The sequence below is a fragment of the Pelodiscus sinensis genome, chromosome 25, assembly GCF_052426305.1.
Source record: "Pelodiscus sinensis isolate ZL-2025 chromosome 25, ASM5242630v1, whole genome shotgun sequence".
Taxonomy (NCBI): domain Eukaryota; kingdom Metazoa; phylum Chordata; order Testudines; family Trionychidae; genus Pelodiscus; species Pelodiscus sinensis.
Genome location: NC_143076.1, coordinates 3,022,485 through 3,310,842, shown reverse-complemented (window position 1 = coordinate 3,310,842; position 288,358 = coordinate 3,022,485). Strand labels below are relative to the sequence as shown.

Sequence of the window (288,358 nt, the reverse complement as noted above, 5' to 3'; positions counted from 1 at the left end):
CTCCTCAGCCTGCCCCCTCCTCAGTCCCAGCCTCAGCCCCAGCCCCACCTCCTGCTCAGCCCCCTTCTGTGGCATCCCGCACGCGCAGCCGGGCGCGACAAGGCCGCCAGAGCCAAAACAGGAGGAGCTCGGCCTCCAGGCAGCCCCCTCAGCCCTGAGCCTCTCTCCCCCCTTCCACGTTCACATTCCCCCTTCCCACCAGTGACACAAACTGAGGGAAGCATTTTTTTAAGCACTTTATTTTCTAAAGCAAACATTTTTGTTTTGTCTCTGAATCGAAGAGTTATTTATTTTCAATTGTTACAAAAAAACAGTTACATAAAGTGTACTCTATTTGTCACCATCACCTGTCTCCATTCTCAGTGAGTGGGGACTGAGTAGAATGGGTGAATGTGGGGCAGGGAGGGGTCGCAGGGAGGAAGGCACCAGGGGTATGGGGCAATCCCACATGTGGAAGTCCCTGGGGACAATCAGGGGCCTCCCTGTGAGAATTGCTCCCTCAGGGCTTCCCGAATGCGCAGGCCCAGCTGGTGGGCTTGCCGGGTGGCAGCTGTCCGGGGCTGCCCAAACTGCCTCCCCTCCATCTCCATCTGTGTCCTCCACGCAGGGAGGAAGGCCTCCCCTTTCCTCTCTACGAGGTTGTGCAGCACACAGCACGCTGCAGCCACATCAGGGATGTTGTGTTCTCCCATGTCCAGCCGCGTCAGCAGGCACCTAAACCTGCCCTTCAGACGGCCGAAGGCGCACTCCACCTGGACGCGAGCCCTATTCAGGCGGGAGTTGAACAGTTCCCTGCTCGCGTCCAGGTGGCCGGTGTAGGGCTTCATGAGCCAGGGCATAAGGGGATAGGCCGCATTGGCCACAATGCATGTAGGCATCTGCACATCCCCGACAGCCAGGTTCCTCTCTGGGAAGAATGCCCCAGTCTGAAGCCTGCGGTACAGGTAGGAGTTCCTGAACACACGGGCATCGTGTGCACGGCCTGACCACCCGACACAAACATCCGTGAACTGTCCTCTGTGGTCGACCAGAGCCTGCAGCACCATAGAGAAGTAGCCCTTCCTATTGATGTACTGTGCCGCTCGATGGGGCGGGGCACGGATAGGGATGTGGGTCCCGTCCAGTGCTCCACCGCAGTTTGGGAACCCCAGCACCGCAAATCCAGCCAGGATGGTCTGCAGGTCTCCGAGGCGAACGGTCCTGTGGAGCAGCTCCGCATTGATGGCCGTCACCACCTGCAGAACGGGAGAAATAGAAACACTCAGCACAGGACTTTAGAGGGATTGGCTCACCTGATGAGAAGTGCTCCCCCCTTTGTCCCCCAGACAATCCCTTCCCTGGCCCTGCACCATGGCAGGGTGAGGCTGAGAGGGCTTCTGCCTGTGCTACCCTATCCCCAATTCCCTGTGCCTGGTCCTGACTGCCCCCTGGACTGTCCCCTGAGAGTGACTTACCTCCATCAAGACGGCCCCAACGGTAGACTTCCCCACACCAAACTGATGCCCCACAGAGTGGTAGCTGTCGGGGGGGGCCAGCTTCCAGAGCGCAATGGCAACGTGCTTCTCCAGCGGGGTGGTGGGCCGCAAGTGGGTGTCCTGGTGTTGCAGGGCAGGGGCGAGCCAGGTACAGAGCTCCCGGAAGGTGGCCTTCTGCATCCGGAACTTTCTGAGCCACTGATCGTCGTCCCACTGCTGCAGCACTAGCCAGTCCCACCAGTCCCAACTGGTGTCCAGCCTCCAAACCCGCCTCTCCAGGAAAAAGTTGGGGGGCGAGGGCAGCAGGGCTGCAGCTGGATCCTGAGCGAGGGGCTCAAAGCTGGCCTCAGGATCCAGCTCTTCTGCAAAGGTCAGCATGCTCTCCTGAGCATGAAGCAGAGCTTCCAGCAGCATGGTGTGGGGCCATCGCCTGCCCAGGGGCAGCTCAGGCTCCATGCCCAAAGAAGCCAAAATAACACACAAACAAAAGACCAAAACAAACAAACAAACAAACACAAGAACAAAAATACAAACAAACAAAAAAACCCCAAAAGTCTAAACCCAAGCAAGCAAACACACACAGAAGCAAACAAACACACAAACAGACAGACAGACAAACCAGATAATACACAGCTGTGGTGTCCGACAAAGCAAGGCAACCAGAGCCAGGAAAACTGCAGCAGCTTTGCTTTCCCTGTAAAGGTGGGCAAGCTAGAAGCAGGAGCAGAGCAACGGCTATCCAGGAGTATCCCTTTAAGCACGCGTCTCTGCAGAGAGCTTGCAGCAGTGCCAGGGCTTTATGGCTGCCCTTGTGACCTTTCAGAAGCACTTCCGGGTGCCTCCTTCTGTCGACAGAGTGTCCTGCAGTCTGGACGCTCTTATGTCGACAAAGCTAATTGCTTTGTCGACAAAGCGATGTAGTCTGGACGCTCTATGTCAACAGAAGTTTTGTTGACAGTATATGGGGGGAGGGGGGCTAGGTGGCAGGCAAAATAAGCATTTTAGCTTCAGCATGGAGCCTGTTGGACATCACAAAATGACCTTTGCAACATCCATTGGCAATGAGTTCCACACAGTGACTGTGTGTTGTGTGAAGAAATACTTCTCTTGATTTAAACCTATTGCCTACTAATTTCATAGTTCTTGTGGTAGGCAAAAGAGTAATTCACATTTCTTTATTCCCTTCTCCATTCCAGTGGAGATGTTACAGGCCTCTATCATATTTCCATAGTTGTCTGTTTTCCAAACTTAACAGTTCCAATCTCTTTGATCTCTCGACGTACGGAAGCTGTCCCAGACCCCTAATAATTGTTGTTTCCCTTCTCTTTTCCCTTTTCCAACTCTACTATATTTTTTCAGATGAGGCAACTAGATCTACTGGCAGTGTTTGAGATGTGGGTGTACCATGGCTTTATATCAGCATGATATTTTCCATTTTATATGCCTTTGCTAATGTCTCTTTTAATTCTGTTAACTTTTTTATTGTATGTGCGTTACAACATGTATAACCTGCACACCTACTGGGTGTGGTTCGCTGTCCCATGTGGTGGCATTTAGACCACTTGCAGAGAGAAAGAATGAGTTTCCTCTACAGGCTTAGCTGAGAGCCAGCTGGCTCAGCCTATTTCTAGACTACACCGATCTATCAATTTGCGTACCTTTTTCCAAAATTTGACCTATCTACACTGGGCCAATTTTTGGAAAAGCCTCCTCTTTCGGAAGAGGGAGAGCTGGATTCTGTTCTCACCTCTGCCACTGATGTGCTGTGGGTTGTTGATCAAGTTGTCTCCTCTCTCTCCAGGATTCCCGTTTGACATCTTGTCCATTTAAGCAACAAGCTCTGTGGGGAAGAAGCCATCTTTCACTGCACGTACAGTGCCTAGCACAAAGAGCCTGGAGGTCAACTGAGGCCGCTAGCCACTGCTGTAATATACACATTTGTCATAATAAATCAGCATAGTTCTATTGATAAGAATGAAGCAACAACATCTTACACCAGCAGAGGATCTGGTCCCCAACGTACCTTACAAGCAGACACTTTTCAAGTCAAACTAGGACACGCTGTTCTTGGACCAGCAGAGGAGCATTTCAGAGAGATAACAAATTCCAGGTCTTTCTCATTACAATTCTTCTCATGTGGGATTATCTTTGATTTTTCCATAGCTCCTCCACACAGGCAGCCAGAGGCTTTGTTTAAAACATATCCGTCATTATCACTGTAATTTATTATTATTGTAACTTATTCATTCATACGGTGTTCCTGTTCCCTCCCCCACCAAACACACACACCAGAATCAAAGTGTTTTACATGAAGCAGTATGGAAAAAGAGAGAGTGGTTACAAAAAACAGAAATGAACCAGCAACATTGATTTAAGGCTTGCAATGAAAACTATCTAGCACCATAGAGACCCACAGAGACATCAATCAATGTGTGTAGGGGGAAACCTATATGGTCAGTTCTGTCATAAGCAGCTTTTGGATAAAGGAGAATTAGAACAAAAGTTGATTTGGACCTGAGCTTTGGTAAAAAAAGCAACTCAGAGAAAATCATATATGGGGGTAGATTATGATGCCTTTACTCATGCTATATTCCTCCCATAGGCCTACTGACTTGAAGTCGGGGCTAGCATAGTATTCAAGCTGGATAAGGATATGACCCTTTGGCCCACAGTAAGTAGAGTACTAAATACTTTGGGCAGTAATGGATATGCTTTTGATATATTTTCCTGATGAGTACTCACTGATTTTGCTTTCATTTACACCTGCTTAAATTGGGAGTAACTCCAGTGGGGTCAGTGGAATTAGTACAGAGTATTACAGGTGTACCTGAATGCAGAAACAGGCTTGATGAATCAGATTTTACCCCATGTACCAAGACAGCAACAGAAGAGTGGCAATTCACCAATTCACTTTTCATGGGCTGCAGGGGCTTGCTGTGGCCACCTCCCTAGGCCAGGGCAGCTTGCAACTTTGCTTCAATACCCCTATCCAGCAATGCGGAGGCATGGAATCATTGGGCTCTAATGCTCTGACAATCAACCTTCCCTCAAGACTCTGGCGCATAATTCTAGATACGCCCTACCCCTGGAGCTGCTGCAGACGGGGTGGGAAGCTGGTGCAGTCACTTGAGTGACTAGCATAGTGACCCATTCAGCTACCAATATAGAATCATAGGTCAGGTTAACACGATGGGGGAAGGCATGCAATTTCAGCTATGTAAAAAAGTACCATAAGTACCATAAGGTGAGTTTCAGTACTGTCCACAAAGTGGGAGGCCAATGTGAGCAATGCCTTCCGTCAACTTCCTTTACTCCTCAATAGTAGGAATAGTGGCATTAACAGGATGCCCTCAGAATTTGATTTAGGAGGTCTTTACTAGACCCGCTAAATCAAATGCCAGAAGATTGACCGCCTTAGTGTCAATCTTCCCACAAGTGGAGACGTGACGATAGAATCATACAGCTGAAAGGGTAAGCAAAGAAAGAGAAGAGATTTGTTGCAATGTAAAATGAATACAAACAGCTGCTAACATGAAGGGAAAAGTGGAACCTCGTGGAAATAATAATTTTGCTTGTGTCCCTCTTCAATGGAATATACCCCTTACCCACATATCCCGCACCCTTCCAATCAAAGGAAGCAAGAGCCCCTAAAAGAGATTATACTGTGATTGATTTTTGGATCTATCCAGCCATAGTCTATAGAACCTTGACGCCTTCAATAATTCATTGTTTCTTGTCTTAATTTCCTTCCTTGATATGAACATGCAGAGTTCCGTTTACTTTATGCTCAAGGTTTCACGGAAGGTGATTCTGTTTATGCAGTTGTAAAACACGGCCTCTTCCTTTTTAATTTTAATGCCATGTTTTAAGAGTTCAGGCTGAAAAAGCTTGATATCTCTTTTGTGAAGCATAAGTAAAGCATGAAAAGCAATGACTAAGGAAAATTGAGATATTCTGGTTAAGCGTGAGTGCATTTTATAAAATGCTTTGGCTTCCTACAAACAGGAAATGATAAGACAATCATCTGTGGCAATTTTATGAAACACATCTTTTCTGAATTGCATTAGATATTTTTTCCTTTTTATCTAGGGATCAGTCGGAACCAGAATTATTTATCTAAATATTCTTGTTCACCCTTCCCCCCCCCCCCCCCAAAAAAAAAATCTGGGCTTGGATAATTTAGATCCTGGATCTAAATTATCCCTGGCTTTACAAAACCCCCAAAAATCCCTTTCCAAAGTTCCGACCAGCTCAGTAATTTTCCTGTAGTACCTACAGTATTCATGGATAGGTACTCTGTATTGTAGTTTTTTGGGAGTTCATCTTCAATCTGATGCACCTGTTGGATTGTTTAAGCAGGCTCTTACCATCTGTTTGTCAGACTGTCACCTTGACATTCTTCAGAAGCTTGTCTAGACATTTTATGAGAGGAATCACCTAGACCAGAGGTGAGCAATAGTTGTTTTTTTTGGTGGGGGGGGGGGGGCACTCCAAGATTTTGGAAAGTGATCAAGGGCTGCACGTTTCTGTGGAGGAGGTGCAGGGTCTAGGATGGAGGTTGGGTGCAGAAGGGCCACAGGGTAAGGGTCAGAGGTCCACAAGACTGTATGAGCTCTGAGAGGGAGTTTGGGTTAAGGAAGGATTGTGGCCTGGGTCAGAGGATTGGGATGTAGGTTCATGAAGTGGGAATGGGTGCAGGAGAGGATTCAGGCCTGGGCAGAGAGACTCTCAGAGGGGGTGCAATGTCTGGGAAGGAATTGTGACCTGGGAGAAGGGGAAAAGGAGGTGCAGACTGAAAAGGGTTTGGGTGGTGACCTGGGACAGGGGATTGGAGTGTAGTGTCGGGTGTATGGGTGCAGGAGAGGATTCTGGCCTGGGAGACAGGTGTAGGAGGGGGTACAAGATGTGGGAGGGAGTTGTGACCTGAGGCAGGGGGGTGCAGAGGGTTTGGATGGTGACCTGAGGGAGGGAGTTAGGGTGCGGGAGGGGCAGGGGTGCCAGAGGCAGGCTTTGGCTGGGAGGTGCTTACCTAAGAGTGTCCCAGCCAGCAGCCCTGCAATACCCCCAAGGAAGGCTGGGTTCCCTCCTGATGCAGCCCCAGACCACTTGAAAATGCAGGCTGCTTCCTCCTTGTGGCTCTCAGCTCCGGGAAGGGGGAAAGGCTTGTGCTGCTCCCATCTCCCAGGCCAATCTCTCAGTTCCTATTGGCTGGTTGTTTCTGGCCAATAGGAGCTGAGGATTGGGGAAATCACCCAAAGCCTCTCCCTCCCTCCAGAACAGAGAGTCACACAAAGCAGCTCTGCACTTAAAACAGTGGCTGCTGCATGCCTGAGGGTCCCAGCATTGACCCTCATGAGCCGGCTTGAGAGAGGTGACTTGCCCACCCTTGACCTAGATGGTAGGAAATAGAATGCTTCTCATGCCCACCATATACACCACTGTCTTTATTAGTAATGAACAGGTCCCTTAACACCACAAGTTGCTATCTCTCAGTGGCAACCCTGTCTCTGGGAGAGACCACCTCAACAAGCATCCTCTGCCTCTGTTGGATGTTCGGTTTCAGTGTAAGGGAGGGTTTTTCCCCCATGTTCCATCTCTGTCGCCATCATGAAACCAGCTCGTTCCTTTGAAGGACTGGGACAGTCATTTCCTGTGTGTGCTTGACCTACAATGTCCCTACCCTGTGTGTCCACCAGCTCAGCAACTGCAGACGAACAATGTTATATGTATGTTCTGAAGGCCACAAACTGCTTCCACAAGGGGCACAAACATGCCTCACATGGCTAGTTACAATACCAGGGAAATATGCAGGCTGTGTGAATACTCAAGTGCAAAAATATTCCATTCATTTAATACTCCTGCTGAATAGGTAAATTGCTCTAATCACATTAGTTATTCTATTCATTTATTAGGTGAGAGTGATTAGAAGTGAATAGCTGTAAGAGGATCCTCCAGGTGTGAAAATTAGACGTCTATGGTTTTATGATGTTTATTTTCTGCTGAAGATAATTGTCTCTTTAGCTTCACCAGACACACATACACACTCTCCCTCGCTCTCTTTTACCCAGGCCTAAAGATAAAAATAAAACAGGGCTCACATGCATATGCTGGGAGATCAGGACATTTTTAGCAAGGCATCTACAGAATTTAATAGATTTTTTTTAAAATGTAGTGTGATTTCAAAATGAGTCTAACAAAGGCTAAGATCAAGTGTAGTGTCTGTTCTTATCGGTTTAACTGCTGGTACGTTCTCCATGTGAGCACTGTGTTTTAATGTTAGGCATTTTACTGGCTTTTGAAAATCCCACTTGTAAGCAGTTTGCTCTTGTAAATTTATACTAGGTTTGATAGCATGAGAAAGTGGAATCTTCAGTTTATCTGCAGTGTAAATGTAATACAGGTCCTCTGTGCTGGGGTAGAATTTTTCCCTCTCTGGAGCTCTGGTGCTTACTGATTGGGTGACTGGGGTTGTTTTTGTTCTCTGATTGGATTAGTGACCATGTTCTCCCTGCGAACATTTTAAATGTGACTTTACAACACTGAAATTCCCATTGCATGGGCATTCTTATCAGTGAAACATGATTTCTCCAAGACCTCATGAGAGAGATGCAAAATATAACATAACATAACATAATATATATGGAGATATACCATCTCATAGAATGGGAAGGGACCTTGAGAGGTCATCGAGTCCAGTCCTCTGCCCTCACAGCAGGACCAAGTACCATCCCAAAAGAATGGCTAAAGGTGAATGTGTTATGAACCACTGCAAATATTCATAGGGGGATGGAAATGGGAAGTTTTTATACAGAACTTTCCGATGCACAGTTGAGCACTTCCAAATCTATCCAATGGGAGGCAGGGTACATGTGTAGGCCAATACAATGGAGAGGGATAGGGATACACTGGAGAGCAATATTAGCCGTGGAAAGAACAAGTGACTGGGAACAAGGAACTGCATTCTAAACTTTGGCTCTGATACTGAATTACCACCTTGGGCTTCATCTTACATGATAGCGCATGGGTGGACTGACTTCAGTGGGGCTCTTTATCATTTTGCTTCCATGCATGGAATTGCAGGATCGGAGCTGGTCCGTAATATTTGGATAATAAATGCATATGAAAATTTGCTTCACTAATTTAACACTTCTTAAGCATTGTCAAGATGGCAAATGTTAAGGCTAGATTATCATCATATGTTTATGAAATCAATAGTTATTTAAACATAAATATTTTTCTTCTACATAATTGACCAAATAGCTCTCATTTTTCCTAGGAAGAAACTGACCCTTTCGTTTTGACTGAATTGTCAGCATTCATTGATACGATCTGATTGACGGTGGTTGCCACATTAAGAAACGCTGGAAACTTAATCTGTTTTAATCCCATTCTCTGTTTTTAATATAATACTCTTGAAGAGAGATGGAGGCGGTCGCTTATTTTAAACAGCTTAAATATTTGTGTCAAAACATTGTCCGTGAAGATTCAAATCCAGCCCTTGCCATCAGCAGGAAAAAAACCACCCCAACAAGCCAAAGATGTGACCATTTGAAATGATCTAATCCGTGCTTCAAAACCCTTTGTCCTCCTGTTGGCTTGCAGTGCTGCAGAGGGAGAGTTGAACACTATGCATTAGTCTGCCTGAGCGTGTGCTGGGTATTAAGTCTTGTTTCAAAGATTTTCTTCTAAAGGCTGACTTGAGAGATTGTGAATCTGAAAAAATGCAATTTGCTCCGAGTCTGGGAGTGTGCACCATACCATGAGTAATCTCCTATGGAGGGGGCTAAGAATCTATCACCACACTGCAGGAAGAGACCCACTCTATTAAGTTTGTGTCTTTCATTTTGGGGGAGAGAGACTCAGTCTTTCTAGGATTTGCAATCCTGCATGGGGGGGGGGGGTTGAAAAAGCCCTTGAGTAATGAGAGTTGTACATTTATCTGGGAAGAATCATTTATCTCTGTGCCAGTTGTTTAGCCTGGTTTCCCAAGCCTGAAAATTTAGATTTATTGGGTGTCAGACGTAGGCATGGACACCATTTAATAGGCTTGTGTTCCATGAAGGAGCCAATGCTGATAAGAAGGGAATGTTGGGAGGCCAGCAGATGGAATCATGGTGGGATGGGGTTGATAATAAAAAGTGTGATATTCGATGGCAGTGATAAGATACAGATTTTAGGTGTGTATGAGACCCAGAATCCTGGAGAAACAGGTGGGTACTGCTGATCAGAATTCCAATACTCTGTCACAGGATAGATGGTATTAATTAAGCAGTCAACTAAGTTTTGAACTTGAAAATGACACCTTCCTCAATACAGCCTAGCTAAATTCACTATACACAATTAAAGGTAGGACTAAGACAAGATTCTATTCAGACACTGCCTATCCATACATCATGGCTTTGGCACAGCTCAGATGAGCCAGGAAGAAATCCTTCCTGCACTTTTATTGCAATGGACTCACTGGATAACCAATGTTGTTACATGGACTGCTGGAGGGCTCGCTATATGTGTGTGCATTCATGCCCAGAGACTGTGGGAATCTGCTATGCCCCATGTGGATTACACTGGAGGCTGGATTGGAGGTGGTTCCATAGCCAAGAGCAAAGAGACTTCTCCCATCCCCCACTTCCTTTGCTTGTACCTAGCCATCTTACTTAAGCCAGTTGCTAGGCTCAGGATTAGGACCTGTACCATATACACACTTGTTTGTGCGTGTGTTTCACTAGTGATCCTGTTGTTTACGCTGTATGCTAAAACAGGGTTTTCACGTAGCAGATGTGAAGCATTAATCTTGGACATTTTCCCAGTTCGCTCTTAGAGAATCTAAGTGTTCAGTATTTCCTGCACGAAGCAGGAGTCTTCAGTCTGACACAATGCCAGCTGCGCTAAATGTGCTTTGAGCAAATGCTCTGTGTCTGTAGCTCTTATACAAAACCAGCATTTTTAGTCTGATCCATTCCTGGCTTGCTTGCTTTAGACACAACAGCAGAAGAATCTTAAGAGTCCTCATATTATAATCCTTCTTTGGGGCAAATATCAGCAAAGCTCTCCTTTACAGTTCCCTATGTACTGACCAGCAATGCACCATGACCAGAAAATACACTTCCCTTGTCTTGTCATTCTTCTTTGCGCACCTGCTGCTTCATTTGTGTTGCTGCAGCTGCCATTGTCACTGGATCCTTAATGATCCAGATGACCTGTAAGGCTACATGCGACTATTCTGAAATCTACTGTCCTATGGGAGCAGGAGAGAAGCAGTCAAAGAGGGAGCCAGCTACAAGCTGAAGACTAGAGGCTCAGTTTACTCCCGAAACATCTGTAGCCCAGGGAAGCACCCTGCTTTATGATTTTGATCCTGGCTTCAAATTGTGGCAATTTTGGGGGAGGGAGGGAGAGCTTTTAAAATGTCAATTAAGTGAACTAGTAAACATTTTATTCTTTCCTGCCAAGTTTTTCACTCACTAGAGTGAAAGCTTAAGGGATACAATATGGTCCTTTCTTATGCTTTCATATATTGTTCCCACTTGTTCATCTGAGATGCTTGAGTAAGTGGCAGCATCTGTCTTATGTTTGTATTTTCAACACAGAATTTCCAAATGGTCATTTCAAATGCTCCGCTCTGGCCTGAAAACCAGACATCCGCAGGCTAAGTTTGTAGTGTTAGACGCTAAGGTCAATCTTGATGTGCAGTTGAATTGGCAACCGCCAAGGTGGTACTGGAGCATCCATGAGTAGCATTATTCCCTGAGTACTTTCTAGTTCTTTACTCCATCTCCTAAAAACTGGTGTGTAGCCTTGTGTAATGAAGCAGAGTGGCTCCCCTGCTCCATTTTATGCCAGCTGAGTGACCTCTGTGAATACAGGGAAAAACTGTAGTGGGACCCAGAGTGGGCAAAAACTGTAGTGGGACCCAGAGCAAGGGAGGGAAAGCCCATGGATTGTTTCCTGTCTTCTACCTCATCAAGCGCAGGGTCCAGCCAAATGCGCTCAGCTGAGTTTTACAACTAATCTTGGCAAGAGCCAATCTTAAACAGATAGCAAGCTGGTAAAGCCATGATCCCTCATTGCCTTGGCTTCCCCCTATTACAGGGTAGCAGGCATGATCCCCCATGCACCAAGGCCTCTGGAAGGGAGATTGTCCCTGGAGCTTCCACTGAGTGAGTCCCATTCCTTACTGCCCCCAGAGCAGTGGTACTGTGGCCCATTGCAACAACAGGGAACCTGCAGCCCGAGAGTCGTTATCTACATAGGGATTATTAACTGAAAGAAGCATAACCACACCACCAGCACCCTCCTGCCTGTAGTAAAGTGGCAGCATGAGCACATCCATTTCTGCAATCTCTCAAGTGTGCCATAAGGAGCATTTAATGCACTTGACCCTTTGTGTTTGAGACAATCTTTTCATGGTTGTGTTCCTGCGATAGCTGTGTCAGGTTAGGCGGGTTTGACAGCATCCCAGAAGTTTCCCATAGCTTTTACATGTCACGTCCAACATGATGACGATGTTGTCTTTCTAGTACCGTAACTTCAAACTCCTGTTGAAGTCTGGTTGGCCTAACCTATGGTGAGGTCATGACATAATGTAATAAACATGCAGGACTCAGATATTCTGGCTAAACTACATTCCTTACCAAATTGTTTCTACTACTATTGTGTTTTCATTCCTAGGATGTCAGTCCACAGTTCCTCTTATTTCTAGGGCCTCCTTTATCAATCTGTTTGCAAATAAATATGCCACCTTCCACTCTGTTTTCCTTAGTCAGTAAATATTCTGATGTAACTCATAGTTTGGATACCCCTCACCCCTCTCCCTATTTCATGTTTTTCAGTTCTCCTCTGACGGTTTTATCTACTTTTCCTTTTACACATAGGGGGGAATAAAATACAGATAATTGCCAATCCCATACATCACAAACTATGATCTCTTCTAGACTTAAACTGTATGAATCACCAATATCCATCAAGTATCAGAGGGATAGCTGTGTTAGTCTGGATCTGCCAAAGCGACAAGGAGTCCTGTGGCACCTGATAGACTAACAGATGTATTGGAGCACAAGCTTTCATGGGCAAAGACCCACTTCGTCAGATGCAACCAATATCCAACAGTTAGGGTACATCTAGACTACACGCTTCCTTTGAAAGAATCTTTTGAAAAAGATTCTTTCAAAAGAGATCTAGTCAGCCATAACTTTTTTCAAAAAAGCAGTCTGCTTTTTCAAAAGAGAGCACCCTGGCAATCTGGATGCTCTCTTTCGAAAAAGCCCTGTCTGCGGTCAAGAATGCCTTTTTTTGAAACAGCTCTTTCAAAAAAAGGTGTTCTTCCTCGTAAAATGAGGTTTACTGCTGTCAAAAAAACCATCACTTTTTTCGATTTAATTTTGAAAGAACACAGTGGCAGTCTAGACGCAGGTGAAGTTTTTTTTGAAAAAAGTCCACTTTTTTCGAAAAAATCCCGTAGTCTAGACATAGCCATAGAGTAAAGGGACATTTTTCAGCTCAGTAGAGCAGAGGACTGTGAGTTAAGACTTGTGGGTTTTGTGCTTGGTCCTGCTGCATTTTTGTTGTGATCTTGAGCAAGTCACTTAATGTCTTCCCTCAGTTTCTCCATCTGCAACATGGGTAGAATGAGATTTATCCACCTTTCAGATGGACTGTGAAAACAATGTAATGTTTCTGATACAGGGCTGTTGATTTTATGTTTGAGTTGGAATGGTTTCAAAGAAGAGTAGCACTCCAACAGCCTTTTCCAACTGCCCTTTTAAAATCAATTCCACAAAAACTAAGAATTTCATTTGCTCATCGTAAAATGTACATAGGCCTAGATATTAGACATGCAATTGATCTAATGTGAATTTTAACATATAGCTTCTAAAATATATTAGCAGTTCCTGTGGTGTAGGGATCCAGTTTTCAATGGGACACACCACAGTAAGCATATCACACTATTCTGAGCTCATCCCTCTGTTCATAAAAAATCCCACTAGTGCAAGCTTACATGCTGTGTTCACAAATGCCTGCTACTGGAATGATGTCCCAGCATGCATTGGTAGTAGGATTTGAACATAGGACCTTCAGCATTTAGGATGTACCAAAGAAAGAAATAAGATCAAACGACTTATTTGTCCAATGAAAGCTAAGCAATGCAGCCTGATTTAATATGCTTTGTCAAATATTGTTTGCAATCCATCACCATCAAAAAGAAAAAATGAAAAGAAACAATGTAATAAATTCAAATTATGAATAAATCTTTGGAAAACCAGGATCTGCTGGATGAAATGATTTGCTGTCAATTTACTCATCCCACTCTTGTAAATGCTAACAAGGGAGACTGCTCACTATGCTGTACTAGAAAACCTTGCACAAAGGGAAACCATATCCTCACCTGTTGTGAATCACTGTTGCTCCATTGTCTTCAGAGGCTGGCCCACCATCTGTGAAATGCCTACAATGCTGCCCAGGCAAATCACACATAAAATGAGTAGTACCTGGCAAGGAGATAGACTATGAGCTGTCTAGTATCTCTTCTGCTTGCCATTACCTGTTGGCAGTAATTGCCTCTTAAAACTTCAGCTCATTGTCAGTGTCTCAGATGCTTATGCATATGAAGTCTCTTTTCCCATGAAGCTAGAGGTCTTGTGACAATCTGTTAGCTGACTTATTTTCACCTCCTACTACACTGTGTTATCACTTTGAGCCAGATATAAACTCTATACAGCCAATTTCCACTTAAGATTTCAATGCCCCATTTTGAGATTGCTGCACCATGTCTATGTTAGGTGCGTACATGTTTCTTTTCCATCTCAGAGATCAGGTTCCCTGCTTTTCTGACAAGTACACGGCTCCTTCCTGGAGACTGGCCAGCTTGGAATATTGCATTCACCTCTGGGCACCTAAGAACCAGAAATATATGAATTTTTACTCTGTGCTTTTCATCCATAAATCTCAAAGACAGGGAGACTTGCCCAAGTTCACTGGGAAAGTCAGTGGCTGAGTCAGGAGTATAACTGATATAGTCTGAAAGTCCTCACTAGAGGGAAAGAAAGTAGAGAGAATTTACAGATGAATAAGGAGCTACATGGATTGATTAATGGGGAATATCTTAAAGGATTAAATATGTATAATTCTTCACTCACCTGTTTTACAAGAGTGTAACTACACAGTAGTGAAATGTAGTTCACTTGTGTAAAATTATTGTAAGAGGCTGAAGATTCAGATCTAGCTATCTCTATATCTATCTATCTAAAATCTCTATTTATATAATGGGCATGGGGAAGTCAGTGGATGTGATATACCTTGACTTTAGCAAAGCTTTTGATATGGTCTCCCACAATATTCTTGCCAGCAAGTTAAGGAAGTATGGAATGGATAAATGGACTGTAAGCTGGACAGAAAACTGGCTAGATTATCAGGCCCAATGGGTAGTGATCAACGGCTCGATGTCTGGTTAGCGGTCGGTCTCAAGTGGAGTGCCCCAAGGATCAGTTCTAAGGCCAGTTTTGTTCAACATCTTTATTAATGACCTGGATGAGGGGATGGCTGACACACTCAGCATGTTTGCAGATGACACTAAGATAGGGGGAGAGGGTAAGGACAGAGTCCAGAGAGACCTAGACAAATTAGAGGATTGGTCTAAAAGAAATCTGATGAGGTTCAACAAGGACAAGAGCAGAGTCCTGCACTTGGCATGGAAGAATCCCAAGTATTGTTACAGGCTAGGGACTGAATGGCTAAGTAGCAGTTCAGCAGAAAAGGACCTGGGGATTTCAGTTGATGAGAAGCTGGATATGAGTTAACAGTGTGCCCTTGTAGCCAAGAAGGCTAATGGCATATTAGGGTGCATTGGGAGGAGCATTACCAGCTGCTCTAGAGAAGTGATTGTTCCCCTTTATTCAGCACTAGTGAAGCCATATCTGGAGTATTGCATCCAGTTCTGGGCCTCTCACTACAAAAAGGATGTGGACGCATTGGAGAGGGTCCAGCAGAGGGCAACAAAAATGATTAGGGGGCTGGAGCATATGGCTTATGAGGAGAGGCTGAGGGATTTGGGTTTATTTAGTCTGCAGAAGAGAAGAGTGAGGGGGGATTTGAGAGCAGCCTTCAACTTCCTCAAAGGGGGTTCCAAAGAGGAAGGAGAGAGGCTGTTCTCAGTGGTGGCAGATGGCAGAACAAGGAGCAATGGTCTCAAGTTACAGTGGGTCAAGTCTAGGTTGGATATTAGGAAAAACTATTTCCCTCATAGGGTGGTGGAGCACTGGGATGGGTTACCTAGGGAGGTGGTGGAATCTCCATCCCTAGAAGTTTTTATGTCCTGTCTTGACAGAACCCTGGCTGGGATGCTTTAGTTGGGATTGGTCCTGCTTTGGGCAGGGGACTGGACTCAATGACGTCCTGAAGTCTTTTCCAGCGCTATGATTCTATGATTCTATCTAATCTCATTTGCTAAGGGTGGGGAAATGAGGGCATTTGAGGTGAATCTGCTCCCTCCGTGAATTTCAATTTTAGGGCAAGCTGAGGTAAATGTTTGCTGTATATCAGGTATCATGCTTTGACAGTGGGATAGTAACGCTTTGCCCTTCTAAAGCATGTAACATCCAAAGACTTCAAAGCATTTGATTTGGCAATTGTTAATTAAGCTTCACAAACTTCTCCACAAGACAGGGAAATATTTGTGTGTCACACCTCACACATTCCGGCTCTGATAGCTGACTGAGGCCTCTGGCTGCTTCCACAATACAACTAACACATAGATGGCACATCTACACTACAGCAGTATTTTGAAATAACAAGGGGAGTGTCCACACAGAAAGCCCATTATTTCAAAATTATTTCGAAATAACAGGCTTCTTACTCTGGAAAAATAAACCCTCATTTCACAAGGAATAACACCTATTTCAAAATTGCTTTTTCTAGCAATAGTGTGGATGATCCACTGCAACTATTTCAAAATAGCTTTTCCCTAGAGCCATTCAAAGTAATTACTCCCCAATGCTTCCTGGGGCTCTAAATCAAGGTAGCGTGTCCACATTAGGGGAGCCTGCCTCGGACTAATTTTGAGGCTTCCCTGTAGTGTGGACATGCTATTTCAAAATAGTTGTTTCAGGAATTATTATTCCAGAATAACTTATTTTGATATGCCCTTGTAGTATAGACATACCCCGAGATTCTGAATATCCTGTATTCCTTCTGTCAGTGGGATTGAGCTGTGGAGTGAGTTCCCAGAGGAGGCCAGTTAAATCACAATGCAATCTCCTTCTGAGCACACTCGTCCTGAGCAAAGAGAAAATCTGAGAACTCCTTAAATTCTAAGGATCCAGGGGGAGGGACTTTTCAGAAGCAGAACTCAATGATGATTCCTGTAGGAGCAGAGCGAGGCCAACACTGAGCACTTCAGAAAAGCCCAGTTGTCGTCAACATGGGGAAGACTCGGCTATTGTGCTGATGGAGGCAACAGAAAACCTGAAAGAAAGAAAGAAAGAAAGAAAGAAAGAAAGAAAGAAAGAAAGAAAGAAAGAAAGAAAGAAAGAAAGAAAGAAAGAAAGAAAGAAAGAAAGAAAGAAAGAAAGAAAGAAAGAAAGAAAGAAAGAAAGAAAGAAAGAGAAAGGAATGGGAGGTACAGAGGGGTGAGGTGTCCTGGTCATAGTTACACAAGCAGATCCCCAAAACAGCTTCCAAATCTTCTCAACCTCTACCTTTGCCACAAGGCCGTTCTTTCACTCCACCCAGACTGGGGAGGAAATCACTGGGGACTGGCAACAATTTACAGGCAAAGCTTCACATCCTGCACAAGCCAGCATTTTAAAACTAGAGGGCTACGTCTAGATTGCAACCCTTTTACGAAAAAGAGATGCAACCTAGACGTAGCCGAGGTGAAAAATAAAATGCTATTACTACAGCAGCATAGAATCATAGAGCTGGAAGAGACCTCAGGAGGTCATCAAGTCCAGCCTCCTGCCCAAGCAAACCTCTTTCCTCTTCTGCCAGGCCTTTGACTGCAAGATGCCCAGTAAAAATTGTGCCAAGGTGCTTTTCCCTGACCATCTGCCTGATGAGCCCACATGCTAGGAGTGTTATGATCCAGGACCTCATCACACCCAAGCCTGCTGGTTTATAGGAATCCATTGTGCAGTTAGAACCAAGAATATTTAGGGCTTCTGCCTTCTTCTAAACACACCAGCTAAGTCCTAAGGAGAAAAGTTAGTATGCTAAGGTTTCCCTTTATCTTCTTACAGTTGTAAATGTAATAACAAGAGTAGAGTCTGTATGGGAATGAGAGGGTTATGTACTGTACTTCCCAAAAATTCAAACGGGCTGAAAAATGTATCATGGAATCCCCTGAAAGCCAGGGAGGTAAAGAAAAAGTATTTGCTTTGGTCTTTCAGGAGCAAGTCATGTCTCCCATCCCCATAGTGGCAAGCAAAGTATAAAAACCTAGCTGGCAATGAGACAGTCTGGTGCCCCAAAGTTACTATTTAGGCTTGAGATATCCAACACCGGGGCCACTGGATGTACTGCTGGAGCTCAGCTGGTGGAAATAGAATTTCCAGAATCAGAGCTTTTGAGGGAGGGTTAAGTAATGTTTTAGATTTGATCTTGGCAAAATGAGTATAACCAATAAAGATGTTTTCCTGAGTCTGCCGAGAGCCTGCCACAATGGCTGTGAGGGTTGTGAATGTCCCTGCCCCCTATTCAGCTCAGTGCAGTGTTAGTTCTGTGGGCTATGTTATCATTCACTATTCTTTGCTCATCATTTCATCAGATGGGAGGGATATGAGCAAAGCCAGCATGCTGGGGGAGGGGAGAAATGGAAGTTGCTGCAGGGAAGAGAAACACAGAGGAAAGCAAGGGGAGAGCCCATGGTAGGGGAGAGGAACAGAGGAGAGGACAGGGAAGAGAGAAAAACAGCAGTCCTGGAGGTCAGCAGGTTTCTGTACTGAGTGATGCTGGAGGCAGCATCGCTATCACTGATGGTTAATGAAGCTGGGATTTTCAAACTAGCCAATGGGAGTTGGACACCTTATGCCTCTTTGGAAACCCTAGTCTACAAGGTTTAATTAGACCATATGCTGCTAACCAAGGATCTTAGTGCAAACCCTTCTGCGTTGGACTGAAGGGAGTATGTCCTAGATGTCGATCCCAGCCCACAGACCATGGTTAAAATACAGTTTGACCCTCACCATTATCCAGTTTTAGGCTACGTGACAGCTCTTACCTGGGAAATGGCTAATTTCAGAACCAGAACTCCAGAGAGGACAGGGCAATAGCTGGTTGGGTACAGCCAGCTCTGATGCATTGTATACACGCTCAGCTCTAGGGCTGTGGATAGCTTCAGCAACCAAAGCCATCTCCACTGGGACATAATGCAGGCACTAGAGCTGAGACTTTCAAACCTGGCTAGGGCAGGCAACCCATTTATACAGCTCAGAGCAGTAGCCCTTCCTGCCCATTCTTTAACATCTGCCAGGACTTTGGCTTTACTTCTCCTCTGAAATAAAGCCCTGTCTGCAGTACAGTACCCTGTATGGATGTGCTGCTGGGTATTAGCTCAGCTCTGACAGATGGACAGAGCGACATCTCTTGAATCACCAAGATGTAAGCTCCTTCCAGCAAGGATCATCTTTTAATGTGTTTGTACAGCACCTAGTATGCCCTAAACCTCACTGTGCCACTAGAATCATAGTAATGAATTCCTGAAGCCCACTAGTTTCATCATGAAAATCTCCCATCCAGTATCCCCAGGTTTTTGGGATCCCTGGCTTCTATCTTTTCACAAGGCCACACTGCCTCTTAATGTAGTTCAGGGGCGAAATGCCTTGGAGGATAAAAGCTGGTTAAGCTATACACACCTTCACCTGCCTCATTCTTCTTTAATGAACAGAGAGCACTGCAATAACTAATCCTGATGCAATTACTGCACTGCCGTATATTACAGTGATCATCCTTCAGCTCTCCCAAAGATGCATCTCAGGGGTTTAGGGCTTTCCCAGATGTGCACTCACTCTTCGATGTCCTATCGGAAACATGTCAGCCGCTGGAGACAATAGCTACTCCCCCTTCACACTGTTCTGTGAGGGAATTGTCTTTAAACAGCATATTCTCATGCTGTCTGAAAACCACGCCAGTCTTCATGAGACTGTTTCTTCTGTGTTCAGTCTGGCGTTTCAGGCTACATACCGGAAACACACACACAGTCCTACCTCCCAAGAGTACAGCTTACTCTGTTTAAACTGAGTAATGAAAAAAAGATTGTGTGGGACTGCCTCGTTTTATTCTAGCAGGGATCTGTCCATCACTTCTATGCGGATAATTTCTACACACACATTCCTTTGTTTCGGAGGACCCCATATTCTGTTGACACAGCAGCATGTGGCACTAGAAAAGGAAATCGAAAAGGCTCTTGAACGCAAACTACTCACTTCAGAAAAACACAGGGGTTTGCTGATAGCTCTGCTGTGTGCCACAAAGAGAAGGCTGATTAAAATATTAGACAGCAGCCACAGTTGCAAACTTCACCTCTTTGTCTGGAGCCCTCCAAATATTGTTTCAGCCCAAGGCAGAGAACAGTTGTGAGATCTGGCTCCCAGATGATTATTTCAGTTCCTTCAGTTAAATCTGGATGCATGTCTGGGTGAATAAGCAATGCACAGGGAACAGTGCGATACATTGTATTGGCTGGGTTCTATTTCCTGCTTTGGTACTATCAGGTCAAGTGATTTCCCCGCTCTGTGCCTTGATTTCTCAAACTGTAAAATGGGAATAATAGTGTAGGGTACTGCAATGATTGGTCCACAAGCTAATCTAATGAAGGAGCAAAATGTTGTTTCCTAGTTAATCAGTTCCAAAACTTAAGGGATCACATCCTCAGCAGATGTAAATCTATATAGGTCTACTGAAGTCCATAGTTACATTAGTTTGCAGCAGCTACAGATCTGCTGCTAGCCCTTTAGCTGCAGCTTATTCAAAACTCCTGATTCTACCAAATTTGGACTGAAATCTTTTTGTTTCCCTACATTTGCAGGATAACACTTGAAGAGTGAAATAAGCCTGTCTAACAGTCTTTCCACTTAGGGACTCAGTAAATGTGGAACTTATTCTGTGCTCTGCCACTTAGTCCCGACCTGGCCTTGTGCAAGCCATTTATATATCACTAGAAGTCTTACCCAGCACTGCCCAGGTCTGGGACTGGCCCAGGAGCAGGAGTCATGCAGCCCACCTGCTGGCTGCTCCCTGGGGCTGGCCTGGGGTAGGGAGCATGCAGCACATGTGCCGGCTGCTCCCTGGGGCCTGTCTGGAGTAGTGGGGAAGTGTGCAGGTTGGCCAGCAGATACTCCCCAGGACTGGGGCACTTGCTGCACTCTGTGGTCATTCATTAGTGTAACTGTCCCCTGAGTTTGCTACCGCCTGGGATCATTTTACAGTATAAGTGTCCCTGTTCTCACATCCCTCCCTTTCCGGTTTGATGTGAAACAATCTCATTTCAGGGACATCCCATTATCCTGGCACAACCAAACCCTGGCCTTGCCTTTAGTTATGATAAGAGGAAGCTGCCTACCAAATTTGGTGGTTCTAGCTCTTACTGATCAGGAGTTCTTGAACAAATGGACTCATAGATGGATGGACACACAAACACCCTAAAACACAGAGTAGATATACCCTACAGACTCTTTACACAGCCGGAAAAGTGTAAAGGGGCCCTAGAGCAAGTGAAAGCAGGATTTTAGCCTCTGTGCCCCACTGTATGTGCCTCCCCGGGAGGCTTCATTGCGGACTCTGTAGTATAAAGTTTATACTGCAGAGCCCACATCATGTGTAACCACTATGATTTTTAGTGGTTAAACGGTTACATTTTTAACCAGGTTTTAAATCCCCAGTTCCTTTAGTAAGCTCTAAAGCCCAGTTTTTTCTCACCATATTTTGTGCAGTGCCTAGCACAACGAGGCCCTGGTTTCACCTGGCATTTCTAAGTTCTACTGGAACACAAAATATGAATTCCAGAATGCTGCAAGATTGTATTCACAGCCTCCCGCTTCCCCTGTGCCTCCCTTTCACCTCCCAGCTTTGATTTGTTTATCTCCTGGGGGGCCCTTCAGTTTCCAATTCCATTGTTTCTCACCTGGGAATTTCAGGCTATTCTTTCATTTCCTTCCAGATTTCATCCCCCCACTGCTGCCCCTTGTTCCCTCCAAGAAGGCGTCTTACTTTTCTGTCCCTCTGTGCAAGTCAGTTTTCGTTGGCTCTTGCCAAGTCTCCTCTTGTCAAGGCATTATCCAGTGGGGAGTCTGATTATTTAGATTCCTTGGTTTTCCTCCTTTTAATATATCTCGTCTGTGTCCTATAGTCTGACCCCTGCCAAAGGACCTGCCAGGACGGCTGTTTCTTCCTGCCAGAAGCCCTCCTCCGGCTTCCCTTTCATCTGCATTTTCTAAGAGATCTGTGCTTAAGGCAGAGAGTTAGTGAAGGGTTTAGGGCCTCAGGGTCCATTGGCAGATTCTTCCTATCACCTGAGAAAAACGAATGGCAGGGGACAATGGTGGGGGAAGGGGAGCAGAGCCTGACTATGGAATGGAAACAGTGTAATCCCCCAAGCAATCCTTTGCCTTTATTTGACATGTCAGTCCTGAGCTTTAGTTTTAGTTTAATTTTTTTTTAAAGGCACATAGCTACAGAGGGCCAGATTCGACCTTTTGATCCTCCTCTACAACTCCCATTGAAGGGTACAGGAGCTGTCCTTAAATAAGAGAAGGTCAGCTTCTACCCCATGGGTGGGCAATAATTTTTGATAGGGGTCCATTCCAAGAAATGGAAAGTGGTCCATTATATTAATGGAGGAGGTACAGGGTCTGGGATGGAGGTTAGGTACAGAAGGGAGCTTGGAGTAAGGGAGGGAATTTGGGTGAAGGAGGCAGTTGTGACCTGGGGCACTGGACTAGGGTGTAGAAGGCTGGATTGTGACCTAAGGCAGGGAATTGGGGTACAAGAGGGGGTGCGGGTTGTGAGTTAGGGCAGGAGGAAACTGTGATCTCGGGCAGGGTTCCCGGGTTCCAGATCTGGGAGGGAATATGGGTACAGGAGTACAGGAGGGGACAGAGGATTTGGGTATGTGGAGTAGGGGGCAGGAGTGGGGGGCTGAGTGTTGGGGAAGGGAGGGACTGGGGCACCAGAGGCAGGCTCTGGTCAGGAGACTTACCAGCCAGCAGAGGTTCCTGAATCAGCCTCCCTGCCTGCCAGGGTTCCCTCTAAGCTGTGCAGCAACACAGCTTCACAGGTGATTAATCAGTCAGCTCCTTGCAGGGAGCCCTGAGCCTCTGACTGGGCGGAGCTGATTAATCACCTGTGAAGCTGGGCTGCCTCACAGTTTAGAGGCAAGAACATGGCTGCCTGCTCCACCCCCGCACAGGCTGCAGCCATGTGCTCTGGAGCTCCTTGTGCTTTGTGGCTGCTTGTTATTGAAACAGGCAGCTCCCATTGGCCAATGTTTGGCAGAAACTGGCCAATGGGATTGTGCTTGGAGAGGAAGCAACTCCTAAAGCTTTCCTCCCTCCCCTCTGGACTCACAATTTTAAAAGAAAAATTGCCTCACAGCCACAATTCTGAGCGGTGTGCGGGTGTGGTGAGGCAAGCAGGGAGCCTGCCTGGGGCTCCCCACAGCATCTGTGGGCTGGATCCGGTGGCTTGGCAGGCCAGATCCAGCCTATGGGCCATACTTTGCCCAAGCCTGTTCTACCCTGGTTTTTTTAATCATCTTACACAACCAGAAAGCAGAAGTATAAAGGCAGTGCCAGCTAGACATGGCCACTAGCTGCACATTTTGGAATTGAGTTAGTGGGAGGGGTCAGTTCCCTGGAACAGAGTCTGGATCTAGGTCAAAGCCCAAAGTTTGAGAATGTTTGGATCTGGGATTTTGGTGGTTCTATCGTTATTGATTCATTCTATTGTGGTAGCACCTCAGAGGCCCAGTCATGGGTCAGGACCCCACTGTACTAGGCATTGTACAAACACAGAATGAAAAGCCTGTCCCTGCCCCAAGACCTTACAGCACCATCCTTAAGGGACTGCGGGGCCTAGGACTCCATCCCAGGCACTCACTGCTCCCACCCTGCCTCTTCCTGCCCCTTCCCCCAAAGCCTTCCCCTCACCCTGCCCCGTCCCCAAACCACACCTCTGCCCCCATTGCTCTCCTTCCCCCAAACCATCTGTCTCTCACTGACATGACCCCGGGGATTATTGGAGGTCTGGTGCAGGGTGGCAATAGCGGCTGGGCCCCACCTCCACACTCACCACAGTGACAGAAAGTGAAGCGACCCGGCCCACTGTGCTCACTCAAACCCAGCTCTCAGCCACGTTGCTAAGGAGAGCGGAGTGGGCTAGGGCTGGGGTGCTCTGCTTCCCTTCGCTTCTGCTGCTCTTGGCGAATGTGGGATGGGCCCAGGTCCCTCCTGCTGGTGCTAGGCCCACTGCCAGCGCCAGGCCTCCTCAGTAATGCCCCAGGCCACCCTGGTTCCCACTGGACCTCATATAGGCTCTGCTCATTAAAACCGTGAGTTATTGCCTCCCCAGCCTAACGTCCAACAGCTCAGGGATTTGTGTAGTTGAACACTGCAAGAAATGAATGTTGAGCATTGCAGTTGAATTCACTGTTGTGGAAGCCCAAATGCAGCAACCCCAGAAGGAAGACGTTAACACCCAGCTCTGACACAGTGCTTTTCATCCACAGAGCTCAAAGTGTGTGGCAAAGGAGGTCGTTTTTAATAGCTCTGTCTCAGAGATGGGGAAACTGAGGTACAGAGAGACAGCATGACTCACCTGGGGTCACCCAGAAGGCCGGGCAGAGGTGAGAATAGCACCCAGGCCTGTTAAGTCCCCATCTGATGAACTACTCATTAGGTCACACAGCCTTTGATTGAAGGCTAGGCAGCAAATCACAAATTCTGAGTGACTGTTTAATTGCCATTTGTTCACCCTAATGTGCAAACCAAGTCACAACTATAACCTCAAAGTGACCAGACTGATGCATACAGCTTTTTGTATTGTGGAGAGTTTCAGCATTCAAGGGAAGTGGGTGATCTAGAACTTCAAACCTTTTATATCTGAGTTGGTGTGATTTTCCTGAAATTCATCAAGATTTGCTGCACTTTCAAAAAGAACACCTAAGACCCCGACATGGACAAGTGACACAAGCCAAATACTGGAGACATGACAATGGAAACTCACATGTGCAGCCTGGGTTCTGTAGGCAAGCACCTATCATAAGAAGAACAGAATCATATTTTTCCTAGCTCTTTGCCAGGGAGTTGTTTGTTAAATTCCTAGAAAAGGAGGAGCCCCACTGAAGTCTCAAAGCTCTGAACCCAAAATAAATAACATGCTGCAGTAATACATTTAGCGAACGATAATGGGGATCATAGAAAAACAAAGGGTGGGGGGAGAATATATCTCCTGGGTGGGACGTTATTGAAAGTTTATAGCCAGAGAATTGACCGTAGCAATTTGTACAGTATAAATACTTAGACACACTGGTTGGGGGAATGGCTTTAACCCTGATGATGACCCTGCCATTGGCAATGTCTACACTACAAAGGAAAGTCAAAAAAAGATACACAAATTGTGAACCACAGTATGCGTATCTTTTTCTGCTTTTCTTCCAAAAGAGGCTTTTCCGATATTTGGCCCATCTACACAGGGCCAAATGTTAGGAAAAAACCCTCTTTCGGAACATCCCTTCTTCCTTGTAAAACGAGGTTTACAGGGATGCTGACAAAATGCATCTGCTTTTCCAAAAAATGTTTTGGAAGAGCAGATGTATTCCTTGGACTTGGCAGAGCTTGGAAAAGCTCTGTAGTCTAGACATACCCAGTGTATCAGAGTAAGGGCCAGATCTTCCGCTGATGTAAATTGTCACTTCATGGAAACTATCAGTGGGAGATTCAGCTCTTTAAATCCCTTGTGAAGGCATGCAAAACCCTATGCAACTCCACCCCATCCAAGCTGCTGCTTGGTCATGTTAGTGTTAACCCCTCTGGCTGAGATTCTGCGCTGTATGTTCCTGTAGGTGTAGCACCAAACGGATGCAGCACAGGAGGAGGAGAGAAAGGGTGCTTTTACATATCTTTGTGCCCACTTTCCTGGGTTGCTATAGATGCCTGTGCAACCTCTGATATAAAATAGAGGCGCCAGGAACTGCTGTATTTCATGGGAGGCCTCCTTACGGGTAGCCCATGTGTTGCTCAGTAGTCCACAGCAGCAGAGGACCCCAATAGCAGCTTATGTCATAGGAGACTTTCCACTCACACTCAGCATGCACCTTTTCCAGGATACATGCAGGGGTAAGCCCAGAACTTCTGGAGGAATTCTCCCCTGGCTAGCTATGCTGAAGATGCTATAGCAGGAGAGAGAATGTCTACATTATGTCTGTATCCCCATCTGTAAAATGGGCTCAGTAGTCCTGGCCTCAAGGAAGCGTTGCATGGATGAATCTGCAGGGCATGATGGTGGTGATAAGACTTAGTAGTAAAACCTGTCAATTGTCAGAGGATTGGTTTGTGATTGTTGTTGTTGTTTAAACCACACACTGCAAACAGCTACTTCCTTCTGAATCAGTCACAACTGACCTAATAATTGCCACAACTTGTCAGATCCTGTCCTATCCATCACACAGCACAATGTGACACATCAGCTGGGGAAATTCAAAAGAAGCAGTTTTCTGTCTGCTTCAATTTACCAATAAGAAGAAGGGAAGGCATTGAAAACATGGCTTTAAATAATTGGCTTTCTCTATGAAAATCTCTGAAAACATAAAAGAACAATTTATCAGTGAAGAACATTGGGCCAACAGTGTGACTAAAACAATTTTGTTCCCTCACAAATGCCATTTTTGATTATTTTTTTTCTTAAATTTTCAGGTGAATTTAGGCCCCAATTCAGCAAAACACTTGTCATTTAGCCCCTGTTAAATTTGAAGCATTTGCATAGTCCCATTGACTGCAGTAATGCTAATTGTGAAGACCGGAGGTAAAGAGCTGCCAGCGGAAGCCTTTTGAAGTGCCCAACAAATTGCATTGGTCCAACAAAACTTGGGAACTGTGATAAATAATCTTGAGAGCCTTCTACTGGCCCTTTATCTATTAAGTAACTATTTGACTGTAGCACACTCCTGTAATGCTAATTACATGCTTATATATGTGGAACTTTACTGGATCAGGACCTGAGTGAAGATGAAAGGTATCGACCAGGGTATCAGTATCGTCTCATCACCCAGTGGAGAGGAACAGCAATGTCTCTGTGCGAGCTTTCCTGAGTGTGTGCTGCCACTGTTTCAACCATTCAGGGTATCTGGACCAACCCCATCCTTAATCTGTATTCTGAGACTGTAAAGAATGTTAGGACATAAGTAAAAATGGGTTTAATGGGTTTGTCTTAATTTTTTTTTTTTTTTTTTTTTTGGTAAATGTTGGCCCAGAACATCAAAATAGTAATTGATTGCCCATTATACCCCACATTTTTCAGGTTTTGAAGATGCAAAGAACCTATATGCCACTGACACATTTATAATAATGACTCTCTTTTTCTGTCCCAACAGTGCTTAGCACATGAAAACTCCATTCTCAATTAACCCCAGGCACTGCCATAATAAACAGAATCAATATTAAATAATGCACTGGGATTAAAACCTTGACAGGCGTATCCAAAAATACAAATCCCTACTATGTTAACTAAACAAGATTCCCCTGAGTAGAAGTAATCGTAGGTTTGTGAACTTCCAAGAGAGCAAGCCATTAATGGTCAGAAACTTCACATGTAAAGCCAGTCAATAAAAGGTGTGGCAGAGCTGTTATGTGGAGACCTGCCACGGGGTAGTAAATGCTGTAACCATCTCTCACTTCGATCACCATTTCTCTCCCCACCCCTTATTTGTGTATTGATATTTCTTAGGTATGCCGTTATGTATAGTTAGAGAAGATTAAACATAGCATAGGGTATATGTTATAGCTAAAATCTCATAAATAATTTCCTCCCTTAGGGTATTCCTACACTGCATTCCTCTTTCGAGAGAGAAATGCAAATGCAACATAGCAAAATTGCAAATGAAGCACGGATTTGAATTTCCTACACTTCAGTTGCATAATCGCGTCCGGGTGCTTTTTCGAAATACTCTATTTTGAAAGAAAAAATGCAGTGTAGACGAGGTTATTTCGAAAAAAAACCCTTCTTTTGAAATAACCCTTACTTCTTAAAAAATGAGGTTTAAGGGTTATTTCGAAAGAAGGGTTTTTTCTCAAAATAACCGCGTCTAAACAGCATTTTTAATCTCAAAATAGGGTATTTCGAAAAAGCGGCCGGCCATGATTATGCAAACGAAGTGCGGGAAATTCAAATACACGCTTCATTTGCAATTTTGCTTGCCTGCATTTGCATTCCTCTCTTGAAAGAGGAATGCAGTGAGGCCCATGTTATTTTAAACTGCTGAAGGTAACACAAAGGAGTAGCTAATTCAGTTTCAGTGAACATTTGGATAATAAATACATTGCAACAATAAAATTCCAGTCACCGGTTAATGCAGCTCTATTACGTTATGTTACATTTTTAAACATTTGGTTCTAAACTAGTTCTATCATATGGTTTTAAGTAAAGCTTCCCAAACCCAAATATTGGCGCTAACCAATAGCTCAGGAAATAAAGATATGACATGGTGATCGGAAGTGCAGTACAATTTAATTACCTCCTGGTTTAAAGAACCTCTTAACGTTAACGCCGGCTTTGACAAATGCCACCCCATCCCACTTATATCCATTAAAACACTGAGGCAAATGTCATTTTCCAGGCTCTCCACTTCAGTCATGTCATGGCCATGTTCACATCCCTCTATTGACACCCCTTCTCTACTGCATGAAAGACAAACGCGGTGTCTTCCCTCCTGGGGCCTAGCCTCACCTGATGCATTTCTCTCAGGCTCCTGAGACATCAGCTCCTTCCTCTGCACTTCCAACAATGCCAATCTTGTTTGCTCGTGTGTCATATTTTCCAGTTTCCTTCAAGTCCCTCACTTGACAGTGAGTGTCAGTTGGTGTCCTGTGACCGCTGCTTATTACCCTGATCATCTCATTGCTACTTTGTGCTTTCGTGTGGGTTATTTCACCGCCTGTTGTCTTTCATCGTATAGTCAGGTTGTAAACTCATCAGGGCTGGAAGAATCTTGTTGTTATATGTTTGTACAAGGTACCTACTAACATGGGGCTGGAGCAGCAGTACAAATACAAATAATCACAGAAATGAAGAGCTGGAAGAGATCCTAAGAGGTCTCCTAGCACAGCCTTCTGTGATGAGCTGGGGGGGGCTAGTGTGCTTAAATCATCCTTGACAGATTTTTGTCCAACCTGTTCTTAAAAACTTCCAATGAAGGGGATTTCCAACCTTTCTAGGAAGCCTTTTTCAGAGTGTAACTATCCTTACAATTGGAATCTGTTCTAAAATCTAACCCAGGGGTCTCAGATCCCCAGTCCTCGGGCCAGTTCCAGTCAGAGCTACTGTGAAATCCAGCTTGGGACTCCTGTTGGGTCAGAGGGGCCAAACTCTGCCCCTTCCTGCTATTGCCCCACACTTTTCCCTCCCCGTACCCTGTCCCCTAAGCATGCAGCTTTTGGGATCACTGGGGGTCATATGGTGTGGTGGCAGTGGTTGCCCCCCCCCACACACACACATACACACACACACTCCCCGTGGCGGCAGGAGTCACAGGGACACGGAGCGCTCTGATCTAACCTAAATCTTCCTTGATGCAGATTAAGCTCCTTTTTCCTTGCCCAGCCGTCTATGGACACGGAGAACAACTGATCACCACCCTCTTTCTAATAGTCCTTAAGGTATTTGAAGACTGTTGTCAGCTCCCCCCTCAGACTTTTATTGTCCAGATTTGTAACCCTTCCTCATCTGTGAGGTTTTCTAAAACTTTTATATAATTTCTTTGCTCTCCTCTGGACTTCAAATTGTCCACCTCTTTCTTAAAATAATAATGCTGGGAGAGAGGCTGTAATGGATGAGAATATGGGCACAGATCTTCAGCTGGCATAAAGTGAGGGGACTCCACTGAGAGTGATGGAGCTATGTAGATTTACTCCACCTGAGCATTTGGCCCATATTAGTTAGAAGTTGTGTTAATTATTTTCTAATATATACAGGATATTTTTTCACATTCAGAATATTTCTTTTGAAACAGTAAGCAGTAAAACACAATACAGCAATTATACATAATGCATGAGACAAAAACAAAAAGATACAACAAAACAAAAGTAAGATCAAATATATATAATGCTCAGAAGTTCAGATTAACACGCCTGTATACTGCTGCTAATGGTAACAATAGCTTGGATTTGCGCCACACCTTTCAATCAACGAGCTCAAAAAGTTTTACCTGCAAAAATCAAATCAATTAGCCTGAAAACTCCATTTGACATAAGGAGGGGACAATATGATCACTCACCTCACCACAGAGACGCAGCTACATCTGGGGTGAAACCCTGCAGTTCTTTAAAGGTGCATAGCAATGTTGTAAGAACATAAGAATGGCCACGATGGGTCAGTATCCTGTCTGCCCACAGTGGCCAACACCAGATGCCCCAGAGGGAGAGAACACAACACGTAATCCTTACATGGCCCCTCCCCTGTCACACATTTCCAGACAAACAGAGGCTAGGGACCCATCCTGACTAATAACCATTGATGGACCTAGTCTCCATGAATCTATTATGTTTTGGACAATAGCTTTGAAGAAGTATACTGTGGCCAATTATAGGCAGAATCTAAAAGACTGAAACTGGAATTTGCTCAGGATGCAGAGATTAATATCCTACCTCTAAGAAGAAGTGACGTGATATTTTAAATGATCACAAGTGATAGCATCCAAACCACAATAATCATCTAGGTGGATTGGCTTGGATGATATAGGTTGGAAAGTAAGACTGTTTAATCCACAAGAGTTTAATAATAGATGCTAGGTAGCAATCTACAACTTTCCCGCATTTTCAGGGTTCCTTGGAATTCTATGTCCCAATTCTATATGTTTCAGTGTGGTCTAGTTGGTGGGGCACAAATTGGGGCTCAAGAGAAATGGGTTTTCTTCCTCACTCTGCCATTGACTGGCTGTGTTCATTTTGGGTCTTTCTATGCGTCAATTTGCCCAAATATGGTCAGTGATCATGAGGGAGTAGAGCTCCAGGTAATCATCAGCTTAAGAGCTATGAACATCAGCAAGACAAATCCTTGGACAGCTTTCAATTACATGAATTTTCCGACACAGTCTTGAAAAAAAGAATAGGCCTGATTTCAACTGGTGCAAACTGACCTCGTGCTGTTGACTCTAGCCTTTACCATACATTTTGGTTTAACTGCATACTGTTTGTTTGACTATACTGTATGTAACTTACATTGTAAAATTTATGTTGAAGATTAATTTGCAGAAAACCACAATCTGTAAGCAGCAAAATAATGGTGCTATCCACCATACTCATCTCAGTGTTCCAATCTTTGCATTTCCTTCTTTGTTTCTCAGCTATGTGATATTCCCCTCCACATACACATTCACTCCACATACCTGGCCAAGAGCTATGAATTTTATTGGAAAGGGGCTTGGCAATGGGATGCTTAGCTTTCTTCCAAGATCTCCTGCAAGAAACAGGAAGGGTAAACATGAAAGATCTGTTTCCTTTAAATTGTGATAGGGGTGGGAACTTGTTACAGTGAAAGGTCCATTTTGAGAAGCCCCACATACTTTTGAATGGAATACACTGAAGTATGAGACACAAGGTTTTAATTTACAGTTCTGGGTCTCCCTACCCACCCCCTCCCGCATATGAATCCTATAAGTGAGACGTGTTGCTACAATGATTCCCACCGGGAGAGTCTGGACCTAGAGTAAGAACAGCTGTAGAGCTACAATCCACCAAAGTCGGCTTCTGAAACAGATATGAATTATTGGTTCAGTCAGATAAATATGGCTTTGCCTTTCCCCCACAGGCAACCACATATGGCAGTTGGAAAGAATTAAAACCTTTACCTCTGACCAGGTCTGGTTAAATAATGGCTCTTTTTTATATATACTTCCCCCCTCCCTCCATTTCCTCCCATTCATTCTTTCAATTTTCCTTTTGTGATTTATTTTTGGCACCAGTATCCAAAATGCCACCTACTCCAGGTGACCTTGTCATTTGACAATGTCATCTATTGACTCAAGGGCACAGGGTCACTCAGTGACAGGCAGAGCAATTTCTTTATTTCTCTCTCCTCCTCGTTGCTACTCTGTGATAATTGGGAGCTCCCACAGAGTCCAGAAGAACACTGTATATTTTGACCATCCATCTGGCTCCATTTCAGTCGATTTGTTCTCCCTAAGAGGGAGAGGTGGTTGGTGCTGGGGTGAAGGCTGTGGATTGAGACAAGCAAAGGGAGTTTGGCTGCTGGCTTTGCCACTTATACTTTGTGTAACTTTGTGTGAGATACTCAGCACCCAGCTACTCCCTTTAGTCTCAATAGAAGCTGCTTGGTACCTCTCTGTCTGGCAAATCTGACCCCAGGTCATGTCACTGAGCAGTTTTGAAAATCTCACCTTTTAAGCTCCTTGTGCTTCGTTTTCCTTCTCTCTCTCTCTCTCTCTCTCTCTCTCTCTCTCTCTCTCTCTCTCTCTCTCTCTCTCTCTCTCTCTCTCTCTTTCTCAAAAAGGAACAATTCAACCGGGTCAGATGAGATTGTAAACCACTTGAGGTAGGGACCATTTTTTGTTGGTCCATTGCCCAGCACGGTGGGATCCTGGTGTGTATCTGTCACTGTGGCATGGACACAATATAAAGAATAACAAAGACGCAGGCAGTCTAGGCCTCTGCCTAGAGCCCCCTCTCCTGGAGCTAAGCGATTGTATCTGAATCTCAGTTCTGACCTAAAAGCCTTGGAGACAGGTGGGATTCATAGATTCCAAGGCTGGAAGGCACCAGGTCAACTAGTCTGACTTCCAGCATAATGTGGGACAGAAGACTTTTAGGGTTGCCAGATGGTTTCAGAAAAAATACAGAAAAAAAATAAAAGCACCCCGAGAGTTGTTAAGCAAAAAACAAAACAAAACAAAACATTGTGGCCCCTTTAAAAACTGTGTGGTGAGGCTTTTTGGCCCTAACAGGTTGCCGGTGGCCGCCCGTCATTTTGCCTCCCTGTGCCGGGCCAGACAGCTCCCCAGTAAGCACTAGGGTTACCAGACTGCCTCCATACTGACCCAGACAGCCTGGGATTTTCACTTCCTGGCTGGGAAAAAATCAGAAAGTACTGGACATTTTTTTTACTGGACAGGAGGAGAAAATAATGGACTGTCCAATTCAATACTGGACACATGGCAACCCTAGACTTCCCTGAATCACTTCCTGTTTGAACTAGAGCAGATCTTCATCTAGAAAGTCATCCAATCTTTACTTTAAAATTGCCAGTGATGGAAAAGCCTCTATAACTGTTGGCAAATTGTCCTATTCGCTTAGCCTCGCTGTTTAAATTTGCATCTTATTTTCAGATGTGCATCATGATCTGACCAGTTCTGACACTCACTTGCACTGCCTCTTATGCCAGCAGATCCCAACCGCCGGTCCGCACACTGGTGCCGGTCCACGAAATGCTGGCTGCTGGGCCGCGGTGACTGCTGGAGCTCAAGAGAGCTGTTCATAGCAGCTCAGCTCTGGCAGCAGCAGGAAGAGGCGGGGCAGGAGGCGAGAGGGTGGGGCACGAAGAAGGTGGGAGCATGCACGCCACCAATGGCCACGCTCCATGCCGGCGGCACTGGAGCTGAGACGGCGGCAGGAAGAGGCGGTAATGGCAGCCGACTGGGGCTCCGCTCTCTCCCCCTTTTACTCATGTGGGTGCAAGACACACTTGGGGAGGGAGGGGACACAAAGAAGAAGGAAACGTGTGCATGCCAGCCACAACCACTCCACCTGCCCATGCAGCAGTTACAACCACGCTCCTGGGGCAGGGGGGCAGCATCCTTCTGGGTAGCGTGGGGATGGGGGCACAAGGGTTTTGGGTGAGAGCATGGCGGGATCACGGGGCAAGAGAGTGTTGGCATAGGCTGTAGGGGTCAGAGGTTAAAGGGTCAAAAGGCATGGGAAATAAGGGTGGGGTCAAAGGGTGTTAGGCACTGGGGAGCAAGGGACTGGGTTGGGGCTAGGCAGACAGGTAAAATGTATTTGCATATTTGCATATTCCTTATTTAAATATGCAAATAAAATGTTACTGGTCCACCAAAAGTTTGTGAATGGGTTAAGCAGTCCGCATCATACATAAAGTTAGGAACCACTGTCTCGTGCTATGGGATTTGAGGGGAAGATTCCATGTCTTCCCTGAGCCCTGAGATGTGCAACACCATGACAAAGATGGCTTTTTGCTACCTTAGTAGGTCACTGTCTGAATTCTGGGCTGCTGCAGAGTCCAAGGGGTCCTGAGCACACATTAGAATAATCTAAGAGGCTGCTCTCATTTTCAGAAGCCTATGGAGCTGAGTGCTATGGGCATATTCTCTCCCACCTGTCCCCAATGCAAGGACCCACTTATGTGAGCCCTACGCTGCTCCTGAATCTGGGAAATTCTTTCCTGCCCCTTTGCCCCCCTTTATGTTCTCTACACACTGTTGGAGCATCGTGGGGCATCAAAACCAGACCTTTGGAATCCAGGGCTGCAGATTTAGAGCAGCATCTCTTAGGGAGACCCTCTGCATCATAGGAAATATGTTGCTTTGGTTTTTCTGGGATCATTGGTGTTTTCCCCTTATTCGAACCCTGGTTCAATCCCTGAGGCTTGGAAACTGGGCAAAGTTGCCCAGCAGCCAAATCCTGTGCTAGGATTTAACCCAGTTCTCTTTCTAAAACGACTTTGTAGCTTTTAAAAATCTGGAATTAAGAAACCTGTAACTTGCTGCTTTATCTCATTATCTCCTGTTTTGCATTTTAATGTGCCTGCTCTAAAAAAGACCTCATTGATATTCTGGTTCGGCATGTGTTTGTTTGTGTCTCCTGGGAAAATTTGCTACAGATATTACCCAGTCAGAAACACACACAGCAGAGCTCCCTGCATATTTTCCTCCTTTTTTCTTCTTCTTTTGAAGATGATGCTATTTTATTCACTCTCTTAAGGATAAGTAACAGATACTGCAAACTTTTGAGACAGTCCAGATCACACTAGGTACCTTATTACCCCCTCCCCCCCATATGTTTGTCCCTGGATCTGTCATGGTATCAAACTCCCATTCCCTCCTGTTCGATATCCCAAGGTGGAGTATCCACCAAGAATGTCAGACGGTGGCTAGCACTGGCCAGAGAGCATGGGCAGAATCAGCAGAGTCCCCTCAACTACCTTCCGTGGGGGAACCCCTATGGAGAAGATTTAAAGCTGTTGGAAATCCAAGGGCAGATTATATTGTCACCTACTCCTACCCTGTAAATCAGACACTTATTTCCTAAGATCTGCCACGTGATATGAAAATAGCAGCCCCTTATGTTCTACACTCACTAACTCGGATTTTAAACCTCTGACATTGAAACTGCAGTCTATGTATAACATCAGAGAAGCCTGAAATTTAACTACCCTCTATGTGGTCTGGTCTGCCCCTCGGGCACAGTTTTCAGTACCAGTGGGGAGTTAATTGTAAGAATGGAGGAGAAAATAAGATGACAGTATCCTAGGCATCCAATCAGCAGAATGCTATGGTATTAAGGGAAATGGGTCTGAACCCAAGTCTCAGGTCTGAACACACTTGAGATACGGGGAAGTTCAGATCTTGCACAAGCTGGTGTCTAATAATTAAGTAGGTCCTAGGGATTGTTATCTTCTTATGTATGCTGCACCTCTGGTGCTCTGTCCTGTGATTCTCTGAGCTCTCACAGTCTGTTCAAGGACAATGCATGGACAGGAGACATCTCAGCAGCTAGCAATGCTACTGGTGACTTAGTACTGCAGATTCAATTCTTCTCATGCAATTTGTCTAGCACGTGCTAGGGGCTGCTTGTCCTGCTAAAGAGCTTTCTCTTCCAGTTAAGGAGTCAAATCAATTTCCTGTCCAAATACAATCCAGGGCACTTTTCTTAATGTTGTTAAACCTTATGGCCCTGTTATGTTTCCACTATGTGGCTGTGTCTAGACTGGCCAGTTTTTCTGGAAAATCAGCTGCTTTTCCAGAAAAACTTGCCAGCTGTCTACACTGGCTGCTTGAATTTCCGCAAAAGTACTGACTTCCTACTGTAAGAAATCAGTGCTTTTTGCGGAAATACTATGCTGCTCCCGTTTGGGCAAAAGTCCCTTTTGCGCAAAACTTTTGCGCAAAAGGGCCAGTGTAGACAGCTGAGATTTGTTTTGCGCAAAAAAAGCCCCAATCGCGAAATTGGCGATCGGGGCTTTTTTGCAGAAAAGCGCGTCTAGATTGGCCACAGACGCTTTTCCGCAAAAAGCGCTTTTGCAGAAAAGCATCCTGCCAATCTAGACACTCTTTTCCGAAAATACTTTTAACGGAAAACCTTTTCCGTTAAAAGCATTTCCGGAAAATCATGCCAGTCTAGACGTAGCCTGTAAGTATAGTCTGCAACTTAAAATTGCTCTGCAATGAACAATGTGACCAGCTAGTTTGGATTTTAAACCCAATTATTTTTGTCTACACTCACTGCCTAGTCATGTTTATCATCAAGTTAGCTGAAATGTGTTATAACATGATGCAGTTTCCCAGAGTTGACAAGTTCTAAGGGCTGATCCAAAGCCCTTTGGAATAAAATAAATGAAATGTCTCTCGTATTTTGTTTGTGCCTTACAAACAAAAGTTAAATTTTTTCCATATCACACAATGATTGGCTGTGCATTTTGGGCATGACATCCCTGGCTGTGAAGTCATAGTCTTGTACACATTAACCCTTTCATAGATTAATAAAGATGCAATTAAAAAAAAGTATTTTCAGTAGTCATATGTCTTAAAATATCCTTCACTCCTCATTTCCCTCAAAAGCAAGGAGTTCATGGAGTCCTTAATTATCGCTTCCTACTTTTTGACATTGTTTTGTATGTTATAGACATGACTAGATAACCAGGTTATATATAAATTCTCTTTGGGCATTCAATCTTGGCAGCGTGGTTACTTGTGTTTGACAGGAGATAAGTTGATGAAGGGATCTGGTGGACTAGATCGGAGGTTCCCAACGTTTTTGATACTGGGGACCAGCAAACCCATTCACCAACTTTTGCATAGTCACATATTCATTATGCAAATTATAAATATGCAAATGTGAAAAATAAACGTTACCGGTCTACCAAAATACCAGCCCCAAATGCCAGCCCTAACTCCTAGAGCCCCCCCCCACCCTTTTATTACCCCACGGACAACGGAGTCCCTTGCACCCAACCCCCCCGTGCCAGCCTCCCACCCTCAAAGCCCAAATGTCTCAGTGCCAGCTCCCCCGCCTCTTAGAGGCCCCCCCCCCCCACACACACACTAGGGATGTTAAATTTAGATTCATTAATTAATCAAATAGTCAATGGGAATTCCGTGGCTGGGCGCTGGTTGGCTGAGAGGAGGTGCAGAACACGCCTCTCCCGACAGTCGCAGCCCAGGCTCCCAGAGCTGCAGCGGCCCAGCAGCCAGAGGTCCCGGCCTGGCAGCAGGCCATGTCCCGGCGGTTGGGAACCACTGGACTAGTTCTCCCACTAGACTTCCCAATCCAAAGGACTCGATTTTACATATTGTGTGGCTAAATTGCAAACTAGCTCTGGCCTCATCCAAACTCCATTGAAGTCAGTATTTTAAAAACACCAACACTGACTTTAGATCGGCCCCGAAATGTGCTTCACAAATGCCATTGAATAGTGTATTCCTCATCACTTCCTGTCCTAAATTAGGTTGGAATGGTAGTCTGAGCCATTAGACAGCTATTGCCTTTCACCCAAGAGGTTCCTGCATTTCAGCTGTGGATGAAGTGAAAGTTGTCTGAGTTGGGAAAGTGTCTTGGGCACAACAGAACAGGGAGGGATTAGATCTATTATTATTTATGGCAAACCTGCAAGGAAGCATTTTTTAATTTCTCCCCATTTCATGAGCATAATTCAGCTGATGTAGGAGAGTCACCTTGGACTTGTCATGTAGATGTTGAGCTCTCAGAGCCAGGTACACATCCACACAGCACCTGGCACAACAGGGTTCTGATCCTCAATTAGAGTGCCTAGGCACTAAATAATAATGACTTGATCCAGCACTATGAAAGTCACTGGGGCTGTGTCTAGACTGGCCAGTTTTTCCGGAAAATCAGCCACTTGTCCGGAAAAACTTGCCAACTGTTTACACTGGCTACTTGAATTTCCACAAAAGCACTGACTTCCTACTGTAAGAAATCAGTGCTTTTTGCGGAAATACGATGCTGCTCCCGTTCGGACAAAAGTCTTTTTCCGAAAGACTTTTGCGCAAAAGGGCCAGTGTAGACAGCAGAGATTTCTTTTCCGCAAAAAAGCCCCGATTACGAAAATGGCAATCGGGGCTTTTTTGCAGAAAAGCGCATCTATATTGGCCACGGACGCTTTTCCGCAAAAAGTGCTTTTCCGGAAAAGCGTCCTGACAATCTAGACGCTCTTTTCCAAAAATGCTTTTAATGGAAAACTTTTCTGTTAAAAGCATTTCCGGAAATTCATGCCAGTGTAGACATAGCCTGGAAGTTTTGCCATGTACTTCAATGGGAGCAGGATTAGAACCAGAGGGATCTAGCCTTCTAGGGCGGGGTGGGCAAATTTCTATCCATAGTGTTAATCCCTGGCAGGATATTAACCTGCGCCTCTGCAAGTATTGGATGATTGCAGCTCTCACTGGCTGCAGATCGCCATTCGTGGCCAACGTAAGCGACAGGAAGTGGTGTCCTGGTCCAGGCCACTTCCCGACGCTCCCATTGGCTGTGTGGCCAACAAGAGATGTGGCCATTTAATACCTGCAAAGGGGCAGGTAAACGTAACAGTGGCAGCCGGCCCACCCCTTTGCGAGTCTCTGAACAGCTTTTTCAAGTTGAGGGCACTTAGCAGACAGGAAGGAAGGAGGGTCCAGTAGTTGAGCAGTGGGACACTAGAGACCTGGATTCCATCCCTGCTCCTCCACCAGGGGAGCTGACAGCCCATTGCTGGGCCCTGAGCAATGTAGGCATGGGCCTGGCTCCCTGCTCCTGAAGGGGAGCTACCTAGAGCACACTGTGCAGCACTCCAGGGGCGATTTAAAGAGTTCAGGGCTTCAGGTGTCGCTACTGCAGTTAAATCACTAGGCCCCAGGGCAGCTACACTTTTGCACACATACATCCCATTCACCACAGACATCCTGTGAGACCTTGGGCAAGTCACTTAGCCTCTTTGTGACATAAGTCCCTATCTGTCAAATGGGGATAATAGCACTCTCCTACCTTACAGAGGTGTGGTGAGGATTAAAGCTTGTGTGGTCCTTGGCTACTGTGGTCATAGGAGCCTGATAAGCACTTCAAATAGACTTAGCACCTATCCAGCCCCAGCCCCAAACCTGTAGGTGAGTTTTAAGGTGACTTCAACAATAGGTGACACTTCAGTCAGACAGTTAAACACTTCACCTTGAGTCCTACATGCCAGGAGCCATTTTAATGCTGGGTTTTACTGCTGGCATTTTCACCACTTATTCATTAATATAGTACAAGTGCTTATGTTTATTAAAGGTAAAACAGATGCACCTTAAAATACTTCCCAGTATGCTAATCTTTTTTTATGTCATTGTTCTTATTACCTTTGCTTTTCCAGATGATTGATAGGCTGATTTTCCCAAGCAGCACTCTTTTGCCCCGATGTTGCTGAACATCAAAGCATAGCGTAGCCTGTCTGACTTACAGCAGCTTGCAGGCTAGGAGCCTGCTATGGCAGTAGTTGCACTGTAGCCAGATGCTCCTGTGAGCAACCATTTCTTTGGATCCCTGGCAATTTACCTTGCTATAGTACTTGTGGCTGCCACTGACTGTCCAAAGGGTTCCCAAGAGTACCACAGCCATGCACTTAGTCCTGACTTTAAAAAGGAGTGGGGTGAAGTAACCCTTCTATATTTTTTTTCTAATACCCTGTGGTGCTGAACTGAAACTGCAGCCAGCTTCTATTTTCAGAGGCCTTGGTAAGAGAATGTTTTTATCTGGGGATACAATGACTGTCGCCCTGTAGCCTGCAGTTCCCATGCTGGTGCTGCCAGGACCCATGAATGCTTGCTTTATGAATTGCTCTCGCAGGTGTTCAGGGGGCATGTAATCGCTAATGAAACTCTAGGCAGGCTCTGGCACAGTGAGGTAGGCCAGGCTTTTATAATTCTGTGAGAAAAAATTACAGCGCTTTCCCTCTGCTCCTTCGCATATTTTACTCCCGAGAGCTCTGCCTGGGCTGATTAACTACTGGTTTTCTTTATATGGGTTCTGATGGAAATGCTGCCAGGGAATAACTGTCCTGCAAAATCCTGCAGTCCTTGCTCAAGCAAAATGCCTATTAAAATCAGTAGACTTGCATGAGGCAGATCTGCAGGATTTGGCTCATAATTGGGTCATATTTTATCCATTTCATTCTGCTTGCACCAGGCTTATGTATCAAACAGGTCAATAGTGGTGCATTTAGAACAAATAAACTAATCCATATGTGTGAGTGTGTGGATATTACAGCAAGACTGGTGGCACCCTCTGGTATTAAGGATGCCAGGTAAAGAATAAAGACTGCAAATGAACCATAAAATCTTTAGCACAATACATATGTGCAAGGGAGCCAAATTAAGGTTGAATAGGCAGTCTCAATTCTGGCATTTCCTAACTTTGGACCACTTGATTTTGTAACCTTAATAATGATTTTTGAAGTGGGAGGTGGGGTTGTATGTGTAATACATTTATAACTGAAAGCAAAGGAAGCACAGTCCTGTTTTTACAAGCCTGTGTGTTTAAATGTTCCAATATTGAGGTTCAGCATGACAGAAACAACAGTAAATCTAGTTTCTAAACACTAGAGCTGAAGTCTTTTGGCTTCTGTAGCATCAAGTGATCCTAGCCCTGGCCAAAGTCTTTTGCACATGGGATGTATTAAAGGTGACTGGGCTGATTACCCACAATTCCTGTTGGACTCCATGAGAGCTGCAGATCCTTAGCATCCCTGAAAACTGGTCTCAAAACATCAAAGGCTTGATCCAGCTATCTTGCAAGATATTGGTTGGCTTAGCACTTGGAAAGGTTCTTTTGCAATTCATTTTTACGCTCACACACAGAGGAAAAAATTATATGATATTAAAATTAAGGTGATTTACACTCAAATGGCAACCTATCACACAGAGATTCAAAACAACATATCACTGAACATAAATGAAAAGTTATATGTGATAAAATTAAGGAATGCACCAGCATTCAGTATTTTTTTGGGCAGTTCCATTTTTCATTGGCTTTTTTAACACATCAGGGAGTCATGTCTTGAGAAAAACCAGATCTCATATTTTGGCCTCCAGAGCCTTAAAAATATTTGTAGACAATGGAAAGTACTCTTCTCAAATATTTGACGGTGAATATCAGAGAGCCACCATTTTGGACATTATATCTACAGTACCCAAGTACACAGCTCTAATATGGAGGCAGAACATTTTTTCTCTTAGAAACAATCTTGGAGCCAAACATTGCGTGTCCATCTGACAGCAGTAGCAATGCAAGATTGTATACAGACTAAATCAGTCAAGGGCTAATATCTGAAAATACCAGGAGAACAAAATCAAGGCATTACACAATGTGAGAAAAATGTTTTACTTAAAAAAGATTATTTCGCAGAAAATGAGGATAATGATGGATTAACAATTATAACACCCGACACTTACAGAGTATCTTTCATACAAGAATCTCAAAGTGAGGGACCAGTATTATTGTTATTGTATCTATTTTTACAAGATGGGGAAACTGAGGCAGGGACTATTACAAAATTTGTCCCCAAGATCACATCATGAATTATTGTCATAGTGGAGAAGAAAACTAAGGTCCTCTATCTCCTGAACCTTACCTTAACCAATGGGCAATTCTACATCTATCCATCTGTTTATCAGAGATACTCTTTTTGTCTGAAATACTATATTATCCAAGCACCTCACAAGCTTTAGCATATTTATGCTCAATGAGACAATTGTTATCCCCATCTGACAGAGGTGGGGCTGAGGCACAAAGAGAGAACAATGTGAGAGTAGAGACAGGTCCACAGAGCTCCCAAGTTAACACCCTAACAACTGGACTGCTCTTTACATGGACTGCTATAGGCAACATTTTCCCTACATTTCCTGTCTCAATCTCAGCTTTTTGGTATCGCAGGTCTGTAAAACAAAGGAGAACATCCCTTTATTTAATGAAGAATTTTATCTAGCCCAGATGGCAGCACAGAGTCTCATTACGTGCTAGATAAACCTCCTCAGAATTAGCCTGCATGACACTAACTTTCTAGCCTTTTGATACAAAGATCTAATGTTATCTCAACTTCCACTTCACTTGTCTCTGTGGTATTCCTTATTTCTAAAATTAACCCTTTGTACCACTCCCCTCACCTCTTGTGCCAAGTTTAACAGCTAGAGGTAAGAGTTAAAATCATAAACTCAATATGTCAGATATGTTTAATTTCTATCAGAGCATAAAAATGATCCTAATCTTGGGCAAGGTTTTCAATGTACCTAAGTGATTTAGGAGTACAAGAGCAAATGCATGTCAAGGATACTCAGGCTCTTCGGAAGAGCAGCACCCTGTTAAGGGATCTGATTTTCAAATAGATCTAAGGGGTTTATCTAACCTGAATTTCTTTTAATTTTCCTTTATTTTACTGCTGATCTTGTAATTGCATTATGAGTCATTTAAATAGCAGAAATGTAAGCATCTGTTGAAATTAAGGTATCGTCTTTTGCTGATCATTTCTGGTAATACCTCTGGTATAGAATGTAGCTAGAATTAGGTATATGTAATTTATACTGGAAAATCTCTAGCCATAAATGATTGCTAAACTCATGGGTGGAGTGCTTCAGATTACCCCGAATAAGGCCAATTCAGCTTTATTGTCAGTACTTCAGTTTACCCCGAATAAGGCCAATTCCAGAAAGTATTGTCTTATTTGTAACATATTTAAATAGTACCATTTCATTTTACACATTGTAGGGTCATGAATTCCTTGCAAACCTCCAGTGCCCCGTTGAGCTTAAGAGGAATAACACATCCATAAAAAAAAATTAGGGTTCACTAATATATGTCCATTTCTAGGATGGAATATACAGCTATTTTCCAACACCGTTTAAATTCACTCAAGAGCTCATGATTCATCTAACAGTTGTGCATTTGTAATGTCGGCTTATGAATTCTTATTTGTAATCAGATGCTTCCTAACTCGAAGTCATCTCAAATGATAAATTGCTTCCCTAACCAATGCAAAATAAGGCTTCACAATGGCATGATTTGGGCTATAGAGAAATCTTTGGTGCGGTTTGCATGCTCTAAGAAGTAATAAATGCAGGTGGATGTCTGAAGCATGGAGTAAATGCAGTTGATTAGGTATTTTGTCTAATTCAAGATCCTCTTCTGTTAGCACTAGACCACTTGATGAAAGTTTAGTAGAGCACAAATGCAGATTGCATCAAGCTGACAGAAGTCAATTAAAAGACACTATTACTTTCAGTGTCCTTTGGGTCGGGACAAAAATGCTTAGTCACATACACATGACAATATGCCCTATATTGGTATTACCAGAGACTGTTATTTCTAACTATAACAATAGGTGTTTATGCAATAGTGCACAGAAATATTGTTAGATTTGTATTTTTCACTTATGGATCACATGGTGCTTTGCAAATATTACGTAAGTCCCAAAAGAGTTCAGTGAGGGTATGTCTACACTTGCAGCCTAATTCGAACTAGGGCTGCAAATATAGGCATTCAGAATTGCAAATCAAGCCTGGGATTTAAATATCCCGTGCTTGATTTGCGTCTTCCCAGCCGGGCGCCATTTTTTGAAATTTACAAGCCCGAAGTAACGGCCTGCGTTTACACACGGCAGTGAAATGGGCGTTCGAAATAAAGCCCTAGTTCGAATTACCTATTAAACCTCATTGCAGCAGGGCAGTTACTTCGGGCTTGTAAATTTCAAAAGTGACACCTGGCCGGGAAGATGCAAATCAAGCACGGGATATTTAAATCCTGGGTTTGATTTGCAATTCTGAATGCCTACATTTGAAGCCCTAGTTCGAATTAGGCTGCAAGTGTAGACATACCCTGAGATAAAATCATCCCTAATTTGACCTAAAAGAAACCAAGGCACTGTGAAATCAAGTGACATGACATGAACAGCGTGTCAAAGGGCAACCCACATGTCCTGATGTCCAGTCTCTTGCTCTAACAGTCTCCCAGTGTTGGGGGGGGAGGGATCCTACACAGTGTTGAGAACACTTCTCTTAGGGAAATGTCAATAGGTTTCGATATATTACCATCCCACACAGGCTGTCCTGTTGCAGAAAAGAAAGATCTATTCTTTTTATAGCCACTCTGAAGCCCCTTGTGGAAAATGTAAATCCCCTTGTTCCACAACAAATCAGCTTTCTACTTAAACTAGGAGTTCAGAAGCAGGCTGGATGCAATTCACCAGGGTTAGCCCCTGGCAGGCCTCCAAACATTTTATTTACTTGAACGTCTGCAAGTATGGCCGTTTGCGGCTTCTGTTGGCCATGGTTTGCCATTCCCAGCCAACGGGCACTGCAGGAAGCAGGGGGCACCGGAGTTCTAGGGCTGATCTTGAGTAGTGGAGGCCTTTTGGGGATTAGATCTTGCGGATGGTCTGTGAGGTGAGGGTTCTGTTTATATGGGCTAAAATATGTTGCCTTAGCAACATTCCCAACCCACAGGTGGGACTATCAGCCATGGACCAGTTGTGAGACTCTCCAACTCATTCTGCATGTGGCAGCAGCTCTACAAATCTGCTGGTCTCTGACCACAATCAAGAAGTATCAGCTAGAGACCTGAGAATGGGAACTGGGGCTGAAAAATTCTTGCTAGAGCGAATGAGCAAATGTACTGCGGGGAGGGGAGATGAAATGTTCAGCTTGCTTTTCATTGAAATTTGACAACTTGCTGAGAATCCTGCTGTGACCTAGGGTGAGTCACTTTGATTTACCCTCTCTATATAATTGTTTATTTTATAGTAGTTCTGAGATGAGGGCCCCATTGTGATAGGCGCTGGACATTCCCAGAGTGAGAGCAAGTTTCTGCCCCAAGCAGCTTACAATCTGAACAGGCAAGATAGACAAAGGGAGTGGGGAGAAAGGAAGGTTTATTATCCGCATTCAACGGACGGGGAACCAAAGCCCAGCAATTAAGTGGCTTGCCCAAATTCACACACAGAGCAACACTCCATGGGAATGAGAATGGGGAGAATAAGAGAGGGAGTGAGGAGAGATGCTGAGATTCAGTATGGGGGGGGGCAGCAGCTGGCGCTCAGCTGAAGAAGGCGGTCCAGGGGTACCTTCCTGACCCCGGGCCTGTTCCAGCCCTCACCCAGGATTCCGCTTTTGTCTCTTCACCCTTCCTCCACCCCCAGGCGTGAGCAAGTTCATGGAGATGATGGAACTCCCACAGTATTTCCATTGCCCTGTTACAGAACCAGGAACTGGATCTCCCGAATCCTTTAAAAAGTAAGCCATCTTTCCTATTTGCCTCAGTTTCCCCAGCTCTAAAGCATAGGGTCATAATTCTTACAGTAGGAGAGATGATGGATTCAGGGAGTTAATTCATCTGTAACGTGCTCTGAAGTTAAGTGCAAAGTTCTGTTGCTATTCAAGTAGTCCCTGTAATTCAGTTGCAACAGGATAGGAAGCCAATTCTATAACCTGAGGCCTTGATTCAAAGTGAAAGTGACAAAAAGATTTAGATTAGTTTCTCTCTTTGCTCCGTTTTCATATTTCTACTCCTAATATTTCTCCTCTTTCTTTGCTCTCCTTCTTCTTCCTCCTCTGGCCTTATATAGTCATGCGGTTATTCAAGTAGCGAGGCAGCACGCCAGAGTCTCCAGCCTCACCCTGCTGCCAGCACTGATTGCTCTCAAGAGCTGAGAATTTAGTCAGAACTCAGACACTAATGTAACTATTTGCTGCATCATGAGATACTGTTTATGCGAACGCCCGCATAAATAAATAAATAAAGTGGTGGACACCCAGAGCATAATATGAATTTGTGGTTCGAGACACAACCCACCCCATTTCAGCCTTCACCCGAGAGCAATAAATAAAACTTTGTTGCTCAAATGCATATAGGTTTTTTTCCCAGTCACGAGGCAGAGTGGTGTTAGAGACCTCCAAGTGGTCTGTGAGGGTATTGCGAGCACTTCCAAGTACAGCTACAGTTCTTTGTGCAAGTATTATACTAGCTGTAGATTTTTTTTTCTTCTTTTTCTTCTCTCCCTCCATAAAATGACAAATTCTTCTCAGTGAATGAGTTTTGGTGCAGTGCTAATAAAAAGGTTTTTCTCTGACTTGCTGAAGGACTGTCTGACTACTGGAATGAACAATTAACATTTAAATTGAATGAATTCAGTCCCCTTCTCTCATTGTCTTTGTCCCTGTTGAATCATCTGCAATTGTATGTTCTGTGCTGTATTTTTTTCTGGCATGCTAAAAAATCTAATTTGTTTGTTGTTAATCATATAAATCTATAGTATCATTAAAATCTTTTCTACCAATTTTCTTTTAAGAACACACAGCACAAAGGAGGGAGGGGGTTTTCTGTTGTACCATATCTGCAGGTATTTCTGCCTTCATGAATTAAAAATGATAGCAAGGAAAGCAAGCACAAGGTTTTGATCTTTTGTATAGAAAAAACGATGTGCAGCCTATGTTAAACCTTTAAGTAGTAAATTTAAGTATTTCATGCATATAGTACAGCCTTTATGGAATGCTTGTGTCTGAAAATACATGCCATGCTCTAGACAAAAATTTGCATGAACTGTAAGCAAAGGAAATGTCACAGAAAATGTTTTTCTTCTTATCACCTACAGTTATTGATATCTGTGCTTCTCTATTTTATTTATTAAAATGCAAGATGTATTTATTTTGTATAGCATTCTATTAGCTTTTCTTTCAATCTTCTTTAATTAATAAGCCCATCAGTAAAGATGATCATTGGGCTTCTGACCATAGACATTTTTTGGATGGGGAGAATTTAAATGCATTTTCTGTAAACCATTAGCCAACACATTTGACTAAGAAAAAAAGAAAAGGAATGCAAAAAGTGCAGCAGAAATTTAGAACGGTGTAGCTTTAAGAATCTAGACTGAAACACCTTAAATGAACTCTGCAGCAGACAGATGAAAAAAAATTTCTTGGCCCTTGTTGCTTCGCTATTATTCATGATGTAATTTTTCAGGTGTCAGTTTGCTAGAGAAAGATTGGAACAGAGCTTGTTGCTAGGACATGAATGGAAAAGCCGCTTGTGATTGGTTCTCTGCAATTTCTTTGCAAGCCAATCAAAGGGGAGAAATAGGAATAGAAATGAGAAGCAGAAGGGCTTCTGGCTGGGACAATTAATGTGTTTGCAGTGTCAAAGCAAATTGTAGAGCAAAGTACTGTACATTTAAAATAATAAAAAATTTTAACCAATGTAGATTGGTGAGTCTGCCCTAATGGACTAAAGCAATTAAAAGATATACTGTGATCTGTTTGAGCTTACAGATGAGAGTAGATGACAATGAAGAAAGGAGACATTTTTTCCTTGTAGAGCACAGCAGATTATATAACATTTTTATTCTCTTTTTGCATGCAGAAGTAGATTAGGTAGATTCTGATTCCTATATTTATTATTATTTATTATCCAATATCATCACTGAAAAATAATTAAAAACTGTAATGGGCTCCTGTGATTGAAAATGATTGATTGCACCGGTTATTTGAAACAGAGAAAGCAGTTAGTTGGCACAGTTTGCTTTGCAGCAATTCGTGATTCCAGGATGAAAAACAACAATAACAAAAAGTCAAATGGATTCTTCTTCTTGCAGAGATCTTTGTGTAGAAAGTATCAATTTATAAAGTGTAATTGAGCGTGTTTGTTATTTCAGACCCTAGCTATAAAAAGCATTCCCATTTAAGTTGTTATAAAAGTGCTTGCTTGACAGAGGAATAGCCAAGTAGGCAGTTTTGCCTGTCTGTCATCCTTAACTGTTTGATATCAAGACTCTTCTGCAATACACCAGGAAGGGATGTGTTTCTTTACATAGCTATGGAGCCTTTCTCTGTAAGGTGTTTTTCACAACCAGGGTCCAATTCAGTCATTGGATCTACACTAGCATAGAGATCAAACTTGACAATGAAGGCAGTGGGCTGTAAGGTACTAGGGCAGTGAATGGTGAAACAGGAGATTTGGGTTCAAATGTGAACTGTGCTACGGCCTAGATGTGTGACCTTGGGCGAGTTACTTCATCTTCCCATGTCCATATTTCTTTCGACTTGCCTATTTAAATGTTAAGGTCTTCAGAGCATGCACTAACTACCTCTAGTGCCTGTCACCATGGAATCCAGTCTTGGTTGAAGCTTCTAGGTGCTACCAAAATAGAAAGCATGCATTTCTCTACACTGGGCTACAGGCACCTTCCTGTAACACACTGGAATCAATTTAGTTCTGTAATGAAGAAAAAAAATCAGTACAGTTACATCAGTTATAAAACCAGCTGTTTTATTTGCACTAGATTCTAACTTTTACAGATCCCAGTTTTAAAGCATTTTTGGCCCATGCCCAAAAAGTAAAAGAACTTCTCCCTTTACCCGAAGCAGGCAGGATAGCCATTTGAGATGTTTCGTTCCAACCAAAGAAATATTACATCTTTGGTGAGTTTATAGAAGGTTTCCTATAGGACTAAAACCCTGGGAACCCGCGATTTGTGATTGCTTTTCCATATGTCATGGAGCAGTGTTCTTCATTTCCAACAGGGATTTCAGAGCTGCTAAAGTTCTGAATACCTTGTTTTGCAAGTTACCCTTTCCAAATAAAAGCACATCCTTTGGGGGGGGGGGGGATTTCTGGTAAAGAACTTAACCTGGAGTCTTTACTCCAAGTCAGGGCCACATTCTGGATTCATTTACACTGGTGTAAATACATGGAACTTGGATGCTCTTTTCCACACTGCTGCATCACCAATGGTATATCATTGTCATTACTTACATATATATTCTAGCCGTGTGAACTGAGATCATGGCACTATTATGGCAGGCAGTGGATATATATTAAATGGCCCTTGCCCCGAACTGCCTGTGATCTAGACCCTTATTATCACCCTTATTTTACAGAGGGGTGTTGAGGTACAGAGATATGAAATCATGGAATCATAGAATACCAGAACTGGAAGGGACCTTGAAAGGTCATCACGTCTAGTCCCCTGCCCTCACACCCAAGCGTCATATAGATCAGTGGTTCTCAAACTTTTTGGCCCATGGACCACCTGGCTCAATGCAAACCTTTGCAGGACCACCAGTTGCTAATGGAAGCTCAGTGTTAATTACATAATTACACCTCAGCCATTTTGCTAGTGCTGCAGCTAAGGAGAACAGTTTAACTTAAATTATGAAACAGATTAAGTGTTTTAACTTTCTCATGTTAGTTTATCAAACTTCATTTTAAATAAAGTAAAATATTAATGTATGTCCAACACAAAAGGTTCTCATGTTTTCTTTATTTATGGTAGGGGTGGAGAACCTTTTCTGAGTCAGGGCTCACCAACCCACAGTTGGGGATCACACAAGTGAGAAGCAAAAAACCCCTTCCAAAAAACCTCAACCCTCACTGATGTGGCCCCCAACTGAGACACCTCACTCTCCGGCGTTCCAGCCCCATGGGGCGAGGGTAAGGGACAGGGAGGACTGAGGTTCAGGACTTCTGTGATGGGGCGTATCCACCCTGCACTGTTCAGGACAGGGTTAACCCAGCCCAAAGGGCAGGGGAGGCCGCTCCCCTTTTAATTTACAGGCCATGCATAAGAGGATATGTCTACACTAGCCCCCAGTTCGAACTAGGGTGGCTAATGTAGGCATTCGAACTTGCGAATGAAGCCCGGGATTTAAATATCCCCAGCTTCATTTGCTTGTTCCCGGGCGGGCGCCATTTTTAAATCCCCTTAGTTTGAACTGACTGCCCGCGGCTACACGCGGCAGTCAGAAATTAATCTGAACTAAGTCCTTAGTTGCAGGACCTCATTGCAGGAGGAGTAACAGTTAATCCAAACTAAGAATTTAGTTCGGATTAACTTCTGACTGCTGCGTGTAGCCGCGGGCAGTTAGTTCGAACTAAGGAGATTTAAAAATGGCGCCCACCTGGGAATAAGCAAATGAAGCCGGGAATATTTAAATCCCGGGCTTCATTTGCAAGTTCGAATGCCTACATTAGCCACCCTAGTTCGAACTGGGGGCTAGTGTAGACACACCCAGAAAGAGCTGCTTAACTCACTTGAGGCTAGTGGCTGGAGGGGAAGGAGCTCAGGATGGAGCTTTTGAATGGTTGCAGCAGCAGCAGCAGCAGCAACCCCGGCAGCAGCAGCCACAGCGACAACCCTGGTCAGTGAGGCCGTCCAGGAGGACCCACTCGCCAAACAACACCCCGAGGATCGCACTGCACACCCAGAACGGTAGGAAGTGGCCCAGGGCGGAGGATTGTCCTCCAGGAGCTCGGCGCGTTTCAGACGGAATTCCTGCTGAGTAGGGAGTGGCATCCACCACTGCCAACATGGCCCTTGGCTGGGGCCTAGTGGAGTGGGAGGGCCCGAGCCCCCTACTTTCCACACCCCATGGTAACTCCGCTCTCAGGTTCTTTGAGAGGCTTACCTGTGCACTAGGCCTACAGGGCTGTCCATACTCTGAGGAAGGGAAGTGTTTTTGGGGACTAGGCCAGTGAGGCCGTATTTACCCTAGTAAAGGGAACTGTACTTTGGGGCTGCTGGCAGGGAGTGCTCTAGGGGACAAGGTCACCCCTTGACAGCTTCCCATAGGCCAGATTTACTTTTCTGGAGTTGGTAGATTTTGTGGACCCCTTAGGCTCTGGGGGTGGGAACAAAAATGAGGGGTTCAGTGTGCGGGACAGGGCTGCCAGGGAGAGGGATAGGGAGGATGTGCGAGATCTGTGCAGAAGGTGGGTGCAGTAGGGAATGAGGGGTAGGGTGCAGGGGCAGGCTGGGAGTAGGGTATCTGGCCAGGAGGGAGGGTGTAGGAGTAAGCTGGGGGTGCAGGGTCTCAGACAGGGGGCTGAGTGAGGGGGATTTGGATGCAGGGGTTTGGGCATGAGGGGAGTGCTTACCTAGCTCAGCCCCTCCTACTACCCCACACTGTGGGGAGCCTGTGCAGCTAGTCTCATGGACACAGAGCCATAGAAGAGGAGGGTTGGAAGAGACCCCAGGATGCCTTCTGGTCCCATCCCCTGCTCGAAGTAAATCAGGCATCTTGCTGCCTCCCCTCTCCTCCCTCCTTTGGGCATTTCAGCCTCAGAGTGACTAGAGGGGACTCTTTCCTAAGGGTCAGGCCCAGCCCTGGTATTACACTGAACTCACCTGGCTGACAGGCACTGCTGTCCTCAGAGTAACCGGGCTGGGTAAAGCCCAGGGCCCTGCAGAACCAATCCACAGTTCCTTTCCACCTGTCCCATCGCCAAGCCTTGCTCCCTAGCATTGCTATAAACTCCCCGGCCCCGACTAGCCTGCTCCATGGGGACCCGCTCCTCAAGAGTTTGCAAATAACCAACTACACCCCCAACCACCATCACTCTCTGCCTTTTTGCAAGAAGGAGCTCCCTCCGAAGTTTAGACCCACCAGCCAGAACAGGCAAAGGAATCCAAATTACAAAGCAAAGGGAGTGGAAACTTTCCCCTGCTAGTCACTGTTTGCAAGACCTGACTGCAGCCCACTTTAAAAAAGGGAAGAAGGGCAACCGAGGAAACTACAGTCCGGTCAGCCTTTCCTTAATCCTCGGAAAAATCACGGAGGGGATCCTCAAGGAATCCATTTTGAAGCTCTTGGAAGACGGGAAAGTGAACAGGAAAAGTGAAGATGGATTCACCATGGGCTAGTTGTGCCTGACCAACCTGATTGCCTTCTGTGATGAGGTAACTGGCTCTGTGGACATGGGGAAGTCAGTGGATTGATATTCCTTGATTTTAGCAAAGCTTTTGATACTGTCTCCCACATTATTCTTTCCAGGAAGTTAAGGAAGAATGGATTGGATAAATGGACAGAAAGGTGGATAGAAAACTGGCTACATTATCGGGTAGTGATCAACGGGAAGTGATCAACGGCTCGATGTCAGGTTGGTGGTCAGTTTCAAGCAGAGTGCCCCAAGGATGAGTTCTAGGGCTGGTTTTGTTCAACAACTTTATTAATGACCTGGCTGAGGGGATGGATTGCACCCTCAGCAAATTTGCAGATGACACTAAGCTAGGGGGAGAGATAGATATGTTGGAGGGTCATGATAGAGTCCAGAGTGACCTAGACAAATTAGAGGATTGGGCCACAAGAAATCTGATGAGGTTCAACAAGGACAAGTGTAGAGTCCTGCACTTGGGACGGAAGAATCCCAAGCATAGTTACAGGCTGGGGATTGACTGGCTCAGCAACAATGCAGCAGAAAAGGACCTGGGATTACAGTGGATGAGAAGCTGGATAGGAGTCAGCAGTGTGCCCTTGTAGCCAAGAAGGTTAATGGCATATTAGGGTGCATTTAGGAAGAGCATTGCCAGCAGATCTAGAGAAATGATTATTCCCCTTTATTTGGCTCTGGTGAGGCCACATCTAGAGCACTGTGTCTAGTTCCAGGCCCCCCAACTATAGAAAGGATGTGGACGCATTGGAGAGGGTCCAGTGGAGGGCAACCAAAATGATGAGGGGGCTGGAGCACATGACTTACGAGGAGAGGCTGAGGGAGTTGGGTCTGTTTAGTCTGCAGAAGCGAAGAGCGAGGGGAGATTTGATACCAGCCTTCAACTTCCTGAAGGGAGGTTCCAAAGAGGACGGAGAGAGGCTGGTCTCAGTGGTGATGGATGGCAGAACAAGGAGCAATGGTCTCAAGTTGCGGTGGGGGAGGTCTAGGTTGGATATTAGGAAAAGCAATTTCCCTAGGAGAGTGGGGAAGCAGTGGGATGGGCTGCACTCGATGACCTCCTGAGGTCTCTTCCAGCCCTAGGATTCTGTGCGTCTACTCACTGTGCTTGCCAGAGAAAGGTGAAAGGGCATTGAGAGCCCAGCTGAGCACACACAGCTCACCTGCTCTCAGCTTTTGCTTCCTGCATGGCCCGGACAAGGGTAGAGCCCCTTTGCATTTCCCCCTCCCTCACAGTGGCAGGTCCCTTAAGAGGTGATGGGAAGGATCTGAGCTGAGCCCTGCACCACCAACGTGAAACCCACTGAGCAGTTCAGGGAAATCCTTTTTGCCCCCAACCCGCAGCCTCCCGTTGCCCGTGTGTCTGGAAACACTCCATACTTGGTTCCACTTGCAGCCTCTCCCTGTTTGAGCCTCTTCCTCCCCCACTCCCTTTAGGAAAGAGGAAATTCCCCCCCCCCTCCTGCCTTTGCACCAGGGTTCCTTCTCAGCTGCATGGCAGCACAGCTTCACAGGTGCTTAATCGGCCCTGCCCAGTCAATCAGCTCAACTTTTTTTTTTTTTTTTGCTCAACCAATTTCCAATTTTTTTCCTGCCACGTTTGGTGTTTTTTGTGAAAGTATCTGGCAACCCCAGCTCCAGGCACTGAGTGGGGGGGCTGACGAATCACCTGTGAAACTGTGCTACTGCCCAGCTTAGAGGGTGCGCTGCTTTGCACCTCCTCCCCTATGCTCGTGAAGCAGGAGCAGCTCCCTGATGCACGGGGGAGGAGGGAGGCTGGGCTCACACCAAAGGAGCACACTTTGAGAACCGCTGATCTAGCTCATCCCTGACAGATTATCTAACCTGTTCTTAAATATCTCCAGTGATGGAGTTTCCACAACCCCCTTAGGTAACTTATTCCAGCGTTTAACCACCCTGCCAGGTAGGACGTTTTTCCTAATGTCCAACCTAAACCTCCCTTGATGCAGTTTAAACCAATGCTTATTGTCCTATCATCAGAGGTGAAGAATAATGTTTCTCCCTCCTCCTTTTAACACCTTTTAAGGTACTTGAAAACTGCTATCATGTCCCCTCTCAGTCTTCTCAAACCCAGTTTTCAGTTTTCCCTCATAGGGCGTGTTTTCTTTACTCATTTTTGTTCCTCTTCTCTGGATCCTCTCCAATTTCTCCACGACTTTCTTGAAATGTGGTGCTCAGAACTGGGCATAATACTGCAACTGAGGCCTAATCAGTGCAGAGTAGAGCAGAAAAACTACTTGTGTCTTGCTCACAACACTCCTGTTAATGCATCCCAGAATGATGTTTGCTTTTTTTGCAACAGTGTCACACTGCTGATTCATATTTAGCGTGCGGTCCATTCTGACCCCTAGATCCCTTTCTGCAGTACTCCTTCCTAGACAGTCACTTCCCATTCTGTGAGTGAAACTGAATGCCATACTCATGTCACATGGGAAGTGTGTGTCCAGGTTGATGATTGAAATGGTTCTCTTGAGTCCCCATCTAGTTCACTAAGCACAAAACCATCTTGACTCTAGAGTTTCCCTGTGGTATACCTGACAGAAAAAATACCATGTTGGGTCTTGTTTCACACTCCTAGCAACTCAAAGTTGTCTAAACTGCACTCGTTACTGAATTAGTCCCTTGAGAAACTTGAGGGACTAATATTTTTATATGTGAACCATGGAAAGTGGCTCTCAATTGGTGTCAGGGCCTGAAAGAAATTATGCCCTGGAGAACTCTGGCTCCTGAAAGTAAGAACCATGGACATAAAGGAGGTGCTGCTTCTATGATACTTCAAAGCTATAAAACAGCTATAATTCTATAGGGATTTTTGGCATTTTTCCTACAAAACTTTGAACGTGGGTCCTACTCCTTGAAGGGCAAAGAGAAAAGAGACTTGTGGCCAAGAGATAAAACTTGTTTTGTCCAGTAGTAAAGCTTCAGAAAACAAATCATTTTCATCTTTGCATGTTAGCGATGGTCAGCTTCCATTAGCCTTATTCATGCTGACTAGCATCTTACTCCATGAATGGTCCTGTCAGCTTGGATGAGGCTGCTCTCAGGCTATGTCTACACTATAAGGTGTTTGCGGCAGAGAGTATGCTAATGACCAGGGCTCAACAAACCGCTGTTTCTACTCGCCCATCGCAAGTAGATTTCAGCCGGTCGCTCCGTGAGCCCCATTCACCAGTGCTGCGCGCATGCACAGTGCCGGTCTGGCGCATGGGCGGTGCGGGGCTGGCGAGTAGCTCTCGCCGCAGTTTGTTGAGCCCTGCTAATGACGGACTCATTAGCATATTTTCTGCTGATGTTTTTTGCACAAGGGGGTTTTGCGCAAAAAGAAGCAGTGTAGCCACTTCCGTTTAGCACCAAAAAAAACTTTTGCGCAAGATCCTTATGCCTTTCCGGGAGTGACCAGGAGGAGGTGAGTGGAGCACCCCACAACACAGACTATATGAATATCCAAATCTGACTCTCATGCATTTCACCAGAGATGTTTAAAGGACCCTAAAGTGACAAGCTGCTCTGAATCCCTCCTGGCACTGTCCCTCTCTCCTATTCCTGCCCTTGACCGGCATACCCTATAATTTGTGGTGGAAAAATAAACCGTCTGTTCACAGTATATACCGGACAATTCTATTTGGTTTTATGATAGGGTAAAAAATCTTTTAATTCATTAATTTTGAATTCAACAAAATAATACTAAACTGAAATGGCTCAATCCTGCAAAATTGTAAGCACTGTACTTAACAGTGCAGTTGAAGGACCAGGCTAGACTAGAGCTTTAACTGGAATTGAGCGGTACCCTCTATACAGGGATGTATTTCACCCCTGCAATTAGTTCTACATTGTGGCAAAATCCTTTAGAATATAATGTAAAGTTCCATATAAATTGAATATGCTTCTTCTCAAATTACACTAAATTAAATAAACACCTCGGCTACATCTAGACTGACATGATTTTCTGGAAATGCTTTTAACGGAAAAGTTTTCCATTAAAAGCATTTTCGGAACAGAGCATCTAGATTGGAACGGACGCTTTTCCGCAAAAGCACTTTTTGTGGAAAAGCATCGTGCCAATCTAGACGCGCTTTTCCGCAAAAAAGCCCCAATTGCCATTTTCGCGATTGGGGCTTTTTTGCGGAAAACAAATCTGGGCTGTCTACACTGGCCCTTTTGCGCAAAAGGACTATTGCCCGAACGGGAGCAGCATAGTATTTCCGCAAGATCACTGACAATCTTACATGAGATCGTCATGTGCTTTTACGGAAATTCAAGAGGCCAGTGTAGACAGCTGGCAAATTTTTCCGGAAAAGTGGCTGATTTTCCGGAAAAACTGGCCAGTCTAGACACAGCCCTCTAGTGTTTAATACAGAATAGAGTTTTTTAAAACATCCTGTAGAATTCTGTAGTGGGGGTGGGACTGTCTATGCGATCATACAGGATGGTTCAGAAAACCCTTAGCTATGGGATCATTTGTAATTCAACTCTGTAGAGTTCTTTTTATTGACTTCAGACCTTATTGCTACCTCGCCTTTGCTCACGTGGGATGATTCCTTACTTACATGAGTCACCCTGCTAATTTCAGCAGGACAATTTTCAGAGTAAGGGATCACTTAGCATAACTGAGAGTGGCAGAACTGAGCTCTCTGACTGACTGGGCGCTGCTCACAAGAAGATTTTATTCTCTAACAAATTCTCCATTCTGTACGATCAAATTGTCTCTCATCCTAATCCGCAGGTTAAGATTGACAGCTGTGTAACAGCAGAATTTCCCCCCTTCACCTCTGTCCCTCGGTTGCACCTGCTGATGGGCAACCATGTAACTGCTTTGCATTTCTCTGTCGCTGTTTCACACTTGGGCCCTGGATGCAGACAGGAAGCGGGCGGGGTGTGAAGGAACTGGTGTGTAAAACACTATGGATTCAGCATTTGATCCATCTGGCTAGAGATGAATTGGAGGATTTCACTCCCAGGCATTCAGATGAAAGGAACAAATAACGCCGATGACTTTCTGAATGGTTCAGTACTTCTGAGATACATTGAGACTGCCCTGAGGACATCCATGTCAAGTCAGAGTGGGGATTCCCCCTCCCCCTTCTTGTTTTAGGTTAGAGTAGCAAGAGGGCAAGATGGTTTTCAGCCATGAGTCTAAAAAGGACCATCAGGAATATTTCTCTGTCTAAAGGTTCTGTGATGCCTATTAACTTGGTATCTCAGTTTCAAGGGAAGGTAGAACAATTATTATTTATTTGTGTTAGGATAGCCCCTAGGTGCCACGCTCATGATGCCACAAACACAGAAGGGAGGAAAATGGTCCCATCAGCCTCCCATAGTGTGGACACCACCAAGGCTCAGCTTAAGGTAAGCATTTTGCTAGCTGGAGTTATGTATCTAAGCTGTCCTACCAGGTCTATTGGAGACTTGGCCTAAGCTCCTGTCTGTGGAAGAACCTCAGGGGCTGTCATCTGGGGTGAAATGCACTCCTGTGCAAAGGCCAAGCACTAGGCCTTCGCTCTCAGCAAAGCGGTCAGACCTCACATGAGCTCCTTCCATAGAGATGAATTTCATCTGTAGAGGACAGCAGCCGTTTCCAATATTCTCCTGGCCAAGGTTGTCACTAATTATGGCAAACTAAAACAGAGGTTGTGTCTTCACTCCAGAGACTACTCAGGCATAGCTATGTTGGGGTTAGCCATGTCCATGTAACACCATAGTGTAGGTGCAGCCAACACCAGAAGGATTTGTTCTGTTGGGACAGGCACACCAGCTCCCTATCTGTCAGGGCTTTAGTTTTCCATCTCAACTGATGGATGGTATCTCCAACAGCACAGCGCTGAGGTAATGGCTCTGTAGCGACTCACCAGGAAAAGTAACACTTGTGCATCAGTTCTAAATGGCACTCTTTAATTCGGTTCTTAATTACTCCCCTCCAATGCAACAATCTAGGCAGAAAAGATGAGTTTTGCGTGATTCTGCAATGCCTGGGCTAAATTATTTAATGCCTACTTTTTTGTTGCATACAGTGACTGCACAAGAATTAAGGAAACTAAGCTGGAGTCTCTCAAAGCAATTAATTAGACTATTAAAATATGCAGCCATATATATAGTAGACTACAACATACATACTACCAAAATTAAAGCCATTTTCTGGTTCATTAAATATGAGTAGAATTCACATGTTTTAGCTGATTATCCACAGATGATACAGATGAATATTTCACACCTTTTATGGTTATTGTAAAAAATAAGTAAATCTACAGATTTCATTCATTTTCAGATATATAGTCTGCAGTGGATCGGATGCAGGAGAACTGAGGTTAAGTGAAGTGTAGAGGAAGGATGATTTTGTGATTAGACTTTACCCTGGGAAGCAGGGACTCTGAAAAGTTCTGGTAGAGGTTCAGCTGAAAGTGAGCTCCCAATGTGATTCTGTGGCCAAGTAAGTTAATGCAATCCTGGGGTGCATAAATGGGGGAATCTTGAGTGGGCGTAGAAAGGTTATTTTACCTCTAAATTTAGCATTGGTGCAACCACGGCTGGAGCACTGTGGCTAGTTCTGGTGCCCACAATTCAGAAAGGATGTTGAGAGTTCAGAGAAGAGCCATGAGAATGATTAAAGGCATGGAAAACTGCCTTATGGGGGCAGACTCAAGGAGCTCTAACTACTTAGCTTAAATGTAAGGGTAAGGAATGAACTGATCACAGTGAGTAAGTACCTACTTATGGGGAACCAATATTTAGTGCTCTTTAATCTAGCAGAGAAAGGTAAAACACGATCCAATGGCTAGAATTTTAAACTAGACAAATTCAGACAGGACTAAGATGTAAATTTTAAAAGTGAGACTAATTAACCATTGGAACAACTTACCAAGGGTCTTGGTGGGCTCTCCCCACTGACTATGGGAGGCTTTTCTAAAAGAGCTGCCCAAGGAATTTTTTAGGGAAGATTTCTGGCCTGTTATATAGGAAATTAGACAAAACAATCACAATGATGCTTTCAATTAGAATTTATAAAAAGTGCAGCTGGAAGGGGTTCGCAATGCTGGCTCTTTCCCCACCTCTGTCATGTGAGATCTGGGGTCTGGTCTGTCAAAACTTTCTCTTTCCATTTCACCTCCGTCTAAAATGGGGCTCGGTAGCTTTACCAGGAAGAGGCCTGGGCAACTAACTCACTTAAGTAAACTAAGTCAAGTGAACTAAGGTGCGTGAACAGAAGAGCAGAAATGCCCAGAGCCTGCTGTGATGGGGACGGTTAATACTGTGAGGGGGACTGTTAATAATGTCCACCCCCTCCTGAAACATTTTTCAGCTCTTTTACTGTAAAAATTATTTCTGCTATTTGTTGACCTTCTGCAATGGGTAGATAGCTTATCCTGCCATTCTTGCTCACTGTATCCCCTTTGTGCGTGAGTAGCCTCATAATCAGCCAGACGGTTGCCCAAAAGAGTAAGAATTGCTTTGTGAGGGTGAGAAACTCAAACCCTAAGAAATCCAAATGGGCTTGATGGGCTTTTTTGAGCTAAAGCTTTTTCTGTCAATTTTTAAGCGAATGATCAGAGTATGCACATTGCGCTATGTTACTTATCATGCCCTAATCGTAACTTAGAAAGGAAAATCCCTCAGGTCTTCAGGTGACATATAGTAACACCAGAGACAACTTGTGTCTGCTCATGAGGGGGGCCATAGAGGGGGCTGCTCCAGCCCAGTCAGGCCTCTGGTTCACCAGTGATGCTTACCAGTTAACCAGTTGACCCGTGACATCCCTAGATTCCATTTTACCCAGTGATTGAAGGCAGCCATTTAGCTACCTGAAGGGCTAAGAATAACTTCCCTCTAATAGGAACAGATAACGTTTACATTCCTTTAGGGGGACAGGGAGGAGGTTGTATCAATGTGTAACAGGAAATTTTCTGGGCTTTCATAGAATTATAGAACCATAGAGCTGGAAGAGACCTCAGAAGGTCATCAAGTCCAGCCCCCTGCTCTAGGCAGGACCAATCCCAACTAAATCAACCCGGCCAGGGCTTTGTCAAGCCAAGACTTAAACACCTTTAGGGATGGAGACTCCACTACTTCCCTAGGGAACCCATTCCAGTGCTTCACTACCTTCCTATGGAAATAGTTTTTCCTAAGATCCAACCTGGATCTCTCCCTCAGCAACTTGAGACCATTGCTCCTTGTTCTGCCATCTGTAACTACTGTGAACAGCCTTTCTCCAGCCTCTTTGGAACCTCCCTTCAGGAAGTTGAAGGCTGCTATCAAATCTCCCCTCACTCTTCACTTCTGCAGACTAAACAGACCCAAGTCCCTCAGCCTCTTCTCATAAATCATATGCTCCAGCCTCCTAATCATCTTGGTTGCCCTCCGCTGGACCCTCTCCAAGTATGAAATATGGCTTTCATATTTTTTTTCCTAACTAGCTGAATTTGGAGTGAGACCCAAGAACATAAGAGTGCCAGGCTAAGAGTCAGGTCTTCCGGGTTCTGTTCCCAGCACTTCCTATGTGACCTCGGGCAAGTCACTTAACCTCTCTGCCTGAGTTTCTCTCTAAAAAAGAGAGAATGCTAACCTCACAGGAGGGTTTGTAGCATGCTAGTTTGTAAGGGCCTTTGAGATCGTCACCCAAAGGATGCCATTAGGTTTTGGCAATGGAGGGTTGCAGTGGAAATCAGTGCTCAGCTGCCAGGCTAAATTCTGGGGTGCCAGAAAGTGGGCTGATGCTGCCAGGGAAAAATCCCATGTGCCAGCACAATCTGGGAGAGTTCCACAGGGGCAGGGGAGGGGGGCGCAAAATGAGGGAATCCCTTGTCCACAGCACCTGGGGACATATCTGCAGCCGCTGGAACCCTGCTGTCTCTTCGGATTCATGAACCCCATTTCCAGCTTCCCCCATGCCTACACAGAGACAATAACATGCAGATGCTGGCGTGGGGGTCCCACGCTGATAGCCCCTGGAAGGGAGGCAGGATTTACCCTCATATGCTTGTGCAGTGGAGAGAGGGGAACCGCATCAACACCTGAAGCAGTTTAACGTGACACATTTCATCAAGCCGGTATATAAATGCCAGCGGGGCAGGTTCCAGTTGGCTGCACTCCTACTGTATATACAGAACCTTCAAGGCCAAGTTGCTTTCTGACAACAAATCGATGCTACTGTAAACACTAGAACAAAGGAGCTTACAAAGAAGAGGGGGAAGGAACAAGGAAAGGGGAGCGATGGAAATACGATAAGCAATGAAGGCTAAAACAATGTTGGGAAAAATCTGTATTAACACCTATTCAGATCTCTGCCAAAGCTAGCTACTTGCATATTCCCAAGGCCATTAAGGAAGCCATGTGGTCTAGTGGATTAGGCGTAAGAGCAGGCACTGGAAATCCTCTGTTCCTAATACCAGCTTTGCTTCTGATGTGTTCTGTAGTCTCAGGCTACCCTCAGTTAAACTCAGTCCTGTGCAAAAGGTCTGCACCCTTTTAATCTCTCCACAGGGGGTTATATAAATCACCAGATACTGAATAATTTGGGTGTTTTCAATGTAATAATGGCCAGACCCCAAAGTGCCATTGTGGATGCATTGGAGAGGGTCCAGCAGAGGGTGAACAAAATGATTAGGGGGCTGGAGCACTTGACCTACGAGGAGAGGCTGAGGGATTTGGGTTTGTTTAGTCTGCAGAAGAGAAGAGTGAGGGGGGATTTGAGATCAGCCTTCAACTTCCTGAAGGGAGGTTCCAAAGGGGATGAAGAAAGGCTGTTCTCAGTAGTGACGGATGGCAGAACAAGGAGCAATGGTCTCAAGTTACAGTGGGAGAGGTTTAGGTTGGAAATTATGAAAAACTATTTCACTAGGAGGGTGGCGAAGCACTCGGATGGGTTCCCTAGGGAGGGGGTGGAATCTCCATCCCCAGAGGTTTTTAAGTCTCGGCTTGACAAAGCCCTGGCTGGGTTGATTTAGTTGGAATTGGTCCTGCTTTGTCCAGGGGGCTGGACTTGATGACCTCCTGAAGTCTCTTCCAGCCCTAGGACTCTATGCTCTGTTAGAAGTTGAACGTTGGGTGGTATGCAGCTGGAAAGCCACAGACTGGCAGTCTGAGTTCTGATTTTGACCAATGGTTGGGCCATGTAAGTGGTTTCCATACAACTTATGCGAGTGTGAACCTTTGCTAGTGGTTGGGAGTTGGGGATTGAGGAGTGCAGATTCTGGTCTTAGTCCCAGCTCTACTACTGACTTGAGTTTGGTCTTGGGCCAGTCACTTAAACTGCTGCCAAAGCTATATCCAGGTTTAGCTCCAAAGCATGGGGCCATATTGATCCATGTATATAGTGTTAGAGGCCAGTTGTGTGGGAATTTCTACACAAGAGAAGGCCTATTCGGGCAAAGTCCATCTCTGCCTCTCAGGCCATGCCTACACTGAGAGATAAGTTCCAATTTATTAAAGTGAACTTTTTAGCATTCAGTTTTTCATAGTCTAATGTGCATGTCCCACTGTGTGCAAGAATTTGACATAGTTCAAAATAGCAAGCCCCCAGTAAGGTGGCTACTATCAAGTTTAAGAGCATGATGCATGTATTATTAGGAACTCCTGCCTCTTTGGCAAGCTGCAAGCTGGAATTTTTTTCCCAGACCAGAAAATCATAATAGGAGAGGTGGAAATGCCAATAGTGATCCTTGGCAACCCAGCCTACCCCTTGTTCCCCAACTCATAACACCGTTTATGGGCAGCCTGGACTGCAATAAGGCGCACTTCAGCTACAGGCTGAGCAAGTGCAGAATGGTGGCAGAATGTGCTTTTGAGCATTTAACGGGAAGGGTCCGCAGTCTTACTAGGTTAGACCTCAGCAAATGCAACATTCCCTTTGTGATGGCAGCCCACTGGGTGCTCCATAATATTTGTGAGAGTAAGGGGGAGAATTAGCTGGCAGGGTGGGGGCTGAGGCACAGCGCCTAGCTAGGTATTTTGAGCAGCCAGATACCAGGACAATAAAGAGAGGCAATGCGAATTAGAGAGGCTTTGAGAGGCAGTTTTATGAATGGCCAGTTTTAAGAGTCATGCATGTTGCTGTCAAAGAAGTGCCCCTGCATTCGGTGTGCTTGTCTGTAACTCTCTTCAATACAAGTAATAAAGAGATTGTTGTTCAGAAATTGTGCAATTTTATTTAGGGAATGCAGCAGGGACAGCAAAGGCATCCAGAGAGGGAGATTGTGGGGGTCGGGGTCAGTGTGTCAGTAATCACAATTGAGAGAAATGTAGCCGTGTTAGTCTGGGGTAGCTGAAGCAAAATGCAGGACTATGTAGCACTTTAAAGACTAACAAGATGGTTTATTAGATGATGAGCTTTCGTGGGCCAGACCCACTTCCTTTGATCTGAGGAAGTGGGTCTGGCCCACGAAAGCTCATCATCTAATAAACCATCTTGTTAGTCTTTAAAGTGCTACATTGTCCTGCATTTTGCTTCACAATTGAGAGGACAGCCTTTTGCTTCACAGTGCATCTCTGGGAGTTGAGCGTGAAGCTGGCCAGACTTGCCCCCTTGGGAGTGGGGAGGGATGTTGGTCCACAAGGGCTGGAGGGGACGTCTGTGCATGTAGACATCTGGGACACCTCCATGAGGTCCATTGCATCCGTCATGGGCAACAAGACTGTCTCCTGGATCTTCACTTCCAGTTCCCTGCACACTTTCCTGTCCTCACGCTCCATGCACGTCTCCTCCACTAGCATATTCCACTCGCTTAAGCACTCCCTGTCCAAGCGGACGGATTTCATTTGCTCCTCGAATATATCATCCTTAGTCCATTTTTACCTGTGGATTTCTGCCAGACAGACAGCTAGCAGCACCAGGGGAGTGTGCAGCAGGCCCATGGCTATTCCTGCTGTAATGAAAAATGAAGGGCAGAATTTACAGGCGATACACCGTAGAGTGTAAAACCTAATCTGTTAGAATAAAAGGAAGGTCTGTCTAGAGACAATAGGGATGTGTAATGTGCAAGGCCACAGTTATGCTTTTAAGCAGCCACTAAGCAGCTGGTACACCTCAGAGTTGTTAGGGGAGCAGCTGGGTTCAGTTTAGCGAGACAGACCAGGGCATGAGCCAGCTGGAGGGAGGAGTCCGGGCATTGTGGCAGAGGAGGGGTTCATGTGATGCCTGTGTGTTCAGCACCCCAGGAGTGGGCAGAAGGAGTAGAGGGTCTGGGCGTGGCAGCAGGTCAGGACAGAGGCTCATGTGACATCTGTGTTCAGCTTCATCCAGGTTGCCATGTGAGATCTGGCCTGACTGAATGTGGCCAGAAAACAACGAGGCCAGAATTCTTCCTGCTGGCTTGACATGGAAAGGGGTTCTACCACAGAGGACAGAATAAGGCAGGCCTCCCCAGAAACCTTGTGGAAAGGCTTAACGAGTACATCTATGAGAGCTGGATAGCGATGGAATCCTCCTTGCATGTCTTCAGACACGTTAACAAGCTTTTCCGGGGCACTCTGCTGTGTAGGCACACTGGCCTCCACCGAGCACACCTAATTACCTTAACCCACTTTTAGCAAGATAAATAAAAACGTAATGTCACCCAAAATGCCTTCCCCAGGGTCAATGCCAGACTGAGTCATCCTGGCAGGCGGGGACTGTCTCCAAGGTTATAAAAAGTTACTGACTCTTGGTGACATTGGTGGCCCCGCTCACGTGCTAACCATTTTCCTCCTTTTCCTCATCCATGTTACCCTCCACACTGCTGCCCTAGACTGCCTGAGGAGTGTGTCAGTAGCAATCCATGGACTGGCTAGGGAAGCTCGTCCGGTTCCCCACCCCAAAGATCGCATGCAGCTGCTCATAGAAGCAGCATGTTTGCACTGATGCCTCAGACTGTCTCTTTGTATTTTGGTACGACTGCCTTCGCTCCTTTATTTTCACTCGGCACTGCTGGACATCCCTGGCATCTCCTCCATGCCCTTTGTGATCTTGGCATAGATATCAGTGTTTCTTTTGCTGGTTCATAATCCTGCGAGAACAGATTCCTCTCCTCACACAGCAGTAAGGACCAGGATCTCCTGCAGGCTCCATGCTGGTGATCATCTGTGACCCTGGGAACTTGTGGAACTCAGTCAGGTGTGCTGCCTGCTCTGAGGTCTGCTCGCCACACTGGTCACATGGAATTAAATTCCGATTTTCCCAGGGCTTTTTCTGTTCACCTAGAGAGCAGGAGAGTTGAAAGTCGTGGCCAGAGTGGTTACTGAGGGCACTGCAGGACACGACGGCTGTGTCTACACTGGCACCCTTTTCCGTAAAAGGGATGCTAATGAGACACTTCGGAATTGCAAATTCCGCGGGGGATTTAAATATCCCCCGCGGAATTTGCAATTCCGAAGTGTCTCATTAGCATCCCTTTTACAGAAAAGGGTGCCAGTGTAGACACAGCCCTCCTGGAGGCCAAGAACGTCAACTTTCGCAGTGCAGCATCTGTACTACTGTAAAGTCAACCATGCAAGGTCAAATTTAGCATTACTCCTTGTGAATGGCCCTAAAAGTCAATGAAATGGGCTTGGTGGAGTGGCCTAATGCAGCAAAGTTTGACCTAAACTACCAGTGTAGACCTGGCCTTAGTATCATTGATTGAGAGCCAACTGTAAGCTCTTCATAGTCCAAATATAGAGGAAGCCCCAAGGAATTAAATCAGACTCATGCAAAAGAGTTCATCTGAAGGACAAAATGTAGGCTTGGACAAGGTTTTTTAATTATTATTATTCTTTATAGCTTTAGTTATTGAAGAGGCCGTGAGGAAGAACATTAAGGAATGACTTGAAACATGCAAGTTGTTTGGTGCATAAAACGTTGAGTTTACCCATCTGCAAAGAATCAATAAAATACTCAGTCCACTCATCTGAAATGGCAGTTGTGAGGCTTATTTAAAATCTTCACGTGCCTTGATATCCTTAGATTATAGGCTCAGTGTAATGAGTCATACAGGCAAACAAATGTACAATTTTTAGTATATTTCGCTAGGGCTTTCCTTATTTGCAAAGCTTGGGTCAATGAATACAGGTTGGACCTCCCTGGTCCGGTGCCCTGGGGACCTGACAGATCTCAGATGAGAGATTTTGCTGGACACGGGGAGGTCATTTCTGGGCCCCTTGCTGCTGGCCACCCCACCCGGCCCACTGGCCTCTTGACCGGCTTCTCACCTCCTCTTGGCCCTGCTGTCCTCCCTGGGCAGCCATCACTGCCCTGGCTCCAGGTCCCACTGTGCAGCCGCACGTACCGTGCTGGGGCTCTGGATCCTGCCGGGCAGCCAAGCACACCGTGCTGGGGATTCTGGTCCCACAGGCAGCTGTGTGCCACAGACTCCTCCCACCAAGCTGCAACCCCACTTGGTAGCCATGTGCGTGTCGCCCAATCCTGCTGGGCAGACCTCCTGCCACACACTGATGGCGGACTCACTGCGGGCAGCCCACTGCCTTGCCGGCCCCACAGGGATCCCTGCCACTGGCGCTCCACTGGGACTCTCTGGCCCTGCAACAGCCATGCTGGACCATGGATGTTGTCAGAGGAGAGAATCCCGGTTAAGAGCATCTCAACCTGTCCAGCCCTAAAACATAACAGATTCTGCTGTCCGAGAGCATCCACTAGCGTTAATGGTGATTTTGAGAGCTCTTATCTGCATAAGGCATACTCATCTCAGTTGTGCCAATATTGTAGCACAGTGATATCCTATAAACCTACATCGCGAACAGGTGATTGCTAACAGGGAGTTTTGAGAGGGAGTTCTCCAGGTGAAGGAGAAGCAGATACAGGACTCTTGAGGGAAGTGTGTTTTGTTATTGGGGCTTTCTCAGTGTGTGCAGAGCTTGTGTTTGTTTGGTGTGTGGTGGTTTTTTTTTTTTTTTTTTTTCCCCTTTCCCTCCTCCCCCCCTGTTTGAGTGAGGCTTTAGAGGGGGAGTTCTCCAGGTAGAGGACAAGTAGATACAGGAGTTTGGGAGAAGTGGGTGTTGTGCTTGGGGCTTCTTGCTGTATGCTGAGCTTGTGTTGTGAGTGAGGGTTGTGTGTGTTCTTGTTTGTTTATTTATTTATTTATTTATTTATTTATTTATTTTCCCCTGTGTTTGAGAGTGAGGTTTTTTTTTTTTTCCCTTCCCCCTCCCCTTGATAGAGTTTGTGCTGTGATTGGTAGGGGCTGTGATTGGCAGGTGGAAACTGTTGGCTTCTAATTAAAGTTTGAATTGTAGAAGCCTCTGCTGATTGGCTGAGCCTTGGTAGGGGGAGGGGCTTTATAAGGCAGTGGGCAAGCGACCAAGGAGCTTGCTAACAGGGAGTTTTGAGAGGGAGTTCTGAAGGGGAGAGGGAAGGGCGGGAGGTTCTCTTGTCTTTCTTTTTAAATCCATTCTCCAGGACAGCAGCGATGGTTGATGATGCGTCTGCTGCTGTTGTTACCTGCACGGTGTGTGCCATGTTTGTCTTCCTCCCGGAAGAAAGAACGGATTTCATCTGCACCAAGTGCAAGCTGGTCGAGATTTTGGAAGAAAAAATTAGAGGACTGGAGGCCCAAGTGTCGACCTTACGCTTGATCAGAGAGGATGAAGACTTCCTCGATAGAAGGCAGCAATTGATCCTTCAAGCACAGCAGGCAGAGGAGCCAGTGAGGGCAGTACGCGACCAAGAGGAGAACTGGCAGCATGTAACTTCTAGAAGGGGAAAAAGGCCAGCACGGGATTCCCCCGATGCTATAGAGGTAAGCAATCGCTTTCAAGCTCTCTCCACAGGCTCTGCAGTGCTGAATGCTCTGGAAGGGACCTCACAAGGTAGAAACCAGAAGGGAGCACCATCTACTGAAAGGCATGGGATGCGTAGTCCTAGGGATGGGGGTTCCACGGCCACCACCCCCAAAAGGAAACGACGGGTGGTGGTGGTCGGGGACTCCCTCCTAAGAGGGACTGAGCCATCCCTTTGCCGTCCGGACCTGGAATCTCGAGAGGTGTGCTGCTTACCGGGAGCTCGCATTCGGGATGTCACTGAGAGGCTTAGCAAGCTGATCAAACCTTCAGATCGCTACCCCTTCCTGCTTCTCCATGTAGGAACGAATGATACGGCCAAGAATGACCTTGAGCGGGTTGCTGCGGATTATGTAGCACTGGGAAGAAGGATCCAAGACTTTGGAGCGCAAGTGGTGTTCTCGTCCATCCTCCCTGTTGAAGGGAAAGGACTGGGCAGGGATCGTCGAATTGAGGACGTAAATGCGTGGTTGCGCAGGTGGTGTCGCAGAGAGGGCTTTGGTTTCTTCGACCATGGGACTCTGTTCCGGGCGGAAGGATTGTTAGGAAGAGATGGGATCCACCTAACGAAGAGAGGAAGGAGCATCTTCGCGGGCAGGCTTGCGAACCTAGTGAGGAGGGCTTTAAACTAGGTTCGTCGGGGGACGGTGACCAAAACCCTGAGGGGAGTGGGAAAGTCAGATACCGGGAAGAAATGCATAGAGCAAGGAGCGAGAAAGGAGGACCCCAGTTTCGAATGGAGAAGATAATGCAATCAACTGGTTACCTGAAGTGTTTGTACACTAATGCGAGAAGCCTGGGCAACAAGCAGGAAGAACTGGAGGCCCTGGCCCAGGCCAAGAAATATGATTTAATTGGGATAACAGAGACTTGGTGGGATGACTCGCATGACTGGAGCGCTGTCATGGAAGGGTATAGATTGTTCAGGAAGAATAGGCAGGGGAGAAAAGGAGGAGGAGTTGCACTATATGTAAGAGAGCACTATGATTGCTCTGAACTCCAGTATAAAGAGGGAGAAAAACTTGTTGAAAGTCTATGGGTCAGGTTTAAAGGAGCAAACAGCAGTGATGTTGTGGTTGGTGTCTGCTACAGGCCACCGAACCAGGTGGATGAGGTAGATGAGGCTTTCTTCGAACAACTGAGCGAAGCTTCCAGATCGCAGGCCCTGGTTCTCATGGGGGACTTTAATCACCCTGACATCTGCTGGGAAACCAATACGGCAGTACACAGGCAATCCAGGAAGTTTTTGGAGAATGTTGGGGATAACTTCTTGGTACAAGTGCTGAAGGATCCGACCAGGGGCCGTGCACAGCTTGACCTTCTCCTCACAAACAGGGAGGAACTAATAGGGGACGTAGAGGTGGGTGACAACCTGGGAAGCAGTGATCATGAGATGGTAGATTTCAGGATCCTGACCAAAGGAAGGAAAGAGAGTAGTAAAATACACACCTTGGACTTCAAAAAAGCAGATTTTGACTCCCTCAGAGATCTGATGGAAAGAATCCCCTGGGATGTTAACATGAAGGGGAAAGGAGTCCAGGACAGCTGGCAGTATTTTAAAGAAGCCTTATTGAAGGCACAAAAAGAAACCATCCCGACACGTAGCAAGAGAGGCAAACCTGGTAGGAGACCAGATTGGCTTACAGGGGAAATCCTTGGTGTACTTAAGCACAAAAAGGAAGCTTACAGAAAGTGGAAACTTGGACAAATGACTAGGGAGGAGCTTAAATGTATAGTTCGAGAATGCCGGGGGGTTATCAGGAAGGCGAAAGCGCAAATGGAGTTGCGACTGGCTAAGGATGTGAAGGATAACAAGAAAGGTTTCTACAGGCATGTCAACAAGAAGAAGGTGATCAGAGAGGGTGTGCAGTCCCTAATGGATGAAGGAGGTAACCTAGTGACAGAGGATGTGGGGAAAGCTGAAGTACTCAATGCTTTCTTTGCCTCTGTATTCACGGACAAGGTCGGCTCCTGGACTTCTGTGCTAAGCGACGCAAGATGGGAAGAAGATGGACAGCCCTTGGTGGGTAAAGAACAGGTTAGGAACTATTTAGAAAAACTAAACGTACACAAATCCATGGGTCCAGACTTAATGCACCCAAGGGTACTGAAGGAGTTGGCAAATGTCATTGAGGAGCCTTTGGCCATTATCTTTGAAAAGTCGTGGAGATCGGGCGAAATCCCGGATGATTGGAAAAAGGCAAATGTAGTGCCCATCTTCAAAAAAGGGAAGAAGGACGATCCAGGGAACTATAGGCCGGTCAGTCTTACCTCGGTTCCTGGAAAAATCATGGAAGGGATCATAAAGGAGTCCATTTTGAGACACTTGAATGAGAGGAAAGTGATCAGGAATAGTCAGCATGGATTCACAAAGGGCAAGTCGTGCTTGACCAATCTGATTAGCTTCTATGATGAGGTAACTGGCTCAGTGGACATGGGAAAGTCAGTGGATGTTATATACCTTGACTTTAGCAAGGCTTTTGATACGGTCTCCCACAATATTCTTGCCAGCAAGTTAAGGGAATGCGGATTGGATAAATGGACGGTAAGATGGATACAAAGATGGCTAGAAGGCCGGGCCCAGCGGGTAGTGATCAACGGTTCGATGTCAGGATGGAGGTCGGTTTCTAGTGGAGTGCCCCAAGGTTCGGTTCTAGGACCGGTTTTGTTCAATATCTTTATTAATGACCTGGATGAGTGGATGGATTGCACCCTCAGCAAGTTTGCAGATGACACTAAGCTAGGGGGAGAGGTAGATACGCTTAAGGGCAGAGATAGGGTCCAGAGTGACTTGGACAAATTGGAGGATTGGGCCACTAGAAATCTCATGAGATTCAACAAAGACAAGTGTAGAGTCCTGCACTTGGGACGGAAGAATCCCAAGCATAGTTACAGGCTGGGGACCCACCGGTTAAGTAGTAGTTCTGCAGAAAAGGACCTGGGGGTTACAGTGGATGAGAAGCTGGATATGAGTCAACAGTGTGCCCTTGTAGCCAGGAAAGCTAATGGCATATTAGGATGCATTAAGAGGAGCATTGCCAGCAGATCCAGAGATGTCATTATTCCCCTTTATTCGGCTTTGGTGAGGCCACATCTGGAGTACTGTGTCCAGTTCTGGGCCCCCCACTACAAAAAGGATGCGGACGCATTGGAGAGGGTCCAGCGGAGGGCAACCAAAATGATTAGGGGTCTGGAGCATATGACCTACGAGGAGAGGCTGAGGGACTTGGGTCTGTTTAGTCTGCAGAAGCGAAGAGTGAGGGGGGACTTGATAGCAGCCTTCAACTTCCTGAAGGGAGGTTCCAAAGAGGATGGAGAGAGGCTGTTCTCAGTAGTGACAGATGGCAGAACAAGGAGCAATGGTCTCAAGTTGTGGTGGGAGAGGTCCAGATTGGATATTAGGAAAAACTATTTTACTAGGAGGGTAGTGAAGCATTGGAATGGGTTACCTAGGGAAGTAGTGGAGTCTCCATCCCTAGAGGTGTTTAAGTCTCGGCTTGACAGAGCCCTGGCCGGGTTGATTTAGATGGGATTGGTCCTGCCTGGGGCGGAGGGCTGGACTTGACGGCCTTCTGAGGTCTCTTCCAGTTCTGATTCTATGATAAGGGGATGGTTGGATGAAATAACATGATCTTGGTAACTAATTGACCATTCATTTCCAGTTGGAAATAGGTCAATGGAGGGATGATAGGAGTTGCTATAGGGAACTTTCTGGGTGTCTGGCTGGTGAGTCTCGCCCACATGCTCAGGGTTTAGCTGATCGCCATATTTGGGGTCAGGAAGGAATTTTCCTCCAGGGTAGATTGGCAGAGGCCCTGGAGGTTTTTCGCCTTCCTCTGTAGCATTGGGCACAGATCACAGCTGAAGGACTCTCTGCATGTTGGGGCCTTCAAAGTATTGGAAGGCTTCAATATCTGAGACATAGGTGAGAGGATTATTCTAAGAGGGGTGGGCGAGATTCTGTGGCCTGCACGGTGCAGGGGGTCAGACTAGATGATCATAATGGTCCCTTCTGACCTTAAAGTCTATGAGAATCGTCTGTGTAACTTTTTCAAGCCTCCTTTTTCCCTGATCCCCAGGAAATGATTCTAATGGAATGGAACCCAGGGGAGGTGAATTTAAAATGGTGTACAAATAAAGGTAAGATCTGAAAAAGGCAAGCGTGTATCAGTAGAGTCGCTACAAGCAGACAGTGCATGTGTTGTGTCCAACAATAGCAGCATGTGTGACTTGAAAGGCTCTTTCCTTATAAACCAAAAGGCTCATGGGGATGGTTTATTCACACTAATCTTCAAAGCAACACCCAGTCCAGAGGTTCCTGCTCCAATACATAAATTCAGTTCCACTCTAGCAAGAATCATTTGTACAAAGTGCCATTGTTATTGATGACCATGGGTTGACGCCGTGTGTGTGTATTATATTTCTTCTTCCACTTGCACAAGGGGCATCTAAAACCCCTCAGCAACACGCCTCTGATGTATAGTTACATGTGACAATTCTACATTCAAACTTGCACTGAGTCAGCTCAGAGTGGAGTGGGTTAAATGGAGTATTACAATGCCAAGAGCTCATCTGGAACTAATAATTTTTGAGGCCACCAAAAGTGAAGAGAGAAGGGAAAAGGAGGTGGAGCATACCGAGTTTCAGTTTGGTTAGCGGTAAAATAAGGCTTATGCTGCCATCTACTGGTCTTATGCATTGCTGTTCAGAGCACTAATTCTTTGAATATTTCCACACACAGAATTGAATATTCATTCTTTAGCCCATTTGTTTTGGAAGTAGCCCACTCAGAACTCTATATGGTCTACTCAGTCACCAACTCAGCATAACCAGAATTGAAGTCAGGCCTGCTCTTTTCTAACTCCACTGTTGAGCATCCAGTGGGCCTGCTGTAAAGGAAATAGACCTGGGAGACTGCCTTGTTCCATATTTCCATCTTAGCTCACTTTGTTATTGCTGCCCCTTGCATAGGGTTCACCGCCATGGAAGGAGCTTTGCCTTTAATTTGGGAATTGTTAACAAAGCACTAAGATATTGGCTGCAGCACAAGTCACAGGACACAACTAGAGTTGAAGACCCCACATCTGTTTCATCTCAGAATGAGGAACTGGTCCAACGCTTTAGCCCCACCTGCTGGAGTTGGCTCTCACATTCCAGAGCTCAATGAATGTGACCTGGTTGTTTACGGTGACTGGAACCTAACAAGTCATTGGCGTATTCTCCAAGGTTAAGGCATTTGAGTCTCTTTTCCATTTTTTTTTTCACTTTCATCACCCTAAATTGTCTTATATTCTTCAAGCATGTTCTCCCAGAAGACATGTGCTTGTAACAGCGAGCTCACAGCTATTGCTATGCTCAGGGCAAGATTACCTAAGTGTATGGTAATCTAACAGCAATGCTGTAGATACAGCTAGATGAGTCAAACTCTCCTGTCAGCGTGTCAGCTCAGACCCGAGGTTGAAGAGGCTCCATTGTCTCTGAGTATCTCGACAGATTAGCCATGAGCTGTGTACAGGGTTGGCTCGAGCCATTATGGCGCCCTGGGCAGCGGGCGCGCAATACATGTGCGGCTCTGAACTCGGGCGCACGGGTGTGCGCAGCCCCACCCCCCCGGCACGCAGTGCACCTTACAGCTGCAATCGGGCGCCACGCAGCCCCCGGCCCTGGGCACGTGGCGCCCCTTACAGCTGCCATCAGGAGCCCTCCATACGTTGGTGCCCCGGGCAGCTGCCCAGCTAGCCTCCCCCCTTAATCCGGCCCTGGCTGTGTAAAACACATGGGTTATGTCTACACTGCTCCTTCCTGTGCAAAAGAAATGCAAATGGGGTGGTGTCGCCTCGCACCTCATTTGCATAATTAATTAGGCTCCGTTTTTGCGCAAGAAGCTTTTGCGCAAAAAGGAGCCCTCTACACGGCTCCTTTTTGCCCAAAACCCCTCTCTTGCACAAGAACCATTCTTCCTGAAAAAAAAGAGGAAGAACGACTCAGGCGCAAGAGGGGGGTTTTGTGCAAAAAGGAGCTATGTAGACAGCTCTTTTTTGCACAAAAGGCTCTTGCACAAAAACTGAGCCTAATTATGTAAATTAGGTGCAGCAATATTGCACACTTCTCCTTGTTTGCATATTTTTTTTAGCAAGATGGGGCAGTGTAGACATAGCCTTGGTGAGCTGTGAATTACTCATTTAAACAGGCCTCCAAGGCTGTCTTTGAGACTAAGGAACAAGAGTGGGACTTTGGCCTCCTGGCTTTTTTTCCTAGTTCTGCCGATGGCTTCCTGTGTGACCTTGAGAACGCCATTTTGCCTTTCGCTGTCTCAGCTTCCCCTCTCTGAAATACACTATCTGCCCCTGAGTGCCATGAGGCTCATCTCAACATGAGTGTCAAGCACTTTGAGACTGTGATGGGGTGTCTGGCCTGCTCTGGCCCTTTAAGTGTAAAACCCAGCCCTGGGAGAGGCCTGAGGGCAAAGCCTGCAGCTGAGGCAGATACAGCCACTTAGGGTCCAGTTAGGGGTTGTATAAATAAGGGCTCCCAAGGAAGCAGAAGAGACACTCTTGCTCTAGCTGGGGAGGGAGAGGGACCTGACTGCTGGGGGATCTTGGGGCTTCCCAAGACAGCGCAGGGCTGGCCTGTTCTCACTCCCAGGCTACGTCTACATTGCAAGATTTTGCGCAAATACTCTTTAACGCAAGAGTTTTTGCATTAGAGTATTTGCACAAGAGAGCGTCTACACTGGCATGTGCTTTTGCGCAAGAGCATCCGTGCCAATGTAGACGCTCTCCTGGCCAAGAAAGCTCTGATGGCCATTTTAACCATCGGGCTTTCTTGCACACGAAATTCATGTTACCTGTCTACACTGGCCTCTTGCGCAAGAACACTTGCACAAGAGAGTTTATTGCTGAGCGGGAGCATCGTAGTTCTTGCGCAAGAAGCACTGATTTCACACATTAGAATGCCAGTGTTCTTGTGCAAGAACTTGCGGCCAGTGCTTTTGTGCAAAATCTTGCCAATGTAGATACAGCCCCAGTGTGCAGGGCCTGAGACAAAGCCTGAGGTACTAGGGCTGCAGGGGGGCAGCCAGGATAGGACGAGGCAGCAGGTTCACACTCCCTTGCCAATGATGAGTGGCCATTTCAGGTGGCAGTTTGCCACTGTGGCAGGGGCGAGATGAAGACTGGCAGTTGGTCACTGAGGCAAGGTTGGTCTAGGCGGATTGGGGAGGGCAGGACCCCTGAGTGCAGAGACCGATAAACACCCTCCCAGAAGAGGATTGAGAGGGAACAATTGTGGGCACTACAGGAGGGTAATGTCCTGCAGACACTGTGGTCTGCGGGCAACGCGAACCAGAACTGACATGGGGAGACATCAGCCGGAGGGAGGTGTCCGGCAGGCAGATGCGAGCTAATTCCCAAAGCTACCAGCAGGAGGTGCCATGGGGCTGAGTCTGCCCTGTGACAGAGACCTTTGGCGGGAAGATGCTGTATTGATAAGTGTTATGAAGAATAGAACTGCCTCTGAAGTTAGCTCAGGGACATTTTATAACAATAACCAGCAGCCCTGCCCAGACATGCTTCCTGCAGTGTGAGCAACCAGCCTTCTTTTCTTGCTTTGCTCTGGCTCTGTGCTCCAGCTCCTTTCCTTGTGTCTCATGTGACATTTCTTCCTTCAACCAATTCCCCACTGGCCTCTATTCCACCTGACTTGGGTCCAGTATCTCCCACTGCACTTGCAAGCAATACAATCCTGTCTTTTTAGCACCATGGTTAGTGCCAGGCACCTTGGCCAGCTGAGTGTACACCAATGGAATATCAGCTAGACTTGACATTGGAGACTTTGGGGATGTGGGCTTGAGTTTATGGGAAAGAAAGAAACCCCATGTCCTAGAAGAGCCCTGTGTTGTTTTCTACTGACTGTGTCTGCCAGGATGCAAGATGTACACCCTTGTGACTTTTGGATCTTCAGAAAAAAAGTTACCTTCTCATAACTGTTCTTTGAGATGTGGTGTTCACACTCCTTCCTATCAGGTGTGCATGCTGCATGCATAGTTGTCACAAACATTTTCCCTTAGCAGTTCCTGTTGGATCATGCTGCCCAATATATGATCCTGCCAACCTGCCCCCCCTTCAATCCGTAGAATCGTAGGACTGGAAGAGACCTCAGGAGTCATTGAGTCCAACCCCCTGCCAAAGCAGGACCAATCCCAACTCAATCATCCCAGCCAGGGTTTTGTCAAGCCGGGACTTAAAAACCTCTAGGGATGGAGATTCCACCACCTCCCTAGGTAACCCATCCCAGTGCTTCACCACCCTCTTAGGCTGTGTCTAGACTACACTTCTCTGTCGATAGAGAAATGTAGATTAGGCACGTCAAAATTGCTAATGAAGCAGGGATTTAAATAGCCCTGCTTCATTAGCATAAACATGGCCGCCGCTTTTTTTCGAAATGGAGCTTTTTTGGAAAAAACAGCAGTCTAGATACGGATCTGTTGAAAATAAATCCTTTTTCGACAGATCCCATAAACCTCATTTTTTGAGGAATATAGGATCTGTCGAAAAAGGGTTTATTTTCAACAGATCTGCATCTAGACTGCCGGGTTTTTTTTAAAAGCTCAGTTTTGAAAAAAAGTGGCAGCCATGTTTATGCTAATGAAGCATGGGATATTTAAATCCCTGCTTCATTAGCCATTTCAACATGCCTAATATACATCTCTCTGTTGACAGAGAGGTGTAGTCTAGACGTAGCCTTAGTGAAATAGTTTTTACTTAATAGCCAACCTAAACCTTCCCCATTGCAAGTTGAAACCATTGCTCCTTGTTCTGCCATCCGTCACTACTGTGAACAGCCTTTCTCCAGCCTCTTTGGAACCCCTCCTAACAGTAGTTGCAGGCTGCTATCAAATCCCCCTCCCTCATCTTTTCTGTAGATTAAAGAAGCCCAAATCCCTCAGCCTGGCCTCATAAGTCATGTGCTCCAGCCCCCTCATCATTTGTGTTGCCCTCTGCTGCACTTCTCCAGTGTCCTTTCTGTAATGGGGCGTGAGGACAGAACTGGATGCCGTACTTTAGATGTGGCCTCACCAGTGCCAAATAATTGGGAATAATCATTTTCCCCTGATCTGCTGGCAATGCTCCTACTAATGGACCCTAATATGTCGTTAGCCTTCGTGGCTACAAAGGCCCACTGTTGACTCAGTTCCTTCTTGCCAGCTACCCCCACAGAAGGGAAGGAGGATGAGCATTGGAATGACCACGAGCTGGTTCCAGCCCCACTTCTGTAGTCTGAGGGGGAGATCTGGAGAGCTCAGTTTCAGCTCCCCAAGGGGCTGATCTATCTCTAGATGACTGGGAAAGGCAAGGTCCTGAGGCCATAGACCTAGAGTCTCTGGAAGGGGTACCCTGGGCCTGACGGTAAGCCCAGGGTGCCCAAAAGGGCCGTTGCCTCCGTGGCTGCCTGGCCACATGCACATCCCTTTGGCACCTGCCTGACCTGGGCTGACTGCCTCAGACTCTGAAGAGTCCAGGGCAATGACCGTGGTGGTTCCAAAGCCCCCTGCGCCAGTCACTGGTGCCATGTGGAAGAGAAATGGGACCAGTACCACAATGGTTTCCCCAAGATTGGTGCTGAGTGTCTGGTGCTGGCAATCGGCAGCTGGGCTCTGGTGCAGCTTGTCAGTGCCAGTCCTGCGAGGGTGTTGTGGACGAGTGCTGATCCATCCTGGGTGCCAGGGGGCATAGATCATCATGTCCCAGTACCAAGTGTGTTCTCTCTGGGCTCGGTGCTGGTGATAGGGATTCAGACTGATGCCTGTGGATGGCATTGGTCTCATCAATACTGGAGGTTTGTCCCTAATAACCATGGACTGAGCTGCAGTCAGCTCTATGCAATTTCTTGTGGCTTCAAAAGTGTCTGGGGTGGAAGGTGGCTTTAACAGCACCACCTGGCGCGGCGCGGCCGGACAGTTGCCATGTGCTGGACATGACGGTGCTGTCTGAGGTGCTGGAGCTGACAGCACCAACTCTTGCTGTCTGGAAGTCAGGCCCTTCCTTGGCTGCAGCAAGGCATTCCCTGTCAGTGCTGCAGCTCTCTGAGGCGAGCGCCCTGCCCTCTATGTCTGTGCATGCCACCTGTGTGGCACTGGGGAAGTAGAGGGATCGCAGGTGCCGAGGGTCACTCACACTAGAGTCCTAGAGTCCTTCCTTGGCACCAACTAGCAAACCGATGCCGGAGTGTTCAGGCCCAAGTCCTGGTGGTCTGAAGACACTGGATGAAGTGCAGATTCCGTGAGCAGCTTCTTCAAACAGAAATCCTGCTCCTTTTTCATCCCTGCAGAATTTGCAGCGCTTGGTCTGGTGTGCCGCCCCAGACACTGTGGGCAAGAGTTGTGGGGGTTACTATTTGGCTTGTGCTTGTGCTTCCAGGCTTGAAGCCCTGAGCTTGTGCCATAGCCTGGAGGACAAGAGGTGAGGGGATTAGGAATGTGAATGGTTAACCAGTAACCCCCTCACCCTTATTGGGTGAGGCGTATCAGTGACGGGTAACTGGAGGGAGGGCTGGGGCAGCCCCACCTGCCTCACAGCCCCCAAGCGGTGATGGGCCCAGCCAAGCCAGAGCAGCAAGCCGCAGGCAGGGGCTGCCTAGCCCCCCACCTTCTTTTAAGTGGCTAACACGTTGAACACAGTTGATTAAATTGGATCAATTAACTGATTAAATGGGGTTTTACATCCGTGGGTGGATGGGAAAGATCCTGCTCAGTCACCTACACTAACAGTATTAACAACTATAAAACAAATACTAGAGGCATTTGCAAAGCAAGAGAGTCCCAGTTCCAAAGGCCACCATGGATGATGGTAGGAAGGATTTGACAGTGAGGGTCAGTTCGGTAGGGTCATATATTGAGCACCATGAAGGCGTTGCTCCAGGGGGCTCCCGAGCTGACCCCATGTGAGCTGCTAAGGGAAAAAGTTTGTGACGACTGTGCATGCAGCACGCAAACTGGAATCGTCAGGTACTCAAAGAACCCAATCTTTCTTTTTGCTGACCCTTTTCTTCTCATGGACAGTTGGGAGCTACATTCTTACAACCAGGCTCTAGTCCTGCTTTGGAGAGTTATTTTTTCTTTGCATTTATCTTGCCCAGAGGGGTTAATACAAATACTGGTGCCCGGGACAGAACAAGCTTGGGTCACAGAGGGAAAGAACACAGGAACCAAGTCTTCAGCTGTTGTTTTGAGGGCTGAGTTCGTTTGTTTCTTGAAATGCCTAATGCTTTTCAAGAAATATCTTGGCAATTCTAGCTTTGCTGTGCTGACCGGGGATGTGAACAAGTCATTTCCATCCCACCCCCCGGCCTGGCTGCCTCTATCAGAAAGAGGCAGCAAGGGGGGGGGGGGAAGAGATGCTTCAAAGCAGCAGCGCCATGTGGAGCCGGGGGTCAGCTGGGGTCTCTCCTGCTGACTCTGGGTTCCATGTGGCACTACCTCTTTGCAATGCTGTAGGAAGCACGGGGCCAGTGGGGGACTGCTTGAGTCCTCTGCTTGCCCCGTGCTCCCTGAAGTGTTTCACTTTTGAAGTGTAGCAACAGCCATGGAGGTGCCCTTCTCGACTAATCGAATAGTCAATGCAAATTGCATCAACTGTTGGATTAGCCAATTAATCTAAATGTAACATCCCTAGTGCTGACAGCCACTGGTTCTATAGTCATCGGCTGCGTCTAGACTGGCAAGTTTTTCTGCAAAAGCAGGTGCTTTTGCAGAAAAACTTGCCAGCTGTCTACACTGGCCGCTTTGAATTTGCGCAAGAACACTGACGATCTAATGTAAGATTGTCAGTGTTCTTCCACAAATACAATGACTCTCCCGTTCAGGAAAAAGCCCTCTTGTGCAAATGCTTTTGCGCAAGAGGGCCAGTGTAGCCAGCTGAGAACCGTTTTGCGCAAAAAAGCCCTAATGGTGAAAATGGCGATCGGGGCTTTCTTGCGCAAAACCGCATCTAGATTGGCATGGATGCTATTCCGCAATAAGTGCTTTTGCGCAAAAGCGTCCGTGCCAATCTAGACGCTCTTTTCCACAAATGCTTTTAACGGAAAAACTTTTCAGTTAAAAGAATTTGTGGAAAATCATGCCAGTCTAGACGTAGCCATCATGTTTAGTTTGCAGTGTTTGATTCTGGATGGACATAATGGGAATATTATTTATTTGTATTGTAGTAGGAGGCCCAGCTGTGAGCCAAGACCCTATTGTGCTGACTGCAATATAAATCTAACACAAAAGGCAGTCTCCTGCTTCAAGGAACTTACAATGCAACTATAAGATAAGCATGATAGGAGTGTTCAGGAAAAAATAAGACTGTGCCTTAGTGTCCTCATCTGTGAAATGGGAGTAATGAGACAGATTTGTAGATCTTCTGATGAAAAGAGCTGGGCAATACAAGTATTATCATGGTAAAAATACAGTGTGAAAAATCTGGAAGTTAGACATCTTATACTTTCACCTTGTGTTGCCCCCCCGCTATAGATGCTCACCTTCTCTATAGGATGCAGTGGTAGCTAAGATGGTTTCCTTGTGGGAGAGGAGGGGAAAAGATCAAGCCAGTGTGTTAAGCTGCTTGAGACAGGAATATATCTCTGTTTGTACTGTGCTTGGCAGGAGGAAGTATTGCCTGATTGTGCCCTCTAGAGCCATCTTAACATAAATGCCAAAGAGCAAGGATAAGATAATGTGTGATGGGGATTCTGCAGTGCTCAGTTGTCAAGCTAAATGTGAAAATATTTACCATGAAAATGATCACTATCCACAGAACTTTTTTATCCTGAAAACATAATAAAAGTTAAACAAGATTCATCATACAAACATGCACATACTTCTGTATCAAAGCTCATTACGGGAGACATTCAGGCATGTGGACTATATTTTAAGCCCCAATGCAGTCTTGTCAATCCCAATGTTCAAAAGCCGTAAGTCAGGTTCTCACAAAATCTTGAGACTGCCTAGAAAACCATGCTGTTCTTGAGAAATTCATGAATGCTGGGTTCTTTAGAGGTCACATTTACAAATTTATCTCTCTGACCACAAGGGCTAGAAACTTATTTTTTAGAGGAAAGCTGAGAGTCTTATAGAATCATGTGACTCCGGGAGTTGAGGCTTTAAGGAAAACATTAAGTATCATGAGGCTTGTGATTAAAACCATGAGAGCTGGCATCAGTGAAATGGGATTTGTTGGCACAACACAGCAGGTCAATTTCAGACTCTGTCATTGATAAATCTATTTACAAAATACATCCTTTAAATAATAAAAAAACAACCCAGTGCTTAGAAATAGCATCAAACATTTTTATTGTACTCCAAAAAAACAAACAAAAAAACAAATCACCATCTCAGGATACACGTAAAGTGGATTTTTTTAAAACATCTGTTTTCTTGACTCATTTAATTGTTTTTTATTCAGTGAAAAAAGTTTGACATTGAAAAATAAAAAAATCCTTCAAAATTGTGCAATAAGACACTTAAAATCAGCAGAAATCAGTAACTGAAAAAAAACATAAAAAAGCAATCAAAATGATAAATATCTAAGCATCACGCTAAAGAGCTTACAGAGGAGAAGCTAATGCTGATGAGATCGGTTGTTTATATTATGTGCTGCCAGTTTAGAATGATCACTGTTTGTTTGTAAACCCCTTGAAGTTGATACTATAGTGAGGAAGCTTCCTGGTTCCAAGGTTACTAACTCAATTAGGCCAGTCAAATTCTGAAGTCCATTTGAAAAAGATGTGGAATTTATTTAGGAAAATATTACTCTCATCTTTCTTGAAATACAGTGTCTAAAGTTGGACTGACAAATCAGCGACATTTGTCATTAAATCATTTGAGGTCCCGGTAAACCAGAGAAAACATGCTGATTCTCTGTACATGTATTTGTGGCACAAGGGCATCCTGGTTTGCTAGGGGAATGTTTAGCATCCTAGAGACTGAAGCTCCTCTGTCCACTGAGCATGGTCAGTGGTAAAGCAAGCTCTACCAGCTTTACCAATATTACTTCACACCAGCCCGGGAGCAACCGTCTCTAGGCCAGGCTCCTGGCCATATGCTTTTGGATTCAGAGTCTGGAAACAGCTTTATTAATTAGTGCTGTGTTGTGGTTAGGCTTTAATGTAATGACCACCTGTCTATTGAGAAATGGGCAGAGATCTTTCAACTCATTTACCAAACACTGAGTTGTGCTGGACTCCGTCTGGTGACCTAAAAGTGAAAATTCCATTAATTGAGAGTACGGGTTGAACTTCTCTAAACTGGACCTCTCTGGTCTGACAACATTTGTGGTCCAGAAGGACCATGGACGTTCCAGACCAGAGAGTCCCAGTGGAGGGCTGGCAGCTGGGAGCCCTGCAGACCAACATGGCTGCCCAGCGAGGCTAGGGAGCCTGACACATGGTGGTGGGGCTGGCAGGGCAGAAGGGCCCGTGGCAGGGAGGAGGTGGCTGGCAGGCCAACGGCCGAGCTAGGACTGGGGGGGTAACGGGGGCTGCGGGGGCCAGAAATGACCTCTTCTGGACTGTCAAAATCCCTCATCTGGAACAAGTCAGGTCCCACGGGTGCCAGACCAGGGAGGTCCAAACTGTACCATTCCACTAGAAAGCCACGAAGAGTAAATGTGGGGTTTGTTAGTCAGGATTTTCATGATCCTAACTATTTTTGATCTGTGACTGAGATCAAAACTACTTTCCTGGTAATCATGTACAAGTACTACATGCAGAATGTATGCTGCAGTTAGTGGCAGTGCTACGTATAAAATCACTGTAGCGCTTTCAATAGACAGCTGAATATAGACTATCATTCTATGGACAAGGCTGTTGCTATACAGAGAACTGAAGTAATTTGTTCACAGTGCAGAGAAAAACTGGGCCTGGTTTCATTTTCCTGAAGGGGTCCTCAGATTTCAAGTTTAGGAAATGGAAACTTCATGTATATTTCACTATATAAGATAAAAAACCAATGACCCAATATAATTAAAACGTTCATCTGTTGTCTTTAGTTCAAATGGACTTAAGAGTGCTGGCTTACTTCTAATGTGTGCCATGAACAATAAAACAGACTCAAAAGTTCACTCAGGGTTACATAACTAGAAGAGTCATTTAAAAAAATAACCAATAGTCAAAAACAAAATCTACTTCTTCAGATGACCGGAGTCTGGACATCCAACACTCCGGTCATCTGAAGAAGTGGGCTGTGCCCACGAAAGCTCATTATACCATCTACATGTTTTGTTAGTCTTTAAGATGCTACTAGACTATTGGTTGTTTTTTAAGTTTTTCCTGTTACAGGCTAACTTGGCTACCCCTCTCAAGCTAGAAGAGTCAGGTACAATGGATACCCTTTTGGTGGACATATTAGCTACGTCTACACTGGCATGAATTTCCAAAAATGCTTTTAACGGAAAAGTTTTCCGTTAAAAGCATTTTCGAAAAAGCGCGTCTAGATTGGCAGGACGCTTTTCCACAAAAGCACTTTTTGCGGAAAAGCGTCCTTGGCCAATCTAGACGCGCTTTTCCACAAAAAAGCCCCGATCGCCATTTTCGCGATTGGGGCTTTGTTGCAGAAAACAGTACTATGCTGTCTACACTGGCCCTTTTGCGCAAAAGTCTTTCGGAAAAAGACTTTTGCCCGAACGGGAGCAGCATAGTATTTCCGGAAAAGCGCTGATGATTTTACATGAGATCGTCAGTGCTTTTCCGGAAATTCAAGCGGCCAGTGTAGACAGCTGGCAAGTTTTTCCGGAAAAGCTGCTGATTTTCCGGAAAAACTTGCCAGTCTAGACACAGCCATTCCGGCGTCCTTGTTCACGAGGGTTAAGGGATTTGTTGGAATAGTGCCTTCTTTTGAAATCTGATGCTGTGTAGTGTGATAGGGCAGGTTAAAGGACTTGATGGATGGGGAGAGAGGCAGCTCAAAAAAAAAACCCCAAAGAACAAAAAAACCCAGCAACAGTCTTGGCTAATCAGGGGAAGCTGAGACAGGGCTGCTATAAATCAATTAAGGGCCAGGTGAGCTGATTCAGCCTTGCCACTGACACAGGACCTCTTTAAAAACCTTGCCTGTGAGGGAGGGCAGGGGAGAGTGGAAGACGAGTCTGGAGGAGGTGAAGGGAAGTGAGAGCTGATAAGGAAAAGGATAGAGAAGCTGAAAAACAGAACATCCGCACTGCCAGAATAGAGGAGGAAGGTAAGGGGCCTGACAAGGAGCGTTTGGGCTTCCTTCCCCAAGTGGGCTGAGAGCCCAGCCAGTGATGGAGGGGGACTGGTTACTCAGCCCAGGCTGACCAGGGTGTCTGTCCCAGTGCCTGTACAGCCAAGAGGCAGAAGCCCAAACACTGGGAAGGGCTAGTGAGACTGTGGGATCGTGGACAGAGCAGGGATCTAGGACCCAAGAATGGGTCTGACACTGCCATAGTAGACAGAGCCAAATTTCAAACTAAGCTCTTTCAATTTAGACTCAGAATAAAGCTATGCAAATTGTGTAGCACAAATTGTGTAGCTTATTCTGACAGAAGGGTGCTGTCTAGATGCACCCTTAGGGTGACAATTTGCTTCACATTTCATAACACTACTGCACCAAAACAAGAACAAAATCTGGATCTATATTGTGTGCACCGTATTTACAACGACCCCTTGCCCATATCTGGGAACAAGATTCTGTGCTTCAAAAGTTCATAAAATATACAATTTATCCATCACTGCATTGATCTTGCTCATATTCCCTGGAACATACAGTTTTCCATTTATATAAAATGCACTAGCCCTGTAAGACTGGTTTGACAAGAGCACAGTGGTTATTTCTGCAGCAGGGGGAAAGTTTTGAGAGTTGAGGCTCTCATTCAATGACAGTACTAGTCACACAAAGTAAAATTCACACACACACTCCTCTGCATGGAGGAGAGCTTGCCTGAGGCCTATAACCTGCTTCATGACACTTCAACCCTTAAGTGAGCTAAAGCAATACCCAGGCACTGAGCTTTATTCCACCCACATTGCATCAACCGAGGCACTGTTAACCAGGAGTATTTTTCATTTGTAACTAAGTGGCTCACACTGGAAAGAGTCAGTATTTTGTACAGCTGAGAAGTGAACTCAGTCTAAGTGACCAGCAATGATCAGTCACCCAGGGGAAGTAGGTTGCCAGGTTCAAAAGTTTGAAAACATCCTACTGGAGAATCGCTACAGTTTATTTAAAGTGGCCATGAGTTATTAATAGTTGGAATTGGTCTTAGTGTGTGTGTCCCTACACAGGAACAAAAGGCATGGGTTAAATTCTGCTTTGCCTCAGGTGAGTCTTTCCACTGAAGTCAACATGACTGTTTAGGTAAGTAAAGCATACAGGATTTGACCAGTATCAGTGTCTAGAGACACACACATACCCCTTTTGAGATACTATTACACTATTTCTTTTTAGAGATTGTGCAGTAATATCTATTTAACAAAACAAAACAAAAAATCCACCACATCCCTGGATTCGTTCTTTTTTTTTACTTCCCCCCAGCTTCCCAGAAATGTATTCAGTAAATCTAGGGATTTGTCACCCTGGGTCAAATTTTTGATCTTGGATATACTGGTGTAAATCGGAGGTGATTTAATTTCCAACAAACTTTATTGGAGTTCCTCCAAATGTATATCTCACAATCAGAGCTGGCCCGAGGTATGGGCTAGTCAGGATACTGTCCAGGGCGCCCCAATGTAGGGGGCACCGCGCAGGGCCAGGCAGGGGAGCCACCGTGCATGCTCCGCGCGTCCATGGTGATGCCACGCATGCGCCGGGCACCCAGGGGCGGGGCCGCGTATGTGCCGGGCACCCGGGAGTGGCGCGTGCCCAGGGGCGGGGCCGTGCATGAGTTGCACTCCCGGGGGCGGTGCTGCGCTCCTGGGGCCCGGGGTGCGCAAATGGCTCGGACTGGCCCTGCTCACAATAGCATCTGGCCCTCACACAAAGTAAAAACAAGCAAGTCATAACTCTAAATAAAGGAGTAGTGTCCTTAAAATCCAATTCCATTTTGGTTCCCCCCCATTTAAAAAAAAAGAAAAAGAGCTCATTTGTCACTGGGGAATGACACACTGCCAGCAGCTGATTTAGTATTTCTGTAGTGTATTGAACCATATAGAACTTCTACTATTTGTACATTTTCTTGCTTGAAATTAATCACTTGTTTATCTAAACATAATTGACCTTGCTGGCCTCACCCTATCCATAGGAAGACTGCAATTATATTTTCAAGTTACACAACAAAGATACTTTTGGTTAAAATATTTATATAATGACAGGACAACACATTGTATTTTACTGGTATAGAGCCAATATGTGTTGCAAATATAAAATATGTATAGATGTGATCCGTGAACACTCACTTACAGTATTTGCTCTTGGGCTGGCAAGTAGTTTTGACTCTATGGGTTGAATTCAAACTCTACTGTCACAAAAAGCTAGACAATGGTACCAGATGTTTTTAACTGCTAACGTTTAGCTTTGTAGCTGATGGTGTGTTTGCAGTAAGTGCAGAACAGATAATGATCGGAATAGATATATATATTACTTCTGAAGCTGAAGTTGAAACCACAACTATTTTGAGGAAATAGTAATGAAGGAATATAATATGCTTTTGTAACCCCAAATAAATTCAGATTTTCAGATAAGTAGAGCTTCATAAGACTGTGAAAAACCTGCATTCAAAGCACTTTCTCTAGTTTAAGACAGCATGTCTCCACCCCACCCTCCGCCTGCCCATCAATATAACAGCATCCTAAAGAAGTTCAATAGAGGAAACACGTTGGTCAAACTGCATTTGACAGCATGTACTGAAATGTGTTTTTAAAGACAGTGACCTCTTTTTCCTCTTAGTTTCCAATTTTTATCAATAATGTATTTAACTAAAGGATCAGACTAACGTAAATACACGTTAGGTAACCCTACAGCATGTAGGGCAATGCTGGTGATGCACAGGACTCCATGGTCTGGAGTTCTGTCAGGCAGAAAAGGTCAGAACTGAAAATTGTGGAGTTTAGGATTAATTATCTAAATCCATATTAAGGGCTAGACCTCTAAACAGTTCCATACAAGTAACTTGCTAGTACCATGGAAGTCAGTGGTACTAACATGTCTAAAGTTACTAATATGTATTAAATATTTGCACAATCTGGACCTTAATCACCTAAATTAGACCTTGACTCAGCAATATACTTAAGCATGTAAATAAATCTTATGTACATGAGTGGTGACTTGAATGGGAATATTTACGTGAATATAAGCAGGCTCATACTTAAGTACCTTGACTGAATCAGGATCAAAAAGTGGTCTGATTGGCTTCAGGGACAGAATCAATGGGAGCTGTGGGTCCCCTTTTTGAAAATGAGGCCACCAACATATTTAGATCTTTATGAATGTAAGTGTTGCACATTTGGCCCTGAGGTCTGGTTCAGAAAAGTCAAAGAACTGAAGCACATGTGTAAATCCCATTGATTTCATTGGGACTTAAGACATGCTTCAAGATAAGAAAGTGCTGAAGTGCTTTGCTGAATTTGGCCCCAGAGTTTTAAAATTTTGACTCCATTTTTTAACAATGGGAGGGGGGGTTAAAATTAACTATTTTTATTATTATGGCAGTAACAATGATTGTGATAGCAAAAATCTATTGCCGTGCAAGATAAAATGGTGCACATTCTCCACAATGTGTACAAAGTTTGACAGTTCTGGAAATCTGATCTAAAGCATGTTTCCCAATAAATTAACACAACAAAAACACTTTCATATAAAACAAAGTCCAAAGGTTGATTTTTTTTAAGTAAATGTAAAACCATCAGGGACTATATTACTTGTCTCCCTCACTATATATAATCTCCTGAATTTTTAAAATAAATTTCTTATTGTCTTAGAAAAATAAAAAAGAGTAGCCAATTTAGTGAAGAGAAAACATCTCACAGACTTAAAAGCATGCCCAGCAAGCACAGCCTTGTAAGACTAAATTAATGTTAAAACAAAGCAATTTGTTTCTAAATCAACCTGGTCTGCAGTTCACAATTGATTACTACAAAGTGTACTTTTTTATTATTTTGGCCCATATAAAAATAATGTATTGCAACTCAAAGTGCATTTTTTAAAATAAACAATCAACTATTTTTATCAAATGAAATATTTACACCATTTGGTTTACAGTCAGAAATGTGCTTCATGCAATGACCATCGGAACATCATCTGAGAATCCAGTTATCATAGGGGCTTCGTCATCCTCATCGCCTGGAAAGTAAACACAATGTTCTGTCATGTTGCTACAGCAGTTTGATGCATTCTAAGGCCAGAAGGGACCATTACATCATCTAGTCTGACCTCCTGCATAATCTAGGAATAATGTAGTGGAGCAGGCTAAGACCATTTGAGCCAATTTCCTCTCCCTAACTGAAGGTGCAGAGAACAATTTGCTTCATGTGTAGATTTTGGTACAGACATGGCAGTTTGGCATTAAAGCGAGACCTTGGAGTTAACAATAGTAAAAAGCATCTTATTTATGCAGGACCTGATCGACCACATGGGATATAATCCTACCAACAGACTTCAACAGGAACAAGAACAAACCCAGAGACTCATTCCAAAGTGTCCCCAAAACAGAAGTTAGGTGCCTGTTCTGCTCCCACATAAGTCAATGGAACTTGTACAAGAGTTGAATACAGCCCAACACACACGCACAAGAACTTATTTGCCATTGAAAATACAGCAGTCTCTGGGGTGGAGCTGAAACTGGGACAATTTTGGCTGAGGACACTAGAATAAATTTGGATGCTGACAGTGAGTGTAGTATTCTGTAGTATTCTCTCAACACAGACATGGAACTAGATTCTCTTCTGGTTTCAACGGAATTCAGTGGATTTATTCTAGCAGAGAGTTTTGCTCAGACATCCTAACCCTTTGAAGTGCATGGGACTCTTGTTTCCAATGGGCATAGGACAGAAACTCCAACAGGGAGAAGGTGGCTGAGTTGGCCCAAGTAGGAGCTGAATCTGTGTTTCCATGTATTGAAAATGCCAAGGGATGGTAGATAAAAAGGAAGAAAGAGGATGTATCTGTCCATTCATGCAGCCCACTCACTAGACTAGTTGCCCATCACTGCCATACATCCTTATTGGCCAGTGCTGTGTATGTGTCAGGCCATGGTTTGAGAAGGTACGGTCAGCGACGTGTAGACTACACTCTTATAGATGTTGCCTGTGAGGTAGGCTGGGACTAGAGTCAAGGGCAGATGGCACAAGAGCTGCAAATAATGTGCTTCAGAAACATAAAATTGTGCGTCGCTTTGAGGAAGTTTGGGACCTGCTCTCTGCTACTGAAACGTGACCAAGAACTACAAACATTTCAACAGCTTACCAGCTACTCAGATCAGTGCATCAAGAGAGCTTCAGTGGATAGATACACAAACCTCTCATAAAATTGCAGGACATGGAATAGTGCTACTTACCTAAATCATCACCAGAAGAGAATATGGCTGAGCCAAGGCGGGAGCTGTAGTGGCTATTTGCAAAGGCAGTAAAGCTATTCTGCAGTCTTCTGTGTCTCATGTACAATACAACAAACCCTATCCCCATGGTCACGAGCAATAGGAATAATACTGGGACCACGATGGTCGCTACATCTGTGGATTTACCAGTTTTCGATGCAGAGGCATCTTCACCTATGAATGGGAAAAAAAATGCCATTTGCAATTGCTGCTTTACAGTGTTCGGGTAACTGCTGTCGGTTTAGTTTCCTAAAGATCTTCCAGTGGAATAATGACTCTGCATGGTATAAAATCACAATGGCATTTAAATCCTGCTAACAGTGGTGATCCCCTCTAGATGCCCTCTAGCAAAACACGTAACTGGAATTTATAATATTCGAAGTCCTTGGCCTGAAGAGCACACAGTAAAAAAACCCAACAAAACAGCTTTTGTTTTTGTATTTAAAAGACAGGCTTTGATCATGTCTAGTTTAAGGCAGAAACACAATGAATGAAAACATACCAGCTCCTAGTTCATCATACAGAAGAGTAGCAGGCTCCCCACACATCTGTCCACTATAAAGGCATCTGGCCTGAACTGTGAATGTATAGTTGTGGCCTATCTTCAGGTTGGAAATTTTGAAGAAGTTCTCTGTGGTGTTCCCAAGATAAGCTGTGATATTCATTGTGCTATCAAACATATGTATCTCATAACCCTGAAATGCAAGGAAAAAATCCAGAGAATAAAACCCAGATCACTTGGTTCTTCAGGGTTTGTTATTTCAGACACACACACACCCCTTTTTTTTTTTGCTAATGTATTTAGCCCTGTTGACAGCAATTATACACATTTTCTTCAGGAATATAAACATTCACCCTAACCTCAAGGGCCTAGTCTAGTGCTGAGAGATTTCAGCCTCCATTGGTAGAGCCCTGCAAATCCACAGATACCCACAGGTATTCATATCTGCCACTCATGTCTGCAGATACGGAGGCAGATGCAGCTACAAATTCTGTGTGTAGAACCCTGCAAATTTGTGGATATCTGTTTTATATCTGTGGGTATTTGCTCTATGGATGTGGATATCCGCACATCACTTTTGCAGATGCGAATACCAATTTTGTATCTGCACAGGGCTCTATCCATGGGCTATTCAGTGCTTAGCATTTCTCTCACACTGCCAAAGACAGAATGATACTTTTGTGGCATGGATCCTCTTGGATTAGGATTGAGCACCACCAATTCCACTTCCTGTAGATCTTCTTTCAGTCTTTAGGTATTTCAAGCACTACTGCTGTGACGACCTCCATACGAAAGGTTTGGTGTCTCCTTGAACTGTTTGATTGTCCTACTCCGTGGAGATTTTCAGAAAGGGCGATCGATGTTCTTAAAAGCTACTGAAATGGGTCTCATCTCATTGATGAATAAACAAAGCTATCTGCATGCAAGAGGAATATCAGGAAAACTTTGTGGAACAGGGAGGTGTACTGTCTTTTTAATGAGTTCATGAAGTTACTCCTCCTAGGCCAGTTTGCGACTCCACTGCAGGTTAGAATGGGCATCTGGGTCAGTGAAGGGGAAGAACTGAGCTCAGAGAAGCAATCTGGAATGCCTTAAAAACACCAAAATGCTGACCCTAGCCCTGAGTCCTGAAGGTGAAGTTTTATAAGCAGGCAGGGTTGGCTGGAACTTGCCTCTCCCTTCAGTCTACCCTGGTTCCTTGTGGTTCTTCCACACCAGTGTCTCTCACCTTCAACAACAGAAGAGTAAGACAGGTTGGGTAATGGAGTCCACTGGAACAGCTGTATTGCAGAGATAGTGTAGGGCAAGGCATGCTGGGAAAGAAGGGAGATTCCTATCTATCTAGCCACAGGCAGACACACAGGAATGTGCACACACTGACATGCACGTCAGTGCATTGTGTTCTCAAGCTGGTCTGTAAAACGGCACTTAATTCACCTTGAACCATACCAGCTTCTTAATTAACAAACAAACAAAAACCCCAAAACCAAAGCAAATGTTGTGACTTACCCGGTTTTCATTAAAATTGCTTTCTTTCAAGGCTAAACTCTTCCAAAAAAGCAGAATATGATCATTTTCTGTTAGAATTTTTAAGGCATCTGGTGCAGATAGTGAGACTGCAAATGGGGAAAATAGGCAAACGTGTTACTTAATAGTATTGTCTCTATTTTTAGAAACTGCAATAAACAAGATCACTGAGAGTTCATCTATCTATCTATCTATCTATCTATCTATCTATCTATCCCCACCCACCCCATCTATCTATCTATCTATCTATCTATCTATCTATCTATCTATCTATCTATCTATCTATCTATCTATCTATCTCCGCACACCCCCATCTATCTATCTATCTATCTATCTATCTATCTATCTATCTATCTATCTATCTATCTATCTATCTATCTATCTCCGCACACCCCCATCTATCTATCTATCTATCTATCTATCTATCCTCACCCACCCCCTCTATCTATCTATCTATCTATCTATCTATCTATCTATCTATCTATCTATCTATCTATCTATCTAACATTCGGCAGTGTTCTATATACACTGAAACGATATGAAGGACCCTCGCCACTGAAATCAATGAGAGTTTTGCAACTGGAATCAATGGGAGGAGCAAATGACTGGTAGGCATGCTGCTTGCTGACTACAACAAAGACATGTTTAATGCCTACACTTAAGAAGGTGACAAATTCCCTGCCTGACACTGTTAGTGGCTGCCCTCTTTTAAGAGTTTTTTTAAGTGCTTTTCCTGGGAGTTACAGATGCTCATTATCTCTCAGGATCAGTCCTCAAGTATGGAAAATAGATTGGATGACATAAGAACACCGGTGTCTCATACTAGATCAAATCAATGGTCCATCTAGCCCAGGGGTCTCAATCTCATGGCCTAGGGGCCATCTTCAGACTTGAGCATATTTGCAATCCAGCCCATGACATCCTGTCTGAAACATCCACTCCATGTGCAGTGGCAGTCAAAAAAGTGAACAGAATGTTTGGGAATCATTATGAAATGGCTAGATAAGAAGACAGAAAATACCATATTGCCTCTATATAAATCCATGATACGCTCACATCTTGAATACTGCAAGCAAGTGTGGTTGCCCCATCTCAAAAGAGGTATCTTGGAATTGAAAAAGGATCAGAAAAAAGTAACAAAAATAATTATTGGTATGGAGCAGCTTCCGTATGAGGAGAGATTAATAAAACTGGGACTTTTCAGCTTGGAAAAGAGATGACTAAGAGGAGATGTGATAGCAGTCTATAAAGTCATTACTGGTATGGAGAATGCAAATAAGTAAGTGCTATTACTCCTCATAACACAAGAACTAAGGATCATCAAATCAAATTAATAAGCAGCAAGTTGTTAAAACAAACAAAAGGAAATATTTCTTCACACAACATGAAGTCAACCTGTGTGGAACTCTTTGTGAAGGCCATGCTTCTAAAAAGAACTACAGGTTGAACCTCTCTAGTCTGGTGCCCTTGAGGCCTGACCAGTGCTGAACCAAAGAATTTCCCTAGGCAATATATTCCATTGTTTAATCACCCTGAGTTCAGAACTTTTTCCTAATGTCCAACCTAAACTTCTGTTGCTGCAGTTTAAGCCCATTCTTTCGTGTCCTATCGTCAGAGGCCAAGGAGAAATTTTTTTCCCTCCTCCTTGTGACACCCTTTTAGATACCGAACCCCCCCCCCTCCCCTTTTTTTGAAAGAACCCTATAAACCTCATTTTTGAAGGAATAAGGGTTCTTCCAAAAAAAGGGGGGAGGTTGCACAAAACCCCCCATCTAGACTGCTTTTTTTTTTAAACCCTCTTCCAAAAAAGAGATCGGAAGAAGATATGCAAATTTGTGTCGAATTTGCATATGTTCTTTCAGAAGCCGAGGGTAGTCTAGATGTGCCCTCAGTCTTCTCTTTTCCAAACTAAAGAAGTCCAATTCCTTCAGCCTTGCCTTATAGCTCACGTTTTCTAGACCTTAAGTAATTTTTGTTGCTCTTCTCTGGATCTTCTCCAATTTCTCTACATCTTTCTTGAAATGTGGTGCCCAGAACTGGACACAATACTCCAACTGAGGCCTAATCATTGCAGAGTAGAGCTGAATAATGACTTCTCGAATCTTGCTTACAACACTTTTGTTAAGTGTTTGCTCACAACACTTCCCAGAATCATGTTTGCTTTTTTTTGCAACAGAGTCACACTGTTGACTCATATTTAGCTTGAGGTCCACTATGACCCCTAGATCCATTCCTACAGTACTCCTTCCTAGACAGTCACCTCCCATTCTGTATGTGTGAAACTGATTGTTCCTTCCTAAGTGGATATGTAGATTGTACTGTGTTTTTTGCCCTTAGGTATGATGTCCATCTGTTTGCACTTGGAAAGGAAGATGATGTCAGTTTGGATCTGTGCGAGTTTCTTTGTGAAGTTGATGGATTTCCACTCCATACAGCTGAACGCAGTGCCTTGCCTGTCCAGAAGCTTCAGAGGGTAGCCGAGTTAGTCTGTACAGGATAAACTTAAAAAACAACAAATGGTCTGGTAGCACTTGTATACAAAACATGTAGTTGGTATCATGAGCACAGCTCACTTCTTCAGATGACCGGAGTTTTGAGTTTAGGATGTGAAGACCCAAAATAAATAGGGGAGAAGGAAGAGGGAGGAGGGAAAAAAGGAGGGGGCGGGAAACAAGGAGCAGAGGGTATGAAAATATCAAAGAGAAAAACAAGTAGGCAGAACTGGTAACCTATAAGCACCTAAAGATTGGATAGTTAAAAGAAGCAGATAAAGATCATCCGATAGCAATTAGATAGGAAGAGTCCTAATGCAAGAATCTACACAGACAAAGGGCTGTTGGCATATTCATTGAATGTTAGGTTAATAATGTCCCAGCCATCCGTTATAACATAGATCAAATTACTGGATGTGCAGTTGAATGATCCGCTGATTTGGTAGCTTATGTTGTTGGCTCTAATAATGAATTTGCTTTTATAGATGTGTGGGCAGAGTTGGCACTGCAGCTGCTGCAGGGCTGGGTTCCTGGATGCTTATGATGTGGTTGTGAAGCATGGCTACCGGAAAGAATTTCTTTCAGGTTGGGGGGTTGTCTGTAAGTGAGAATAGGCTTTTCCCACAAGGCCTCTGAGAGTGAGGGATCATTTTCCAAGATGGGTTGCACGTTGTATATAATGTGTTGGAGGGGTTTGGGTTGTGGAATGTAGGTAATAACAAGTGGAATTCTGTTATTTTCTCTTTTGGGTCTGTCTTGAAGTAGTTCATGTCTGGGTACTTTTTTGGCTCTGTCGATCTGTTTTTTCACTTCTCCAAGTGGGTATTTCAGTTTTAGGGATGCGCTATAAAGATCCTGTAGGTGTTTGTCTCTGTCTGAGAACAGTTATCGAGCCAGTTATGCACCCACCTTATAGCAGCCCCATCTAAGTTGTATTTATCTCATTTATTGATAAGGAGGTCATGCGAGACCATATCAAATGCCTTACTAAAGTCAAGGTATACCATGTCCACTGCTTCTCCCTTATCCACAAGACTTGTTATCCTATCAAAGAAAGCTATCAGATTGGTTTAACATAATTTGTTCTTTACAAATCCATGCTGGCTGTTCCCTATCACCTTATTTTCTTCTAGATGTTTGCAGATGAATTCCTTAATTACCTGCTCCATTATCTTTCCTGGCACAGAAGTTAAACTGACTGATCTGTAGTTTCCTGGGTTCCTTTTTATAGATGGACACTAGATTTGCCTTTTTCCAGTCTTCTGGAATCTCTCCCGATTTCCATAACTTTTCAAAGATGATAGCTAAAGGCTCAGATATCATCTCGATCGGCTTCTTGAGTGTTCTAGGATGCATTTCATCAGGCCTTGGTGACTTGCAGACATCTAACTTTTCTAAGTAATTTTTAACTTGTTCCTTTTTTATGTTACCTTCTAAATCTATCCCATTTCCACTAGCATTCACTATATTAGGCATCTCTTCACCATCAAACTTCTTGTTGAAGACTGAAACAAAGAAGTCATTAAGCACCTCTGCCATTTCCAAACTTCCTGTTATTGTTTCTTCCTCCTCACTGAGCAGAGGGCCTACCCTGTCCTTGGTGTTCCTGTCCACGGATGCTGCCAGACCAGAGCATGCTGGACTAGAGAGGTTCAACCTGCGGGTAAGTTCACGGAGGACAAGTCTATCAATGGCTATTAGCAAGGCTGAGCACAGATGGCGTCCCTAACTTCTGCCAGATGCTGGGAATGGGCAACAGGGGATAGGTCACATGATTCTCTCTGGGGCACTTGGCATTCACCAATATCAGAAGACAAGATGCTGGGCTAGATGGACCTTTGGTCTGACCCAGTGTGGCTGTTCGTATGTTTTAGTGAAAAGTGTTAAATTCTCCTACTGGACAACTATGCACTAACCTCCCACAACATCCAAAGGTAATCTTCTTTCCTTACCTGTGGTAATTTTCATACTGGATTCTTTGCTCATATTTCCCAGTTGAACAAGTATATGGTATTTTCCTCCTGGCTCCAGCTTTTTAATGGTGTATTCCACTGTGCTGTTCCGAGTTTTCACCTTGTAGATTTTATCTGTTTTTTTAATTAAATCTTTCACTGCGACAACGTATAGCTGCAGGGAAGAAAAGGACACAGAGTGAACAACAGACGCTCCTACTTCCCATTCAGTGGCTGGTGATACAAAATGCTAGTTAGCACACAAGACCACATTTGAACCACATTTAACAACATTTTCTATATGCTGGAAATCTGTGAAGCCAAGTGGGCTTTCCAACTTCTTACAGCACATTATCAGCAGATGGCCCAACAGCCGAACGCTATTTACTGACAAACTAAATCTAGCAGCTGGGAATAAGATGGGAAAGAAAAGTTTGCACTGTGTTGTATTTCAATGTAAAATACAATCTTTTGCTATTTTTACATTCAAATTGACATTCCAGTTTTACAGGGAGGATTCATAGCTCCTGTATTATTATAGCTACAATAGTATTATCTGATTTTTATCACACTTTTCATGAGCAGATCAGTATCATCTCAAAGAACTTTATAAAGGAGGTTGGCATCATTATTCTCATTTTACAGTTGGGTGAAGTCACCCAAAATCACTGAGGCCAGGTCAACACTAAAGGGGAAGGTTGAATAAAGATACACAACTCCAGCTATGTTCACTATGCAGTGGGAGTTGACTTACCATGATTCAAGTTTCCCCACCATCCCCAAAGCGAGAGGCCAACAGGAGCAAACACTCCTATTGGCTCCCTATGGGTATGTCTACACTACAAAGTTAGTTCGAACTAACGGACGTTAGTTCGAACTAACTTTAATAGGTGCTACACTAGCGCTCCGCTAGTTCGAATTTGAATCGAACTAGTGGAGCGCTTAGTTCGAACTAGGTAAACCTCATTTTACGAGGACTAACGCCTAGTTCGAACTAGCTAGTTCGAACTAAGGGCTGTGTAGCCCTTTAGTTCGAACTAGTGGGAGGCTAGCCCTCCCCAGGTTTCCCTGGTGGCCACTCTGGCCAACACCAGGGAAACTCTATGCCCCCCTCCCGGCCCCGGACCCCTTAAAGGGGCACGGGCTGGCTACGGTGCCCGTGCCAGGTGCAAGCCTGCCAGCACCCAGCTAGCAGACCCTGCACCTGGCACGGCACAGAGCCACCCACCCGATGCCCCCCAGCCCACCCCCTCTTGCCGGGACCAGGCTGGCGGCTCCCGGGAGCTTGCCCTGGACCGCAAGAGGCGGGCACCTTCCTGGGCTAGTGCGGACATCGTGGACCTCGTCCATGATCTCCGCACTAGGCACAGGAAAGTGGCTGTCTAGGGCAGGAGAGCTGCCAGCCTGGCCACCCAGGACCAGGTGTGCATGAAAATCAAGGGGGTCCACTGAGACCCCCGACACTGAGCCCTGAGCTTACAATGGCCGTACTGGGTCAGACCAAAGGTCCATCTAGCCCAGTAGCCTGTCTGCCAACAGCGGCCAACCCTAGGGACCCTGGAGGGGATGGACCGAAGACAATGACCAAGCCATTTGTCTCGTGCCATCCCTCTCCAGCCTTCCACAAACTTTGGGCAGGGACACCACTCCTACCCTCTGGCTAATAGGACTCCATGGACCCAACCTCCATCACTTGATCTCACTTCCCTTTAAACTCTGTTCTAGTTGTAGCCTTCACAGCCTCCTGCAGCAAGGAGTTCCACAGGTTAACTATTTGCTTTGTCAAGAACAACAACTTTCTCTTACTAGTTTCAAGCCTGCTACCCATTCCTTTCCTTTGGTGTCCTCTAGTCCTTCTTTATGGGAACTCAGGAAGAACTTTTCTGAATGCACCCTCTCCACCCAACCCCTGCTTTTAGAGACCTCTATCCTGTCCCCCCTCCGTCTCCTCTTTTCTAAGCTGAACAGTCCCAGTCTCTGTAGCCTCTCTTCATCTGGGACCTGTTCCCAACCCCTGATCATGTTAGTTGCCCTCCCCTCTCCCAGCCTTTCTCTTCCCCTCTCCCACCTCCTTTTCCCAGTGTCCCCCAGTTTTTTTCAATAAAGACAGAGTCAATGTTGGAAGAAACGTTATCTTTATTTTGTACATCAATAAGAAGAGGGGCTAGGGAAGGGTAAGTGGAAGGAGGTGAGGGAGGAATGGGGTACGAGCCCCCGATGGGGAGGACTGGGCTGGCTCTGCGGGCTTCTGGGGGTGGAAGCTCTCCTGCAGCCCCCCAATTACTCCCTCTCCCCAGATGGCAGCCTGCGGCAAGTGCAGCCGGGCTGATGGCCGAGTGGTGTGATGTGCCCAGTGTGGGCACTCAGGGCACTCCAAGCCAGAACTTCTTTGGAAGCGGGGCACCCCTTAGAACTGTGTGTCCGGGGTGGGGGTCGGGACCCTTTAAGCGCAGCCCTCGGCTAGCCTGAGACAGCATCTCCATGCTCTAAGTCCTCCTTTTATGCCCTGCCGGCACTGCTTCCGGCCATCCTTAAGCCCTGTTCAGAGTCCACTCAATGTGGACTTACTAGTTCGAACTAGCAAAACGCTAGTTCGAACTAGTTTTTAGTTCTAGACGCGTTAGTTCGAACTAGCTTAGTTCGAATTAACTAATTCGAACTAAGTTAGTTCGAACTAGCGCTGTAGTGTAGACGTACCCTTCCTCCTCACAGGAACAGGAGTACTGGCTGCCCACTGGGGGTGCCCTCTGAGTTCAATTTAGCGGGTCTTTACTAGACTTGAAAGTTGAATTCTACATTGACTTCAGTGGTGTTAGGTCTGAGTTATCCCAAAGCAAATAAGAATAGAATCAGAACCACTAAAATGCGGACTGCTCTCCATTCATAGAGCACTTGATCTTATCATTAGAGCGGATCTCTCCCAAATGGATCTGTTACTGAGTTGAGTAACATTTTCCACTGGCATGTCACGTGCGCAAAAATATTACCATATCCTGGTCAGGCGAATCATAGGGCGACTCCCACTTGATGACAGCAAATGTCTTTCTGGTGAGCACTGAATGCAGGTGCCGAGGAGGAAGCCTGTTGTCTGGTATCATCTTCACCACAATGTAGTCGGAAGGTGGTCCTTGGTACGGAGACATTACTCGGACCTTGAAGTGACAACATGCTGGTTAATAGCAAGTCTTAAGGCATCAGTACCACATATTAGCCCAAGCTGTAGGTGTGCAAAGAATAAATAGAAAACCATCCTACCAGAAACAAGTATTGCTCGTCCTTGTTCACGATCACAGTGATGTTGTGTAAAGTCGTACTGGTGTTCTGAGGGCTTCTATATAGTTCTAGGAACGAAGTAGCATAGAAAACACCATAGACCTGCAAAGTAGAACAAAAAAGAAGCTATTCCGCTGCTCTGTGGCTGTACGGGATATAAGCTACCAAATGACCCAAACTATCTGTTTAAATCTAGGGTCATGCATTACTGCCTAGGACAAAAGAGGTTCTGGAAATGCAGCAGGAGGTCCAACCTCCCTCCCTTTGAATAAGAACATAAGAACGGCCAACGGTCCATCAGCCCAGGGTCCTGTTTGCCAACAGCAGACCAATGCCAGATGCCCCAGAGAGTGAACACAACAGGGAATCCTCATGTGATCCCTTTCTTGTCACCCATTTCCAGAAAAACAGAGGCTAGGGACACCACTCCTACCCATCTTGGCTAATAACCATTGATGGACCATGAATCTATCTAGCTCTTTTTTGAACCCTGTTAAAGTCCTAGTCTTCATCATCTATAACCACCTGAGGTCACAGCATTATGTTGTAGTTTGAGGTGGACGGGATCCTGTCCTTTGGAGGAGACTTAAAACTTTGGTCCAGACCAACTGGTGTCATGAAAGATCATATGGAACCTTTCATACATCAGAGGAGTCAAATGTATATTACAGGTGTCCAAATTACCATGGGCATCCACAGTCTGCCTCAATTCCCTAGCTGCAAGCTGCCTTCTTCACTCCCTGTCTTTAACTGCTTTGATCTGTTTTGCTTCAGGTATCTACCAAAGATGGCCATATGCCTTCGCAAAGGTCTCATCCACTTTCACTAATCCTACTCAAGACCAGAAAACCTACTCAAAGCCAGGACTTCTCTCATTCAGGGGGCCTGAGCTACAGTAAATGGCACTGGATTATCACAGTTTATTTTTTATTTTGCTTGTATCAAGATAATATCAAGGCCTGGCTCCTATTGTGTTGGGTACAAATATATGAACCAACGAGAGTGGATACATGATGTGATGTGCATGAATTTTCAGATGTGTTTTGCAGAGTCTGTGGTGCGAATCACTATAAAGGTGCAAAGTTCACCATGTTTTTCGTAGGGGGCAGGACTGGATGTCCCCACAAACCCATCAAATATTCTGTCTGAATGGCTTATGGCCTGAGATTCTAAGGCTAAAATGAGGACAAGTTGTGACTGGTAAGAAAGGAAGGAAGCCTTACAACATTCCTTGGTCCAGTCCAGGTACACTCCACAGCAGTCTGATTGATGGCTTTGGCTTTGAGGCTTGGCGACGGGGGTCTTGTACCGCTGGTCACAACATGTGCAAAAGACAAAGGGCTGTCACCCAGTGCAGTCTTGGCCCAAGCAGAAATTTCGTATGGCGTGTGTGCCGTCAGATTACCCACTAAACAAGAAGAGAGAGTTGAGCCACTGGACTAAGCAAATTATTTGTAATCACTCCGACAGTAGATAAATATTTAATAAACATTAAGCACTAATACACAGTCATTAGGCTAGTTGGGTTTTTTTACTTGCATTCACTAGGAGTAATTTTTAATACAGTCACACCTGGGAATGTCACTTAATTGAAACAGTGGATCCTGACAGTAAATGGCAAAGATTTCACCTTAACCGATTATCAGGGCCACGTCTGATTAGCCTCAGTGGTGCTATGACCCGAATCTGAGAAGGTATCAATTTCTAAGCTGCAGTCTTAATACCAGAGTGAAGTGGTCAACCTGATCTAGCCAATCTGGTCTTGAAGACATCTAAATTGGATAAAATAAATCTGCACGTACTCATGAGATGCAAAATTGCACCTGCTTTGCTCCCTATGTCTAGCCACAAAAGGAGCCAGGGTCTGAAAATCTGGATCTTTCTTTGGCATTTTCAGTAGATTTTTCTTCTTGTCTTTCCACTTCATATATAAGCCTTCCTCCTTCCCAAAGTGATTCAGGTGCATATTGTGGGGGAGAACAGGGAGCAGCAGAGGCAGAACTCTGCACATCCATGGGTGCAGGTTCCTGTTCTGGCAGTGCATGGAGGAAGAATGAGGATGCAGGGTCACGACAAACCCTCCTCCACCCCCCAGAATCCTGTGAAAGGAAAGGGGCAGGGATTACATGTGCCACTGTCACCCAGAGTCTGGGGACTTCATGATCACGAGAATCCCAAGTTACTGGGGGTTTTCACAAGTGTCAAGGATTTGTAGCTCAGCCCTGAAATCATTTGCTCACCAGAATAATTCATACTCACATGAGTAATCTTCCTAAACTACGGACTATTCAGTTGAGCAATAGTTGCAGAAAAAGCCTGAACTACCAGTACCGGCTTATCGGGATGTCCCAGACAAGTGGGCTCCAGCTACAAGTTTTACCTCTTTGTGCTGACTTTTCTCCATCTAGGAACAAAGTCCTTTTTTCCTGCCTATGGGTATCAAACGTCCAGAAGATGTTCACAATATAACCAGTCACCTGTCAAGGACAAACACCGCACAGAATGGATGAGCCGTTTGCTATGCTGTTTTAAGCCTTTGGGTGGTATTTCCTGTAACAACTGAGGGAATTGGTACAGTCAAAGAAGGAGCTTATTTACCCTCCCCAAGGCACTATCTCTAGGGCTATTTGAAATAGCTATTCTGCATCTTCAGAGCAAGCCCGTTATATTGAAATATAATGGGCTCGCTAATCTGACGTCCCTGTAAACCTCATTGCACGATGGATAAGGGACATTTCAGAATAGCACCTTATTTCAAAATTTGGCACTGTGTAGACAGCACCAGATTTTGAAATAAGCCATTTTGAAATAACATTGAAATAAGCTACACAATCTGTGTAGCACAAATTGCATAGCTTATTTCGAGGTAAGGGTGCTGTGTAGATGCACCCTGGGTGTCTCAATCCATTCCCCATCTCTCCTCCCTAAGGGACAGAGGCACTGTAATGGGATGGGGACATGAGAGAAGCCAGGTTGAAGAAAAAAGTCTGGGTATTTTTAATAGAGCTGGTCAGGAGTTTTAGTCAGAAAATGTTGATTTGTTGAAATTGAAACTGTTTGCAAGAAGGCGTCTGTGTCATCGAATCTCCCAAATTAAAAAGCAACAAAACTTTCTGAAATGAAATTTTTCACCTTTTTATTCCAAACAGTTTTTGTTTAAAAAATTTTAGTTTAGTTCTAAGAAGCTAAAATAAAAACTTAATACTGAAATAAAAACCATGAGGAATTCTGCAGATATAGACTCACCTGGTTACCCCCTCTGAGAATTGAAATAAAACTTTTTTAAATCCAGCGTATGAAATATTTTGATTGTCTCCATCTGAAATGTGTTTTTCATATTATCAGTTCCTACTTTTTTTGAGATTTTTACTTTTTTCCCCCATTTCGAAATGGGACAATTCTCCCTTCCCCGCAAAAAATCTCTCTAGTAGGATAGGAAATCTGTTTCCCTCAGATTTTTAATGGCAAAGGCATGGGGAAGCTATTCTTTGTTATTGCTTTACTGGCTAGTTCTTACATAGAATTGCAACACAGACAAATATCTATCAAACAATTTATAGTACATACAGTAAGTACAGGTAACTTTGTTGTAATCTGAGTGAAAACTGACTATTCGGGACAAAAAAAGGCCCACTTCTCAGTCTTCCTTTTGAAACTCTCTAGGGTATGTCTACACTACCAACCTAGTTCGAACTAGGGTGGTAATGTAGGCAACCGGAGTTGCAAAAGAAGCCCGGGATTTGAATTTCCCGGGCTTCATTTGCATAAAGCCGGGCGCCGCCATTTTTAAATGTCCGCTAGTGCGGACTCCGTGCCGCGCGGCTACATGCGGCACGGACTAGGTAGTTCGGACTAGGCTTCCTAGTCCAAACTACCGTTACTCCTCGTTACTCCTCGAGTAACGGTAGTTTGGACTAGGAAGCCTAGTCCGAACTACCTAGTCCGTGCCGCGTGTAGCCGCGCGGCACGGAGTCCGCACTAGCGGACATTTAAAAATGTTGGCGCCTGGTAATATGCAAATGAAGCCCAGGGAAATTCAAATCCCGGGCTTCATTTGCAACTCCGGTTGCCTACATTACCACCCTAGTTCGAACTAGGGTGGTAGTGTAGACATACCCTAGGAAACATCCATCTCACGTAGACTTACCTTTCCACATGAGATGGAATGATGTTAGCCCACAGCATAAGGAAGTGTCATTAATTTTCTAAATTACAAGGCAGATATAGTCCTGCCAGCATCCTCTGCCTTTTATATTGGATCTGGAACCCTCTCATTACATAGTAAATACCAGACTGAGGCAAAGTACTTACAAATTAACAATTAAATAATTCTTTCAACAAAATCCCAAATCTTTGGGGTTGGCCATATATTTGCTTTCAGGCCACATGATTTGCTTATCTTGCGGACAAGTAATTTGTCTGAACAAGATTAAGATTGTTGTTCTCTTTTATGTTCACAGTGTTGTTGTAGCCATGTTATATAACAAATGTTTATCCTGTCAAATATTTATAACTTTCATCTAGCTCTGTTCTGGTTCTAGCCAGGAAGTTCTGACATTACCTTAATATCAGTGTCAACTTTTAGGGTGAAACTTATGGAGTTTTCGTTGCAACTTTCAATATGTATGGTTGGCGGCGGAATGACTAAAGGGAAAGGAAGAAATAGACATGAATTCTACATTGAAAACTTAAAACACAATCCTATTTTTATGCAGCTGGATAAATGCAGCTTTTGATTACTACCCTGAAGGTTTTTCCAACTGTTTCCCCATCTATAAAAGTTGCTAGAATCTTTCCCATCCCTGCTCCTACAGAAACCTGATGGAGTAGTGTGTTGAAGCTTGTAAGGTATACCTTGAAAAAAAGTTACTGTTTTAACCCGGGTTGCATAAATGCATGGGATCCTACACACTCGCCATTCTAAAGTGCAGGCCTATGCTTTCCTGTCTTTCTAGCCACAGGGTGAAGGACAGAATGGATCACATGCAGGTTTTGTGTTGCTTCTCAGTTCAAACAAGCAATTATTTGCTCTTGCAACTCCTGAAGTTTGCACTGACTTCAATGAAGCAGAATCAGAGCTGTATTGAGAAAGATACAAGTACAGGTTGGACCTCCCTGGTCTGACACCCTCAGGACCTGAGCTGTCCTGGACCAGTGAGTTTCCAGACCAGGGGAGGTCAGTGCTCCCCTGCTGGCTGCACTGCTCCTGGGCTTCGGCCTGTGCTCCCCACCCTGCTGCCCCAGCATCTCCTGGGGTTCCCAGCAGGACCCTTGGCTGCTGCTGGCCCTGCTGCCCCAGAGTGTTTGCCGGGGTTAATGGCCGGGGCCACCCCAAGCTGCTGCTGGCCCTGCTGCACCGGGGGTCCCCCAGCCTCGTCAGTCACCAGGCCCCACTACTGGGTCAATCCCACCACTGCTGGGAATTCCAGCTGCCCGCCTTCGCCAGCCCCGCTTCAGCTGGGGGTTCCCTTCACAGGGTCAAGCTGTTGCTGGGGGTTCCCCAGCCAGGAGGCCCCACTAATGCCAGGGGTTCTCTGTCCAGAGCAGGGAGGGCTCCCCAGATGCCACCTGGCCAGCCAGGGCTCCCCAACCCCCGTGTTGCTCCCACCTCTGGGACTCTTTGGTCCAGCAACATCCGTGGCCTTGCTGGACCATGGATGTTGTCAGACCAAGTTCTGGATTTGGGAGGTTCAGCCTGTTCCAATAACACATTGCTTCCAAGAGGCCCAACTGACTTGGTACTTTCCTTGAAGGAAAATGTAATAAATAGCAGGATGCCTGGAAAACACCTCGTTGCAGTCTTGTCTTACTTCCCTTCTGCCCCTATCTTTTCTGTTTAGATTGCTATCGTGTCTGCTTGGTGTCGTAAAATAAGCCTTCCCTCCCAGCAGCAGTGGCGGGGCAAACTGTCCTCTGCTACAAAAAGGCTCAGTTGTGGAAGGAAAGATACACATCTGCCTCCGAATGCATTAAGATAAGACCTGTACTTTAGAATAATGGGTAAGCACAGGAGAATGAGGTTATAGACAACAGAGCTGGTTGACAAATTCAGATGAAAATAAAACAGATGAAAACTGTTGTAATTAATTCCTCCTCCATTTTCCCAACTAGTTCTACTGATTAGTTTACTGGTTGCAGTTCGTGTTACCAAGGATACTGCATTTTCAGTGGCACAGACTCCTCTTCCCTGTCTTTGTTACAGTGGGGAGAGAGCACTTAGATCTAACAATTTAATTCTGAACTTTAAAAAAGGACACTGTCAGCAATTTAGGAGTGAAAATATAGGTTTGTTTTAAAATAGTTATTTAAAATCTAATATGTTAAATGATTGCATGATTTTTAAAAATGCAACAGAAACAAGGTTTTGTTATTGTAATTAAACATGACCCTGCAAGGTCTGCATTGAAACATTGTTCTAGTGCATCGGTTCCCAAACTGGGAGGCATGCCGAAATTCCAGGGGGGGCTCGAGGCAACCCAGCCCCCTCCTGCCATCAATTCCTTTTTTTTTTTTGCTCAATAAGTTTTGCTGCTATGGGGTGGGGGAGGGGCGGGCATGAGGGTTTCTCAAAAATCAAAAAGGGGGTGTGATGCCGAAAAGTTTGGGAACCACTCTTCTAGAGCACGAAAATGTGAATGAAACTGACTAGTCTACGTTTACAATCCAAGCTACTTGAAACACAGAATATAAAATCAACAGAACTTAATCTCAACAAACTAGATTTTAAAGTCTTTCAGTATGAATAACCAAAGGTTTTATTAAAAGGAAAAACTATGTAGCACTTTAAAGACTAACAAGATGGTTTAATAGGTGATGAGCTTTCGTGGGCCTCGAGCTTCCATCCAGGATACACCATACACAATCGTCTATAGTCAAGTCCTTAGGTACAACCGCATCTGCTCTAATCCCACTGACAGAGACCAGAAACTTCAAGATCTCTACCAAGCATTTGTAAATCTCAATTGCCCACCAAGGGAAATAAAAAAACAAATTGAAAGAGCCAGACGAATACCCAGAAACCATCTACTTCAAGATAGGCCCAAGAAAACCAACAGTAGAACACCTCCTGTCATCACCTATAGCCCCCAACTTAAACCCTCCAATGCATTATCAATAACCTACAACCTATACTGGAACAGGATGCTACACTCTGAGGGTATGTCTACACTACAGAGTTAGTTCGAACTAATTTAGTTCGAATTATTTAATTCGAACTAAGCTAATTCGAACTAACGCGTCTAGAACTAAAAACTAGTTCGAATTAGCGTTTTGCTAATTCGAACTAGCATGTCCACATTAAGTGGACCCTGAACCGGGGTTAAAGATGGCCGGAAGCAGTGCCGGCAGGGCATCAGATTAGGACTTAGAGCGTGGAGCTGCTGCCTCAGGCTAGCCGAGGGCTGTGCTTAAAGGGACCCGACCCCCACCCCGGACAGACAGTTCTCAGGGGTGCCCCGCTTGAAAACCAGTCCTGGCTTGGAGTGCCCGGAGTGCCCACACTGGGCACATCACACCACTCGGCCATCAGCCCGGCTGCACTTGCCACAGGCTGCCATCTGGGGAGAGAGGGCAATTGGGGGGCTGCAGGAGAGCTTCCACCCCCAGAAGCCCACAGAGCCAGCCCAGTCCTCCCCATCGGGGGCGCGTACCCCATTCCTCCCTCACCTCCTTCCACTTACCCTTCCCTAGCCCCTTTTCTTGATGTACAAAATAAAGGACACGTGTGGTCAAAAATGGAATCTGTCTTTATTGAACAAAACTGGGGGAGACTGGGAAAAGGAGGTGGGAGAGGGGAAGAGAGAGGCTGGGAGAGGGGAGGGCAACTACAATGATCAGGGGTTGGCAACAGGTCCCATATGAAGAGAGGCTAAAGAGACTGGGACTTTTCAGCTTAGAAAAGAGGAGACGGAGGGGGGACAGGATAGAGGTCTCTAAAAGCAGGAGTTGGGTGGAGAGGGTGCATACAGAAAAGTTCTTCATTAGTTCCCATAAAGAAGGACTAGAGGACACCAAAGGAAAGGAATGGGTAGCAGGCTTCAAACTAGTAACAGAAAGTTGTTCTTCACAAAGCAAAGAGTCAACCTGTGGAACTCCTTGCTGCAGGAGGCTGTGAAGGCTACAACTAGAACAGAGTTTAAAGGGAAGTGAGATCAAGTCATGGAGGTTGGGTCCATGGAGTGCTATTAGCCAGGGGGTAGGAGTGGTGTCCCTGCCCAAGGTTTGTGGAAGGCTGGAGAGGGATGGCACGAGACAAATGGCTTGGTCACTGTCTTCGGTCCATCCCCTCCAGGGTCCCTAGGGTTGGCCGCTGTCGGCAGACAGGCTACTGGGCTAAATGGACCTTTGGTCGGACCCAGTACGGCCATTGTAAGCTCAGGGCTCAGGGTCGGGGGTCTCAGTGGACCCCCTTGATTTTCATGCATGCCTGCTCCTGGGTGGCCAGGCTGGCAGCTCTCCTGCCCAAGCTGGCCACTTTCCTGTGCCTAGTGCGGAGATCGTGGACAAGGTCCACGATGTCAGCACTAGCCCAGGCGGGTACCCGCCTCTTGCGGTCCCGGGCAAGCTCCCGGGAGCCGCCAGCCTGGTCCCGGGAAGAGGGGGAGAGCTGGGGGGCATCGGGTGGCTGGCTCGATCCGTGCCAGGTGCAGGGTCTGCTGGCTGGGTGCTGGCAGGCTTGCACCTGGCACGGGCACCGTAGCCAGCCTGTGCCCCTTTAAGCGGTCCGGGGCCGGGAGGGGGGCATAGAGTTTCCCTTGTGTTGGCCAGAGTGGCCACCAGGGAAACCTGGGGAGGGCTAGCCTCCCACTAGTTCGAATTAAGGGTCTACACAGCCCTTAATTCGAACTAGCTAGTTCGAATTAGGCTTAATCCTCGTAAAATGAGGTTTACCTAGTTCGAACTAAGTGCTCCGCTAGTTCGAATTAAATTCGAACTAGCGGAGCGCTAGTGTAGCGCCTATTAAAGTTAGTTCGAACTAACGTCCGTTAGTTCAAACTAACTTTGTAGTGTAGACATACCCTGGGAAACTCTGGGGACAGACATGGGTCTGTCTCCTATAGACAACCACCTAACCTCAGGAAGATTCTTACCAACAACCACACACCACGTTAATACCAACCCTGGAACTTTCCCTTGCAACAAACCCCATTGCCAACTTTGTCCACATATTTACTCTGGTGACACCAACACTGGACCTAACCATGTCAGTTATATGATCAAGAACACATATTCCTGTTCATCCAGAAATATAATTTATGCCATCATGTGCCAACAGTGTCCTTCTGCTATGTATATTGGACAGACTTCTTAGACACTTCGCCAAAGAATTAAAGCCCACAAATCAGACATCTTCACAAGGAAAAACCAGTTGCTTTTCATTTCAATCTACCTAGACATAGTCTTAACGACCTTACTACATGCATCTTACTTCAAAGAGACTTTAACACCAGATTACAGAGGGAAACTTCAGAACTTTCATTCATGCTTACATTTGACACTTTACGAATGGGCCTTAACAAAGATGATAATTACCTTAACCATTACAAAGATAGCTTCCCTACTTATCACCCCTGATTAGCCTTCATTGACTCATAAATAGCTATTCTCTCCCTCCTTCTCCTTCTCCCTCAGCTCACCTTCTGTACTAAATCTGATTTGTCAGTTTAATAATGTGTTCAATAATGTTTAATAATGTTTAATAATGTTTTTTCATTGTATTCCTTTGGTATATATGGTCATGCCAATTCTCTTCCAGAATATGATCTGAGGAAGTGGGTCTGGCCCATGAAAGCTCATCACCTATTAAACCATCTTGTTAGTCTTTAAAGTGCGACACGGTTTTTCCTTTTGTTTTAGCAAGATCAGACTAACAGAGCTACCTCTCTATCACTATTCAAATATTTTATTAGTAACAGGAGTATGGAATTTTGTTGTCTATAGCTATGATTTTTAATTTGAAATACTGTTTTTAAGGTATAAATGCTATAGATCTTGCTTTGTCTTGGTTTTTATACACAGTACAGTAAATTCAGTACAAATATTAAATCACCAGGGAAAAGACAGAAAACTACTATTCATCTTAATGCTTATGTTCTAGGGTTTTTTTCTGTCTTGTCTAAGTTTCTTTTAAATTGAAATGTATAAAAATGTTTACCTTTGCCTTTCATGGTGGTTATGGATTTGGAATCACTCCAGTTTCCTACACCCCGACTAGTTACCGCAGCCACCTTTTTCAAATGAGAAGGTTAGTTACAATTTTATAATGAGAACAAAGAATGAGCTTAAAAAGAGTTACTAGTAGAATGGAGCTGATGAGAAATGGACTTTGAAACAAAACAAATTACTTGGTAATATAAACAGAGATAAAGCAGACCTGCTTAGAGTTAATTAAAGTAATCTATTGAGATACATCACAGATAATAGTATATGGCGAGATCTTTACAAAAAGCATGTAAAATAAGGATGGCTGGAAAAATTCTGCTCAGTATAACCTAACACAACTCCTATGAAACCCATGCCTGCAGAGAATTTGGCCCCAATGATTTATTTAGAAAATGTCCTATAGACAGAAGGTATAGAACATATCTGAAAAAGCATCTGCTTCTTGCACACACGGGATTCCACAAGCAACAGTAAGAATAACGTTGATTCATGACGATTGAATCCTGCTATCTGAATGGCCATTGCTATCAATGAGAGTTTAGTTACGTGGAAAATTGGCAGATTAAGCTGTACTCATTGCAGTGTTTGTGTTACAGGTTTGCCTCTCAAACTCAATTTCGATCTGATTTTAATTTAGCTTTAAGCCTTCCCTAGCATCTCTGCTGACCCATCCTCAAGAAATAAAGGGCTAAAAGGGATCTTGCAATGTCATCTAAGTGCAGCTGCCTGCATGAAGGCAGGACCAATTAAACCTAGATCATCCCTGTAAAATGCATGTCCAACCTGTTCTTAAAAATCTCCAGCTGATGGCGATTCCACAACCTCCCTTAGAATCTTGTTCCAGGGTTTAACTATTTCTAGTTCAAAATGTTTTCTGTTATCTAACCTAAATCTCCCTTGCTGCAGATTAATCCCATTATTTCTTGTCCTGCTTTCAGTGGACAGAGACAATTGATCACAGTCCACTTTACAACAGCCCTTAACATGTCTGAAGACTGATATCAGGCCCTCTCCCTTTCTTCTTTCTTTCTATAGCCAAAGTTGTCTCTGTTCTATATCACACGCAACTGGAGTGACGTCAGAACTGTGATATCTGTGGATGAATTTTAAAACTGACACCTGGGCTTCTTGGATGTGGTGGAAATCCCAGGACAGAATGTAAGCCTTTAGTTTTGCCTTTTCTTGTCAGCACACAATGAAGGAGTCAGCAAACATGCGGGCCTCCTATGTGCTTTAGCTATCTCAACTTGTTCCTGGGGCACTAGCCTGTCATTTAGCTGTGCAGTGCTCAGGCCTCCCAGTAAAAGAAAAGAACCTGAGAATGCACCTAGACTCACTGGCTTTTCACATACTCACTCTTAGCGTGTATAATTTGTTGATCTGCAAGTTCTCAATTTCGGTATAGTTCTTGCTGGCTCTAAGTGAGGACCATTCCTTGGAGCCATTTCTACTGTATTCCACCTAACAGAATGAAAACAAAAGGGTCACAATCAACAATACCATAGCATAGGATGCTGGATGGATGGTTAGCTTTACAGTACCATGGCATGGACCATTAAAACCCAACAGGTGCCAGAAATCCAATCCCCAATCTGAATGCTCAGATGAGGGAGGAGACAGGGGACACAGTCCACATCTAATCAAAACCAAACAATTCTACCCCCTCCCCATCTAATCTCAATCCAGAGATGGAGAGAGAACCCTTTCTATGAGGAACCCTTTACTATGTGGAACCCTTTCTACTGAGAGATAAAGCCCATAGCTGCATTTTTCCCAAATGAGAGCCTGGGACACACAAGAACGTATGCCAAATATCAGAGGGGTAGCTGTGTTAGTCTGAATCGGCAAAAGTGATGACCTTATAGACCTTATAGACTAACAGATTTATTGGAGCATTAGCTTTCGTGGGCAAAGACCCATTTTTAAAGAAATGTATGGAAGATTCCCCTCTGTTCTCCTATATCGTGTGCACCTTGGTCTTTATCAATGGTCAGCAAGACTATTAGCTACATTCATCAAATAAAAACTTAATTTTTATTAAAGAACGAATACAAGCTCCATCTTACCAACACTGACAAGTATAAAAGTTGGATTTATTATGGGTAGAGGGGGAGAGAGCTACATGTTAAAGTTACCAAGTTTTTTTAACTTTTTAATTCTTTTTAACGCAAAGAGGAATCCATCCCCACAGAATTAGGGGCAATCTCTCTCTTTTCATATGTCTCTTCTTACTCCAACTCCTATAACCCTCAGTGCCAAAAGCCTAATTACACTATTTCGACTTCAGCTATGCAATTGACCTAGCTGAAGTTGCGTAGTGGAAGTTGCGTAGCTTAATTTGACTTTTTCCCTGCTGTGTAGACGTGCCCTGAGCCTTTAAGGTGTCACACTGTTTTTGCAGACAGACTAACATGTCTCCCCCTCTCAAATTAGTATGTGTAGAGGCACTTATTCATCTTCCTCATTACTTTTATGGACCTGGAAAAATATTTACATGATTTTTGCAATAACTGACTGTGTCTTCTGCTCTTGTTTGGGCTCAATCTCTCCTCACTGAGAAAATAGCTAATTTTGTCAAAGGACATGCTCAGACTCTGAATTATCTGAGCTGAAATTCACTCTCATTTCCAGTTCATTAAATTGTAAGCTCTGTGGGCAGGGACTATCCTTCTGTTCTGTGTTAGTACAGCGCCTACCACAAGAGGAGCTTCGTCCCTGACTATGGCTCTCAGGGGCTACAGCAGTGGTCTCCAACCTTTTTACACCCAAGATCACTTTTTAAATCTCCAAACAGGCGAAGATCTACCGCCCCGCCCCTTCCTTGAAGCCCCGCCCTCTCTATTCTCCTCCTGTCCATCACTTGCTATCCCCAGCCCTTACTTCACACTCTGATAAACAGTTTATTTTTAAATTATGTGATGTATACAATTAAAATCACATGTTTATAGTTATGAAATAAATGATCTGGTTTTTATTCATGCTATTTAAATCTAAAATGAAGCATTTAGAATTATACATTTTGTGGGGACAGAGTTCTGCGGCGGGGGGCAGGGAAGAGGGTGCTGGGAGGGCACAGAACAGGGTTCTGCAGCTGGGGACAGGATGCCAGAGGGGACAGGAATAGGGACAGAGTTCTGTAGCTAGGAACAGGAGAGTGTGGACAGAGTTCGGGGAGTGGGGACAGAGTTCGGGGAGTGGGGAGGGAAGTGGGGACAGAGTTAGGAGAGTGGGGACAGAGTTCTATGGCTGGGAAGTGGGGGCTAGGGAGTGGGGTGCCAGTGGAGGCAGAGTCCCCTTTATCTGCTTCCTCCCAGGATTCCCCTGCCCCCAAAGGGAAACCAGTGCGTGCCTGCCCCGGGGCTGACCCCACACAGGGAAGCTCCCCGCGCGCGCTTGCCCGGGGGCCGACCCTCCGGCGCAAGAAAACCCCGTGCGTGCGCCTCCCCTGGGGCTGACTCACCCTCCCGTGCGGTGCAGGGAGCCGATGCTGCCTCCCGCAGTACACCCAGCAGAGAAGCTAGCGCTACTTCCGGAATCGCCGGAAGTGGCGCTAAGCTGCAGGACTTCTGTCCATCCCCAGGAAGCCTACACTACCTCCATTTTCACTGGAGGTAGGTAGTGGGGCTTCTCGGGGGTGGGAGGGAAATGGGTGCAGGGCAGACAGGATGCCTCGCGATCGACTGGTCGAGGCCTCGCGATCGACCTGTCGATCAGGATCGACCTGTTGGTGACCACAGGGCTACATTAATACAGATAATAACTAACAGTAATAATTTAGGAAAACATTGTAGCACGTTTAAATCTCATTGATTTCCATGAGATTCAAGCATAGGTTTATAAGTGAACATGTGAGGAAGTGCTTTGCTGAATCAGGTCCTCTGTGCAAAGGGGCTCATGAGCTATGTTAAGGGCTTGAATAGAGCTGAAACTTCCAGCAGATGGGATGCATGCACTGGAGGCGACTCATACCTCTGGCCACTTCAGTCTCATGTGCACAAAACAGGTTTCTGTGCAACATAAAGTGGTGCACAGGCCTGGCAAGCAGGTGGCTTTCACCATGAGCAAACAGCTGCAGGTAGTTTCATTCAGAAGAATCGAATTCTCAAAGCCCTAAGCTTTAGGTCCTTTGCAGTGAGGAAGGAATCGTAGCCTCATGCCCGGCTCCCATTCAGCTTTGACTGAGGAGCACACTGCAGAATAATACGTACGATGTACTCTCGGATCAGGCCATGGGCAGACACGGGTGGAGCCCAGCGGCCGATCACCACGCCTTCCACCTCTTCCTTTAGAGACAGCTGAAGATGGAGAGGGGGATCTGGTACTACAAAAGAAACAAGCGTGTCAGTAACAGACTGGACAGAGAGGTCTGTTCATCAGAATCACAAAGGGAAAAAGTCAAGAGCACAGGCCCAGACATTAGGGTTCATCTACACTACAGAGAAGATCAAAGCTGCTGCTGTTGATCTTCCAGGGTTCAAATTAGCGAGTCAAGTGAAGACACGCTAATTCAAACTGAGATGGGCACTCTGGTTGATGCCGGTAGTCCTGCTTCCACGAGGAGTAAGGGAAGTCAAAAGAAGAGTCTTCTCCCTTTGACTTCCTGCAGTGTGGACAGCACAAAAAGTTCATAGACTCATATACTTTAAGGTCAGAAGGGACCATTATGATCATCTAGTCTGACCCCCTGCACAGTGCAGGCCACAGAATCTCGCCCACCCACTCCTAGAATAATCCTCTCACCTATATCTCAGATATTGAAGCCTTCAAATACTTTGAAGACCCCAAGATGCAGAGAATCCTCCAGCTGTGATCTGTACCCCATGCTACAGAGGAAGGTGAAAAACCTCCAGGGCCTCTGCCAATCTACCCTGGAGGAAAATTCCTTCCCGACCCCAAATATGGCGATCAGCTAAACCCTGAGCATGTGGGCAAGACTCACCAGCCAGACACCCAGAAAGTTCTCTATAGTAACTCCTATCATCCCTCCATTGACCTATTTCCCACTGATAATGAATGGTCAATTAGCTACCAAGATCATGTTATCTCATCTCCTTCATAAACCATCTCCTTCATAAACCCATCTAGTTTAATCTTGAAGCCAGATAGATCTTTTGCCCCCACTACTTCCCTTGGAAGGCCATTCCAGAACCTCACTCCTCTAATGGTTAGAAACCTTCGTCTAATCTCAAGTCTAAACTTCCTACTAGCCAGCTTATATCCATTTGTTCTTGTGTCCACATTGGTATTAAGCTTAAATAATTCCTCTCCCTCCCTGGTATTTATCCCTCTAATATATTTAAAGAGAGCAATCATGTCCCCCCTCAGCCTTCTTTTGGTTAAAGTAAACAAGCCAAGCTTCTTGAGTCTCCTTTCATAAGACAGGTTTTCCATTCCTCGGATCATCCTAGTGGCCCTTCTTTGTACCTGTTCCGGTTTGAATTCATCCTTCTTAAACATGGGAGACCAGAACTGCACACAGTATTCCAAATGGGGTCTCACCAATGCCTTGTATAATGGCACTAACACCTCCTTATCCCTACTGGAAATACCTCGCCTAATACATCCCAAGATCGTATTAGCCTTTTTCACGGCCATGTCACAATGGCGGCTCATAGTCATCCTATAATCAACCAGGACTCCGAGGTCCTTCTCCTCCTCCATTACTTCCAACTGATGTGCCCCCAGCTTATAACTAAAATTCTTGTTATTAATCCCTAAATGCATAACCTTACACTTCTCACTATTAAATTTCATCCTGTTGCTATCACTCCAATTTACAAGGTCATCCAAATCTTCCTGTATGATATCCCGATCCTTTTCTGAATTGGCAATACCTCCCAACTTTGTGTCATCCGCAAATTTTATCAGGACACTTCCACTTTTGGTGCCAAGATCAGCAATAAAAAGATTAAATAAAATTGGCCCCAAAACAGATCCCTGAGGAACTCCGCTAGTAACCTTCCTCCAACCTGACAGATCACCTTTCAATATGACCCACTGTAGTCTCCTCTTTAACCAGCTGCTTATCCACCACTCAACTTTCATATTAATCCCTATCTTTTCCAATTTAACCAATAATTCCCCATGTGGTACTGTATCAAATGCCTTACTAAAGTTGAGGTAGATCAGATCCACTGCATTTCCTTTATCTAAAAATCTGTTACTTTCTCAAAAAAGGAGATCAGGTTGGTTTGGCACAATCTACCTTTTGTAAAACCATGTTGTAATTTGTCCCAATTGCCATTAACCTCAATATCCCTAACTACTTTCCCCTCCTTCAAAATTTTTTCCAAGATCTTGCATACTAAAGATGTCAAATTAACAGGCCTATAGTTACCCGGGTCGCTTTTTTTCCCTTTCTTAAAAATAGGAACTATATTAGCAATTCTCCAGTCAAATGGTACAACCCCGGAGTTTAGAGATTTATTAAAAAAATTTGCTAATGGACTTACAATTTCATGTGCCAGTTCCTTTAATATTCTTGGATGAAGATTATGTGGGCCGCCCGATTTACTCCCATTAAGCTGTTCAAGTTTGGCTTTTACCTCGGATATGGTAATATCTACCTCCATATCCTTAGTCCCATTTGTTATGTTACCATTATCCCTAAGCTCTTAATTAGCCTCATTAAAGACTGAAGCAAAGTATTTGTTTAGATATTGGGCCATTCCTAGATTAGCCTTAACCTCCACTCCAACCTTAGTAATTAGCGGTCCTACTTCTTCTTTTTTTGTTTTTTTCCTATTTATATGGCTATAAAACCTTTTACTATTGGTTTTAATTCCCTTTGCAAGGTCCAACTCTACCTGACTTTTAGCCTTTCTCACTTTGTCCCTACAAGTTAAGTTAATGTACTTTGACTTCAGCTACGCCGTTAACATAGATGAAGTTGTGTATCTTATTCAACCTTTTCCCGTAGTGTAGACATACCCTTAGGCCGTGTCCAGACTCAGGGGCTTTTTTGGGAAAAGTAGCCTTTTCCCGAAAAAACTTCCCCTGCGTCCAGACTCAAGCCGCGTTCTTTCGAAATTATTTTGAAAGAACGCGGCTTTTCTTTCGATGGCGGTAAACCTCGTTTCACGAGGAAGAACGCCTTCCTTCGAAAGTTCCTCTTTCGAAGGAAGGCGTTCTTCAATGTAAAGAGGCCGTCTTCGAAAGAGAGCATCCAGACTCGCTGGGTGCTCTCTTTCGAAAAAGCGGATTTCTCTTTCGAAAGATCCGCCTGCAGTCTAGACGCGATCTTTCGAAAGAAGCCTGCAGTCTAGACATAGCCTTAGTGAGCAGTGGATGCCCTACTGGAGTTTGGTTATTTTTATATCTAACTACCATGGAGCCAGTGGGCACAGGGGAATCAGTGTAAGAGTGCAACCCTCCTGTGGATCCTCAGCCAGCAGACTGCTCTTGGCAACATCAAGAGGAAGGGGCAACTCCCTCTTGCTCATGGGAAATCAGAGATCCACATGTGGGAGGCTGCCTTGTATGTGCAAGTCAGGGGAAGAAGAGAGGTTGGAAGAATGATCCAGGCACTGAATGTGTACTATGCATTCCTTGGAGATGCTGTAACTAGAGACGTCAGGGGGCTCTCCTTGCACCCTAAAATCTAGTTCGAATTAGCGTTTTGCTAATTCAAACTAGCATGTCCACATTAAGTGGACCCTGAACCAGGGTTAAGGATGGCTGGAAGCAGTGCCGGCAGGGCATCAGATTAGGACTTAGAGCGTGGAGCTGCTGCCTCAGGCTAGCCGAGGGCTGTGCTTAAAGGGACCCGACCCCCACCCCGGACAGACAGTTCTCAGGGGTGTCCCACTTGCAAAGCAGTCCTGGCTTGGAGTGCCCGGAGTGCCCACACTGGGCACATCACACCATTCGGCCATCAGACCAGCTGCACTTGCCGCAGGCTGCCATCTGGCGAGAGAGGGCAATTGGGGGGCTGCAGGAGAGCTTCCACCCCCAGAAGCCCGCAGAGCCAGCCCAGTCCTCCCCATCGGGGGCTCGTACCCCATTCCTCCCTCACCTCCTTCCACTTACCCTTCCCTAGCCCCCCTTCCTGATGTACAAAATAAAGAAAACGTGTGGTCAAAAATAGAATCTCTCTTTATTGAACAAAACTGGGGGAGACTGGGAAAAGGAGGTGGGAGAGGGGAAGAGAGAGGGTGGGAGAGGGGAGGGCAACTAAAATGATCAGAGGTTTGGAACAGGTCCCATATGAAGAGAGGCTAAAGAGACTGGGACTTTTCAGTTTAGAAAAGAGGAGACTGAGCGGGGATATGATAGAGGTCTATAAAAGCATGAGTGGGGTGGAGAGGGTGCATAAAGAAAAGTTCTTCATTAGTTCCCATAATAGAAGGACTAGAGGACACCAAAGGAAAGGAATGGGTAGCAGGCTTCAAACTAGTAACAGAAAGTTGTTCTTCACAAAGCAAAGAGTCAACCTGTGGAACTCCTTGCTGCAGGAGGCTGTGAAGGCTACAACTAGAACAGAGTTTAAAGGGAAGTGAAATAAAGTCATGGAGGTTGGGTCCATGGAGTGCTATTAGCCAGGGGGTAGGAGTGGTGTCCCTGCCCAAAGTTTGTGGAAGGCTGGAGAGGGATGGCACGAGACAAATGGCTTGGTCACTGTCTTCGGTCCATCCCCTCCAGGATCCCTAGGGCTGGCTGCTGTCGGCAGACAGGCTACTGGGCTAGATGGATCTTTGGTCTGACCCAGTACGGCCATTGTAAGCTCAGGGCTCAGGGTCGGGAGTCTCAGTGGACCACCTTGATTCTCTTGCACACCTGCTCCTGGGTGGCCAGGCTGGCAGCTCTCCTGCCCTAGACGGCCACTTTCCTGTGCCTAGTGCAGAGGTCGTGGACGAGGTCCAAGATGTCCGCACTAGCCCAGGCGGGTGCCCGCCTCTTGCGGTCCCGGGCAAGCTCCCGGGAGCCGCCAGCCTGGTCCCGGGAAGAGGGGGAGGGCTGGAGGGCATCGGGTGGCTGGCTCGAGCCGTGCCAAGTGCAGGGTCTGCTAGCTGGGTGCTGGCAGGCTTGCACCTGGCACGGGCACCGTAGCCAGCCTGTGCCCCTTTAAGGGGTCCGGGGCCGGGAGGGGGGCAATAGAGTTTCCCTGGTGTTGGCCAGAGTGGCCACCAGGGCAAGCTGGGGAGGGCTAGCCTCCCACTAGTTCGAATTAAGGGGCTACACACCCCTTAATTCGAACTAGTAAGTTCGAACTAAGCTTAGTCCTCGTAGAATGAGGTTTACCTAGTTCGAACTAAGCGCTCCGCTAGTTCGAATTAAGTTCGAACTAGCGGAGCGCTAGTGTAGCACCTATCAAAGTTAATTCGAACTAACATCCATTAGTTTGAATTAACTTTGTAGTGTAGACATACCCTCATACTAATAAACAGGCTTATATGCTACCAAGAGGGTACAATCTGACCCCCTTGAGTCAACAAGAATTGCTTGATTCAAGGATTTTGCCCAATATAGTCAGAATCAAAATTTAATTTTGTACCTTTTACCACCACCCACCCCAAAAAAAATCACAGACGAAATGGAGCGACTTCACTATTCCTTCCACAGACCCTTTCACGGTACTGTAGAGGAGATGAATTTCCCAAGGAGAGGCTTGTGATGGTTAGATACACAAAATTATCCAGAGGAAGAGCCTCAAATCAGTGGAGTTATGGGAATTTACCCCAGCTGAGAATCTGTTCCCCGGCAGTGCTACCTGACAGTTCCAAGAATTAAAAACAGAAGAAGCAAAGGCCACTTACATCCCTCCGGTGTACGAAGAGTGATGAAGTCATTTGTGTTGTACACTTTGCTCAGACACTGGACCTGAACTTTGACCTGATAGGTGCAATCCGGCTTCAGGACTTTTAAGACACTGTTTGTTTTGTTGCTGTGAGTTTCTAAAGTTTTCCAAATGCTTTCACCAACCATCCTGTGAGAGAATATAGCCACTTAATTCAGGAATTATTGTTGAAGCCAGCGGCGTTAGCTTAGCCAAAGAACACCCATCTTCTCTTTACACTTTAAAGGCCTGCTTTTTTTGTTAAAAGGGACACTGTAAACTTAAAGTTAGACAGCTTCAATATAGGAATTAAAGACCACTTTCTGATTTTTTTTTAATAACACTGTCTTAGCTTGTTGACACTCTTTCTCTCACTGAAGCTCTGTGCCACGCAAAAGGGGAAACTGACTATACACAAATGGCAAGAAGTTGAAGCTAGTCAAATTCAAGGGTAATGGTGGATTCTATATTACCAGCAGTTTTTAATTCACAACTGGCTTTTTAAAAAACAGGTATGATCTAGTTTACACATTAATTATTTTGGAGAAGATCTATGGGCATGTGTTATACAGAAGATCTGACTAAGCCAGGGGTCTTAAACTCCTGGCTGGCAGGCCATCGTGGGCCAGAGCAGTTGTGCAATCCAGCCTGCGAATCCCAGTGGACTGAGTGGTAGGGGTAGGGGGGAAACAGGAGTATTTATGGGAGTGCCTACCTTTAAACTGATTTCACTCCACCCTGGTTTAAAGGGAGGTGTTCCCTTAAGCACCTTGTAAAGTCAACTTAAAAGTCTCTTTTCTGCTTGAAAAAATGTGTCCCCATTATTGTTACTAGGACTTGAAATGGCTTTACCCAAAAGAGATTAGAGACAAATTATTTGTCTCTATGCTTTCCAGACTCTTCACTTTATGCATTTTGCCATAGTAAATCAGTTATTTAAATCACCAAGTGGAAAACGCAGTTTAAATCTATTTTAATCAACTTTTCCATTTGTACAGGAGTTATTTACTAAAGTGCGGTGCACCCTCATTAGTTGATATAACTATTAAAGCATGCTGATTTACAACTAAATAGAGCATTTAACGAGGTTTGGTACATTTTTATCTTGAAGGGTTCTCTAGAACTATATACATTTGTTTAAGGAATTGTGTAGCTTCGCATTTTCATATCCTTATTAATTGTACATATTAGTATTTTAGAAAATTGTAAATGATAAAACTTTTAGTTTATTAGTCACATGGTAACTGGAATTAAACTAAACACAAAACAGCATCTACAATTTTTTTATTAGACAAAGCAATCTTATATAATTTGAATGCATACATTTATTGTATCAAAAAGTGTTTCACATTTACCAGTACATCATTTATAAAACTGAGGGGTTAACAGTTGATTAAACATTATTTCAGGTTAGCCTGGGAAATGTTTCAAATATGTGTAAGTGAAAGTGGTGTTTAAGTGCTTACTCTCAACATCGTCTCTTGAAAATGAGACAGTCTCTTATGCTACTTAGACTGACTTTAATGCATTATAAATATTAAGCATGACCTCGAAAATTAGGAGTATCTCCCTGATTCTTCTTTACACATAAAAGTAGCCTTTAACTCAATATTTTTGATAGAGCTCATGGACTGAGCATATTTAAAATTGTATTTAAATTTTATTTGAATATTTTAAGAGATTATAACATACTAATACTTAACAGATATCATTTTAAGCAATTTTTTAAACTTATATTTTAAATAACAAAATAAAAAAACTGCTTTAAATTTAAAAAATCATAGAATTGTATCTACCTCACTTTAAAGAAGAGGAGTCACTATGGAGCTAGTGCTACTCTCGCACTTCATCCAATTTAAAAAATAATAACGATTTGTGCAATTTACCTGTAATATATGTTATACACACAGGATGCTGAGGACATTTTTTTAGGTCGGGCCCACGTTACAGTGACATCACCAGAAAAATCAGCCATCCACTGAAGATTCTGGACTTTGTACACAATTGTGTCATCTAAGCAAGCAAGAGAAAACATTATTTTATGGAGGAAAATAAAAGCAGTGCTTTACAGAGTGAGGGGTAAAGGGTTACATCGCAGAATCAATACATATAGATGTGGACTAAAGCATACACTTAACCAGCCAATGTTCCTGCACAAAGCACCGTCTGAAATTTTTGAGAAGTGTATTGATGATGGTTCTGGAGTGGCCCTTTTCACTCATTTCACCTTAGAAGTCACTATACTATTTGTGGGATGCCTCAAGGTCATGGATCTCCATGGTCACCAACTGTCCAGGGCATGGACCTTTTCTGCACAACACAAAAGGAGGCTAGGGAAGAAGGCTGGTCTTGGGGGAGCATCGCCATGGGACTTGGGTGATCTGGGTTTCATAGTTGACTTTGCCACAGTCTCCCTTTGTGATCTTGGGCCAGTCTTTTACTTTCTCTGTGCCTCAGTTTCCCCATTTGCAAATGGAGGAAAATTGCACTTTGCTACCACCCAGGCATGTTGGGAGGATTCATTCACTGATGCTTGTGAGAGGCTTGGATAATACAGAGCACCTACACAGAGAGCTGGTGCTAACCAGCCGTGTACAGAATTGGTCATTATTCTTTCAGGTCATCTGCATCTTCCTTCCTTGGGAGGATGTGTGGGAGGCTCAGGATCACAGGGTAAGTCTGCTGCCTATCAGCTCTGGGGAGGGCAGCATTCACTAGGGGACCTGCAATCAGGACACATAGTTTCTAATTTCTTGCTAGTGCCCAGCCTTTCTCTGTGCTTCTTTTTCTCCATCTGTATGATGCTTAACTGCCTGCAGTTCATGAAGCACTCTGAGATCTTCAGCTGGAAAGGCCTAGGGGTATTATCATTACTACCCACACTCTCTGGTAGTTCTATGCTCTCCACTCCCTGCTCCTGCATATGACCCCGCTGCTCTACCGGCTGCCCCCTTACTCCTCTTTACTGTGTCGCATTTCCCCCTCTGTTACACTGCTCTGATGCCAGGCCTCTGAGCGGTGGACTCCAGCTCTGCTCCCAAGACCCTTCTGAGCTCACTGGTTTTATTTCTAGTTTATTAAGGAAACTAAATGGAAAGCTCTGAGCTGTTCCTGCTGAAGTTTCCTAATCAGCTAAAAATTAAACCAATGAGCCTGCCAGTCCCCCAGGGAAGAAAGGAAATCTCCCTACAGCTGTAGCAGCAAGTTTAGCAGGAAAAAACAATGGTTTTTTGCCTCTCTTCAGCAATCTAGCCCAGCTGTGGGGCTCAGGGGCTCCTTAGCCCCCGGCCTGGCGAATCAATATTTAATTAAAGAACTGCCAACCGAATGATGTTCAGTACCCCGAGCTGTTCACTGGGAAAATGGCTGAATCCCACATCTGGGAAAAGACAGGGATCAATATTGTTATTATCTACCTAGAATGGACTGGGGCGCAATTTTTTTCCCAAGCCAAGTGTAACGCATCTGGCTCCAGAGGTAAGGAAAGAGGGCATGTGAGGCGCTGTAGGTGCGGGAGCTTAGCTCTGCGCCTGTGGTCCCAGCGATACATTTTCAGAGCAAGACACAGCAGGCGGATATTGCAAAAAAGCACCCACTTGTTGACTGTGCTAATCAGGGAACCTCCCGTATTCGTGTGACACGTGTTATTTGCCTGTATCTACAATTGCTGTAGCTCCACTGAAGGAAATTATGTGTGTGGAAGCAGGAGGTGTCTGATTGTGATCAGGAAGGAAGATGGACCATATGACTGCGAGCAGAGGAGGGTCAATCAAGGCAGGACAGGCACCAGTGACACAATCTCTGTATTATAATGTGTTCCATGCTATGGAAAGTGTAGGAACCTCTGTGAAGAGTGTATTTACTTACCAGTGCAGTTTCTCTCATCGCTACTATCTGAACAGTCCAGAAATCCATCACACCGTTCTGTCGTCTTGATACAGGCCTCCCCATCTTCACATTTATAACCATTAGGGCAAGACAATGTGCTGTGAGTAGCTGGGAGATGGAAAAGCATTGCATGATTCAAAGCAGGAGTGCTCATACACAAGTTTCCTGTCCTGAACATGTTCCATAGCGTTGTCAAGCACTGCCAAGCCACCGCCATATTGAAACGCAGAGGTGACTGCATCTTGTTCCTGGGCAAAGTGACCCCAGTATAGAATATGTAATTGCTGTTCCTTCCATATTAGAACACCCTGCTGAGATCTTTTGGGATGAATGCATGACAGCATATCACCCACTAACAATGCCGGTAACCAGGGTGCGCTAAGGTTTCATTTTGCACTCTGAAGATCTTCACGAGGAGTAACGGTAGTTCGAACTAGGAAGCCTAGTTCGAACTACCTAGTTCGTGCCCCGTGTAGCCACGCTGCACGGGGTTCGAACCAGCGGGGTTTTAAAAATGGCGGCTCCCCGCTTATGCAAATGAAGCCCGGGAAATTCAAATCCCGGGCTTCATTTGCAAGTGCGGTATGCCTACATTACCCTCCTAGTTCGAACTAGGAGGGTAGTGTAGACATACCCTATGTGATATAACTTGGCTTTAGCAAAGCTTTTGGTATGGTCTTCCACAAAATTCCTGCCAGGAAGTTAAGGAAGTATGGATTGGTTAAATGGACTGTAAGGTGGCTAGATTGCTGGGCTCAATGGGTAGTGATCAACAGCTCGATGTCTGGTTGGAGGTCAGTTTCAAGCAGAGTGCCCCAATGATCAGTTCTAGGGCTGGTTCTGTTCAACATCTTTATTAATGGCCTGGGTGAGGGGATGGATTGCACCCTCAGCAAGTTTGTGGATAACACTGAGCTAGGGGGAGAGGTAGATATGTTAGAGGGCTGGGATAGGGTCCAGAGTGACCTAGACAAATTGGAAGATTGGGTCAACAGAAATCTGATGAGGTTCAACAAGGACAGGTGCAGAATCCTGCACTTGGGATGGAAGAATCCCAAGCATTGTTACAGGCTGGGGACTGACTGGCTAAGCAGCAGTTCTGCAGAAAAGGACCTGGGGGTTACAGTGGATGAGAACTGACATATGAGTCAACAGTGTGCCCTTGCAGCCAAGAAAGCTAATGGCATATTGGGCTGCATTAGGAGGAGCATTGCCAGCAGATCTAGAGAAGTGATTATTCCTCTTTCTTCAGCACTGATGATGCCACATCTGGAGCATTGTGTCCAATTCTGAGCCCCTGTTGTTGAAAGGATGTGGATGCATTGGAGAGAGTCCAGTGGAAGGCAACAAAAATGATTAGGGGTCTGGAGCACGTGACTTATTTTATTTTATTCATTTATTTATTGTTATTTAAAATATTTTACCCCACCTCTCTATTTAAACTATTCGAGGCAGCTTATGAGGAAAGGCTGGGGGATTTGGGCTTATTTGGACTATAGAAGAGATGAGTGAGGGCAGATTTGATTGCAGCCTTCTTCCAAAGAGGATGGAGAGAGGCTGTTCTCAGTGGTGACAGATGGCAGAACGAGGTGCAATGGTCTCAAGTTGCAGTGGAGGAGGTCTAGGTTGGATATTAGGAAAAAACAGAAGCCCTGGGATGGGTTCCCTAGGGAGATGGTAGAATCTCAGTCCCTAGAGGTTTTTAAGTCACACTTGACAAAGCCCTGGCCGGGATGATTTAGTTGAGATTGATCCTGTTTTTAGGAGGGGGTTGGACTCGATGACAACCTGAGGTCTCCTACAACTCTAACTCCATATAGAATTTTATATTAGAGAATCAGAGAATTGGAAGGGACCTCGAGAGACCATCAAGTCTAGTCCCCTGCCCTCAAGGCAGGACCAAAACCATCCAGCTCATCTCTGACAAGTGTTTGCCTGACATGCTCTTATATATCTCCAATGATGGAGATTCCACAACCTCCCTAGGCAATTTATTCCAGTTCTTAATCATCTCTCACTTAGTCTATACAGCATCTAGTACCATGAAGCCCTAACCTAGACACTACCATAATACTGCTAATAAATATACTTCTGTTTTAACATTGCTACTGCACCAATTGCTCGACAGTGTCTCATTTCCTAGCACTAGCATGGCTTCCACTAGCACTGTGTCCTTAAAGAGAGCTATGCTCAGAGAGAGCCAAAGCACCACTCAGCTTGTGGGAAACAAGCACTTACGACAGTTTATTTCATCCGTGCCATCCTGGCAATCTCTCACGCCGTCACATCGCTTCCAGTTCGGGACGCACTTCTTCAGCTGCTGACATTCAAACTCAAACCTGCTGCACCGGCCCAGGGAGGTGGTGGATGTCGCAGTTACATTGACTACTGGAATCAAGAGGATGAAGAAGAAAATAATCAGCAAACTACACAAGCAATAGAAGAATGACAACCTGTCCCACCCAACTCCTCCCTCCCCCCGGCCCCGCAGCAATCATAGTGGTTGATATACTGAGTTCTTTACTGCTTCAGCTAGTTCAGAATAGGTTTACATCTCCCCACTCCGCTAGATGGCAGCCTCTTCCTGTACAAAGGCATTAAATACACTGTAGCCTCCTTTATCTAAACCCCTGGGGACTCACTGCTTCAGGGGCTGCCCTGCAAAAACACCGCCCCTGCTACTGTAAAGGCAACCTACAAATAGGGATGCTGGCATATGCTCAGGTGTACAGACTTTGAAGTCTGCAAAGCAACCTCCTGCTGCATGCTCCGCCCTGACTACTCAAAAGTCTCAGAGAGGAATATGAAAAGTTAACCAGTTAACCAGTAAAAGCATCACCCATAACGGATGAAGCTTACTGGTTCCAGTTAACCATTAACTTGTGGGGGCTAGAGCAGCTCCCTGCCTGCCAAGGGCAGGGGCCTGCTCCAGCCCCATGGTGGGGCCACCCCATAGGCCGGGGCTGCTCTGGATGCCCTGCAGGCAGGGGCCACTCCAGCGGAGCAGCCTCTGTCCGTGGGGTGCCTGTGGCAGGGAAGCGTCTCCAGCCTGGCCTCCGCAGGCTGGACGGGAGCGGCTCCTCACCTGCGCTCCCTTTGATCAGCTAATTGGTTCAACATAATATTGAAACAGCCAATTGAACAGGATTTTCCATCCCTAGTCTCAGGTGTCTCTTCCTGTGTACAATCAGAGGGTGTTATGGTTGGAAGCATGTACCAAGCTAGTTTGAGCTGGGACAGAGATGTATTTTCTAAACAGCCACTGCTGCCTGGCAAATCCTCCCACTAATTCTCAGAACTCAGGGTGCGTGGGCCAAATTCTCCCCTGGTACAAGTGGATGCAACTTCACGTGAGGGAATGGCATGATGTCTTTTAACCCAGTTTGGCCCAATACTTGGAAGTCTTCTAACATTTACATTTGAGGCTTATTTCTCAGGAACACGCGTGCAGGAAGTACCCAGGGACAGGGGAAGAGACACTCTTACATAAAGTAGGACAGGCGTCCTCGTCTGAACCATCTGTGCAGTCTTGGTATCCATCGCAAACCCAGCTGTTCATAATGCAGGTGCCGCTGTTACACCGGAAATAGTTAGGCAGACATGTTGCTGGGGCTGATGTAGTAAAGGGGAGGATCGGTGACCCTAAAAATAAACCCGTAAGAGAGGATCTGACTGGACATGTTCCAATGTCTGATTATGTGCTAAAAGCTTTTTCTGTTCCCAGGAGACTGAAAGACAAAATCCCAGGGTGTCAGCTGGAAAATGGGGGAGGGTGGGGAATGCATTATTTTTATTCTAGCAGCACAAAGCTGGCTCCCAGAGCCAAACCGAAAGATAAAACGAAGCTGAAGTGAAAGAATAGGAACCCAACTCTGTCCAAACAGAGCTGATGGCAGCCTTGGGACCTTAATCTGGAAAGCCCAGATGCCCTGTGTGACCAGATAAATCTTTCAGGAAAGGGTGACGGGCTCACCTATCTGTCACATGACCGATATGAGATTTAAGGGACGGGTGTCATCCTTCGACCTGGAGAACTAGGAAAAGGGAAAGGCTCTAGGGATTGCAGCCCACATAGAGAAGGAGAATTGAATTGATGTTACCTGAGTTTTCTTTTTAACCAATCTTGTACCCGAGGGAAGAGGCAGTAATAGACACAGAGAGCACCAGCTTAGGGTATGTCTGCTCACAGGGCTAAAGCTGAAATAAGCTATGCAATTGGAGCTATGTCAATTGCGTAATTGAAGTCGAAATAGCTTATTTTGCCTTTTGGCACTGTCTACACAGCAGGAAGTCCAAGAGAGATCACTCTTCCTCCGACTACCCTTACCCCTCGTAAAATGAAGCTTACTGGAGTTGGAGTAAGAAGTTTTCCAGCTCGACATTATTTTGACATTATGTCGAAATAACTGCTTGCTGTGTAGATGCGGTCTATGTTATTTCGGAATAACGTTAGTTATTCCAAATAACCATGCTGCGCAGACATAGCCTTACAGTGTAGTACGCAATCCAAACAACTTGGTCTACATGTGCATGCCCTTTTTCATTTAATCTGTTAAGAAACCAATTCCATTAACTTTTGCAGCATCCTAATGTGAACACACTTAAATTGGTGTCAGTACATCCACACTGGGGGACTGCATCAGTTGAATTAGACCTGGTTTCTAAGCAGATCATATGACATAGGTGTATGCAGATCAAGTATACATACTGTGCCAAAATTATTTAGGGTGCTTTTGTTTTGAGCTATGATCAATGTAAAAATTGAACTTACTGCTTCTGAATTAACGAAACTATACCAAAGACTCAGCAGAGAGCAAAGATACTGTGATACAGATTCAGGGAGTGGTAAGGAAGGAAGATGATGAGTCACTATTTCAAAGCAATCTAGACTGCTTGGTAAGATGAACACAAGCAAACAGTGTATGTCTCAATACAACTAAATGTACAATCATACACCGAGGAGTAAAGACCGTAGGCCATACTTACAAACTGGAGCGGGGTGGGGAGCTCTATTCTGATAAGCAGTGACTGAAAAAGGCTTGGGGTCATGGTGAATTATCAGATGAACATGAACTCTGGTTATGAATCTGTGGCCATGAAGGCTAAGGTGATCCTTGGATGTATAAACAAGGGAATCTCAAGTAGGAGTAGAGGCTGTTTTACATCAGCATTTGTCCCTGCTGCAACCACTGCTAGAATACTGTGTCCAGTTCTGGTGCCCACAATTGAAGAAGAAGGTTGATAAATTGGAGAAGGTTCAGAGAAGAGCCATGAGAATGATTAAAGGATTGGAAAACATGCCCTCTATGGAGGCAGATTCAAGGAGCTCAATCTATTTAGTTTAACGAAGCGCGAGTAAAAGAGTGACTTGATCGCAGTCTGTAAGAACCTACACGAGGAACAAAAATTTGATAGTGGACTCTTCAGTCTAACAGATCAAGGTATGACAAGCTCCAATGTCTGGAAGGTGAAACTAGACACATTCACACCAGAAATATGGTGTAAGTATTTCACAGGGAGTGTTGTTAGCCTTTGGAACCATTTATCTGTAACTGATGGATTATCCATCCCCGGCTATTTTTAATCAAGAGGGGAAGCTTTTTGAAAAGTTGTTCTCTAGTTCATAGATCACACTAGATGATCACACAAAAGTCCTTTCTGGCTTGAGAAGCTAAGCAACAGATAACGGAGGCAGCAGCTACACTTGCTCTTACCTTCACAGTCCTTCTCATCAGACCAATCACCGCAATCGTTTTCCTCATCACATTTCCACCGCTTAGGGATGCAGTGGCCATTCTGACACTGGAACTGGTAGTAGCGAGAGCAGTTCGGGGCTTCCGTTGGGTTTTCTAACAACGATAGGATATTCCCATGACTCCTCCAGGAAACAGGCTCGGTCCTGGCTACAGCTGAACCCTGACTAATGATGCCCGATAGCTCATCTAAGTCGTGCAGTCAGGCTGTTTTCCTAAGGAGCAAGCACCATTCCACTATGGTTTTGTCATTGGTATTTACACTGCACCCAAAGCGCACTAGGTGCTTTAAGGACAGAGAATAGAAGCAGCCTCTGCTCCCCAGAGTTCACCAGTGAAAATCAGACATTGCATGATAAGGCAAATGAGGAAGCAGAGGGTAATGGAGTAGAGCAGTGGTTTGCAAACTACGGGCCATGACTCAGTACTGGGCCATGGAATGTCAGGCATGGATCTCATTGCTGCAGGGTGACCAGTGGGGGTGCTAAATCAGGCTGCCTGCTTGTTCTGGCACTTCAGATGGTGCTGTGCCCCAAAAGTGGCTGGCAACAGGCCTGGCTCCTAGGTAGAGTGTGGAGAGTGTACAAGGTTCCATCCTCTGCCCCGGCCCTGAGCACTAGCTCCGCGCTCCCATGTCTGGGAACCTGTTGCTGGCTGCTTCTGGGGTGCAGCATGGTCTGTAGGGCCAGGAGAGGCAGGAAGCTGCCTTAGCACCACCTCTGACTGGGAGCTGCTTGATGTAAGTCCCTTCTGCCCCAGCCTGACCTCCCCCAAAGCCAGCACTCCCTCCTTCACTCCAAAGCTCACCCTCAGCCCCACCTCAGAGCCCACACTCTAGTCAAATTACGTTGGGTCATGGGCATCAACAATTGTCTTCAACTGGGTCATGAGAAAAAAAGTTTGAAAACCGCTGGAGCAGAGAACATGACTAACACAGTCCGAACGAACATGAGGTTGTATTGCTTAGCTGGACATGTTTTCCTATGAGTTCCAGGTAATAATTACTAACCCTGCTCTCCAATATAAGACCTGTGTCTACATTGGACTGGGAATCTGTGCAGCAAACACACTCACATATGGCTTCAAGTCAACCAAAGACTAGAGAAGGACCTACACGATCACACTGTCAAGAACTCAGTGTGGTCATAGGAGGCAGCATGGTCTCTAGTGGACAGACACAGGACTGGCATTCACAAGATCTGAATTCTGTTTGCAGTTCTGCCACTGGCCTGTGAGCAAGCTACATTACTGTTTTGTGACTCAGTTTCCCTAATGGCAAAATAATAATAACGATACTGCTCTCCTTTGTTAAAACACTCTGAAATCTACAAACAGGAAATGCTAGCAACCCCTCTTACTATCACGTGATGGCAGCCCTCCCCGTAGGAACCACTCAGCACCCTAGGGCAAGGCAATGCTGTGAAACTCAAAACCTCAACAGACGTGGGATTGGAAGGGTAAATGAACTTCTCTACTCACCACAGTTTGCTTCATCCGAGTAATCCCCACAGTCATCCATCCCATCACATTTCCACACCAAACTGATGCATACGCCATTCTGGCACTGGAAGTTGAACTGGTCACAGGTCCGGTGAAATTCTAGGTCTTGGGCTAAGAGGGACAAAGCGCAGTTTCTAAAAATAAAAAGCTGAGTCCAGTTGTTCTTTCTGAGAACTTTAGTACAAAGACTCAGAGTATAGCTAAACTGCAGGGACAGGTGGGCAGGGCACCACCACATTGCAGCATGCACAGATGCAGCCAATTTCCTGGCTCCTTCTGCATCTGGCCTGCAAGGACTGGCACTACTTCACACAGACAATGCTGCTAGCAATCTGGAGGAGATGGATCAGCTTTCTGGCCAGGCTGGTGGCATGGAGCTGGTGCACGGGAAGCACTCACCACACTCTTCCAAAAAGCTGAAGCACATTCCTTATATAGTAGCAAGACAGAGAACAAATTCTGAGTGCTAGAGTTTGGAGGAAACATCCTCTGCAGGCAGAAAAGCCCATAACCAACAGCCCTTGCACCTTCCTCTGAAACCTCTGGCACAGGACACTGGAAGAGAAAGGATACAGTACAAGATGATGCACTGATCCAGTCTGGAGCCATGTCTATACTTATATGCCAGAGATCGATCTCCTGGCGTTTGATTTAGTAGGTCTAGTTAAGACCTACTAAATCAAATGCTGAGGGTGCCTCTGTTCAGCACCAGTACTCCTTTGCTCCTGTCGACCTTCCACTGTGAAGATGGCAAAAACCTCAGTTTAAGGTACGTCAACTCCATCTACCTTATTTATATAGCTGACGTAGCGTACCTTAAGTTGACCTTCCGGATCTGGAGGAGTGTACATCTCAGATCACACACAGATGTACACTCCTCCAGCTGCCTTGGGTGGCATTTCACTGAATCAGCTGGAATGGGCTGCGGAAGGGGATGTATGTGCCTACTGGCCCCAAAGCAGCCACTCGCCATAAAAGCCAGTGGAGAGTCCTATGGGCCAAAAGCCCTGCTTTGTCAAACATGCAGGTCCTGTTAAATTTGGTCTATAAGTCTCCCAGGGATAAAATGCAATGGCTTGTGCTTTGGCGACAACCTTCCTGAAACATCAACCAACAGAACCCTGGTTTTTTAATGTCAACAAAGTAGGACTTAGCTCACCAATATCCAAAATGAGGTTTGATTTAAAGAAACATACATGTGGCTTGGCTTGTCACGGACACTGTCCAGAAATGAGACTCTAAACCAGGGCTACTCAACATGCGGCCCATGGCCCACATGTGGCCCGCAGCCCATTTGTTTGCAGCCCACGGTGCAATTTGAGTTTACGTGGAGCTCAACATTCGGCCCAGAGATGGGATCCTTTGAACATGGCCTCCATGGGGAACATGCTCCACAACACAAGTCAATATAATGGTCTTCTGTTGATATGCATTTTAGCAGTTAAATTCCTGGACTGACATTGCTCATTAAAAGTGCTGACATATGGGTGGAAATAGGGTAACTGTTGCATTTTATTCATATCAGCAGATCTGACTTAAATGGGGCCTGTGTGTTGTGTAGTCTTGCCTTAATCTTTGTATTCATGCCCATCAGTGTGAAAGAAGCTATTTGCATATATTTGCATGTATATGCAACCACACTTAAGTTGCAGCCCTCGACATGTGCTGTGAGTATCACTGTGGCCCTTGAGGCTTCCAAAGCTAAGTAGCCCAGATCTAAACCCAGCTGTGCTTTCCCTAAAACTTTTGATTTATTCCCTTCTGGCATCTTTTCAGAGCAGTGCTGCTTAGTGGATGGCGCACTGGACTGGGGCTATGCGGATCAGGGGTCTAGTCCCAGCTCTGCTGCTGGGTGAGGGGAAGCAAGTTATTTCACTGCCCAATGCTGCTGTTCCCACCATGCAGACAGTGGTACTGAACTCCTTTGGAAAGTGTTTTGCCATCTCCTGATGAAAAGTGCCTGGTTTTAGGCAGCTGCTAGGTGCTTTGTATTTCTGTCACACTTACAGCATCCAGCATAGTTAGCATCTTCATCTGAGCCATCCCGACACTGGACAATGCCGTCACACACCATGGAGTGGAACAAACACTGCTGGCGGTTCTTACATACAAAGTCCATGTAACGTGTGCACAGGGGTTCTGTAGGAATCAAAAGGAAATGACCAGAATTTCAGCACACAGCGATAAGAAACATTTCTACAGTGCCCAGTGCAATGCGATCCTGCTCCATGACTAAGCTCCTATGTTCTAGGGAAATACAAATAATAACAAGACTGCTATGTGTGCTTAACCACCCTCTCTGACTCACAGAGAGTCATGTATAGTGGCTAGATCTTACCAAGGACTAGATCATTTTGATGAGCAATAATAAAGCTACGTAGATATCCAGGCTCGTGCCCTGTGTAAGGGAGAAAGTTGTTTGCAGTAGGTATCAAGAAGGAATTGCCCGCCACCCTGCCAATAGAGCAACATATGTACATTGTGCAAGGAGCCTCTGCTTTCTTTTGAAGCATGAGGAGTTCATTTCCGCTCCAGACAAGGTCTTCTATTTAACTGGTCCCTCTGGGGCTGCAAATCCCAAGACCTGGTTCATACTCACCGCAGTGCTGTTCATCAGAGCCATCGGAGCAGTCGTGCAATCCGTCACAGTGCTTGCTATTCGGGATGCAGGTTCCATTTGGACACTGGAACCCATTGCACTTTTTTTCTAAAATGTGTTTTAAAAAGCAGTCTTAAGTACGGAACGCAAGGAGGGTTTTGTCCTGCTTGTTAGTGCAGAATGGCACAATCCCAAAGGATTCGACAACCTCAGAGAACCCCCAGGATCAGCTGCACCCTTTGACCCTATTGTCTGGTTAGCAAGGAGGTTCTTTGGGGCAGGGACTACACACGCCAAGGGGCCCTGGCCTGGAACAGGTGCCACAACATACTAAATAATAATGATGGCCAGAAGGGTATGTGTTTAGGGCTCCGCAAATTTGCTGCTGTTCCGTTGCATCTGTTTAAGAGGGACAGAGTTGGTTTCCATTCCGCAAAACAATGGATCTTAGTTTGGAATCACTGGCCCATTTCCCTCCCACTCACCTCTCAGACACGGCAAGGGCTCTTACCACACTTGACAGGATCCTCATCAGAGCCATCTTGGCAGTCAGCATCGCCATCACATGCCCACCTCTGGGGAATGCAATGCCCATTGTGGCACTGGAAACTGGAGGCTTCACACGTATGGTAAACTGCTGAAAACAAATAGAAAAAGGAAAGCACTGGCAGATTCAGAGAGCTTTCAAGAGGCAATGAACTGATAAATAAACCACCCTTCTTTTCTTTTGTTGTTTTTGTGTGACACATTTAAATATATGTTCACATACATACTACTACTACTACTACTTCTAATATAATAAATAATGTTTTGTGGTAGCACCTACGAGCTAGAATCATGGGCCAGGAACTCCATTGTACTCGGCACGCTCCGTGTTGATTTAGTGTCCTGTAATGGACGTCAGACTCTATTTGGCTGGGCTACTGACTGAGCCAGTCAACTTGTGCCTCAGTTTCTCTTCTGTAGAATGGGGCAGTACTTACCAACCTATTGTAACACCTAAGATTGACTGTGGAGGTTAACGACTGTTTCCAAAGCTCTCTGAAACCTCTGGAGTCAGCCCTTTCTTATCTTGTCAGGCCTTTGGGTCAGCTGACAAACGAAATGACATCTGACTCTTGCTGGGACAGCAATGGACAAAACTTGGTGAGCTGGCAACCCCCCATCTACATAGGGGATGGTACCATCCAAAGGGTTTTGAGCACTGTTACCATCTGCTGGCATGGAGGATCTGCACACAAGTGTCAGACCTGGCACTGTGTGTCAAAAAGGGAACATGCTTGTATTTTAGGTTCTCAGAGATATTCTTAACTACAGGTTGGACCTCTCTGGTCCTGCGCCCTTGGGACCTGACCAGTGCCAGACAAGGGAATTTGCCAGACCAGGGGAGGTCTGGGATGAGGGGCACCAGCCTCCCAGCTGGGCTCCTCTTCTCAGCCACTTGGCCTCTTCTCTGAAGCCTCCTGGAACTGTGAGCTGCAGCAGCCCTGCTGGAACTTCAAAGACCACCGGCTGTGGGCTCTGCTGCCCTGCGAGCTCTGGCAGCGCTGCTGGCTCCAAACAACCCACCGGCTTCCCTGCCCTACCAGCTGCAGGTTCTGGTGCCCCATGGGCTCTGCTGTCCCCACTGGCCAGCTCTGCTCCGAGCCGCCGACAACCTCTGCCACTGGGGCTTTCCAGTCCAGCAACATCGGTGGTCCAAACGTTGCCAGATAAGAGAGTCCTGGCCCACAAAGGTGGGACTTAGGTGGGATTTTCAAAGCTTCCGAAGAGACTTAGACACCCAATTCCCAGTGGATTTCAATGGAATTTGGGCCCCCACTTCTCTTAAGAGTCCACTCTGAAAATCTCAGCCTCAAATTTTACAAAAAAAAATTAAGTAGTTTTGGAGCCTAATTTATGTGCTGTATCACTTCAAATAAAAAACTAGGTTAACATGAGAGAATACTCTTCATTATCTGGAACAGCAACATATGACTTAATTAAATTCCATGCTACTACATTTTAGCCTGGCTAGTGACATGCCCTTCCAGGTATATTAAAATACAACGTCATCTGGCACTAATATTCTATCAGCAAAATACAGGACTATGTAGCACTTTAAAGACTAACAAGATGGTTTATTAGATGATGAGCTTTCGTGGGCCAGACCCACTTCCTCAGATCAAAAAGTGGGTCTGGCCCACGAAAGCTCATCATCTAATAAACCATCTTGTTAGTCTTTAAAGTGCTACATAGTCCTGTATTTTGCTTCAGCTACACCAGACTAACACGGCTACATTTCTATTAATATTCTATTAGGTATTGTGAAATGGATTATTTTAGATAAGAGCAATAAATGCTGCCAGCAGAGTCAGACCACATGTTTCTCAAATAATAGTGGTTATTATAGATAATTTCTATTGTAAGATAAAAAAAATTCTTTGTGAAATAGGTTCACTTCTTCCTCTAATAATTCTTGCTCAGAAAGTCATGAGAGATCAGCAATAGCAATATATCTCCCTTCACACCCACCCAGTTGGAATACCAACTACTGGATTTCCCATGCTGAACAGTTTGAACCATACAGACCTGAAGCAAATGGAATTTTGTATGGATTTAATAATTGCATACATCCCTATTCTGTGTTTATGGCTAATGCATAACTCCCATTGATATAAAAGGGAGTTTGCTGAAATAAATTCTCCAGAACATGGTCCAGAATCAGGATATTTATGGTTTAAAATATATATGTTTGGAAAACCATATTTAAACATTGAGGAATTTACACTGCATAACTTTAAGGCAAGAAGAGACAATTCTGATTATTTAAGATGACCTCCTGCATAACCAGGCTGAGACCACCCAACCAGCCATCCAGGAGAGATTAAAATGCTGCCCAGATGATTAGCAGAGTGCCCAGAGCCAGCATCATGTGTTTATATTAGTGGTGCACATTGCACATGCCTTGGTGCACATAACAACATTTATTCTGCACATGGGTGGAAAGCATTTGAGGGACCACTGCTAGAGGCTCTCATCCAGTAAGTTCTGCATCTAACCCACAGCTTCTATTTGGGTTAGGGTGTATCTATTAGAAAGATAGCAAGTCCTGATTTAAATATTTCAAATGATGGAGAATCCACCACATCTCCAGAGAAGTTACTTAGGGCTCATCTAGACTATGCTGAAGTTTCGAAAGAGGATATGCAAATTCTGTGGGATGCGGGGTTTTTGGCAACTCCTCCCTTTTTGGAAAAGCCGCTCTTCCTCAAAAATGAGGTTTACATGGCTTTACGAAAAAGGGAGGGGTTGCCAGAAAAACTGCATCCCGACAACTTTCACTTTCGAAAGGTCTGCCACATAAACCTCATTTTTTGCATATCCTCTTTTGAAACTTCAGAGTCGTCTAGACATAGCCTTAGCCTCCCTACAAAATTTCACTTTGTTTCTAGTCTGAATTGGTCTTGCTTCAACTTCCGACCTCCAAATGTGGGTTATGCTTTTTCTACTAAATTAAATAACCTTCTACAATCAGAAGTTTCTTCACCGTGTAGATACTGAAGACTGTTTAACTGAAAATATCAGAGCAGATATAATGTAGGGAAAGCGAGGACTGAATTTTAGAATGTCCTTAGGACTCTTCTCACTTATATCTGTTTTCCATTAATGTAAACTCTGCTGCCATCACTGAAGAAACGGGTCCAGTAACTCAAGGCCTGATGACTGACACTGTGTACAATGTCAGTCCAGAGTGACTCCATTTTCTCCAGCTGAGTTTCACTGGTGTAAATCAGTTGTCAGTGAAAGGGGAATCAGGCTCTTTGTTCATGACTTTGGATAAATTGAATCCAGTTTATAGCTCACCAAGCCACACTGGAAGGGTAGGTAAAGAGGCAAAGCCACGCTGAAGACAGGAACTATTGGAGCAGAGTGCCCCTTCTCTTAGATAAATAGTTCAGAAATTGCAAAAAACAAACAAAAAAACCCACCTTCTTTTCTGCAGTGTGTTTTATTGTGACACAATGAGCAAAGTCCAAGCTGTAAAATTCGGTCAGTGCACACTCAGACTATTTTCGGTCTATTCTGTTGTAACCACTGAGCACCTTTGGTTACAATGGTTACAAATATGCCTCCTAACTTTACAGCTCCTCAAGGGCAGGGCAAGCCTGTTTTTATAGCAGACCAGGTGGTAATAAATTTTTAAAGCAGGTTTTGAAGCACTGTCAGATGTAAACAGCACTACAGATGAATGAGCTCAATGGTGATTTGATGCCATCGGTGCAAAGTTACAAATAAAACCAAAAATGAATCACTGCGCACATCAAAAACCAGTCAGCACTTTCAGAAATGCAGCAATTAAGCTGCTAAATCAAGACTGTAAATTAGCTTATTCGCTCAGGAATATGATCTTACTATTTTTCTGGCCTGATTTGTACATGCTGGGTCACCCACAGCTGACAGGCTTGTTCAGCACCTGTGAATAACAGGACATCTAGCAACATGTTTGTGGGGCATTTGCTGGTGAGAGGTTTTTAGTTTTAATCATTTCAAAGATCATGTGACCCCCTCACTATTTATAAACCCACAGAAAGTTAAACCAAAAATTTGTTCCCCTGAAATTGTTTTTATTACTGTAGGGTCACTCATAAGCATTGGGCTGCTATCCCAATTTGAATTTTAGACAGTGTTTCATTTACATACAATAAAACATAATTTGCCAATAAATATGAAGGAGATGAAAAAGGGAGACTGATCAACGTTTTCTGTCTGCCAAATAACCTGGGGAATGTTTTAAATACAGGAGAATATTGTAAGGGTAGAGTAGATACTTAAGCTAAGAAGAAAGATGATTCAGAGCAAAGGTTCTCTCTGCATTCTTCATTCATGCTAGAATAAATACGTAAATGCAGCTTATTTTGAAGTCAAATTAACTTACTCATCTTTAGAAACCCTTTCAAGGCGGGTGACTATTATCCCATTTTTACAGATGTGGAAAATGAAGTATAGAAGTTAAACCACTCAGCCCACGTCTCGTGGCAAGTTACTGTCAGCACTGGGATTAGAAATTGGTTCTGGCTCTATGCTCAATCCACTAGCTCATGTTGTTGCTACATTAGGATCTAGTCTAGTTGTTTTCAAACTGTGGGTCATGGCCCCAAAATAGGTCGCGAGTTCGTTTGAATGGGGTCACCAGGCCTGGCCTTAGACTTCCCGGGCTGAGTCAAAGCTGAAGCACCTTAACTTTGTAGGGTCCCCTGTGGCCTCAGGTCCTGGGCAACTGCCCTGCTCATTCCCCCTAGCACTGGCCCTAATTCTAGACTCTAGAATCTAGAGGGCACTGGGGTCCAGTGTTCTCTGTAAGCTGTGAGCTTGTGCAGCTGCTCAGGAGCAAATCCAATGCCATCCAGCTGATGAGCAGAGCACCCACAGCTAGGTTTGTGTTTCTACTGGTGGTGCACATGCACACGCCTCAGTGCACAGAAAAACATTTATTTTGTACACAGATGGAAAAAAATCTGTTCAAGGATGGAAAAGATTAGAGAGAATACTGCTGGGGTTGGGTAATCATTTTGTCAGAAGTGGGTCGCAGTGCAATGAAGTCTGAGAAGCTCTGGTCTAGTCCAAAGCCCACAGGTTTCTTTCCCTTGACATCAGTCAGCACTGGCTCAGTCCTTTAGACACGGCAGTGTTTCCATCTTAACTTCTACACCTCTGCCAAACAGGACTACCCAGCACTAGCCACTCGCACAAAATACAGTAACAAAAGGGCATTGGAAGAGTCAGTCTCATGACACAGAAAAGTTAAACGACACCGTCCTGGCAGCATATGCTCTTCCACATAGAGCTACCCTAATGCAACCCCTTTAAAAACACAGCAGCTGATAAGCTAGCAAGGAGCAAGTCCGGCAGAAGATTCTCAATTACATTCCAGTACTTACCAGTGCAGTTCGCTTCATCTGACCAGTCCCTGCAGTCGTTATCACCATCACACATCCAAGAAAGACGAATGCACATCCCCGACCTGCAGCTGAATTCATCACTTCTACATTGGTGAGCTTCTACAAACAAGGCACCGAAAGTTCAGGTGGAGCAACTGAACACAAGCTGCTGTCTTAGATGGAAGAGCTGACATTTCAGAACTGGCAACCTACGCAGCTCAGAACACGTTTTCTAGTCTTGAAAGCAATTTTAGTGCATTATCTCTAGCCCTGAAAGATCAAGAGCTACCACATCGCCTCTTCCATTCTTCCCATGGATTTAACAGTCTGATGCTTAGAAACTATCAGCCTTAGAGGCTGACAGCCTCACATTCAACAGTGCAGAGCACTTGCACCCTCCATTCAACACGCTGGGAGCTGCAGCTGCTCAGCTGCCTTTCAAAATCAAGCCAGAATAGCACTGAAAGAAGGGATTAGGGAAATTAGGAAACTGCCCTGAACTTGCTAGTGTGTACCTATCCTACTACCCTCTACTGGATAGAGGTGGAACTGCTCAACACTGTGCCATCCTGCACTCTAAACTGCACACAATGAATGGAAACTCTCCTTTTGGTTAGATTGTTAATGCAGGAGACTGAGTCCTAACCCTGCTATTACTGAGCTTGAGACGTGCAGCAGAAGGCCAAGGATTTCTTACAAGTATGAAGCCACTGGATGGAAGGGGATGATGGGGAACCTAATGCCACAGCAATTGCATTTGTAACCCCAATGGCTTTACGAGGTACTAGCTCCTAGAGCTGTCTACCCTGTCTCCGTGTCTCAGGGCACCTATGTTTTCACCCTGGAGACCAAACACACCAAATCCTGGGAAGCTGCGGAAGTATAATTTGTAATCCCTGCCCCGTTATTTTGTTTTATGGCAGATGAGCTTGGCAGGGGAAGGGAACTGGGAACATCTGATACCAGAGCTTCCCTGCCCGCTCAAGGTACGGTGCCCGGTGTGTAGGGGACATGGGCTGTCTTTGCACTTAAGTGCTCCCGTGTCCTGTGCATCTCATTCCCCCCTTGCTCCACGACAGTACTAGCTGCCTAATGGCTGCCCTGGACAGTGCAGAGGACGGGTCCTTGTCAGTGCTCTGCAGAAACACTGTGTTGCCCTGCCTCCATCTAGGCAGGCTCACCTCCTGCCTGGTGGAGACAACACAGTGCTATTCTTCCTAGGAGGGGGAAAGGAAAGGACACTCAACGGAGCCAAATAGCTCGCTCTTGATCACACTCACCGCAGTGGCTTTCGTCACTGTTATCCCCACAGTCATCCTCGAGGTCACATTTATAGGACAGCGGGATGCAGGTTCCTGAGCCCTGGCAGCGGAACTGAGTCTCGCTATCACAGACTGTTGTGGCTAAAACAAGGCAGGGGAGAGAGAAAAGAGGTTTCAAGGCCACCAGTTAAATCACTCCTCCCACACCCAAACTCACATGCTAAAACAAAAGTAAGCGGAATTCAAGGACAGGAAAGAGCCACCTCAGAGCGGTTCCTGCCAGAGTCTGTGAAGAGAAGGTCACGGCTACGTGCTAGGTGAATTCCTCCTGGTTCAGGGTAGTAAGGGCTTAATGGTCTGATGGGATTAAACTCAGTTCCATGCTGCAAAACCAGGTCTGGAGACAGCGCCCTCCCGCATCAGAGAAGAAAAGATGCAGAATCTGGCTTTGCAACTCCCTTGGCCTAACAGGGGACCTTGAGTCTACACAGCCATCAGTTAAGAACCTAAGGAGCTGCATTGCCGGGGAGACAGTTTGGCCTGGACTTTACCCTCTTATTGTTCAGTTGCTTGACATTGGGGCTGTAACTTTGAATGTGGCCTGTTTCGGTAATGGGCTGAATCATACAGCTACAACTTGGTGACGGCTTCACCGGGTGGCTGTTTCTGCCCTTCATAAACTCATTGGGTTCTTTGTTTTCATTCTGAAGGTGGCGTTCTCCTTGGATGTACCTGAACTAGCTTTATGAGGATATCCCACACCACAAAGGCTTGTAGGAAGGGTGGAAAGACCATAGTCGTCATTACTGATCCCTTCACTTGTTGAAGCATTTTACCCCCAGCCAGGCTCAATAAACAATCACTGACCAGGACACATATACCCAGCGACCACAGAAGGACACTTACGGCAGTTTTTCTCATCACTCATGTCTCCACAATCATTATCGTTATCACACTGCCAGATGCTGTTGATGCAGTTCCCGTTGAAGCATCTATACTGGTTAGGCAGACAGGTGTTATCTAGTGCCCAGTGTGTGTTAGAAAACAAACAAACAAACAACAATTAGGCACAGCACCATGGTCTTTGCCAAGTGATTGTAGCTCTTTCCAATCTTTATAAGGTAGGTAAAAAGTAAAGTCATGCTCATCTAGCTCCAAACTAAGGAACTGATTGTTTTTCAGGGTTAAATTGCAGCAGGAGTTAAACAGAATTTTACCTTCTTTGATGCAGGTGGTGTTCTTCATCACGTATCCGTGTGGACAATCACACTTCACTTCCCCTGACGGGAGCACACTGCTGGAGACTCCCTCGGGACACTTGCAGCTTCTGCTGTTGTTTGATTTGGGCAAACACAGCAAACTGCACGGCCTGGTGATGCAGGCATTCCGCCCTGGGGGGAGGGAACAAAGTAACGACTGGGCGCTGCGTACACAGCAGGGAACCGGACACTACATCTCGGGTTAGCCTCTCAATTCAGGCTGCTATGCAGTCTCTCTGGGCATTTGTGTGTCAGCTGCACTTGGTTACGTTTCAAGTCTGGGCTGTGGAGATGCCAAGAGTCTTCCACTCCCATTTGTCATCTGTGGGGCTTGAATGCACACTCAGTGCCTCACAGGATCAGGCCCTTGGATCTTAACGAGAGGTGTTTTAGAGATTAATATGTAACCAGGATACACTGTGCAGATCCCCCACTTCCTTATAATTCAGTTGAGATGGGGAAATCAAACCATGCTCTTTGGGAGAAGAAATGTATTTTTATTCTGTGTATATACTGTGCTCAGCACAACAGGGTCTTGGTCTAAAACTGAGGCTTCTAGCCACTCCTACAGTACAAATAAATAATAATGAATAATAAGCCAAAACTGAGAATGCAATGTGCTCTCTCTCTACATCAAGCTTGGAAGTTCCAACTAACACTCGGGACCACTCTCCTTTCTGAAGAGCTAGGTAGGAAGAGTCCTAGAGCCCAAGGTCAGAAGGAACCATCAAATCATGAAGTCCGACCTGCCGCATATCACCGGCCACTAGAACTGCATGCTGCAAACACACTAAACTCCGCAAACAAAATGAGAGCGAAGGATTACAATCCACAGGCGCCTAGACAGAGAAAAGGAAGGACCGAGACGCACCAATGGCCAAGATCTAGCATGGCAGGAAATAAATCCAGATGATTCCAGCAAGTGACCCATGCTCCTTTCTAACCCTGTGATTCTATGACTCGTGCTGGAGAGGGAAGACAAAACACCCTAAAGAGTTCCCAACGTTTTTGTGTAGCAACTTGGAAAGTGTTGAGAAGCACTATCCTGGACACTGGTCTGAAGGTAACCCCACAAAGTACTACCTTCCAAAGAGTCACTAATAAATCACACTAATTAATCAGGGAGGAAGGAGGGGCTTCCCATTAGCAGCTTCCATGCTAACGAGCCCCTGAAATCATAACGACCTCAGAGCTAGTTAATTGGCACTTACCAGCCTCCTTCAGATCAGGCTGAGGCTTAAATACATGTTTCAGAGGGATCAGATGGAGCCCACAGCACCTCCTGGAAACTAGAGTCAATGACTTTCTGCTCAGGTGGGCTCATTTTAAGATGCTACTTTAAATTCATTCTAAGCCATTTGGAGGCATCTAAGTCACAGTTTTATTAACTCTATGCTCTGAATTCTAAATATTCATGCTACTGTTTAATTTCAAGACATTTTGCATCTGACAAAGATTTTTACCCATGAAAGCTTACGCCCAAATAAATCTGTTAGGGTCTGTCTACACAGCAAAGTTATTTTGAAATAACTTTCCTAGCGTCTACACAGCCAAACCGCTATTTTGAAATAAATTCGAACTAGCGGAGCGCTTATTTCAAATTTGGTAAACCTCATTCTGCAAGGACTAACACCAAATTCAAAATAGCTATTTCGAAATAAGTGCTGTGTAGACACTTATTTCAAAATAGGGAACCTCCAGCCTTCCCAGGGTGCCCTGGTGGCCACTCCAGCCTCAACCAAGAACACTCCACTACCTCCCCACCACCCACTGCATTGGGCATAAATTAATATTTTACTTTATTTATAATGATGTTTGATAAACTAACATGAGAAAGTTAAAATGCTTAATCTGTTTAATAATTTAAATTAATATTTCTTTTCTTACTGATTAAATTAAACCGTTCTACCTACCTGCAGCACTAGCAAAATGTAATTATGTAATTAACAGCGAGTTTCCATTAACAATTGGTGGTCCATGGAAAGATCTGCATAGAGCCATGTGGACCGTAGGCCAAAACATTTGAGAACCACTTTCCTAAGGAATTTGGAAGTATTTGGACACAACAATAAAAAATTGAGGAAGGACCACCTAATGACTAAGGCATTAGCATAGGCTTTGTAAACCTGGGTGCAGTTCCCTGCACTGCCAACCCCCCAGGTCTGTGCCCTACTTCTTCATTTGTAAAATGGGTGAATAGCACTTCCCAGGGATCTCAGAGTGTTCTCGGGATAAAAGACATTACAGACGGTGAGGCACTCAGATACTCATATGGGGCCAAATAAGCAGTTAAGAGAGACAGACTCCCAAATCCCACTCAAGGGGAATTAAGCAGCCAAACATCCTCCTTAGCTTTTGAAAGTCTCAGCCCATACCTCTATAGCCGCGGTGTCCAACATGCTAGCCACTAGCCACGTGAGGCTATTTGGCTGGTTGAGTGTGGCTAGTTCTCAAGAACTGCTTGAACGCCATGGTTCTATAGCAGGGGTAGGCAATAATTTTTGACTGGGGACCACTTCAGAAATTTTGAAGTGACTCCGGTCTGCCCTGGAATGGGCGGGGCCTCTGGCAGAAGGGGCAGGCCAGGACACTTCTATGCTACCCCACCCACAGACCTTGGGGTAAGGGAGTGGGCAGTCTTTGTCCCCCCCAGAGAGAACCACCAGCTGTTCCCTCTAGATCCCAGTATCCCTGGCAGTGGGAGGAGACTTCGCGTGCTCCCTCCTGCTGCCCCCAGATCAATCATGCAAAGTCTCCTCCCACCCTGTCCCCACCTTGCAAGGGAGCGCCACGCTTAGAATCAACCTCCAACTGAGCAGCAGCTGGCAGCTGACTTTAAGCGCTGAGCCCTTGCAGAGCGAGAGGAGACTTCCCACACTCCCTCCGCCCCCAGGCCCAGATTGGCCTGGGGGTGGGGAGAGCGCACAAAGTCTCCTCCCACCCTGGCCCATCCTGAAAGCAGTGTGCGGCGCTTAGAAGCACTCTGCACTCCTTGCAGGATGGGAGGATTGGCCTACGGGCAGGGAGAGTGGCAGGGCCTCCACAGGCCAGATCAATTCGCTTGGCGGGCTGGATCTGGCCCACGGAAGCCCCTTTGCTCTCTCCTGCTCTATAGTCTTCTTAGGAAAGGTCTTTTCAAACGCTCCACATTACCTGTTGTCTTTCCTCGGTAGAAGATTTTCATATCCATGATCCCATTTAATCGACCAACTAAAATCTCCATCCTTGACCCACTGTATTTAGATGCTCTAAAAATACTCAGCTGCGACCAGTCATTCCAATAGATTTCATTCTGAAACAGAAACTCAGTTCCTTAGTCCAAGCTTTGGTGGAGACAGGTAAATATAATGAACTCTGAACATTTTTTTCCCCAATTCAGGATTTGAAGGAGGATTTACAGATCAGGGACTCACAGTTAATCCTGATTCTTCATCAAACTAGCCAATGCAGAAGACCAATTTCATAAAGTCAGTTTCAACTTAAAATTGAGGGTAATTTTTTGCATCGATTCTGCCTGTGCCAGCAAGGTTTCATAAACCTCTAATACTACTTTGTACAAGCAGACTGTGAGGGACTCCAAGAAGATCTCACCACACAGAGTGATTGGGCAACAAAATGGCAGACAGGCTACTGGGCTAGATGGACCTTTGGTCTGACCCAGTACGGCCGTTCTTATGTTCTTATATATTTCTCTGGGTTGGCATCATTACCCCCATTTCATAGATGGGGAAAGTAGAATGTATTCAGTGGTTTTTCACAGTAGAAACACAAAGTGAGTCAACAGCAGGATTTGGAAAAGAACCCATGTCTTCTAATTTCCAGCCCCTAAATGCTCATGTCTGCTTATATGGACACAGCAGTACAAATGTTATCAAGAATTAGTAAAGCACAAATATGGAGCTAGGTTCAGATAAGCGGACAGACATTTGAGAGATGTTAATCAAGGACTATCCAGATTACTGCAGCTCTCAACCCTATAAATCTCAGGAGAACTGGTTTTTCAGAATATTTCCTAAGCCCAAGGGAAAGAAGTTAACAATTAGACCTGTGCACAATTAAATTTAGACCTTAAAATTAAAATTTGACCTGTGCACAACCTGAGACAAAAGTCACATGTGTGTTAAGACTGCAAATCTTTGGGTCAACTGGGTCAAAGTTCATGGTGAGCTTGGGGCCACTCAACACTAGGGATGTAATAAGATAACCATTTGCACAGTTAATTGATAAGCCCGGGCATATCTGTTACCGTGAATGGTTACACACAGGCTCCCGCCCTCTGTAGCAGAGGCAGCAGCGCGGGGCGGCAACTGGTTCCCCAGGAGCGGGATGGCAGGTGGGAGCCAATACATGCTGGAATCTGGCTTAAAAGCCTAACAATGCGCACCAGCTTCCAGGGAGCTGGCTGCTGCCTCATGCTACAGGTGACCAATTTTCGGTGGTGACACGATTACCCATTTATCCACTTTTTAACATCCCTGTTCAACACAGCTCAGCATTTATCACAGTTCCAGCCAAAACTGGCATTTTGGGCCGAGCCCCGATATCTACTATACTTATCTACACACACTATAGAAATACCTTAAATACAGCAATAGCGTAGGGATGAGGAAGACTATCCAGTATCACAGATCTCTGCATCCCATTGAAATCAATTCTCTCAATTCTATCCATGTAGGCTTCCGTCCAATAGATCCAATGATCATCCACAGAAATGCCATTTGGCCATCTCACTCCCTCAGAGACAATGCAACTGGCTGATGAACCATCCATATCACTTCTGTAAATGCCAGGTCTAGAGTCTCCCCAGTCTGTCCAGAACATCAACCTAATAATGTCCATAGGCAGAGTTAATTTAAAATAGTAATGAAATGCCTCATCTAAACAGAGGTCCACACAAAACAGAAGATAAACACAAGTTCTGAACCCCCTCTTTAAATCCCATCCATTTCACAGAAAGAGTATATGTTTTTAACAGGAGCTCAACTGAATTCAAGGGAATGCACCCAGCAGAGGAAATATCAAGGCTCCTGAACCACATGAACCACCAGGAAAGTACCTGTTCAGCAGGCCCACAGTTTCAAAGAGGTCAACTTCTCACACACTGGCACAATTACATCCACTGAGGAGACTGGAGTTGTGCCTCCAGTGAGCTATGCAGGATATTATCAAGGGAAAATTATTTGTGAGGGAAATGGAAAATTGCTCTCAGTCAAACTAACGCCCAGCTAACTGGCCTTCAGGTGAGAGAAAGCAACAGAGGAAAACAGCTTCCACAGGAGCACATGGAGGAATTCACTACTTTTATCTTATATAAATTTAGTACTGATGAGAAGTGCTGGATTCACTTAGTTGGTTTTAACAATACAAATTAACACAACAATTTACAGATAGCTTCTACTCACCCTTCTTTAGGCACCAAAGTCAGGGCTCGGGGTCGTTCGAGTATAGAAGCATTCAGAACAGTAAGTCGCAAGTCTCCATCTGGGTTCGCAACCTAGTGCACAAGACACGGGCGTGTTTTTTGTTTTTATGAAAAGCAATTGCATTGTTTACAATTAAATGAAATTCTGCAGCATTTAATTACAACATATAGCAAGTGGCAATTCAATGCATTCATACTTGGCAAGCAGTTATCTTAAGGCAAGTGATAAAATGTTATGAGCTTCATTTACTTGTGTGATTTCCACACTGCTGAAAAAAGTGCTTACTGCTGTAATACAATATGTGCAGCTAATTCTATCCCTTCACAATACAGAGAGAAAATTGTTCCATTTAATGCAGCTCAAATAACCTGTTGCAAGTGAATTGCTTGACAAATTTATCCCTTAAGTTCACCAGTCATTCACAACTTGCCCTTAATTTTGATGAATATGCTTGTTACTGGGTAAATAGTTGAAGAACAGCGTAGGTAAGCAAATCTGTGTCTATGAGCTTTGCTCAAAATTCTTCATTTGAATGATTTGTTGTCTAGAATTTGTCACCAGCCATAAACTGCACAATACTGTTTCTGCTTTCTGGCAGGATGACTAAGTCTTTTAACTACAATAATGAAGAAGAGTGAGTAATGTAAATTTGGGAAGGATAGCTTTTGTAATAATGTTCATACATCTTTCACGATTCACTGTTGTTTTCCTGAAGGAATCAATAGTTGTCCAAATACTGGTGAACAACCATGGAGCAAACTTGCTACATTTCATTATGAGCATGCATGTGAATCCTTTTTTTGTACTGTTCAGCCAGCCTTAAAAGTGTCTTACGGATTTGGAAGGTGTCAAACTGATTTACAGTGTAAGCTCCTCTTTGACCATCATCACAGCAAATCCTCAAGGGACCTAGACTGCTTGCAGACCGAATACCAAACAGAGCAGTCTCATACTAGAGCTGTACGATGGCCTTGCAGGATGTACAACTGTGCTCCCTTGCTATGTATCTTTTGGTGCCTATATGATTGCCAAGTGTGTAGTGCAGTGAGGAACAACCTAGGCTAGTGAACAGGCCACATAAGTGGCCCTCTATCTCAGTGGGCTGCAAAATTGTCATAACCAAGAGGGTCTCCCAGGATAGGGTAGTTTTGCTTACTGCACTTGTGTACCTAGAATTTGTGGGGTGTGCCAAATGAACCGTAGCAGCACTTTGATTGGATGCAGAGGGAAACACAGCTCTCTCACAGTCTGTGTTGTGTGCAATCAGCATGCACTTCACTTCCATAATAGGAAAAAAAAGAACGAAAGCTAGCAGAATCTGGCAACCTTGCATGTGGGCAACAGTAAACAAAATGTCTTGCGAACCACACACAGAACCCCAGTGCGCCTCATACAGCCCTCAGGTTGCAGGTGGACCACCACTGGTTTAGTGCATTCCTTGGCATATGCACCTTGTAATTCACTGAGCTTCCATCTTAAATACAAACGGCTGAACCCTACTCTACCTTATGCACAAGTAATCCCAATAAGCCAGAATACTGCCCCGATCATGATAATCAGCATTCAGTTGCCACTTCCAAGAATGAGGACTCATGGCTGTACATGGTGCAGCAGACTGAAGGCCTGCTAAACCTAAACCAACATGGCTACTGTTACCTGCTATCATGAAGATCAGTTGCAGACATACCTCAATTTTTGGGATCCCCGCATTCACCCAGTAAAGCAACTGACTGAGAGGTTCAAAGGCCAACGCTTCCACCGTTTCTAGGCCAGTGCTAATGATTATCTCTTGTCCAGAGCTGTCATTTAGACAAAGACGCTGAAACAAACAAACACAAAATCTTCAGGTTAGGGCATTCAGATGCTTAGGGTGGGGAATTAGCAAAGGAACCACTAAGAAGAAAAGCCTACCTGCCGTATTGGCATGGCAAAGCACTTTGCAAACCTGTCTATTACAGCTTCTCTGAGACTGAGTGGAGCAAAGAGATAAACAGATGTCCAGGAAAGGAGAAGAAATGGGAGAAATGTTTGGCTAATAGAGAAAATACTCTTGTGACATGTGGCATCCTTCCTTTCCATTCACCGCAGGAGATAGGTGAAATCACTGTGGCCGTGTCCAGACTCAGGGGTTTTTTCGGGAAAAGTAGCCTTTTCCTGAAAAAACTTCCCCTGCGTCCAGACTCAAGGCGCGTTCTTTCGAAATTATTTCGAAAGAACGCGGCTTTTCTTTCGATGGCGGTAAACCTCGTTTCACGAGGAAGAACGCCTTCTTTCGAAAGTTCCTCTTTCGAAAGAAGGCGTTCTTCAATGTAAAGAGGCCGTCTTCGAAACAGAGCATCCAGACTCGCTGGGTGCTCTCTTTCGAAAAAGCGGATTTCCTCTATCGAAAGATCCGCCTGCAGTCTAGACGCGATCTTTCAAAAGAGCCTCTTTCGAAAGAAGCCTGCAGTCTAGACATAGCCTGTGTAATGTCTTTCACGGTCTCACCCAAAAGAATACCACACACTCAATTTAAGGTCTGTGCCTCAGCAGAAAATTCCAAGCCTGGGGTTTAAACAATGAAGTATAGCTTAAAACAAACATTACAATTACAATTTTCAGTAGCTGCTATTTTACAAATAAGATATACAGGGACAGAGCCTCCACCGGTATAAATCAGTGTAAAGTCATTACACCAGCAGTGGATCTGGCCCTAAGAACTGAAAGGACATTGATGACCAGACTAGCCCTTCTAAGAGAGGTAGCCATGTTAGTCTGTATCTGCAAAAACGAGGAGTCCTGCAGCATCTTAAAGACTAAGGGTATGTCTACACTAGCCACCCCAGTTCCAACTAGGGGGGCTAATGTAGTCATTCGAACTTGCAAATGAAGCCCGGGATTAAAATATCCCGGGCTTTATTTGCATGTTCCCGGGTGCCGTCATTTTTAAATGCCCGGTAGTTCGAACCCCCTGCCCGCGGCTACACAGATAGTTCGAACTAAAGCCCCTAATTCAGACTACAGTTACTCTGGAGGATATGGGGCTTTAGTTCGAAATTCATTGGAGCAAAGGATCTCAAAGACAGGAAAATGTACCTCCACGGACATAGCTCCATGCTGGCTATGGCTGTGTTTTTTATTAATAATAAGAATCCTTAGCTCTTACATGGGGCTTCTTATCAACAGATCTCAAAACACTCTACAAAGCAGGTCGGGATCGTTATTTCCATTTTACAGATGGTGAAACTGAGGCATGGGAAGCGACTTAAGTAAGGTCACCCAGCAGGCCAGTGGCAGGAGTGGTGCTCAGTCATCTGGATCCCAGTCCACTGCTCTATCCACTGGGCAGTTACACCTAGTTACATCACACAAGGTATACGTTTTGCTAGGAAGATGTGCTCAGTGGAAACTGCCCAGAACCCCACTCACCTGTATAATGTCAAGTGTCACATCTGCCCAGTACAAACAGTTGTGGTCATAATCAAAGTCCAGAGCCACTGCCCCTCGTAATCCAGTCAGAGGCAATTCCTCGCTGATTCCAGAAGAGAGATCGTATCGGTGGATAGAGTAGCGCGTGGCATACAGAATAAACTCATTCTCTTCTAGAGGTACAGAAAAATATTGATATGGAACCCTTTTCCCATGAGTTCCCTTAGGGACAAGATGAGTAAATGGGGCCTTCTTCATTTCTGAACAAAATGGTACAGTTAGGACCTTACCACAAACGAGAATCAGGCCCTTGTTTTTGGAAAGAGAAGATTTTAATTAGTGTAAATCAGTAACCACAAATGACTGTCACTCACCCGCAAAAGTGAAAGGAAAGCATTACTACTATTTATTCAGGTAGGTAAGAAATAGGATGAAAATTGCAAAAGTGGTTTTTGTAATTTCTTTCTTATTTATAATATTATATGTTGTCAATATAAAAAATAAATCAGTTTAAAACACTGGCAAAAAAAAAATGTGTCCAGGTACTTTTTCTGAAGACTAAATGTATTTAATGTCTGTGAGCTATAAAAGTGCCTAAGTTGATAGATCCCCCAACTGGAGTCTTTGGGTTCTACTCTAAAATAAATAATTATAATGAAAAAGAATGTTGGGACCATCCTGTACAGCACATAGTACTGTGAGGTCCTGCTCCAGGACTTGAACTTCTCAGGACTCCATACAAAAAACTCAAATAAGTGAGATTTCATAGAATTACAGAATACTAGAAGTGGAAGGAACTTCAAGAGGTCATCAAGTCCAATCCCCTGCCCTCATGGCAGGACCAAACACCATCTAAATCCATGGTGTCCAACATGCTAGCCACTAGCCACATGTGGCTATTTGGCCAATTGAGTGTGACTAGTTGGCTTGAACAATGTGGCTATTTAGTCGGTTGAGTGTGGCTAGTTCAATACACTCAACTGGCCAACTATGGTGATTACTGCTTCAGAACTGGTTGGACTCCATGGATCTAGATCATCCCTAACATATGTCTATCTAATGTGCTCTTAAATATCTCCAGAGATAGAGTTTCCACAACCTCCCTAGGTAATTTATTCCAGTGCTTAACCACCCTGACAGGAAGTTTTTTCTAATGTCAAACCTAAACCTCCCTTGCTGCAATTTAAGCTCATTGCTTCTCATCCTAACCGCAGAGGTTTGCTCTTTGATCACTATTCTGCCCTTTCCTAAGACACCAATCCAGCTGGGGGGCTGGAGGAAGGGGGGAAGAGTAGGTTATCTTGACTGACACCAAGACAACAACTCTTATCGATTTTGGCTTGCTTTGGATCATGCCCTACCTTCTCCCTTGCAGATATCTCTCTCCTCGCTCTCTTGCACACTGCATGCTGCTCATGATGGAAGATTCAATTAAGGCTCTAATGAGCAGAATGCAAATTACGCTGGCAGCACAGGGATAAATGAGATCACTGCAGTGCCCTCAGGTCTGGAAAGAGAAGGGGAGGAGATGATTTCTTTGTGTGTCTTGTCTGGCTCACACCACTGCAGTCTTAAGGCAGAGAAAGCCCCAAATGGCTGTCAGACACAGTGGGTCCTGGCTGTATGGGGTCTCTGTACAATGGGTGAAGGGATGGAGAGGTACAATTCTTGCTCCCTTAGGTTTTAATCTTATTCTAACCTGATTACAGTCTGAGTCAGGAAATCGCAGAGGTGTTTGGTTCCTAATTATCACCTATTCCCATGTATCAGCTCCCTTCCACTTCAGAGAGCAAAGAGTGTTTATCACATTGTGGAACTCAGCCCCTACTCTTTCATCCAATCCAGCGGCCTGAGAGCATCCCAACGCCTCCTCAATTACAAATATAAATTCAAAACTGCTCCCACGTCAGAAAATCTCACTGACTCGAATGAGAGCAAAGTTAAACCCGCCAAACCTGTATAAGGGATGAGAAAAACAAAAAGACTTTTTGCCAGCTACAGTATTTTAGTTGCATGATCTGTCTCAGATTTCTGAGAGCTTCATGGGAATTTGTGGATAGTCCCTCAACAAACAGACAAAGAAACACAGACTTTGCTAGGAAGCCACCAGGGTGGCCGTGCTCCCACTAGGCTCACCTGCTAGAGGGCATGGTACCCGCTCCCCTTCTAGCCGTGATTCAACGTCGCCTCCTGCACAGGTGTCCCCAGAGATCTTGCGGTAGCTGGAATATATAAATATATACAAACATGAATTTCTTAAGGGAAGGGTATGGCTACACTTCCACCCTCTTTTGAGAGAGGGATGCAAATGCTGACATTCAAAATTGCAAATGAAGCCGGGATTTAAATATCCCATGTTTCATTTGCATATTCGTGTTATGGCGCTATTTCAAAATAGTGATATTTCAAAATAACAGACACTTTTAAGACGCGGTTATTTCGAGAGAAAACCCTTCTCTCAAAATAACCCTTATTCCTCATACAATGAGGTTTACCAGTTATTTTGCGGGAAGGATTTTCTCTCGAAATAATTGCATCTTAACAGCATCTGTTATTTTGAAATAGCTCTATTTCGAAATAGCACCATAACACGAATATGCAAATGAAGAGTGGGATATTTAAATCCCAGCTTCATTTGCAATTTCAAATGTCTTCATTTGCATCCCTCTCTCAAAAGAGGGTGCAAGTGTAGACATATCCAAAAAAACCAGCATTCTCTCATGTGTAGGAATTAAGGTTGTGAAATCATGTTCTACTGTGTACTCCATGGATGCATTCCCTATAAAGGAGAATGCCAAGGACATGGGGATTTCAGTGGATGAGAAGCTGGATATGAGTCAACAGGGTGCCCTTATAGCCAAGAAGGCTAATGGCATATTAGGTGCATTAGAAGGAGCATTGCCTGCAGATCTAGAGAAGTGATTTTCCCCTTTATTCGGCACTACTGAAGCCAAATCTGGAGTATTGCGTCCAGTTCTGGGTTCCCCACTACAGAAAGGATGTGAACGCATTGGAGAGGATCCAGTGGAAGGCAACCAAAATGATTAGGGGGCTGGAGCACATGACCTACGAGGAGAGGCTGAGGGATTTGGGTTTATTTAGTCTGCAGAAGAGAAGAGTGAGGGGGGATTTGATAGCAGCCTTCAACTTCCGGAAGGGAGGTTCCAAAGAACACTGGAATAAATTGCCCAGGGAGGTTATGGAATCCCCATCTCTGGAGATATTTAAGAGTAGGTGAGATAAATGTCTATCAGGGATGTTCTAGACACTACTTGGTCCTGCCATGAGGGCAGGGGACTGGACTCGACCTCTCGAGGTCCCTTCCAGTCCTAGTATTCTATGACTCTATGGAGAGAGGCTGTTCTCAGTAGTAACAGATGGCAGAACAAGGAGCAATGATCTCAAATTACAGTGGGGGAGATCTAGGTTGGATATTAGGAAAAACTATTTCACCAGGAGGGTGGTGAAGCACTGGGATGGGTTACCTAGGGAGGTGATGGAATCTCCATCCCTAGAGGTGTTTAAGTCTCGGCTTGACAAAGCCCTGGCCGGGTTGATTTAGTTGGGATTGGTCCTGCCTTGGGCAGGGGGCTGGACTTGATGACCTCCTGAGGTCTCTACTGCCCTAGGATTCTATGATTCTATAATTACTTATTAATCTGATCCTTCTTTTAACACTACTCACAAACTTGGACTGTATACTCCTTAGAGTAGGAACCCTCTTTTTGTTCTGAATTTGTACAGCATCTAGCACAATAAGGGGTCTCACTTGGGGGTCCAAGGAGCTACAGTAATTCAAATACAGGTTGAACCTCACTAACCTGGTACTCTCTGGTCTGGCAACATCTGTGGTCCAGCATGATTTTAGTGAGCTGGATGCCCACTTAGCATGGGTGTGGCCAAGTTTGTTTACAGCCACCAGTCCTGGTTCTCAGTGTTCTGTGCTGTTATTTAGCTCTAATTTACCTCTAAATATCCTCGAAGAGCCCAATAAGCAGTGCAAGTGCTGGTAATGCTGCTGGACAATACTGACCTCCCATAGGTCGGCAAATTCTCTAGTTTACCACCAGCCAGGTCCTTAGTGTGCTGGACTAGAGAGGTTCAACCTGTACATAGTAATAATCTGAAAAGTCAAGTTTCTTGACCATGGACAATACATACCCTCTAGTCTTCCTGTAAGTTGAGCCAATGGGGCAAGGCACAGGTGGAGAATATGGTTTCCCAGCAAATTCAGGATCAGGGACACAAACTTCTAATGATAAATCATCACTCAGTTTAAAACCAAAATCACTGAGGAGAGAAGTAGGGGAGGAAATGTTATATTGCTACTTCCATGCATTCTTCGCACCAGAGAGTTAGAAACACAAATGTTTGAGAAAACCATTCATTTATTAGTGGTAACGTTCAGATTAATAACAATGTTCTTTAGTCAGACAGCAGTTTATAACCAGCACCTCCAAACATTTTACATGCATTAAATTAAGCCTCACAATCACCAAGTACATTAGAGCATGAGTGGTACCATGGGGCTGGGACTCCAGTGACCTATATTCCATGCCCAATTCTGCCACAGGACTATTGGGTGACCATGAGCAAATCCCTGTGCCTTGGTTTCCCATCTATAAAATGGGAATGCAGTAGAATCTCAGATTTACAAAACCAGAGTTAGGAACTGACCAGACAACCACACTCCTCATTTGGAACTGGAAATACGCTTAGGCAGCAGCTGGGACACCACTCCTCCTCCAAAGAAAGCAAATACAGTACACAAGTGTGTTAACATAAACTCCTCAAAGAGAAAGAGAAAGAGAAAGAGAAAGAGAAAGAGAAAGCAGCATTTGTCTTCTGCATAGTGAAATTTCAAAGCTGCAATACGTACATGTTCAGTTGTAAACTTCTGAAAGAACCATAAAGTTTCATTCAGAGTTAGGAACATTTCAGAATTACGAACTACCTCCATTCCCAAGGGGTTTGTAACTCCAAAATTCTACTGAAATAACATGTACCTTTTTTGCAATGGGTGAGAAAAAAGTAAACCAAGGCACAGACTGGTCAAGTGATCTGCCCAGCTTACACAGTGAGTTAATTGCAAAACTGGAAACCAATTCCACAATCATTGCATCCAGTCTGACCCTTCTAACCAAATTCCTCATTATTCCTTATTTAGATACCCAAAAGGGAGCAGAACTCTCTGTAAAAATGGGGTCCTTGGCCACCAATTTACACATTAACTAATAACCATTGCAGGTAATTGTCAAAGCAAAGCTCTCTTATCTTGACAGCTGTTTAGTTTCACTGAAGTGTAAATTAAAAATAAAATCACATAGCAGCGCCAATCACATCACTAGCTTTTCTACAATAGTTCTCCTGAACCATTATCCTCAGCCATTTTAAGGACTTTAATTAAGCCTCTTACTCCCTATTAGTGAAAGGGCGCTTTCAGTCTTAGTCTCCTCGGTGCTATAAAATCAGCCCAAAGATACAAAGAGTTAAATAAATGGGAACTGTTGGTTTGCTCACTGTTGTTAGTTACTGATATTTATAACTGAATAATACAACAGACTAAAGGGAAATAATTGGTACTTGCCATTCAAAGTCTTCTCTTGTACACGAGCAATTGGAGACCATAACTGGTCTATCAAAATCTTCCCCATTGAAGCAAGTCGCATGAGGCGTTCTCCGTTTGAAAACTGTCTTATGCCCCAGTAAGCACTCATTCCCTCGCTCATCGGAGGGTGACCACAGTTTGTAATCATTTTCTGTGCAAGGGACGCCTATAATAAATGACATGCTTGAGTTAAAAAAAAATTATCATGACCCACATACCCAAGACTCAAGATTTAGAAAGAGTGGGCCTGATTTTCCTCTGTCCTTTGCCCTGAGTTGTCCTTCACCCCAGTGCAATGTGGGTGCCAGATGCTGGGGGGCTGAAGATGCTAACCCAGGAAACCAGGTGACCTACTAGCACCCTGCTTTTTTCACCGCTGGCAACACCCACAGGAGGTTCAACGTTCTGGAGTGTCAGGCTTAGTACTTTTCAGGAGCCTCAGTTATATCAGAAGATTTACCCAGCGTTGCTCAGGTCCTTAATTAATGTTTGTATCTTTAGAAAATACAATGACAATGTACATGCTCTGTACTTCCATTGCTCGGGGGTGGGGCTGGGGATGAGGGGCTCAGTGTGCAGGCTGCCCCAGGGAGAGCAGACTATCCCAGCCCTCTCACTGCAGCAGCTTGGGGCCAGGTGAGAAGCACCTCTCCATGGCCACTTCAGCTCCACTGGGCACAGCTGGGGGAGAAGCGCATGTCCCCTACCTGGGGCAGGTCCAGGTTTATCTGCCCCTTGTGCTCCCCAGCCAGCGTGAGGAATGTAGCAAACTCTGCACTTTCCCCTCACTCCCTGATGAAGGGGAACAGCCAGCAATGTTCCCGTACAAATCAGGGGGGAACTTCAGCCTGGAGGGTGGGAGGCTCAAGCCCAGGGCAATTCCAGATGGGGATGGACAGGCACCCCCAGACAGTCCCTTTCAGCTGCCTGGTGATTGTCTCCTTTCTGTGTGGTTTTCTGTGACGCAATCCCATTCTAAGCATATCACAGCTCCCTGGCACAACCAAACCCTAACCTTGCTTTAAGTTATGAGAAGAGGAAGCTGCACACAAAATTTGGTGGTCCTGGCTCGTACCATATAGGAGGAATTCTTGAACAGACAGAGACAAAAACAAATTCTCTCAAAGATATAGTAGATGAGCATGCACATTCCCTGCACCTCCTATGCCAAGAACAGCACCTCAGGCTAACGTTTCTGACTCCCACATTTCCTCCCCTCTCTCGGAGGTGCTGGTTTCACAACATAAGGGCCTCCCAGGAGCCCATGCAGGCATTAGCACCCCTTGTGCACTGGTCCATCCGCCTAGCATGGATTTATGGACCAGAAGATCTATTGCTACATGGATTTTTCGGAGCCTTCACTCTACAGAGCGGGCGTGCAGGGATTAGGAGGTGATTTCCAGGTCTGAGTGCTCTGGCGGCACTCTGCAGTGTGCAGGGGGGTTCCTCTCCACCATACTCTGAGTTCCCCAAACACAGTTTGCAGTTCTTGGGGCTGTGAGGGAAAAGTTGCATCGTGATACCTTTGGTGCCTTGGGTTTAACAGGGGAATTGGATGGCTCAAAGTCTTGCTAGTGCAACCTTTCCACTTCCTTCAGATTAACTGCTCAGGTCAGGACAAAGTTGGTAGTGGCTGAAATCCTTTTGTGGAGCCATTTCCCCTGTCGTTCACAGCGGAGGTATCAGGAGCTGCTCCATAGAAATCAATGGAGTTGGGCCCACATGCCCAAAACAAGTAGAAAAAGAGACAATTCCAACTCAAGAGCTGAGGGATGCTCGGTGGCTCCGAAGGGAATGAATGACTCCAAAGCAATGACACTGCATTTGTGACGACCTACCTAACTGAAGTCAGTCCGATTACCAAACAGATCCATTTACAACAAAACATCAAGGGAATCGGTTATAAATTTTAGTCAGGCAAAATTCTTCTGCCACGTTTAACTGTTCTTTGATTAAAAGGCTGTGGTGCAGTCAAAGCTGAAATTGGTTATAAATCATTCATCAGCACGGCTTTCGGAAGTGGGTTGTTGGGGGGGGTTGTTGTTGTTGTTTTCCCTTTTTTACAAATCCTTCAATTACCGAAGAGGAGATTTTAGCTAAAGAGGAAACGTGCAAATATCCTTGGCTGCCATTTCAAACTGGAAACTGAATGGGCATCGAGGGACATAGAACCTGACACTGGAATTGCATGGGGTCTCTGCCCTGCACTGGCCCTGCAAGGGTTAAAACCAATCTAGGGAGGCTGGGTGTCAGGCAGCCACAGGTGTGGCTGCGGATAATTAGGGCACAGCTGAGCCTGATAAGAGGGCAGCTGCAGACCCGGGAAAGGGAGAGTCTGCTGCAAGAAGTCTCAGGGGGAGGCTGGTTTTCTAGTGACTGTAGCGCTAGCACTAGGAATGGCCTTGCTGTGTCTGACAGGCTCTGGGAGGAAGCCAAAGGTGCTGGGGCTGTGGGAAAGTGGCCCAGGGAAGCAGGGGATGTTAGGAGTGAAGGAGGGGCAGTGAGAGGCTGCTGCTACAGGATCCCTGGGTTGGGGCCCAGGTAGTGTGTGGGGCTGGCTTCCCCCTTCTTCGCCTACACTTGCCAATGATGAAGGTGGCCAGATTAGACTGTAGTTTGCCTCTGGAGTGAGAGACTAGACTGAGGACTGCACTGGGCCCCTAAGGTGAGAGACAAGATAGCGGGTTGCTGCTCCCCTGGCAGGGGGGAGGGGCAGCAGGGCTGTGCCACAAGGCAGACACGTTCTGGATCAGGACTGACATGGGTCCAGCCAGGGAGCAGAAGGGAAGTGATGGTGATGAGACATCGCTAGCAGAGGGTGCTGTGGGTTGATAGAGTTAATTCCTGGCATGACCAGCAGGAGGTGCTGCAGCAGTGAGTTGACCCCATTGCAGGGACACAGTATCACCAAATTTCCCATCATCTGAAGGCTGGGGTTCATCTTAGCATTCATCTATACTGCAATGAAAGACCTGTGGCATGGGTCATAGCAGGGCTGAGCTAGGACTCATGGGACTATAAAACTTCCTTGCAGACTTTTGGGCTCAGGCTGCAGTCTGGAATATGAGACCCCACAAAGTGGGGAGGGGACAAATGTCAGCATATTTTTAGTCCTGCAGGTGGTGCCAGGGGCTTTTTATTGTAGTGTAGATATAGTTAGGCTGCGTCTAGACTGGCATGATTTTGCACAAATACTTTTAAAGGAAAAGTTTTTCCATTAAAAGTATTTGCGCAAAAGAGCGTCTATACTGACATGCGCCTTTGCGCAAAAGATTTGCTTTTGCGCAAAAGCATCTGTGCCAGTGTAGACGCTCTCTTGCGCAAGAAAGCTCCAATGGCCATTTTAGCCATCGGGCTTTCTTGCGCAAGAAATTAACATTGCCAGTCTACGCTGGCCTCTTGCGCAAGAGGGCTCCCTGAGTGGGAGCGTCAGAGTATTTGCGCAAGAACCACCGATTTTGTACATTACAACGTCAGTGTTCTTGCGCAAATACTCGCAGCCAGTTTAGACAGGCCAGTCTAAATGCACCCTTAGGCTCTGGGCCTGTGAAAAGGACCATGTGGATGGAGTGCCTGGACTCTGCAGAGCCCCGTTGAAGAGCTAACGTGCCTTTCAATGAGACTTGGGCTCCTATGTCACTTCTGAAAATGGGACTTAGGCTCCTAAGTCAGGTGTTTTTGAAAATGTTATCAGCCAGTTCAGATGACTAGGCTTCCTCTTTCTCCCTCTCTGAAGATAGGTGATGAGAGTACATCAGTCCATGAACTTTCTAAAGGCCCTGCTTGTTCTCGAACGAATGTCCAATGGGGGAAGTTGTGAGGATCTACTGCTTTTCAGTGAATAGCCACCCCTGTGTTTGAGAAGGGATTGGGTAAACAGATGCTGTGTGTGCAAAACTCAATGGCTCATGCATACACTAGTGCCCTTACCAAGTGCGTCAGTGGTGTTTATCTGCAGTATCAGCCAGCTGTGGCCGTTCTCCTTATAGGAGCCAAAGATGGTAAATACGGTGCTCTTCTCTCCTGGCTCAGTGAGAAGTCCATACACAAACACCGGCTTTTCTGAGAAAGTGAATGTTTTCCAGGTCTCCCCTTCGTTTGTGCTGTACCTAGAGGGGCAGAGACAAGGACAGTGAGACTGCTGAAATAAACTATTGGTGGCCTCCTGATTGGGATTTATTTGCTCATTTCTATACATATATAGAGTCAGGTACTTTCAAAGTGCTTTCAAAGTGTTTGTTACTCCTAATACTTGGATTTTCCATCCTTCGATCTCACAGTGCTTGACAAGAAAGGTCAGTGTCATTGGCCCTTTCCACCGCTAAGGAAACTGAGGCACAAAGAGCTTTGACTTTGTTCAAGGTCAGTGGAAGAGCTAGGATTAGAAGATTTCCTGATTCCTGCAGACCATGTTCTCTCTGAAGCAGAGACAGGCAGCTGCAAAATTTATCTGGCCAATACCTTGTTTTCTCTCTTTTTCTCTCACACCACACACACACACCTACATGTGTCATAGGACAGTGACAGCTGCATGTAACTACAGGGTTGGAAAGTCTGTCAAAAAGAAAAAGCCAAAGATCACGATAGTCTGTGCACAAAAGGAACAATGTAGTGAAAGGAGATTTGCAGATAGTAAACTTCTGAGATGCCTACCACAAGATCTGACAAGTCCCCGTAGGGCTCTCTTACCTTTTTCAGGGAGACTGATCCTGAAGTGGGTCAAGGGACATTAGATGAGGCAGCACATGTGCTTCTTTGATACAACAGTGATGCTTGTTTTGGGCCTTAGTTTTCGGACATGAAAGCTCTGTCAGCAGTCATGCTCCCTTTTAATATGCATCTGTTACATATTTAGCTTTTGTTAAGAGTCCATGGTCTTAGTCATGTTGAAACCTCTCCTTTGTAATATTTACAGTAAGCTCTTGGGTTAGTAGACGTGGCCATTGCAGTGCAAAAAAGGAAAACTAAGCCAAAACCCAAAATCACAGAACTGGAAGGGACCTCGAAAGGTCATAGAGTCCAGTCTCCTGCCCTCACGGCAGGACCAAGCACCATCTAGACCATCCCTGACAGGCGTTTGTCTAAACTAGGGATGTAAAAAATGGTTTTAAAAAGTAACCATGTAATCACTAAAAACCCTCGCAGTGACAAGCACTGGGGGCTTGGCTTATACGGCCGAGCCCACAGCACAGTGAGGCACCTGGCTCCTGGGTGTGGGGCCACCTGTCAGGAGCTCACACGTGCCGGCAGGGCAGAAGAGTTTAACTGCAACTGGAACCAATGAGATCACGCTTTTCAGTTCACCGGCTAGACTCTTACATCCCTGGTCCATGGACAATAGGAAAATTCATAGTTCCATAACGTGGGAATATAAATCCCTATGCTTCAGAGACTAAACTAACCACTAAGGCTATGTCTAGACTGAGGGTTTTTCCGGAATACCAGAGTATCCCAGAAAAACTCTGCGGCACCCAGGGAACACATCCACTTTTTCAGAACAGTTTCTGAAAAAGCAGGTGCATTCTTTCAACATCCCTGTATTTCTTCATTGTCTGAGGAATAAGGGATCTTCCAAAAGAGGAGGTTTTTCTGACACTTGGCCCCGTGTAGACAGGCCAAATGTCGGAAAAGCCTCTTCCGAAAAAACAAGCGTAAAAAGATACACAAATTGCAGTTTGTAATTTGCGTATCTTTTTCTGACAAAACCCTGCAGTGTAGATATAGCCTTGGTGACACAGCACTAGGAAAAATCTTCCCCTCTGGGTAAAAGGTCTCTCTAACCCTGTGGTCACCAACAGGTCGATCGCGATCTACTGGTCGCTCGCGAGGCCTCGACCAGTCGCTCGCGAGGCGTCCTGTCTGCCCCGCCCCCATTTCCCTCCCACCCCTGAGAAGCCCCACTACTTACCTCAAGTGAAAATGGAGGTAGTGTAGGCTTCCCGGGGATGGACAGAAGTCCCGCAGCTTAGCGCCACTTCCGGTGATTCCGGAAGTGCGCTAGGTGCTCTACTGGGTGTACTGCGGGAGGGAGCATCGGCTCCCTGCACCGCACAGGAGGGGTGAGTCAGCCCCGCGGGAGGCACGCAGGGGATTTTCCAGCGCGCATGGGGGGGGTTGGCCCTGGGGCAGGAGTGCGCGAGGGGCTTCCCTGCGCGGGGGGGGTTGGTGCCGGGACAAGCGCGCGCGGGGCTTCCCTGTGCGGGGGGGGGGGGTTGGCCCCCTGGGCAGGCACGCACGCAGGGCTTCCCTGCACAGGAGGGGGGAGTTGGCCCCGGGACAAGCACGCGTGGGGCTTCCCTGCAGCGGGGGGTCGGCCCCCTGGGCAGGCGCATGCGTGGGGCTTCCCTGCACGGGAGAGGGGTTGGCCCCGGGGCAGGCGCGCGCTGGTTTCCTGGGGGGGGGGAAATCCTGGAAGGAGGGAGATGCAGGGGACTCTCTGCCTCCACTGGCACCCCACTTCGCAACCCCCACTCCCCAGCCACAGAACAGTCCCCACTCCCCTGTCCCCAGCCACAGAACTCTGTCCCCATTCCTGTCCCCACTCCCCGAACTCTGTCCCCACTCCCCTGTCCCCAGCCACAGAACTCTGTCCCCATTCCCGTCCCCACTCCTCGAACTCTGTCCCCATTCCTGTCCCCACTCCCCGAACTCTGTCCCCATTCCCGTCCCCACTCCTCGAACTCTGTCCCCATTCCTGTCCCCACTCCCCGAACTCTGTCCCCACTGGCACTATGTCCCCTGCTGCAGAACCTTGTCCTCTGCCCTCCCAGCACCCTGTTCCCTCTCCCCTGCTCCCAGCCGCAGAACTCTGTCCCTCCAAAATGTATAATTATAAATGCTTCATTTTAGATTTAAATAGCATGAATAAAAAACAGACCATTTATTTCATAACTATAAATATGTGATTTTAATTTTATGTATCGCATAATTTAAAAATAAACTGTTTATCAGAGTGTCTAAGTAAGGTCTGGGGATAGCAAGTGATGGACAGGAGGAGAATAGAGAGGGCGGGGCTTCAAGGAAGGGGCGGGGCTTCAAGGAAGGGGCGGGGCGGTAGATCTTCACCTGTTCTGAGATTTAAAAAGTGATCTTGGGTGCAAAAAGGTTGGAGACCACTGCTCTAACCACAAGGAAGCCATACTGACTAAGCCATGTGTTTGCTTCTTAGTCATGTGTAGCAATAAGAGATTTGATTTTCATCATATTTTGCCAAGGCTCCAAGTACCTTAGGATGCAGCATTCAAAGAGTAATTGCCAGGACAAGTGGGCTGCTACAGAAAGAAAGTCCAGAACACATTGGCACCACATTGTTAATAGTGGGTGTTAAATATTTGGGTCTCAGGCACCTTGGGTAAAGAGGAGGGGAGACTGAATTATAGAAGGCAAAAAAGTTGGGAATATGTTTAAAAAAACCTTTCCTCAATTCTGGTGAATAGCTCTGTCCCTGAGAAATTTGGGATGTGTATTTAAAAATAATACTACAGCTCTCTTGTAGAAGACTTAGTTGTTCTGTGCCTCAGTTTCCCATCTGTGATATGGGCATAATATCACGTCACCTTATAGAGGCTCTGAGGCTAAAGCCAGCAGTGTTGTTCATGAATGCAGTAGGGATGTTAAAATGTGGGTATTTGGCTAACCCTGTAACTGCTTTTAAGCCGACTCCTGGTGCTCACCCCCTGCTGCCCCGCACTGCTGCCTCTGTATCAGAGGCAGCAGCATGGGGAAGCAGTCAGCTCCTTGGGAGCTAGTGAGTGCGGGGAACTGGCTTTTAAGCCATGTCCTGGAGAGTACGGTCTCCCACCTGCCACCTGCTCCTGGAGAGCTGGCTGCTGCCCCTCACTGCTGCCAGTACAGGGTGGCAGCCAGCTCCCTGGGAGCCACATGTAGCCACTGAGTAACTGACAAGCTCATGCTTATTGATTATCCATTTAAATGGCTACATTCCTACATCCCTAGCACACAGACACTACTGCAACACAGCAGCAAGACAAAGAGAACAGTGAAGAATAAGGCACAGAGCCATGGAAATCTAGCATATGCCACAGGCAGATATCCTGTATACCCTCAGCTTATTCCTGTTCTACTAGTGAGATGTTTCTTCTCTTAGAAAGCGGTAGGGGAAAGGGTCATGGACTAGGATATCAAGGATAGGTAAAAGGCCAAATCAAGGGGTCACTTGCTATTCTATCGTTTTCACTGCTATTCTATCTTGGGAAGTCATCTGCTCCCATTAGGCAGTTTGAAAAAAAAGTCCTCTGTCCCAGTAACTTACTTGAGCTGGTCTGTCTCTGTGTCCTGTGTTATTGCCACAAGAATACCACCGTGGTCTCCCCATGTGTAGTAATGAGGTCCAGACAGCACCTGAGAAAAGAAATATTGACACGGGGACCTTAATGAGTGAATGTTGAGATGGCTCAGATATGACCATAAAGCATCACCTGAACTATAAAATATAACCACACGAGCATTTAGACATCTGAGCTAAAGTCCCATTGAAGCTTTGCTCAATTAGGGCTGAAATCCGTGCTTTGAAACATTTTCTTTAAAAACTGGGGTGTTTGAACTGTGCTGACTTTCTGGTCTCCTGGGCTGTAGCAGTGGAACGCCAGCTGATGTCTGGAGTCAACTGAAATCATAGAACTGGAAGGGGCCGGGAGAGGTCATCTAGTCCAGTCACTTCCCTCATGGCAGCACTAAATATCAACTAGAACACAGAAGAGAGAACTCTGAATTTACACCCCTGTAACCAAGGGAAGAATAAGACTCTGGACTCTTAGGCTGTGTCTAGACTACATGCCTCTGTTGGCAGAGGCATGTAGATTAGACACATAGGCAAAGGCAAATGAAGGCGCGATTTAAATGATCGCGGCTTCATTTACATTTACATGGCTGCCGCGCTGAGCCGACAAACAGCTGATCAGCTGTTTGTCCGCTTAGCGTGCTAGTCTGGATGCTCCCCTGTCGACATCAAAGCCCTTTGTTGGCAGCCCCGTTATTCCTCGTGGGATGAGGTTTACCGGGGCTGCCGACAAAGGGCTTTGATGTTGGCAGGGGAGCGTCCAGACTAGCGCGCTGAGCGGACAAACAGCTGATCAGATGTTTGTCGGCTCAGCGCGGCAGCCATGTAAATGTAAATGAAGCCGCGATCATTTAAATCGCGGCTTCATTTGCCTTTGCCAAAACAACAAATCTACATGGCTCTGACGACAGAGGCATGTAGTTTAGACGTACCCTTAGTCTCCTCTCAAAGTGGCGAAAATCAGGAATAACTTCACCCAAGTGAGAAGAGATGCACTAGTCTAAGGGAGCGCCTACACAGCATCCTAAACTCAAAATAAGATACACAATTTGCGCTATGCAAATTGTGTATCTTATTTCGATTGAATTTCAAAATAGTGTATGGAATGAGGGCTCCTGGGATGCCAAAATAGCACATCTTGAAATAGCAAGCATGTTTAAAAGACACAGGGTAGCTATTTCGGGATACTTCTGGTATCCTGAAATAGCCCTGCTGTGTAGACATACCCTAAATAAAAGAAGCTCCCTAAAGCTAGAGCAGTTTGTGATGTTTGCGAAGCTTCTGGTGACCTGAGTGGAGATTTGTTGGTTTCCCAGGATTTCACTCAATAGTCTGTTTGAATCTGTGAGGTTTCTTCGAACTCAGAAGCCAAGGAGCACTTGGAAACCACACATTAAGTGATCCAACAGCCAGTTCACACATCCACCACGAGGAGAAGAATTGTCGTGTGTCATACCCACCCACGGCTCTGTTCTGAAATAAGACCAGCAATTCGACAGACCATTCAGTTTTCCAGGCTGGAGCAGATGACTTTCACACAGCTGCTTGCCAGAACCACAAAGCAGAAGCTGAATCACTCTTGCATGGATACAAACTCACAAGTGTTCAGTCCTTTCCCTTCTGCTCCTCTCTTTGCACAAAGAGGAAGATTTTAAAATTCACACTGCGTAACTAAGAAGCCAGGGTCTTGTGAACCGACTCTTTCTCTTACTCATCACATTTTTACTTTTACATGCAGCACCACTGTGCCTGGTCAAGGAAGAATTATGTGGCTATCTCGCCTTTTAAGACTAAACACTTCCATGTCACCCCAGAAGTTCCTAGTATGAATCTTTGATATGTATATGCTTTCAAGGACAGGGGTTCTTTGGACAAGGTAACAAAAACTGTGGCCTGTTCCCATTGCTGCCCCAGATACCCAGACATTAACCAAACCGCACAGCATTTACTGGGAGGAAAAGGAGGCAGTTTTATTCACAGGATTAAACAGTTTACAGATGTTGAAATACCATATTACACTAACAGCAAAATGTACAGACAGACCACAAACCATGCCACAGACCAGAACACCCAGTTAGTAAATAACATTCAACACCCGTAAACTGAGAACATCTCATTCCATGCAGGCAGAAAACACTGGGTTTGTCTGAGTTCTGTCTGCATTCTTAGGGGGCAATACTCAAACATAAAGACACATAAATAAGTACATTGAAAGCTTTAATCCAACATGTCTGATGCCTCTGAAAATCCAAAGGAAAACAGCACTAAGAACAAGAGGAATGTAAACATTATTCTTATTCTCCCAGGTCCCCTGAATTCAATACTCTCCCCTGGCAGCAATCCTCAGTGATACCCCAGAATGTTCTATTGTTAACATTACAACAGTACCTAGAGGTGCCAACTGACATCAAAGCCCCACTATGCTATGTACTGCTCCAAAGAATTTGCAATCTAGAGAGACAAGAGAAACAAAGGAAATGTAGATGGGGACTGAAGATTAATCTCTCTTGACTAAGTGACTTGCCAAAATTTGCAAGCATGGAGTCTGTAGCAGAGGTGGGAATGGAAAGCCAATTCTCTCAACTGGAGGTAACACAAGGCCAGCCTTCCTAACCACACACTCTGAAGGTCTGTCTTCAGTACAGAGGTTTTTTCGGAAAAATGGCCATCTACACTGCAATCGTGTTCTTTTGAAAGAAAATCGAAAGAACGGAGGGGTTTTTCCAACATTGGTAATCTTCATTCTACAAGGAAGAAGCCTTTTTCCAAAGAGCTCTTTTGGAAAAAGGCATGTGTGGTCAAGGAAGAGGGAGTTCTTTGGAAAGAAGAGGAAACAGGTAAAAGCACAGGTGCCCTGGTGGCCACTCCATCCATAGTAATCACAGCTGAAATGCGAGAGAGCATCCAGTCAGTGTGACTGCTTTTTTGATGCGCTTTTGCTGTGTGGACGCTCTCTTTCGGAAGAAGTTTTTCTGGAAGATCTCTTCAGGAAAAGCTTCTTCCGAAAGAAACCTTCAGTCTAGACATAGCCTGATGGTCCAGCTGCATTATGCTGGTCTTGATATTTCAGCCACAGAAGGCTCTAGCTGTATGTTGTGCCAATTAGCTCAATGTTGTTTAGTTTTGCCAATTTTTAACTGGTTTTTAATTATTTTAATTCAGTGGTCTTCAACCTTTTTGACCACAAGATCGGTTTTCAGTTTAAGTGCAATGTAAGATCTACCTCCAACCCAAATACCTTGGCCTGGCCTGCTTCCCGCCCCTTCTCTGAGGTGTCACCCTGCTCACTCCACCTCCCTTCACCCGAATCTCATTCACTTTCACCAGGCTGGGGTAGGGGGTTGGGGTGCAGGCTCTGGTCTCAGGCCAAGGGGTTCGGAGTGTGGGAGGGGACACCCTGCAGGTAGGGAGGTTGGGTGGGTTCTGGAGTGGCTTAGGGGATAGGGCATTTGCCTGGGGAGTGCAAGATTGGGGGCTTGAGTCCCTCCACCCACCCTGGGAGCGGCCGGACAGCCAACACAGGCTGCCCCAGGGATGGAGCTGGCGCCTGCCTTAGGAAGGGAGGATAAGGGACCTGCTGAAGGAAGGGAGGTGGGCTAGGGGATAGGCCATTTGTCTGGGGCGCACAGGGGGGTGGGCTTGAGTCCCCTCCACCCCCCAGGCAGGCAGTACAGGATAAGGGTCCCTTGGGACCTGGGGTGAGCTCTGGAGTGGCCTAGGGGATGGAGCACAGCGTATGGCGGACTAGAGTCCGTGGCCCCCACTCAAGCAGCACCTGGACAGCCAGCACAGGCTGCCCCAGGGATCAAGCTGCCTACCATATCAGGAAGAAAGGCTAGATATGGGGGGGGGGGTTCTTGGGTGGACAAGGGGCTAGGCCATTTGCCTGGGGAGCACAAGGTGGTGGGCTTGAGCCCAACCCACCCTGGGAGCAGTTGGGATGGAGCTGGCTCTTGCATTAGGACGGCAGAAGGTAGGGAGGTGGGTTGAGCTGCGGAGTGGATTAGGCAGAGGGTATTAGGGTATTTGCCTGGGGAGCACAGGGTGGTGGCCTTGAGTCCTAGCCACTGCAGGAGGGGCCAGAAAGCCAACCCAGACTGTCCTAGGAACAGAGCTGGCTCTGGCTCCTGCATTTATGAAACAAGGTAGGGGACCTACGGAAGGGAGGGTGGGATTCCAGTAAACTCAGGGATAGAGCATCGACCTGTGGAGAACAGGGTGGTGGTGGCTTGATCCCTCTACCCACCTAGGCAGTGGCTGGGCAACCAACACAGGCTGCCCCAGAGATGGAGCTGGCTCCTGCATTAGGAAAGCAGGATAAGGACACCTCTGAAGGTAGGGTGGTGGGGTGCGTTCTTGAGAGGCACAGGGCTCTTTCCTGGGGAGAGCAGGGCTGTGGGTTCAAGTCCCACCCTGGAAGTGGCCAGACAGCTGCCCCAGGGATGGAGCAGCAGAGCCAAGGCAGGCCCACTCCTGCCCCAAGCCCTGCACCACCTCTGAAAGCAGCTGACATGTACAGCAGTGACTCCATGTGCTGCCCCTCATCTACAAGCACCCACCCCACAGCCTGTTCTGGCATGGTTCTCCATTATTGATCAATGGGAGCTGCAGGAACAATATCTGCAGGCCACAGACAGCATGTGGAGACTCCCTCTCCCCCAGCTCTGACCATCTCAGGGGCTGCACAGACATGCCAGCCACCTCCAGGAGCACAATTGCCACAGGGATAATTACTGCAGGCGTGCCAGATTCAGCATTTTAGAACTCACTACACAACGAATTACATTTAAGCACAGGAGAGAAATGAAAGTTATGAAAGGCGCAGACCAGCCAAACAATGAAAGGAACTCACTTTGCAAGCAGTCAAAGTAGTAACAATCCATCCCCCCCCCCCCCCATGTACGTGTTGGGTCAAGAGATGAGGGAAGGACAGTGTGTGTTCGTGAAAATAACAGACACACACACAGGCTACGTCTAGACTGGCATGATTTTCCGGAAATGCTTTTAACGGAAAAGGTTTCCGTTAAAAGCATTTTCGGAAAAGCGTGTCTAGATTGGCAGGATGCTTTTCCGGAAAAGCACTTTTTCCGGAAAAGCATCCGTGCCAATCTAGACGCGCTTTTCCGCAAAAAAAGCCCCGATCGCCATTTTTGCGATCGGGGCTTTTTTGCGGAAAACAAATCCGAGCTGTCTACACTGGCCCTTTCGGGCAAAAGTCTTTCAGAAAAAGACTTTTGCCCGAACGGGAGCAGCATAGTTTTTCCGGAAAAGCGCTGATGATTTTACATGAGATCGTCAGTGCTTTTCCGGAAATTCAAGCGGCCAGTGTAGACACAGCCACAGTGTGTGAGACTGACAGATTTGCATTGCCAAGCTCCCTCCATTCCCCTCTCTCTGTGTGGAGACGGGGTACAGGAGTGGGGGGAGGAAGGACACCTCCCCTCTACTCCCTCCTACACCCTGCACAGCAAGCAGGAGGCTCCCAAGGGGCAGCTCCAAGGCAGAGAGCAGGAGCAGTAGGACAGTGGGGGCAGGGGCAACTGAAGTGGACAGCTTCCCAGCCAAACCCGTCACGATCACCTGTCAGAGGCTCCAGGACTGAATGGTGGATCCCGATATCCTGGTTGGTGACCACTGTTTTAATTAATGATAATGCTTTGCATTCCTATGGACATCTATGTACACTGGCATCTTTAACACATTTGGAAAATTTCTTGCAGAATGATGCAATATACAAACAGAAAACTGGTACTTTCCTTGCTTCCTACTCGTCCAAGCCCTTCTGTGCTTGAAATGCAAGAATAACACATCCTGTACTCTCTGTCAGAATGTATCCTGATTAATCCATGTGTTAGTAGGGCCAGGAAACATTGGTTGTAGACGCAAAGTCCTTTTGAATTTCATTTCTAGGGTATTCAGCACATTTCAACAAAAGTCGCTTCACTTATACAAGGGGGTCGGAATTAAGGATACCCTGCATACATAACATACTGTGATATAATAGTTATAAACCAATAGAGCAATACTTCCCCACACAGATGCCTTCTTAGCTAAACCGCTATTCGGGTTCAATGCAAATGGCATCCTTACCTCTCTCCATCTTGCTCCTGCACTGCTTGAAACGTACACGTTCGTTTTGCTTGCCATATTCTTGCCAACTGAGCCTAGGAAAATGACAGCGTCATTTCTCTTGGTATTTCTTACGAGGTGTTCTTAAAATATAGTCAGCCACCACTGAAGTATTTTATTTGTAATCAAATGAGAGGTGCTGAGAAGTTAACTTTTCATACTATAAATGAGTTACTTTAAATAAGAAGTTTTAAAAAATTGTTGCAGGTTTTAGGAAAGCAACGTCAAGACAAGTATGGCCAGATGAAATTGGCTGTGTTTTAAATGTTCAATAGAGCAAGCCTTCTGCAATAAAATAGTGGAATCAGATATTAATACGTGTATGCTTTAGAAAGGCCTTCATTTTGAGAGTGGCAAGAATAGACTATAAAACGTGTGATGGGTTTCTACCTCCAGCAATAGGACGGTGAAATGTATATGCATCAATAATTGTATGAGGAGTGCAGAAGACAAAGGATTGCAAAATTCATATTTTAATTGATTTTTGTAACAACGTTTTTAATAGCTGTAATGGCTCCATCCTGCAATGCGCTGAGCACCCACAAGTCAACAGGAACTGAAGACACTCAGTACTCACAGATTGAGAAAAATATACCTGTGGCAATGATCAGTCCTGGAGCAGATTCTTTGGAGAGAATGGGCATCCTACGTGACTGGAAGTTGAGCAGCTGACTCAGTCGCTGGGCCAGATGAAGAGAGCAGCCTTTAGAAAACTGGAATAGAAAAACATACTAAGCCACTTGCTATTGTAAAAGGCATTCCATGTGCCACATTCTTTTGTGCTTTTGTGTGAGCATCTCAAAATGCTCCCCAAAGATTTGTAAATTCAACCTTCCAGCATCCCCATAAAGCACAGAAGAAACCATGGCCACCTCTCAGCTAGACCACCAGTCAGATATATCTGTGCCTAAAGCCTTCAGGCTGTCTCTAGACTGGCCAGTTTTTCCAGAAAATCAGCCGCTTTTCCGGAAAAACTTGCCAGCTGTCTACACCGGCCGCTTGAATTTCCACAAAAGCACTGACTTCCTACTGTAAGAAATCAGTGCTTCTTGCGGAAATACTATGCTGCTCCCGTTCGGGCAAAAGTCCTTTTGCGCAAAAGGGCCAGTGTAGACAGCTTGGATTTGTTTTCCGCAAAAAAGCCCCAATCGCGAAAATGGCGATCGGGGCTTTTTTGCGGAAAAGCGCGTCTAGATTGGCACGGACGCTTTTCCGCAAAAAGTGCTTTTCCGCAAAAAGCATCTGTGTCAATCTAGACGCTCTTTTCTGAAAATGCTTTTAACGGAAAACTTTTCCGTTAAAAACATTTCCAGAAAATCATGTCAGTCTAGACGTAGCCTCAGTGTTTAGGAAACTCCAATGGAAACTCTGTGGTGTCTCATCTCAGCAACACAAGATGCCACGGACACATCATACCTGTCCCCTCGCTCCCTACACTGAGGCTCTGTCTACACTAGGGAGTTACTTCAAAATAACCTTTTTCCTCTTCACAAGCAGGCACTATTATTTCAAAATAACAAGCCCTTTATTTCGAAATAATGGACATGGCAGTGTGAACACTCACCTTGTTATTTCGAAATAAGGGGAGTTATTTCGAATTAACTCCCCAGCGCAGGCATGCCCTGAGCTCCTACAGAATATCAGATCAGGTTAAGGATCCAATATGAAGACTGTGATGGAAAGTTTTGTTTCTCTGGCACAATGGAAATCTCTTCAATAAGGGTAAAGTCTGTCTGTACAGAAGCCTGTGCAATGAATTCCTGCATCACAAACCTCCGTGCCTCAGTTTCTCCATCTAAAAGAAGAATGCTTCCCTATTTCACAGGAGTGCTGTGAGGATAAATTCGCAGGTCTATGTCAGGTGCTCAGATACTACAAAGACTCCGCCGCACAAAAGCCAAGAAACACATATGATTATATAATGTAAAATCTGCCTATGGTGAACTCTTATCATGAAACCCTGTTTGCAAGGGATGTGGCCTGGATTTTTTCAGTGCCCTGCAAAATGCAACTAAATCTATCATGTGTTTCTTCTGCATCATAAAAAAGTGGACTCCACCGTAATCTACACAATGCCTAGAAAAACTGTGACCTTCAAAACATTCATTCAAAGCTACTGGGAGGTGGTGCCCCCTGCTTGCTACACTCACCAACCACCGTCTCCCAGGGTAGGCAGCTCTGGCTCTCCTTTGGCTGCGGCGGGTTGGGCTGGGCTGAGGCTGCAGCTGGTTCAGCCCTCTTCCTCTAGCAGGGAGGGGGGAGGGGGCATGGCACCTGGACCTCTCCCTCTGGCCGCATGGGGGGAGGCCACGTGGCTCTGGCCCCCTGCCAGTGAGGGGCAAGGCTCCATAGTTCCTGTGTACCCCCTCCTCCTGGATCACTGGCAACGCCGCACATGTCCTGCACATCCCCTCCTCCAACCCAAGCCTCCCGAGGCTCTGCAGTTCCCGCGCACCCCCACCCCAGCCCCCGCACCTGAGCCCCCACAAGGCTGTGTGGCTCCCCGCGCCCCCACCTTCTCCTACCAACCCCCCATCACTCCTGCACACACCCCTCCCCCTTTCCTCCCACCTGCGCCCCTGCAGCTCCTGCACACCCCCTCCCCGCAAGTCCCTAAGAGGTCACATGGCTTCCATGCTCCCCTGTGGGGAGGAGTTAACCCCAGAGCCATGCGGCGCAGAGCCAGTAGGGAATCATGGGGGGGCAGGGAAGCAGCATGCCCCAGGAGCCACGCAGCGGGGGGGGCGCATACAGCTGAGGGCAGAGGAAGGTGCATGACATCACTCTCTCAGCCCACAAGAAAAGTATTTTAAAGTCTAATAAGACATTTGGAAGAAGGGAAAAAAATCCTGAATTTTCCTTTCACAAACTTCCACAACGAGGAGGTCTTTAAAATATGTGATGCATGATCCATGCATCATTTGCATCATCGGTGCAACATTTTGTGAAGTCAGTTGGGGATGTCAGGTCCCGGTGCCTGGCCCACAACTGAGAGGGTTAGACTTGGCAGTGAAGACGGCAGGGAGCACGGCTTGAACTCTCCAGTAAGACTGTGCACATCTGTATGCAGGATTCACAAAGACTGGATGCTTCTTAACCCTTTCTACCCCACACAAAGCGAAATCTAGCCGTATATTTTTAGCCTCTGTGTGATTTGATATTGAGACAACAGGTGGAATCCTGGCCCGACTGACGTCAATGGAAGCTTTGACACTGACTTCACTGGGGCCTGGAGTTCACCCGCAATGTCTCCAAACTGGTACCTCCGCAGATCCTTTCCACTGACTCCACCAGAACCGACATTTCCTCCTCTGGCAACAGAAACAGAGGAGCTTCGTCAGTAATCAAGGCTAATGTTGGCCTTCTCTAGCCAGCCGGCTAGAGAAGTGGGAAGAAAGGCTCTCACCTCAGTACTGACCCAATGCTCTGGGCTGATGCTGGGGGCTGTAGGAGGTACCATCTTTCTGACACAATTTCAAACCAAGGTCCTGTCCCTCAAGAGTCTCTGATACTTTTACTGCCATAGGGAGTTTAAACCTGGTCTCCACCCTCCCTGTTTGTAATCTCATTCTCGAACCAATCCTTCCAAGGGTGCAAATGGTTAATGACTGACCCAACAATTCTTCACAGAGGAAATGAGGTTAAAAATGCTCCTTTCCTCAAACATCAGTTACCTCGCAATCTATTTTTTCTCCATAACCTGTGTATGCTGGAGCCTGCAGGAACTCCCAGGTTCCACCCTTGTCAAAGGTGATGACAGACCTCATGTTCTCTTCACTGAAAGAGCCGTTTATCAGGGTGGCAATGTACACTCCTCTCACACCCTCAACACGGTGGAAGTCTGCAAAAGGCTCGTTGGCAAAATACCTGCAATGAAGCGCATGTGAGTGTCATATGGTTGACGGCAGTAAGCACTGCCATTGTGGGCAGAAAGCACAAGTACGATCGCTTCTCAGAGAAATATCCAGATCAAAGCACGGAAAGCCAATTGACCAAACGAGTGTTTCACCGGGGTACTGCTGTCATCTATCCTGAGTCCTTTCATTGGACACTTTTAGAAGGCCACCTCAAAGCGACCAGTAAGAAACCACCTTCCTCACAGTGTGGGTCCTCCAGACCGAGGCAGCGAGAGCTGTGCCCTGGCTCCACACCCTCACGCTGGTCTTACATCGTCACCGGAATGGAATCACAAGTAGGAACACAGCCTCGGGCAGCAGTTTTCAAACTTTTTATCTCATGACGCAGCTGAAGAAAATTGTTGATTCCCATGACCCAGCATAACTGAACTAAAATGTGGATCGGGGGGCTGAGGAAGAGAGCTGCAGCTTTGGGGAAGGGTCAGGGCTGGGGCAGGGGCCTTGCCTTGAGTGGTTCCCAGGCGGCAGTGCAGCAGGGGGGAGGGGCTAAGACAGTTTCCTGCCTCTCCTGGCCCTGCAGACTATGCTGCGCTCCAGAAGCAGCCGCAGCAGGTTCCCAGTCAATGGGAGTGTGGCGCTAGTGCTTGGGGCAGGGGCAGGGGCAAGGGCCCTTCTGCCCCCCACTCTCACCTAGGAGCTGGCCATGTCCGGGGAGCAGCACAGTCTGCAGTGCCTGGACAGGCAGGTAGCTGCCTTAGCACCCCACTGATCCCCTGCAGCAATGAGACTGGGTCACATCTAAGCACAGGAGTGGGAGCTCAGAATTACTGAGACCTGATCCCAGCTCTACTACCTGCCTTTTCTGTGATCTTGGCTGAATCACTTAACAGCTCCCTCTCCTCTGTGAAATGGGCACAGTGCCTACCTCTTAGGGGAGTCGCTGGGTTGAGCTGAGGTTTGTCTCTTTATCTGAAGGGTTGCATCAACACTCATTCCCTGATGCCCTCCTGTTCCATCCTCTTCAAGTTTCAGATGAACCTCATCTTGAATCCCTCACGCCACCCAGCCACAGGAGGGAGTTCCATCAAGCCAACCCAGCCCTCCTTACCTGACCAAGGTATCGCTGCCGGCCCCTCCAGGGCTGTAGTACAACACATTTTCCAGAGACAGAGAGAACTGCAGGCCTTCTGCGTCGGAGATGTAGAGGTTGGTGCGGTTGTTACTGTGGCTGACACACGCAAACACCTGCTCCTCAGATGCATCCACAATGTAGTATTCCTACAATGACATCAATTCACTCAGCCTGTCCATCACTCTCCTAGACACACACTGAGGGGTTTTCCACCCTCCATCATTTGTCATTTCCTCTTGGGCACCTAACAATAAATCCTCCCTCCACCCATTTTCAGCATTTCCACTTGGCGAACAAATTTCTCCCCTCTGTTTCTTGCACACGAGTGTGTGTCCCTTTCTCCCCCTCCACCAAACCCCATCTCAAAGAGCGGTCCAGCTGCAAAGAAATCCAATAAAGACTAGCACTTGCACCCTGCTCACAACTCGCCCAGCTCACACTGGCTTGACTAGCCGTACTTGTGTCTGCCCGTTTCTGTTCAGAGCTGAACAAAACCATCAGCACCTTGAGCACAGAACATGCCCACTTGTGTGCACACACCCTGCCAGCACCATGAAGGCACCTTGACACTCCTCTGTGTGCTCCTGCTTTGGGCAGCAGTGCCAGTCTGGGGGTGCTGCGTTTGCTGGGATGATACCACAGGGCTCTTTGAACCCTGAATGATCCCATGGGGTCCCATCTGTGTGGCAGAGCAAGGAACATTCCAGACCAGACAGTACTGTCAAAAGTACTTGCCCACAATGAGTGTGGGGCGGGCTGCCCAAGGGGCAGTCTGGGAGGTATGGTGCCTGCAGAGGCACAATCCTTCCCCCAGCTCCATCATGCACAGGGAACATGTTTGCAACTCCTCCCCTCTGCCATCAGCGGCAGAGAAGATGGGGGGGGACACATGACATTACTCTCTGGGCTGACTTGTATCCACAGTGATGCTAGCAAGGTGCTCCCACAGTTGCCAGAATTATTGTGCCAGACCCTTACATGAGAGGAGGGAAGGCTCCTTACAACTGCCCGGTGCATTCAGACTCGTACTATATGCAGCCTGGGCTGCACACAGACAATAATTTTCTGGCGCACAGCAGTGCTGAGAGTATTTAGAATCCAGAGGCCATTCCCCTCTAGATTACACTGCTTAAAAATATTGCCAGAACTATTTCACCCAGCTCTATTGGGCCCGATTCTGCAAACATGTATGCATGAGTGACTTCACTCTTGTTTGTAGCCCTATTTGTATCAATAGGCATCACACACATGGGTAAAGTTACTCGGCTACGTCTAGACTGGCATGATTTTCTGCAAATGCTTTTAACAGAAAAGTTTTTCCATTAAAAGCATTTGCGGAAAAGAGCGTCTAGATTGGCATGGACGCTTTTCCGCAAAAAAAGCATTGGTCCATGCCAATCTAGACGCGGTTTTGCACAAGAAAGCCCCGATCGCCATTTTCGCCATCAGGGCTTTTTTGCGCAAAACAGTTTTTAGCGGTCTATGCTGGCCCTCTTGCACAAAAACATTTCCAGAAAAGGGCTTTTGCCCGAACGGGAACGTCAAAGCATTTGCACAAGAAGCACTGATTTTGGACAGTAGAACGTCAGTGCTTTTGCGCAAAATCAAGCAGCCAGTGTAGACAGCTAGCAAGTTTTTGCACAAAAGCAAATGCTTTTGCGGGAAAACTTGCCAGTCTAGACGTAGCCACTCATGTTTAAAAAGGCAGGGTTTTCATTACACGTTACTTCCATTTCATTCTAAACAAAAGACGCCAAACTGTTTTGAACTAAGTACAGAATAAAACTGCTCTTGCTACCAATCTAAGTGTTGCAAATACTAGTTAATAAGTAAAAAATGCTATTCAGATCCTATACAAAACTCAGGTGCCTTTTGCTAAGGGAGAAAAAAATAGATGCCATAAATCAAGTCCATTGTACCTTAACTGGATGTCTGGTTACAAATTGTGCAGCTCGCATTGGCTTGCGGTTAAAGGAAACCCAGAGCTGAACTGAAGTTTGCTGCTGGCTGCCCAATAAATGCTATGGAAAAGAAGGGAAAATATTAGGAATCTTTTTTTATTCCTAAATACAACTGCATATCAAACAGGCTAAAGGCAGAGCAGATACAAATTAACAAAATCCACAGTAGAAAAGCAAGCAAATACCTTACCCATTCTCCAAAAAATAAAAAACCCACAACACAGTAACTTGATGGCTAGTTTGGCTGAGATCCTGTGACACTAGGATACTAAAAACATAAAACTGCCTTAGCAGTGTTCCCTGTGATTGTCAAACCTGAAAACTGTATGCCCTATGCCAGCATATGTGATCTTATTAGTGGTAACTCAGCAACCCCTCTGCAATTTATTTATCTATTTGCCCCATATCCTGTTAGTGTTAAGGAAACAGGAGCTTGGATATCAAATCGATGGGATTTATAGCTAGAAAACTAGTTTGAACCTGTTGAGGATTTCCTTGTCCTTTTAAGAAATAAGAGTGAGATCCCTTTAAAATGCACAGCACCAAATCTTCAGCTTCTTCATTGTTCTGAGCACACTTTTGGAAGATAAAAACAACCTTTCCTTCTAACTGACTAGCCAGGTTGTCAAAGGCTGATGTTTTCCTCCCACTCTCTGCTCTTCCAACCAGGCTGAATGAAATGAAAACGCCTGGTTTTATTCATGCCTTTTGCACGTTAGCCTCAATGTTTCAATTTAGATTTTTATAGTTTGGAGGATGAGTATCACATGATTCATAAAAATCATAGCCAAAATTTCCAAACAAGGGATGTCCAAGTTAGGCACTTCAATCTGTATCTAGGCTGCAAAATAACTGATCTGATTTTCTGAGGTGCTGAAGCCTCACAACTGCCACTGAAATCAAGAGAAGTCCTGACAATGAAGGTGCCTGTGTCTTGCACTGAACAAATGAGAGCTACCCAATCACTGAGGGCCCAGAAGATCACAGCTCCTCCCTCCTGCTGCATATGCTCCAGGTGGAGGAGACAGATGGGAAGAGAAACATCCTGAAAACCTCTCCCTGAATCTGCAGCACTGGGGGCTGATTCATGGCCCTTCAACAGTGGTTTAGGCTCTAGTTTGGGGCTCAGGTTCATTTCCCTGCTCTGCTACAATCTCACTGTTGTCCTTGGACAAGACATTTAGATTCTCTGGACCTCAGTTTCCCAGCTGGAAAATGGAGATAACAGAAGTATTCTGCCTCAGAGGGTCACTGTGAGGAAAAATGCAGTAAAGATTATGAGGAGTTTAGATACTAAGGTAATAGGGCAAAGATAACAAAGATGTGAGGGACAACGGCCTGTATCTCACAGAAGAACAAGGAGACAACTCTGAGTGCACATTTGCAATGTCTACTTCATGTTGGGGTTAATTTAGCCCAAAAAAGCACGCAGCTCCCAATGACAATAAAGTTACAGAGACTAGCTTAACTCTCTCAGATGAGTCAGGGCCTGATCCCTCTACAGGCTTTGGAGACAGCCCAATGCCAGCTCAATACAAACAAAGAGTAAAGGCTTCAGTTTTTACAGGACATATCATTTAGCAACTGAAAGTTTCCCTCAAACCGTTTTCTCCAGACGTGCATTTAGCTGCTGAGAGTATTTACATGGCTAAGAGTAAACTGTACTGCAGATCTGGGTTACACTCGCTACTCACTACTGCAGAAAGTACAGGAAACTTTTTGGGGGAACCACAGAAAAATGACTAGGGGCTGGCTTGTTAAAAATGCTTTGCTGGCAGTGGAAGGTTAAAACATAACGGCTACATCTACACTGGCATCCCTTCCGGAAAAGGGATGCTAATGTAGACTTTGGAATAGGCAAATCTGCAGGGGATTTAAATATCCCCCGCGGCATTTGCATTAACATGGCTGCCGCTTTTTTTGAAAGTAGGAATAAGAAATCCTCCGGAAAAGGCTTTATTTTCCGGAGAATAACGTCTAGACTGGCGCTTTTCTCCAGCTTTTCCCCAAGCCGGAAAAAAGCGGCAGCCATGTTAATGCAAATGTCGCGGGGGATATTTAAATCCCCTGTGGATTTGCCTATTCCAAAGTGCTACATTAGCATCCCTTTTCCGGAAGGGATGCCAGTGTAGACACAGCCAATGTGTTTTACCTTCCAGGGGGAAAGAATAAAGCTTTTTAGATCAGATTAAAATAAAGAAAACCCCAGTTGTCAATTTCTGCCTTCCCTTTACTTATAGGCATCTAGTTCTTTCTTGCCACAATTCCAGTCCTTTGCGGCCTGACCTAGTTCTGCCTAACTCACTAAAATCAAATAAATATATAAAAATACTGCTGTTCCAAGCTGATCTCCTTTTAACCCTGCATTGCGAATCACTGAGGAAAAATACTGGCACTTGGTTTATCCGGTCATTTCAGACAGTGTCTTTCCAGCAGAGCCATTTAGCCATTCTTGTTTGTATGTGCAAAGGTAAAGCACCAGATGAACAGCCCTGGAGACTGGACTCCTGTATTTATCCACACTGCATAGAGATGCTTTTACAGTGAACTACACAAAACATCCCAATGTACTTTGATGCAGCAGGACACACCATTTTAGCTTTGCTAAATGTTCTAATCATCTCTCTAGATGACTCATTCATATGTTTCCCAGCTCTCAGCAGAAGTGCTACTGTCATGTCTAGGGTGCTGAATATTAATATTCTGGTGGAGGGAGTCATTTTCACTCCAGGGCTGTGTCTACATTGGCCCCTATTCCGTAATAGGGATGCAAATGTAGCACTTTGGAATAGGCAAATCCGCGGGGGATTTAAATATCCCCCGCGGCATTTGCATTAACATGGCTGCCGCTTTTTTCTGGCTTCTAGATAAGCCGGAGAAAAGCGCCAGTCTGGACGCGATCCTCCGGAAAATAAGCTCTTTTCCGGAGGATCTCTTATTCCTACTTTCAAGAGATCTTCAAGTAGGAATAAGAGATCCTCCGGAAAAGAGCTTATTTTCCGGAGGATCGCGTCCAGACTGGCGCTTGTCTCCAGCTTATCTAGAAGCCGGAAAAAAGCAGCAGCCATGTTAATGCAAACTTAATGGGACTTGGCCACACCCAAAAAAAGTGGACATCCTGCTAACTAAAATCATGCCGGAACATGGATGTTGCCAGACTGGAGAGTGCCAGACTAGAGAATTTCTACCTGTACTTTTTTTTTTTCTGTGCTGCTGCCTGTTTGTATTTCCAGTTCCAAATGAGGTGTGTGGTTGACTGATCAGTTTGTAACTCTGGTGTTCATAACTCTGAGGTTCTACTGTACCCAGTTCTTTATACAGCACTATTCATCCATACAGCTCAAAGCACTTTGCAAAGCAGGTCAATATCACTAGCACTGTCTTTCAGATGGGAAATCTGAGGCAGTGAAGTGAGTTGCCCAAGGTCACCCAGCAGATCATTGTAAAATTTCAGCCTACACAGTGATTTTCTTACAAGCTACTTACCACAGTCTTTGTGGCAAACAGATACTTGTCTCGGAGCTGGAAGTCTTCAACCTCTTCCAGAATTATTTCTTTATTTTCCCTGGTTTGAAAGAAATCTGTGCTGCGAATAATAGTTGAGGACCCGGTAGGTTCATGCCGTTCTATGTAAATTGTATTCAGCTTATCATATGGGTCAATGCCCCTTGGACAGAAAAAAGAAAGAAAACAGCTATATTATTTCTGAGCTTACCCGGCTATCAAGGTAGTATCAGCTATTTAAAAACAAAGTCATTTAAGAAGAGATGGGCTCAAACTGCAAAACTTGGATCAGGATTGTGAACACCCAGCAGCTAGATAATGAGAACATGGTCTTTGGTTCACCTCATTCTAAAAAAAGAGGCTATCTGCCAAATCTGGATCCAAATTCCAGTTTGAATTTACAAACCACTCACAGAAGAGCTGGTCAAAATAAAGGGGGAGAATTGCAAAAATAGCTGACACCTTTCTCTCCGCTGTGTTCCACTGACATTCAAGATCCATTGGTAAGACCAATTAAGCAGCTTAAAGCTGGTTGAAAACAAGGAAAACTGAAAATGTATGATCCATCTGTCAGAAAGTCATTCTCTTCCCAGCCTCCTCATAAGGTATAAGAAGAGAACTTTATTCAGTTTCATAAGTGAAATGCAAAGGTGTTCAGTGAAACTATTGAAGTTCAGTCCCATGTGCATGTTTCAGAGATTATCAGGGCAAGTTACGCGTTATTTATCATTAAAATGAAAAAAACCCTGCTAGGTAGAAACTCAGATTCCAGCACTGGACAACAAAAAAGAATCATAGTGAGAAAGCAACCAAGAACTGGATAGCATGTGCCATTTTGTGTTTACTGCTCTGAAATCTATTTATAGTGACCATTTAAGGAACCAGAAAACAAACACCTCCCAATCAGAGATGGGGCTATTACTGCAAGTTTCCCTGCAAATAGATGGCATGGATTGGCTGTGAGTAGCTTTGATCTCAAGAAACCTTTTTTAACTTTATTAAGACCAAATCATGTACCATTGATGTTATCAGGAGTTCAATCTCCACCTTCAGTGTGAGCAGGATCAAGTCTTTTGAATGAAAAACGTTTTAAGATTTAGAGTAAAACTGTCCCCTCACACCCACACAGCAGATCTTGGTTCAGATATTCTGCTGCAATTGTTTGACAGTGCACTGATTAGGACAGGAAATGAAGGAGAACACAGTCTCTACCTGAAACTGCAAAAGGAGTTCAGGGAATAATTGCATGAGTGAGAATTTTGGAAAACATTCCCTGGGTCTTGCTAAAACCGCTACACAATCTTCAATGAACATTACGTTTTTAAAATAGCCCAGTGCCTCTAATTATTATTTGTTTTCCTGCAGTGCCTAGGCACTCTAGTCTTAGATCAGTGTCCCGCTGTGCTATGTGCTGTACAAACCCAGAACAAAAAGATATCCCTTGTCCCTTAGCATCAAGATTCACAATGAACTACTGAATCACCAAGGGTACGTCTACACTGCACACTTATTTCGAAATAAGCTATTCCAGAATAGTTATGCCAAAACAGCTTATTTCGAAATACCACATCTACATTGCAGGGAAGCCTCAAACTTGGTCTGAGACAGGCTCCCCTAATGTGGACGCACTATCTCGATTTAGAACCCCAGGAGGCACTGGGGTGGAATAACTCAGAATGGCCCTAGGGAGGGGCTATTTCGAAATAGCAGCAGTAGAGCATCTACACACGCCTTCGCTATTTCGAAATAGCTATTTTGGAATAGGTGTTATTCCTAATAGAATGAGGTTTACAGATTTTGGAATAAGCCATCTGTTATTTTGAAATTATTTCAAAATAACAGAATGGCTGTGTAGACGCTCCAATTGTTATTTCGAAATAACGCTAGTTATCTTGAAATAACGGTGCATTGTAAACACACCCCAACACTAGCATTTGCTGGATGCTGGCTTTTCCTTCACAGAGTCGATCCAAATACCAACACATCTTTATAACGTTTAACTTGTGGAAGCTATGGAGACACAATATGAGTCAAGCTGAAATTCTATGAGCTTTCAGTTGTCCCCCTTCTGCCTCATATTCCCATGGCAAACTGCTGTGATCTATAATATCCACTTATTATGGAATTAACTCTGGGGGAGAATACATTTCTGCATCTCATACTCTCCAGTGTCTTCTGAGCCCAAGTTCTTGGCAAAAAATAGGGGAGACCTAAGGAGGCCTGAAAGGACAAAAAAGGGAAAAACTTCCACAGTGACCCAAAGATTCAATACGTACCAAGAAAAAGATTTCACGTGTTCCTGAATCATTATCCAGGTCTGTCCAAAATCATCCGATTGCCAGAGCTGCAATACAAAATGTCAGTGACACAGGTGAGACTCAGATAGGGTACATCTAGACTGCAGTGCTATTTTGGGATACTGGAGATATCCCGAAATAGGTATTCCACATCTTTTGAACAAGCCCATTGTTTCAAAATAGATTTCAAAATAATGGGCTCGCTATTCTGACGTCCCTATAACTCTCGTGCCACAAGGGTTAAGGAACAATTTATTTCAAAATTTGGCACTGTGTAGACAAAGCTATTTTGAAATTAAGTCGAAATAAGATGCGCAATTTGCGTAGCTCAAATTGCATATCATATTTTGACCTACAGGTGCATTGTAGATGCATCCATACTCTAGCCACTGGAGCCTAAATCATTCCCCAGACTGAGTAAATTAAAGGGCTAAATTCTGGAAAGCACATTGCTCCCCCAAGCCATAACATAAATGAGCAGGGCTGACGCGGACCTGTACTTTGACTCTAAGCAGCTCTGTGCGGTACTCCTCTGCAAATGAATGCTGCCAGGAGCAATAGTGATCTACTTGTAGATGTATAGCATGTGCAGGGAACAGATGCCAGGTGGATGCGTACTCCTAAAGCCTGGACAGATGCCAAATTACTGCCTGCAGAGATGCCCTCATGGGGGGCTAATCAGAATTAGGAATAACCTCTCATGTGAAAGCAAAAGAAAGCATGAGACCTCTGCAATAGAAGCCGTCTTGCTCTCTGTTTCTATCACAACACCAACCACACCGTTGGCATTTAAATCATAATTACATTATTTTGCTGGTTTGCGCATAGAACCAGCCAGATTCCAGACCCAATGTTCAGTGCAAACAGTTTGATTTTAAAAAAGGCAGCGATCATCAATACATCCAGCATAACTTACAAATAAATGTACCATTGCCTCCCATTAGCAATGTAGTTCAGCACGTACCGAGTGGAGAATTAAGCTCTAACTCAGAAACAAGAGTAAAAGGCAATAACGGCTGTCTGCGGTAGAGTGACTAAGGACTAGTTATTGCCCTTTCACTGATCTAGCAGAATGGCGTTGTCTGATTGTGTCTGATAGGAGTGATGTGTGAGCATTAATCTTGGTCCTTTCCACTTCAGAAACACAGCATGTTCATTTAATCCTTTAAAATAATATTACTCTGTGCTTCTGTGGCATCTTTCTTCTGCAGCTATACAAAAGCTTTTGCAAACAGGAATGTAGACCCTTACCAAGATGATAAGTTTTATATTGGTCTTACAGATAGGTAAATTAGAGCTCAGTGAAATGATCTGCTCAGTCACACATTGAGTCAGCTGCAAAAACAGGAATGAGAACCCAAGAGATGACTCAGACAACTGATCTAACCGCAAGATTAACCCTGTCCCTGAGGAGGGAGAAAAATTATTCTCCTTCACTTCTGATGATAGGACAAGAAGCAATGGGCTTAAATTACAGCAAGGGAGGTTTAGGTTAAACTTCCTAACTCTCCGGTTACGTCTACATTGCACTTTCTTGTGCAAGAACGTATGCAAATGAGGCACCGCAATGAATATCGCCACACCTCATTTGCATACTTAATGAGCCATCATTTTTGTGCAAGGGGCTTTTGCGCAAGAGCTGTTCTACCACTTATTTTCAGGCAGAGTAGCTCTTGAGCAAGAGGGGGGTTTGCACAAGAAGGAGCAGTGTAGACTGCTCTGCCTTGCACAAAAGCCCCTTACACAAAAATGACAGTTCATTAAGTATGCAAATGAGGTGCAGCAATATTCATCACTGCTCCTCATTTGCATATGTTCTCGCGCAAGAAAGCACAATGTAGACGTAGCCTCCGAGTAGTAAAACATAGAATAAATTGCTTAGGGAGGTCGTGGAATCTCCATCACTGGAAATTTTTAAGAGCAAGTTAGACACCTGCCAGGGATAGTCTAGATCACTGATGGGCAACCTAGGCTAGTGAATAGCCCACCTTCATCTCAGTAGGCCACAGGAGTGTCCTAACCAAGACATTCTCCTGGGACAGGGTAGTTCTGCTAAATGTCCTTGTATACCTAGAATTTGCAGAGTTGTGCTGACTGAACCATAGTAATGCTGTGAATGGATGCAAAGGGAGCACCCAGTTTTCACGGTCAATGTTGTATGCAATCAGCATGAACCTCACTGCACACGCCCTGGCTTTACGTGCATGTCACTTGAGTAATACTGGTAGGGAAAAAACAATGTGGACAGAAACCAGAGGAGTCTGGCAATCCTGCACGTGGGCTACAGTAAACAAGTATCTTGTGGGCCATGTATATAATCCCAATGGGCCACAGGTTGCCCACCACTTGTCTAGATAGTTCTTGTTCCTGCCATGAATGCAGAGGATTGGACCTGATGACCTCTTGAGGTTCCTTCCAGTTCTACAGAATGAATCTCTCTTGTCTGGAATCCTCAGGACCTGATCGGTTCTGAACAAGAGAATTTGCCGGACCATGGAAGGTCAGTGTTGTCCAGCAGCATCACCAACACTTCCACTGCGCACTGGGCTGTTAGAAGATATTCAGGGGTAAAGTAGCGCAGAACGCTGAGAGCTAGGACTAGTGGCTATAAACAAACTTGATGGGACCACAGGAAACTTGGCCAAACCCATGAAAAGTGGACATCCAGCTAACTCAAATCATTCTGGACAATGGATGTTTCCAGACCAGAGGGTTCTAAATTAGCAAGGTTCAACCTGTACTCTTCTATAATTATCAACTAACCTAGCGACAGAAGCTAACAAAATCATAGGGGTCAGTGCCAGTGGTGTGCAGGGAATGCAGATGAACTGTGAAGTCCTGGGGGAAAATTCCTACAGAACAGAAGCACAGCGGAGCTGACCATTGAGAGCATGCCAGGCAAAGGAGGAGACAGATGGGAGTATGCGCAGGAGTAGTTGTTGAATTCAGTCAGCACTGTGCAGTTGTAACCCAAAGAGGCTGCTTTAAGTCGGAGGGATTTGGGGGCTGCTGTATCCTATAGCAGGAATCACTCACAAATGCCAGCAGCACACCAGAATCAACAGAGCACACACAGAGCTGCTTTATCCACCCCCACGCCTTGGCTCTCTCATCTCCGCTGTCCCTCTCTGATCAGAAAATCCAGCCCCCTAAAATATAACTAAAAGATCAGACTATCTGTGCTTTTGAGGGGAGGTCGTTTTTTTTTAACAGATTTTTATTTGTGTTTTCAGGCAGAAAGTCCATGCACAGTCATTTCAAAAGCTGTACACACTACCCGCCAAAAAACCAAAACCTTGTTTTGTGCCAAAGCGGCAACTTGCAGAGCAAGGCCTATTGCAAACATTTGCAATGCAAAGCTGCCAGCCCATGTTAAATGATCCAAAGGTCACTCCTGACCGTATTGGCAGTTCTCTGGCATGAGTTACTAATGAGGCAGGCAGTGGATTAGTCGAAGTGGGGAGAAGGCTGTCACAGCTTGTTTCTGCCAAAAAATATAACCACCACCTTTATCCTTGCTACCAAAGGGAAAAAAGATTTCTGTGTTTAAAAGGAAATGTGCTGGCTAGGTAGAGCCAGGATGGGGTGGATGTTCTGTGTGCTCTGCCCCTAGATGGGAAAATAATCTACTAATCATGGCAAGAAGATACTAAAGCACAAATCCACATGATACTGGTATGTGATTTTTCAAGATAAACACTTTGGCCACTGCCAACCATAAAGCCTACAGAACATGAAATATATAGTCTAGTGTTTCTGAGCCTACCTATTTCTTCCAAGCAGAGTATAAATAATAAGGCTCACTTCTTCCTTTAAGGTGCACTGGAGCTCACTTCTACTCTATGGCTGTGTGACAAGGTGGACCAGGCCCCAAAACCCCTGCTGGGGGCAAACCATAGAGACGTCCCCCAGGAAAGTTTGGATACATCTACACTGCACAGCTATTATAGCTACCTACAGCTACACAAGCTGCCCGTTATTTCAAAATATTTTTTGAAATAACCGACGTGCTATTTCAGCATCCCGATAACCCTCGTTACACAAAAGTTAAGGGTTGTCTCGAAATAGCACGTTATTTCAAAATTTGGTGCTGTGTAGATGCACCAAATTTCAAAATAAGCTATTTCGAGTTTAGGGTGGTATGTAGATGCACCCATCGAGTGGCACAAAGGATGTAACGAATCAGGACTCAGCAAGCAGGTTAAAAGGAAGCTTTTGGGCCAGAGTGAAGCGGAACTTTAGGGCTCAAGAAACTCCAACAGGGCAGCCACAGCATGGAGTACAGGCCTAGGCACTCGGCCAAAGGGGATGGCCCCCATTGCAGGCCATTCTCAAACGTTAAATGGTTGAGAAGAATCATGAAGGAATGTTACATAGCGCCTGGGGACCAACAAGCCAGAACTCCTGGGTTCATGCCCTGGCTTTGACCCTGACGCTTTGTGTGATCGTGGCTGAAGCTCTTACTCTTTGTGCCTCAATTTCCCCATGTGGACTATTTTTACAAGCAGTGGCCATTGGCCTGTATATGTGCGGTAGGCATTCCTTGTGCGCCCAACCAATGGTATCAAAGGTGGTGTGGGCCACTTTCCCATTTTTACTGCAGTACAAACAATTTGCAGCAAAGAGGGTGGAAATACAAATAAAGACAACTTCGCTCAGCTACAGGTACAGCTACAGGGAAGCAAACTCCATTTCTTCTTTAAGTGGTGGTCCCTGTGTGAATTTCATAGGTGGGAGATTAACAAGCAGCAGTCACACGCAGGCTGGGTGCAGGTCACAGAAGTGATAGCTGACTGCGTTCCCCACAGCTGTATCTGCAGATGACCCTGTGTGTATGCAAACAACTCCAAGTAATGCACTACAGATCTCCAGTAGAGAGATGTCTCTCACAGATGCAGCCAACTTGCCTTTCTGGCAGAGGAATGTGAGCTAATTGGTAACTCAGTGAGACCCATTTTGGAAAATCTCTGAGCCAATATACCTTGACCTCTTGATCTCTCTGCTATGGGAGAGGGGGAACAACAGTTCAGGTGTCTTTCTAACGTCCTTTGTGGAGGAAAAAAAATGAAAGCCTTTAGAATATCCAAAGAACCCAGTCTTTTCTCCTTTTTCAAGACTTATGGTTTAGAAAAAAATGGCAAGTGAATGGCCTGACTCACATGGCACTTGGAAACTACTTTAGGGATGATTCTGGGGGCAAAGGGCATAATGCAGCCTTTTCGTTATAGCAGGTACTATGGGGTGAGTCCACCCTAAGCACAACCGGCTCTCTGGTTTATCTGGCTTAGGTTAGAGCAGTGGTCACCAACCAGTAGATGGGGATCTACCAGTAGATCTTGGAGCCTCTGACAGGTGATCCTGACTGGTCTGGCGGGGAAGCTAGCAAGCGCGGGTACTTCAGCTGCCTGTCCTGCTGCTCCTGATCTCTGCATCAGAGTTGCCCCTCTGGTTGCCTCCTGCTTGCTGTGCAGGGAGTAGGAGGGCATTGATGTCAGGGTGTCCCTCCTCCTCCCACTCCTGCACCCCATCTCCACACAAAGAGAAAAGGATGGAGGGAGCTTGGCAATGCAAATCTCTGTCACGCTCACACACTGTGTGGCTGTGTCTACACGCGCGGCTTCTTGTGCAAGTAGGGCCGTTCTTGTGCAAGAATCCGCAGAGCGTCCACACTGCCCGCCCGCTCTTGCGCAAGGAAATTTACAGTACGGCGTGGAAAGAGAGGGCTCCTTGCGCAAGAGCTACGCTCTTTCTTAACAGCTGTAAGCCCTCTTGCTCAGGAGCTCTTGCGCAAGCGGGCAGTGTGGACCCTCCGCAGGGGTTTCTTGAGCAAGAAAGCCCTATGGCTAAAATGGCCGTCAGCTTTCTTGCGCAAGAGAGCGTCCACATGCCATGGGCGCTCTTGCACAAAAGCACAGCGCACACATGGCAGTGTGGATGTTTTCTTGCACAAGAAGCCGTGAGTGTAGACATAGCCTGTTTGTGTCTGCCATTCTCACAAACACACACTGTCCTTCCCTCTCATCTACTAACCCAACACATACACGGGGGGTTGTTACTACTTTTACTGCTTGCAAAGTGGATTATTTTGACTGATCTTTGCATTTCATTACTCTCTTACACGTAAATTTAATTCTTTGACTAGTGAGCACTGGCTGTTGGGCCACTCCCAGGATGGGCAAGGCAGGACTTAAATCCACCGCCGTGTGCTCCCCAAGTGAATGTGCGAGCCCCTAGGCCACCCCAGAACCGTCAGGGCAACCCTTATCCTGGCAACCTAATGTGGGAGCCAGCTCCATCCGTGGGGTACCTGTCTGGCCTCTCTCAGGGTGGGTGAGACTCAAGCCCCCAACACTGTACTCCCCAGGCAGATGCTGTATCCCCTAGGCCACTCCAGAACCCACCCCACCTCCCTACCTTCAGGGCGTCCCCTCCCACACTCTGAACCCCTTGGCCCAAGACCAGAGCCTGCACCCCAACCCCCTACCCCAGCCTGGTGAAAGCGAATGAGATTCGGGGAGGAAGGGAAATGGAGTGAGCAAGGTGAGGCCTTGGTGAAGGGGCAGAGTAGGGCCAGGGCCTCAGAGAAGGAGCAGGAAGCAGGCCGGGCCAGGGGATTTGGGCTGGAGGTAGATCTTACATTGCACTTACATTGAAGAAGTGCTCTTGTGGTTATAAAGGTTGGAGAGCGCTGGGTTAGAGCTACTAGAACAGAGGTGGGCAAAAGGGCCTCCATTCGGGTTGCCAGGTGTCCGGTTTTCTACCGGACAGTCCAGTTTTTGGGGCCTCTGTCTGGTAAAAAAAATCCAGAAAATACCAGACACGTGCAATGTCCGGTATTTCCTGTTTTTCTGGCTGGGCACTGGATGGAAGCCTGGCGGGGGTTGAGGGAGGGGCTGGGAGGCGGGGCGCGATCGGCGCTGGGAGCCCAGGCTGCATCTGATGCCTTGAGGAGGAGGAGAAGCCCTGTCCCTGCTCCTGAGCGCATGGTGGAGCCGCAGCCAGACTCACTCGCGCTTCTCCGGACCGTGCGCGGGGCTGACAGTGCCTGGGATCTGCATGTGCCCAGGTCAGTCCTGCCCCCGCCCCTCCACTTCCCCGACCCTTCCCGACCAGCTCCACTGCCCCCGACCCCCTCCTGGCCAGCCCTGCTTCCTGCCGGCCGGTTCTCCTCCTCCCGATCTCCCCTGGCCAGCCGCGCTGCCTTGACCCCTCCCCCATCTGCCCAGGCCAGCCGCGCTGCCCACGAACCCTCCCCCATCTCCCCTGGCCAGCCGCGCTGCCTTGACCCCTCCCCCATCTCCCCTGGCCAGCAGCGCTGCCCACGAACCCTCCCCCATCTGCCCAGGCCAGCCGCGCTGCCTTGACCCCTCCCCCATCTCCCCTGGCCAGCCGCGCTGCCCACGACCCCTCCCCCATCTGCCCAGGCCAGCCGCGCTGCCCACGACCCCTCCCCCATCTGCCCAGGCCAGCCGCGCTGCCCACGACCCCTCCCCCATCTGCCCAGGCCAGCCGCGACCCCTCCCCCATCTCCCCTGGCCAGCCGCGCTGCCCACGACCCCTCCCCCATCTGCCCAGGCCAGCCGCGCGCTGCCCACGACCCCTCCCCCATCTCCCCTGGCCAGCCGCGCTGCCCACGACCCCTCCCCCATCTGCCCAGGCCAGCCGCGCTGCCCACGACCCCTCCCCCATCTGCCCAGGCCAGCCGCGCGCTGCCCACGACCCCTCCCCCATCTCCCCTGGCCAGCCGCGCTGCCCACGACCCCTCCCCCATCTGCCCAGGCCAGCCGCGCGCTGCCCACGACCCCTCCCCCATCTCCCCTGGCCAGCCGCGCTGCCCACGACCCCTCCCCCATCTGCCCAGGCCAGCCGCGCGCTGCCCACGACCCCTCCCCCATCTCCCCTGGCCAGCCGCGCTGCCCACGACCCCTCCCCCATCTGCCCAGGCCAGCCGCGCTGCCCACGACCCCTCCCCCATCTGCCCAGGCCAGCCGCGCTGCCCACGACCCCTCCCCCATCTGCCCAGGCCAGCCGCGCTGCCCACGACCCCTCCCCCATCTGCCCAGGCCAGCCGCGCTGCCCACAACCCCTCCCCCATCTCCCCTGGCCAGCCGCGCTGCCTTGACCCCCGGCCGCCAGCCCCGGCCCCCTGGGTCCCCCATCTCCTCCGGCCGGCCGCGGTGCCCCCGCTCCCGCCCTCTCCTGTGACCAGCCGCGCTGCCCCCGCCCCTCCCCCCATCAAGTGTGTCCGGTATTTTTTCTAAACCTACCTGGGAACCCGAGCCTCTATGGGCTGGACTCAGCCCACCCAGCAAGTTGATCCGGCCAGTGGAAGCCCTGTTGCTGCTCCCCCACCCCAGGCCAAACAGGGCCTGGCGGGGGGAAGCATGCGAAGTCTTCTCCCACCCTACCCCCACACTTAGAAGCACGGCACGCTCCTGGCAGGGCGGGAGGAGACTTCACGTGCTCCCCCCCCCACACACAATCCCAAGCCCTGATTGGCCATGGGGCAGGGATGGGGAGGACGTGAAGTCTCCTGCCCTGCGAGAGGCACAGCGCTTCTAAGCACTACACACCCCTTGCAGGATGGGGGCAGGATGGGAGGAGACTTTGCACACGCCCCCATCCCCAGGCCAATCAGGGCTTGGGGGCAGAGGGAGCGCGTGACGTTTCCTCCCACTGCAAGGGGCCGGCTGGCGGCTGATTCGAAGAGCAGCGCTCCCTGGCAGAGCAGGGCAGGGAGCCAGAGACTTCACGTGCTTCCCCTCCCCAGGCCCCGATTGAGCTGGGGGCAGCCGGGGGGAGCACACAAAGTCTCCTCCCACTGCCAGGGGCACGCTACTAGAGGGAACCGCCAGTTGTTCAGAACAGCGAGCGGGTGGGGGAGGGCAGGGGTCTGTGGGCGGGGAAGCCTGGAAATGTCCTGGCCCTGCCCTTCTGCCTCAGGCCCCACCCATTCCAGGGCAGCCCAAAGCCACTTCAAAAAATTCGGAAGTGGCTCCAGTCACAATGATTGCCCGAGAGCCTTCCCTAGCTTTACCCGCCAGAGGAGAGCTCCAAACCTTGGGCGGAACTGCCCCTTGGCCATTCATGTTGCCCTTCTCTGGACAGTAAACAGAGAGAAGTGGCTTCCATCCCCCATTCTTCTTGGAGATCAGGAACTAAGGGGAACAGAATTCCTTCCCTGAGGCTACATCTAGACTGCAAGCAGCTTTCGAAAGAGGCTTTTTCGAAAAAGAGCGTCTAGTCTGCAAAAAAGGCCACTTTTTTCAAAAAAAACCCTGTAGTCTAGACACACCCTTAATGTTGAAGTGGAATATTTCTGTGGCTTCCAGGAGGAAAAGGAAGTTTACCTCTTGTATGTAGCATTTACCAGAAACTGGATCAGATAGCCACCAGGAATAATTTCTAATACCCATCTGTTTGTCATTACAACCCTCCAGCTTTTGGAAAATGGTGTAGGCCAGTGTTTCTCAACCTTTTTTCATAAAGTACCCCTTTTTCAAAAAAAAATACCCCCAGTACCTACAGATTTCAGACACACAATTTTTTTTTCTACCATTGCAACACATTTGTGTAAACAACTTAATCATAGCTGGGCGAGTGATGAAATTTTTGGGTGTAAAAAGTACAAAAATAAACTGTAAAACTTATAACAAAAATTCAGTTTTCTCCAAATTTCAGTTGTGTTGACGTACCCCCCAGACTTCTCTTGAGTACCCCTAAGGGTATTCGTACCACTGGTTGAGAAACACTGGTGTAAGGCACTGAATATCTACGGAGGGAAACGAAGGACTTGACAATCCTGTAAAAAGAAACTTCACCTGAGGGATAGAGTTCAAAGTAAGGGCGGACGTTGCAGGGGCTGGGTTCCTGTGCTTGTCTCTTGGGTAGTGGCTTCTGAAGATGGTCTTACCCTACATCCCCATCTATGATGTTTTCTCTTGAGAGTAGGAGTATATAACGGCCCCGTGAGCAAAGCATCATCCTTGAGTCTTTGCAGGAGAGGAGAAACTCCTCTGTCTTCTCATGGAATAGGCTGGTGTACCAAAGGGCAAACCGACAGTCTCTGCTGCATCCACCACAGCCTGGAAGGAATTGTGGACATCAACTTAGGCCTGGAAGCAGAGTCTGTTCTACTCAGAGGGCTTGGCCTTAAATTCATAAAACTGTCGTAACTGGTTAAATCAGATTTAGCCAAGAGGGCCTGACTTTTCTGCCTCTCTCCAGTTTAGGTTATTAAAATTTCTAGAAAGTCAAGTCACTTATGTCCCTTATTGGAGAGAGTAGTCTTTGGGTGCTGTTGCTTGGACTGCTCTATAGCCACCTGAATCTCCAAAGAGTTCAGCAGTAGGGGAGAGTTTTCGTAAGTAAGGCTTCCCGACCCTCTCAGGAGCAGACGCACAACAAACAGGAGTGTGACAAACTGTCTTGGCTGGTCCATGATGGCCTCACTGATGTCGAAGGTCACTTGACTGGGACCAATAGGCTAAACTTCGATGAGGCTCCCAGACTGCATCAAAAGGAATCTGTAGTTCTGTCAGAAGCCAGTGCATGAGCTCTTGATATTGCTAGAATCGAGCCAGTAGAGATGGAGAAGATGGAGTTACCGCCTCAGCTACTGAAAAACTGCTCCCAGGACTGTCAAATCTCGCTGACCATCTTCCTCCAAATACTCTGACATGGTCAGTTGTGGATGACCAGGTAATGGCAAATAGGAATCGTGAACCAATCCTGGGTGACTAGGGTAGGTTTCCCATGGTACCCAATATTGCCAGTAGAATGGATCAGCCACTAGAAAAGGGCCCAGTAGCATGAGGATTTCGTGTCCCTTTGGCAATCATGTCTGATTAGAGGACTCCTGTCCCATTTCAGCTCTGTCCGATGTCAGAGAAACTCCTGCAGACCAGTGATTCGGTCCAAGAGAAAGCATTAACAGTACCGATGGCTGCACCTCGAGAGTAGGAAGGAAGAATGACTTTGCCTCCTTGAAATAGACTCTTCCTGTCTCACACAGAGATGGTCTCCATCAATGTTTTCTTTAACTTTTTCCATCCATGTACAGAATAAATTTTATGTGCACCAAGGCATGTGCGGATGTGCACCACCAACAGAAAAACATGCTGCGGCACTATGGGAGCTCTGCTATCCAGCTGGGCAACACCCGAATCTTTCCTGGGTGGCTGCCTAAGTGCTCAGCATACAGGGAACACTGGTCCCAATAGGGAGGATGAAGGCGGTCAGGAAAGAGCAAGGATGTCCTGCAAGGACACACAGATCTCCGACTGTCCCAGAATCAGAGGAGAGTCTGTTGGTGGTGCTTTGGACCTGGAGGTTCCTTGGTCACCATGGCAGTCAGTTCCCTCTGGGACCAAGTTGCTACTTGTATATTGACTCTTGAAGTGGACCAGAGCAACCCTCGGGGAGCCTTTTATTCCGAGTCTTCACCATCAGAGTCAATGTGTGTGGAACTGCTGGACGTAAACTCATGTGCACTTCCTTCTCCTGCGTAGACTGATTCAGGCTAAAGTCCTTAGTGCCTGTATCTGCCAGATCTGACTCGGACAGGACTGGAGAAGGATCCTTCCTCTTCAGGGCAGCTGGAGACAAAGATGGCTTGTCTATGACAGTGCCCCTTACTCTCGTGGGAAGCTTTCTCCAAAGGCTTAACAGCTTAGCCTCCATCCCCCACTAGTGCTTGGAGGGCTGCTATCAGTTTAGTGAGTCTGACTTAAGGGGGGAGGAGAGTCCCCAACCCAGATCCGAGAGGCTTTGTTACCTTTTCCATCAAATATTTTCTGAGTCTTAGTTCCTGCCCCAGTGAGTTCTGTGAATGTGAAGCTGGAGAGGCATCAGCCCGCATCACTCTGTATGCCCTCCATCGGGAGCATGAGGAAGAGCTACAACACATCTTCAGGCCAATGGATCTGGCTTGTAAAAAATCTAAAAATTCCAGACTCGGGTGCATGGTGCACACGGAGACCGTCACTCCAGGGACTACTGCTTACTCACACTTGACTGCAATGCCAGAGTAAGGATGGAAGATGGATGCCGTCCGAACAGCTGACATATCAAAATCGGGGATGGGTAGATACATGAATGGATAGACAATGCATGTCAAATATTTCTTAACCCCTTTATGCAAAGGACAATGTGTATCAAGAACAGCTCACGCCAAACATCCCAACATGTATGTAACATTTTAGGTACTCAGAAAAGCAACAGAAGCCGTGTTACAGGGAATTCCTGTCTGACTGGAGCTCCTCACCTGTTTGTTAGGATGCGACCTATCGAAGCCCAAAACAAGGTCAGGGATCCTACTGTGCAACAGGAGATCTGCAGCTCTGAATGGAATGGAGAAGCCCTGAACAGTGTTGCAGAAGTCCATGGTGATCCAGAGGTACTGGGTATAGGCATCCACAAAGATGTACTGCAGAACAGGAGGTGGGTTGGGGCAGGGAGGGAGACAAAAAACAAGCAGTCAGCCAATGAGAATGATAAGCAGAAGACGCTTTAACTGTACAGAATAAGGAAGTCATTGGCAGTGGAATATGGTGTACAAAGATGGTGCAGGAAAGCTTACTATCTAATCTGCAATCTAATCTGCAATACTCATGCTAGCAGAACTGGAGCTGAGCCACCTGTGATGTTCAGTCTGACACAGCCTCTCCTACAGGTGATAGCACCTGTAAAAGGCAAGAGCACCCTCTTGGGACCTAGCCACTGCATAAGAAACATGCTAGGGTCAATTTTACAAAGAGAGGAAAAAAGGAAGCCTGGCTGCTTTTTACTCCTATAAGTGCCTGCTAAGGTGCGCGCCTGCATGGCCATGCACAAAAAATTCTTCCCCACCCACCTCCTCTGGAGAGCTGCGCAGCAGCACTCGCAGGCAGGCAGCTGCTCCAGTGGCCAGGAACGTGTGTGAGATTAAATTGGGTACCACAGTGGCACAAATCCAAACCAGCCCACATGACCTCAAATTAGTGCACAAGCCAAAACTCTCTCCACTTATGGTTGGAAAATCTTGGAACACTGCCTGTAAGCACTGCAGAATCAGAGTGTCTGCCATCCCTCACACCAGCATCGGGACTGTTAACTAAGTTTCAGTTGCAGGGCCAAGGAAAACCTGCGCAACTACACCAGGCCTTGGCAAAATACGTCCCAAGGGCTGGGTTCAGCCCGACAAGCCACTGGATCCAGCCTGTGAATGCTGAGGGGAGCCTCAGACAGGCTCACCGCTTGCCTCACCCCACCTGCACGCTGCTCAGAAATGTGGTTGTGGGGCAGTTTCACTTTAAAAACTGAGACCAGAGGGGAGGGGGGAAAGCATCAAAAGCTGCTCCCGCCCCCAGCACAATAAGAACATAAGAACGGCAGTACTGGGTCAGACCAAAGGTCCATCTAGCCCAGTATCCTGTCTGCCGACAGTGGCCAGCTCCAGGTGCCCCAGAGGGGGTGGACCGAAGACAATGATCAAGTGATTTGTCTCCTGCCATCCCTCTCCAGCCTCTGACAGACAGAGGCCAAGGACGCCATTTTATCCCCTGGCTAATAGCCTTTTATGGACCTAACCTCCGTGAAATTATCTAGATACTCCGATTGGTCAGCATCTGGGAGCTGCCTGTTTTGATAAAAGGCAGTGAGGAAGCACAAGGGGCTCCCAGATATTCACAGAGCACATGGCTGCAGCCTGTGCAGGGGCAGGGAAGGCAAGGAGGCTGATTCAGGAACTGGCTGCTGGGTCTCCTGGCCAGAGCCTGCCTCTGGCACCCCAGCTCCTGCCTTCCCCAATCCTCTGCCCCCTACTTCTGCCTCCTACTCCACATATCCAAATCCTCAGCCCCCTTCCTGCACCCATACCCCCTCCCAGATCCAGCACTCCAATCCCCTGCCCCAAATCACAGTCCACCCCTGCCCTGGCTCACAACTCAAACCCCTGCACCTTCTCCTGTATCCCAATTATTTGCCCTAGGTCACAATCCCACCCCCTGAACCCCAGCCCCCTGCCCTAAATCAGAACTGCCTCCTTCACCCAAACTCCCTCCCTTATCCAAGCTCCCTTCTGCACCCAACCTCCATCCCAGACCCCACACCTCCTCCGTTAATATCATGGAAGAGTGCAGCCCTCAACCACTTTCCAAATTCTTTGAGTGCCCCCCCATCAAAAGTTATTGTCCACCCCTGAACTACACCAATGCTAAGGGAGTTGTACAGGTGCAACTAGGCGGAACTTGGAGATGGACATTCTCTTTCTCTGTCTCGGATCCTATATTAGGGGCCTGTCTTGTCCCAAGTGTACACAAGCCAGAAAGGTTCCAGCCTGACTGTCTGATCCCAGGATGAGTTTTCAGGGCTGGGATTTAGAAAAAAAAATCCACATTTTTTCCCTTGGAAACTTGGCAAACTTGAGTTGGAGTTACTGGGGCACAATTAAATAGAATGACACAATGAAGTAACATGACATTAACCTCTTCCCCTCCCCGGGTGGGGAGTGCTGCAGAGGAAGGCAGGAGACTAGGGATGGGTGAAGGCATGCTGACTGATTACCCACGCCAACACTGTGTGCTGGAAAGCTGAACATGAACTTTGCTGAGTTTGTGTTCCACTCCCAAGTGTGGAGTGCAAGAGAAGCCTTCGGGAGGGGGCTGCACACTACGGAGGGGTCATGGCCCTCACCCAGCACACAGGAATTACATAGTTTCTGTTGTATCTAGCACACCCTATGTACTGGAATTGTTACTCACACACCTGTTGAACCCTTCACTGTTCTTGCCTCTAAGCCTTCATCCACACCATCCCATCTCCACCTTCAAGGAATCACTAAACCCGCCTCTTCTAGGAAGCGTTTGAGCTCAGCTGTCTTGTTTGCATCATCTGTCACCTTTTGCCTTTTAACTTTAAACTCTGCAGGGGGGGGGGGAGGTGGGAATCTGTTATCTGTTTGCCCCCACTCCGTGGCACAATTTGCTTTTACAGAGCATACAAATGGCACATAACAATAACAAAACTGCCTTGACTCCTACTAGAGAAACTATGAACAAGTCCATTTTCTTGATTAAATTCAATGTACAACTCTCAAGAGACAAATATTTTCTCTCGGCTGTAAATCTTGGAGCTATTGCCTTCAACACTAAGATAACAAAGAACATTATGTTAAGACAACAATTTCTATTTGCAGTTGCAGGAGCTGAGTGCTTTCCTGACCTATCAGGAAGGTTGTCCCATTAAAAAACACCTAACCAGACAGGTTGGTCTAGTCAACTGCACAGTGAAGTGAAACTCAGGAGACTTGGATTCTATTCACACTGGTCTGCTAGGTTACCTTGGACAAATCACTTTAATGTTCCGTACCTCAGTTTCCCCATATATAAAATGAGGGTAATGATACTGACCTCTCTTTAAAGCACTTTGAGATCTACTGTTTAGTAGTGCTAAATAACAATTACATATCATTGTTCCAGCTCACAGACTAAGACCAGAGAGAAGTCAGAGAAGAGTACAATAAAAAGAACATTCTATAATTGACAAGATACACTATAGCTAGCATGGCACACCTGAGTTTTTAAGACAGACTTAAAACACTTTATTTATTTAGATTATTTAGGATCTGTACTAGTGTAACTATTCCAGTTAGGGGTATGAATATTTACCAATATCATTAAGCTGGTACATAAAGAATGGATGAAGTTCTACTGGTTTACAGATGTGTTTATATACCAATCACGTATTCTCCTTCATGTTCAGTCACACAAGTTCTTTATACTGGGGTAGTTGTGTGGTGGGGAAGCCTTATATACTTTTGCTTGTTCACTTCTTACCCTTTTGTTGTCAGCAGGGCTGTGGTAGAACTGTGAGATGGCCACATCACTGGTGTTTCCTGCCCCAAAGCTGAATTTCTGTGATATCTTTTTAAACGTCTTCCCGTAATCGTTCGACACATAAACCTGCAAAGGAAAACAACCCTGCTGTTATGGAGACACAGGTTTAATTTCCATGATGGCACTCCCTGCCTCTCACATGAGAACAATGGCTTCTTAAAGCATGCAACTATAGGGAAAAAACCAGGATGCAGAAGGGACAGAATCTACTCTCTTCTCCAGGGGCAATAGCAATGTTGGAAACCAAAGGTAATACACACAGGGGATAATGCACAAAGGCGAAGACAGAGAGGCTATTACATCATGAGAGCTGTACGCTCTGCACAGCCTGTGCGCCAAACCCCTAATCCAATATTGTTTATTGTAACCATGTTGGGCCCAGGATATTGGACAAACAAGAGACGTGAGGTAATACTGGATCATATTCTGTTAGGAAAAGAGACAAGTTTTCAAACTACAAAGACCTAAAAAAGAGCTCTGTGTAGCTTGAAAACTGGTCTTTCACCAACATACTTTGGGCCAATAGAAGGCATTACTAACTCCAGGTCTACACAAAAGGGAAAAGCTGAATCAAGATACATAACACTAGCTATGTTAATTACATAGCTGGAATTGACATACCTTGATTCAAGTTTCCCTGCCATCTCCACAACAGGAGGCAGACGGGAGCAAAAACTCCCATCGGCTTCCCTTACTTCTTGCAGGAGCAGGAGTACCGTCCCCTGAGTACCAGCACCTTCTAAGTTCAATTTAACAGGTTTTTACTAGACCTGATAAATCGAACTCAGAAGATTGATCGATTCTGCTTAGTGAAGATATGGACTCACTCACCTTATCCGACAGACAGAGCTGAAGTAATTTTCTAAGCAAACTACTGCAATTATTTTTATCCAGCTGGCAGAACAGCCAAGAGGCTATCTACTTCCTCCCTCCAGCCAAAATCAACACAGGTGCTGAAGTGTTCATGAATATTCTGCATGATCGCAGTATCTAGTACCTCCAGTGATGGACAAGGACCCCATTGTGCTAGGCTCTATACAAATACAGAGCCAAAAGACATCCCTGCCTGTGACATGGTGGTCCTCCCACACCCATCTCAGAAAAGAGCCATAAAAAAGTCCTCCAAGAGGCTGGCGCAGCTTTGGAGGAACTAGCCAATCAGGGACCAGGGAGGCCTACAAAGAGAGCTGCAAAGCAGAGCAGTAATTAGTGCACGGCAGAGCTCAAGCAGTGCAGACTGTGAGGCTGGCTGGCTGGCTGAGGAAGTGATCTCCAGGAGGGAAAGCCCTGGAGACACCATTCTCTCCAAGTGGGGAAACAGAATGAGAGAGACTAGACAAGAGGGCACGGAGATGGGTCCCTGTTAAAGGTCTACGCTGAAGGGGTTTGTATTTCACACAGGGTGTGACTTGGCCAAAGGACTGAGTAGCTGAAGACTTTCTGCATAAGGGAGTGCAGGCAGATGCACTCGGCCAGATGGGGGCGCTCACAGAGGTGAGTGCCACCCTGTTACACTTCCCCAAGGAGTGTACAGTTACTTACCAATCCTGTAGAGATGTAAGCGATGGTTTTGTCTAGGTGCCTGGGATGGGACACAGACCTTTCCCCCTCAGCCTTTCTTGCCCACAAATGTTGAATTCATCACAGCAAATTAGGCATTTGCCATTCTGTGGATTGGTACCACAGCAGTGTATTTGCTCACCCTGCCCTGCACCTGGAGCAGTCATTTATGCCAGTGCAAAATGAACACCAAGCGCTGCTTCTTGAGTGGGGCAGTGCTTTTACACCTGCTTTCCAGGTGTCCGCGGCTGCCCAAGAGCAGGGCAGTGGTGAATCTGGCCTAAAAACTGTAATTAGTAAATGATGGTTTTTATTTTACTGCACCAATATGAATCAAGCATGAGCCAGAATAAGCCAGAAGTAATCACCCTGTTTCATGCCCTCTGCGAAAGGGCCTCAGATTAGTTCATTCCGGGCAGGGGTCCACCTTACAATAACTGCCATAACAAATGGCACTCTGCTGCCTCTTCCTGGCAGGCTGAGCTGCCTGGCCAGTGATTTAATGAGGCTGGGACAATGAATGCCCTTTTCCCTCCAGATCCAGGTTGAAGCACATTGGCAGCTGAGGCCAGATTGGTGAGGCCTGCATGGCTCTCAGTCAGTGGGAAGAGAACGCTACATTTCTAGAGCTATCCATCTGCCACCTTTCGCCAGTATGAAATTCACTGAAACAGAACTGAACTGTTCTAGCTAGCAAGTTAATGCAGTGAAGGAGGTAGTGCCACCACAAACACACCGAGGTTATCAGATGGCCAGTTAAACACTGTGTGGTGTAAGAGGAAGACTAAATAGTGTTGTTCTACTGCGCTATAGGGAATTTGAATCCATATAGAGATATGGGGTCTTTGCAGAAATTGGAAGGAAGCACAGGCTTTGAAAGCTGAACCTTGTGACACCTTGATGGGACAAATATCCCCTCCTCCCTAAAAAAAAGACATCAAGGAAACTCCAAGTCAAGGCTTTGTTTTCTATTCCCTATGTCATATTAGCAGCACTAAGTCAAGGACATTTACAAGCAATGGAATTCACAGATCACTGGGACTCAATCTGCCTACCTCCACAGGTTCAACCGTTGAGCTGACCCTACCAGAATTTGAATCTATGGAGAAAGAAAGTCTAAATTCCTTAAAGTCTAGACAAATAAGACATCTTCTTTCAAGCATATAACAGAGCAGCACGCTCTTACCAAGTGGCAAAATAGAGAAAAGCATGTCACCTCTCATAAAAGTACATTCAATGCTTTCATCATAATAATAAAAAAATCCACATACTTACATCACTTTTCTTAGGCCGCAATAATCCCAGGCTGTCTCTAGCCAAGGCCACAATCACATTGCTCTTTTCTCCTGCCCAATGAACGACCATCTGATTGTGAGAATCATTCAGGCTAACCTGAAATACAAATTAAATGTATATAAAATGGTTACCCAAGACAATGGACTTAGAAACACACAGACAGCTCCCACATGAGTCAATTGCTTTCTTGCCTTCCTATGAACGTGAAAGGTTGGAGAAACGTGTTTGCAGTAGCTGATTTAATTCATATAAGTAAACGGAACATTCGATGTAACTGAGAAGACACTAACACACAGTTGGTTGGCTTTAGGACTATGTCCTTGAAGGATTGCACAGCTCCAGGACTGATGCCTTAACAGAGTACAAGGGTTCTCTAGGCCACCTGTTCATATTCAGATCCAGTCAGTGGGGACAGGGAGTTGTAATTCTCAGCTATTTGGATGCCTCTGAGAAATGATTTCGAAGGTGCCTTGCTGCATCACAAAAGAATGTCTTCAAAACTGGTTCCACTCAAATGACAGGCCCCCAAAAGTACAAGGCAGGATTTAAGCACATGGGCAGGTCCAGTGATTTCTCTTCCTCATGCTGTGGGGGGAGGCTTCAGTGGCCAGAGGCGTAGCATATTAGCAAGAAGCAATGTTTGGGAAGCTTACATTACAGCTATCTGTCCTATGGATTCAGTCAGCAGTGTTGTGTAGCCAGTGCCTCTCTTCAGTACTAATGTTCATGCTGTTTTTTCCTAAGAACAAGAGTTCCTTAGTCAATGCACACAGTACACAAGTACCCTGACCAAGCATAAAAGAAAAAGCCAAGAGTACTTCATATCTAAAAATCACTACAGGTTACTCCGACCCAGACCCATCAGTCTATGCAATTGTGTATCTCAGATCCATTGTTCTTCTGCTCCCCAAGAGACCAGGTACAAAAGCTGGCCAACCGCAATTATGTCAGATGGGTGCCAGCAATTGTATCCCGGAGCAACCTAATGCCAATGAAAGGTGAGAACATGACAGATACACATGCTGCCATTCAACCAGAAAGACAGCTTAGAACAGTGGTGAGCTATCTGCAGCTCAACGGTCAGACGCAATCCATCAGGGTTCTATGTGTGGCCCAGGAGACATTTTGTTTATTGTTGCTCACTCACAGGATTGCCACATTCCGCTGGTTTCTGACCATGACACTTTTTTTCCTACTGGTATTACTAACGTGACATGCACATAAAGCAAGGTCATGTGAAGTGAGGTGTGTGCTGATTTACAGCCAATGTTGTGTGCAGAGCCATGCCCTCCCTCTGCATCCAATCAAAGCGTTGCTATGATTCAGTCGGCACATCCCACAAATTCGAGGTAGCCGAGCGCAGATAGCAAAACTACTCTGTTGCTACACTTCAAAGGCAAAAGCACTACGGGGAGCATGGGGCCAGCGGGGGACTCAAGCAGTTCCCTGCGGGCCCCGTAATCCCCGCGGCATTCAAAGCGGCAGCGCCGCATGGAGCCCAGGGTCCCCAGGTGACCCCAGGCTCCATGCAGCATTGCTGCTTTGAAATGCTATGAGGAGCCCAGAGTCAGACTCCATGTGGCATTTCAAAGCAGCAGGGCCGCATGGAGCCCGGAGTCACTGGGCAAGTCGCCATCTGACCCCAGGTTCCACACGGCGCTGCCGCTTTGAAATGCCACATGCAGCCTAAGCCAGCTGGGGGCTTTCAAAGCAGCAGTGCCGTGTGAAGCCTGGGTTCTGACCCCAGCTCCACATGGTGCTGCAACTTTGAAGCATCCCTGCTCCCCCCCCCCCGGCCCCCGCTGCCTTTTCCTGATAGAGGCAGCAAGGGGGAAGAAGGGAAGCGACAAGTCACCTAGCATGTCGACTAACCAATAACCATTTGCTTATCAGATAGTCGGCTAGTCGTTCACATCCCTAACTTGAAACAGTCAATTCCTCACCACCCTCAAGTTGCTCTAGCAACTTTAAAATATTTCTAGCCATGGAGGTTAGCACTGAGACCAGGTCTATGCTCGACCTAGCCCCTCGGCTTAAGGTACACAACTCCAACTAAGTAGAACACATAGCTAGAGTCGACTTACCTGAGCTTGGCAGCATTGCCACAGCAGAAGGCTGATGGGAGAAAATACTCCCATTGGCTTCCCTTACTCCTCACAAGAGCAGAAGTACTGGATGCCTGCAGGGGAGCTCTCTGAATTCGATTTAGCAAGTCTTACCCTTACTCGCTAAATTGAACTCCAGAAAATCGATTACTGCAATCTTCCTTTTAGTGTAGACAAGGCCTAAGATCATTACTGGCACTCCAATTCATAGAATCATAGAACACTTAAACTGGAAGGGACCTCAAAAGATCATCAAATCCAGTCCCCTGCCTTCATGGCAGGACCAAGCACAGTCTATATCATCCCTGACTGACAGATGTCAATTTAACCTGCTCTTAAATATCTCCAGTGATAGAGTTTCCACAACCTCCCTAGGAAATGTATTCCATTGTTTAACTACCCTGAGTTAGGAACTTCTTCCTAATGTCCAACCTAAACCTCCCTTGCTGCAGTTTAAGCCCATTGCTTCTTGTCCTATCCTCAGAGGCCAAGGAGAACAATTTTTCCCCCTCCCATCCTTTTAGATACCTGGAAACCGCTATCATGTCCTCTCTCAGGGTATGTCTCAAGAGACACGAGGAGTAACGGTAGTTCGAATTAGAGAGCCTAATTCGAACTACCTACTCCGTGCCAGGTGTAGCCATGGGCACGGAGTCCACACTAAGGGGGATTTAAAAATGGTGGCGCCCGGGAAGATGCAAATGAAGCTCAGGATATTTAAATCCCGGGCTTCATTTGCAACTTCGAATGCCTACATTAGCCACCCTAGTTCGAACTAGGGTGGCAGTGTAGACATACCCTCAGTCTTCTCTTTTCCAAAATAAACAAGCCCAATTCCTTCAGCCTTGCCTCATAGCTCATAGTTTCTACCTCTTAATCATTTTTGTTGCTCTTCCCTGGACCTTCTCAATTTCTCCACGTTTCTTGACATGTGATGCCTAGAACTGGACACAATACTCCAATTGAGGCCTAATCAGTGCAAAGTAGAGCAGAAGAATGACTTCTCGTGTCTTGCTCACAAAGCTCCTGTTAATGCATCCGAGAAACATGTTTGCTTTTTTTGCAACAGTGTCAGACTGTTGACTCCTAGGGTATGTCTACACTAACTCCCTAGTTCGAACTAGGGTGGTTAATGTAGGCAACCAGAGTTGCAAATGAAGCCCTGGATTTGAATTTCCAGGGCTTCATTTGCATATTGCCGGACGCCGCCATTTTTAAATGTCCGCTAGTGCGGACTCCATGCCCGCGGCTACACGGGGCACGAACTAGGTAGTTCGGATTAGGCTTCCTATTCCGAACTACCATTACTCCTCGTGGAACGAGGGGAGAGAGGGGAGGGGAGGCGCGCACTGGGGCTCCCCTCCTCTGCTGGGGAGGAGGTAGGAGTCCTGAGGGGAAGCGTGCACCGGGGAGAGCGGGAGGAGTCCTGGGGGGAAGTGTGTACATCGGGGCTCCCCTTCTCTGCGGGGGAGGAGGTAGGAGTCCCGAGGGCAAGCGCGCACCGGGGAGGGGGGAGGAGTCCCGGGGGGAAACGCACACCGGGGCTTTCCTCCTTTGCGGGGGAGGGGGGAGGAGTCCCAGGAGGAGGCTCTTGCCAGAGCTTCCCTCCTCGGGGGGGGGGGGGGGGGGGAGAGGCGCATGCCAAGCATTCCCTGCCCCAGCCAACACCCTGGCCCCTGTTCCCACTGGCACTCTGCTCCCACTGGCACCCTGTCCCCACCCCAGCACCCTGTCCCTTGCCTCCACTGACACCCTGTCCTCTGCCCCAGGCCCTTGCGCCAGAACCCACTGGCCCTCTGGTCCTTGCCCCAGCCCCCTGTCACTTGCCCCAGCACCCAGTCTCCTGCCCCAGCACCCACTGGCACCCTACCCAGCACCCCGTCCCTTGTTCTGGTACCCCCTGACCCTTCCCCAATACCATGTGCCCTGCTCCCACCAGCACAGTTGGGGCCACATTAGTGAGGCTTGTGGGGGGTTTGGAGTTTTTATTTTGCATCTCACTTGTGTGGCCCCAACTGACTTTTCTGTGGGTCAGTGACACCCGACCCAAAACAGGTTCCCTGCCCTTCTCAGAAATAAAGACAACGTAGAAACTTTTTGTGTTTGACATCGTATTTTATTTGAAAATGAAACCTGGCCAACAAACCCCCAGTTGGGGCCAAGCCCCCACCTGGCCACAGCATCATAACACTCCAGCGCTCTCCTTTCCCCCAGATCCTTGAGCTGAACCTATCATACAATGAAACCCCCTGCCCTCACATACACTAACCCAAATTCTTGCACCCTCATATCCACATGCCTGTGGCTTGCTTAGTACCCTAACCCTACATCTGACCCCAACACTGGCCCGCCTGAAGCCCCCTCCCCAATCCAGCATCCCCTTCTCCACCTCCTCCTGCATCCAGATGTTTTCCCAGAGCTTGCATCTCTCACTCCTTCCCACACCCAAATCCCTCATTCCCACCCCAGTGCCTACACATCCTGCTTCCACCCAGCGAGGGTAAGGCTACACTGCAGGGCTACGTCTACACTGGCCCCATAATACGGAATAGTTATGCAAAGCAGATAAGTCAGAATAGGGAAATCCACGGGGGATTTAAATATCCCCCGTGGATTTAAATAAACATGTCCGCCGCTTTTTTTCCGGCTTGGGGAAAAGCCGGAAAAAAGCATCTAGACTGGCGCGATCCTCCGGAATAAAGCCCTTTTCCGGAGGATCTCTTATTCCTACTTGCAAGTAGAAATAAGATATCCTCCGGAAAAGGGCTTTAAATTCGAACTAACGGAGCGCTAGTGTAGCGCCTATGAAAGTTAGTTCGAACTAACGTCTGTTAGTTCGAACTAAAATTGTAGTGTAGACATACCCGAGGAGAATAGAGAGGAAGGGGTGGGGTGGTAGATCTTGGCTTGTTCTGTCATTTAAAAAGAGATCTTGGTCATAAAAAGGTTGGAGACCACTGCTCTATGCCATCATCTAAATCATTGATGAAGATATTGAACAGATCCAGTCCCAAAACAGACCCCTGCAGAACCTCACTTGTTATGCTCTTCCAGCATGACTGTGAACTGTTAATAACTACTCTTTGAGGGTAGGTCTACACTACAGCCCTAATTCGAACTAACTTAGTTCGAATTAGTTAATTCGAACTAAGCTAATTCGAACTAACGTATCTAGAACTAAAAACTAGTTCCAATTAGCGTTTGCTAATTCGAACTAGCATGTCCACATTGAGTGGACCCTGAACCAGGCTTACGGATGGCCGGAAGCAGTGCCGGCAGGGCATCAGAGGAGGACTTAGAGCGTGGAGATGCTGTCTCAGGCTAGCCGAGGGCTGTGCTTAAAGGGTCCCGACCCCCACCCCGGACAGACAGTTCTCAGGGGTGCCCCGCTTGCAAAGCAGCCCTAGCTTGGATTGCCCGGACTACCCACACTGGGCACATCACACCACTCGGCCATCAGCCCGGCTGCACTTGCCGCAGGCTGCCATCTGGGGAGAGGGGGCAATTGGGGGGCTGCAGGAGAGCTTCCACCCCCAGAAGCCCGCAGAGCCAGCCCAGTCCTCCCCATCGAGGGCTCGTGCCCCATTCCTCCCTCACCTCCTTCCACTTACCATTCCCTAGCCCCTCTTCTTGATGTACAAAATAAAGATAACGTGTCTTCCAAAATGGAATCTGTCTTTATTGAACAAAACTGGGGGAGACTGGGAAAAGGAGGTGGGAGAGAGGAAGAGAGAGGCTGGGAGAGGGGAGGGCAACTAAAATGATCAGAGGTTGGGAGGCTAAAGAGACTGGGACTTTTCAGCTTAGAAAAGAGGAGACGGAGGGGGGACAGGATAGAGGTCTCTAAAAGCAGGAGTGGGGTGGAGAGGGTGCATACAGAAAAGTTCTTCATTAGTTCCCATAATAGAAGGACTAGAGGACACCAAAGGAAAGGAATAGGTAGCAGGCTTCAAACTAGTAACAGAAAGTTGTTCTTCACAAAGCAAAGAGTCAACCTGTGGAACTCCTTGCTGCAGGAGGCTGTGAAGGCTACAACTAGAACAGAGTTTAAAGGGAAGTGAGATCAAGTCATGGAGGTTGAGTCCATGGAGTGGTATTAGCCAGGGGGTAGGAGTGGTGTCCCTGCCCAAGGTTTGTGGAAGGCTGGAGAGGGATGGCACGAGACAAATGGCTTGGTCACTGTCTTCGGTCCATCCCCTCCAGGGTCCCTAGGGTTGGCCGCTGTCGGCAGACAGGCTACTGGGCTAGATGGACCTTTGGTCTGACCCAGGACGGCCATTGTAAGCTCAGGGCTCAGGGTCGGGGGTCTCAGTGGACCACCTTGATTCTCTTGCACACCTGCTCCTGGGTGGCCAGGCTAGCAGCTCTCCTGCCCTAGCTGGCCACTTTCCTGTGCCTAGTGCGGAGATCGTGGACGAGGTCCACGATGTCCGCACTAGCCCAGGTGGGTGCCTGCCTCTTGCAGTCCCGGGCAAGCTCCTGGGAGCCGCCAGCCTGGTCCCGGGAAGAGGGGGAGGGCTGGGGGGCATCGGGTGGGTGGCTCGATCCGTGCCAGGTGCAGGGTCTTCTGGCTGGGTGCTGGCAGGCTTGCACCTGGCACGGGCACCGTAGCCAGCCCGTGCCCCTTTAAGAGGTCCGGGGCCGGGAGGGGGGCAGTAGAGTTTCCCTAGTGTTGGCCAGAGTGGCCACCAGGGAAACCTGGGAAGGGCTAGCCTCCCACTAGTTCGAATTAAGGGGCTACACACCCCTTAATTCGAAGTAGCTAGTTCGAACTAGGCTTAATCCTTGTGGAATGAGGTTTACCTAGTTCAAACTAAGCGCTCCGTTAGTTCGAATTAAATTCGAACTAGCGGAGCGCTAGTGTAGCGCCTATCAAAGTTAGTTCGAACTAACTTTGTAGTGTAGACATACCCTGAGAACCAGTCAGTTATGCACCCACCTTATAGAAGTCCCATCTAAGTTGTATTTGCCTAGTTTATTGATAAGGAGGTCATGTGACACTATCAAATGCCTTACTAAAGTCTAGCTATACCATGTCCATCACTTCTCCCTTATTCACAAGACTTGTTATCCTATCAAACAAAGCTATCAGATTGGCTTGACATGATTTGTTCTTTGCAAATCCATGCTGGCTGTTACTTATCACCTTATTGTCTTCCAGATATTTGCAGATGAATTCCTTAATTACCTGCTCCATTATCTTTCCTGACACTGAAATTAAATTGGGTTTCTGTAGTTTCCTGGGTTTTTTTTATTTCCCTTTTTATAGATGGGCACTAGATTTGCCCTTTGTCTTCTGGAATCTCTCCTGACTTCCCAAAGATGATAGCTAAAGGCTCAGATACCTCCTCCATCAGCTCCTTGGGTATTCTAGGATGCATTACATCAGGCCCTTCATTATCAAACTTCTTGGTGAAGACCGAAACAAATTCACAGATTCTAAAACTAGAAGGGACCATTGTGCCTATCTAGTCTGACATTCTGTATGCCATAAAACACAGACCTTCCTCTCCCAGGTAATTCCTAGCACAGCTGTTTAGCAAAACATCCAATCAGCAATTAAACATTGTAATAGACTTCAACTCTACCCTGGTAAATTGTTTCAACAGTTAATTAAAAGCACTAATACAAATGTACACATTGTTGCCTTACTTTGTATAGTAACAGGACCCAATCCAATAAAATACATAAGCATATGCCTAGTGGACCACAGCCATGCTTAATGTTGAAGTGCCTCATTGGATTGGAACCCTAGAGAGATGGAGAGCTTGAGCCCCACCTTGGATAAACTTTGTTATTATTTTAAGATGTTATGGTAATTTATATTTCTGATGTGCTGGGAAAGGGGGTTAATTTTTTTTTTTTTGCATTTATATTAATTTGCTTTGGATTGGTAGGTTTGGGGAGAGGGCTATGGGTAAAAATTTGAATAAAAACCAGCCAATGAAGAGTTGTAAAATTTAGCACAAAAGGGAGAAGGGACACATAAAAGTGAATACAGCTTTTGAAAAGCCATTACTTCCCAAGCTGAAAAGGACAGAGAGAGTTCGGTCAGGCAGAAGAAATGTTTAACAATATTGCCACTGAACACCAACAAGATGCTGTTCAGCTGAGAGCACTTTAATATGGCAGATCACAGTCGTTAATGCTATTTTCGGAAGGAAGAAACGGTGACACAGAAGTGACTTGCCTGAAGTCACTAATGAAGCCAGGAAGAGACCCAAGTGTCCTGACCTCTATGCTAACCGCTAGAGAGCCCCGCCTAGTTCTCTCATTTTGGTCTTGTCTACATGATTTTAAACTGATACAGTAAGAAAGGTTGTGTAGCCACTCTTACTCCACCTTATTTCAGTCAGTCAAGACTAGCCCCAAGTAGCCCATATTCCAGTGGTCCCCAACCTTTAGAGACTCCCGGGCGCCCGGGAGGCGGGGGCCACTCACGTGTCGGGCGCCCGGGGGCGGGGCCGCACGTCCGGGGGCATGCCAGGGGACTGGGATGCCCTTGCACCCGGCACTGGCGTGTGCCCTAGGGCCGGGGCTGGGGCCGCCCGAGCGCCTTGTGCCATGGGCCCAGGGCCGGCGCTGCTGCCCGAGCCACACGCTTGGGGCCAGCACCGGCGCCGCTCGAGCACCGCGCGCCCGAGCGCCCGCATGTGCCCCGGGGCTGGGGCTGCCCGAGCGCCGCGCACCCAGCGCCGGTGCATGTCGCACGCCCGGGGCCGGTGCCTCCCGTGCGCCAGGGGCGGGGCCGGCCCAGGTTGTCGGTGGGTGCACACAAATGCCCCGGCGCGTTGGGGACCACTGCCATATTCTAACGTAAGTAAGAGTCCTGTTATAGCAGTTTAACTAAACAGGTACACACAAGTGTAAAGGAGGCCACAGACAGACTGAAGATCCAGTTCCTCACCATGGGCAGTGATTTACAGCAGCGTAAAGTGAGTGGGAATGACCACCACTCAGATTTGCAATTTACATCCATGCTGCACCTGTGAATAGTCACAGACGCTGCAGGGCACTTGAGAAGCAGACTGACAGGTTTAGGGAGTTGGGAGAACTATAAAAAATATAGAATCAAACTTGCAAACCTTTCTCACACTTTTTAGCATGGAAAGCTCGCCCTGACCACCACAGGACTGCAGCCTGTGTTAAGAGTTTGGGAGAATCTTCTAGCAACTGGAAAATAAGCCTGTAAAAAACAAAGCCATTATCCTGAGAGCTCTGCTGGGGAAAAGAAGAATGGAATAAAAACTCCACTTATGTAATAGCTACATGAAAGAAAAATGAAAATGTTCCTATGGCCTGTCAGCAGCAGCCCATAAAGTCACGTGACCAACTCCTTGCTGCACCCTCACTGAGTCACTGCCTGTCAGTAAGAGAAAGCCCCTGATACAGGCGAGCTGAGCCAAAGCGACATGCCAGAAAATGCTGAGGAGATGTAGGTCAGCAAACAGCATCAGCTACAGACAGAGCACACACCAGCCTTGCATGATTTCTAATGACTACAAGAGCTGGGGTGGTCTATCATGCTGCATGGAAGGCTCAGAATTTGTAAGGTCTAATCCCAGCCATACCAATGGTTCAATGTGTGTACTTGTACTTTAAATTCACCGCTGCTCTGTGCCTCAGTTTCCCCCACTGAGGAAGGTAGTAATACCTATCTCACAGGGTTATTGAAAGGATTGGCTATCAACAACAATGAACCCAATTCTGTCACACTGGAATTGTCTATTGCCTCATTCCAAGACTAGCAAAGACAAGGCTACTGTACATGTGAGAGACTACAGTACATGCACCCAGAAGGCAAATCAGACACCAGACAAGACTGTCAGCACACCTCTCAACCTGTCCAAATGTGTGCAAGAGAACCAAAATCAGAGGCACACAAGGAAACGTATGACTGCAGGAAACTTGAAATGCAAAAGTCCCTCCTTTAGCATAACTAGCTCTCTATGGGCTCTTAGTTCTATGATCCTTTATTTGCAATGGCAATAATATCCAGCAGCAAAAGTGAGGGCACAGCAAATCTGACATGCGCAGCATTCCACGGGATGAGGAACATTTGGCAGGCACAGTGGGATTCTTGCTACTACAGGTTGAGCCTCTCTAGTCCAGCACTCTCAGGTCTGGCAACATGCATGATCCGGCATGATTTTATTTAGCCAGTGACCACTTATCATGGATGTGGGTAAGTTTCCTGTGGTCCCATAAAGATTGTTTACAGCCACCAGCCCTGGCTCTCAGTGTTCTGTGCTGTTACTTTGCTCTAATTTACCCCTAAATGTCATCTAAGCAGTGTGCTGCTAGACAATATTGACCTTCCATGATTTGGCAAATTCTTTGGTTCGGCACCAGTCAGGTTCTGAGGGTGTTGGACCAGAGAGGTTCAACCTGTTCTAAATGATGCCACGTTTAACAGCTGGGCTCTCATGCACTCCGATATTATGTTGCTTTAGCCTGCTATGAATTCCTAAAAGCCTCCTCCCCAATGAGATATTATGGAAAACTTTTGGAATTAAACAAACTACCTTAGAGTTCTTCACTACCACCTATCATTGCAATACCAGGGTACCTGCCACTTAAAACTCAATAGCAACTATTGAAGTCTCTACCAAATTTCATGGAATTTCTGAATTTCTCCCTTTTTGGGGTCACATCTTTGCCTGGGGAGTAGGATAGCTGTTTGGGGATAGATTTAATTATTTTAATTTATTTTAATCATTAAATAATTTTATTTTTAATGATTTATTTTTATTGGTTGTTGGAAAGGCTTTAAGGGTGTGTCAATGGTAGTTATTCTTAGAGCCAAAAGCCCTTTGGCAATTTTGCAGTATTTCCTAAAGACAGTCGGAATATTCTGGTCCTAGCTTGATTCTCCTTAATCATATTTTCAGTTGCATGTTGTCTTTCCTGTTCTTTATACTGGGGAAAATTTAGATGAAGACAGGACTGTGATTGGCTGTATCACAGACTGCATCCACAACACTTCACTCTGTGTTTTACATACAAGCACAAATAATTCTTGGTTCTTTCAAATAATGCTAGGGCATATCCCCTGCCTAGGACACCTGTGTGAGGTAGGTGCCTAAATCTCTTCAGCTCTAGAGCAAACGCCTGAGGAAAGGGGAAGGAGAGGGACTGTGTTTGGAGGAGAGCAAAGACAGCTGAGTTTCATTATTAATATCAGCTAATTAGCCCCCAAATGACCCTGTTACCTTTAACAAGACTATTTAAGGGTGAATCTTTATATAGCAGATAAACTGCTGCTTGTCAATGGTTTTCCCAAGAAGGTGCATGCACTTGAGTAGGGTGTGAGACTCCGGATTAGGGAGAATGTAGAAATAGCTCAGCTATTAGGTAGACACTCCCACAAATGGGCTTTCCCTTTTTTTCACTCCCAAGCTTCCTGGAGTTTTCTATGCAGCACTGACCCAGGCTTAGGGGTTCTTTCTGATTCTATTCTCCAAGTCCTCTGAGCCTCCAATCGGAAGCTGTATGGTCTTCTTATGATCCTGAGAAACTAAGAACTGAATTGTTGTGGGGATTAAGAATGGGACTTGGAGGCTTGTTTCTCTGTTTTGCTGGTCTCAGCCATGCCCCAAGTTGGCAATGTCTGATGCTTATCACCTGAGTATATTATGTGTACAGTGAACTGTAGAGATACCTGCAAACAAAGGTTATTAGCTAACAATGTAACTCTCCTGGCCTGGGTGCCTTCCTTAGTTAAAACCTTTTAAATTTTGGCAACTCTTCATATGCCAGAGTGCACAGTACTCTGCTTAACTGAGGAACTCTTCCCCAGGAACTGATTCAGCCTAATGAGAGAATGGCAAAGTCTGCTGTTTAATTGAGACACTATTGGCATCAATTCCACTTAATGGGGATGTTTTGATCTTTTCCAAATGATTAAGTAGGTGCGAAATCTGCATGAAATTATAATTGCTGCCCCTATAATATAGAAGCTACCAAAAAGTTCAGAAGGGAAAAAAAAGGCAAAATGCAATGAAGATCTTACTGTATTTGTAGTTAGTGCAACATTTTGCTCCTGGGTTTCTTCCAGGTTCTCCCCCACCCCCCATTTAAGTGTCTTCTCTTAACTGGAACAGCTGCTTAGCTGAAACAAGATGACCATCCCAACAGCTCCACCTACAAGCACTGTCCTATGCAGATTTACAGCTAGGCTGTGTCTACATTGGCCAAATCCTGACAGCTGTCTAAACTGGCCGCAAGTTCTTGCGCAAGAACACTGTTTTGCACAAAAAAGCCCCGATGGCGAAAATGGCGATCAGGGCTTTCTTGCGCAAAACCGCATCTAGATTGGCACGGACACCTTTCCGCAAAAAGTGCTTCTGCGCAAAAGCGTCCGTGCCAATCTAGACGCTCTTTTCTGCAAATGCTTTTAACGGAAAAACTTTTCCGTTAAAAGCATTTGCGGAAAATCATGCCAGTCTAGACGTAGCCAAGAACTCTTGAGTTAAAAGTACTTGCACAAGAGAGCGCCAGTCTAGACGCAGCCCTAACGTAGATGCTCCCTGGTTGCGTTCCTTTCTGTGATGGGGTAACCTTCTCAGATGCTCCGTGCTTCCAATGCAGCCTCTGGATTCCAATGCAGAGAGCTGCACACATGAGCCAAACTGTGGAATGGCTCAGAGATTGGGGGAGGGGAAAATGTTTGTTTGCAGTGATTCAACCTCCCTCTGCATTTGTCTTTATTTTAGTGCTTCCAACAACTACAGAAATATTATTGTTTGTGTGCTTGAAAGTCACAACAAGCCCACTCTGCATACAAAGTTGTGCCTAGAACTGAAGTCACTGTTACACAAACATTAGTCAGATGGGGGACAATTGTGTGTGGACATGGGGCAGGTTGAAGCTGTGTGCCCATTACAGCGCGTTGTGCTGATTTAATGAAAGCAGTGAAGTTCTGAAATAAGCTGATGACCTTAACCTAGGCTTTGTTGACACATTACTGTTTAAAGCGCTGCTGTGGCCCTGCTTAACACAACATGCTTTAACACAGCAGCGTAGTCCCAGCAAAAGTGCTGGACGGGGGCTCCCCCAGGGCTCTAGGTATGCCACCTCCACAAGGGGAGTAGCTAACAGCACTGGGAGCCAGACCTGCCTGGCACTCGACGCACAGTTGGAGGGTAGAGGGGAGGTTCACACCCCTGAGCAAGAAAGTTATAATGCAATGACCTGCCAGCGTAGACAAGCCCCTGTATGTTGAGGGCAAGTGTCCCCAACAGGCTGGCATTGACTTGCTAATGATCTAGGCTTAGCAGCAAGCACTAAGCACTCCCCTCCTAATGAGGAAAGAGTTTCTCCAGACCACAACTGAAGCAGGGCTGGTAATATGTCACAAGCACTGAATTTAATTAAAAAAAAATACAAGCCATCAAGCATAAGAATCCTTAAACATAAAACTGTAATGATAGCTGAATGCCTGCTATTAAAGCTATTCTTAACCGGCTCAGTCATCTAAATCTGCAGCAGTGCATTCATTCGGCTAAGAATCAGCAAGCTGACTACGACTCTAACAACAGAATGGACCCAAGCCCCGCCCCTCCTTCCCCAAGGAACTTCATTAATGAACATCCTGAGAGGCGTGCACTCGGAGGCTGCTGCTATGCACATCATAAAACCAGCACTGCACAAACGTGTGTCGTAGTATTTCATCACAGTCTCCCTTCCTTGTATGTAGCTCCTTTTAAACGTGTAATTCAACACATTTTGTTACTCCTAGACTTCAAAACAATGCAACAAAACGAGTAATTCAAAAGGCTGACAGATAACAAACTGTCTCAAGTACAAAGTTGTTATTTGCTTGAATCATTTGGCAACACTCAGTAGAGCAGTGGTCTCCAACCTTTTCAACCACACGATCACTTTTTCAATTTCAGTGCAATGTAAGATCTACCGCAAACCCAAACACCCTCACCCCACTTCCTTCCTGCCCTTTCTCTGAGGTCCTGCCCCTGCTCCCCTTCCCCCACTTTCTCTGAGGCCTCATGCTGCTCACCACCTCGCTTTCACCAGGCTGGGGCAGGGAGTTGAGGTGCAGACTCTGGTCTTGGGCCAAGGGGTTCAGAGTGTGGGAGAGGCTCCAGGATTAGCCCAGGGCAGAGGATTGGGGTCCAGGAGGGGTTTCAGGGTACAAGCTCTAGGAAGGAGTTTGGGCGCAGAGGACTCACGTTTGCAGCAGGAGATTGGGTACAGGAGCAGGTTCAGGGCTGGGTCAGGGGTTTAGGATACAGGCTTTGGCTGGGCACCATTTAACTGAGATGGCTTTTGGATGGTGGAGCAGTGGGGTTAAGGCAGGCTTACTCCTGCTCTGGCCCTGCACCACTCTTGAAAGCAGCTGACATGTACAGTGATGGCTCCATGGCGCCACGTGCTGCTCCTCATCCACAGGCATCAAGCCCACAGCTTCTACTGGCCACGGTTCCCAGTTATCGATCAATGGGAGCTGCAGGAGGGGTGTCAGCAGGTAAGGACAGCATGGAGAGTCCCCCTGCTCTGCCTTTCTCAGGGGCTATAGGGACATGCCTGCCCCTTGCAAGACCAGCAATTACCACAGGGATAATGACTCCAGCCACGACAGACCTCATTACTCAAAGAATTAAATGTAAGCGTAAGAGAAATGAAAATTATGAAATGCACAGTCCAGTCAAAAACCAAAACTAACCCACTCTGGCTACGTCTAGACTGCACCAGGTATCCCGGAAAAGCAACGGTGCGTGCACTTTTTTGGAAAAATTTTCAAAAAAGCAGACACACACTTTCACGATCTTTGAAAACCTCATTTTATGAGGAATAAGGGATGTGTTGAAAGAGCACTTTTTTCCAAAATTCAGCACCACGTAGAAGCGCCAAATTTCAGAAAAGCCTCTTTCAACAGTAAAGCGGAAAAAGATACTTACCCTTTTCTGACTTACCCTTGCAGTGTAGACCTAGCCTTTGCAAGCAGTAAAAGAAGCAAAAACAACCACCCACCTATGTGTGGGGTCAGGAGATGAGGGAAGGGCAGCGTTTGTCAGAATGACAGACACTCAGTGAGTGAGTGAGAGAGATTTGCTTCACCGATCTCCCTCCATCCCCTTCTCTCTGTATGGAGATGGGGAACAGAAGTGTGGGCTTGGGAAACACCCTGACATAAGCATCCCTCCCACAACCTGCGCAGCAAGCAGGAGGCTCCCAGGGGGCAGCTCGAAGGCCGAGGGCAGGAGAATAGGACAGTGGCGCTGGATAGCTTACTGGTCAAACAGCCAGAATCACCTGTCAGAGGCTCCAAGATCTATTGGTAGATCCCCATCTACTGGCTGGCAACCACTACAGTAGAGTCATCTCATTGTTTCTGTGGACTTTTCATAGGGCAGCAGCAGGAGACAGCAGGAGACAGCAGACTGTTGTTTTAGGCTGGGGCAAATACAGGATCTGAAAGTGCCTAGACTTCCAGGTGTCGACTGAAAAGATTTCTATGTTTCCTTAAAAATACTCATAAAGAACTCGCTCTGCGATGCTCCCCCACAAGTACCTGAGCAGTTGTCCGTGATACCTCAAACTTAACTTGTGAAGAAGGAATCGTGCAACTGGAAGGGGTAAGAGGTCATTGAGACCAAACCGCTGCACTCATGGCAGGACCAAGCACTATCTAGACTAGTGGTGGGTGGCCTGCAACCCAAGGGCCGCATACAGCTCATCAGAGTACTATGTGTGGTCCAGGAGACATTTTGGTTATCATTGGCCAAGGGCAGGGTTGCCAGATTCCACTAGTTTCTGTCTACGTAGGGTTTTTTCCTGGTTTTACTGAAGTGGGACAAATGTAAAGTGTGATGCTGATTGTGTAACCCACACACCTTGGCTATGTCTACACTGCAGAGTTTTTGCGCAAAAATTCACAGAGGGTCCACACTACAAGCGCATTTTTGCACAAGAAAAAGTACAGTAGATCGTCAGAAGACAAGGCTTTTTGCATAAGAGTTATTCCTCTTTCTCTATCAGAAAAAGCACTGACGCTCTGATGGCCATTCTGTGAATGGCTATCAAACCTTTCTTGCGCAAGAGCGTCCATGGCAGTTCAGGTCTGGCTCCCAGTGCTGTTAGCTACTCCCCTTGTGGAGGTGGCACTGGGAGAGCCCTCTCTGTGCAAAGCCACATGGCAGTGTGGACATGCTCTTGTACAAGAACTTTCTGTGGAAGATCTCTTCTGCGAAAAGTTCTTGTGCAGGAAACCTGCAGTAGACATAGTGCTAGTGTGGTTCACTGTCCCATGCAATGGCACCGAGACCACAGCAACTGATGACAAAAGACCACTACAGCATGGGCTGAGAGCCTGCTGGCTTTTAGCTCAAATGGTAGAGGCTCCTATATGGAGCTCCAGAGCTCCCAAGTTCAAATCCGCCATGCACACAATATTGACACGAAGAGCTATGCACCCCCTCTGCATCCAGTGAAATATGGTTCAATCAGCACATCCTGCATACCCTAGGTACAAAAGCACGGTGAGCAAAACTACCCCATCTTGGTTCCAACAATCCTGTGGCCCACGGAGGTGAAGAAGTGCCACTCGTGTGGCCCCCTCGCCAGTCTAGGTTGCCCATTACTGATCTAGACCAGGGGCTGGCAACCTATGGCTCGCACGCCAAATATGGCACTTTTAAAGCTCAAGCCCAGCCCCTCCTTAGCTCCCCCCACAGAAGGGAGCCTGCACTAGCACAACAGCAGGCCCGGGCAGAACAGTCCAAACCACGGACGCAGCAGGGAGGCCCCAGGCAGACTCCCCTGCGTGCCCCACCCCCGCACGCTGCTCAGAAAAGTGTCTGCGGGGCCATTTGTTTTTCACAAACTGTGATCCCAGAAGGGAGGGCGCAGGGGAGCTTCACAGCTGCTCCAGCCCCCAGCACAATCCTTCTGGCTGCTCTCTGGCCAAGGGAAGCTGCCTGGTTCCAGAACCAATCCCCCTCCCCTCCAGCTCTTATTCACAGAGCACGTGGACCTGCAGCCTCCGTGGGGCAGAGCAGGCTCCCGTGAAATGTGCTGAGGTATTGGCCTGGACACTCACTGGTAAGTCTTCTGGCCAAAGTCTGTCCCTGCACCCCACCCCCTCCCTACCGCCAGCCCTGCCCCAAACCCTCTGCCCCCCCTACTCCACACAACCCAAACCCTCTGCCCCCCCTACTCCACACGACCCAAACCCTCTGCCCCCTACTCCACACGACCCAAACCCTCTGCCCCCCCTACTCCACACGACCCAAACCCTCTGCCCCCCCTACTCCACACGACCCAAACCCTCTGCCCCCTACTCCTCACAACCCAAACCCTCTGTCCCCTACTCCTCACAACCCAAACCCTCTGCCCCCTACTCCTCACAACCCAAACCCTCTGTCCCCTACTCCACACAACCCAAACCCTCTGCCCCCTACTCCTCACAACCCAAACCCTCTGCCCCCTACTCCTCACAACCCAAACCCTCTGTCCCCTACTCCACACAACCCAAACCCTCTGCCCCCTACTCCTCACAACCCAAACCCTCTGTCCCCTACTCCACACGACCCAAACCCTCTGTCCCCTACTCCACACGACCCAAACCCTCTGCCCCCCCTACTCCACACGACCCAAACCCTCTGTCCCCCTACTCCTCACAACCCAAACCCTCTGCCCCCTACTCCACACGACCCAAACCCTCTGTCCCCTACTCCACACGACCCAAACCCTCTGTCCCCTACTCCACACGACCCAAACCCTCTGCCCCCCCTACTCCACACGACCCAAACCCTCTGTCCCCTACTCCACACGACCCAAACCCTCTGTCCCCTACTCCACACGACCCAAACCCTCTGTCCCCTACTCCACACGACCCAAACCCTCTGCCCCCCCTACTCCACACAACCCAAACCCTCTGTCCCCTACTCCACACGACCCAAACCCTCTGTCCCCTACTCCACACGACCCAAACCCTCTGCCCCCTACTCCACACGACCCAAACCCTCTGCCCCCTACTCCACACGACCCAAACCCTCTGCCCCCTACTCCACACGACCCAAACCCTCTGTCCCCTACTCCACACGACCCAAACCCTCTGTCCCCTACTCCACACAACCCAAACCCTCTGTCCCCTACTCCACACGACCCAAACCCTCTGTCCCCCCTACTCCACACGACCCAAACCCTCTGCCCCCTACTCCTCACAACCCAAACCCTCTGCCCCCCCTACTCCACACGACCCAAACCCTCTGTCCCCTACTCCACACGACCCAAACCCTCTGTCCCCTACTCCACACGACCCAAACCCTCTGCCCCCCCTACTCCACACAACCCAAACCCTCTGCCCCCTACCCCACACAACCCAAACCCTCTGCCCCCTACTCCTCACAACCCAAACCCTCTGCCCCCTACTCCACACGACCCAAACCTCTGCCCCCTACTCCACACGACCCAAACCCTCTGCCCCCTACTCCACACGACCCAAACCTCTGCCCCCTACTCCACACGACCCAAACCCTCTGCCCCCCCTACTCCACACAACCCAAACCCTCTGCCCCCTACTCCACACGACCCAAACCCTCTGCCCCCTACTCCTCACAACCCAAACCCTCTGCCCCCTACTCCACACGACCCAAACCCTCTGCCCCCCCTACTCCACACGACCCAAACCCTCTGCCCCCCTACTCCTCACAACCCAAACCCTCTGCCCCCTACTCCACACGACCCAAACCCTCTGCCCCCTACTCCACACGACCCAAACCCTCTGCCCCCTACTCCTCACACCCCAAACCCTCTGCCCCCTACTCCACACGACCCAAACCCTCTGCCCCCCTACTCCTCACGACCCAAACCCTCTGCCCCCTACTCCACACGACCCAAACCCTCTGTCCCCTACTCCTCACACCCCAAACCCTCTGCCCCCTACTCCACACGACCCAAACCCTCTGCCCCCTACTCCTCACAACCCAAACCCTCTGTCCCCTACTCCACACGACCCAAACCCTCTGCCCCCCCTACTCCACACGACCCAAACCCTCTGTCCCCCTACTCCTCACAACCCAAGCCCTCTGCCCCCCTACTCCTCACAACCCAAACCCTCTGTCCCCTACTCCACACGACCCAAACCCTCTGTCCCCCTACTCCTCACAACCCAAACCCTCTGCCCCCCTACTCCTCACAACCCAAACCCTCTGCCCCCTACTCCACACGACCCAAACCCTCTGCCCCCTACTCCACACGACCCAAACCTCTGCCCCCTACTCCACACAACCCAAACCCTCTGCCCCCTACTCCACACAACCCAAACCCTCTGCCCCCCCTACTCCACACAACCCAAACCCTCTGCCCCCTACTCCACACGACCCAAACCCTCTGCCCCCTACTCCTCACAACCCAAACCCTCTGCCCCCTACTCCTCACAACCCAAACCCTCTGCCCCCTACTCCACACGACCCAAACCCTCTGCCCCCTACTCCACACAACCCAAACCCTCTGCCCCCTACTCCACACAACCCAAACCCTCTGTCCCCTACTCCACACGACCCAAACCCTCTGCCCCCTACTCCACACGACCCAAACCCTCTGCCCCCTACTCCTCACAACCCAAACCCTCTGCCCCCTACTCCTCACACCCCAAACCCTCTGCCCCCTACTCCACACAACCCAAACCCTCTGCCCCCTACTCCTCACAACCCAAACCCTCTGCCCCCTACTCCACACAACCCAAACCCTCTGCCCCCTACTCCTCACAACCCAAACCCTCTGCCCCCTACTCCACACGACCCAAACCCTCTGCCCCCTACTCCACACGACCCAAACCCTCTGCCCCCTACTCCTCACAACCCAAACCCTCTGCCCCCTACTCCACACGACCCAAACCCTCTGCCCCCTACTCCTCACAACCCAAACCCTCTGCCCCCCCTACTCCACACGACCCAAACCCTCTGCCCCCCCTACTCCACACGACCCAAACCCTCTGCCCCCTACTCCACACAACCCAAACCCTCTGCCCCCTACTCCACACAACCCAAACCCTCTGCCCCCTACTCCACACGACCCAAACCCTCTGCCCCCCCTACTCCACACGACCCAAACCCTCTGCCCCCTACTCCTCACAACCCAAACCCTCTGCCCCCCCTACTCCACACAACCCAAACCCTCTGCCCCCCTACTCCACACGACCCAAACCCTCTGTCCCCTACTCCTCACAACCCAAACCCTCTGTCCCCTACTCCTCACAACCCAAACCCTCTGCCCCCTACTCCACACGACCCAAACCCTCTGTCCCCCCTACTCCTCACAACCCAAACCCTCTGCCCCCCCTACTCCTCACAACCCAAACCCTCTGTCCCCTACTCCACACGACCCAAACCCTCTGTCCCCCTACTCCTCACAACCCAAACCCTCTGCCCCCCCTACTCCTCACAACCCAAACCCTCTGCCCCCCTACTCCACACGACCCAAACCCTCTGCCCCCTACTCCACACAACCCAAACCCTCTGCCCCCCCTACTCCACACAACCCAAACCCTCTGCCCCCTACTCCACACGACCCAAACCCTCTGCCCCCTACTCCTCACAACCCAAACCCTCTGCCCCCTACTCCTCACAACCCAAACCCTCTGCCCCCTACTCCACACGACCCAAACCCTCTGCCCCCCCTACTCCACACGACCCAAACCCTCTGCCCCCCCTACTCCACACAACCCAAACCCTCTGCCCCCTACTCCACACGACCCAAACCCTCTGCCCCCTACTCCACACGACCCAAACCCTCTGCCCCCTACTCCACACGACCCAAACCCCCTACTCCTCACAACCCAAACCCTCTGCCCCCTACTCCACACGACCCAAACCCTCTGCCCCCTACTCCACACGACCCAAACCCTCTGCCCCCTACTCCTCACACCCCAAACCCTCTGCCCCCTACTCCACACGACCCAAACCCTCTGCCCCCCTACTCCTCACGACCCAAACCCTCTGCCCCCTACTCCACACGACCCAAACCCTCTGTCCCCTACTCCTCACACCCCAAACCCTCTGCCCCCTACTCCACACGACCCAAACCCTCTGCCCCCTACTCCTCACAACCCAAACCCTCTGTCCCCTACTCCACACGACCCAAACCCTCTGCCCCCCCTACTCCACACGACCCAAACCCTCTGTCCCCCTACTCCTCACAACCCAAACCCTCTGCCCCCCTACTCCTCACAACCCAAACCCTCTGTCCCCTACTCCACACGACCCAAACCCTCTGTCCCCCCTACTCCTCACAACCCAAACCCTCTGCCCCCCTACTCCTCACAACCCAAACCCTCTGCCCCCTACTCCACACGACCCAAACCCTCTGCCCCCTACTCCACACGACCCAAACCCTCTGCCCCCTACTCCACACGACCCAAACCCTCTGCCCCCTACTCCACACGACCCAAACCCTCTGCCCCCCCTACTCCACACAACCCAAACCCTCTGCCCCCCCTACTCCACACGACCCAAACCCTCTGCCCCCTACTCCTCACAACCCAAACCCTCTGCCCCCTACTCCTCACAACCCAAACCCTCTGCCCCCTACTCCACACGACCCAAACCCTCTGCCCCCTACTCCACACAACCCAAACCCTCTGCCCCCCTACTCCACACAACCCAAACCCTCTGTCCCCTACTCCACACGACCCAAACCCTCTGCCCCCTACTCCACACGACCCAAACCCTCTGCCCCCTACTCCTCACAACCCAAACCCTCTGCCCCCTACTCCTCACACCCCAAACCCTCTGCCCCCTACTCCACACAACCCAAACCCTCTGCCCCCTACTCCTCACAACCCAAACCCTCTGCCCCCTACTCCACACGACCCAAACCCTCTGCCCCCTACTCCTCACAACCCAAACCCTCTGCCCCCTACTCCACACGACCCAAACCCTCTGCCCCCTACTCCTCACAACCCAAACCCTCTGCCCCCCCTACTCCACACGACCCAAACCCTCTGCCCCCTACTCCACACAACCCAAACCCTCTGCCCCCTACTCCACACAACCCAAACCCTCTGCCCCCTACTCCACACGACCCAAACCCTCTGCCCCCCCTACTCCACACGACCCAAACCCTCTGCCCCCTACTCCTCACAACCCAAACCCTCTGCCCCCCCTACTCCACACAACCCAAACCCTCTGCCCCCCTACTCCACACGACCCAAACCCTCTGTCCCCTACTCCTCACAACCCAAACCCTCTGTCCCCTACTCCTCACAACCCAAACCCTCTGCCCCCTACTCCTCACGACCCAAACCCTCTGCCCCCCTACTCCACACGACCCAAACCCTCTGCCCCCCTACTCCACACAACCCAAACCCTCTGCCCCCTACTCCTCACAACCCAAACCCTCTTCCCCCTACTCCTCACGACCCAAACCCTCTGTCCCCCCTACTCCTCACAACCCAAACCCTCTGCCCCCCCTACTCCACACAACCCAAACCCTCTGCCCCCCTACTCCTCACGACCCAAACCCTCTGCCCCCTACTCCTCACAACCCAAACCCTCTGCCCCCCTACTCCACACGACCCAAACCCTCTGCCCCCCTACTCCTCACGACCCAAACCCTCTGCCCCCTACTCCTCACAACCCAAACCCTCTGCCCCCTACTCCTCACAACCCAAACCCTCTGCCCCCCCTACTCCACACGACCCAAACCCTCTGCCCCCTACTCCACACAACCCAAACCCTCTGCCCCCCTACTCCACACGACCCAAACCCTCTGCCCCCCTACTCCACACGACCCAAACCCTCTGCCCCCTACTCCTCACAACCCAAACCCTCTGCCCCCTACTCCACACGACCCAAACCCTCTGCCCCCCTACTCCACACGACCCAAACCCTCTGCCCCCTACTCCACACAACCCAAACCCTCTGTCCCCTACTCCACACGACCCAAACCCTCTGCCCCCCCACTCCACATAACCCAAACCCTCTGCCCCCCCACTCCACATAACCCAAACCCTCTGCCCCCCCCGCTAAGCCCATATCCCCCCCCCCCCCGACCCTAAGTCCCCTTCCTTAGGTCACAATCCAAACTCCTGCACTCCAATCCTGTGCCTCGGGTCACTATTGCCTCCTTCACCCAAACTCAGTGGCCCCCCCAAAAAAAGATTCCCCGTCCCTCCAATAAATAGACAATGGTGAAAGCTTTTGTGTTGGACATAATATTTTGCTTTATTTAAAAATGAAGCCTGGCCATTTTTAACACTCCTGCACCCCCAACACACCAACCCTGAGCCCCTCATGCACCCACCTCCCCAATCTCCTGCCATAAAATCCTACACCCCACACATACCCTAACCTTGTTCCCTGAGACAATCATACACCCAAACCCTCTGCCTTGATCCGCTCATGCCCCCCACATCCTCAGACTCCTGCACCCCCACATCCCCAACCTTGTGCTCTGAGCCCATCACATACCTGAACCCTCTGCCCTGAGCTCCTCATCCCCCCACATCTCCAGTCCCCTGCCATAAGACCCCACACATACCCCAACCCTGTGCCCTGAGCCCATTATATACCCAAACCCTCTGCTCTGAGCCCCTCAGACAGCTCAGCCCAGACTCCTGCAGCCCCACATCACCAGCCCCCTGCCATAACACTCTTGCACCCCCACACTCCCAATCTTGTGCTCTGAGCCAATCATACACCCGAATCCCTGAGCCCCTCATGCGCTCCAACCCAAATTCTTGCACTCCCACAACCCCAGCCCCATGCCATAAGATTGACAGAAGACAGCCTGAATGTGTGCATGGAGCTGGATTTGACCAATTATGTAAACGTCGAAGAAATGCGTGAAAAGATTCAGCAGCAGAAGTCCCGTTAAATAAATCTGTGAGAACGTTTCATCTATGCTATTATTAATTATTATGTCAATTATCAATAATATTTTCAGTCATGCAAATGGGCATTCTTATACAGCTCTTTGTTGACCACTTGTTCTGAACTGTAATGTAGTTTGGCTCTTTGGTTTGAAAAGGTTGCCAACCCCTGATCTAGACCATCCCTGACAGGTATTTGTCTAACCAGTCTTAAAAGAAAACCTTGTAGGAAACAAGTCGATGCTTTAAGCAGTTTAGTTATGAGATCTTCAAACAAGCTGTTGAGAAAGTTGTGCAATTTTCTGTGTGCTAGTGGGTCAGAAGTGAAATTATTCTATGGCTCTTATTAACAAAAGCAAGGGGCTTTTAGGCAAGGCTATTCTAACCCTCTTCTGTGCACTAGTATGAAATATGGATGGGTATGTCTACACTAGCCCCCTAGTTCAATCAAGGGAGGCTAATGAGGGTGACCGAAATTGCAAATGAAGCGCAGGATTTAAATATCCCGCGCTTCATTAGCATGTTCCCGGCCAGTCGCCCTTTTAGAAATTGACTAGCCCAAAGTAACTGCCCACATCTACACGCAACAGTGAAATGAGATTCCGAATTAAAGACCTAAATCTAATTAGCTGGTAAACCTCATTGCAGGAGGAATAACAGCTAATTCGATTTAGGGCTTTAATTCAGAATCCTGTTTCACTGCCGCATGTAGACACAGGCAGTTACTTCAGGCTAGTCAATTTCTAAAATGGCGACTGGCCGAGAACATGCCAATGAAGTGTGGGATATTTAAATCCCGCGCTTCATTTGCAATTTTGGTTGCTCTCATTAGCCTCCCTAGATCGAACTAGGGGGCTAGTGTAGACATACCCGATGATTCATTTCAAAGCACTAAGTATGGGTATGTCTACACTACCACCCTAGTTCGAACTAGGCTGGTAATGTAGGCAACCGGAGTTGCAAATGAAGTCCGGGATTTGAATTTCCCGGGCTTCATTTGCATAAAGCCGGGCACCACCATTTTTAAATGTCTGCTAGTGCGGACTCCGTGCCGCGCGGCTACACGCGGCACGGACTAGGTAGTTCGGACTAGGCATCCTAGTCCGAACTACCGTTACTCGAGGAGTAACGGTAGTTCGGAATAGGAAGCCTAGTCCGAACTCTACCTAGTCCGTGCCGCGTGTAGCCGCGCGGCACAGAGTCCGCACTAGTGGACATTTAAAAATGGCGGCGCCCGGCTTTATGCAAATGAAGCCCGGGAAATTCAAATCCCGGGCTTCATTTGCAACTCCGGTTGCCTACATTACCACCCTAGTTCGAATTAGGGTGGTACTGTAGACATACCCTATCAGACTAGCATAATCCTTTTACAGTGAAGTCACTTGTTTTCTCCTTGCTCCTTACATCCTATCAAGAAATCTTCCTTTCAAACCCCTTTTTAAGGGGATGGATGTGTGCAATGGTTGGCATTCACAAACACTGGGGCTACATCTACACTGGCATCTTCTTGCACAAGAACTCTTTTGCGGAAGAGTTCTTGTGCAAAAACTCTTCCAGAAGAGAGCGTCTACACTGGCATGTGCTTTTGCGCAAGAGCATCCGTGCCAGTGTAGACGTTCTCTTGCACAAGAAAGCTCTGATGGCCATTTTAACCATCGGGCTTTCTTGCACAAGAAATTCATGTTGCCTGTCTACACTGGCCTCTTGCACAAGAACAGCTGCGCAAAAGGGCTTACTCCTGAGTGGGAGCATCAGAGTTCTGGCGCAAGAAGCCCTGATTTCACACATTAGAACGTCAGCTTACTTGCGCAAGATCGCGCGGTGTAGACACAGCCTAGGATAATTTGGTTTCCCTGCTCAGCAGATGGGACTGGCACCCAGTTAGATTTCAGCTCCACCAAACTGAATCAGTGCTCCTGGGGCTCACAGCTATTCAGCATGACTGGAGTCTCCAAACATGGAGAAAGAATTTGTGAAATCCCAGGGAATTTAGCTGGACTTCAAATATGGGAACAGGAAAGTTAAGGCTCTGCTAATATCAGTATATGGAAAACATTAGAGGTAACAGCAACGGCACTAGGGCTGTGACCACTCTGTTGTTTGGACTGTAGCTAAATATGTTATTAAGCACTCCTGCTGAAGGACACGGGGTCAAACTGTGCAACTAGCATAATGCTACTGACTGCACCAGCCCAACTGCTGACTTACCCCAGTGTCACTAAGAGCAGCATTTGCCCAAATGGCCAGCCAAATGCCAAACACTGAAACTTGCTGTTGCCTGACAAAAATACAATGAAACCATGAATACTTCTCTCCACCTGCTTTAACAGGAACAGTGGGCTGTTTCTGAACCGGGCGTCTGGGACCAGGAACAAGCTGGGCTCAGGATACCATCTACATGTTTTTTTAGTCTTTAAAGTGCTACCGGACTATTTGTTGTTTTTAAGCCTAAACACTGTGACCCAGCACTGTTCCCAAGTAAATACTTTACCTGCCACGTTTCAGCCTGAAGCAAGCAGGGGCAGAGCCCACTGCTGAAGACAGAATGTAAATGCAGACAGCTATCGTTTATACTAGAGGATTGCCCCACCATTGCTTGGGTCCTTAACTCAAGTTATTTTTGTTTTTCTTCATTTCAATCATTGCTCTGGAATGAGGCTGGGGATGAGGGGCTCAGTGTGCAGGCTGCCCAGGGAAGAGAGGACTGTCCCAGCTCTCTCACCACACCGGCTTAGGGCCAGGTGAGAAACGCCTCTCCATGACCGCAGCAGTTCCAGAGGGCACAGCTGGGGGAGGGGTGCATGTCTGCCCCCTCTGCGATCCCCAACCAGAGCGAGCGAGGAATGGCACAAACTGTGCACTTTCCCCTCACTCCCTGACAAAGGGGACCAGCCAGCAATGTTCCCATATGAATGGGGGGGGGGGGGGGGGATAGGGACATTAAATTGAGTTTAATCAGCTAATCGAGTAGTCAATAAAAGTTCCCTCAACTACTTGATTAGTTGATAAAGAGGGAAACTGCAGAGCCACAATGGAGTTAGCTCCCAGCCCTGTGAGCTAACCCCTCTGTGGCTCTGCCTTTTAAATGTGTTAAGAACAGGCAGCTCTTAATATATTTAAAAGGCAGAGGAGCAGTGTCTGAGACCACCTGGCAGCTCTTAATACATTTAAAAGGCAGAGGTGCGGCGTCTGGGACCGGACAGGAGCTGGGAATCAGCTGATTCCTGGTTCCGGCCTGGTCCCCACACTATGCCTCTGGCTCCCCCACCCTCCTGCGGAGACAGTGCTGGGGAATACCGGCTTTTAAGTCAGCTCCCCCTAGTACTGGCTCCTGCTCCCCCTCCCCTGCTGCCTCTCTCTGATAGAGGCAGTGGGGGGGAGCAACTAGTTGAGTCACTCACTACTCCTATCCCTAGAGAGAGAGCTACAGCCCCCTGCTCTCCTTCCTAAAGAGCACCTGGTGGGTGGGAGGCTTGGGGCTAGGACAGTCCAAGGCAGGGGCAGAAGAGAAACCCCCCAGCCAGCCCCTTTCACCTACCTGATGATTCTGTTTATTTTCTGTACAGTGTTATGCATTCCTGTATGTATCAGGGCTGGGGAAGGGGGGAGCTTTCAGCCCTGCCTCCCCCATACAACAAAACCCAGACCTTGCTTTAAGTTATGATGTGAAAAAGCTGCATACCAAATTTGGTGGTTCTAGCTCTTATTCTTGAACAGATGGACAGACAGACAGACTTGCTGCTTCACAAACTCTCTCATATAGATAGAGAGAGAGAGAGAGTAGATATTTGCAGACACTGGTTGGCCCACTACTGTGAAACTTACAAGAGGCAATGTTGCCTAGTGGACAGATCAGTGGACTGGGACTTTATAGACTTGGGCTACAGTCCTGTTTTTGCTCCTGGGTGCTATTTGTTATTTTCCGTTTCACACAACACCAAAATCTGGGATCACCTGATGAAATGAATAGGCAGCAAACAAGAACAAACAAGAAGTGCTTCTTCACAAAAGGCACAATTAACCTGTGAAAATTGTTTCAACGGGATGTTGAGAGCCAAAAGTGAAACTGGATTTTAAAAAAGACCTAGGTAAGTTCATGGGAGATAGGTCCATCAATGGCTATTAGTCAAGATGGTCAGGGATGTAACCCTGTGCGTAGGGGGACCCTAAAACAACACCTGACAGCAGCTAGGAAGGGGAGATGTGGATAGCCCTCTTCAAAATTGCCCTGTTGTCTACATGCCCCCTGCAGTTCTAGTACTGGCTCCTTGACTAGATGTCCCATGGGTCTGACCCACAATGCTTGTTCTTATGTGTCCTTGTATAAATCACTTCACTTCTTTGTGCCTTTATTGCACCATGTGTATAGTGTGTGTCTGGGGATGAGGGAGAGTGATATTGGACATTTTCGTTAACTAACTGATTTATACAGGCTGGGTACTGCTATGATTTTCAACATGATCTGTTGGGAATAAATAGGAGAAAATGGAGCTTTTGGCTGAGTTTCTGCATTGCTATGAGTAAGCTTGTCTGAAATATACAAAAGGTACATTGACAGTGCAGGCAGGCTGGCTACCTAACAATGCTCACGAGCTGTTAAATTATTGTTTGTACTAGACTCCGACCAACATGCAGCACAGAAGCCGGATGCTAGAAAGTTAAACTCTGTTCTTGAAAGGCCCATAATTGATGGGCTGGCAAATTAGGTCAAAATTAAGTATGGTTCATTTCAAATGTAGTGAAATTGATTTTGGCTTTCACATAGTTAGATGGAATTTGCCATGCCAAGCAGATTTCTATACTCTTTCTCCAACCACATCACCATATCTCTTCTCTCCTCCTCTTCCCCCTCACAATTGGCTCCCTTCCCCAAAAAGTTTTGTACCCATAGCTGTGGGGTAAACAAATCAACAGAACTGATCTGGCAATCCTCAAATGTAATCAGGTTGAAAGCAAAACAGTTACTGGACTGAGCACAGGGTACCAGAATGGAATCAGTGTTCCCTGTAAGCTGAGCACTTATGCGGCCACTCAGGAGAGATTCAGATGCTGTCCCGCTGATTAGCAGAGCACCCACAGCTAGGTTTTGTGTTTCTAGTGGTGGTGCACATTCGCACATACCTTGCCACACATAACAAAAGTTATTCTGGATATGGATGGAAAAGATATGGGGGAAGATTGCTTGGGACTCTTAAAACTTAAACTCTGCACTGCAACATGGCCTCAGAAAATTATTTCACCTATTTCCACCCACCCTTGTAAAAACTAGGGATGTAAAATGTGCTGACACTGCATTTAACCATTTAACAGTTAAAAGGGGCGTGAGCAGGGGGGCACTCCAGTGGAGCTAGAGTGGCACCTCTGCCCATTGGGGTCAGGCGAGAGAGGCCCCCACTGCAGGCCCCCACCACTGTTCCAGCCCCTCTGCTCCCAGCCCCACCTTGGGTGCTACTGCTGCAGCTCCTAGCCCCCACATTTGGGCTGCCAGCTGGGCCGCAGGGAAGTAGCTGCTTCCAGGTATCAGTTAACTGTTGCCTGGTAAACATCGCTTGTTAAGGATGATGCTTACCAAGTAACCGTTTAATCAATGTGTTGCAGTAGGGCTCAGTGCATGGCGTTTCTATAAACTCCAGAAGAAATCGTTTCTGCCCCCAAAACACATGTCTTAAAAGGATGGGTCACTGAGAGGATGACAGGCCTAGTTTTAGTGATGTTTCTTTTGTTTAAATTAAATGCTAAAGGGCTTTGCAGATGCGTTTGAGGAAGATGCTCCACGCAGAACCCGGGAGTGGGAACAGTGATCAAATTGGACGGGAGGCTGGCATTGTTGGCAGGGTGAAGTTGTAGGGGCATTACAAAAAGGAATGTAGCAAAGTAGCTTTTAAGGGGCAGAATTAAACAGGGCGTTGACAGCCACAACAAACTTGATACAGCAGAGAAAGTCAGTGGCAGGTTTCAAAGGGGATTTAACATGGAATCAGTGAGCAAGACACTTTTTGCTGCTCTATTCTGTCTGAACCGGAGCAGGGAGGACAGCATGGGTGTCAGAAGTTATAAAAATTAGTCCAGGAGACAAAGGCCTGGATGAGAGGTCTCTGTGGCCAACGAGGGGTCAAATCATGACATATAGCTCCCTTGACTTTAAGAAGGAACAAGGCTGTCGAAATTGCAATCCTGAACATGTCTGTTTCCTTTGTTTCCATCAGAAATTGGGAAACAGCCACTGAGATCTCACTTATACTGGTTCTTCTTCCAAGAGGGATTAAGAGACTGAATTTCAAAGTGGTGGAGGAAGCTAGTCCAGAGAACAGGCAAGCAACTGAAGAATCTCTCTTCGCCCCTTCCCACTAGGGTTGTTAAATTGCAAGTAACTGGCTAGTCAACCGGGCCTCTCAGCCTTTTAAGGCGAAAGTGCCAGGTGGAGCCCAGGGTCAACTGGGGACTCCCACTGACCATGGGCTCCATCCAGCGCTACCGCTTGGAAACGTTGTGGAGTCTGGCGTCAAGCTTCTCCCGGCATTTCAAAGCAGCAATGCCGCTGCTGCTTTTAAGTGCCCACTTCTGCTTCCTCCTTCCCCCACCCCCTCGCTGCCTCTTTCTGATAGAGGGAGGCAACTAGTCCACAACCTTGTCCACTATCCAATAAGCATTTGCTTATCGGACAGTCAACTAGCTGACTAGTCCTTCACATCCCCACTCACCACCGCACACAGCAATGCACGCTCCGAATGGAATTCCCCTTACAGAACTGCACATCTCTCCCACCTGGGCTGTCCCAGGAAGTTTATACAGGTGGCTGCAATGTGCTCCAAACCCCAGCAGAGATCTGTGACAGCGGGCTGGTCTGACACTCCTGGGACTCTCTAGGCGTGTGAATGCTAGAGATGGAAGGAAGCAAGAAGTTCAAAGCGCGTGAACTGTTGGACTGGAGAGGAGCAGCTGCAGGCAAGTTAGCAACAACTGTCGTGAGTCCAATGGCTTGATGAGGCTTTCAACAGGAAGGTGCTGTCCACAGGCAACCTAAGTGCTCTGGCTGCAGGCTCCAGAACCACTGGCAGGCCTGCCCAGGCTGCACAGAGCTCTGAGTTGCACCCAAAGCTGCACTGTGTTGGCAGATGAATGATTCATCTCTACCGCCCCCAGGAACAAAACACTTATCTTGAAACTGAGTTTTCTAAATCTAGTTTGCAGCTTATGGGGCTGAAACACAGCGGCTGATGCCTTAGCACAAGCAAGAGAGAGATGGAGACTAGAGGGGGCAAAGGAAAGAAGTCTGACTTGGGGCACAGCACAAAGTCAAATACCGGTATGTTGTATGTCTCAAGTTCAGGGCCTGATTTTCAAAGGTGCTGAGCTCCTGCAGCTCCTATTGAGTAAAGCTCAAGTTAAGGTGCTCAAGGCTTTTGAAAATTGGCTATCGGAAACCATCCAGGGTACTATCGCTTAAGGCAGCGGGGGAGAAAAAGAATGGCGTGTCTCCTTAAGCCAAGGGACAACTGAGAACAAAAAGTTTCCCATTTTTACTGCCCTAATTTGGCAGCTCCCCCTCCTCTCCAAGTTTAGGTCTTTTCCTTCCTGTTTCTGACTCCCTGATGATCTGCAGATACACAACTAGGAGCCAGGCAGTCTACAACCAATTAATTGCAGGATTCCCTTTGAGGTAGAAAGTACTAACCCCTAGTTACTGATGAGGAAAATCAAAGGATTAGCAATTTGTCCAAGATTTTACAGAGCCAGGATCAGGTTTGCAAAGATCTCTCAAAAGCTGAACAGTGCTTAGTGTTGCATTTTTGTTTGGGTTCTCTACTTCCTGTTTGGAGAGGGATGGAGGAGAAGGGGGCTCAGAGCTGGATTTCTTATTGGAGAAACAATGGGCATATGAGAGCTGACATGACCACTAGCAAAGGCCCCAAGTCATGTGTCTGTCACATTGTGCCAGGAAAATCCATGTAACCCCCAAGAATCACACTGCCCATTTTGTTCAAGTCAAAGGAAAAGCAGGGGACTAGTAAACTCTGGATGGAGCCTGCATGAGAGTTTGCTAGATGTGCATTTCTCAGAGGGTATCATGAACAGAGGACAGAAACTGAACAGACTGCAGCAGTCTTGGACTGATCAGTCCAAAGTCACTCAACAGGAGTCTAAAGTTGACACTAACTCTTTTTAAAATTCCCCTTCTATCTGACTCTTTTCCCTGCCATTGTTACAAAAAAAATGTGACTGAGGGAGAAGTAGTAGACCGCTTAAGGTGCAACCAGTTCTACAGTTTCCCTGTTTAGGTACCTAACAGAGGACAGAACAACTTCATGTCATAGTTAAAATTGCAAGATTGTAGCAGGAACTTCTTTCTGAAATGAAGTTTCAAGCTGACATTCTCCCTCTGATACCTGGAACCTGGGCCTTAGATTTCTCATAGCTTGTTTTGCAGCAGTGGAAGGGTGAGAGGTTAAAACTCAAGCCTCAAATGGTGCATGAGGCTGTTAGTGAGAGTGACTCAGTTCTCCTGGGAAAGCACTCTTTGAAAACGAAAGCCAACAAGAAAAGGCCAAATAGAGTGGAACTTTGATGTTTAACTCCTACTGCTTTCTATTTGTCCAGGTCTGGTTGGTACTGGAATTACTGTGATCAGTTTCACTCAATGACTGATGTTGCAGACTGATGCAAAAACTTTCCACCTAAGCTGTTCAGGAGGGTTGAAAGAAAGCCACCAGAGACTGAGTGGGCACTGATAAACCGGTGGTACCAAAAGTGAAAGACAGTGTCAGGTTCTTCTAAAATGACCTCATTATGTATCTTAAATTCAGTGTCAGGGAAGCCAACAAGCAACACTTCAAAAGTGTAGGAATTGGCTCTCTTCAGAGCAACAAAACCTGACGACTCCTCCGTCATTTCTCCCTTACCCCAACCTGCTCTTCTCTTGCTTCTACATTAAAGCAGCTCTTACTGCACCAAAGCATCTACATCCCCTACTTCAAAACATCTGTAGGATGTGATGAGCGGAAATGGCATTACATGCTAGATTGTGGGGGGAAACTAGATATTTCTATTTGGCTAAACCCAAACAGAAGCATGAAGCAATGGCCAGTTACACTTCCCTTTAGCAGCAATTAGCTCACAGTGTTGAGAAGGGAGCCCAAGGAAAAGTCATCACTCAAATAATTTAACGTAGCGAGGCCTACACTTCTGTAAATTGGACCAATTGCTATGTTAGCTTCAGGACTGCCTCTCGCAGCCTGCATTGCAACACTCCTTTCCTGTCCCTGCTTAAAGTGACCTCTGCATTTCTCAACAAAGGGTTTCATCAGTCTGTGGCCAGTGCAGTGAAACTTGTTCAATATTAAAACTGGAGCAAGGAGACTACAGTAAAAACTTCTGTGCTCCTGTTCGGTCTCCACACCATTCGCTGTTCAGAAACAAGACACCTTTCTTTGACCCCCAGTAGCTGATGGAGGGCAGATCCCAGATCTGTCCCAAGAAGGCTTCTGAAAGACTGGTATAAAATGCAGCCTAGGGTGGGATTTCTTTTATGGCAGAAGGGTGGGATGATAAGTACTATGTGCAAATCACTCCTCCACATAATACAAAGTGCAGCTCAGATGTATGTTCAGTCTGAATAAAATGCCTCCAACCCATCAGGATGTGTATTGTAGTTCTATAGACAGATGCGCGATTTGCTATTGTAATCATCTCTTTTCCCTTAGTCCGGAGGTGAGAAACCTTTTTTGGGTTGAGGGCCACACACAAAAAACCCTCACTGATGTGGCGCCTGAATGAGAAGCAGAAAGACACTCCTCACATTCCCCTCACACATCAGCGCCTAGGGGGGCACAGCCTAGTAGATTTTGTGTGCTCCAGCCCCATAGTGAGGCTGCGAGGGGGCTGGAGCACCAGCACAGGCACCCCAATGTGGGGGGGGGCTGTGAACTTTGGGCGCTGCATCCAGGCAAGCTGGGGGTGCATCCAACTATCAGACCTGAGGTTCCCCACCCCTCCCTTAGTCGTTCCTAAAGAAACGACCTACCTTCTTCTAGGAAAATAATTCTGTAGAGGATTATATCCCGTTTTAGAGGGACACAGTATTGTGTATTCAGAATCGCTGGGCCCCGGCGTGAGGTGAGGGGGGAGGGCAGGCCCCATGCTGCAGTATGGGCGGGGCCTTGGGCAAAAGTGTCAGCGCTGGGACATCTAGCCCTCGGCACTGCCCAGACCATGCTGCAACCACCCCCACCCCCCACCAGCTCTTAGCACTGTCCGGAGCGTGCTGCACTGGGCTCTGGTGACCCCAAGGCTATGGCCAGCACCGTGGTGACCAGGAGTCCCAGGCCCTTCTGACTCACTGGACCCTGGGGCAACTGCTCCCTCCCCCCCCCCCCCACTCCCGTGGGCCTGTGTGTATTTATTTGATGCTAACATTTAGATAACTCAAGTCCAAAGGTTCCCTGCTGCTGCTCTATGTGACTAAAACAGTCTCTAGGCCAATGCCCGGGGAAGGAGTTGGAAGGTTGAAGTGTTGCGGGCTACAAACTGAAAGGGAAACATTATTTTGTGTCAAAAATCTGTGGTTAGTTCCTCAAAACTGTAATTTCGGGACACTTTCTAGGCTGAGTAACTTTCAGCACCCAAACTTTCAACCTATAACTCCCTGCACATGTCCTGACTACAGGAAAAAGGCCACCCAGCCTTTTTTGCTCAAAGCAAAAGGCAAATATTTCACATACAAAATGGGACTGGGCACAACTTTAGTGGGAGTGGAAGTTATTTGTACAGCAAGAAGTGTCAGAACAGAGCCCTGCACAGTTGATATTAAACTACTTATAATTGTCAGTCAAATTTGTTCTTTTCATTGTATTGCCCACTATGTCAACAAATGAATGTCAGATTGTCAGTACCACAAATCTACCCTGAATTTATGCACTAAAGCAGCAGGTTTAACAACACGGGTGTTTTTTTAAAGCTCAAGAGGAAGTCTGATTACTTGACAAGACATTCTGAGAAAGCCACCTACACTGCATAAGATTGTTTATAAGATAGCCTAAACTCTGTATTGCAGAGGACAATTTACCCCTTCCTGTTGCAGCACCTTGCTATCCAGAGAGACCCCCAAGTAAAATAGTTCCGACTTTCAATTTCAATTATTTGATAAGGGGGTGCCTGCACGGTGCTTTTAATATTAGTCAATTCTAAGCAGAACAGTGTTTACTCCCTTGTGCTGGAATGATGCAATGCTCTCTTCTGCTTTGTTTGCTTTTAGCTGCCAAATATTAAAATAAACACTTCTGAGCTCCCCAGCCAGGAAGCAATGCACCATGTCAGTTGGATCTAACAGGACCTGTGTCTTACCAGAGCTACTTTCCTGAAAAATGGGAGGAGAGCCGTGGTGCCTGTAAACTGGGTGCTTGGGTGACCACTCAGGGGAAATGCAAATGCTAACCAGCTGATTAGCAGAGCACCCACAGCCACCACCATAAGTTTCTATGGTGGTGCACATCCACACGTGCCTCGTGCACATAACAAAATTTCTTACATACAGGAATGGGAAAATTAGAAGTAACACTGAAGGAGAGCTCTGGGAACGGACATGGTGGGTCTCTCCCTCTTTGAGCTAGGAGAGTTGACAGCGGGTGCAAATTGAAGATGCTGCGGTCGCATTAAGAACGGGTGCGTGCCAAAGGAGCGGGAGGGAATGACTGCGCGCATTGCTTTCGCCACCCCCTCTATAAGGGGAGCGCTGCACAGAGCCACCCAACGGCTCCGTGTCCCTTTGCAACTGGAGGGGGATGTGATGCAAGGGGCGAGTGCCCGGGAGCTGCAAGGCGTGCACACCACTGCCCGCGCTGCTCCCTTTTGGCGGAGGGGGGAGGTTGTATGGCAAGGAAAGCCTCGGCCTGGGCAGGTTTGCAGCTGGGGAGTCGGAGGGGTTGCCAAGCTACTCACCTGTCCATACACCTTAATGGGCTCTTGCTGCTGCGCAGCGCTCCTCTTCCTCCGCGGCTGGAGCCTCTCGCCTGCCCTGCCCGTGCCTCTGTCACCCGGGCTCAGCGCTTCTCCCTGGAGCAGCACGAAGCCTCGGTCCTGAGGCCGGGGCGCAGCCCCCGCGTGCAGCAGCAGGGTCCTGGCGGCGGCCGGCGGAGAGGGGCTCCATGCAAGTAGCAGCAGGGCTGCCAGGCAGGGCAGGCTCAGCTCCCCACAGCTGCTCCCTGTCGCCATGTTCCTCTGCCGGGGGCTGGTGGGGCTGCTGCAAAGTGGGGCGCCGCCGCCAGGAGAGAATGTGCAATGGGAAGGGGAGGCGAGAAGGGGGGAGAGCAGCAACCGCGGCGGCTGCCTGAGCCCTGCTGCGCCCCAGCTGGCGCGCGCCGCTCCCGGGGTCCGCACGCGCTGCTCCGAGTGCGCTGCGCTCGTGTCCCTTTGCGCTGCGCGCCTGGCTGGGGGCGGGTGGAAGCGCCGCGGAGCCCAGAGCGCTGCAGCTTGGCTGCCGCTCGCTCGCTCGCTCGCACTGGCAGTGCGGGTGCAGGCAGCAGCAACTTGCAAGTCACGTGTATTAGCCACACTCTCTCTTTAAGCTTCTTTGCTTCCTCTCTTGACCCAGAAGAAGTAGGGCAGCCCCAGAAGCAAATGCTTTTCCCTCCCCCCGCCTCCGCCGCCACAGAAATGCTAGCTGCGATTCTTCGGGAAAGGGACTGGATAGTGTATTTGCTTAACAGGGCCGTGGGATTGCCGGGCTGCGTTTGGGGCGAGGATGCAACAGAGCATCCCATGTCTGTGCACTCCAAACTCTGGTGCGAAAGGGGTCTGGCTGCAGATGGTACATAACATCTGGGCCTTTCGTTTCGGACTTTATACTGCCACCTATCATTGCAGTAATGGAGTGCTGCTTCTCTGTTTGCACCAGTGCCAGCTTTTTGCATTGGTGATGAGGAGGTCATTATCTAAATATAGTTATTTTATATAGCCTCCAAAAGCCTGCAAGATGCTTTACCGAGCTAAAATAAGTAGTTTTTCTCCCCCTTATGTTATAGTCTCACGCCATCCTGGTTTAATTGAATGGTTTGAGAAGAACATAAGAATGGCCATGCTGGGTCATACAAAGGTCCATCTAGCAGTATCCTGTCTTCCAACAGTGGCCAATGCCAGATGCCCCTCCGGGAGTGAACGGGAAAAGTAATCATCACATGATCCCTCCCCTCTAACCCATTCCCAGGTTCTGACAAACTTGGATTTATGGATGCAGAGCATCTCTGATGATCATGTCCAATATATTATTTTTGCATGCTTTTGCTATCTCTAGTCAGAGACCACTCCAAAGTTGCTGTAGAGCTTTTCATGCATTCATTTTTCCCTGTCTATAAAATGGGGATAACATGCCTATCAAGCAGGGATTTTGTGAGGCTTTATTACAGAATGTTTGAAAAGCCCTTTGAGAACTAAATGTCTTATAAGTTGCAAGTGTTATTTGCACCAGCAAATGACTGATTATCCACGCGGAACACCAAGTGTTTTTAGACACCACCAAATTATCCATATCTAATATATTACCACATACTACAGTCATTTTGGACGGGAGGAAGGCAAATAATTTAATTTGAGTCAATGTTATATGAGCAAAGGTAGTGGCCATGTGACAGCTGAAGTTTGTTCATTACATCTATAAACCAAGACACGTAGCAACACGTCAGCTCCCTACCCCCATGATGGGGATGTTCCAAAGTACCATAAGGAATGCCTAGCTAGTCACACTGCTCCAGTGCAACAAAAATGATTAGGGGGTTGGCAGTCATGATTTACAAGGAGAGGCTGGGGGATTTAGGTGTATTTGGTCTACAGAAGAGAAGAGGGAGGGGGGATTTGATAGCAGCCTTCAACTTCCTGAAGAGGGGTTCCAAAGAGGATGGAGAGAGGCTGTTCTCAGTGGTGATGGATGGCAGAACAAGGAGCAATGGGCTCAAGTTACAGTGGGGGAGGTCTAGGTTGGACATTAGGAAAAACGATTTCACTGGAGAGTGGTGAAGCACTGGGATGGGTTACCTAGGGAGGTGGTGGAATCTCCATTGTTGCATAAATTTCTTTTACACATCACCATCCCTAGAGGTTTTTAAGTCCTGGCTTGACAAAGCCCTGGCTGGGATGATTTATTTGGATTTGATTCTGCTTTTAGTAGGGGGTTGGATTTGATGACCTCCTGAGGTTTATTCCAGCCCTATGAGTCTAAGGTATGTACAGCATAAAGGTGCTATGATAAATGTAAGTCATGAAGCTGACACTGGAAAGTTTATAGTGTTGGAACTTCGACTGGAGAGTCTTATAAGAAGGAGAATAGAAGGAGCTTGAGTTTGGATATATCTCGGGCTAAGGACCAGAATCACCGCTTTGGAAATATCTTTCTGTGGCAATATATTCCTAGAGCAATGCACGACTGAAGAAAGTGTGAGAAAAGAAGAAAGCAAGAATCCTTGACATTTGCCCCCAGAACAAATGCAGACTATAAGAAAATTGCTGCTTGTGTTATATTGTGTCCTACCTTTAATTTTTGTAAGGCACATGGGATCCAAAGACTCTCAAAGGCTATTCTGGCCAAATATACTGAGCTCCATCTCTGCCCACTTTGGAAAACATGGCCCTTACATCTTTAATGGCAAAATGATTTTTTTTAACCTTCAGGATGGTTCATTATGGCAGCAGATCTTAAAAAAAAAAGTTTGAGTGTGAGGATTTGAATGCTATTTTTTTTAAATTAATTTGCAGTTCAAACGTCTGGCTATATTTGGGATGGGGTTTGTATCAGTCTACTTCCAATTACAAACAAGTTTATGTTATCACCTTTCAACCTTGTCACACATATCACCCCAAACTTGGACTATGGATGTCTACAAGTGATGTGTGCAAAATCTCTGATGATTTTAAATAATCAAATACTTAATAAGAGCAGATCCCTCTCATCCCAATCACATTTGTCCTCTGTGTGTGTTCATTTGCATCTCCTGAGCAAAATAAATAGCTGAATAAATAAAGTGGTTTAATTTCATTTTACCAAAGTAGCTTCTTAAGTATAAGTAGTTAATGAAAAGACTCAGATTATATAAAATGCATAGCATATTCAATTATGGGCATATTTAAGGTCAAAACTGACTTCTGTTTAGGACCAGTCAATGTACAAACTTTAGCCCTGGTCTTATAAATATATCCTAAATTTTGCTCACACAACTAATGATAAGAATATGCACGAGCAATTGAAAGCCTAGGTTCATTCTCCATGTTGCCATTTATTTTGTATGTTGATGCTAGTCCAGACAAGATGTGTTTATTGTGCAGATTACCTTTTTTTCAATATAGGCTACATATATGCTACTCTACTCATATAGTCTTCTTCGAACAAATTCATCATACTGCAATTTTTTTGTTTAACTTGTTTTACCAAAGTTCAGTTAAGCTAGCCACAAATTTAACTCAATATTCCTTCTGGAATTTGAGTAGAAATTGTTAATGGGAGAACCCACTCATGGGAAAAATTCTCTTTACTCTAAACCAAATGCATAATAAATTATTGAAATAGCAAGATGTTTGAATCTCACCATCACTAAAGAGATCCTAGATAATGCATTTTCTCAGAAAAGCAAGGGAAAGCAGTGAGTTACAGGCTCTTTAGGGAACAGCACATCTGCTGTATATATGATGAAACTCAGTGGGCTAAATTAAAGTTGCAGTAATAATTTGAAATTTTCTGTCAGTTTTCAAGTCAGTCATATCATGTTATTTTTAGCATAGTTTACTTTATACAGGAATTTTCTTTGTCATTTTCGTGGGTGCGTGGTGGGCCAGAAAACATCCATGGGAGTGGATGAGTTAAAATAATTGTTAGAATGCACCTTGTTTCATAGAAAGGCTCTATGGCAAAGTAAAAGAGCTATCCGTGTTGATAATAGAAACAGGGCATACAAGTTTGCAAGCCTCATTCTGTTCTTAGATCTGGTCCATGCTTAAAAATTAGCTAGACCTGGCAGTGCTGCTCTAGGTTGTGAAAAAAATAATGCTCTGATCATTATATTTCGATCGACCTGTAGACATGGCTAAGTCAATGGAGAATTCTTCTCTTGACCTAGCTACCACCTTGTGGAAAGAAAGATTAGCTACATTGATGGAAACCCTCTGTGCTGCTCTAGATATGCCTCAGCCAAGTTGTTCTCAGCCAGGGCTTTGTAGAAGTCTTCTGGGGGAAGATCAATTCCTCTAGATATTTACCTAATTTTCCAACAGGCTACAGAAAAAGTTAGTACAAATTAATATGTCTTATTTATACTCCTCTCTATACTAGACACCAAAATGCAAGTATAATATTTATATTCAAATTAACGTATTTTTATAATTATATGGTAAAAATGAGAAAATAAGCAATTTGTCAGTAATACAGTGCTGTGACACTTGTCTTTTTATGCCTGATTTTTATAAGCAAGTAGTTTTAAGCAAGGTGAAACTTGAGGGTATGCAAGGCAAATCGGACTCCTGAAAGGGGTACAGATGGGGTATGTCTAGACTACAGGGTTTTGTCGACAGAAGTTTTGTCGACAGATACTGTTGACAAAGCTTCTGTCGACAAAGAGCATCTAGACTACATCCAGGTCTGTCGACAAAGCAAGCCACTCTGTCAATAAAAGGCGTTATTCCTCGTAGAATGAGGTTTACATACGTCAACAAAACTGCTGAGTTTTGTCAACATTATGTTGACATAACTCAAAGGCAGTGTGGACGCAGGTATAGTTTTGTCGACAAGTCCACTTTTGTCGACAAAACCCTGTAGTCTAGACACACTCATACAGTAGTCTGGAAAGGTTAAGAACCACTGCCTGAATCTTTCTAATGAATCTTCTGGGGAGAGTGCTGAGTATAGCTAAAGGAGACCAGAATAGCTAAAGGCGACCTACTCTAGGCACTAACCTATTATCACCAGATAATGCCATAGGAATCACTGAATGGCTGTCAGAGGATGAAAGCTTTTACAGCCAAAGCCTCTCTCTGCCCATGCATGGGGGGAAGGAACCCATTCTGCATCTCCAAACCGCAGAGCAGAAGATCCATCACGGATGGATCTGTCTCTGTGTGTGCTGCTCACCCACGTAGGCAAAAGGACTGCATGAGTTAAGGCTTTTTTTTGGTGTCCATTACTGATATATAATTTTGAAGGCTAGACCGTTTGTAGCAAAATAGAATTAGTCCAAGGCTGCCCAGCATAAATCAATGGGATTTCTGCTTTTGAGTCTTGCTAGCCTGCTGGACTGGCACAGATAGAGCCTTTCATCATAATTATTACTGGAGTGCCTCAGCTGAACAGTGAGAGGAAAAGGACGCTGCTGCTCTGGAAGAAATGGAAATGTAGAGGGTGTTGCTGTGCTGCTTGCAAGTGGAATGCTGTGATAGGAAAGTGTTGCTGTGAAGGCGGTAGGGCCTCATCCTTGAAGTTATTGAGGTATCTAACTCCCATTGATTTCGAGGGAGTTAGGACCCTAAATACATCTGAGGATCTGGGCTTACATCTGTCACTGCCCTCTGTTTGCTTTGTGGTGATTTTATTAAGGCAAAATTCCCCATTGAATTCCACGGGGGAGTTCTAGATACAGCCTTTTAGCATACCACTGCATTTAGCAGGTGTAAGGAGTAAAGGAACATATCCCATTCCCAAGGGAAAAGAAACAATCAATGTCTTTCCATGGGCTTCAGTGGGAGCTAGATCAGAACCCAAATGCAAATAAGACACATGATTGATGATAATGTAGGAGCAATTCCATCCTGGCGAAGAGATGTCTTTGGTGACCTAAGTGGTTTTTTCCATCCCTCGCTTGTTTGATTAATGGCTGGAGTGAGGTGTTCAAATTCTCCTCCTTTGTTAAGAGGAGGAGAATGTGATTAACTTGGTTGCATGTGCTATATTGATTAACTTTCCCCTTGCATACTATGAGGTTCTATTACTGAATATGAATGTCCATCACAATTTCTTTCCTCGTCTGACCATAATATCAGGTAGGAACAGTTGCTACATGGCTGCTGCTTAACGACCCATGAGAGAGAGTCCTTTAGCAGAGAGGTAAGATCATGAAGAAAAGCTACCTAGGAGTCCATGTCCCAGCAAGCACAGGCTGGACCTCCCTAGTCCAGCACCTTCTGGACCTGACTGGTCCTGAATGAGGGAATTGCTGGACCAGGGGAAGTCCCCTACCACTGGTGCCCCAGCCCGCTGCCCCTCAGTGCTCCTGGCCCTGCTACCACCCCCACCTCCAGCCTCACCTCCTGCTGGCCCCGGCTGGGCTGCCACCAACCACCAGTCCCAGTGGGGCTACTGGCTCTGCTGCTGCTGACTCACAACCCAGCCAGGCTGCTGGCCCCGCTACTGGTGGCCCCCGGCCCTGGGTCACGGGCTCTGACCCTGGCCCCACATTGTCCAGGATGCTGGGGGCTCAGGAACACCCATGGTACTGCTGGATCAGAGATGTTACCAGACCAGAGAGTGCTGGTTTGGGGAGGTGCAAGCTGTACAGGATATAATTTCTGGCTACAGAAGGGCTCAGATATTATGATACAGTTGATCTTAGCCAAGAGGCAGAGAGGAAATGAAAAAGGCTATTGCCCTTCACAATTAATCATCCTACTGCTACTTTTGTGTTGGCACAATATGCTCATGCATCAGAAAGCTAGCCTTTGCCTTCCAGCCTGGCTCATTTGTAAGGTCTATCTTTCATCTGAATTGTACCACTATCATCCCAGTGCGCTCTCCCTCCAATGCAGAGCCGTCCAGGAGGCAGTGTGCTGCCAGGCACTTACGCCACCACAAAAAACTGCATGTACTGTAGTAACATGATCCACACGGCCACTGAATTCATCCACCTGCCTTTCATTGGTTTAATATAGAAGCATGTTAGACAACGTTTCTTCCACGTGTCTTGGCTCAGCAGCAGCATCTTGCACAATCTTGGGGCATGAGGAGACCACAGCAACTCAATATAGCTCACATCCCAGCAGTGTCGTGTCCATGAGGGCTGGCTCTGAAATGTGCACTGCTCGTTTTCATTTATATTGGGAGTCTTGGGGGCAGGAGCTGGAATCTTCATTGCAGAATACAAGGAAGTGTTCTCCACACACGAGATTGTCACCCGCATGTTTAAAGGGAGACACAAGACTTAAATCGAGAGCTCTTTGTGACAGGGAGACGCTGTCTTTTTCTTTTGTCTTTGTACAATGCCTAGCATGATGGAGTCCTGGTCTATGCCTGGGACTCTTATGTGCTAGTGCAATGCAAATAATCAATGTTATAATAATAAGATGATTACATTATATTCAAATCACCACACTCAAACTGCTGCTTATCATCTTTTTAAGGATGTCTTAACCTAGTGAAACCAAGATAGAAAATTTGTATCCCATTTATTTTACCATTCCCCTCCCCACCCCCCCAGCAAGTGTTTTAATTTTCACCAACAGAGTTAAGCCCTGTTTCTGTAAGGGTATGTCTAGACTACATGGCTCATTCCACGAGGCATAACGGGGCGGTCGACAAGGGCTTCCCTTGTCGACCACAGGGCATCCAGACTACCGCACTGAGCCGCCAAACAGCTGATCGGCACAGCGCGGCAGCCATTTTGATGTAAATGAAGCGGCGATTATTTAAATCACCGCTTCATTATCCTATGTCTAGAAACCTAATCTACATGGCTCCGTCAATGGAGCCCTGTTGTCTAGACACACTCTAATTCCGTGGTCACCAACCGGTAGATCGCGATCTACCGGTCGATCTCAGGGGCTCTAAGAGTAGCTCTTGAGCCCTCTCTGAACTGCGCGCCTGCTCAGTACATTAACATTTGATTTCTTCATTTGAACAGCAGCTACTCACCGAGCAACAACACAGGTGAGTAGCTCCGGAATGGTGGGAGCTGGGAGGTCGGGAGGGCTGAAACACCCTGGCCAGCTGGCTGTGGCTTTCAGCAGAAAGAGGCTGCCCTGCGCTCCAGCTGATTGGGTGGCTTCTCCTCTGCGCAAGCCCACGTGGAGCATGGGGCACTTTGGCTGAGTGCCATGGCTGCCAGGCTACCTGGCCATGACGCTCAGCCAGGGTGTACCACGCTCCACATGGGAAGGCGCAGAGGGGAAGCCGCCCGATCAGCTGGAGCGCGGTTCAGCCTCCTCTGGGCTGAAAGCCACAGCCAGCTGGCCAGGCAGCTGCTTCTCTTCGCTCCAGCCCGGCTGCCCTGCGCTCAGCTCAGGGAGGCTGCACCTACCTCCAGCTGTGCTGGAGCAAGCTTCCCGGGCTGAGTGCAGGGCAGCTGGGCTGCAGCGAAGAGAGGCCGCTTCTCCTCACTCCAGCCCAGCTGCCCTGTGCTCAGCCCCCGCCCCTCTCGGGCTGGAGCGAAGAGAGGCCGCTTCTCCTCGCTCCAGCCCAGCTGCCCTGTGCTCAGCCCCCGCCCCTCTCGGGCTGGAGCGAAGAGAGGCCGCTTCTCCTCGCTCCAGCCCAGCTGCCCTGCGCCCAGCCCCCACCCCTCTCGGGCTGCAGTGAAGAGAGGCTGCTTCTCCTCGCTCCAGCCCAGCTGCCCTGTGCTCAGCCCCCACCCCTCTCGGGCTGGAGCGAAGAGAGGCCGCTTCTCCTCGCTCCAGCCCAGCTGCCCTGCGCCCAGCCCCCACCCCTCTCGGGCTGGAGCGAAGAGAGGCCGCTTCTCCTCGCTCCAGCCCAGCTGCCCTGCGCTCAGCCCCCGCCCCTCTCGGGCTGGAGCGAAGAGAGGCCGCTTCTCCTCGCTCCAGCCCAGCTGCCCTGCGCTCAGCCCCCGCCCCTCTCGGGCTGGAGCGAAGAGAGGCCGCTTCTCCTCGCTCCAGCCCAGCTGCCCTGCGCTCAGCCCCCGCCCCTCTCGGGCTGGAGCGAAGAGAGGCCGCTTCTCCTCGCTCCAGCCCAGCTGCCCTGCGCTCAGCCCCCGCCCCTCTCGGGCTGGAGCGAAGAGAGGCCACTTCTCCTCGCTCCAGCCCGGCTGCCCTGCGCCCAGCCCAGAGATGCTGCGCCTAGCTCCAACTGTGCTGGAGCAAGCTTCCCGGGCTCAGCGCAGGGCAGCCGGGCAGGAGCAAAGAGAAGCTGCTTCTCCTCGCTCCAGTCTGGCTGCCCTGCAGTCAGCCCGGAAGGAGCGCAGGACGGAAGCTTCCCTCCGTGGCTGGTGTAGGGGACTCCCTGCTCCCGAACATTGTTCCCTCTCTCCTGCCCCAAACCTGTCCCCCGCCCTCCTGGCCCCGTGTTCCCTCTCCCTTGGCCTCCCGCCCCGCTGCAGAAACCTTCCCCCCGGCATCCTGCCCGCCCCTGGAGAAACCAGTTCCCTCTGGCACTCTGTCCCCTATGGCAGAAACCTGTTCCCCTGCCTTCCCCACTATAGAAACCCGTCCCCCTGCTTCCCTCTGCAGAACCCTGTCCCACCCAGCACACTATCCCCTGTCCTTCTGCCCTCTCTCTCCTGCCCCCACTGACACCCTGTTCCCTGTCCCAGAACCCACTAGCACTCCTCCCCAGTACTGTGTCCCCTGCTCCCGAATGACTTTTCTATGGGTCAGAGACCCCTGACTCAAGGCAGGTTCCCTGCCATTCTCATAAATAAAGACAATGCAGAAACTTTTGTGTTTGACACAGTATTTTATTTAAAAATGAAGCCTGGCCAACAAACCCCCAGTTGGGGCCAAGCCCCCACCTGGCCACAACCACTCCTGAATTCCCCCTTCCCAGACCCTAGATCTGAGCCTATCAAACACTGGAACCCCCTGCCCTGAGCCCCTCACATACACCAACCCAAATTCTTGCACCCTCACATCCACAAGCCTGTGGCTTACTTAGTACCCCAACACTGCCCAGCCTGGAGCCCCCTCCCCAAACCAGCGGCCCCTTCTCCACCTCCTCCTGCATCCAGATTTCCTCCCAGAGTTTGCATCTCTCACCCCTTCCCACACCCAAATCCCTCATTCCCACCCCTCCTGTCTCACACATCCTGTCTCAACCCAGCGAGGGTACGGCTAGACGGCAGGAGTTTTTCAGGATTCCGGAGATATCCCAGAAAAACTCTTCTGCATCCAGGGATGCGTTTGTTCTTCCACTTTTTTTAGTGGAAGAGCAAACATGCTCTTTCGGTCACCCCGATATTCCTCTTTCCACGAGGAATAAGGGGGCTTCCAAAAGAAGGTTTTTTTCTAACATTTAGTCTAGTCTAGACAGGCCAAATGTTGGAAAAACCTCTTTCTACAGAAGATTTAAAAAAAAAAAAAGCAGCAGTATAAGGATTGGGGATAGCAAGTGACAGAGAGGAGGAGAATAGAGGGGCGGAGCTTCAAGGAAGGGGAGGGGCGGTAGATCTTGGCTTGGTCTGTCATTTAAAAAGTGATCTTGGGTGTAAAAAGGTTGGAGACCACTGCCCTAACTGGTGATAAAGGGAGAGATTTAAGGAACAAATGGGTATTAGGGCACCAACAGCCATTAACTTTCAATGTCATTTGAGCACCTAGCTAGTGCGAATGACACAATATAACATTTGTTACACATAGAGTACCAAACTGCAGCTGTTAGCTTCTTAGCACAATGCAAAAATAATGTAAAAAAAAGCCTTACTGTATGTGGGGTTTTCTTTTACAACTCTCATCTGTTTGGAATTAATTCTTAGCCTTGGCTTGGAACTTTAATGGTCACCTTTTACATTTTCCTTTTAGTACCTAATTGGAAACATCATTGTCATCTTCTCTCCAAGACACTTCTTTGGTCCCTGTAATCATAGGGCAGGTCTATCCTATACCAGAAGGTCAGTGTAAGACACACAACTCCAGCTATGTCAATAACGTAGCTGGAGTCAACATACCATGAACCAAATTTCTCTAGTGGACCGACATTGGGAGGTTGGCTTCCCTTACTCCTCGCAACTCCAAGGAGTTCCAAAGTGTTCCGGTGGTGCCCTCAACATTTAATTTAGCAGGTGCTTACTAGATCCGCTAAATTGAATGCCAGAAGATCGACCTCCATAGCGTCGATGCTCCATTTAGTATAGACCTGGCTATAATGTCTGAGCACCTCATCTTGTCCTAACCATAGTAGTTGAGCATAGCAATACAGTAAATTCAGGATTCACTGGTGTGGCATCCTGACAGGTCTCCTGCTCCGTCAGTGATGATAAACATTTGGTTGCATGTGTTTTTTTATGCTCCCTCAATATATTCTGCCAGCTCTGCGCAGGTAGCTAGCACAATAGACTTTACAAGAGGCCCCAAAGAGCACAGACTTAGATAAGATACAAAGGCACCCAAGTCAGGTTTATTGAAGGACATTAAGAGTCATCAGTAGTCAGATGGCCTCTGAGCCCCTATGCGTTTGTCCCCATGACAATGGACACGGCTCAATTAATAGTATGGATTTTACTATTGCTCCCAGGCCAGCCAAAGACTTAAGTGAGGTACTCCAACTTTTATAGACTGAAATGAACAGTCTACGATACACACTCTACATATCATCTTACACATTAATGATGCGTTTGGTACCTCCCCTTGTACTTTCCTCCAAATCATTCACTGCCCGTTGTTATGCTTTCACTCTTGTTGTTTCAAACTATTTTATCATGAACTCAGCTGTTGTCCTTGCACTGTCCTGATGGAATGTATTTACATATTTCATGTGCTTTTATCAGTGCTAGCAGGTCCAGTGCCGAGAGACACTGACTTGCAGGCAAACATTTGCTTTTGACAAGGCTTGTCTATTACTCATAGTATAACACTTGCTTACTTCACTTCAAGCACCAGGCCCACGCTTTAGGCTCTTTCTTTCTCCTACATTCATAACATCTTTGTGGGGGAGGGCAATCCCCATTTTATGTATGAGGAAGTGAGGCACAAAGGGTCTGTCTACACTACAAAGTTAATTCGAACTAACGGAGCGCTTAATTCGAACTAGGTAAACCTCATTCCACGAGGACTAACGCCTAGTTCGAATTAGCTACTTCGAATTAAGGGCTGTGTAGCAACTTAATTCGAACTAGTGGGAGGCTAGCACTCCCCAGCTTTCCCTGGTGGCCACTCTGGGCACCACCAGGGAAACTCGTCTGCCCCCCTCCCGGCCCCGGAGCCCTTAAAGGGGCACGGGCTGGCTACGGTGCCTGTGCCAGGTGCAAGCCTGTCAGCACCCAGCCAGCAGACCCTGCACCTGGCACGGCACGAACCAGCTACCCGCTGCCACCCAGCCCTCCGCCTCTTCCTGGGACCAGGCTGGCGGCTCCCGGGAGCCTGCCCAGGTCCGCAAGAGGCGGGCGCCCGCCTGGTCTAGTGCAGAGATCGTGGATCTCATCCACGACCTCCGCACTAGGCACAGGAAAGTGGCCGTCTAGGGCAGGATAGCTGCCAGCCTGGCCACCCAGGAGCAGGTTTGCATGAAAATCAAGGTGGTCCACTGAGACCCCCGACCCTGAGCCCTGAGTTTACAATGGCCGTACTGGGTCAGACCAAAGGTCCATCTAGCCCAGTAGCCTATCTGTCAACAGCGGCCAACACTAGGGACCCTGGAGGGGATGGTCCGAAGACAATGACCAAGCCATTTGTCTCGTGCCATCCATCTCCAGCCTTCCACAAACAGAGGCCAGGGACACCATTTCTACCCCCTGGCTAATAGCACTCCATGGACCCAACCTCCATGACTTTATCTCACTTCTCTTTAAACTCTGTGAGTATGTCTACACTACCCCGCTAGTTCGAACTAGCGGGGTAATGTAGGCATACCGCACTTGCAAATGAAGCCCGGGATTTGAATTTCCCGGGCTTCATTTGCATAAGCGGGGAGCTGCCATTTTTAAAACCCCGCTGGTTCGAACCCCGTGCAGCGCGGCTACACGGGGCACGAACTAGGTAGTTCGAACTAGGCTTCCTAGTTCGAACTACCGTTACTCCTTGTGAAATGAGGCGTAACGGTAGTTCGAACTAGGAAGGCTAGTTCGAACTACCTAGTTCATGCCCCGTGTAGCCGTGCTGCACGGAGTTCGAACCAGCGGGGTTTTAAAAATGGCGACTCCCCGCTTATGCAAATGAAGCCCGGGAAATTCAAATCCCGGGCTTCATTTGCAAGTGCGGTATGCCTACATTACCCTCCTAGTTCGAACTAGGAGGGTATTGTAGACATACCCTGTTATAGTTCTAGCCTTCACAGCCTCCTGCAGCAAGGAGTTCCACAGGTTGACTCTTTGCTTTGTGAAGAAGAACTTTCTCTTATTAGTTTGAAGCCTGCTACTCATTCATTTCATTTGGTGTCCTCTAGTCCCTCTATTATGGGAACTAATGAATAACTTTTCTTTATGCACCCTCTCCACACCACTCATGCTTTTATAGACCTCTATCATATCCCCCCTCAGTCTCCTCTTTTCTAAGCTGAAAAGTCCCAGTCTCTTTAGCCTCTCTTCATATGGGACCTGTTCCAAACCTCTGATCATTTTAGTTGCCCTCCCCTCTCCCACCCTCTCTCTTCCCCTCTCCCACCTCCTTTTCCCAGTCTCCCCCAGTTTTGTTCAATAAAGAGAGTTTCTATTTTTGAACACACGTGTCCTTTATTTTGTACATCAGGAGGGGGGGCTAGGGAAGGGTAAGTGGAAGGAGGTGTGGGAGGAATGAGATACGCACCCCCGATGGGGAGGACTGGGCTGGCTCTGCGGGCTTCTGGGGGTGGAAGCTCTCCTGCAGCCCCCCAATTGCCCCCCTCCCCAGATGGCAGCCTGCGGCAAGTGCAGCCGGGCTGATGGCCGAGTGCTGTGATGTGCCCAGTGTGGGCACTCAGGGCACTCCAAGCCAGGACTGCTTTGCAAGCGGGGAACCCCTGAGAACTGTCTGTCCGGGATGGGGGTCGGGTCCCTTTAAGCACAGCCCTCGGCTAGCCTGAGACAGCAGCTCCACGCTCTAAATCCTAATCTATGCCCTGCCGGCACTGCTTCCGGCCATCCTTAACCTCAGTTCAGGGTCCACTCTGTGTGGACATGCTAGTTTGAATTAGCAAAACGCTAATTCGTACTAATTTTTTAGTCTAGATGCACTAGTTTGAATTAGCTTAGTTCGAATTAACTAATTCGAATTAAGTTAGTTCGAATTAGCGCTGTAGTGTAGACAGACCCACAGAGATTAAGTGACTTCCTCAAGATCACTTAACAGGATGTTGGTGATGGAGTAGGGAACTTAGTCACAGGCTCTGGATCCCATCCTCTTTCTCCCATTTTCCTACTCACCATTTTTGGCTAAATGCTCCCATCAGCTTCCCTTACTCCTCGCAGAAGCAAGAGTATTTGCCGCTGATGGGAGTGCCCTCTGAGATCTATTTAGCGAGTCTTTATTAGACCCACTAAATTGAACTCTGGAAGATCGATCACGGCAGTGTTGATCTTCCCTAGGATTAAGACATGGCCTCAGTGCCCTCTTCTGGCTTTCAGTTTATCCATGCTCTGGAATAGGCAGTGCCTCAGGGCTCCTTCCTTTAAGGCAATGTCTTCACCCTCTCAGGGTCTTTCTGGCCCCTGCTTTTCAGCTGGGTCACTATAATTCAGCACCCCACACCAGGGTGCCTCACTGTTCAGGCCACTTCTGTCAATAGCTAATGAGGATTTGGTGGGGAACCAGGCCCACCCTCTATTCTGGGTCCCATGGAACCTATGGATAGCAGCTGTCTGCAGTGTCTGTTTAATAGCTGCATTGATGCTATAATTCCCTGGACACTTCCTCATGGCTCCAGAACACTCTTCACCCATATCTCAGTGCCTTGTCCCAGTGGAGTCACAGCAGCTAGCCTGGAGCTCCATCTGCTGTCCTTCCGTTCTAGCACGGAATTGCTCTTGCTCTGGCCTTGCAGCTCTTCTTAGAGAGCATCTAGATTTTCAGAAAAATGGCCATTTTTCAAAAAAACGTCACCTATGTCCACGCTGCAACCGTGTTCTGTCAAAAGAAAATTGAAAGAACTCAGGGGGTTTTCCAACATTGGTAAACCTCATTCTACGAGGAAAGAGCTCTTCCGGAAAAGGGCTTGTGTGGGTGTGGAAGAGGCAGTACCATCGAAAAAAGAGGCCTCCAGGAAAAAGCACAGGTACCCTGGTGACACTCCATCCACACTAATCACAGCTCTATAGTTCCTGTCTACAGCCAGGTCTTAAAGCTGAAGGCACCTGGGGCATGAAGCCGGCCTCAGAGCAGCACCCTGACTGCATGGCTCTCTCTGCCACACCAAGAACAAGCCATGGCACAGCCCCAAGTCCCCCAAGACTCCCCTGGCCCTTCCAGGGAGCAGCCCCAGGGATCAAAGGTCCCACCCAGGGGCACCAAACGCCGGGCACCATCCCGGTTGGGGACTGAGATCTGGAGCTCTGGAGCGAGGAGGAGTCCCTCCAGGAACTCCAGTTATGCCGCAGACACACAGACATTTATGGCAGGATGGCCAAGGCTCTCAGCTAGAGGACACCAGCCCCGCGCCCTTGAGCAAGTGAAGAGCAAGGTGAAGGAGATGCAGCAAGGCTACGCATGGGCCAGGCAGCGCAGCTCCCACTCCAGGGCAGGGCCCCACTCCTGCCCCTATTACAAAGAGCTCCACCGGGGTCTGGGTGGTGGGCAAGCCCTGTCTCCAGCCACTCTGGTGGACTCAGGCCTCAAGACGCCACTGGTCACCCAGCCAGAGTTCCTGGAGCAGGAAGACGAGGAGGAACATCAGCTTTGGGACAAGGAGGTCACCAGCAGCGTCGTTACCCTCAGCCTGGAACCGGTACCCCAGGCCCTGGACATCTGTCAGCCGACGGTCAGAGCAGTGTGTGCGCGTGTGTTACACCCAAGTCTTCAACTGCTGAGACACAAAGTCTCATTGCAGTGGGCAGCCTAGGAGGCTGGAGGGCGCCCCGAAAAATAGTTTAACGTCTGTGACTTTACTGCTAGGACCGGGGTCCCGTTGCAGAGGGCAGGCAACAGGCTCTCAGACGCCCCGAGTTTATAGGAAGAGCTTATTACACCTTAGATTTCAGCTGCTAGAATTCGTAATTCCTTCGCAGCGGGCAGCCTTGGGGAAAGACTGAAAGGTGCCCCAGTGGATTTTGCCACCTGGGTGTGACACAAATCCAAACGCCCAAGCTCTCCCTATATCTGTCCCTAATGACCGGCTGAAGTTCTTTTAAATTGTGCTTGGTTCTGTTACAGCAACTGAAGGAGTCAGGTTAAAGCTTAAACAGTTACTATTTTATTGTTACAGGGTAAACTTAGTTGTTAAATGCTACTGCTGTGGTACGGATAACACAGACACTACAAAGGACAGGACAGAAATTACACTAATAAGTCACTTACAGGTACCATGAAACCCTTTTGGTTCTCTGAGCTCTTATTAAATACATGCAAAATAGACACCTAGCAGGTATATATTCTCACCCCTAGTTCCAGACTTGGCGTGGCCAGCGTCTTTCTCTCAATCCCTCGGGAAGAAGTAGGGCGAGGTTGGGCATCCCACAGACCTCGGGAGACAATCAATACCTGCCAGCAGGTATAGATGATTGGAGCTCAAATGGGGTGGGCTGCTGAACCTCTTTTTATACCCCTTGGGTCATGTAGGCTTCTTCCTGGTCTCAAGTGGCCAATTAGGAAAAATGGCTTTGAACACCAAGTTTCCCACGAAGGGTGCAAAGCATAATTCACACCTGGGAAAATGCAGACAATGGGCACCTCTGGTATGTGATGGGCGAACATTCCTCTCCTGGGACAGTGCAGGCGTGTCAATTACTGGTACTAGCCATCAGGGCGACGGGAGGCCCCGGGTCGTCAGCTAGCCCATTTACTGTCTGGTTTCTGTTTATGGTAGAGTCAGGGACAGGCAGCACACCTGCGTTCCCAGGGCATCAAAGGCTGACTGCCTTTCTCTTGCTCTCTGGGGGCGGGGAACAAGATGGGGTTCGTGGAAAAACAAGATGGGGTTTGTGTCTGGCTACAACATCTCCCAGGCATCATCTGATGCCGGGCAGGGAACATCAGGTGAGTGCTGTCACATTGGCACACACGCAGGCTGGCTGTGTCTAGACTGGCACATTTTTCCACAAAATCATCTGCTTTTCCGGAAAAACTTGCCAGCTGTCTACACTGGCCGCTTGAATTCCTGGAAAAGCACTGACGATCTCATGTAAGATCGTCAGTGATTTTCCGGAAATACTATTCTGCTCCCATTTGGGCAAAAGTCTTTTTCCGAAAGACTTTTGCGCCAAAGGGCCAGTGTAGACAGCTGAGATTTGTTTTCCGCAAAAAAGCCCCGATCGTGAAAATGGCGATCGGGGCTTTTTTGCGCAAAAGCGCATCTAGATTGGCCACGGACGCTTTTCCACAAAAAGTGCTTTTGCGGAAAAGCATCGTGCCAATCTAGATGTGCTATTCCAAAAGTGCTTTTAATGGAAAACTTGTGTAGACGTAGCCACAGGGTAGGGGAGGCAGGAGCACAGGGGATAGGGCACGATCATCGTTGGACATGCTTGGAGCCAGTCCTGTTCACAGCCAGTACCCCAGGCCTTGGACATCTCCCACGCATCATCTGATGGTGAGGAGGAATCATCAGGTGCGTGCTGTCAGGTTGTCACACACATAGGGCCGGGGAGGAAGGAGCATAGGGGGTGGGGCGTTATCATTGCTCAACATGCAGTGGCAGTGTGCACCAGGTGGTCTCAGGAGCCAGCCCCGAAGCACACACAGGCTGCTGCTCACAGCCTGGGGGGCAGTCCCACACATGTATGGCCCCTGGGAGGGATGTCCTTCCCCCACCAGGCTGGGCACAAGGGCGCACACAACCCCACACAGACCGACAAGTGTCACACATAGCACATGGCCATGCCTACATTCACGAGGCACAGACAGTGCTACCAGGTGCGGGGGGCAAGAGGGCGGAAGGCCACTCCAGGCCCCTATCCCACCCATGGGAGCCCACTCTGGCCAGACACTTCTCTGGCCTGCTTGTACATGAGGAGGGGGAAACAAGCAGGATGGTCCCCTGGGCACCTCAGGGCCCTTGTGAGACTGGGCCTGCTGTGCCCCCTTGCTCTCGAGACATCACCATCCCCTGGTCCAAGGACAATTGATTGCCCCTCCACAGTTCAGGAATCCAAGGGCACCAAATCCAGCCACAACAGAGTCCAGGTCTCCGAGGTGGATGATCCTGCACAGCAGGACAGAGATAATGGCCCTCACCACCTGCAGAAGGAGACATAGAAACACACAAAACAGAGAATGAGAGGGGTGTCTAAGCCCTTGCGAGGTGCCCACCCGCCTCCCTTCCCCCACAAAGACACCAGGAGCCACCGCCTATGAGGGTTCCCCCCCAGCAGCATGGCTGTGTGAGGGCAGGACAGCATAACCTCCTGCCCCGGGAACAGGCCTTGCCCCTCCCCCACGCTCCCTCCCCTTTCCCAAGAGTCCCCCTTTTCCAGCCTTGCCCTGCCCCCTGCAGGGAGTGTATCCTGAGAGTGCCTTACCTCCATAAAGATGACCCTGATGACCTTCCCCATGCTGAACTGGTGTCCCACCGAGCAGTAGCTGTTGGGTGTGGTGAGCTTCCACATGGCAATTGCAACCCTCTTCTCCAGAGGGATGGCAGGTCACAGGTGCGTGTTGCATCTCAAGAGGGTAGGAGCGAGCCAGGCACACAGCTCCAAGAAGGTGGCCTTCCACATACAGAAGTTTTGGAGTCACTGCTGGTGGTCCCATCGCTCCATCACCAGGCTGTCCCACCAGTCAGAACTGATGTCCAGCCTCCAAAATCGCCTCTCGACCGCAATGTACTGGGGCAAGGGCATTGCTCCCGCATCCAGGCAGAGGGACTCACAGATGAGCTGGGAATCAGGCTGGGGCAGGACCATCAAGACAATCTGCTGAAATTGCTGCATAATTGCTCCATCGCCAAAAACAAAATCTTGCTGTGGCGTCCAGCCAAGCAGGGCAACCAGAGCGCACGCTGCGAAAGCTTTGCTGTACCTCAGAGAGGAAGGCAAGCAAGAAGCAGAACCTGAGAAACAGCTGTCCAAAGGGGGTCTCTTTAAGCACATGACTCAGATAGCCATAGACAACAGCACCCGGAAGTAACTGCTGACCTAGTGCCCTGGCTGAAGTGGTTCCAGGTGGCCTTTTATGTGAGAGAGCATCCAATGAGTGTGGACACTCTTTCAAAAAAGCAGATCGCTTTTTCGATCCACTTTTGAAGTGTGGACACTCTCTTTTGAAAGGAGATTTTTCAGAAGATCTCTTCAAAAAAAGCTTCTTTTGAAAGAAGCTTTCAGTCTAGATGTACCCTTATAGGCTATGTCTACAGTGTACACTTATTTTGGAATAATTCTGAAATAGCTTATTTTAAAATAACACTACAGGGGAGCCTCAAAATTAGTCCGAGGGCTATTTTGAAATAGCGGAAGTGGGGTGTCTACACATGCCTTGTTTTGAACTAGCTATTTCAGAACAGGCGTTATTCTTCATGTAATGAAGTTTACAGAAGTTGGAATAAGCAGTCCGTTATTTTGAAATTATTTCAAAATAACAGAATTGCTGTGTAGGTGCTCACATAGTTATTTTGGAATAGTGCCCAATGTCTGTGACACTGTAACGCTGAAATGCTGGCTGTTCCCTCTGGGCAGTGCTGTTGCCTGAGTCACATCCTTCGCCTCCCGCCGTGGTACTCGGCTGACTTCTGCACCGCTCAGCCGGGCCGCCACGGGGGAGCAAGTAGTGCAAGCGACTATTTGGGCTCCGTGGTCCCCATGGAGCACAGAGGTGCCACGGTGGGAGGCAAAGGAGGGTGGGGCAGTGATGTGCGGCATAACAGAGGCTCCAGGCCCTGCCCCCCGGCCGTGAACGTCACCGCCCCCCCCTTCGCCTCCTGCCATGGTGCTCGGCTGATGTCTGCGCTGCTCAGCCGGGCCGCTGCGTGGAAGCAAGTGGCACAAGCAACCGTTTGGGCTCCGCGCTCCCCCGAGTGAGAGGCAGAAGGGGGGGGAAAAGAGAAAGAGAGAATGAGAGGCAGGAGGGGGAGGAGAAGAGAAAGAGAGAGACAGAGAGAGAGGCAGGAGGGGGAGGAGAGCTGAGAGGTGGGAGGAATAGGAGGAGGAGAGAGAGAGAGAGAGAGAGAGAGAGACCAGAGGCTCAGGGGAGAAGACCGACGTGGAGGAGAGACCTGAAAATCCCGTCGTGACGGGCTAATTGGCTAGTTTTGGAACAGCCATTATCCTGAAATAACTTTGCCATGTAGACACACCCATACTGACCTGCTGACCTCTGATGGGCTGCTTTGCACACAGCCACTCTCGGTGGCTTGGAGGACCTTTCTGCTGCCCTTTTCTGGGAAAGGGTGTGTCAGAATCTCATAGCCTCCACTAGGGGTCCTCACAGCCTAGTTCATCCCATCATTATAAACCATGGATGTCTTGGAGGAATGACAGCTGCCCCGCTTGGAGAAGGTCCCAAATATTTCCTAGTCGTTGTTTTTCAGCTAAGAGATTGAAACCAGGATCCTAGATTTCTCTTCTTGCTTCTCATGCACTAGCTGCTGTTTTGGGATTTTCAACTGCTGAGAAATATATAAAAAGATTCAAACAGGCAGTCAATGTCTGAAAGTCTATAAATCCCATGAACAACCCCTGAGTCATTCAGTCCCTCCTATTTTCATTGATATTAACATCTGAAGGTTTGTCCAGATCTTTCCCTGGAGTACTTTTCTCCTAGAAGCATAGTGTATTTCACTTAGTGAGTTAATTCTATTGTAAGCCTTACTAATAAAGCTTTTAGCTATCCTGATTCAGTGTAAATGTCCCTCTGGAGATTAGAGGTCAGGATAGATAACGGTAGAGTCGACTGTCAAGCTTATAAGACTTTTATTGTGTAAGAATCCATAAAACTGATCCTTATCAAAAACAAATGTTCAGGACAGATAAGAGAAAGTGGGAGAAAACATGTCATTATTCGGAAACCACTGCTAGATTTTGATTCATTTCCATGAATTAACAAAAGCCCCCTTTTTAGAAGCAAATTTGGCAAAGTCATTATAGCAGTCCTCCCAACTTGGGCTGTAGTCAAGGTTTGAATCCAGACCCCACCAATCTAAAATCATGAAATTTTATAAGTTCAAATAGAAATTCCTTTAGATAAAGGTAACTCAGCTTCTTACATGGATCAGACATTATATGGGGACCAAGATCCATATTCTCTATATGCAGGCTGGATCAATTAAGCCTGTAGTAATGGCTTATTATGTATTTCAGCTGAAATGGTTAAAGTCTGGCAAAGGAATGTTTTAATGCATTCTAGCCACGGAGTGGTATGGTAAAACGCATCAGCCATTATTACGGAGTCTAGAAGAAGCTAAAGGATAAAGCTAATAAAGCAATTGAAACAGCAATCCATTGTGTGGCCGGCAGCCAAGAAATAGAGTAAAAAGTTATGCTGTCAATGGGGCAGTGAGGTGGAACGTGATTCCTTTCCCTGACACAAGCAGTCAGAGGCCAAAAATTCCTGGCATGCTAGAGGGAGATGGAATGTTTAGGGACCAACCACACTGAAATAAAACACCTGTGGCCTGGCCCCTGCCAGACTGGGTCCAGCATGATTTTTGTTAGCTGGATGCCCACTTATAATGAGGAGAAGAGAAAGAGGGGGTACATCTACACTACAGCGCTAGTTCGAACTAACTTAGTTCGAATTAGTTAATTCGAACTAAGCTAATTCGAACTAACGGATCTAGACTAAAAAACTAGTTCGAATTAGCGTTTTGCTAATTCGAACTAGCGCGTCCACACTGATTGGACGCAGGGGGGCACTTAAGGGCGGCTGAAACCGGTTCCAGCAGGGCATCAGGTCAGTAGTTGCTTTGTGTGGCTGCTGTCTGAGGCTATCTGAGGCTCGTGCTTAAAGGGACCCCCCTGGACAGCCGGTTCTCAGCTTTTCCTGCTTGCTTGCCAACCTCGCCGAGGGACAGCAAAGCGTCGGTCTCTATGCCCATCTGTGTCGGTGCTTCCCTTCGGGGGGGCCGCCGCAGGTGGCAACATGGAGCCACGGCTCGCCCTGCACCTTCTGGTGCACGTTCTGGACTTGCTGCTGCAAGCCTGCCAGCAATGGCTCGAGGCTGCCTGGCACCACCTGGGGAACGTCAGCCCCCTGCCTCTCCGCCTGGCCACCCTGGGGGCCATGGAGGAGCCGCGGCGGCGCCCCGGCACCGGCGTGCCCCGCCGCATCTGGCGTCTGGACACCAGCACCCACTGGTGGGACCACATCGTCCTGGAGCGCTGGGATGACCGACAGTGGACCCAGAACTTTAGGATGAGGAGGGACACCTTCCTGGAGCTCTGCGAGTGGCTCGCCCCTGCCCTGCAAAGAAGGGACACTCACATGAGGCCCGCCATCCCCCTCCAGAAGCGGGTGGCCATCGCCCTCTGGAAGCTCTCCACGCCGGACAGCTACCGATCCGTCGGGAACCAGTTCGGCGTGGGGAGATCCACCGTTGGAGCGGTGCTCATGCAGGTACGGCGCTCGTCGGCCACCGAGCCGGGGGGGAGGGGGGCTGCGAGGAGGGGATGGGCCGCCCCAGGGTATGTCTACACTACCCTCCTAGTTCGAACTAGGAGGGTAATGTATGCATACCGCACTTGCTAATGAAGCCCGGGATTTGAATTTCCCGGGCTTCATTAGCATAAGCGGGGAGCCGCCATTTTTAAATCCCCGCTGCTTCGAACCCCGTGTAGCGCGGAGTAACGGTAGTTCGGAATAGGCACCCTAGTCCGAACTACCTAGTTCGAGCCCCGTGTAGCCGCGCTACACGGGGTTCGAAGCAGCGGGGATTTAAAAATGGCGGCTCCCCGCTTATGCTAATGAAGCCCGGGAAATTCAAATCCCGGGCTTCATTAGCAAGTGCGGTATGCATACATTACCCCGCTAGTTCGAACTAGCGGGGTAGTGTAGACATACCCCCAGGGACAAAGGGGGGGGGCGGGAGGAGGCGAAAGCGCCCCGCACTGGAGGGGTCGGGCTGTCCCGGCCGTACTACACGCCGCCAGGGGGGTTGCTTCCAGGAGTGGGGCGCGGGGCACTGCCAGGGCACGCATGCTCCCAGCCACCCGGGCGCCCCACTGATTGGCGCTTTGCTGTGTCTCTCTCCGCAGGTGGTCAAGGCCATCAACCGGGTGCTGCTCCGCAGGGTGGTCCACCTCGCCGACCCGGACGCCGTCATCCGGGGATTCGGCGCCCTCGGCTTCCCCAACTGCGGGGGGGCCATCGACGGGACGCACATCCCCATCCATGCCCCGGAACACCAGGCGTCCCGGTACGTCAACAGAAAGGGATACTTCTCCGTGATCCTGCAGGCCGTGTGTGACCACCGGGGACAGTTCACGGACATTAATGTGGGCTGGTCCGGCAAAGCACACGACGCACGGGTGTACCGGAACTCCTCCGTGTGCCAGCGGCTGCAGGACGGGACCTTCTTCCCCGACCGCCACATCAGGGTCGGGGACATGGACATGCCCGTCTGCCTGGTGGGGGATGCCGCCTACCCACTGCAGCCGTGGCTCATGAAGCCCTACACGGGGCACCTCAATCCCTCCCGCCAGGCCTTCAATGCCAGGCTGACCAGGGCCCGCATCATGGTGGAGGGGGCCTTCGGGCGACTGAAAGCCCGCTTTCGATGCCTCCTCACCCGTCTGGACCTGGCCAAGCACAACATCCCTCCCGTGGTGGCGGCATGTTGTGTGCTCCACAATTTGTGTGAGCGGAAGGGGGAGGCTTTCCTGCCAGCCTGGATGGCTGAGGCTGACCGCATGGCTGGACACTACGGTCAGCCCCGCACCGCCGCCATCCGGGAAGCCCAGCGGGGGGCCATCCGGATCCGGGAAGCCCTGCGGGAGAGCTTCCAGGTGGAGGAGGAGGAGGACTGACCTCTCCCTGCATGCCCCACTGGGGCCTTCTTCCACCCTACTCCCCCCCCCTTCCCCTTTCCCCTCCCTACCTACTGTCAAATAAATACACCTGTTTTTCAAACAAAAACGTCTGTTTATTTCACAGAACTGGGGTGGGGGGAGGGAGGAATGAAGGTGGGAGAAGGGAGGGGGAAACCTGGGACGAGGGAGCTGGAAGGGGAGGGGAGGGAAGGGAGGAAGGGAAAGGAAAGCTCAGGGGTGGGAGTCTGGCTGCCTCTCCCGTCTCGCCACACTGCGGGTCCGGGGGCGTCGGTGGGGAATGGTTGTGGAGGGGGGGGCAGAGGGGACAGGGGGTGTGGAGGAAGCAGGAGCGGAAGCAGGAGTGGGAGCAGGGGGAGCAAGAGGGGGAGCAAGAGGGGGAGCAGGGGGAGGAGGAAATGGAAAGCGGTCCAGCAGGCTCTGGAGGTGGCCTCGCAGGGCACGGCCCTGCTCCTCCAGGGCCTCCAGACTCCTCTGGCGCAGCCTGAGGTCCTCCTGGACCCAGTGGTCCTGGAGACGGAGCTGTCGGTCCAGGAACCGGAGGTGCCGCCTCTGGTAGTCCTCCTGGTTCCTGGCTGTCCTGCTTGCCCGGGCGCGGGCGGCTGCTGCAGGCGGTGTGGTGCGCCCTGCAGGCCCAGGTGCTGCAGCTGTGGTGCAACAAGACCAGCGGTCAATTTCCCCAGGGGCCGAGGTGTGTGAAACCCAGCTCCCCTCTGCAAGGCCAGGGCCCCTGCAGGATCCCCAGCTGCTGCTCCGTGGTGGGCAAGGCCCAGGCGCACGGTCCCGGGGCTCCCTCTCGCCCCAGCCCCCCGTACACATAAGGGGAACACGAGGGTACTCACTGGTGGACGCCTCCCCGGCCTCTGACGATGCAGGCGAGCGGGTCTGTGGGGTGCCTCGGGGGTCCCGGGTCCTGGGCAGGCTGGCGGCAGGCTCCTGGCTCTCAGAGCCCTCTTCCTCCTCCTCCGTGTCCAGGAGCGGTCCCTCTGCCCCGGGGTCAATCACCTCAATGAGGTCCACGATCTCCGCACTTGACCAGGCGGGCGCCCGCCTTTTGCGCCCCCGGGCAGGCTCCTGGGAGCCGCCAGGCTGGTCCTGGGGAGCAGTGGAGGGCTGGGAGCCCTCGGATGGCTGGCTCATACTGTGGCAGGTGCAGGCTGTGCAGGCACGGGTGCTTGCAGCCTTGCAACTGGCACAAAGTGAGTAGCCAGCCCGTGGCCCTTTAAGGGCTCCAGGGCCGGGAGGGGGGCAATAGAGTTTCCCTGGTGTTGGCCAGAGTGGCCACCAGGGAAACCTGGGAAGCCTTAGCCTCCCACTAGTTCGAACTAAAGGGCTACACAGCCCTTAGTTCGAACTAGCTAGTTTGAACTAGGCGTTAGTCCTCGTAAAATGAGGTTTACCTAGTTCGAACTAAGCGCTCCGTTAGTTCGAATTAAGTTCGAACTAACGGAGGGCTAGTGTAGCGCCTAGGAAAGTTAGTTCGAACTAACGTCTGTTAGTTCGAACTAACTTTGTAGTGTAGACATACCCAGTGAGACAGAGAGAGACAGGAGGTGGAGGAGAGCTGAGACGGGGGAGGCAGCAGGAGGAGGAGCAGCCTCCACCTCAGCCTCCGCACCCTCCACCCCATCCCCCCGGGGATGCCGAGGCCCCCACCCTCGCCATACTGGGAGGTGGTTGGCCCGGCGAGACCTCCACCCTGATCCCTGAGCTTCCCCTCCCCCTTCTTCCCCTTGCTTCCCCCTTCCAGCTCCCTCCTCCCAATTTTCCCCCTCCCCTCTCCCACCCTCTCTCCTGCCCTCTCCCGCCTCCTTTCCCCCGTCTCCCCACACTTTCACTCCCCCTCCCCAGTTGTGTTGAATAAAGAGTGTTGTTATTTTTGAAAATACATGTCTTTTATTTGACATCAGGAAGGGGGAGCTAGGGAAGGGTAAGTGGAAGGACGAGAGGGGGGAATGGGGCACAAGTTCCCGGTGGGGCAGACTGGGGAGACTGTTAGCGCTCCTCAGAGTGGAAGCTCTCCCGCAGGGCCCCCTGGATCCAGACATCCCCTCGATAGACCTCCCGGATGGCAGCCTGCAGACAGTGCAGCCGGGCCGATGGCAACAACCCCACAAGACGCACCGGTGTGCCCAGGGACAGGTTTGGTTCCATGCTGCAGAGTGCCGGGGTGTCCCAAGTGAGGGCAAGCAGAGCACTCCGAGACACGAATGCTTTCCTGTCCCTTAGCAAGGTGGACCAGCAAGCAGAGAAACCTGAGAACTGTCTGTCTGGGATGGGGGGTCAGGTCCCTTTGAGCACAGCCCTCCGCTAGCCTGACGCAGCAGCCCCACACACTAAGTCCAACCCTGATGCCCTTTCAGCACTGGTTCCGGCCAGCCTTCCCTTCGATTCAGGGTCCACTCAATGTGAACGTGCTATTTTGAATTAGCAAAACACTAATTCAAATTAGTTTTTGGGACTAGATGTGTTATTTCAAATTAGCTTATTGCTAAATAAATTAGTTTGTATTAGCACTGTAGGGTAGACATATCCTGAGAGCCCTCCTAACATAATCCATACTACCTTAACTGGCTGGCAAGAATATTGCAGGATACCTATCAAAAGCTTTGCTAAAGTCAAGTTATATCATATCCACTGACTTTCCCATATCCACAGAAGATTTTCCCATATCCAGTTACCTCATCATAGAAGCTAATCAGTCTACGTCTAGACGGCTTTCTTCTGACAAAAGAAGATATGCAAATTCAGAGCACATTTGCATATCTTCTTCCGATTGCATTATCAGGAGAGGTTTTGTCAAAAAAGAAAGCAATTTAGACACAGATCTTTTGGGGGAAAAAAGCCTTTTTCGAAAGAACCCTGCACACCTCATTTTTTTTAGGAAGAAGGGTTCTTTCAAAAAAGGGTTGTTTTTTTTTTTCAAAAGAACCACATCTAAACTTCTTTCTCTTCGACAAAATCTCTTCCAATAATGCAATCAGAAGATGATATGCAAATTAGCTCTGAATTTGCATATCTTCTGTCAGTAGAAAAAAGCAGTCTATGTAGCCTCAGACTGGTCAGGCACGACTTGCCCTTCATGAATCCATGTTGACTATTACTGATCACTTTCCCCTCTTCCAAGTGCTTCAAAATGGATTCCTTGAGTATCCCCTTCATGATTTTTCCGGGGACTGAGATAAGGCTGACTGGTCTGTAGTTCCCTGGATCGTCCTTCTTCCCTTTTTTAAGGATGGGCACTACGTTTGCCTTTTTCCAGTCGTCCGGGACCTCTCCCAATCTCCACAAGTTTTCAAAGATAATGGCCAAAGGCTCTGCAATGACATTGGCCAACTCCCTCAGTACCCTCAGATGCATTAAATCCGGACCCATGTATTTGTGTATGTCTAGCTATTCTAAATAGTTCCTAACCTGTTCTTTACCCACCAAGGCTGTCCACCTCCTTCCCATACTGCATCGTCTAAAGCAGTAGCCTGGGAGCTGACCTCAACTGTGAAGACAGAGGCAAAGAAAGCGTTGAGTACTTCAGCTTTTCCCACATCATCTGTCACTAGGTTACCTCCCTCATCCAGTAAGGGCCCCACACCCTCTCTGATCACCCTCTTATTGCTAAAATGTCAGTAGAAACCTTTCTTGTTACTCTTCACATTCCTCTGCTGTCTAAACACACTGGGGGTACGTCTACACTACAGCGCTAGTTCGAACTAACTTAGTTCGAATTAGTTAATTCGAACTAAGCTAATTCGAACTAACGCGTCTAGAACTAAAAACTAGTTCGAATTAGCGTTTTGCTAATTCGAACTAGCAAGTCCACATTGAGTGGACTCTGAACAGGACTTAAGGATGGCCGGAAGCAGTGCCGGCAGGGCATCAGAGGAGGACTTAGAGCGTGGAGATGCTGTCTCAGGCTAGCCGAGGGCTGCGCTTAAAGGGTCCCGACCCCCACCCCGGACAGACAGTTCTCAGGGGTGCCCCGCTTGCAAAGCAGTCCTGGCTTGGAGTGCCCGGAGTACCCACACTGGGCACATCACACCACTCGGCCATCAGCCCGGCTGCACTTGCCGCAGGCTGCCATCTGGGGAGAGGGGGCAATTGGGGGGCTGCAGGAGAGCTTCCACCCCCAGAAGCCCGCAGAGACAGCCCAGTCCTCCCCATCGGGGGCTCGTATCCCATTCCTCCCTCACCTCCTTCCACTTACCCTTCCCTAGCCCCCCTTCTTATTGCTGTACAAAATAAAGATAACGTTTCTTCCAACATTGACTCTGTCTTTATTGAAAAAAACTGGGGGAGACTGGGAAAAGGAGGTGGGAGAGGGGAAGAGAAAGGCTGGGAGAAGGGAGGGCAACTAACATGATCAGGGGTTGGGAACAGGTCCCAGATGAAGAAAGGCTACAGAAACTGGGACTGTTCAGCTTAGAAAAGAGGAGATGGAGGGGGGACAGGATAGAGGTCTCTAAAAGCAGGGATTGGGTGGAGAGGGTGCATTCAGAAAAGTTCTTCCTGAGTTCCCATAAAGAAGGACTAGAGGACACCAAAGGAAAGGAATGGGTAGCAGGCTTCAAACTAGTAAGAGAAAGTTGTTCTTCACAAAGCAAATAGTTAACTTGCGGAACTCCTTGCTGCAGGAGGCTGTGAAGGCTACAACTAGAACAGAGTTTAAAGGGAAGTGAGATCAAGTCATGGAGGTTGGGTCCATGGAGTGCTATTAGCCAGGGGGTAGGAGTGGTGTCCCTGCCCAAGGTTTGTGGAAGGCTGGAGAGGGATGGCACGAGACAAATGGCTTGGTCACTGTCTTCGGTCCATCCCCTCCAGGGTCCCTAGGGTTGGCCGCTGTCGGCAGACAGGCTACTGGGCTAGATGGACCTTTGGTTTGGTCTGACCCAGGACGGCCATTGTAAGCTCAGGGCTCAGGGTCGGGGGTCTCAGTGGACCCCCTTGATTTTCATGCACACCTGCTCCTGGGTGGCCAGGCTGGCAGCTCTCCTGCCCTAGCCGGCCACTTTCCTGTGCCTAGTGCGGAGATCGTGGACGAGGTCCACGATGTCCGCACTAGCCCAGGAAGGTGCCCGCCTCTTGCGGTCCTGGGCAAGCTCCCGGGAGCCGCCAGCCTGGTCCCGGGAAGAGGGGGTGGGCTGGAGGGCATCGGGTGGGTGGCTCTGTGCCGTGCCAGGTGCAGGGTCTGCTGGTTGGATGCTGGCAGGCTTGCACCTGGCACGGGCACCGTAGCCAGCCCGTGCCCCTTTAAGGGGTCCGGGGCCGGGGGGGGGGGGCATAGAGTTTCCCTGGTGTTGGCCAGAGTGGCCACCAGGGAAACCTGGGGAGGGCTAGCTTCCCACTAGTTCGAATTAAGGGGCTACACACCCCTTAATTCGAACTAGCTAGTTCGAACTAGGCTTAATCCTCGTAAAATGAGGTTTACCTAGTTCGAACTAAGCGCTCCGCTAGTTCGATTCAAATTCGAACTAGCGGAGCGCTAGTGTAGCGCCTATTAAAGTTAGTTCGAACTAACGTCCGTTAGTTCAAACTAACTTTGTAGTGTAGACATACCCAGGGTGTGTTTCCATAGCAAGCCCTCAGCAGCAAGTGTCAGCCCAGTTCAACAGGTTTAGGCCGGTGGGCATTTGCACTAGCACACTAAAAATATCTGTGTACACATTGGCTGCGTCTAGATTGGCATGATTTTCCAGAAATGCTTTTAACAGAAAAGTTTTCCGTTAAAAGCAGTTTCGGAACAGAGTGTTTAGATTGGCACGGATGCTTTTCCGCAAAAGCACTTTTTGCGGAAAAGCGTCCGTGCCAATCTAGACGCGCTTTTCCGCAAAAAAGCCCCAATTGCCATTTTCGCGATCGGGGTTTTTTTGCGCAGAACAAATCTCAGCTGTCTACACTGGCCCTTTTGCACAAAAACTTTGCGCAAAAGGGACTTTTGCCTGAACGGGAGCAGAACAGTATTTCTGCAAGAAACACTGATTTCTTATAGTAGGAAGTCAGTGCTTTTGCGGAAATTCAAGCAGCCAGGCTGTGTCTATACTTGGCCACTTATTCCGGAAAATCAGCCGCTTTTCCGGAATAAACTGCGAGCTGTCTACACTGGCCCTTGAATTTCTGGAAAAGCAATGACGCTCTACAGTACAAAATCAGCCATTATTCCGGAAAAGCTACACTGCTCCCGCTCAGGCATAAGTCCTTATTCCGGAACACTGTTCCAGAAAAGGGCCAGTGTAGACAGCCCTGTAGTCTTTTCTGGAAAAAAGCCCCGATCGCGAAAATGACGATCGGGGCTCTTTTCCGGAAAAGCGCGTCTACATTGGCCACAGATGCTTTTCCGGAAAAAGGGCTTTTCCGGAAAAGCAGCCTGCCAATGTAGACGCTCCTTTTCCAGAAAAACTTAAAACAGAATAGTATTCCATTTTAAGCAGTTCCAGAAATTCATGCCAGTGTAGACACAGCCCGGCTACGTCTACACTGGCCCCTTTTCCGAAAGGGGCATGTTAAATTCAAAGTAGGAATAAGAGATCCTCCGGAAAAGGGCTTTTTTCCGGAGAATCGGGGCCAGTGTACACGCTCTTTTCCAGCTTTTCTAAAAGCCAGAAAAAAGCAGCAGACATTTTTATTTAAATGCCACGGGGGATATTTAAATCCCCTGCGGATTTCCCTATTACAACCTGTGAAATTAACATGCCCCTTTCAGAAAAGGGGCCAGTGTAGACAGCTGGCAAGTTTTTCCAGAAAAGCAGCTGATTTTCCAGAAAAGCTGGCCAGTCTAGACACAGCCCCACTGTAAACAGGTAGCAAGTTTTTGCTCAAGACCGTGCCAGTGTAGACACAGCCAAGGGAAAAGGGGCAGTTGGGCCAGTCTTACAGCTCACAACTGGCAGATGTGAAACAGGCTGACTCAAGCCCTTTAACTCTTCCCCCCAGCTCCATTCACTCAACTCTGGAAGGGGGAAGGCTTGTTCCTCGGAGACCTCTTACAATGATGGTGGTATCTCTCCTGCAAGCACTGGTGGCATGTTTTACAGTTCCCACATTTAGGGGTAGCATGATTTGTGACCCCCACAACAGCCCCAAATTATTTACAATACACCACTTTCCATTCCAACACGGATCCTCCATCAGCCCTGGCTGAATTGGATTTACATAGCCACACCTCGGATTCCCTCCCCCTCCTGGCATGAGCTCTATTTACATATCAACAGTTAACAGTTAATTATCTTGCAGAGCTAAACAATTGGGCTGTGTCTAGACTGGCCAGTTTTTCCGGAAAATCAGCTGCTTTTCCGGAAAAACTTGCCAGCTGTCTACACTGGCCGCTTAAATTTCTGCAAAAGCACTGACTTCCTACTGTAAGAAATCAGTGCTTCTTGCGGAAATACTATGCTGCTCCCGCTCGGGCAAAAGTCCTTTTGCGCAAAAGGGCCAGTGTAGACAGCTCAGATTTGTTTTGCGCAAAAAAAGCCCCGATTACAAAAATGACGATTGGGGCTTTTTTGCGGAAAAGCGCGTCTAGATTGGCCCGGACGCTTTTCCGCAAAAAGTGCTTTTGTGGAAAAGCGTCCATGCCAATTTAGATGCCCTTTTCCGAAAATGCTTTTAACGGAAAACTTTTCCGTTAAAAGGATTTCCGGAAAATCATGCCAGTCTAGACACAGCCTTGTAGTGGGCACACCCACGCCCAGGGCAGCTCTCTCCTTTTTGCTGGCTGATAGCAAGCAGCAGTTCAGCACCTGCTTACACCAACATTGGAAAAACCCCTCTGTTCTTTCGATTTACTTTAGAAAGAATGTGATTGCAGTGTGGACGTTCCACAGGTTTTGTCAGAAAAACGGCTGTTTTTCCAACAACACTCTGTAGTGTAGACATACGCACAGTGCATGGATTTTTGATCACTGTGTAGATGTACCGAGAGCATTTGGTTTATAAGGAAGTGAGATGCTTTGGTCTGGAGCACAAATTCTGTGAATCTGCGGCTTTCCCCCTTAAGAATGTGTTTGAAAGGCTAGCAAATGTAATTTTGGTGGGAATGTGATCTCACATAGGATTGCGACTATCTAGACACATAAACTAACACCTGAAACCTGCCTACGTCGTGTTTAGTTTGTCCTTTTATATTGTGTTTTACAAGGGTTTCCCATCTCCTGAGAAACTCATTGGCAGGTTCCTCTTCTGTTAGCACATTTCTGTGCAAGGATTTCTAGAGAATCCTACCAACAGCTGCAGTATAACAGTAATATTTCTGTAAGAAGCCTCCTGCCATGTTATATTCAATCTCATGTTTCCCACTGTTTTGACCTGCAGTGCAATCAGAGTTTGCCAGCTTTGCTGTGTAAAACCACTGCAGAGGAATAGATACTCTTGTGGCTGCCCATTTGACATTGTATCTAGTTTTATTGCTGTTTGGGGACCAATAAGGCATCTGCATGTGGTTTTTGTAATCTGCAGCATAGCTCTAGATGGAGAATCATTAATTTACAAAATAAATGTTCTGAAGGAGATAACTAAGAGTTCAAAAACCCTAACATATTAAAATGCAGCATAATGTCTTGGTGTTTGTGGCATTTTTACAAGCCACAAAATATCCCACCCCCTCATCTCCATCTTTAATAAAATGGCATGGCAGGGAGTAGACTGTCAGCTGCTGCTGTTTTGTTTTGAAACACTGAGGGTGTGTTTCTGCACTTTACAAGACAAAGATATTTCCTGCTCTGCGGAGCTTGCAGTCTAAAATCATGATCCGTGCTCTTGTTGTATAGTAACTTACTCCCAGGGCCAGGTGTACCGTGGTGGTTCCAAGCACCTGGAAGGGGAGGAGTCTCAAGTGGAAGGGGTGGGGCTGGGGGTAGCCATCTGGAGCACACCACTATTCACCACCCAGAGCTCTAGCAATGATTTAAAGGGCCTGGGACTCCAGCTGCTGCTGAAGTAGCAGTGGGAGCCCTGGGTCTTTTTAAATCACCAGGCCCCTGTGTCCTCCCCGGTCAGTGGCCCTGGTTACTCCTCAAGCAGTCTGAGATGCAGTGTGAGGCTTAACTATTGGTCCCAGAGTGCTTTGCGATCTTTAGATGGAAGTCACCATGGAAGCGAAAGGATTATCATTCTTATCAGTGGTTCATCTCTTTGAAGCCATGCACAGGGAGTTATTCATTCATTATTATGGCTGAAATTACCCAGATCCCTCAGCCATCTAGGTACATCTGGCAGAATCACGAGAGACAACTATATCATCTGATAGGAGAGGCCTGAGCTTTGAAAGCACAGATCCCAGTTATCAACCTGCTCCCACCTCTCACTACGGCGTATGCTTGGATTTGTTAGGTGAATGTGACACTGAGGCTTCAGAAAAAAAGAACGGCCAGACTGGGTCAGAACAAAAGTCCATCTAGCCCAGGGTCTTGTCTTCCAACAGTGGCCAATACCAGGTGCCCAAGAGGAAATGAACAGAACAGGGAATCATCCAGTGGTCCACCCCTTGCCATCCATTCCCAGCCCTGACAAACAGAGGTACGGTCACTGTCCCTGCCCATGCTGGCTAATAGCCATTGATGGACCTAACCTCCATGAATCTATCTAGCTCTTTTTTGAACCCTGATAAAGTCCTATCCTTCACCGCATCCTCTGGCAAGGAGTTCCGTAGGTTGACTGTGTGCTGAGTGAAGAAAAACTTCCTTCTGTTTGTTTTAAACTTGCTGCCTATTAATTTCATTTGGTGACCCCTAGTTCTTATATTGTGGGAATATGTAAATAACTTTTCCTTACTTACTTTCTCCACACCAGTCATGGCTTTATAGACCTCTATCATATCCCTTTCCCCCTTAGAGTATGTCTACACTAGCCCCCTACTTCGAACTAGGGAGGCTAATGAGGGCGACCGAAATTGCAAATGAAGTGTGGGATTTAAATATCCCATGCTTCATTAGCATGTTCCCGGGCAGTCGCCATTTTGGAAACTGACTAGCCCGGAATAACTGCCCGTGTCTACACGCAGCAGTGAAACGGGAGTTCGAAGTAAACCTCTTAGCTCGAATTAGCTGTTACTCCTCGCTTCATTTGCAATTTTGGTCGCCCTCATTAGCCTCCCTAGTTCGAAGTAGGGGGCTAGTGTAGACATACCCTTAGTCCTTTCGGGTATGTCTACACTGCCACCCTAGTTCGAACTAGGGTGGCTAATGTAGGCATTCGAAGTTGCAAATGAAGCCCGGGATTTAAATATCCCGGGCTTCATTTGCATCTTGTCAAGCGCCGCCATTTTTAAATCCCCCTTAGTGCGGACTCCGTGCCCGCGGCTACACGAACGAGGTATACCGGTAGTTCAAATTAGACAGCCTAATTCGAACTACTTACTCCGTGCGACTTATGTCGGATCCGCAGTTACGAACGGGGATTTTCTCTCCCCGGAGGACTGGAGCGGCGGGAAGCCTGGTCCCGCCGCCCGCCTCCTCTGGGGTGAGAAAAGCTGCTCCCCGTCTCCCTGGTCTGCTGGGGAAGCCAGCAGACCAGGGAGACGCGGAGCAAAGCGGTGGAGGACCCGGGGCCGGACTCGCGGCGCTTCCAGCTGATCTGGAAGCGCCGCGGTCCGGCCCGGGTCCTCCGCCGCTTTGCTCCGTGTTTCCCTGGTCTGCTGGAGGGGGACGCAGCTAGTGCCCCCCCCCCAGCAGACCAGGGAGACGTGGAGCAAAGCCCGGGGCCTGTGGTAGAGCAGGTGGGGCGCTGCCGGTTGGTCCCGCAGCACCACTCCTTGGCGCTACTGGACCAACCCGGCAGCACCCCAGCTGCTCTGCCCCAGGAGTCCTGATTCAGCCACTGCTGATCAGTTTCAGCAGTGGCTGAATCAGGACGCCTGGGACAGAGCAGCTGGGGTGCTGCTGGGTTGGTCCAGTAGCGCCAAGGAGCGGCTGCGCTACTGGACCAACCCCGCAGCACCCGAGCTGCTCTGCCCCAGGCGTCCCCAAGTCAGCCGCTGCTGAAACTGACCAGCGGCTGACTACAGGAAGCCCGAGGCAGAGTTGCTCTGCCCCGGGCTTCCAGGAATCAGCTGCTGATCAGTTTCAGCAGGAGCTGACTTGGGGATGCCTGGGGTTCTTAAGTTGAATCTGTATGTAAGTCAGAACTGGTGTCCAGATTCAGCTGCTGTTGAAACTGATCAGTTTCAGCAGTGGCTGAATCTAGATGCCAGTTCCGACTTACATACAGATTCAACTTAAGAACAAACCTACAGTCCCTATCTTGTACGGAACCTGGGGACTTCCTGTCTTTGAATAATAATTTCCATCTTTTTTTTTTTTTTTTTTTTTACTGGCTCCAAGGACAAGCCAAGTGATATCTTTGCTGGGAACTTGAATGCAAGGTTTAAAAGGTGTTTTTGAGTCACAACACTGTCTCAAGAACATGGACTGGGGTTTTTCCCTGCATTGTTAGTGTGTCAACATTCTGGAAGTTCTGTGAATGTACAGACATGATTTGTTTTTTAATTCCCACTCTGATTTGAGGTTGATTGAAGTTGTCTTGTTACTGAACCAATCCACTGGGCATTATAACAACTTCCCCAAGTCCTGAGATTTCCCTGATGAGTCCGACCTGTCTAACTTAGAATCATAGAACGCTAGGACTGGAAGGGACCTTGAGAGGTCATCGAGTCCAGTCCCCTGCCCTCATGGCAGGACAACTTGGGTTTCTTTAATTGTCAGGACCTTACAGGCCTAATCCAAACCTCATCCAAGACCAAATCTATGGGAGTTTTTCCAGGGACTTTGGATCAGGTGGGAATGAGATAAAATCACTGTAAAAATTGCAAGCCCTGCAAAGAATGGGCTCAATAGCAGTGGCGGTTACCAGGAACGCAAAGATATTATTGCAGCTTAAATATTTATCCCTATTGCATTTGGAAAACAACTTTACTTGGCCATGACTCAGGGCTTTCTGGGTTTCAGCCAAGGTCTTATAGTCTTCAGGGGCCCCTGGAAGTAAAAGAGTGGGAAGGAGATATCAGGCCAGGAGATTCCTTCACATTTGGCCACGCTGCTGCAGGGGATTGCGGGTGTGTGCTTCTCATCTTGCTCCACTGCAAATTTGGATCTCTCTTTGGGTTTGCCTCCCTTTGCTTCTTTTAAAACAGCCGGGTCCCCAGATGTCTGTCTGACTTCCTTATGCTTAAGGCTCCCTCAGGTGACAGTACTGGTCGTGGGCAGAGTGGGGCCAAATGCTTCCTGACCTCTGAGAAATGTTATACCCTGAGAACGTGCCTACATGTAGCAATCTGACCTCCATTCAGAGCAAACCTTGCTTAGTCCATGCCTCAGTGCTCTTGGGCCCAGACCCATTCTATCAGCAACATGCCTGGTGGGGGCAAGTGGACTGGCTTTTACTTGTACAAAACAGTGTTGCTCAAATTGTTAAGAGCGAATTGTTACAAAGGGAAACATCAGAGAAAGTGTTTCAGGATTTAGTGCTGCATTAACCCAGTACATATAGGTATTACAATCTATCTCTGAGGGAGCTTCTGCATTATCACATGTCCTCCTGACCTGCTCTGCTTTCTTGTTCACCGCTACATAAGCAGATCCGGGGCTTGGCTTTGGACCCTGGCAGAAATTCAACAGCCAAGGGCACCTACGTTGTGCCCAGACATTTTTCTTATTTTTATTTAATTGAAATAAAAGCACTTAGGAATCTCCACAAAAGGCTTGTGAGAAATCCTGCAGAATAGAGGGCAAAATATCTTTTACATAATCACATAGATAAAGCCATGGCAATTCATTGAGCTTAGTAAGCAGGATAAGTCACCGCCTCTTCTTTGGCTATTAACTAGCTGGAATGCAGAGGCACCAAGGCTAAGTCTACACTGTAGCGTTTTTGCGCAAAAACAGGCATTTTTGCACAAAAATATGCAGAGCGTCCACACTACAAGCGCATTCTTGTGCAAAAAAAAAAAGCACAGTAAATTATGAGAACACAGGGCTTTTGAGCAAGAGTTATTCCTCCACACGACCTCTTGTGCAAAAAGGCGTGTGGATGGGCAACGGGGGTTTCTTGCGCAATAAATCCCTCTGGCTAAAACGGCCATCAGAGCTTTCTTGTGCAAGACAGCGTCCACACCACCATGGATGCTCTTGCACAAAAGCACATGGCAGCGTGGACGTGCTCTTGCACAAGAACTTTTTGCGCAAGAATCCTGCAGTATAGACGTGGTGCAAGCGCTTGCATTGCTTTAATGTGAAGCTTTCAAAATTACACTAGAATGAACAGGGCTGGCCCAAATGTAAGGCGAATGAGGCAGTCTCTTGGGATGCCAAATTAGATGGAAGTGAATTTATTTTCTCTGTTTTAAAAATATTAATATGTTATCTCTTATAAATGAAAGTGTCAAATGCAGTACTCATCAAACAGTGTATCACTGCCATGTCAGAAGCTGAGCTATGTTATTTGTTTCACATTGCAGAGAATGGCTGTTGTCATTCTTCAGAGAGGGCCAGTCAGGATTTACTGCCGAGGTGTCCTCACAGGTCTCTGGCTCCGTTGGTGATGAGAACCAGAAGGCTGCTTGCGTGTGTGCTCAGTGATGTGTGCCGCGTTGACTTGTGGACTTAGTTTTCACAGCAGAACCCAAGAGAGCCCCCAAAGACCACAAACTAGATAAGGTTCAAAGGTGCCAGGCCAGGTTTATTGTAGAGCCAAGTACAGTAATAGTTGTCAGTAGACTCTACTGAACCTCTACACATATGTACTTGCCACAATGGAATGACTCCTACTGCCCCCTAGGTCATTCAAAGACTATTCCCCCAAGACACCACCTTATACACAGGTACAACAAATCACACCTCACTGCTGACATATCAGGTTCCCACCCTCTGACACTACTTAGATACCACCCATCACCCTGCACCTCGTGGTTTGATTAGATCGGGGTGGCTAACCCGAGGCTCGCGAGCCACATGCAGCTCTTCTCCCCCAAAAGTGTGGCTCGCAAAGCCGCTCCTGCGCCCCCCCAATGGCTCCTGCCCCCAGTTCCACCATGCTCACTAGGGATATCAGCTGTCGACGGGAGCCTGATATGGCCAAAAAGCCTAAGCTAGTTTCTTAAAGGGGCAGCCTCTCTCTTCCCCCCCCCCCCCCCTTAACAATTCTAGTGCAGCTCTTCACATTTTTTCCACCGCTGTTTCATCTCTCTTTGTAAAATAGGTTGGCCACCCCTGGATTAGATCATCTCTATCCATCATGCTGTAGACCCTTTCCTGAACCTGAGTCTATCTGTGAGGAACGGGTACCAAGGTCTTTTTTAATGAGCTATTGATGTTATGTGCTTTCCACTTATGACCAGTACCAATTAGTGTTCTGCACCTGGGCCTATTACCAATTAGTGTTTTGCACTTTCAGCCCTGTTTGTGCCAAGTTCTGTGAGCTGAGGCCTGCCTCTTGCTCACAGCTTAGTTTTGCTTTATGTTAGCCATGTTTTGTCCATTGTTAGCTAGGACTCAGGCCTGAAACCAGGCCTGTGCTGCATTGGCTTATGTTTTAGGCTTTCATCTTACTACTGCTGTGTATGTAAATACAGTTAAAATGTGTCTCAGCATAGCTTTAAAAGAGCACTGCCTGGGGGTGAAGCCTGGCAGTTCAGTCATTCTCAGTAGCCCAGTGTTGGTCAGTCGTATAGTCAGTTGTTGCTTGCCACTTAGAGAAGGCCTGTCATCAACCTACAACAGCTGTTCTGTCATGTTGTGGCTGTGATCCTGAAGATGTTGTGCCCACAAATAATTTGTGTTGTGTTGGACTTGAAAAATGTGGTAAGAGGTTTTAACAAGATTGTAAAAAGAGAGAATCACAAGTCCTTGTAAGATTGAGATTGTGTATTTAGTGTGGACTATTAATGTTAAAGTAACAGTAAAGTACTGGTTTTTGAGAACCTGAGTGCTAGTGTTAACATATACCACTTATCAAATACATTCCTTTCTGTTCTAATTGCAATAATGTTCGTAATGATATAAATTCTGGCCTTCTGTTTAATTTTTAAAATAGCTTTAAGTGAACATCAAAATGATCAAATTTACCAGATTTGTGTTACTATGATGTCCTCGCATGTGCAGTAACTTCATTTTTCTGTATTTTGAATGTGTGGGAGGGGCGCCAAAATTATAGCTCACCTAGGAAGCCAAAAACCCTTGGGCCCTGATTATGAGTCTAGGGTTTTGCGAGCAATTCCTACTCACCAGCCTACTCACATCTGTCTATAGTTAAAAGTCTGATAGAATTCACTGAGGTAAGGTTTGCAATAAAACTCTGAACCTGAAATCACCCAAACTTTGGGAAAGATCAAATCTGCCGCCAAATATTTACAGCCTGAGAGCTGCTGTTTCATTTCAGACATGTAGTCCACGATCAAAATAATGCACATAAAAGTGGCAGCATTTGTGTGCTTGGAAATGTATTTTTCCCTTTATGAGGGGGCCTTTTTCCAGGCAGACTTGTGCTTTTCAGAGTCTCTTAGATAAGTGAATACATACTGAAAACTATAGTAATCGTTCTATATAAAGCCATGGTACACCCACATCTTGAGTACTGCAGGCAGATGTGGCCACCTCCTCTCAAAAAAGATATATTAGCATTGGAAAAAGTGCAGAAAAGGGCAACAAAAATTATTAGGGGTTTGGGACAGGGGCTGCCATATGAGTAGAGATTAGTAAAACTGGGACTTTTCAGCTTAGAAAAGAGGAAACTAAGGAGGGTTATGATAGAAGTCTATAAAATCATGACTGGTGTGGAGAAAGTAAATAAGGAAAAGGTATTTACTTGTTCCCATAAGAACTAGGGATCACCACATGAAATTAACAGGTAGCAGGTTTAAAACAAACAAAAGGAAGTATTTCTTCACATAACACACAATCAACCTGTGGAACTCCTTGCCAGAGGATGTTGTGAAGACCAGGACTTTAACAGGGTACAAAAAAGAGCTAGATAAATTCATGGAGGATAGGTCCATGAAAGGCTGTTAGCCAGGATGGGTAGGAATGGTATTCCTAGCCTCTGTCTGTCAGAAGCTGGGAATGGGCATCAGGGGATGGATCACTTGATGATTCCCTGTTCTGTTCATTCCCACTGGGGCATCTGACATTGCTCACTGTCAGAGGACAGAACACTGGTCTAGGTGGACCTTTGGTCTGACCCAGTAGGGCCACTTTTATCATCCCCAAACTTCTGCTACTGCAAGAGAAAGTGATTGCTGCAGGAGGAACTTAAGCTAGCCCAACTATTAGCGTGTTTCTAAAAAACACCAGATAAGCCAATAAAACAGGAACCAGTTCTTGAAGGAATATAGTGTATTTAATCATGTAAACACCAGGGACAATTCATTTTCATCTGGTTTTAGAGAAGTCTCTTATATTCAGCACAGCAGGGATATTGTACCTGGAGGAGAAAGGATACTATATAAAATCAGCCATATGTTCTTGAAAGGATGAATTAAATATTCCCAGTGCAGATTGTCTGGAGTTATGTAAAATTTGAGGTGGATAAACTCCAATTTGCATCCCTCCAGTATCAGACGTTGGTGAATTGATAGAGAAGGAAGCAAGGTAGATAAGTGATTCTAATAAATCCTGGGAGCATCAGTGCTACATTCAATTTGTGTTCCTTTTCTTCCCATGAGCAAACAAATACCCTTCCCTCAAATATTCCAGTGTATCTCCTCTCCCTCCCAGCACACAGGCAGCTTGCTTGGTGCACAGGAGATCTGCACTCTGTGCATTGGCTGACCAGATTTATTGCTTAATGCTATGCAACAAAAGTGCCCTGACCAGACCATACTGTGTCTGGAGCTTGCTATTTTCAAGGAAGAAAAAGGCAAGGCAGCATTTGTACCTTATGGCACTTAGATTGAGGTGAGAATTTTTACATTTGGCTCTTAGAGAATCCCCATTTGTTTGATAAAACTGAGAAACCTGATCCAATAAAATCAGTGGAAAGACTTATTAGATCCAGCCCTGCATGTCTTGAGATCTCCCAAAGTATTACAGTGTGGGGAAATTTCTTCCCTTTCCCTGAGTTATTTTTAGTGCTCAGGCTTTGATTTATTTTTACCACTACTGTTTGGCAGGGCATATTTTTGCATCCCTTATTATCGTTACCACTTTGCGTCAGGCAGATAAATTTATCTCCATCCCATGCTTTCTATTGTTATGAAATGACAGAGTTAAACGCAACTTATTCACAGATTGCTTATTCAATGATTAGCACGTCACTTAGAATGGAGCATTAACATTGTGGGATTAGTTCGCTTTTGCTATTTATATAACGAGCCTTCAATTTTCTTCTGTTTAAAGGTGGGGAAATGTGCGTAATTTTTCTTTCCCATGAAATAAAACCATCTCCTAAAAATTGTCCTTGTTTTTTAAAATATTTCTGAAGATCCCTTTATTCTGAAAGTTGTGTGGAGGCTTTTTAGCTTGAGTTACTTAAAAACGAAACCAAGGAAAGCCCAGAAGAATATAGTGTAGAGAGGAATGTTACACTAGATCCTGATGGGATTAAACACGTGTGATCTATCGACACTAAAGGAAGAACCTATCATTCCTATTGGATAGTTGTTCAAATGATTCCATTGCTTTTGTTAATCCTGTACATCTCTCTCAGTATAAATGACTTGTTATGGTTGTAGACAGTTTTTAGCCTCATTGTTTGATTTCCTTAAGTGCAGGGTTAAGACTCATTGACACACAATCATGTTGTCCTTCTAAACATCTATTGCCTTCAAAGTACATCTTTGCTGAGTGAGGACTTTAGGGTCAGACCTATTAGTCTATTGCAGAGGTGGGCAATAATTTTGGAAAGGGGGCCACTTCACAAATTTCGGAAGTGGCCACGGGCTGACCTGGAAGGGGCGGGGCCTCGAGTGGAAGGGGCAAGCCTTCAGAAGGGCTGGGGTTGAGAACTACCCTGCTGGGGAAGTGACCTTATTTTCTGAACCAGCTGCAGCCAGTAAGATTTAAATTATGAAACAGGTTAAGTGTTTTAACTTTCTCATGTTAGTTTATCAAACTTCATTTTAAATAAAGTAAAATATTATGTCCAACACAAAAGGTTTCAATGTTTTCTTTATTTATGGAAGGGATGGGGAACCCTTTTTGTGTTGGGGGTCACTGACCCACAAGAAATCAGTTGGGGACCACACAAGTGAGAAGCAAAAAAACGCCTCCAAATCCCACCCCCCACGCTCACTGATGCAGCCCCAGCTAAGACACCTCACTACTCTAGTGCCACAACCTCACAGGGTGAGGGGAGGAAAAGGGAAGGGGAAAACTGATGTTCAGGACTTCCCATAGACCAGATTTACTTTTCTGGAGTTAGTGGATCTTTCAGATCTCCTTAGGCTCTGGGGTATGGACAAAACTGAGGAGTACAGTGCACGAGACAGAGCTCCCAGCAGTAGGATAGGGATGGGGTGCAGGATCTGGGAGGGAGCTAGGGTGCAGAAGAAGGCTGGGAGTAGGGTTTCGGGCCAGCTGGAAGGAGCAGGAACAAGGAAGGGTGCAGTGTGTGGCCAGGAGAGAGGGTATAAGCACCAGGGAGGGTGTCAGAGCAAGCTGGGGGTGCTGGGTCTTGGGGGGGGGAAGGACAGCATTCGGGTGAGGGGTCTGGGCATGAGAGGGAACCTTACCTGGCTCTGTGCTCCCTTGAAGCAACAGCTGAAGCCACGCTGTCCTAGCTGCCCCAGAGGGAAGCCCTGCTGCCACAGCCATGCAGTCCCGGAGACCGGAGACCCCGCTGCTGCGGCCACGTGATCCTCGACTGGCACTGAGGCCACAGGCCGCTCCGGAGGCACCACAGCCTGGGTCCGGCCCCAAAGGCACTACAACTGAGCCCATGCAGCGTGGGGCCACCCCAGCGGAGCCGTAGTTTGGGGCCGCCCCAGGGGCACCACAGCCACACAGCTTCAGGTCTCTCTGGAGGCACCGCCAGACCCGGAGCCAGACCCGGAGGCACCGCTACCACGGGCTCACAGCTTGGGACGGCCCTGTAGCTCCTCCCATCTCACTCCCTTCCCCTCACCCCTGGTCCTGTAATTAGGGGGCAGGGCCTATAATTGCCTCGGATTCGGCTGGCTCAGTGGCTTTTGCCCACCCCTGGTCTATAGCTTCAAAAGAGCCTAATGATTTTAGAGTCCTTCATTGTTGAAATGAGACACTCTAGGCCTGTGTTTCCAAAGCCAGTGCTTAGCCCTTTGTGACCAATAAGCCCATTTCAGTTCTCTTGGGTTGGGTACTCAAAAATTGCGATATTCATAATCACTAGCCCATAGTTTCTCTCTCTAGAAACTCAGATAGTCTCTATTGCCATAACATCTGAGCATTCATGTAGTAAGTTGAGGGTCGGTAACATAAAATCAGCAGGCCTAAACTCTAGTGAGCAAGACTTTGGCTCAGTAGAACTGCAGCAGGAAAGAGGCTTGGCTAAAGAGAAATGGTATAAGCCAGGTCCAGCATAAAGAATATGAAAAGGTACCAGGCACAGGGGACCTCAGAAGGGTCATAACAGAACGCCTTGCTGAGAAACATCTTGGCACCCCACAAATAAAATACATACCAACCTAGGTTCAGGACCAGGTCAAATTTGACAGCATGATGGATAGTAAATAAACCCCACTTCTGAGGAAAGGGGCATAACCAGGTGCATCCTGATACGTCAGGAATGACGTGTAACTTGTTGGTACCTGTGTATAAAAGTGCACCCCAAAGGGTGATTGCTGGCTGACCATAAGGGGGAACTGGAAATCCAAAGTGCTTAGTGGGTGCCATGGCTTACAGAAGGGGTAGTGGTGCAGCGGCAAGTCTGTTCACTGCCAGCTATTATTGTATGTCATTTGGCAATAAACCGCTTGGGTGATTTCGATCCGTATCTAATTTGTGGTCTCTGGGGGCTCTCTCGGAAGTCTGTTGTGCATGGTTAATTCACTAGACAGGGGCACAAATGCATGCATGCACGCAGCCGAAAGTTTATCATCACTGATGGAGTAGAGGACCTGTTGGGAACCCATTGGGATGAACTCTGAATCTTGACTGATGACAATTCAGATGTAGAGTGCCCTAAATTGAAACTAACAATTCACTTGCTTGTAGGTTAAACGCCAAAATAATTTTCTACTTTTGTCATGCTGAACCACTAGAATAATTCCAGTAAGCACTACAGTAAGATTGGACTAGGCTGCACAAGTGTTCGATGGCACAGTACCATCCAACTAAGCTTCCAGGCACTAGCCCTGTTCTTTTAAGTAAACAACAGATACTTTCAGGAGCTGCATCCAAGCCAGCCAAATACTGTGCAGTCTCAACTCTGATTTGATTTCAGAGGAGAATGACTGTACGTCTCATTTCACGTGATGGAGAACTTACTCTAGACAGACAAAAGAGTAGGTGGAGCCATATTTGCTGGGCTCTCATAACGCCCCACAGCTTTATAATTAGATGTTAGCCAGATGGTCCCTTCTAGTTCCAAAAAGACATAAAGCAAATCAGGCCAAATAACAAAGATGGGACAGCAGCAAAAAACTAGCAACCAGCAAGAGATGGATCCCTACAAGCTGCTAAGGACTAACTCACTGCATCAGCTGCTCTATGAAAAATGTCTGTGTGGCAAGTGGGCTCAGACAGTTCTAAACAGAGGTGAACACTAATCATATGTGTCCTGGGTAATGTCACACACATCAGCTGCACCCCTCTCAATGGCTGTGGAGGGGGGGGCAGGAGGGACAGGGGGTGTGGAGGAAGCAGGATTGGAAGCAGGAGCGGAAGCAGGAGCGGGAGCAGGAGGAGAAGGGGGAGCAGGGGGAGCAGGGGGAGGAGGAAATGGGAAGCAGTCGAGTAGGCTGTGGAGGTGGCCTCGCAGGGCACGGCCCTGCTCCTCCAGGGCCTCCAGACTCCTCCGGCGCAGCCTCAGGTCCTCCCGGACCCAGTGGTCCTGGGTGCGGAGCTGGTGGTCCATGAACCGGAGGTGCCGCCTTTGGTACTCCTCCTCGTTCCTGGCTCTCCTGCTTGCCCGGGCACGGGCAGCTGCTGCAGGCGGTGTGGTGCGTCCTGCAGGCCCAGGTGCTGCACCTGTGGTGCAACAAGACCAGCGGTCAATTACCCCAGGGGCCCAGGTGTGTGAAACCCAGCTCCCCTCTGCAAGGCCAGGGCCCCTGCAGGATCCCCAGCTGCTGCTCCTTGGTGGGCAAGGCCCAGGCGCACAGTCCCGGGGCTCCCTCTCGCCCCAGCCCCCCGTACACATAAGGGGAACACGATGGTACTCACAGGTGGACGCCTCCCCGGCCTCAGACGACGCAGGCGAGCGGGTCTGTGGGGTGCCTCAGGGGTCCCGGGTCCTGGGCAGGCTGGCGGCAGGCTCCTGGCTCTCAGAGCCCTCCTCCTCCTCCTCCGTCACCAGGAGCGGGCCCTCTGCCCCGGGGTCAATCACGTCCCGGGGGGCAGGGACGGCATGAGCCCCCAGGAGGCGGTCCAGGGCGTGGAAGTGGGGGCAGGCCTCCGGGTCGGCCCCTGGCTGGCAGGCCCGGGAGTAGGACTGCCGCAAGTCCTTAATTTTGCAGCGCACCTGCTCCCGGCTGCGCTGGTGGCCCCTGGTGGCCAGGCTGGCAGCCATGCGGCTGTAGACGGCCGCGTTCCTGTGGCTAGTGCGGAGATCGTGGACATTGGAGGCTTCCCGATCCGTGCCAGGTGCAGGGTCTGCCGGCTGGGTGCTGGCAGGCTTGCACCTGGCACGGGCACCGTAGCCAGCCCGTGCCCCTTTAAGGTGTCTGGGGCCGGGAGGGGGGCAGACGACTTTCCCTGGTGCTGGCCAGAGTGGCCACCAGGGCAAGCTGGGGAGGGCTAGCCTCCCACTAGTTCGAATTAAGGGTCTACACAGCCCTTAATTCGAACTAGTAAATTCGAACTAGGCTTAATCCTCGTGGAATGAGGATTACCTAGTTCGAACTAAGTGCTCCATTAGTTCGAATTAAATTCGAACTAACGGAGCGCTAGTGTAGCACCTATGAAAGTTAGTTTGAACTAACGGACATTAGTTCGAACTAACTTTGTAGTGTAGACATACCCATGGTGTGGCAGGTGCAGGCTGTGCTGGCACGGGTGCTTGCAGCCTTGCAACTGGCACAAACTGTGTAGCCAGCCCGTGGCCCTTTAAGGGCTCCGGGGCCGGGAGGGGGGCAATAGAGTTTCCCTGGTGTTGGCCAGAGTGGCCACCAGGGAAACCTGGGAAGCCTTAGCCTCCCACTAGTTCGAATTAAGGATCTACACAGCCCTTAATTCGAACTAGCTAGTTCGAACTAGGCTTAATCCTCGTAAAATGAGGTTTACCTAGTTCGAACTAAGCGCTCCGCTAGTTCGAATTAAGTTCAAACTAACGGAGCGCTAGTGTAGCGCCTATCAAAGTTAGTTTGAACTAACGTCCGTTAGTTCGAACTAACTTTGTAGTGTAGACATACCCACGGAAACTTGGTGGAATGAGGACAATCAATGGGACACAGTCATACCAGGATACAAAATATATCAGAAGGACAGAACAGGACATGCTGATGGGGGAGTGGCATAATACGTGAAAGAAAAGGTAGACTCAAATGAAGTAAAAATCTTAAATGAGCCAAAATGGTCCATAGAATTTCTATAGCTAGTAATTCCATGTTCCAATAATGAGAATATAGCAGTAGGGATTTATTACCGACCACCTGCTCAGGACAGTGATAGTTACTATGAAATACTAAGGGAGATTAGAGAGGCTATCAAATTCAAAAAACTTGATGATAGTAGTGGATTTCAACTCTTCCCATATTGACTGGGTACACGTCATCTCAGGATGGGATGCAGAGATAAAATGTATTGATACCCTAAAGGACTGCTTCTTGGAGCAGCTGGTTCTGGAACCCAGAATGGAAGAGGCAATTCTTGATTTAGTCCTAAGTGGAGCACAGGATAGGGTTCAAGAGGTAAATATAACTGGACTGCTTGGAAATAGTGACCATAATATAATAAAATTTAACATCCTGTGGTGGGAAAAACACCTCAGCAGCCCAGCACTGTGGCATTTAATTTCAGAAAGGGGAACTACACAAACATGAGGAAGTTAGTTAAACAGAATTAAAAGGTACAGTGACAAAAGTAACATCTCTGCAAGCTGCATAGAAACTTTTCAGACACCATAATAAAGGTCCAGCTTAAATGTATACCCCAATTTAAAAAACACAGTAAGTGAACCAAAAAAGTGCCACCGTGGCTTAACAACAATGTAAAAGAAGCAGAGACAGAAAAAAGATATCTTTTAAAAAGTGGAAGTCAAATCCTAGTAAGGAAAATAGAAAGGACCATAAACTTTGTCAAATTAAATGTAAAAATATAACAAGAAAAGCCAAAAAGGAGTTTGAAGAACAGCTAGCCAAAAACTCAAAGGCTGTGTCTAGACTGGCCAGTTTTTCCAGAAAATCAGCCACTTGAATTTCCGCAAAAGCACTGACTTCCTACTGTAAGAAATCAGTGCTTCTTGTGGAAATGCTGTGCTGCTCCCGTTCAGGCAAAAGTCCCTTTTGCGCAAAAGGGCCAGTGTAGACAGCTGAGATTTGTTTTGCGCATAAAAAGCCCCGATCGCGAAAATGGCCATCGGGGCTTTTTTGCGGAAAAGCGCGTCTAGATTGGCACAGATGCTTTGCGGAAAAGCATCCGTGCCAATCTAGACGCTCTGTTCCTAAAATGCTTTTAACAGAAAACTTTTCCGTTTAAAGCATTTCCGGAAAATCATGCCAGCGTAGACGCAGCCTTGTAGAGGGCACACCCACCCTTCCTTTTAGCTGGCTGATAGCAAGCAGCATCTCAGCCCCTGCTTACATCTGTTTAAAAGAGGTCAAAGATTCTCAGCATCTAGCCCTCCCCTTCATAAAATACGAAACTCCCTGTTAATAATTAAAGAGCTTTCCACATGCTTGGCGATGCAGACGTGCGGAGAGCCAGCCACAAATAACAACAGCAATGCTACACTGCAGCATTACCGAATCAGTACAGCCTATCAGCTCACGAGCGTGTTTCTTGGCCCCCATCCAGAGGCACTGCTGTTTAAATCTTGTGTTTGTAGACCTTGAATTGCTGGCTTCATTGTGCTGACCTTGCAGGAAATGAAAAGGACAACATGTGGGACCCTGAGGGAGTTGGACAATGCAATGGGGTCAGCAAGTGCTTACTCACGGGGTTATGGAATGAGGATTTCAACAGTTTTTTGGAAGGGTGGCTATCAGAGCATTCTCCTGCTTGGGATGGGGGTCAGAGGTGTAACAGAAAGAGGTACTGATGGCTGGGACCCCGGGGATCCATCCATCTGGGAGTGGCCAGCCCTGGCAGTGGTGCACAATTTGTGAGCATAAAGGCTCAGAAACAAAACAGCCCCAATTGGTTGAAAAATCATAGCTTTTGAAAAAATATGCTCTCAGGGTATGTCTACACTACCCCGCTAGTGCAAACTAGCGGGGTAATGTATGCATACCGAACGTGCAAATGAAGCCCGGGATTTGAATTTCCCAGGCTTTATTTGCATAAGCCGGCCGGCGCCATTTTTAAATGCCGGCTTGTTCGAACCCCATGCCGCGCGGCTACACGCGGCACGGGCTAGATAGTTCGGACTAGCAAGCCATTCCGAACTATCTGTACGCCTCGTTCGAACAAGCCGGCATTTAAAAATGGCGCCGGCCGGCTTATGCAAATAAAGCCCGGGAAATTCAAATCCTGGGCTTCATTTGCACATTCGGTATGCATACATTACCCCGCTAGTTCGCACTAGCGGGGTAGTGTAGACATACTTTCATTGTTTACGGGGAGCTTCAGGTTGGCACTACAGGTTAAACCTCTCTAGTCCGGTACTCTCCGGTTCAGCAACATCCGTCGTCTGGCATGATTTGAGTTAGCTGGATGTCCACTTACCGTGGGTGTGGCCAGGGTTTCCCCTGGACTCATAAAGTTTGTTTACTGCCACCAGTCCTGGCTGTCAGTGTTCTGTGCTGTTATTTAACTCGTTGGCTGTGTCTAGAGTGGCAAGTTTTTCCGCAAAAGCAGCTATTGCGGAAAAACTTGCCAGCTGTCTACACTGGCCGCTTGAATTTCTGCAAGAACACTGACGATCTCATGTAAGAAATCAGTGCTTCTTGCAGAAATACTATGCTGCTCCCGTTCGGGCAAAAGTCCTTTAGGCAGGTTGTCCTGACTTTCTAAGGAATCGTGTTGTTGTTGTTCTAAGGAATTTGTTGTTGTTGATTGTTATTTGTTAGGCACTGTCAAGGAATTGGTCAAGTCATGCTGTGTACTTGACCGTTTGGCAGCATAAGAATGCTTTAACATAATGGAGTTGTTCTAGCATTCAGTCTCTTGTGAGAACACCCACACCATGCAGGTTTGATCGCATGGCAGCTACAATTGTGAAAGGCAGCCATCTGGCAGCGTAGGAGGAAAGGGTTTTAAAATATTCCTGTCCACCCTCTCACAGATTTGGATTTGGGCTTACCTGACCCTTACTGGGGCAAAGGGAGACAAAAAAAAATGTGCCTGATGGTGAAACTAATTAACCTGACAAGCTACTTAAGAGCCCCATCTTTCAACCTTTGCTCATGTGAGTCATCCTCATTCATGCGAGTATCCAGAGCCATCATTCCCAGATGTAGAATACCCAGTTGCATAGGGCACCCACACACCTCTTCCTCTCCTTGGTCTGTGGCTCTGTTTCCTCCGGAGATGATCTAGTTAACTTAAAAGTGAAAAAGCCTGCCAGACCTATTACATAAGAACATAAGAACATAAGAACGGCCGTACTGGGTCAGACCAAAGGTTCATCTAGCCCAGTATCCTGTCTGCCGACAGTGGCCAGTACCAGGTGCCCCAGAGAGGGTGGACCGAAGACAATGATCAAGCGATTTGTCTCCTGCCATCTCTCTCCAGCCTCTGACAAACAGAGGCCAAGGACACCATTTTATCCCCTGGCTAATAGCCTTTATGGACCTAACCTCCATGAAATTATCTAGCTTCTCTTTAAACTCTATTATAGTCCTAGCCTTCACAGCCTCCTCTGGCAAGGAGTTCCACAGGTTGACTACACACTGTGTGAAGAAGAACTTTCTTTTATTCGTTTTAAACCTGCTACCCATAATGGCTACGTCTACACTGGCCCCTTTTCCGAAAGGGGCATGTTAATTTCACAGGTCATAAAGGGAAATCCGCGGGGGATTTAAATATCCCCCGCGGCATTTAAATAAAGATGTCCGCCGCTTTTTTCCGGCTTTTAGAAAAGCCGGAAAAGAGCATCTACACTGGCCCCAATCCTCTGGAAAAAAAGCCCTTTTCCGGAGGATCTTATTCCTACTTCAAAGTCCACTTCAAAGTAGGAATAAGATCCTCCGGAAAAGGGCTTTTTTTCCGGAGGATCAGGGCCAGTGTAGACGCTCTTTTCTGGCTTTTCTAAAAGCCGGAAAAAAGCGGCGGACATTTTTATTTAAATGCTGCGGGGGATATTTAAATTCCCCACGGATTTCCCTATTCCGACCTGTCAAATTAACATGCCCCTTTCGGAAAAGGGGCCAGTGTAGACGAGCCCTAAGAGTCTTTCAAGGTACAGGTTGAACCTCTCTAGCCTGGCACTCTCTGGTCCAGCAACATCCATGGTCCAGCTAAGGATGTAAAAGGCTAGTCGACTAATCGACTATCCAATAAGCATAACCTTATCCCATAGTCAACTAGACCCTAGTCGCTTCCCCCCCCCCGACCACGACACTCCCCCCCGCAACCACAGCAAGGTGGGGGGAGCAGGAGCAGGTGCCAGGGGAAGCTGGCTTAAAAGCTGATTCCCCCCAGCACTGTCTCCACAGGGGGCAGGGGAGGAAGAGCGGTAACAGGAACCAGGCGCGAATCACGAATCAGCTGATTCCCGGATCATGCCTAGTCTCAGATGCTGTGCCTCAGCTTTTTAAGTGTATTAAGATCCTGTTGGCTCTTAATATATTTAAAAAGCAGAAGTGCAGCGGGGATGGGGGGACCTGGCATGAGTCGGGAATAAGCTGTCCCAGCTTGTGCCGGGTCCCCAGCACTACTCGGCAGCTTTGTAAATGTATTAAGAGCTGGTAGGTTCTTAATACATTTAAAAAGTTGGTGCGCAGTGGGGGAGACCCTGCGCGAGTGGGGACAACTGGTTCCCAGCTTGCATCAGTCCCTTCCCCCCTCTCCACTTCTGCTTTTCAAATATACTAAGAGCCGGTGAGTTCTTAATACATTTAAAAGGCAGGTGCGCAGTGCGGGGACCAGCACAAGCCAGGAATCAGCTGCTCCGGGAGTTCGTAATACATTTAAAAGGCTGAAGCACAGCATGGGGGACCCAGTGTGAGACAGGACAGCTGATTCCCGGC

General features: G+C 47.2%; 1 protein-coding gene and 1 pseudogene across 2 annotated transcripts; one reads left to right on the top strand and one right to left on the bottom strand.

The window, feature by feature from the left end:
* The first annotated feature begins 7,658 nt into the window (after nt 1-7,658).
* Nucleotides 7,659-7,813, top strand: LOC112547579 (U2 spliceosomal RNA; annotated as a pseudogene).
* Nucleotides 7,814-80,654: 72,841 nt separating this feature from the next.
* Nucleotides 80,655-237,529, bottom strand: SORL1 (sortilin related receptor 1). 2 transcript variants are annotated; one of them, XM_075909722.2, is made up of 48 exons: nt 236,957-237,529; nt 201,065-201,181; nt 198,170-198,295; nt 194,620-194,781; nt 182,334-182,401; nt 180,040-180,220; nt 176,512-176,613; nt 174,569-174,738; nt 173,278-173,470; nt 170,199-170,316; nt 169,565-169,638; nt 163,448-163,536; nt 159,106-159,284; nt 155,155-155,341; nt 153,729-153,857; nt 151,704-151,789; nt 149,568-149,740; nt 147,847-147,978; nt 146,139-146,230; nt 145,315-145,561; nt 143,890-144,028; nt 140,695-140,868; nt 140,384-140,497; nt 139,496-139,618; nt 138,216-138,335; nt 132,806-132,931; nt 132,295-132,402; nt 131,703-131,834; nt 129,675-129,806; nt 128,157-128,291; nt 125,929-126,084; nt 124,681-124,830; nt 122,422-122,550; nt 120,441-120,567; nt 118,535-118,704; nt 112,988-113,100; nt 110,136-110,240; nt 108,772-108,844; nt 103,180-103,262; nt 100,999-101,095; nt 99,842-100,026; nt 98,601-98,720; nt 98,333-98,497; nt 95,346-95,520; nt 90,884-90,990; nt 89,375-89,567; nt 88,834-89,046; nt 80,655-87,620 (listed from the first exon to the last, which is right to left on the bottom strand). In XM_075909722.2, the coding sequence occupies exons 1-48, from the start codon at nt 237,227-237,229 to the stop codon at nt 87,553-87,555; spliced, it is 6,630 nt and encodes a 2,209-aa protein (XP_075765837.2). In that variant the 5' UTR covers nt 237,230-237,529; the 3' UTR covers nt 80,655-87,552. The 2 variants fall into 2 exon arrangements, with proteins under 2 accessions (XP_075765837.2, XP_075765838.2); XM_075909723.2 differs by having other exon boundaries at nt 132,806-132,928.
* Between the last annotated feature and the right edge of the window lie 50,829 nt (nt 237,530-288,358).

What these genes read in the sequence shown, in the direction of transcription:
- SORL1 (XM_075909722.2), bottom strand. Translation starts at nt 237,229, where the DNA reads ATGGCGACAGGGAGCAGCTGTGGGGAGCTGAGCCTGCCCTGCCTGGCA. An exon ending in ACAGAGACAGACCAGCTCAA is followed by an intron (nt 159,285 to 163,447) that starts GTAAGTTACTGG and finishes CTGCCCCTCTAG; the next exon opens with GTACAGCACAAACGAAGGGG. An exon ending in GTATGATGAACTAGGAGCTG is followed by an intron (nt 89,047 to 89,374) that starts GTATGTTTTCAT and finishes TCCCATTCATAG; the next exon opens with GTGAAGATGCCTCTGCATCG.